Source organism: Brachyhypopomus gauderio, chromosome 15, assembly GCF_052324685.1.
Source record: "Brachyhypopomus gauderio isolate BG-103 chromosome 15, BGAUD_0.2, whole genome shotgun sequence".
NCBI classification, from domain to species: Eukaryota; Metazoa; Chordata; class Actinopteri; order Gymnotiformes; family Hypopomidae; genus Brachyhypopomus; species Brachyhypopomus gauderio.
The window spans coordinates 3,854,214-4,134,515 of record NC_135225.1 but is presented as its reverse complement, the minus strand read 5'-3'; the positions used below and the strand labels follow the sequence as shown (position 1 = coordinate 4,134,515).

Here is a 280,302-nt window from a genome sequence, read left to right as displayed (position 1 = left end):
AGGAGGGAGGAGTCAGAAAGCGATCCATTTTGCAATATAAGCACCTTTATTTATATCGCCTTGGCAACGTAATCACGCTTGGAGACGTGAACACGCAGAACAGACTCAACAACACATGAAACATGAGGGCAGGTCATCAGTACCGTAACATCACACACACATGGCAGGTAGACTCACACAATGTATAACTACTTAAACTAATACAGGGTGACTTAAACTACATAACACACACAATCAAACACATAACCAATAAATACATGCACAAACATTACACATAACAGGAACAATACCGGAGCCGCAGGGGCTCATGGGAAATAGCGCCGTCCCTCAGCGGACCGACGCTACAATATTATGTTTCATCTTCTCTCCATTCCGATTCACAGTACCTACGTTAACATTCACTATAAGTTAGACCAGCCTGTGACTTCAGTGTAGGGTTGCCACCAGTCCCGGTTTTCCCGGGACTGTCCCGGTTTTCACGTCGCTGTCCCGGTTTTCCCGGGCTGTCCCGGTTTGTCCAGGTGTTACACCAGATTCTGTTACCGTCGAGTTTTGTGACCACAGGGGGCGCTATTTCACAGTTTCTGTTCACAGACACGAGCGCGAACGCTACGTACGCTACACTGATGCGCTTTCTTCTTTTGTTGGCGTCCACGAGCTGAAAGATGACCGATGTTTGTATTTACATTATCATCTCTTAATCGCATAAATGTACAAACAAGAATGTTTAGTTACATCATTTTACAAGCTTCATCGTATGCAAGCTCTGTAAGATGCTGTCATTATGAATTGTATTTCTGCCCCTTTTGGATAAAATGTGTAGTACTAATATGTGATAGCTACAGTTTGGTCTAACAAAAATAACTTTGTCTCAAACGTGGTTCATATTTGGCCTTGAATGATAATGCTGCCTCTACTCAGCCAGAGATGCCAGGTGTTGTCAGCCAAATCTGGACCAAACACATTTACCAGACACAATCACCAAACACGGGCCATATGTGTGGCAAATTATGGGCAAGATCAGAGCCAAATTTAATAGAGTAATAGAGCTTACATAGAGTTTCGAGAAGCATCTCATTCACAAACTAGTCACGCCCTGGGGGAGTGGTGAAGTTGAGTAAAAGTTTAGGATTTTCGGTTCCCGCCCCCATATCCCCATCCCCCTGAACTTCGTAATTATCCTGGACTCCATATATTTCCAGAACATATTATAAAATTTAGAATTCCATCTATTTTCCATGCCTGGAAAACAAATCCATTGATTTTCAGAATTTTCCAGGATGCATATTCACATGTTCAAATCTTATTTTTCTTTTAAAAAAGCAACAGCAGTGTACACAAAGAAAACAAGTAAAATGTGCATGTCAACACAATAAACCAAGGAACAGAGACTAAGATCATCAGACTAAGTTATTCAGTTCGCTGCTGGTACACTATACTTCTCTGTCTCCAGCAAGATGAATCTGCCTTTTAATCCATCACTCCATTTCCTGATCTGTCCATGTTCCAGTTAGGACATTTCTTCTTCTAAAATGAGATACAGCAGAAATATTGTTGTGCGGGTTTCTATTCTGTATTCTATAGTTGTTAGACGTTATATATTTTTGTAGCCTTACATTGATCGGACTGCTTTCCACAACATATGTTGATGTAACAGAATGTGATGTTACGTTACAGAAACAACTCCCAAAAGTTTAACTGTGATGGGTGGTGCAGAACACAATGCAGACACTAGCAGACTAAATAGGTTTTTTTAACAGAGGCATACGCAGACAGGACAAAGGTAAAAACCAAATTAGTAGCAAAGGCCCAAATACAGAAACCAAAACCAGAGTCAAAACAATCCAGATCAAATTCACGGTACAGCAATCAAAGGCAAGCAAAGGTACAAGAAGGCAAATACAAAAGATAAAACCAGAGAGAATTTGATATTCAGAATATAAACACTCAGTATGCTTTCTACTGGTTTTGGCAATACTTTGCAATGAAGTGATGCAGAATCCAGGTATATATGGAGGTGTGGTAATGTGGAACATGTGTGATTAATAATCAGTGGAGGAGGTCTGGTTAGCTGGTGCCAGGGATCATTCATGCAGCACAACATGCCAAATCACCTGCGTCTCTTGTATTCATATGTGGTTAGATGCAATCTTATATCTGATTACTCTAAAGCATACAGGGTACAAAAATGATTTCTGGAGCCTCGACAGATAAGCAGGTCTGCTTTTCAAGTACAAATTATATGAGCAATGGCCAAAACAATGGCCATTTCAACTACTACTACTTTTACTACAACTAATAAATAAATAAATAAATAAAATAAAATAAAAACCTACAAAACCACACACACTAACAAGAATAACCATTAGCCCTTTGAGGGTGAGGTTCTTAAATACACTACTACTTTGGCACTGATTAAGGAGTACAATTAATGTTTGGTAAATTGGTAAAAATTAGACAATTATTGGAGAAAAGTTTTGGGTAGATGTATATAAAATCTGCTTAATAATAACTTTTGGATTGCAACTTCAAACCAGGAAACGTGACGTGTATTCATTGAGTTCAACAGTATGACAGTATGATTTTATGCCAGTGATGATGACTATGCACAAAAATCCACTTGAGCTGGTTCCTTGTCAAACAAGATTGTATGGGAAGAGATGAATGTTTTCTATGTGAGGGCGATAAGGTTAAGTCGCGCAGGTCAGACACAAGGAGCAAAATCAAGAAAACCGCAACAGCGAGAGCAGAGGAACAATAATTGTGGGGTCTAGCACTAATCGATTGTTCTGGTTCTGGTAGATTGTTCTACCCAGTCTTAATCTTTAAGGTATTTCATCTTATTACGAAGCGAGCAGAAATTTCAGACGAAAAAAACCGCGCTCAAAACAGCGTAATTTAGGGAAGTTTCATGTTCAAAAAGCCAGAGCCTGAATCTGAACCTGTAGGCAACATGTAAAAGCAAAGGGAAGCAAAGTTATCATTTTGACCACGCCTCCGTGAGAGAAGACCACGCCCCTTCTCCCGGTCCTGTTTCAGTCCCTACAAAATACAAGTCACAGGCAGCTGAACAGAAATACGTTTTGTGCTTGTTTGAGATCCTTCTTTTCGTTGTGTTCCAGATCTAGCGGTCGGTTAGGTAAGCGTATTCAATTCAATCCGAGCATACAACCAACTGAAATGTGCGGTCTAGTTTGTAAGTTTAGTCGTAAGATTTTAGTTCAGGCTAACAAAATCCAACGTCACTATGTGTCATCATATTAAGGCATCGTGCACTATGGCATCTAAATGCATAACGTGGTACTGCATAAAGACAGAGACATATGTCAAAACAGTTCTCAACATTTCCTATCTTGGGTTTTTTTTGTAATCCAATGCAACCTTGGGTCAGCATTAAATCCCTTATTTGGGCTTTTCAAAACCCAAAGCTAAAATCTGGCTCAACTTGGTTATGATTATGTTTATTAAGTTGACACTGCATAGGATGGTGTTAACCAGTTAAGGACCAGCGAGCAGGTAAAAATTTGTTGGACATCTTTAAAGCAGAAACTTGTACAAATCTCGTAAGGACATGTATGAATCTGGCAACGTCTTATGAGCAGTTTGTGAGGTTAGAAGCTTTTCTTTTGAAGTAATTTATTAGAGATTTGTTTAACTACAGGTGGCAGTTGACTGCTAATTCAATTTCATGCTCTGGTATAACATCTTCCACAGAAGCAGAATCAGAATAAGAACATATAGCTTTAACCTGTGCGTTGTCCAGACTAAAACACTATTCGGACTGATAAGAAATCACGGCATAAATGACGCATTAGTGTCATCTCCAAAAAATAAATAAATAATTTAATTTTTTTTTCTGTTGTATATTTAGCTTATCAACTAAATTATTTACTTTATAACAGTAAGTTTATTGAGTTTAGTGTATTAAATTTTGTTTGTTAAATTTAGTTTAGTTTGAAAATTAGCTGGCTACATTTTAATAACACGTATATATGTTACACAATGACCTAAAACTCCCATGATTTGCCATTGTTGTATACTGGATACTACACTGCAGACTACAACAGTATGCAGTATATAATATATGACTGCAGTATGTAGTAGGCTTTCGAAGAGCCTCCAGAATAGCATCCTCATGTCCCTAGTTAACTACTTCCGTGTAGATGTTGCAGGACGAACTACGTCAGTAGCAGCATGCTGGAATAGAGTCATTTCAGGACACCGGAACCCAAATAGGGGCACGAACACCCATCGCATACAAGCTAGGGACGTAAACAAGCCGCAACAGTGCCCTCTAGCGACTGACTTGTCTCATAACACCTACAAAGATTATTTCCAGCAAATAACCAGCTAGAGATATCTACATGTAGTTGAGGGTATTTAGCTGTGGGGGTAGTGATTGAAGGTAACGTGTTTGGGGTAGTTCATGAGAGGTTGTGGGGGTAATTTTGGTTGAGGGTGATTGGCTGTGGGCTATTTGTGGCTGAGCAGTATTTAGTTGTATTGGCAGTAGTGATTGAAAGCTGTTGTGATTGAAGGCTGATGGGGTCGATGTTAAGGGACTGTGGGAGTAATTGAGGGGTAATTGGCTGAGGGGTTATTTATCTGTTTGGTTTGGGGCTATTTGGCTCTGGGAGTAATTTAAGTTGAGGTGTGGATTGATGTTGGAGTGATATTTAGCTGTCGGGGTGGTTGTGGTTGAAGGTGGTAGTTGTTGAGAGATATTAGGGGGAGGGGGTCATTTTGGATGAGAAGTAATTGGATGTGTGGTAGTATATGCTGAGAGGTTGTTTAGCTGTCTAAATAGTTCTTGGGAGGGATTGAGAGAGAGAAGAACATATGTGCTTGTGTGCTGTGAGACTACATGACATCTAATAGAAACTTTTAAAGTTCTCATTACAGACATTGTGTTGTCATTTATCAGCTCTTGATGTAGACTGCATTAATATTAGTAAATGCCAACTTATAAAGGCTTTTAAATGCTCTTCAAAGACTAGATTAAGTATGGATGTGAAGAGAAGAATCCAGTCATTATTTTAGACTTTGAACAGTGATAATTTAATTGGCAAAATACACCTTTGCATGAAAAAAGTGTGGGTGGGTGACATGATGCTTAATTTTAATGTAATCAAATACAAATATTTATTAAAAAGTGATTTTTCTCCAACAAAAACTTAATGCAAATAATGCATACATGTAATGTTTTATGTAACTGTTTCATTTTTAGATGGAAGATGTTTTATTTTAGTTTTTATTGTAAGGTACACATGCAAAATGTCCTGTGGTGTGACTGTAATATAAATGAAGTATGAAATATAAACAAATAAAAAATGAATCAGTAACACCTGGAACTCTTTATAAATACTTTTGGCATTATAGCATAAATCTTTACTAAAAAAAAGATTTTAAATTGCACAGGACTCCTACAACAATAAGCACAGTAAACTTTTGTAATGAAAATTGTGTCATGCGGCATGACATGGATTGGCAGGTTTTTAAAACAGGCAGTTTGATGGGCAACTATAGGGGGGTCTTTTTGTCAATCGAGAACCAGGAAGTCACTAATATTTTTGCTTTGACGTGAAGGCCGGACAGTGAGTTTAAATCGTTTATTCATTTATCAATTTTAATAATTTCGATTAACGATTAACGATTTTTCTTCGTAATGTGGTGTGACGGTTCTATTTTGAAAAAAATGTAAAATATTATTTTCTAAAACTCACTTAACGTTAAAACTGTGTATTTAGAACATAGATATAATGGATAAATGGATAGAACAAATAGGGCTCGTGTGTGTGTGTGTGTGTGTGTGTGTGTGTGTGTGTGTGTGTGTGTGTGTGTGTGTGTGTCCCAGGTACTTCACTATGGGAGGCCAGTTGTCCATCAATGACAGTGTCCATGTGGTGATTGTTGGTGGTGGCTTTGGCGGAATTGAAGCTGCCCAACAACTGAAACATTATGGGGTGCCATTTATGTTGATTGATCCTTTAGACGCTTTCCACCACAATGTTGCAGCCCTGCGTGCTTCGGTTCAAAGTGGTATGTCAAACAGTACAACATCTTTATTATTAACTTTATATAATTATAATTATTGGAAATGGTTTGTACTGTGTCATAATGATGCAGCTCATATCTGGCGCAGTCACCTATACCTCAGCCTTTCCAAAGAGCTTCATTAAATTCACAAGTGTACCTTTAGAGATTGGCTCCCTCCATCCACACACACACGTTTCACATGTCAAACAGGTAATTCAAACAAGTTTGACAAGATTGACAAGAGAACATCAATATATGTTCACATTCCTGAATAAGAACATGGATAGCAGTTCTGACATTCTTTTTCTCTATTGTTACTTTTTATATATCTACTATATCTAATTCTTAGTTATATTAGTATATTTTATCTAGATTTTAGTTTATTGTAAATGATAAACAAATAACGCTGAGTACCATATTTTTGTTTTCTCCTTTTTTTCTTTTATTTACATCCCTCAGGCTTTGCTCAACAGACTTTTATTCCATACAAAGAGACCTTTGGGTTGAGTTTTCTGCGGGGCCGTGTCATACAGGTTGACACTACAGCGCAAGTTGTTGTGCTTGACAATGGAAAGGTACAGACTCTTGAATCTTTTACAGGTATCTTGTACTGTATACACAGTGATGAAAGATTGCATGACATTTCAAGATGTTTGTTTTAACAGGAGGTTCGTTATTCACACCTCATCCTGTGCACTGGGACCGATGGATCCTTCCCTGGAAAATGCAGTGCTGTAGATTCTTACCAGAAAGCTGTCCAGCAATATGAAGACATTGTGAGAGAGGTGGGTCTTCCTGTGTTCAATATTATGATTTCTGTTCTAGCAGTTATGCAGTTTTGTTTGGATCTTTGGTACAAGCTCGTGTTACCTTGGCCCTCTCGGTATAATGTATACCAAGGTAGATGAGCCAGGTTTATTTACTTCTCAGTGTATTGTGCTTTCTTAGATCCAAACATCAGACTCGGTCATTGTGATTGGTGGTGGAGTGACCGGGGTAGAAATGGCTGCTGAGCTGAAGACAGAATATCCAAAGAAGAAGGTAATTTTCCTGATTTCCTATCTGAACTTTCAACATTTGTCATTAATGTTATAGTAAATGGTATGTGGGTCCCAAAGTTACCGGTAATTTATGTGCACAATTAATTGATGAATTGCTATTGACCATAAATTGGATTAAAGAAATGAAGCCCAGCATGCATATTAAAACAACAAATTAATCAATCACTACACAAAGTCCAAACATGGTATTCTCGGAACAAATGCATGAAATAAATGGAAGTATTGAAGCTTATTTTATTTTAATACAGGTGATTCTTATTCATTCCCATGAGAACCTGGCTGATCCAGAATTGCTTCTCAGTGTGAGAGATCAGGCCAAAAATATTTTGCTGGAAAAAGGAGTGGAACTTATTCTAGGTAACTCCTCATGATTGCTTGTGTATGATTGTGTTCTTTAGCATATACGCATGTAGCACAAGTTCACTTACAGTTAAATATATATATTTATATATATATATATATATATATATATATATATATATATATATATATATATATATATATATATAATAGCTCATTTATACAGTTAAATGCAATGTGACTCAACTCAATTTTACTATGATTTTATGATGATTTATGATTTGACCTGAATTAATTTGTTGCTGTTTTAAATGTACATTTTTAATTTACACTTTGTTTTTGTTTTGTTTTACCTGTTAATGTGATAATAGGACAGAAGGTGTCCAATTTGAAAGAGCTGGAATTCAATGTGACTCGGAAGGGCACAGTGATTAAGACGGATAAAAATGAACAGATCACTGTTGATCTTGCAATTTGCTGTACAGGGAACAAGATCAACTCCGGTGCATACAGGGCCAGTCTAGGTTAGTCCTGTTGTCTGTGTGTATGTGCACCTTGATGTTTGAAGTTGCATTTTTTTACATTTGTCAAACTAAATAATACACTTAATACATCTTTTGAAAATGGATTTTTGTAGGTGTAATTAGAGGTGTCAATTCCAGGTTCAGAGATTAAAAGTCCTCACCAGGATTTTGCTCAGGCTTCCTGGATTGTGTTGATTCCACTAATTTTACCTGGATTGCTAATTAGAAAATCTAGCAAGCTTGAGCAAAATCCTGGTGAGGGCTTTTAATCTCTGAACCTGGAATTGACACCACTAGGTGTAATAAAGGTCCATGTCAAATTCTAATAACCTTCAACTGTTTCAAAATTTCTTTCAAAGTGGTGTTTTTTCTATAACGTTTATTGTATTTTTTAAGACACTGGCTGCTACATCAGTGGTAAAATTTCAAGACTTTTATCTACCATTTTATCTGAAATTAATATTTTTGATTATTCTACCATGCATGTAGGACTTTTTTTTTTTCTTTTTTTTTTTTTCTTACATTTTTAAAAACTACAAATTGCTAAATTGTTGGTGGTTGTGGAACAAAAGGAGCTTCCCTCTCACAGTAAGCGTGCTGTGGTGGTGTTTACTTGTATTAATTCAGCTGTTCTTGTTTCTCCCCATGGTCCAGGTGGGTGTATGGCGGAGAATGGGGCCCTGAAAGTAAACGAACACTTGCAGGTGGAAGGGTTTGACAACATCTATGCTGTTGGGGACTGTGCTAATGTCAATGAACCCAAGATGGCTTATCATGCAGGTCTCCATGCAAAGGTGGCTAGTACAAACATTATTAACATGCTGTCTGGAAAATCACTGACATCATACCATACAGGTAACCAAGCACACCTCACCTTGCTCTTGTTACGACACATCATTCATGTCTTTAATGGTTTCTAGCTGTGCATATCTTGTTAATGACCAATTTACTTTTAATAAATAAAACGTGACACTGGGATCTTTCCCGTTTTCTCGTAGGAAATCTAACGATGGTGGTGGCCATGGGAAGAGATGACGGAGTGGGCCAGTTTAACGGCTGGCAGATCCCTCGCTTCATGGTTGCGATTGGAAAGAGTCGGGGGCTGTTTGTGTCGAAGAGCTGGAAACTGATGGGCCAGACCCCCCCCAACTAGGAGGTGGCAACAGACACTGCTGATGGATAATGAAGTACTACATTTTTGCCGGGGGGGGGGGGGGGGGTTGGGGGGCGTTAGAGACGTCTAAATGAGTCAGTGATGATTTTCTTCACACAGTTCAGTACAAATAAATCCAGTAATACAGTGTTTCACCGTGACTCGTAATGGCCTTTTTGCACCAAAATAACCAAAGTGATTACTTCTATTTTGGTACAGTGAAGAATTGGTTTAGGTTAAAAAAAAAAGAAAGAAACGGGAACAGGGATCAAAGTGATGTTTAACTCTACGATTTATTGGCTAGGACCTCTCCAACTCTTGTCTGAAAAATGACAGGAACGCTATATCTAGGTGGAGTCAAAATGACAAATCTAATTGAATGTGACATGATTGTCTATAACATTTTATATAGTGGAAATAGATTTAGAAACAGTTGAAGCATCCTATGGGAATATTTACATAATATGTACATACTTGAAGGAACTTGATCTTGTTTCTAAGCAGGATGCAGTGAAATACCTAATAGGCAGTGTAGACTAAAGCTAAATCAGGAGACATCTGTGAGTGCATTTACAGGCACTTAACAATCTCATAACTGCGGAAAATGAGATTTTGTCAGTAATCCGATCAACGTGTTTTCTATGTACTTGGGTGTTCGGATAATGGGGAAATTCTGGATTTACACGAGACGGGCAATAATCAGATTGCTAGTTTGCAACCAGCCAGTAATTGCACAGAATGATGTGACGTACACTTCAAGGTTCCTGCCGTGGCTTTTTGTAAACATGGACCCATTTTACCAGTATATGACTATCTCTGTATTTTAATGGATATTAATTATGTGCAATACTGTCATTTTTGAAGTTTTCTCTATGGTGATGCAAATATCTAAATTAGCCTTTTTCACAGAGTGTTGGTCCTGCATTTAATTCTGCTTGCTGCTTCTGGGACGTGTCTGCACTCTATCCAGTTATGTTTGTGTGCATGCAGAGACTGAGAAATCTGGGAGAAATCGGAGAAAGGATGTAGATGTGTTGAGCAATCAGATTACTGAGCTTAAAATGTCTGTATATTGAAATGTCAGCAAGTGGCATTGTGACGGTCTTGGTAAAAAATAATTAGCTTTCTAAATGTACTTAATTTCAATTGTAGGATATATTGTACAATTACATTACTGTATCTGTTATGGTGTATGTTACCATGTATGCTACTTTCATTAAACTCAAATGTTTATATTTAATATAAAATATGACATTTTGTATCATAATCTTTTGAGTAAAAGTACACAATAGTGTCATTCAATTTCTCACTTGGATTTTATCTGTAGTCTCAGTGCTGGGTCTTGAAACCCATCCATTAATTGCCATAATTACTGATGTGCCTTTAAGAATATGGACTTTAAGATAATGCAACATGTTTTGGGGTGAGTCCTTGTAATTTTTACTTCCTAGTTGTACAAAATGACAGGTGTGACATTTGGGATATTTTATGGATGAGGGAAAGGTAAGCCTTTAAGTTTAATTTTCAGTTAATAATTTTCAGTTTATATTACGTTTGTATGTTCAGATTCTTTAATTTATAAAAATACTGAAATACTGGACAGTTTTAAGGATTTTATTGCAAATTGTACATTTTTTACTGTAGAGAACACTACCTACATATTTGATCATTTTCACACAAAAGGGAAAACCTCAGTGAAAGAGGAGAGGATGAGGGTGAATCTGATCTAGATATGTCAGATGAGGACGTACCAGAAACGGAGACTGAGGTAGAAATATCAGATGAAGAGCAAGACCAGGAGGAATAACATTGCCCTCTACGGGTCAGGAGTAAAATAGTAAGCTATAATATTTTCCAAACATTAGGCTACTCACATCCATTGTAACGCATTGAAAACATAAATATGTTAACAGAAACAATATCAATATAAATACTGCATCATTGTATCTATATTAACTCCTCTTACATATAAATTGTAGATTTAAGTTTTTTTAGTCTCTCGCAGATGTTTAACATGCAGGTAAACAGGAGTCTCTCCAGGCCAACAGTCACTGAATGATTTACCTTTTGGCTAAGCTAGTCTAAGGATATGAACACCTCAAAAAATTGATAATGACATTTTTTAGGATTAATTGGCTCATCCATGAATACAGAGTTAAACCTTAAACTTATTACTTTGTGCAACTTGGGAAGATAAATAAATCATTTTATATAGCACTATTCACTTCAGGGTGGTACTACGGCTCAATGGATCAGAAAAATTGTATTTGTTATTAATATTCCTAGTTCTTCCAAATAACTCCGTAGGGAAGTGTCCTTCACCTTTGAATTTTGGTTGTCAGGTGTTGGTGAAGGTGTAATGGAATTTGAGGCCATTGTTAAAGCAAAGGTATTGTGCAGTTTTAAGAAGGTTTCAAACTGAATTGACACTTGGGTTGTCCTGGTAATGAAAAGAGAAAGTCAGGTTGTAAAAAGGGTTGATAATCCTGTAGCAACTTTAACACTTGAATATATTTTCAATCATAATTGATCATATTAAATTGGGGCACAACACTGATTTACATGGAAAATTAATTAATTTACACTTGCTTGTTAACACATTATTTCAGTCTCATGAATGTCAGAATGTATTTTTCATCTATCAAAATCAATCTCAACTCACAGGTGTTAAAACTAAGCATATGTTTATTGGGTACACAGAGATGCATGAAAATAATACACCACGATTACACTAAAGACCAGGAGATTTGAGCTTTCTAAAATCACTATGGTACATCTAGCATGACACAGCAAAAAAAATTAACTAGACTGGATTCATGGGGCATGGCCAACTGGTAGAAGTTAGAAAGAAAAAGACAATTTTAAACTGGACAAACCAAGTTAACTCATCCAGTTTAGATGTATAAACAATGAAGTTAACTATTGACACTAGATGGTAATGTAAAACAGAGATGCTCTGTCTTATGACTCGTTGGCTCAACCCCGTCAAACTCTGTGGATGGCACAGAGGGACAGTGTCCATTTCCATCAGAACATCGAGATGGCACGGAGGGAGTGTCCGTTTCTGCCAATCTGTCTGCATGGCACAAAGAGAGTGTCCAGTTCCCGTAACGTTGCTGGATTGATCGTGCAAACGATGTGCACCAAAGACAGTGGCATGACTAGGCTTCTTCATCCATGAGGTTGGATTATCAGAGCTGACTTGGTTACAGAGTCAAATTCCCTCTTGGGTAGCCATTCACAACATCACAAACATCACAACTCACAGATTACATTAAGATAGCCATATATTACTTGCTGATTACCATTTCAGTGTGTGTGTGTGTCTATGACACTCCAGGCAGTAAAAATGAACTTGTGGTTACAGACTTATTTGGCACGTTAATCTATCAAGGGGTTATGAATATATTATTCCAGCCAAATTTAGACTCTACTAACCTCTAAGCTACCCCACAGAGTTGAACCTTAATTAATATGCTCCAAGACTCCATTACTATGCTCCATTGTTGGGCATTGTAGAGATATGTAGAAAACTAGCAGATCAGTATTTATTCTTATTACTCAGCAAGGCATACTGTATAGTGAAGAATTTGATCATTTTATAATGTTTGATTCTGATATAAAATTACAGAATGTTCAATAGGGGTATCTGATGTATCAGATCATACAGGCATACAATGACAAAACAACTGAACACTATATCCAAAACAGGGAAGACGTGAAAGCCAGCAGGTGGATCATCCTCCCTTTACATTGCTATGATTTATGTCTGCATGTGCCCCATGGCACCTTCAGTGGTAGACACCACTCACTCATGCCAATACCTTGTCCCTCATGGGTTTTTCAGTGACACTCTGTTGTTTCTGATTTCTTTGTTTAATGAGGTAGAGATGGACAATTTGGTTTTTTAATTGTCTGCCTGAGCCCATCATAACAGCATACTTTATAAATTATATACAATTTATTATCAGTTGAGATACACTGGTTGAAACCTACTCAGATATTGTGCCGTTGTATGCTTCTTTTTATGCTAAGGCCTTAGCTTACAGACAATTGAGCCTTAGTTAGTGCAAGGAAAAAATGAAAACACTAAGTGAAATGATAAACCCTGAAACTAAGAAGGTGATGAGACAGTGGGATGCTCATCCTTTCAACCTATCTCTGGATTAAATATGAACTATACTGAGGATTATATTGTGGATTATAAACTATATTGGATCAACTTGGCAAAATGATTTAAACGTGTGTTAAAGGGTGCTAGTCATCCCCTGTACCTTATACTTACGTGTACCAGTACCTCTGTCAAGCTGATTATTAGAACCTCATATAAACTGCTTTATCCAGGGGACAATGTGACACTCACCTGTTCATGTTCTCTCTGCAATTACTCTCAATACATCTAGTACAAAACAAGTAACATTAACGTTAAATAACAATGTTGGCCTGGGTCCAAAAGGGCACAAAAGAACATGTGAGTTAGTAAATGACACAACACAACAAAGTGCACAAAAAGAACATGTGAGTTAGGCAATGACACAACAAAGTGCACAAAAAGAACATGTGAGTTAGGCAATGACACAACAAAGTGCACAAAAAGAACATGTGAGTTAGTAAATGACACAACACAACAAAGTGCACAAAAAGAACATGTGAGTTAGGCAATGACACAACAAAGTGCACAAAAAGAACATGTGAGTTAGGCAATGACACAACAAAGTGCACAAAAAGAACATGTGAGTTAGGCAATGACACAACAAAGTGCACAAAAAGAACATGTGAGTTAGGCAATGACACAACAAAGTGCACAAAAAGAACATGTGAGTTAGTCAATGACACAACAAAGGGCACAAAAAGAACATGTGAGTTAGTCAATGACACAACAGAGGGCACAAAAAGAACATGTGAGTTAGTCAATGACACAACAGAGGGCACAAAAAGAACATGTGAGTTAGTCAATGACACAACAAAGGGCACAAAAAGAATGTGTGTTAGTCAGTGACAACAAAAGGCACAAAAGAACATGTAAGTTAGTCATTGACACAACAAAGGGCACAAAAAGAACATGTGTGTTAGTCAATGACACAACAAAGGGCACAAAAAGAACATGTGAGTTAGTCAATGACACAACAAAGGGCACAAAAAGAACGTGTGTTAGTCAGTGACACAACAAAAGGCACAAAAGAACATGTGAGTTAGTCATTGACACAACAAAGGGCACAAAAAGAACATGTGAGTTAGTCAATGACACAACAAAGGGCACAAAAAGAATGTGTGTTAGTCAGTGACACAACAAAAGGCACAAAAGAACATGTGAGTTAGTCATTGACACAACAAAGGGCACAAAAAGAACATGTGTGTTAGTCAATGACACAACAAAGGGCACAAAAAGAACATGTGAGTTAGTCAATGACACAACAAAGGGCACAAAAAGAATGTGTGTTAGTCAGTGACACAACAAAAGGCACAAAAGAACATGTGAGTTAGTCATTGACACAACAAAGGGCACAAAAAGAACATGTGAGTTAGTCAATGACACAACAAAGGGCACAAAAAGAATGTGTGTTAGTCAGTGACACAACAAAAAGCACAAAAGAACATGTGAGTTAGTCATTGACACAACAAAGGGCACAAAAAGAACATGTGTGTTAGTCAATGACACAACAAAGGGCACAAAAAGAACATGTGAGTTAGTCAATGACACAACAAAGGGCACAAAAAGAACGTGTGTTAGTCAGTGACACAACAAAGGGCACAAAAAGAACGTGTGTTAGTCAATGACACAACAAAGGACACAAAAAGAACATGTGAGTTAGTCAATGACACAACAAAGGGCACAAAAAGAACGTGTGTTAATCAATGGCACAACAGAGGGCACAAAAAGAACATGTGAGTTAGTCAATGACAACAAAGGGCACAAAAAGAACATGTGAGTTAGGCAATGACACAACAAAGGGCACAAAAGTAACATGTGAGTTAGTCAATGACAACAACAAAGAGCACAAAAAGAACATGTGAGTTAGTCATTGACACAACAAAGGGCACAAAAAGAACATGTGTGTTAGTCAATGACACAACAAAGGGCACAAAAAGAACATGTGAGTTAGTCAATGACACAACAAAGGGCACAAAAAGAACATGTGTGTTAATCAATGACACAACAAAGGGCACAAAAAGAACATGTGAGTTAGTCAGTGACAACAAAGGGCACAAAAAGAACATGTGAGTTAGTCAATGACAACAAAGAGCACAAAAAGAACATGTGAGTTAGTCAATGACACAACAAAGGACACAAAAAGAACATGTGAGTTAGTCAATGACACAACAAAGGGCACAAAAAGAACATGTGTGTTAATCAATGACACAACAAAGGGCACAAAAAGAACATGTGAGTTAGTCAGTGACAACAAAGGGCACAAAAAGAACATGTGAGTTAGTCAATGACAACAAAGAGCACAAAAAGAACATGTGAGTTAGTCAATGACACAACAAAGGACACAAAAAGAACATGTGAGTTAGTCAATGACACAACAAAGGGCACAAAAAGAATGTGTGTTAGTCAGTGACACAACAAAAGGCACAAAAGAACATGTGAGTTAGTCATTGACACAACAAAGGGCACAAAAAGAACATGTGTGTTAGTCAATGACACAACAAAGGGCACAAAAAGAACATGTGAGTTAGTCAATGACACAACAAAGGGCACAAAAAGAATGTGTGTTAGTCAGTGACACAACAAAAGGCACAAAAGAACATGTGAGTTAGTCATTGACACAACAAAGGGCACAAAAAGAACATGTGAGTTAGTCAATGACACAACAAAGGGCACAAAAAGAATGTGTGTTAGTCAGTGACACAACAAAAAGCACAAAAGAACATGTGAGTTAGTCATTGACACAACAAAGGGCACAAAAAGAACATGTGTGTTAGTCAATGACACAACAAAGGGCACAAAAAGAACATGTGAGTTAGTCAATGACACAACAAAGGGCACAAAAAGAACGTGTGTTAGTCAGTGACACAACAAAGGGCACAAAAAGAACGTGTGTTAGTCAATGACACAACAAAGGACACAAAAAGAACATGTGAGTTAGTCAATGACACAACAAAGGGCACAAAAAGAACGTGTGTTAATCAATGGCACAACAGAGGGCACAAAAAGAACATGTGAGTTAGTCAATGACAACAAAGGGCACAAAAAGAACATGTGAGTTAGGCAATGACACAACAAAGGGCACAAAAGTAACATGTGAGTTAGTCAATGACAACAACAAAGAGCACAAAAAGAACATGTGAGTTAGTCATTGACACAACAAAGGGCACAAAAAGAACATGTGTGTTAGTCAATGACACAACAAAGGGCACAAAAAGAACATGTGAGTTAGTCAATGACACAACAAAGGGCACAAAAAGAACATGTGTGTTAATCAATGACACAACAAAGGGCACAAAAAGAACATGTGAGTTAGTCAGTGACAACAAAGGGCACAAAAAGAACATGTGAGTTAGTCAATGACAACAAAGAGCACAAAAAGAACATGTGAGTTAGTCAATGACACAACAAAGGACACAAAAAGAACATGTGAGTTAGTCAATGACACAACAAAGGGCACAAAAAGAACATGTGTGTTAATCAATGACACAACAAAGGGCACAAAAAGAACATGTGAGTTAGTCAGTGACAACAAAGGGCACAAAAAGAACATGTGAGTTAGTCAATGACAACAAAGAGCACAAAAAGAACATGTGAGTTAGTCAATGACACAACAAAGGACACAAAAAGAACATGCGAATTAGTCAATGACACAACAAAAGGCACAAAAAGAACATGTGTGTTAGTCAATGACACAACAAAAGGCACAAAAGAACATGTGAGTTAGTCATTGACACAACAAAGGGCACAAAAAGAACATGTGAGTTAGTCAATGACAACAAAGGGCACAAAAAGAACACGTGAGTTAGTCAATGACAACAAAGGGCACAAAAAGAACATGTGAGTTAGTCAATGACACAACAAAGGACACAAAAAGAACATGTGAATTAGTCAATGACACAACAAAAGGCACAAAAGTACATGTGTGTTAGTCAATGACACAACAAAAGGCACAACAGAACATGTGAGTAAGTCAATGACACAATAAAGAGCACAAAAAGAACATGTGTGTTAGTAAATGACCCAACAAAGCATCAACCAAAACCAGTACTAGATGCAGTTTGGGAGCAGCAAGCTCATGTTTATGCTACTCCTAGCAATGAGGAGCCTGTTGATGTAGCACAACAAAAACATCTAAAGCTACCACAACTGCAGCTCAAATGGGGAAAAAGGCTAGATTAACGCTACACTACTCACATCACTCTTCTGTGCTGACTCCTTCCCTTCAGCCACATCACTCTGATACCTCAGTTTGACTGCATCCTTACATTTACCAAATATGTAAAACAATTATGACTTACTTCTTGCTCCCACACTCAAAAAGACACATTGAGCGAAGAAGGTAGACCTGCAGAGCTTGTGGATTGATATCAGGACACAAATGAGCTTAAGGAAGTCAAATTCAAATTGCCCTCCCTGGGCAGAATGTAGAGCTTCAGTGATGTCATGCTGAGGAATTTAAAGCATCATGCTACTGTCAGAGCTGTTTGAGTATGCAGAGGGTAGAGGTTGACAACTTCTGTGTAAATTCCTTTCCTGCGCTTCAGACTCTTCCTTGGGTAGGTCAGCATCCTTACATTTACCAAATATGTAAAACAATTATGACTTATGACTTCCATGCGTGGACTTCACCACAGAGCTGCACACAACCATAGACTCCACCACAGGGCTGCCCACAGCCGTAGACTTCACCTGTGTCAAGCTCACTGCACCACCCACCTGATCCCCCACACTCAGGCAACAGCCCATCCTGACTATGTCAAACCTCCAACACTGCCTTGATATGCCACTAAGTGGCACCATGAGGTGCATTCGGCATTAAAGAAATCTGCCATTAATGATCAATTTGATCAAACAGCTCTACCATTGGACATGTAGTGAACTGAGTTAATGCAAAACGAACCTGTCTAGCCTGTAGGGCTATAACAAAAGAACAAGAACACATATGCATATGTCTGATCATGTGCATTCTATATGTCCTAATCACCCTGGTGTTGCTAGGACAATTGAGGTAATTTTTGTGCTTCCTTATTCTATCCTGGATAAGCATTTAATCCTCTTAGGTATCAGAACGTTTCTTTGTTCCAGCATCAATAGGTTCAGGAGCTGTGGGGAATGTCCTAGATCAAAGACTACAGCTGATATTAACAATAGGCAGCTTTCATGAAGACACCTTGTCTTTTCTGGATATAAACTCCCCCAAACTTTCCATGGCTTGCCAAACATGATCTCCTGGAGCCACATGTATTGATAGCCAGAGGTGTCAATTCCAGGTTCAGAAAGTAAAAGTCCTCACCAGGATTTTGCTCAGGCTTCCAGGACTGTGTTTATTCCACTAATTTTACCTGGATTGCACTAATTAGAAGATCTAGCAAGCTTGAGCAAAATCCTGGTGAGGACTTTTACTTTCTGAACCTGGAATTGACACCTCTGTTGATGCCCAGATCTTGTTCTTCTCAGGACTTGTCGTGCTCTTTGAAGGATTTTGGCTGCAGCCGCTTGCGGTCTCTCTTTGATTCTGATTTGTCTGTGCAATTCCAAGATACTTGTAGCTGGCCTCAAAATCTGATATGTTTCCTTCTGGTAGTACAATTCTCCCAGTCCTAGCTACTTTCCCTTTTCTTGTAACCATCTGACCACAATTATCCAGTCTGAGTAACAGTCTGACGTCGTTATTGTATATCCTGTATATCCAGGCCAGTGAGTCGATGTTTCATTCACTTCTGGCATGCAGCGTGATGTCATCCTTGAAGACAACTATGCCATCTCCTTTGCACTCTTGGTGATGATCAGGGGGTTCAGAGAAGCTGCGAAGACATTGCATCTTCTGCACTTGATGGGAACTCATGCTATTGGCCTGAGGTTGGCCCCTAGAGCGGGCTTCCTCAACCCCTTTCATTTGTCTTTATTGAAGCCAGTGTTTCTTACCAGATAACCAGGTCAGAGGGTGAACCTCAGCCTTCGCTTGACATGAACGTCTCCTCAGCTTAGAGCCATGTTAAAGTCACTGTGTCAGGATCAACAGATGTACCTGGTGGACTAGGAGGTGTATGGTCTTAAGGAACGGTCCTGGGACAATATACTGGATCCATCCTTGATCTCATATTTTCATCATGAATTCCTGAATTGTCCCTTTCGCAGGCCATGAGGTTGGCCATGGCTTTGGAGGAATTTTATGAATAAATCTACCTGCACTTGGAGTCTTATCCTAGCGTCTTATCCATCCATCTTTATTCTGGTTTAGCTTCCTTGTTTCCTTGTGTGTACCACTTTGTGTTTGTTAGCCTTGTATGTCCAGACTCGAAGTTATCCCTACATTCTGTTGTCTCGTCTAATGCATTTAGTTTTGTCTTTCCTAGTTTCGTGTTTACTCTAGTTACCCATCATCCATCATGTATCTGGAGTTTCCGTTAGTTTAGTCATGTCCCTTTGTATTGTATTTGTATTGTATTGTATCATTCTATGTCTGACTACCATCCTAATATGACAGTGACCTGTCTAATGGACTCTGATTATGGATTTGTCCGTAATAAATCTCACTCTTCTCTGTGTTCGCATCCGCCTTGCTCTATGCCTACAGCGTTACAGTGTATCTTGATAAACTTTAGTTCTAGCCTGTTAACCTAGATTTCCTGTTGCTGTGTCATATATCTGGTCTGCCTGCTCTTTGTAGTATGTTTCTAGTTAAACTTATGTAACAGAATGGACTGTGTTCAGGGTGGGTGTAATGCCTGGGCTGGGACAATAGGGGAGCTGTGGCGCTGAGTGACAGGAAGTGCCCAGTTTGAGATGATTGCTCACCTATAAAAGCAGGAAGTTGGAGGTGCTGAGGAGGGTTTTCTTGGTCTCCTTTGTGCAGGGGGTAAGGTTGGTGGCGTGCAGGTTGATTTCTTTTTGGAGTGTCTGTGGTAGGTGTGTGAGGTATCATTGGTGTGGTTGTGTGTTGAGGCTGTTTGACTGGTCTGGTTAATTTATCAGTGACTTGCTTGATCTTTGTGGTTGGGTTTCGCTGAGATTTGGGAGAGTGTATGAGTGGGTGCCGTTTCAACGTGTGGTTTGGTGTATGGTTGTGTGTGTGTGTGTGTTCAGTTGTTTTTTGTTTGTCTCCGACTGGGTGGCCAACCGGTACTGGGACACTGTGCGCCACCAATTATTCTAGCCAGTGGCTTAGCATGGGCAGTAGTTCGGATTCGGCCATGTGTTTGATGTACGTCTTTTAGATCTTCTTTTAAAGCTAATAAAGGTAATTCTATTTTATTAGTGGGGTTTAAGCTTGTGCATTGGGGCCACTGGCTGGGGTGAGGAGTCTAGCTGTTCACCACAGGCTTAGTCCAGGTTTTGCAGAGGTTTATCTCTGATGAGCTGTAATAGTTTTACCCCTGTTCACACCAAATGGTTGGGTGGTTTTGTAGTGGTTTTGTAGCTAGGTTGTATGATTGCTGTGCTCCCTGTTTGTAGTGTTGCCCCTGTAGGTGAGCAGCTACCCCTCCAATCCTCCCATGAGTCTGATGTATTTGTTTTAATAAACCCTCAACTACATTTGATCTGTCTTACTGCTCTTCTGTGGTGTCGTCAACTTACTGGTGTCGGAACCTTGTGTTACATCTTGGCGTAGCCGGCAGGACCAGTATTTTAAGGTTGTTACACCATTGAAGATGTCTCAAAGTCGGAATGAGGGAGTTGGGAGACCAAGAGCTTTTTCTATGCCATCCCTCTTTCCATATATGATGCCTTGCTCTAGATTCTCAGGGGGGCGAGGGGCAGATGATATTTCTTTTAAGCAATGGAAGGGTGATTTGGAAATGTGGTTTAGAATGTATGCTATACCTGAAGAAAATCAAATTGATTGGGTTTTTAGCTGCTTAGATGGAGAAGCAAAGAGGGAGATGGCCATTCTGCCTAACACTGACAAAGATACAGTGGCAAAAGTTTTCCAAAAACTTAACGATTTATATGCTAGCCATGCCTGTGCTTCAGTCACTCGTTCACTTTTTTCAAGTGTAGGCAACACTCAGAAGAGAGTGTGAGAGGCTTCGCGCTCCGTTTACAGGAGTGTTGGCAGAAGATGATGGTGAATGACTCTGCAAATATCCTGAATCCAGAGGTGCTGATGCGAGACCAGTTAATCTCTGGACTTTCAGATGAAGGGCTGAAGAGGGACCTGAGGTTGAAGGTAACATTGAGTAATGCCCTTACATTTTCAGATGTGAAGACTGAGGCTGTACTGCGTGCAGGGTTAGAGGAACAGGGCCATGCTTATTGTGGAACAGTGAGGAATGCCCCACAAAAGCAACCGTGGGATGATGATCTTAAGAAACTAAAAGGGGAATTGAAGGTGGAGCTGGCAAAGGAAGTCGAACTCCAGGTGAATACTCTCTCCCAGACCCTCTTGCAGGGTATAAGGGAAGAGTTCCAGAAGGCAAGACAGCAGGGGAGTCCCCAGAGCAACGGCTCATTGGAGGTCCCTCAAAGGTCACGCAGCTATTCCCCAGGCCCAAGACACCAACGGGCAGGCCAACAGCCTAGGCCCCGTGAGTATGATGACCAAGGGCGCCCTATATGCTTTAACTGTAGGACTCCTGGTCACATTGCCCGCCAGTGTCCTAAGCAGAACCTACAGCCCACTTTAAACTAGTGCCCCCTACCGTTGAGGATCGAACAGTAGGCCTACTGGCAAATGATCCATTACATACAGAGGAAAATTCATGCCCTACTCCTTCCCAGGTAGTGTCTGCAGTAAACCCTGCAAATTTTTAAATCAGTCTCCCAGGACATTGTTTCCGTTCCACCAGTAAACCCGTCCCCCTTGACGCTGTCTACACCAACACCTGACCTATCCTATCCAAGCCCTCTGTCACTGCAAGTAGTTAACTCCACAGTAGTAAATGGCCCTTCAAGCACTAGTGTGCCCCCATGCGATCTTGTTGGAGAATGCCCAATGATTCAGGTGTCCATGGATGGAGTGACTGTTTCATGCTTACTGGATAAGGGCTCTCAAGTATCCATGATGCGTCAGGACTGGTTTGAAGAACACTTTGGAAAGAATGGTCAGCGGTTAAGGGATCCCACTTCTTTGCTAAAGTTGAGGGCAGCCAATGGCAAAGAGATACCATATCTGGGTTACATAACGCTTCAGGTGGACATTGCTGGTGTAGAGCTAGAGAATGTGGGCGTAATTGTGGTAAAGAATTCATGCCTGACAGTCTCTGCACTAGTGGGGATGAATATATATCAAAGTGTGGCAAGTTTTGTTTCAGAAGAGCGGCCCCCGTGTTGTCAAGAATCCACCACCATTGAATGCCTTGGGAAAAGTGACGTGGCAGAAAGCTATGCATATCTGCCAAAAAGAGCATCGCTTCACTTCACCAGAGGGCTTTGTGGGCTATGCCCGTCTGGCTAGTCGGCGCCCTGTCACAGTGCCAGGTAATTGCGAGGTGCTGTTGAGCTGCAGAGCTAGAAACGGACCTTGTGGTCGAAGTTATGAAGCCCTCATGGAGCCGCTACCTACCAGAGATGGCCTGCTGGTGGCTCGTACTTTGGTGAAGGTGAAAAATGGCCAGATGCAGGTGCGTGTTAGGAATATCAGTGCTACACCATTGGCCGTGTATCCATACCAAAAATTGGGAGAATTGCTGACATTAAGTGGGTGTGAAGTGTTTGATGACTGTCCTGACTTGCAGTTTGCCCCCAATGATGTTGGCGAGGTGCCCGTCAAGGTCGTGGGAGTAGGTAGTGTGAACACCAATTCACCACCTCAATTTGATCTAGAAGGGGTTCAGCTGTCAGCTGAGCAAAAAGAAAAACTGGCCACACTGTTGATCAAACACCAGTCTGTCTTTTCACAGCATGAGGAGGACTATGGCTGTACGGAGACTATTTTACATGAGATCCCAACAGGTGATGCAGCCCCAATCAGACAGAGGTATCGACAGATCCCTCCTAATCTGTATGGTGAGGTCAAAGCTCTGATAAAACGAATGTTGGATGCTGATATAATCAAACCTAGTTCAAGCCCATGGTCTTCCCCTATAGTCCTAGTACGAAAGAAGGATGGCTCCATTCGGTTTTGTGTAGACTATAGGCAGCTGAACCAGGTAACCAGAAAGGACTCCTATCCCCTACCTCGGGTGGAAGAAGCGTTAGCCAGCTTAAAGAAGGCCCGCTGGTACTCTACTCTTGACCTTGCATCTGGTTACTGGCAAGTCAAAATGCATCAAAAGGATATGGATAAAACTGCTTTCACCACCCCTATGGGGCTATTCGAGTTCCAACGAATGCCGTTTGGTCTGTGCAATGCACCGGCAAGCTTCCAACGCCTAATGGAGAGCTGCTTGGGGGATCAAAACTATCAATCACTGCTGATTTATTTGGATGATGTGATCGTTTTTGCTGCAGACTTTAGTAGCCACCTTGACCGCCTTGATTTTGTTTTTTCTCGCCTTTCCCAGCAGGGCCTAAAGTTGAAACCAGACAAATGCAAGCTTCTCAGAAGCAGTGTCCAATATCTGGGTCACGTGGTGTCTGATGCTGGTATAGCTCCAGACCCCGATAAGGTGATGGCTGTTCAGCAGTGGAAGGTACCAAAGTCTATTACAGAGTTGCGAGCCTTCCTTGGCCTGGCTGGGTACTATCGCAGGTTTGTGAAGGGGTTCTCACAAATAGCAACACCACTGCATAAGCTACTGGGGGGGCACCCTACTAAGAAATCTAAGGCCAAAGCCTTATGCCCTCCTTGGGATTGGTCTAATGACTGTGGAGCAGCTTTTGAATCCCTTAAACAAGGTCTTGTGCAGGCACCAGTCCTGGCATTTGCAGATTTTACGCTACCCTTTCTGCTTTATACAGATGCAAGCCACAGAGGCTTAGGGGCCGTGCTCTCACAAAGACAGGACGGACAGGAGAAAGTTATTGCTTATGCCAGTAGGGGTCTCCAGGGTGCAGAACGCAATGATGCTAACTATAGCTCTTTCAAACTGGAACTACTGGCTCTTAAATGGGCCATCACTGAAAAATTCCACGAGTACCTCCTCGGCTCAGACTTCACTGTATATACTGACAACAATCCCCTTGCACATCTGGCCACAGCACGATTAGGGGCGGTGGAGCAGCGGTGGGTGGCTCGGCTGGCTAGTTACAGATTCCAGGTCAAACATCGCTCTGGCAAAGCAAATGTAAACGCTGATGTTCTGTCCCGCTACCCAGTAGGTGCTGCAGTGGTGCCAGAGGACGACGATGGTATGGAGGTTCCCGGGTTCCAAGAGGTGGCCGTCGAAGTGGTGCAAGCTTGCCTCTTGGGGTCCAGCTCAGTGGCCTGTAGCGGACCAGCACCAGACCGGCCACAACCTTCTGGGGGTTCCAGAATAGGACAGGACTGGACAATGGAAAGGTGGGCAGAAGTGCAGCAGCAGGACTCTGTAATCTCTCGCGTATTGCATGTCTTCCAGAGGAGGAGACCGTTGCTGTGGGACGAACGACAAAGGGAAGCTCCCAATGTACTGAGGCTGTTGAAGGAGATGCCTGTTTGCAGCTTCAAGAGGGGGTGCTATATCGCTGCACCCAAGACCCAAACACTAATATGCCACGGTACCAGCTCCTCCTCCCTCAAAGTCTTCAGAAGGAGGCATTTACTTGTTGCCATGACAAGATGGGCCATTTCGCTACTGAAAAAACCTTGAAAATGCTGCAGACAAATTACTATTGGCCACACATGGCTATTGACGTTCAGAAATGGTGTGCGGAATGTCCACAGTGCACCCTTAGGAAAAGGCCGGGCACTTCAGCTGTTGGGTTGACCCCTGTTGCTGCTTCTTACCCTCTCGAACTGGTCACAATGGACTTTTTGTCTCTTGAAGCTGCCGTCGGAGGCTTCCAAAATATTATGGTGCTGACCGATCAAACGGCGGCCACCACAGTGAGGGTTATGTGGCAGCAGGTCATACAGTACTTTGGTTGTCCATCCTTGTTCCATTCAGACCAGGGTCCAAACTTTGAGGCGGCAGTAGTAAAGCAGCTCTGTGAACTATATGGCTGTAAAGAGTCATACCACTCCCTACCATCCTGAGGGTAATGGCCTCACCGAGCGCTTCAACCGGACCCTACTTGGAATGTTGGGAACCCTGGTGGATGAAAAGAAACAAAGGTGGGCTGATTACTTACCCGAAATGCTGCATGCCTATAATAACACTGTCCATAGTTCCACAGGGTATACACCATCCTATCTCATGTTTGGCCGGCATGTCAGGATCCCCTTGGATGTGATGCTGGGACACCCTGTGGAGGAACAGTACTGTGGAGGAGTGGGTGAGAAGACACCATGAGCGCCTACATTATGCCTACAGGAGAGCTGGGGAGTTGACGGGCAGGGCAGGGCAACATCAAAAGAAGCAACATGACAATCGGGGTCTTTTGGGTCCTTTAATGGTGGGAGAACGGGTGTTGGTCCGAAATGTTGGTCCTAAGGGACAGGGCAAATTGGCTAATTTCTGGAGCAGTACGCCCTATGTGGTGATTAAACAACCGAACCTTGACATACCTGTTTATGTTGTTAAGCCTGAAAAGGGAAGTGGGAAAGAAAGGGTTTTGCATAGGAAGTTGCTGCGGCCATGTCCTCTGTCTTTACAGGCTCCTGGGGAAGAAGCGGCGGCAGCCACAGATGGATCTGGACCCTTAACCCAAGCTGCCAGTGAGGCTGGGCCCTCAAACCCTTGGTTGTTCCCACCGACCTGGTTTCTACCACCTCTGACAACCTGCATTCCCCCTGCCCAACCGTCCATAGAGGATGGGGCGGCCCCTGATGCTGGGGGACCCCGTCGGTCACATCGGACTACCAAAGGCATCCCACCAGGAAGATATGGGGATGCTTGAGGTCAGCCTGAGGACAGGCTGTGGAAAAGTGGAGGGGGATGTAACAGAATGGACTGTGTTCAGGGTGGGTGTAATGCCTGGGCTGGGACAATAGGGGAGCTGTGGCGCTGAGTGACAGGAAGTGCCCAGTTTGAGATGATTGCTCACCTATAAAAGCAGGAAGTTGGAGGTGCTGAGGAGGGTTTTCTTGGTCTCCTTTGTGCAGGGGGTAAGGTTGGTGGCATGCAGGTTGATTTCTTTTTGGAGTGTCTGTGGTAGGTGTGTGAGGTATCATTGGTGTGGTTGTGTGTTGAGGCTGTTTGACTGGTCTGGTTAATTTATCAGTGACTTGCTTGATCTTTGTGGTTGGGTTTCGCTGAGATTTGGGAGAGTGTATGAGTGGGTGCCGTTTCAACGTGTGGTTTGGTGTATGGTTGTGTGTGTGTGTGTGTTCAGTTGTTTTTTGTTTGTCTCCGACTGGGTGGCCAACCGGTACTGGGACACTGTGCGCCACCAATTATTCTAGCCAGTGGCTTAGCATGGGCAGTAGTTCGGATTCGGCCATGTGTTTGATGTACGTCTTTTAGATCTTCTTTTAAAGCTAATAAAGGTAATTCTATTTTATTAGTGGGGTTTAAGCTTGTGCATTGGGGCCACTGGCTGGGGTGAGGAGTCTAGCTGTTCACCACAGGCTTAGTCCAGGTTTTGCAGAGGTTTATCTCTGATGAGCTGTAATAGTTTTACCCCTGTTCACACCAAATGGTTGGGTGGTTTTGTAGTGGTTTTGTAGCTAGGTTGTATGATTGCTGTGCTCCCTGTTTGTAGTGTTGCCCCTGTAGGTGAGCAGCTACCCCTCCAATCCTCCCATGAGTCTGATGTATTTGTTTTAATAAACCCTCAACTACATTTGATCTGTCTTACTGCTCTTCTGTGGTGTCGTCAACGTACTGGTGTCGGAACCTTGTGTTACACTTATATCTTGTTTTAGGCACACTGTCAGCCTATTGATCATGTTTCCTGTTCAGTTTCAGGTTTCATGTTTACCTGTTAATCAATGTATTTGATTTTGTTAAGCCTTGTATTTGATTTTCTCTTAATTGGTTTAGTTTTGTATACTGGTATGATTTAGAGTATTTCAGTCTTGCCTTTTATTGGTTATTTCAGAAGGCAATAATTTAAATTTTGTAAATTAGATTAAAATGTTGTGGCTGCCTAACCTTCACTTCACCTTTATTTTAATAGGTCAAAATAATGTCTTGCATGAACTAAATGTTAAGTACTTAGAACTCTAAGGCACCATCAACCAAGTGGTAGACCTCATACATAACTTTCAGCTTGCAAAAAAGGTCACTTAACCGTTGATTTGTATGGTTGCTATGTACACAACAAAAAGCTCATTATAAGCACTTATAAGCTTACTGTGCAGCACACATTTTTTTCATGCACATGGGCTGCACAGCCAACAAGGCTGGAAAACAAATCCGTGCCAACATCTATTTGATTTTTTGGTCTTTGAATATGATCAATGCGTTCACATTCCCACATTAAGATCCCTTATGCATGAAACCCATCTCTGCTAAGGGCAACAGCATGGGGTGTAGGAAAGAAACAAGTATTGCTTGCATATTGTCCAAATTATGCTGTAATAGTTAACAGGACCACTGTCATGCATTTGGCTTTCATGTTTTGGTATAAGCATCATGTATTTGTGCATAGAATCCATGTAGCATTTGTGATATCCAATATTCATCAGCAAAGCTAACTAAGTAGATTATTTGATGTGCTATTGTTTATATTTTTGTTTAGGGGTCAACATGGCAGTCACAGGTCGAGTCTACACTGGAGGACTGAAAAGGCAGCAAGCACATTCACTGATGCCTAGACGTGACAGGTTGAACTAGCCTCCTGAAGGCCTTTATTTTTAGCGCTAAACTGAAAATGGTCCTGGTCTCAGCTAATGAAGGTTAACGTGTAAGGTTATAGCTGATCTGTGTGCATGTGATTTTTTAATGACATTTACAGTGTGTGTATGTAACAATGTGACCTCTGAGTGAGTACTGTATGCTGTTTAGTCAAAATGTTTTGTAGAAGTTTGAGTGGCCTGCTGTCATAGGACAAAGTATTTTTGAAGCAATGTCAACTGGAATAGCATCCTTATGAAAAGGTGCCTGAAACGGACAAGGAAAAACTGCAATTGCCTTTTCCAGGCTTAAAAAAACTAAAACCTAAAAAATGTACACATGCAATTCTAAACAATACTTAAAAATAAAATGCTAAATAACAACCTGAAATGCTAATAACAACCAACAAACTATCAAATAACTAACATTACAGCAAAAAAATTGTTGTCCTCTGCTTGGAGGTTAAAATTGGATTGTTATTGGATCTTTCCCCAGGATAATGATCTAACGCATTCCTCCAGCTCTGCACAAAAATGGCTCTCACCACAAAATGAAGATGTTTTTTTAAGGGTGATCTCAGTTCTGTGACCTAAACCCCACACACAAACCTGTAAGTTGAGCTAAAGATGAGAAACCACAAACAAGGACTGAAGCCTCTAGAAGACGAAGGAGAAAAATGGTTTCATGTGCCCTGCGTTGTGTCCTATTACCCCAACAAAAATTATCTGAGAGAATTCAAACCTCATATTTTTATGAAAGAAGCATGCAAAAGTACTATGTAAACAAATCTAAATTACTTATTTTCAGAAGGTACATTTTAAAAATGTGATGTATGATATATTAATTTTTCTATTTTTACTTTTCCAAATCACAGGAGAAGGTACATCATTACTGTGTCAGTCATCAATAATAGACATAGTATCAACATGCAACCCTGTTCTTGATTGGAATTATTCTTGTTTGGATGTGATGTACACTATTAAACATGAAAAAGGGTTCAGTGAAAGATTCATTTGGGGTCTTTGAACTAACTGGGGCATGAGTCAGATATCCTTATGTCATCCCAAATACATGATTTAATACAGATCCGTAGCAAATTGACCTAGCTCATCAAATAATTATAAAGCCCTTCATAAGTTGGATCACATGTGCTGGTGCAAGACTGCTGGTCACCAGAATTGAATTTGAGAACTCTTTCCTGTGGAAATGGTTTGCTTAGGGGCAAACTGAGCAATGCTAAACTAGTTCTACTTAGGTAGTGCTCAAGGTCCTTGTAGACACCTGGGACATCAAAATACTGTAATTATTTATATTGTACTTTCCTACTATTTATTTTTAAGCCTAATGTAATCTCACACTCTCTCTATATTTTCATCAGGTCATACTATCCCTCAGTTATTTCCAGTTAATGCAACTCAAGTTGCTATAAAATTAATTATGTACAATATAATTAACGACAGGAATTAACGTAGCAATCATTAAGTGTTTATGCAAAATAATCTTTCCTATGAGAACAGTGCCAAATAAACAAACACTGTGTCTGATGACAAAACCACATGTAAGACTTTAAAATAAATATACATTGTGCTTTTCATCCCAAATCACTGATATGTAAATTTTAATATTCTCATGTATTGATATAGAACAGTAATACTTCATCAATTCCATATACCTAATATATACCTAATTTGTTTATTTAAATAATAACTACTACTTAATTAACTCAGAATAACCCCTTTTAGATCTTCATAGAGAACACTGATGCTTTGAAAATTTGTGTTTGTTTATATACTTAAACATGCATATATGTGTTTTGTATTACAAAAATACTTTGAGAGGTCTTTCTTACAATGACAACAAATACATTTACATCTAGGCCATTTAGCAGGAGCTCGTATCCAGAGCAACTTACAAAGTGCTTTGCATCTGTTCACAGAATTCATCCTAGATAGCAGCACAGATAGATCAAGATAACCTTGAGCCAGACTACTAATAACCTACAGGAATCATTACCATTACCTAGTGGCAACATTGTTTTGGTACACAGGCCTACATTTTGTTTTATACAATATACCCCCTTAAATACTGTGTAATTTATAAATTCCACTTAATGGATTTATGTTGTTTATGTTTCTGTGGCTTGACAAACAACTCTCTTGTCTGTCTCTGGAAAACCAAGTGTTTCTGGCATGTTGACTTTATCCTCAGAGTTCAACCCAAAAACACAACAGTGAACTGATTCATACATCTTTTTGGTTTTTCTTTCATATCAATCCTGAGGTACAGAGGTTACATTGTTCCACAAAGAGGCAGAGTTCATAATTCATACTGTGACATGAATTTGTAGTGAGGTCACTACTTCTGGCTAATTAGGATTTCTCAATTCCTAATTGACCCATGTGTCTACAGACTTTGGAAATAGGTGCTTTACTGTGTTGCACATCTGTTTAGTGCTTTTCAGGAGCTTCAGATGTGCAATACATATCATATGTATATATGTTATAATATATATAAATATAATGCACTATATAGAGATATTAGATATATTAGATTATATAGATAGATTCCAGCTGAGTAACTGAACTGCACTTTACTAAGAGATGTAGAGATATTCAAAATTTGCTTGCACAGCTCATGAGAGACTTCTGACTGAAACGTTCTTTGCTGTGTTTTTCTGAAAACTTTATGTACTTCACTCTCTCTCCCTCTCTCTCTCTCTCTCTCTCTCTCTCTATATATATATATATATATATATATATATATATATATATATATATATATATATATATATATATATACATGCATACACAAACACTTTCTGTATATATGTACACACACCATACTGTAACTTGTTCTGATATAGGTAAATGTGGATGCTAATGAAAGTGTGCATATGCACATGTGTTTGACACTTTTTTGCTGCTGTAATACTAAATATTACTAAATGTTAGTAATATAGAATTTAAGCAGTCTTGTTATTTAGTTTTCTATGGTCACCCAAATTAAGGTTTAGTCTTTCACATATCTAAACACTTTCTACACAGGTGTAAACAATAAATCTTAGCGGTAGATCTCGGCGTATGTGGCAGTTAGAGGCAAGACGGTGGCAAAGGTGCAGCCTCTTGTTTTTCTCGATTACCTAAATGGATTTTAGTGTGGACTTTTTTCTTGGGCCAGAGCCAGAGGCTAATGCAGTATCATCTTGCCACTCCCTGACTGTAATGCAGAGACAAGTGGAACGGACCAGACTGACGGACTGTTGAATATACAAAACAAATTTACAAGGCCTGTCAATGACAAAACCTTAGGACTCCACTATGATGTCTGTCTATCTGTCTGTATGTCTATCCATCCATCCATCCATCCATCCATCCATCCATTCATCTATCTGTCTGTCTATCTGTCTGCCTGCCTACCAATGACAAAACCGGTCTGTCTGTCCGTCCATCCATCCATCCATCCATCCATCCATCCATCCATCCATCCATCTATCCATCCATTATTTATGTCTGTCTGTCTATATATCTAGTTGCCTGCCTGCCTACTTGCGTCAGTTAATGTTTAATACATTTCCCTAATATTTATTTCACTAGTATGATAATAATCTGTTTTGTGTCTTGATTACACTTCAAAGTTAAATGGATAAATGCAGAAATGAACGCAAATGTTGTTTGTTTGAGGACAGACATTGAAGGTCAGAGCCTACACTCGTGTCCTCGTGCAGCCTGTAATGATACACCCTAGAATGTTTTGATCAGTGGCCGAACCTTTTACCAAATAATGCTTAATACTAAATATAACGAAGATATTGTTTGTATACGTTGTGGGCTATAATGGGCTATATGGGTTGTAATACAAAAAACACAGCATGTATGTATATATATATATTATACATATTTTATCCATTAGATGACTATGTATAGAAGTAAATATGCAATTCATAAAACTGCTGCAAATTCTGTAATGGACCAAAGCAGGTGCGTTATTACTGCATCTGTGTAGAAGCAGAATGCTGGACTGAAGCTGACGTCATTGTCTACTCTTTGGTGAGGTCACTTTTATTATTTGGCCTGAATCCTAAATCATTTAGCCTTTGTGGCCATCTTAGCCCATGCTCAAATGAAATGAGCCCGACAGACTGACTTTATCATAGCATTTTAACTAAATGCAATGACAAGCCGCGGAACCTTTGAAATGCTATATAGCTCCAGCACAGAGTTTCCAGGTCTTGCTTCCGTCATTACCTTTCATGCTCATGCCATTTTAGTCTCCTGATGGGCAGCATCCTTCATTCTTCTCTTCCTGTCCTAGACGTATGAAACGTTGTATGGTGCGATGCCAAATTCAATTATGCACCCCATCTGGATGCTTTGAAAAAAAAAGAGAGAGAGAGAGAGAATGTTTTTCTGAAGTCCTAGACAAATCGGCTGGTAAATTGTCCTAAATGTCCTTTCCCTGGTTGGTCTAATCAATGAGGAGGGTGGAGTTCAAGAGGAATGAGGGAGGGGCTGAAATGGAGCTGGACAGTCAAACCACTCCCACTCCCCCCCCCCAACAGCAAGACCTCCCCTCTCCCTACACCCCTATAATCTGTTTTGCGTGCTGCATGGAAGCCTGTGTTTACTTCACAGGCACCGAGAGGACAGCATCACTCCTTCAGTGCACTTCTAACTATTGTGGATGCAGCAAAATATTGCTAACTAAACTTGCTTCTGCCAGAGACCGTCTGCTCTCCCGTTCTCCCTCTGTGTGCCTCTGTCTGCGTCTAACAGGGAAGAGGAGCCTGTGAGTTCGGCAGCTCCAGGGGGAGTGGACAGACGCTGCGTGTGCCGGAGCAGCATATTTTGGGACACGACCTCATTGGACACCCATCAAAGGATCTCTAGAGGACAGCCACTATGTGTGACTGTTTTCATCTGGCGTTCCCTAACTGGCATGGGCCAGCTACGGGTGGGCATCATCACATTTTCTTTCTCATTCTCTCACTCCCTCTCTCTCTTTTGGCACCTTTCGCTGTTTCTCTCTTTTCAGGTCTCTCTGTCTTAGTCGCATGCTCCTACCTACATCTCTGTCTGCTATTTTTAGCCCTGATCACTCAGCACTCCTGCTTTGTAGTATATCCTGTTTCTTGGGTGCTGCAGTGACTTGTGTGTGTGTGTATGTGTGTGTGTGTGCGTATGTGAAAATCTGCTGCTGCACTTGCTACCAGCATCACTTCACAGCTCTGTTGACACACTGACTCTGCAGTGGGGGGGGGGGGGGGTGATCTGGGTGTGTCTGCAGTAATGTGGGTGTGGCCGTGTTGTTGTGGGTGTGTACAGCACCATGTGACGGGAGGCAGCTGCAGTCTAGAGTAAGTGTGTCTGCAGCACCACTGGGACAGCTACTGCACACGCACTTTGCAGGAACGAATACTTATTACAACCTGAAGCAACAGCTGCAAAAAAGTTCTTGTAAAAGTCACTTTAATATTTACTAAAGTACTAAATTAAGCAATGGGTCAAATCCTGAATTTTTTCTGCTAGGTTTTGAGCCAACATGTTTATGAGATTTTGCATTGCATATATTAATGATTTTAGGCAGGTTAATATCATCTTACTTTAGTTCTCCATTATCGATATGCGAAGAAAATCCATTTGCAGTATAGGGCAATATGGCAGGTTTTTCATTTTACAAAGTAAACAATGGCATTCTACTCTATGAGTAAGAAGGGTGTGCGTGCACAGTAAGCCTAAATATGCAACCTAACATAACCGCACCTGAGACGTGCCCTTCCCCCGGGGAATGTTAAACAATAACTGTGCAGGTATTACCAAATCAAATGACAGTCACTTTTCATATTTTTGATGCCTTCTTTCACACATGCCTCCCAAAAATTAAAACATATTTTAATCCATTATGCCAGGATCATCACTGCAGAACCTGACAGATGAAATTCATACTCAGACAAGAACAGGCTAAAATATGATTCATACAGCACTTTAAGTATGAAATTCCACAAATTCTGAAATTCATAAATGTCCTTTTTAAAGAAATGGTCTTAGTAAGGAAACGTATGCAGAATATTTTATTTGTTTGCAATTGTATCAGTAATCAATCTAAAAACACTCTTTGTCCCTTTTCATAGTGTATAAAACTATAACTTTATCATCCTAGGTTTGATGTTTGCAGGAACCTTTTGGCATAAACAATCTTTGAAGAAATTAAATTTGAGCAGACAAGGACATTTTAGATTTCTTTACAAGCTCAGTCTTCCAGTTTACAACATATCCAAATGCAACATGAAAAAGTGGGGCATAAAACTCTTCAAATTAAATCAACTAAGCTGCTATTTACAAATATAAATAATATAATGAAATGCATAAAGTCATTTTTAACAGAACCTAGATAACAGTTTTTTCCACATTTTAACTGAATTTGAACTATTTAAAAGTTTGTATTGCTTCATGTGTGCATTACATCTAAACGGCACTTTTAGATATATAGACATATGGTGTGTCTCAGGTTAATAGTGCGATGTCACAATGTCACTCAGCTTGTGAGCTATGAACAACTCCCAGAAATGATGATGCATTTATTCCCCAAAGTGCACATTGAAGATATAAAAGTAACTGAATTAGTCAAGCAATTAGAAAATGATCGGAATTAGTCAAACCTTTATTAGACTTTCAACACTTTTTGAACCACGGTGACATGTATGCTAAGATACCACAAACAGTTCCTTTGTTGCCAAGCTGAATTTAGACCAAGAAATGCTAAAGGAGAAGAAATTGTGGCCGGTCAAAAACTGGCACAGCAGGCAAAGCTCATATATTAGCCACTAGTTATGTGTACTTAGTGTCCATTTAAAAGGTAGACTAAAAGTGTCTCCCATTCTTTTATGGTCTTCCTGCCTATGAATAATGAATGATGCTTACTGCGCATTTGGGTGCATGCACTGAGAATGTGATCAGGACCAAGTGCCTGGTGGTGAGTTTTATAAGCTAAAAGTACTTTCTTTGAGTAACTTACATTAACATCTTTTCTAAGGTTGTCCATCCATGATCCAGTCATCATGGCCTTTCCGTCCACTACATTTTTCTTACTATCCACTTGTAAGTCAAGGATAAGTTTCCTGGCACCTGGTTAAATGTTTCTGGGTAACTGGAAGAATGACGTAACTCTAAATCCACTTTCCCCCCACTACTGACTACGGTCAACAGATACAGGAAAACAAGCTCTAATACCTGTAATCTTAGTCATGGATGACTGGTTTGTTACAATGACAGAAACAACAAAAAATTATGATTATATGACTTTAATTCAATTTAGTAAAATCTCTACAAATAGAACTTGCTATTAATAAACTTTGTTCAGAAATTTCTCTTATGTATTGTGCAGATTGTATTTTGCAACCAAGAACCAAACACAACAGTAATAAACTTTATTGCTTATATAATGACCACACACAAATATATGCTTAAATTATGTCAAAACCAGTACAAATCCCACAGTCAACAATCTAGGGCAATAGACTCACTATAATTCAATGCCTTCCTTTTTGATAGACCCTACCAACCACCTAGCTTATGATATAAAAAACAAAGCATATATATATAATTTATTATGTTTACTAGGATGATCTTATTTTCAAATAAGTCTGACAAGGACATTTTTTTGCATCTTCAGTTTGCAATACATAAATTCAAGTGTCCCGAGCCAGTCTTAAATGTAAATGTGCCATATTTTGTCAATTTTGATTTTTTACACCACAATCGAAATTTGTCCTCCGCTTTTAACCCATCTGTGCAGTTAGAACACACACACACACACACACACACACACACACACTAGTGATTACTAGGGGGCTGTGGATCACACGTGCCCAGAGCGGTGGGCAGCCCTAGCCCGGCACCCGGGGAGCAGTTGGGGTTAGGTGCCTTGCTCAAGGGCATCTCAGTCATGGCCTCAGGTCTGGAAATCGAACCCACGATCCTCCAGTCATAAGACCAGTTCCCTACCACTAGGCCATGACTGCCCCAGTCTTAAACATAAGACAAGGTTTTCTGTCAACAGAAAAGTAAGGGAATCTATTGCAAGTAGCCATATACCTTTAGGACCAAATCTAGGACCAAAGTCTGGGTAACCAGACATACTTGAGGAACTTGTGGCACCTGGTGTGGAGACTACAATCAATGTCGATTATACTAATAGTGGATATAACTAAAATGGCCACAGCGAGCACAACACTGTCTAGTCATGAACTGCGTGCTGATAATTTGCTATCACACATATACCACTGGGTGAAATGAGAGCTAAAAAGTCATGTTACAATGTTCAAATTACAATGTTCCAACTTACAAAATGCTTGTTTGGTTTCTGTCAATTTAACACAAAACATGCAAGCTCCCTTCTGTGAAAGTGCAAATATTTCCATCTGTTTTACAGTCTTATAGCTTGTGTCAGGAATGGACAACTTAAAACTAACCTATGTAATTCTTGTAATGTGACTGATTCTTAAACCTAGAACTTATTAAAAATAAACATTAAACTAATGTTTGTTGGTAACATGTGAGTTAGTAAGCTTTGCCATAACTGTGTTATTCTGAATATAATTGTTCTCTGTGCCTAAAATGTAAAGTGAATGCACCATAGTCCATTGGTGTAGATTTCTGCAGAAATGTCTTGGCAAGGCTTATATAGCACCTTTCATACACAGAAATATAGTAAACCTTTTACATAATTTATTAGGATTGAAATTGAAATATTAAAAACAAAAAGATAAGTTAAATTAACATTTATACTTATGCTATTGTGACGGGCGGGGGTGAGCAACAAAAAGGAAGCGATCACGCCAAGTCTCAGGGAAAAATACGGAGCCCGTAAAGTGACATCATGTAAAAAAATAATAACGCGTGGCCACGACTTACTAACGCGTGCGAACGCCTTACTAACGCGTGGCCACAACTTACTAACGCGTGCGAACGACTTACTAACGCGTGCGAACGCCTTACTAACGCGTGGCCACGACTTACTAACGCGTGCGAACGCCTTACTAACGCGTGCGAACGAGATAATTAACGCGTGCGAACGAGATAATTAACGCGTGCGAACGAGATAATTAAGTATTACTTTATATAAAGCCAGGTTTATCTTCCTTGGGCAGTCAGTTAGTGTACATCCCCTCCTTGGCAGTCAGTTCACAAACAACCCTGGGATCTGCTTGTTTTGCTGTGAAAAAATTTACTTTGTTGTCGCGCGTGAAAGGCGACATTAGTATCTCGTTCCCACGCGTTAATTATCTCGTTCCCATGCCTTAAATATCTCGTTCGCACGCGTTAGTAAGTCGTGGCCACGCGTTAGTAAGGCGTTCGCACGCGTTAGTAAGTCGTGGCCACGCGTTATTTTATTTTTTACATGATGTCACCTTACGGGCTCCGTAGAAAAAGGATGGTTTAATAGAAAGTGTGCAAACCTAAAACCTGTGCAATATCTCCAAATTAAGGATATAATGACCAGCGGTCAACTGGTACAAAGACAAGACATATATAGGCAAACAAACGACCCTCAGGTGAGACGGATCACGGGCTCCGCCCACCTGAGGGACGCACATGACGTCACACAACAACAACAACAACAGCTGCTGTGGACAGAGGCGGCCGGTAGGGGACCGCCTCACCGTGACAGCTATAAAATGAAAAATATCCTTATATTATAAGAATTATAAATAACTAAAAATAATGCAGTACCAAAAGTTGAGGAGCAACACCACAAAAACAGCTTAACAACTGTAAGCAGCAAACACAACACCTGATTGGCAGATTCCATGATCCAAAGCCTTTAGTCCAAAACAAGTATATATTTCTATATATTTCTATTTTCTCCCAAGAAGAAATCTGTAGTCAAAGAAAATAGGTTGATTTAGGCCAAAAAAATGCCAACTAATATTAGCAGCTATAAAGAAAACGTTTCAAAATATATTGTAAAATATTTATTTTAGCTACTCAGCTGTGCATCTAGACAGTCACATGACCATGAACACATGCTCAAAAATGGATTTTTAATTTGGAATAACAACTGTGCATTCTTAATTGTCCATGTACACATTTGGACAAATCTCTTATGTTACATATCAGATATAACCGTCATTGAAGTAAGTAACATATACTTAAGCTAACAATTTCACAGTTAAATCATATCTTTACATTATCATATTTAAAGACTTTTCACTACATCATAGTATATTTAACGTGGTCATGGACAATACATAGGCAGTCTGAAAAAAACACTCAGTGTATAGGTCATGTTCTTATCACCTTTTAAACAGCACCCTGAAAGTAAATATTTGATTAGGGAGGAACTTTATTATGAATTTACAAGTGTTGCATTTCTCAGACTACACAAAATCACAAGCAAGTGATTGCAGGAACTGCAAAATCATGATTGGTTGATGTGGGAAGAGATATGTTAAGTGCTTTGTGGGGGATAGGGGTTGTTTGGTTTTGGATACCTCATTTACTGTATCCATGACTGACTGCTTTTATAAAAAATGTTTAACCCCACCCCCCTCCCAAAAGCAAAATAAATTGCAGAAAGAGCGTTCAACCATGTGACCATCTCAACTATTATTTATTTGAATGTATTTTTATTGTTAAATATCTGCATTCCTTTGACAATTAGGAAACACGCGCACCAAGAACAACATATTCCCCACTAGGTTTAATGTACATTCATTCATCCATTTGCGCACGTACACTTACAATGAAATGGACAATAGCACATTAAACACATTCAAATTCTGGATTTTATTTCTGAGAAGTATGCATGTTGTTGCCTGTGCTGCCTAACAAGTGTTCCCTGTAAGGGGCAGGGCAGTGTGACTCCTCCCGAACTCAAATACAAGCTGTTTCAAAGCAAGAGTGTTTAATGAATTGGTTGCAGTCACACAGGACATACAGGGACAGTACCATGACATATAAATCTAGATAGACAAACAACCCAGGTGAGTGCAATCTGCAATTTCTGAGCTAAAATGTGCAATTGTTTTGAGGAGAATCTGATTGAAAAAACTGATGCAACAGTCTACTTTTTTGTTGATTGCATTTGGGCATCACATAAAAAAACATACTGCTGTCTTCACACAGTGAATTATTTAATCATATAATAATTTCATTTAAATATCTAATTTTAGTAATTTTCTGCCGAAATTGACAAACATCTGGAGTAAGCTGATAGTAATAATACATTTCCTGTGTTCAGTTTCTGCTTGCTCTTGTTAATACATCTGAACACTTTGACCTTTTATACATTTATTGGAACAAATTAATTCACACAAGCACACACACACACACACACACACACACACACACACACACACACACACACACACACGCCTACACTTACATACTAAAACACAATTGCTCTATCTATAATTGGGGGTCTATTACGTTCACCAAGTCATGCACTCAAATTCCAGTAAAAGGTCTTGAAGTCCTGTCGTAGATGATACACTAACCAGGATGTTTGTCCTCGGCTGATTGTTCTTAACGCCAGGTCACTATTAAGTTAATCTGTAAGTAAATACCCCTCTGCTTAGTCATTAGACTGCAGCAGCAGGTGCACTGATGATGCTTATTGGACAAAGCACCAAGACAAGACAAGACTGCATCAGCTCAAATTTATGTGTCTCTAAAAAGGGCTAGTTCTGAATTCCGCAGAAGAACATCTGTTTACAGTGGTCGTTATAAGCTTACACAATTTGAGTTTTGTTACTATTGGTGGTGCATTTACATTTCTGACACTTAACCCTTGATATACTCGAGCATAGATATTATTGTATTTAACATAGTAAAATACAAAGACTCTTCAAATGTGCATAAACTGTGTGCATAAAATACCAGGGTATGTAACATTTGTGTCACAAGTTCAATCAGTATAATGCAGCTAGACTTTAAGGAGCTGTGGGGTATAGGCCTTTAGCAAGGTGAGCTTCCTGATCATGTGAAAACAGTTTCATAGTGCTAAGAGCGTCACATTAAGAGACATGATACATGGCTGTAGTATAGATCACTGTACTTTACCCACCAACATATTAATGGCCTACAAACCATTAATAGTATGTCAGCCACAGTGGTGTTTCTGAAAACTTGGAGGTAACACACATTGCTAGCATTACTACATGGCTACATTACTACATTAGCATTACTACAATATCATTACACTACATAGCTACAATGTCTCTATTATTAGCATATTTACGAGTGGGTCATGAGAGCATATGTGTGTATTTCTTCCACGATGAAATGCTGGTGTCACATGACTTTTACTCAGCAAGCAGAAACATGCTGCACCAATTACTCAGCAATAAAGCAATTCATCTTCATGAGTTGACTACAGATTGTCATGGGTGTTGTGTGTGCGCATATGTGTACAATGCCAACAGGTCAGAAAATGAGGATGCCAAGCAGTGATCTTATGCAAACACATAAGTTTAATAATAGCTTATAATAATAATAATAATGTTAAAACCCCTGTATACTCATTTTGATTATCATCTTCTAACTATATAGTTTTGTGGGTATTTTACAGTGACCTAGAAGACACTGAATAATGTTGAGATTTTTTGTTGTGAGATTTTTTTTTTCTGTTAGATTTCAGCCGGACAAAAATGTTTATATCACCTACCTACCGCATTCGGGCAACTCTTGTATTTCACAGGCTCTGATTATTTCAATACTGGAAATTGTATCTTCTTTCATCATGTGTCATGTTTTAGGAGAGAATAGTCTAAAAATGGGTGGGTATATGAATGCGGTGGGCAAGGACACAAACAAGGCTTTTTGTGGTTTAAAAATAATTCTGCTCCAAGATACATGTTAAATCACAGACAAATTCTGCTTTGTTGCAGATAACCAACCTTTTTTTAATGCACTACCATTTTGAATGCACTTACAAATGTTATAGCAAAATGGTGGAATATTTTCATGTGAAAATCTTGGTGTTTCTTACTTATTTTTTTCTTTAACATACTTATAGTAAAGGCTTATTCCAATCCATATCTTAACTATTTACAACTTTTTGACAACAACTTTTAACCACGTCAAACCAAGTTGACAGGATTCCAGTATAACTAGACAGTCAAGTCTCATTTTGATTATGTAGTTGGTTTCCTCCATTCCTCCATACAACTTGGTCTCTGCTAGCAGCCTGAGCCCTACAGATCAATAATGTGCTTCAGTCTGCTCACATTACAGACAGAACTGGAAGACAGAGACTACATGGATCCTCTTGAGAATATTTTCCAGGAAATAGTTTCGAAGGCGGGGGTTGGGGGCTCAGAGCTGTGGTCTAAGCAAATTTTTAATATGGAAAATATTATTAAAGAGTAAATTATAACATGTAATGCATAATACAAAGTAAATAAGAGTAAATCATTTGTTTTTTTTTTTGTTTTTCGATTTATCAGAAATAATGATTTATTGTTTCATATTGCTGCTTCCAGATCGTCTGACATTCCTCAACAATTCATGCATTATATCACAAAAACATAGTGTACTGAGTATTGTGCTAACTGAATAATTAAATATCTGCTTATGCTGCATTTTTTAAATAGGTCCTGGACGTAGGCTGAGGGGGCCAGAGCAAGACTTAGAGGACGATTCAGTAAGTGATTCCACAAAAAGACTGCAGAAAAACTCCACTCCCACATTTTTGCTAACATAAAAACGTCTAATGAATTTCTATCATTAGGTATTTGAGGAGCCTGAGATTTTAGAGGGGGAAAGACCTCGGCCTCAGGGCTCTTCTCCTGTAGAGGAGTTTCCAGCCGAAAAACAGGTCATTACCACATATCTACCACAACATCAGTTAGGTCAAAGTCTGGGTTTATCAGTCTGACTAATTTTAAATGTGGTTTTTGCCTTATATACATTTTTTCTTCTTTAAGGTAGAGGAGGACCTATATGACTCACCACACAAGAGCAAAAAAACCAGAAGAATTGGTTTTGGATCTCTGTTTGACAAGCGCTCCACTGCAAAAATGAGTGAGGTCTGACAAATTAAAACAGTCATCATCATTTGTTTTGATTTAAATTTTACAATATAAAAAAACTTTTTAGAATACATTTTCCAAATCAGCTGTAATGCCCGGAATATGTTTAAAACAGTTGAAAACAAGCAGACAACTCTCGTATAGTGTACAAATATTTATTATAAATGCTAGGACATAAATATGAAAGTTTCAGCCGTTAAACCTTCATCAGCATCCTAGTGGGATTCAAAGCAACAAGCCAATAAACCAACTTATACACAGTTTTTAAAAAATGAGGGAAATGTCTATGATAATATGCCAGTATGCATAATGTATTCAAGGGATGAAGAGCAATGGAAAAATATATTCAAATTATACAATAAATGTATGGATGTTCTAACAGAACAGAGGCATATAACTATAAATAAGCATTTTGGATATATGAATATATTTAATTACATAAAACAGAATAAGCAGAAAAAGAATAATCTTCATCCCATGAGAAGACAGTGTTAAGATTAAAAATGTACCAAGCCTTCCTCTGTGAGAGCTGATTTTCAAGGTCTCACCTGTATTGGACTGATTAACAATTTCTAGCTCCATAAAATGTAAAGAATTAACTTAATGCCCTGCCTCTGCCTCTGTTCTTAATTGACATTTTGTTTTGCCTACTTAAAAATGCCACAGGGACAAACTAGCAAGTATACCATAAACGTAAACAAACAATATTCTTCCCCAATTGTTACATTTTTTGTGTGCATGTACAACAGCATATTGAGTCAGCATATAGTTGCACAAGACACAATTACAGCACTTAGCATTTCCATCAGGAATCTAAAAAACTGAGCACAAACTACATAGTCCTTTAAAAAGTGGGTATCCATGGGTCACTACTTCAAATATGCCAATGGCAGTGCACAATACACTTTACGAAATGAGAAAGAGGGCTGTATGTGGATACAATCATAAGGGACACAGATTCACTGATGCGTTGACAGTAGCAGAGAAGTTTGTGTGTCTGCCACACTCCTTTGTTGTATCTGGTTAGTGTTCAGTGCTCATCATGGTTGTGTGAGACTGTGCATCACACCCCTGCTGTTATTGCTTCCCTCAGTGGTTCGTAAAATTATCACTATGGCCACTCTTCGATTTGTTGTTGTTAAATAAAACATATGTGAAATGTTACAGATATTCTGCTCATATATATCAATATCTCACCATCTATGTCTTTAGGACATACAGAGTGGAGAGTCTGGAGTGGTTATGAAAACAGTGAAAGAAGCGTGTGCTGAGGGCTTAGTGTTGACTGGTGGAGGAAGAGAGGGAATCTTCATCAAAGAAGTGAAACCTGACTCACCTGCTTCAAAGCACCTGAGTATGAAAGAGGGTATGTACAGAGCAAACAAAACATGGTCACTAGTTATACTTTGACCTGAGTGTGTTATAAAGGATAGTGATTGCATTTTAGTTATTGATTATCGTTTTAATTTAAACATTGAACACAAGTTTTCATCCTCATTTGTATCCCTTCAGGTGATCAGATACTTAGTGCCACGGTATACTTTGATAATGTGTCGTATGAAGATGCGCTGCAAATTCTTGAGCATGCTCAGCCATATAAAATGGAGATTTGTCTCAAACGCAAAGTGGATTCAACAATGCCAGAAGATGCTGACATTGTACACCCAGAGGTGGTGACTACACTGTTCTTCTCTTTCAAACATTTCTTCACATTCACAAATGTTGACAAACCACTTAAGATTCCCTTTAATTATTCTAGGGCAATGTGGAGAGCTCACCAGAGATGAGAACTCAGAGAAAAATGAAGAAACAGCAAGACCGCATATCATGGCCAAAATTTCCTTCTTTTGGCAGGGGACGCAGAGCCCAATTCAAGAGATCTCACAGTACATCAGAAGCAGAAGAACACAGGAAATTAGAAATGAGCCCACCAACAAGTGATACAGAATCCCCATTCAAGTCACCATTAAAATTTCCAGATGAAAAAGAACAGAAAAAGAAACAAAAAATGCAGTCAAGTGGCAAGACGAAAGGCTACAGGAGCAAATCTGTTGAGGAACCTCAGAGAAAGGGGAAGGAGTTAATAACAGAGAACATGGCAGTTTGTGAAAATCTACAAGTTGATAGTGTGGAAGAAAAGTTGCCTGAAGAAGTTACAGCAAAATTGGAAGACACTGCACATGTAGCAGAAGAAACTGAGAGTGAGATATCTTCCAAGATCAAGCAAGACCATGCACTCTCAAGTTTGTCAGAAATGGAACAGCAACATAAGGTTCATTATATTAGTTTGGGCAATACATTAAAGACTACAGATATTTCAGTTACATTTGCAGAGGGTTCTGCAGGTATTATGAGGACCCTGGAGGAAGGAAAGGTGGAGAGATCTGAAATGAAAGTTAACATTCATCAGAAAGAGAAAACGGATGCAGGAATAGGTAACCAATCAGGTGAAAATATAATTTCAGATATATGTGCTTCTGACAATGATGGAGTAAGTCCTGTTGTAATATCACAGGCAGAGTCTGAAAGATTTCAGCTTAACCCTGACTTAAACACACAGGTGGTCATCAAGGGCAGTTCAGAGGAAGACTTAGTATCCATAAATACAAAAATGACCACACCAAAATTAGATGATTCTCTAGAATTATTTAGTGTAGGAGAACTGAAAAAACCACAGACGACAGGTGGTGAAAAAGAGTTGAAGGAAAGAAACGTATTTGAAAATGAGAGTTATGGGATTCGAATCAGAGGTCCATTGGCTGACATGGCTACAACAAAGCCTCACTTTGCTAGTGCAATGGATGGGTTTCAGTTCTTGCTACCAGAGTGTTCTGACAAGAAACAAGAGAGCGCTATCACTGACACACAGGAAGCAAGTTTTGTCATACCTGATATTTCCCAAGCAAAATCTAAAACAGACACTTCAGTTTCTGCTTTAGACATGAAGGATTTGGAAATAAAAAAGTTTATGCTACCCACAGTGACATATACTGACCACTTAATAGCAGATGTAGACAAAAAATCTGAATCAAAGTTTAAATTGCCAAATGTTGATTTCTCCAAATTTGCAACACAAGACCCAATAAAAATGACAAAACAAGAGCAAATGAAGACCTCTCTCCCAAAAAGAGAAGACATTGAGATTCCAGGGATAGAAGCTAAACCATGTCTTCAGGCTCCTGTAATTAAGGTACCCAAAATAGAGAAGATTACTAATATTACTAAAGAGGTGAAAATCCAGGCTCACCAAACAGATGAACAGTTCAGTGTTGAGGATGTTAAAGTGGCTGTCTCCAAATTTCCAGCTTTTAAACTACCTGAGGGTGATGTTACAGGCGTGCTTGTACAAAGGGAAGTCACAATTATGGAAATGAAGGGAGATAAGTCTAACATAACCCCTAGAGGTTCTCCTCGTAAAATATCTGTGACTAGTGCAGACAGTAGCACTACATTAACTAAAAGCCAAATGGGTAAAGAAAAGTCATCAGCTTCTGATATTGCAGATAAAGACCTTGGGACCAAAATACCAAATGTTGAGCTACATTATGATCCTGAACAAATTTCAGTAGCTATAAAAAAATTAGATTATACAAAGCCAAACATTTCAAAACCAAACACTGATACAATGCTAATCACAGATGATGAGAAAATGTCAGAGGTTACATTCAAACTTCCAAAGCGAGAAGACATTGAAATACCAGGGATGGAAGCCATAAAGAAATCAAATATACAAAAGACAAAAATCAAAGCAGACAAAGATATACAACCTGGTGAAAAGACCAAAACGAAGAAATATGGGAACCAGAAAGGACAGGAAAAGAAATCAAAGAAAGCAAAAATAACCATGCCAAGCTTTGGAATCACCAAACCTGACATTCGGTTCCCAGATATTGGAACTGATTTTCCAAAAACAGAAGTCCATAAAAATGATGCTGGAGAAATAAAGATTAAGAAATTTGAAGTGGATGTACCTCAAACTGATACCAGCTTGAAAGATGTTTATCTTCCTGAAGACAAAGACCTAAAACTACATACAATAGAGAACATACGCTCAAAGTCATATACAAAGTATGAAAAAAAGGAGGCAGATATACCTATACATGAACAGTTTGGAATAGGAAAAAGTCTTCCAGACAAGAAAGGTCCTGATTTGGCCAAAGAAGTACAGTTGTATAATGTTGATGAGAAGACTCAAAGTACTGAAATGGCAGGACAGGGAAGCAAGTTCAAGCTACCAAAATTTGAGATCAGTTTTCCAGAAGTAAAAGTGCCAAAGATGCATTTTAGTCCTTCCAAAAAAGATACTGAGATTTCTATAACAGATATGCCAGCAACGTATGCAGCTGAGGTTGAAATGCCAGATGCAAAGGCAAATATAAAAGAAGATGTACCAGAAGAAGATTGCAAAGATCATGAAATGAAAACAAAGCGCTCAAGCTTTTCATTTCCTAAATTCGGATTTTCTAAGTCTGACACTAAAATCACAGAAGCTGATGTGACTCTTAAAAATGCTGAGGGGTCTTTACCAGAAAGAAATGTAGATGTGGAAGTTGAGAATACAGAGATTACACCTTCAATGGGTGATAAAAAACAAGAAGATGAAACAAAGTTTGGCTCTCCAACAAAATTTAAAATACCCTCAATTTCCTTGCCAAAATTTGGAGCCAAAACGTCAAAAGTGGCAGTAGACGTCTCGGGAGTAGAATCACAGGTTCCTGCTCCTGAAACAGGTCTAAAACAAGCAGAAGTAACAGTGTCAGATGAGCCATTATCACTTAACATTAAAGGTCCTGATGACGACAAAAAAGGAAAATTTCACAAAGACATCCAAATCGATGGACAAGAGAGTAAATTCAGATTGCCAAAATTTGACATAAGTTTTCGAGAAGTAAAAGGACCACAAATAAACTTACATGCAGGCAAAACAGAGGCTGATATTTCTGCACAAGAAGGAAAGGAAGAAGTGCACGAATCTGATGTGGAAGTGTCATGTTTAAAAACTGAAGTAAAATCAGAAAAACCAAAAGTAGATTCTAAATGTCAAGATGCAGAAATAAAGAAACCAGTTTTTTCATTCCCTAGGTTTAGCTTTTCTAAATCAGAAACTCGGGATGCTGAAAGTGATGTGAGTCTTCCACAAGTTGATGTATCTTTACCAGAAGAAGATGTAAAAATAGAAAAACAAGATGCAAACATTAAACTTGCAATGGGCTATACAGGAGAAGAAGACACAAGGAAGGTTGGATCATCAACAAAGTATAAACTGCCCACAATATCCCTTCCAAAATTTGGAACTAAAGCTCCAAAGGCAGCAGTAGAAATCTCTGAAGCAGAAGTGCAAATGAAAGGTCCTGAAATTAATCTACCCCAAACAGAGGTATTAGTGTCAAGTCAGCCCTTATCAGTGGATGTAAAAACACCTGAGGTAGGCAAAGAATCAAAGTCTGTAAATGTCGACATAAATGCAGAGGACATAAAAATTGAGGGACAAGAGAGCAAAATCAAAATGCCAAAATTTGCGATAAGCTTTTCAGAAGTTAAAGGACCAAAAATAGACTTAAATGGATGCCAAACAACAGAAATTTCTCTACCAGAGGGAAAGGGAGAACTGAATGCACCTGATGTTGAAGGGCCAGATGTAAAAACTGAAGTGAAATTAGATTTACCAAAAGGAGAAACTCAAGGTGTTCAAGTAGAAATGAAGAAATCAGGTTTTTCATTGCCCAAGATTGGATTGTCTAGATCAGAAACAAAGACAACTGAAGCTGATGTGAGTCTCCCACAGGTGGATGTATCTTTACAAGGACAAGATGTAAAAATAGAAGGACCAGATGTAGAAATTAAAAGTGCAATGCATGATACTAAAGAAGAAGACAAAATGAAGGTTGGATCTGCAACAAAGTTTAAATTGCCCACAATCTCCCTACCAAAATTTGGAGCGAAAGCTCCAAAGGTGGAGGTAGACATCTCTAGAGATGATGCACAAATTAAAGCACCTGAAATAAGTCTACCCCAAACTGAGGTAGCAGTGTCAAGTGAGCCCATGTCATTGAGCATAAAAACACCTGACATAGACAAAGAAGTAAAGTCTGTAACTGCTGATATAAAAGCAGAAGATATGAAAATTGAGGGGCAAGAGAGCAAATTCAAAATGCCAAAATTTGGGATAAGCTTTCCAGAAGTAAAAGGACCAAAAATAGACTTATATGGAAGCAAAACAATGACTGACATTTCTCTACCAGAGGGAAAGGCAGAAGTGCATGTACCTGATGTTGAAATGCCAGATGTAAAAACTGAAGTGAAATTAGATTTACCTAAAGGAGAAACTCAAGGTGTTCAAGTAGAAATGAAGAAATCAGGTTTTTCCTTGCCCAAGATTGGACTGTCTAAATCAGAATCAAAGGCACCTGACACTGATGTGAGTCTCCCACAGGTGGATGTATCTTTACAAGGACAAGATGAACAAATAGAAGGACCAGATGCAGACATTAAACTTACAATGTGTGATTCTGGAGAAGAAGACAAAATAAAGGTTGGATCTGCAACAAAATTTAAATTGCCCACAATCTCCCTGCCAAGATTTGGAGCTAAAGCTCCAAATGTGTCAGTAGACATCTCTGGAGAAGATGCACAAATGAAAGGTTCTGAAATAAGTCTACCGCAATCAGAGGTAGTAGTGTCAACTGAGCCCCTGTTATTGAATATTAAAAAACCAGACATAGACAAAGACGCAAAGTCTCTAAATGTTGACATAAAAGCAGAAGACATGAAAATTGAGGGGCAAGAGAGCAAATTCAAAATGCCAAAATTTGGGATAAGCTTCCCAGAAGTAAAAGGACCAAAAATAGACTTACATGGAAGCAAAACGACTGACATTTCTCTACCAGAGGGAAAGGGAAAAGTGCATGTACCTGATGTTGAGATGTCAGATGTAAAAACAGAACTCAATTTACATTTACCAAAAGGAGATTCAAAAGGTCTTAAAGTAGAAATGAAGAAACCAGGTGGTTCATTGCCCACAGTTGGATTTTCTAAATCAACAGAAGCATCTGATGCTGAATTGAGTCTCCCACAGGTTGATGTATCTTTACCAGGACAAGATGTAAAAATAGAAGGTCCAGAATCAAGCATTAAACTTGCAATGTGTTTTACAGAAGAAGACAACAAAATGAAGCCTGGATCTACAACAAAGTTTACATTGCCCACAATTTCTCACCCAAAAATTGGAGGTAAAGCACCAAAGGCAGAGGTAGACATCTTTGGAGATGATGTGCAAATGAAAGGACCTGAAATAAGTCTACCCCAAAAAGAAGTAGCAGTGTCAAGTGAGCCCATGTCATTGTACATAAAAACACCTGACATAGACAAAGAAGTAAAGTCTCCAACTGCTGATATAAAAGCAGAAGACATGAAAATTGAGGGGCAAGAGAGCAAATTCAAAATGCCAAAATTTGGGATAAGCTTTCCAGATGTTAAAGGACCAAAAATAGACTTACATGGAAGCAAAACAATGACTGACATTTCTCTACCAGAGGGAAAGGGTGAAGTGCATGTACCTGATGTTGAGATGCCAGATGTAAAAACTGAAGTGAAATTAGATTTACCTAAAGGAGAAACTCAAGGTGTTCAAGTAGAAATGAAGAAATCAGGGTTTTCCTTGCCCAAGATTGGACTGTCTATTTCAGAATCAAAGGGACCTGACACTGATGTGAGTCTCCCACAGGTGGATGTATCTTTACCAAGACAAGATGTAAAAGTAGAAGGACCAGATGCAAATGTTAATCTCGCAATGGGTGATATTGGAGAACAAGATAAACTGAAGTTTGGCTCTCCGACTAAGTTTAAACTGCCCACAATCTCTCTCCCAAAATTTGGATCTAAAGCTAAAAAGGAGTCAGTAGACATGTCTGGAGTGGATGTGCAAATTAAAGCACCTGAAATAAGTCTACCCCAAACTGAGGTAGCAGTGTCAAGTGAGCCCATGCCATTGAACATAAAAACACCTGACATAGACAAAGAAGTAAAGTCTGTAACTGCTGATATAAAAGCAGAAGATATGAAAATTGAGGGGCAAGAGAGCAAATTCAAAATACCAAAATTTGGGATAAGCTTTCCAGAAGTTAAAGGACCAAGAATAGACTTACATGGAAGCAAAACAACAACTGACATTTCTCTACCAGAGGGAAAGGGAGAAGTGCATGTACCTGATGTTGAGATGCCAGATGTAAAAACTGAAGTGAAATTAGATTTACCTAAAGGAGAAACTCAAGGTGTTCAAGTAGAAATGAAGAAATCAGGGTTTTCCTCGCCCAAGATTGGATTGTCTAAATCAGAAACAAAAGCACCTGACACTGATGTGAGTCTCCCACAGGTGGATGTATCTTTACCAGGACAAGATGTAAAAGTAGAAGGACCAGATGCAAATGTTAATCTCGCAATGGGTGATATTGGAGAACAAGATAAACTGAAGTTTGGCTCTCCAACTAAGTTTAAACTGCCCACAATCTCTCTCCCAAAATTTGGATCTAAAGCTAAAAAGGAGTCAGTAGACATTTCTGGAGTGGATGTGCAAATCAAAGCACCTGAAATAAGTCTACCCCAAACTGAGGTAGCAGTGTCAAGTGAGCCCATGTCATTGAACATAAAAACACCTGACATAGACAAAGAAGTAAAGTCTGTAACTGCTGATATAAAAGCAGAAGATATGAAAATTGAGGGGCAAGAGAGCAAATTCAAAATGCCAAAATTTGGGATAAGCTTTCCAGAAGTTAAAGGACCAAAAATAGACTTACATGGAAGCAAAACAACGACTGACATTTCTCTACCAGAGGGAAAGGGAGAAGTGCATGTACCTGATGTTGAGATGCCAGATGTAAAAACTGAAGTGAAATTAGATTTACCTAAAGGAGAAACTCAAGGTGTTCAAGTAGAAATGAAGAAATCAGGGTTTTCCTTGCCCAAGATTGGATTGTCTAAATCAGAAACAAAAGCACCTGACACTGATGTGAGTCTCCCACAGGTGGATGTATCTTTACCAGGACAAGATGTAAAAGTAGAAGGACCAGATGTAGAAGTTAATCTCGCAATGGGTGATATTGGAGAACAAGATAAACTGAAGTTTGGCTCTCCAACTAAGTTTAAACTGCCCACAATCTCTTTCCCAAAATTTGGATCTAAAGCTAAAAAGGAGTCAGTAGACATTTCTGGAGTGGATGTGCAAATCAAAGCACCTGAAATAAGTCTACCCCAAACTGAAGTAGCAGTGTCAAGTGAGCCCATGTCATTGAACATAAAAACAAGTGACATAGACAAAGAAGTAAAGTCTGTAACTGCTGATATAAAAGCAGAAGACATGAAAATTGATGGGCAAGAGAGCAAATTCAAAATGCCAAAATTTGGGATAAGCTTTCCAGATGTTAAAGGACCAAAAATAGACTTACATGGAAGCAAAACAACGACTGACATTTCTCTACCAGAGGGGAAGGGAGAAGTGCATGTACCTGATGTTGAAATGCCAGATGTAAAAACTGAAGTGAAATTAGATTTACCTAAAGGAGAAACTCAAGGTGTTCAGGTAGAAATTAAGAAATCAGGGTTTTCCTTGCCCAAGATTGGATTGTCTAAATCAGAAACAAAAGCACCTGACACTGATGTGAGTCTCCCACAGGTGGATGTATCTTTACAAGGACAAGATGTAAAAGTAGAAGGACCAGATGCAAATGTTAATCTTGCAATGGGTGATATTGGAGAACAAGATAAACTGAAGTTTGGCTCTCCAACTAAGTTTAAACTGCCCACAATCTCTTTCCCAAAATTTGGATCTAAAGCTAAAAAGGAGTCAGTTGACATGTCTGGAGTGGATGTGCAAATTAAAGCACCTGAAATAAGTCTACCCCAAACTGAAGTAGCAGTGTCAAGTGAGCCCATGTCATTGAACATAAAAACACCTGACATTGACAAAGAAGTAAAGTCTGTAACTGCTGATATAAAAGCAGAAGACATGAAAATTGATGGGCAAGAGAGCAAATTCAAAATGCCAAAATTTGGGATAAGTTTTCCAGATGTTAAAGGACCAAAAATAGACTTACATGGAAGCAAAACAACGACTGACATTTCTCTACCAGAGGGAAAGGGAGAAGTGCATGTACCTGATGTTGAAATGCCAGATGTAAAAACTGAAGTGAAATTAGATTTACCTAAAGGAGAAACTCAAGGTGTTCAAGTAGAAATGAAGAAATCAGGGTTTTCCTTGCCCAAGATTGGATTGTCTAAATCAGAAACAAAAGCACCTGACACTGATGTGAGTCTCCCACAGGTGGATGTATCTTTACCAGGACAAGATGTAAAAGTAGAAGGACCAGATGCAAATGTTAATCTCACCATGGGTGATATTGGAGAACAAGATAAACTGAAGTTTGGCTCTCCAACTAAGTTTACACTGCCCACAATCTCTCTCCCAAAATTTGGATCTAAAGCTAAAAAGGAGTCAGTAGACATTTCTGGAGTGGATGTGCAAATTAAAGCACCTGAAATAAGTCTACCCCAAACTGAGGTAGCAGTGTCAAGTGAGCCCATGTCATTGAACATAAAAACACCTGACATAGACAAAGAAATAAAGTCTCTAACTGCTGATATAAAAGCAGAAGACATGAAAATTGAGGGGCAAGAGAGCAAATTCAAAATGCCAAAATTTGGGATAAGCTTTCCAGAAGTTAAAGGACCAAAAATAGACTTACATGGAGGCAAAACGACAGACATTTCTCTACCAGAGGGAAAGGGAGAAGTGCATGCACCTGATGTTGAAGGGCCAGATGTAAAAACTGAAGTGAAATTAGATTTACCAAAAGGTGAAACTCAAGGTGTTCAAGTAGAAATGAAGAAATCAGGTTTTTCATTGCCCAAGATTGGATTGTCTAAATCAGAAACAAAGACAACTGAAGCTGATGTGAGTCTCCCACAGGTTGATGCATCTTTAGCAGAAGAAGATGTGAAAATAGAAGACATTAAACTTGCAATGGGTGATACAGGAAAAGAAGATAAACCAAAGTTTGGTTCTCCAACAAAGTTTAAACTGCCCACAATCTCCTTCCCAAAATTTGGAGCTAAAGTTACAAAGGAGGCCGAAGACATTTCTTCTGTGAGTGCGCATATGAAAGGTCCTGACATAACTCTTCAGCAAACAGAGTTAAAGGTGCCAGCCGATGCAATAGCAGTTGAGATAAAAGGGCCTCACACAGACAAACAGGGGAAATCTCTTAAAGTGAAACCACAAGATGACCAATTTGAAGGGCAAGAGAGCAAGTTCAAATTGCCCAAATTTGCAATAAGCTTTCCAGACGTAAAAGGACCAAAAATAGAGTTACCTGCAAGCAAGACTCAGACTGACATTGCTCTTCCAGAGGTAAAAGCAGAGGTGCATGTGTCTGCTGGTGAAATGAAAGATGTCAAATCTGAAGAGAAGGGAAACTTGCCAGAAGTGGATCCTAAAGGTCTTGAAGTAAAAGCAAAGAAAACAGGCTTTTCCTTCCCCTGGTTTGGCTTTTCTAAAGCAGAAACTAAAGCTCCCAAAGCTGACATTACTCTTCCAAAAGTTGATGTGTCTTTAACCAAAGAAAATGTAAAAATCGAAGAAACAAACACAGATGTTTCACTTTCAATTGGTGATACTGGACAAGAGGACAAAATGAAGTTTGGCTCTCCAACAAAGTTTAAACTTCCTTCAATTTCCCTTCCAAAATTTGGAGCTAAATCTACAAAGGAATCAGTAGATATTTCTGCTGCTGTGGATGAACAAATTCAAAGATCTGAAATACATCTTCCGGAAGTAGAGATGTCTGTGTCAGCTGTGCCCCTACCTGTTGATATAAAAGTGCCTGAAAGAGACAAAGAGGGAAAATCTCTCAGTGTTGAGACAAAAACTCAAACTGTAGAAAAAGAAAAGAAGTCCAAATTGCCAAAATTTGGAATAAGTATTCCAGAAGTAAAAGGAACAAAAATTGACTTGCATGCAAGCAAGACTCAGACGGACATTGCTCTCCCAGAAGGAAAGGGAGAAGTGCATGCATCTGATCTTGAAATACCAAACATAAAATCTGAAGTGGAAGTCAATTTACCAGAAGTAGATTCTAAGGATATTGAAATAAAAATGAAGAAATCCGGTTTTTCATTTCCCAAGTTTGGTTTCTCTAAACCTGAAACTAAGGCCCCTGAAGCTGATGTGAGCGTCCCACCAGTTGATGTATCTTTACCAGACGAAAATGGAAAAATGGAAGGTTCAGATGTTGCACTTTCAATTGATGATACTAGACAAACAGATGAAACAAAGTTTGAATCTCCAACAAAATTTAAACTTCCCTCAATGTCTTTCCCAAAATTCAGAACTAAAACTTCAAAGGCAGCATTAGACGTCTCTGCTGTGCATGTTGAAGTTCCAAGACCTGAAATAAGTCAACCCGAAGCAGAGTTAAAAGTTTCATACGAGCTGCTATCTGTTGACCCAAAAGGGCCTGGTGTAGATAAAGAAGGAAAATCTTGCATGGAAATGGATATAGCAGATATAAAACCTGAAATAAATGATCATATTAAATGGAAAGATTCTAAAGCAGAAGCTGAAATTAAAGACAAAGTTCAACAATCTCCAGAAGCAGCTGTTAAACACAAAGAAGGCTCTCCAAGTAGATTCAAACCTCTCACCATGAAAATGCCAATAATTACTGTTTCAAAATCACAGTTGCAGGATGGACAAGATGATGCAGTCATGAGTGGTGCTCCAGAACCCAAACATAAAGAAATCACACAAGGACAAGAAAAGTCCTCCAAATTTACCATACCCAAATTTGCTGATGTTCTGAGGGGCTTTGATGTTGAATTCACTGTGCCAAAATTAGATGAAATTGAACAAACAAAGAAGGAAACTCCCACAAAACAGGAACATGTAACTGGAGTGAAAGGTGAGGATTCTAAAGAAGGCGTAACAACAAATAAAGGAGGAGCTCAAGAAAAATCTATGCTTAGGTTTACAATTCCCAAACTGCGATTCAACCACCCTTCAGATGAGAGTGATAATATTGTGAATTCAGAGGCTGTTCTTGAAAACAAGTTATCCTCTCCAACCAATACAGCAAAGGTCAATGAGCAGGAAGACTCTCAATCACCCAGAAAAGGTCATGAGTGTCCAGAGGTTGACATTAAGGCAAAAGGGGCTGAGAAGAGTTCCACAGTAGAGGTTGAAGAGGATAATGTCAGTCCAACATTGTCACTTAGGTCATCTGAAGCTTTTGCTGATCTAAGTGCACCGACAACTGAACAGGTTGGCCTTTCACTGGCCTCCCCTACAAAGATCAAAGTAAAATATTCCGAACCAACTATTGAGGTGAGTGACTTGCATGGTGACGTTATTACTTCAACAACAAGTACTGAACTAATTTTCATGGAGCCCCACCAGCCAGAGAAAGTGAACATTCCATTCTCTGATGAAAGTTCTTCTTCTTCATTGAACACACTGAAGCAGATGTCAGGAGAAGTTCACATAATAAAATCAAATGTACAAACAGTACCAGACACACAGCATGCTACAATTCTAACTTATTTAGGTTCTCAAGTTATTCAAACATTACCTGCAGAAGAAATGACAATAACATCTGACTCAGTGTTATCAGTTGAGACACACAGAGTTTTAAAGGAGGAACACACATTAATAGAAAAGCATGTTATGGAAGAAATCTTAAGTGATGAGAAAGTGCTTGTGACATCAAGAACACAAGTTTTTGAGGGAGGTGTTGCAGAGCCTATCACTGATGACACAGCTTCCTCAATTCAAAAACTTAAAGATATTGTACACACTGAGAAAATGAGATTTTTTGAGGGTGCAGAGTCAGGTGAAAAAATTATAATGATCTCTGAAACATCTTTAAGGCATGCAGATTCCTCTACAGATGAAAATGAGGGGAAATAAGTTTGTGACATTACTTAAATTACTCTTTAGCAGAACTTGATTCATGGCTGTTATAAAATTAGATAATTAGATATTATGCTTCTGGATGCATTTTGTGTATAACCAGGTGCCCATTATACAAGAAAGGGCCAGGTATGACATATATCAATATAACAAAAAATAGGGTTAGATAAAATTGAATTGTAAACATGATTTAAAAACAAACCAAGATAATCTAGATAAATGTTACAACCATTAAATTTTGCGAAGAGGATTTTTTTCTTTGTGGAAATTTTTTGCAGTGATGTCTCTGTAATATACATGCAAATACAAGATAGACTGGATGAGAATTATAAATTATCATAGAAAAAGCATAGAAAACCAGTGTGACAGATTATTATCCATAATACATTGAGGTGAATATTTTGGTTGTTTTGAACCTGGCGTTGTCAAAAGTAAGAATTGAATTAAAATAAACATATAAAATTTTCCTATATGTAAAAAGAAAAAAATGTAAACATCAGTATAAACAAAATTATGCAAGTATATTTTCGCTCAGTTAAGTTTCGGCCCTACACTCTTACATTGTCTTAACGCATAAGGCAATATATTTGTTCTACTTATTAAATGCTATATTCAAACAAATAAATCTTTTAAGATAAAAATGGTTCCATTATTTTTAATCCACACTTCTTAATGTCTTTACATTTATAATCACATACTACTTTATTTTTTCCTTACTCCATCAACTATAATAATCTAATTACATGAGTAAGGAAGCAAATGCTTTTCCATTATTTTTTAGGCGAATTCTGCTAACACTAATCATGAATTATTGCAAATGTACATCAAATCTAAAGCACCTTTTGACCAGAGGATTTGAGTGGAGTTGAGTGGCAGAAAATTAGAGTTGAGTGGCGATGGTTCATGCATTGACATTTTACATTTTCAACATTTAGCATATTCTCTTATCCACTTACAAAAGTTTTGTCATTTGCTCATATATTGTATCCTAGCCAGTACTGTAGTTTAGAGTTCAAGGTACTGTCGAACTAGAACACTTTTGAAATTCAGGAATCAATGCTGACTGAACCAATTTCATTATGGACTGGTGTCCTGCTGCATTGTAGAAGTACTGGAGGTGATTTTGAAGTAAGAGAAAATGGCAACTTTGCTTGCTTACAAAGCTGATGAAAGACTTCTATCCAAAGGCATACTGTTCCCACTGACGTAATTTGGGGGGGGGGGGGGGGTCATGTCCCCCCAACTTTTTCAAAAGCTGGTTTTGGTCCCCCCCAGTTTTTACAGTTAAAACCAAATATTTAAATAGCGACGAATCCATGTCCCCCCCACTTTTGAAATCAAAATTACGTCCATGACTGTTCCTCTGGGGTCACAGTGGCATATGTGCTGTACGGGTTTATTTGGGTTTGGATTATTTTCTGTCAATTATTGTATTGTCATTGTGTGTATTTAAACCTCTTCTTATTCGGTCTTTGCTGTTGTCGTGTCACGTTTGTCTCTCTGTTTTTACTTGTATATGGTTTGACATGTTTTCCATTGTCCTTTTTGGTACTTGCTTTCTGTCAATAAAACATCATATTGCTCATGTACGTGTGTCCCATATTTCCATATATACATGAAGAAGCCAGGGGGTAACTGCAGTGTACCGTGGTAAAACATCTTGAGGTAATCAAAATTACAACGAACACGAGGTTTCCAGATAAACAGGATTATTCTGTGGATTATTCTGTGGTGATGCAAGGCAGGATGCAAATGTAGGTCAGGTGTGTTGTTAACAATTGAATGAAAACAAAAGCTTTGCACATATAAATGAGTAGTAATGTAAATCAACTTTCAAAGACACACACAAGGTACCAGTTGGAACTTCCAAACATGCAAACAACCAGACATTAACAGATGCCAAACAGAAGAAACTGAGAGGTGTGTGTGTGTGTGTGTGTATGTGTGTGTATATATATATATATATATATATATATATATATATATATATATATATATATATATATATATATATATATATATATATATATATATAAAGCACCAAGTGAAAGGGGCACTGCCTCAAGGTTAAGCATGTTGCAAGTGCATTGGCCTGTCACTCATCAGCCCAGTGATCCTCCAAATCCCTCCATTCGTAGTGTACCACGGGAGCCTGGTCTGGGGGACTTCCTCCTTCATCGCTATTCGATTAGGATATTCTGGTTGAGACTATTTTTGGTTACGGTTCTGAGAATTGGTTTGTGTTTAAACTGCTTACCTGTCTGCAGCCTCCAACACACCAGCTTTACAATTGATGTTAATTTCCAAAGCTGCCATATGTTGTTGTGTAACCATCACAAGGAGTAGATCCATTTATCTCAAGAGTATGTAATTGTCATACTGGCTAAATTAACATAATGTACAAGCTGACAAAGATGAATGCTTTAGGATTTGAGGGCTGTGCAGGCCAGGGAAGCAAGGAAATCCATGGAAAATGGATCCAAGAACATGACATCTTTTGGCATGGTGCATTGTCTGAAGTGTCCTTCTGCCACAAGGTAAATGGCTGTCAAGAAGGGATGATCTTGGTCAGCCTCAACAGCCCCTACAGTCCAAATGTCCATACGCAATTATCACAGGACCCATGTACCAAGAAAACATTCTCCAGAATATTACAAAAGCTCCATCAGCCTGAACTGTTGACACCCAGTGGGGCTCACTGATTCATGCTGCTTACACAAATTCTGATCCTCCAATCAGTATGATGACACAAATCTGTATTCATCTGCTCAGGTGAATTAGTGAATTTTACACTGCTTAGTGATTCAAGTTTTGTGCTCTTATGCCCACTAGTGTCTTTTTGTTTCCTTTAGACAGCAGTCACACTTAAAATGGCCATTTGCCCATCTATGCTAAGGAACAGAGTTGTGTATTTTGACATGTTGTGCGTTGGCTTTGTATTTGGCTGTAATTTGCTTGACGGTGCATCAGAGCAATTCTTGACATCCTATTCCAGCCCTTTCATCTACGAGTTATTTTCATCCACATGATGCACTTTCATTGGATGTTTCTCCTTGATCGTACTATGCACACAAATACCCCACACAGTGCACAAAATATCGCACGCAAAAACCCCACATATTTGGTAGCTGTTTTTTTTTTTTTTTTATACAGGCCCTGGATCATGTTTCTAATTTACATAGAAGCTCAAATCATGAAAGAGCAAGTGTATAAATAAAGCCATACAGTGCATATTTAATACTGTACTTGAGTACAGGAATTGCCCTCTGCTATTCACATAAAAGATGAAGCTACAGGTTACTTGTATAGGACATGTATGATCATTAGATAGTAGACTATTCATGAAAACTGATTTACACAGTACTATTCATGAAAAATGATTACACAGTACTGAACTCGATACTGAACAAAATCACAGCCCTTACCTATAGTTAAGTAGTTTTCACGAACACATGTATTTTCCAACTTCGCCCATAAACAAACGGCTAATATATTCATATAACAATATACAGACTTCTATTCACCACTGTAAATAGTTGTGTTCATCGTCAAATTGTAAATTGTAAAACTAAATACTTTTGGTATATGAACCATTCCCTCTTGTAACAGAACTGACACTAGGGGGCACCAAAGCTTCACTTATACTGAGATCCTTCTTATTAGGACTGATAAGTAGGTGACGTTGATGGAGATGAATTGCTGGACAGCAAGGCGACAAAATTTACTTTATAGTCACTACAAAACACGGACGTAATTGGGGGGGGGGGGGGGGGGGGGGGACACGACACTTTTTCAAAAGCCGGTTGTGGTCCCCCCCAGTTTTTACGGTTAAAACCAAATATTTAAATAGCGACGAATCCATGCCCCCCCACTTTTGAAATCAAAATTACGTCCATGCTACAAAATATATAATAATGAATGAATGATTTTTAAAAAATGGAATTTTCCTTGTTGTAATACATTTTTATTCTGTTTTTGGGCTTTTTTTCTTGGTCCTGTTTGCCTAAATGCAGACTAGTCTAAATATGTTCAGTCCCTTCAGCTATGGGTGTGTGTAATTGAGAGATTGAGAGAGAACGAGGACGGAGAAGAGAGAGAGAGTGAGACAGCACGAGAAACAACCGAGACAAACGGTCCGAGTTAATGGCAGTCAGACCTGCCATCACATTACAGGTCAGATGTGCACTTCAGAATATTTACCAGGTGGGTTGGTCTGAAGAACTTCGTGCCTTCTAGCTGTGGATACCAGACTGACAGCCTCGCGGTAAAAGGTAGAAAAGATTTTGTGGAGGAAATACGATCGCTTTAGACAGAGGAGGTAAGTAATCACATAAGCCAGCCTACATTTAAAAGAACATGCTGAGGTAGTTTACGAAAGTGACATAAATACATTTCAACGTTTCTATGTGGCTAATTTGATTCATAAATTGTGATAAATTGAGTCACTATAGGCTTTAGTATTTGAGTTGCTGGTGTTTCGTCGTGGTCTAACAAATAATTTGATTCCCTGCAATTATCCCAAGTCTTTGACGCTTAAATGATATATATTATGTACCTCTGTGTATGTATTTGCTAGTGTTGAATGCTGGTGTAATGATCTAAACTTTATCCCGCTTAACGTTTAAGTTGAAATATTTCAACTTAGTGTGACTTAGTCCCTTCTAAAATCAAAATAAAGCGAATTTATTCATAAAAAATATATATGCATATATATTTATGATTAGCGTTTTACATGCGGCCGGAGAACCGCCTGTACAGTTCTCTTGGAGAACTAGTTTGATTAAATGGATTTGCGCAGGATACACAGACTACTGTTGAAATCTCTAGAACTACTACTACTGTCGAAATCCAGTATTCGGTATTATCTATATAAAGCGTCTCACAATGATGTCTAGAGCGGATATGTTATAAAAGAGGGAAAAGTTGTAGTCAGTAGCTTTCTAGTCAATGTGAACACGTCTACACGGTTCACCTCTTTAAGAACGCCGCTCCATCAAAGCCACCACGCTTTGATCTCTGGTTTCCAGGCAACGCTCAGAGAGGCTGCGTTAATGTTGGCCGAATCCCCCCATCACTTATTTAACTCTCCTTATCTCCTCCCACTCCGTCTCCAACACCAGTCTCCCATGTTCTGCAGGTCAGCAAATATTTAATGACAATTTGAAAAGAAGAAAAAAAAACACATTTATATTCACAAATATATGGACTTGATTCATGGTCTTTTTTTTACATGATTTGGACTTATCCATCAAAGTGTGTGAGACTACTTTGCTAAAGGTCATTATTTCAGCCGGCATGTCTGTGGGGATCTGTTTATCTATTTGCATACTTGTCTTGTACATGCGGCCAAGACTGCAGTCTTGATTTCCCAGTCAAAGTACTGTCACACCCAGGAGCAAAGGCAAAAAAGGGAGAGAGAAAGAGAGAGAGAGAGGGGGGGGGATGAAGCTTGTCCAAAAAAAGGAAAGAAGAAGCAAAGTAGGGTAAGGTTGGGAGAAGTCAGTGTCACGTTCGCTTTCTGTTGACTATTGAAATAGCTTTCAATGGCAGTCTAATAAGCCCATCTTTAAGCACATCAAGGAAACCCAAATAGCTCTATATTGTAGTGAATAAATTGAAGAAAAACCAGAGAATGTCATTTTCTGCTCAAGGAAAAGCTCTTTTGCTGCAACATGAAATCTTTAAAAGGGTCATACACCGTAAACAAACAAAGGGCCAAATGAATTAATGCATAGTGGGGGAGAGTTAACAACAGAAATACACACCACAATGAAGGTAGAGCCATACCAAACACACACACACACAGCCCAACTTAAAAAAAAAAAAAAAACTAGACATTAGATGTGAGCTAAATAAAGTCTGAAGAGAGATGCACAGCATTCTGGGAGTCCTTGCCATGCTCCTCCCCTCTCTACCACTGGTCCACTCTCAAAAGTTCAGTAGCAGATGCTTCAATATTATTGCAATGCTTCTGGGATACATGTTTTGTCAGAGATGGTATTTGGATCAGTAGAAGATGTATATACAGTATTGTGTTGGCTTTATTTGCTTATATACATATTTGTTTATATACATATAATGGTGTCTGCCACAGAGTTAGTGCGTGGGCCTAAGAGCAAAGTGGTAGAGCGGAGAGGAACACCGTGAGGGCTTCTGGAACATCACACGCCTCTCTACAGTACTAGTTTAAATCTGTTTGTTATATAGTTGAATTGTGTGTCTGATTTTGATTTGGCTTGATCGTCTCCTTTTACAGTTATCACAGTGATGTGTTCCACTGCCTTTGTGGGGTCTAGGTCTTATTTAGCTTCCATTCGATTCCCCTGTTCCCTTCTCTGCTTGTTTGCTATATGTGAGTCTTTTTAAAGACTTCGCTTTGCAATAAAAGACCGATAATTGAGCATACATTGCACTCCCTGGTTCTTCTTCTGTACAAACACAACATTATAGGTAAATATAGTTATCCTAAAAGATTCTTATAATATTAGGCCCAAATATTAGTGGCTGTGACTCTGTTGTAGACCTACTTGGCTTCAGTTTACTGCTGGTTCTTGCACCTAGTTCTGTCAACACATCTGATAATAGAAACATACCTCCAAACTCCACTCTGTAGCTTCACAGCATCACTAGTGTTTGTGTAATTATTAATGACAAAGGCCTGCTGGTTCCTCTGTGAGCTGAGTACAGAAATACAGAAGTCTTTGCTAAGTGAGATTGAAAATGTGACTGTTTGTATACATGGATTCCCTCCATAGAATGACAGATATAATAACTACACCAGAACACACAAAAGATGACCTAGCCATGGGCGGACCTTCTGAAGATGAAGGTGTCTCCTTTCAGGTAAATCCTCTAAGAGGTGTCACCAATTGAGGATTTAATAAAGAGGAGAGGTTCTGCTAATGAATACAGTATTGCCCAATTCCCTAGCAAGGTAACTTACCAGATTTAGTTACTTTGTTCAGATCTTCCCAGACACACATGAACGCCACCCAAAGTTGTCCAAGCGTCTACCCTCTATTGTGGTGGAGCCATCAGATGGAGAAGTGGAGAGTGGTGAACTGCGTTGGCCTCCAGATGACCTGAGAACCACAGATGCCACCAGATGCAAACATGAACGCACATGCACAGGAGACATCAGAAAGGATGCTAAAACAACCCATATGACACATGAATGCAAGAATAAAGGTGTGTTAAACTAGTGAGAGGCTTTGCAAAGTTTTATTTGTTGACAGGAGCTTTCAGTAGTTTCTTTTGGAGTCAGCAATGAAACTCAAATATATATTTGAGGAAACATAATGGGTGGGCACATCTTTTAAGGTTTGATTTGAGAATGCAAAGAAATCCTAACCCCCCAGTTAAAAAGAGACATGGGCAGAAAGCCCCTCTGTGTCATCTCCCTTTCAACCCCCTTAGGATTAACGTGATGTTTGTGATGTTGATATTTTCACTCTAACCATAGATAGAATTAGGCTATACACTCAGTTGCCTTGGGCATATCAGGAATTCTTCATGTCAGACAACCATAGAGGCAGTACAGACAACTATAGGGGCAGTACAGACGATCATGGGGCAGTACAGACAATCATAGGGGCAGTCATGGCCTGGTGGTAGGGAACTGGTCTTGTGACCGGAGGGTTGTGGGTTCGATTCCCAGACAGGCCATGACTGAGGTGCCCTTGAGCAAGGCACCTAACCCCAACTGCTCCCCGGGCGCCAGGGCTAGGGTTGCCCACCGCTCTGGGCATGTGTGATCCACAGCCCCCTAGTAATCACTAGTGTGTGTGTTCTGACTGCACAGATGGGTTAAAAGCGGAGGACAAATTTCGATTGGGGTGTAAAAATCACAATTGACAAAATATGGCACATTTCATTTTTTTTCATTTCATTTCAATATGAGGTAAAGTAAAACAAATAACAAATGTGCATGTGTCAAAGCTGCAATAAAATCTTTATGAAAATAATTAGTTAGGAATATAGTTTGCTTATGTATATTATAACAAATGAGTCTGATTGCAGTATGAGATCTGATTAATTGTTCTCCCCTTAATTAAATGTATGTTCAGTACTACATTGTTTTGTGAATGCTTTAGTACAATTTTAAAAGGTTGCCTCAGCTCTTCTAAAACAGACTGCCTTGTATCAGAGATGGGCATTCCAGGTTCAGAAAGTAAAACTCCTTCCCAGGATTTTACTCTAGCTTGCTGGATTTTCTAATTACTGCAAGCCAGGTAAACTTAGTGGAATCAACACAATCCAGGAAGCCTGAGCCAAATCTTGGTGAGGACTTTTACTTTCTGAACCTGGAATGTCCATCTCTGCCTTGTATCCACAACATTGTAAATTAGTAATATAGAAGAAAGACTTGTTTATGTGGGTCTAGGCACGTTCACGCCGTCAGCTGCTTCTGCATGAAGCAGAGACTGGGCTAGCACATGTGGCATTATCCATTTCTGTTGTTTAAAATCAGATAATGATGCATTATAGCTTTTCTTACTATGTGGGTTTATTCAATGTAAAATACACAAAATAAAAATATGCGAAAATATATGAATTATCAAGCTAACAGAGATTAGCTGTCACTAGCTAACAACTAACAGTTAAAAAGTTCTAAGGTAGTTCTAAGTAATCAACAAACATATTAAAAGTAAAACATATTAAGCTATAAATATAGCATGTGGATTTGAGTTTAAACTTGTAAAAGTATTAAAATTGCACTAAAACATAGCTAGCAACTTCTCCTGTTCACAGAAGAAGTATACTCTGTCTACTCTCCTGAGCTGCCCAACGCAGTCTGCACTTTTATGACTCAAAGAGCCAATCAGAAATAAGTAAACAGCTAAAATACATTGTGATTGGTTCAGAGAGAATGACACAAGTTAAAGAACAATAACCTTTGCTTGTTTTTTGCTTGGGGGACACAGAGAAAATTTGGCCAGGCCCTTTTGTAAGTGTTCATGGCTTTGTGGTGTAAATAACGTGTATTCAGACAGAAACAGATCCTAAAGTTTACTTTGCTAGTTCTTAGACTCTCGGTCCTCCCAATTCTACACCCTCATATTTCCTGAATGAATTGTAGACTGAATTATCTGTGTCTATGTGTATGAATAGATGCTGTTTAAACAACGTTATTTTCTCATAGATGAGATCCAGGAAGAAGAGGACTGATACAACATGGACAGATATTGGGCAAAATGAACACATTTGGAAACAGAATCTCTCATCTGTTATTGTTACAGGATGTTTTCACATCTCTTTCTCTGTCTCTCTCATTTTCACACAAGCCCATCCATGCATGCACACATACATAGGTGATAGTAATTACACTGCACAACAATTTTTTTTTAAGTCTTGCTTCCTGAAAACTTTTAGGTGATTGTGACAGGTACGTATAGGGTATGCACAAATATAGTTTTTGTTTTACTGCATCACGTAGGAACTCTAAGAAACTGACATTTATATGTTTACCTATTTAATCACGTTTATGTTCCGCATGAGCCATTAAGTTCAACAGAATTAAAAATGTTTTGCTACTGATTTTCTTTTGTATTCAACTTCTGGTGCATCGCGTTGCAGTGTCCAACAGTAGTCAGCAAGCATTGATGGATTCCAGTTGCCCTGGTAACGTTTCTTCATTGTAGCAATGTCCTGGTGAAACAGCTGACCGTGTTCGTCACTGACTGCACCGAGAGTCACAGGGAAGAAGTCACAAGTGTTAGTGAAGGAAGTGAATCTTGAGTGACATGTTGCACTTCATTTTCTGGTATGTCACACATAACATGTCTGATCTGGAGACCAACAAAAATGCCTTCTTTGATCTTCACATCACTTATTCTTGGAAACATCTGTCTTAAAGAGCGAAAACCTTCGCCTTCCTTGTTCAGTGCTTTCACAAAATTCTTCATGAGTCCAAGTTTTATGTGTAGAGGAGGCAAAACTAACTTTTTGCGTAGTGGCCAGCTCTGTCGACAATAATGTGACTCTTTAGCATGGCTGTCCCATTCACAGATGAAACAACAGTACTTGGTGTAGCCGAGCTGCAGTGCCAGTAACAGAGCAACGACTTTCAGATCTCCACAGATATTCCAGTTGTACCTGCGATACTGGATGTGCTTGAGCAACAGTTCAATATTCTCATATGTTTCCTTCATGTGTGCTGCGTAGCCAACAGGTACTGACCGATAAACGTGGCCATCGTGTAGCAGAACAGCTTTCGGGCTTAGCATTGACGAATCAATGAAGAGACGCCACTCTTCCGGATTGTGATCACAACGCAAGGCCGAGAACAATCCTTCAATGTTACAACAGAGATTGTTGACTTGTGCAAAAAAGTTTGGTGATATCATGATGTCGGCTTCTAAACACAGAAATTTTCGTACCTGGTGACAGCAGACACCATCCCTGCAGTCTGGAACCCAGCAACTCGGCTTTTGCTTTTGACAGACCCAAATCTCTGACCAAATCGTTCAATTCTGTCTGTGTTATCAGATGTGGATCACCTTATGAGCAAGGTTCAAAATCTGGGTCAATGTCACTGTCATTACCCTGCACTAGAGTTTTCTGGTTTGTCTAAGATCCAATCCTTGGGCGGTTTCAGAATTGGGAGACTGTTGTCATGTGGCACAGGTCTCATTGCTGAAGGCAGATTAGGATATACATGCCTGGACATGCCCAAATTGCACAAACTGTTGCTGATAAGTCACTTATTGGAGTGAGATGTTTGGATAAAAATGTAAGCAAAAATTATGATAAAGCTGAAGATTTCTACATACATTTTGATGTGATATTCGTGATCAGCACCCAAAAATCTATGAGAAACACCTAACAGTGTTCAAGAAGCAAAAAATTTGTTGTGCAGTGTTATCTTAGGTGCCAGATTTTAGCTTGTTTTTCAACTTAATTGCAGTGCTATTAAATTGAATGGGATATATTACTAGCACAACATCCCAATATAATCACACATACTGAAAATATGTGAAATTTCTAAATGCTATTGATCATTCAAAAAGCACATGTGTGTAAAGGCACATATACACATTCATTTAAAGCAAGTTGAATATTTTATGTTGACACCCAGGCCAAAAATAGTAAGGATCCAGAGAATATGCCATCTATAATCAGCTGAACATTTGGCCTCTGAGCACCATCTCTGTGTGAAAATTATTCATCACAAGCACAAGTGAAAACTTTATGTGAGGAGACACCATCCTCTCTCTGCACCATCTGGCAGGCATATGTGTGTACTGGCTGCTATAGAATGCCAGCAAAGTCCACCTGTTGATCGCTGGTGTCGCGCTTAACCTTCTCTTACCTTAGCGCAGCGTGTTCGTTGATTGCAAAAGAAAACATTACCAGTCTTGTCTTTATCCTTTTATTAAAAAATACACATAGGCCTATTAATTAATTTAATACAGAGATCTCTGGAGAGCTCACATTACCTAATCATGTCACCCCATGTGCAGCTCTGAAGCTGTCTGCTCTCTTCACCATTATATATGCTTTCCTTCCTAAACATAGGAACTGCACATTCCATTGTTCAACCTACAGCTGTCTCTATTCTGGAAGCGAGGTCTTACTACCTGGCCTTACCACATAAGGTCACAGTGAGCCTCCTCTCACACATCCCATTTTTAGCCTACTGCAAACGCATAGAGTATTGGAAGGCACACAAGCGCTTATACCGACATTCTTACTAATAAACAACTTGAGCAATAATATAATGTAAGCAAAACATATAGTGATTAATATTAGAGATTTGATTAATACTTTGACTTGTCAAAATATATAAATTATGATAAGCTGTTGATTCTATACTGTAATGTAAACAAACTATGAAGGGATTAAGATGAAAATCACAACAATTCCCCCTTTTTGATCTCTAAATAGATCAAACTTTAAGTTAATCCAAAACTACCTTTTCATCTTCTGACTCCAACTATGACATCATACCCAAACATCTTTGTGGTTCCTGCTTCTCAATCTTACTGCTGATTAAGCTTCCCACTAAGCTTCTTCTACATTGGACAACAACATTCACCTGTAATCATAAGTCAAAAGTATTCCCACAGAAGTTAACACAGACATAATAAGACAGTCAATTCAATTATCTGCTGTCGTGTCCATTTAGTATAATCTGATCCATGAATGCCTTATATCTTAATTTCTGACGTATTTTCCAGTGATGGTCCCAGTGTTGGGGCAGGTCTAAACCATACTATGTTTATCCTAATTAGGCCTAAGGGGTCTTAACCCAATTGGCCCACTCCTATTACTAGATATACAGTACACGACCTACACTAGAGATGTGCCAGTACTCCAGATGAAAACATCCCAATTCTATTGATAGAATAACTAGGTTCTTGGTACGATGTGCGTCTCTCTGAACAATAATGCTTACCTTTGAACTTTATTATTGCTAAATGGCCGTCCCAGCCGGCCAGTAGTATGATTATCAACTCCTAAAGCTTTATGTGAAACTCTCCAAGGGATCTCAGTTATGCAGCTACTATTACAACAATATTGGCCTTGACCCACCATGGATCCATATGCACAGGGGGCAGTCCCCTGTAAGGTCCTTTAACATGTTGTTAAATACTAACAATCACAATGCTACTACTTTCAATGATAATATAAAAACATATAGACAAAAAACAATGTTACACAAGGCCTGTAAAACAACATTAGACAATATTACTAAACATCCAAATACATCACAAAACTTTTACTGCAGCATCATCTATTCTTCCGCCCTGTTGGAGGCAAGATTATCTTCTTATCCCGCGAAGGAGGTCAGGGTGGACTACCTGATTGTTGAACCTCCGCTCTCAGGTGTTATTTTGACCTGTCGTTTGAGAGCTCCGTATCTCGGCGCGCTGGTTCTGATGCTCAGCACCGGCTGAGGTGGTACCACGTTTCTCCTTTGCCCTTCAATCGGACAGCGTGTGATGTTCTCTTTAGTGACCTTGAATGAACTGGTCCACCTGGGCTCTGACCACTTTCTTTTGATGACCTTAAGCAGGACCCATTTGGTTACCGGCAGGTCCGTTGGTTCTAACTCCTCTCCTGGTACCTGGACAGAATAAGCTTCACAAATTACTTTTTTTAGTTCACTGTAACCTTCCTTGTACGACCCCGAGTGTACCTGTCAGGTTTCGCAAGCGCATTGGGGGACCCCCGAAAACTTCTCACTGTCATGAGCTCAAACAAAGTGAATCCTGCAACAAAATTCACTGAAGATCTTCTGGCCAACCATATAAATACCTTTGTGCACATACCTTTTCCTTTACCTTTACCATTATACTTACCATTTATAATCTCCATTTTAGCCTGAGATTGAGAATGATAAACCAACCCACATTTGTGTCTCAAACCCAAATTTTGTTCCACAAATTTTAGCTCCCAGCTAGTGAAGTGCATCCCATTATCTGAGCATACTTAATTTAGTAAACAATGGTGCAGTATCCAGTAATTTTTATCAACATTCTGCAGACTGACCTCGAGTCATCTGCCCTGGTGGAAATGCTTCTACCCAACCTGAGAATTTATCCTCAGCCACTAACAAATAGCTTAATCCCCGTATTGGTATTTCCATACCCATGTAGTCAATCTGAACTTCATCTCCTATTTTCATTGCATTTGTACATAGTCTTAGATATGTGTATTTCCTTACACAATTCTCTGCTGCTGTAACAATGCAAATTTCCCCACTGAGTGATTAACAAAGAATTATAATATCCTATCTTAGCTCCTTTGGTCCAGGGAGCCTGCTTAGACCTTTCCTTAAAGCATGACAGCTGTTATGCATGTCTCAAATATCACATTACTCTGTCCAGACTGCTATTACGTCAGTATAGGTGCCATCAGTTAACCAAAATTTTTCTTCATTTATTTCTACCCACGTGCTACCCTGTGTGCCTCAGTTAACACTGGATTGATCAATAGATTCTATAAAATTGGTTTCCCATTTTGTCCTTTCCAGACTTCCTTATTTCTTACCATATTTACTCAGCAATGCTATTTTATTTTAATAATAAAATTTTATTTAAGTACTCTATTTCTTAAATTTTTTCTCTGGGGTCAATTCTCCTGTACTTTACATAGCTCTAAGTCCTGTGGTCTGCCTTGCAAACCATCTAATGTGCTCCTATTTGCCTCTGTCTCTAAGCTTACCCCCTTTTGTTATCTTGTCACTCTGTACGTACAACCTATGCTGTGTGCATGGTGTTGTCTAACAGGTGTATCTCCCCCTTTACTGAAATATCATTCAGGAATGTATTTCAGAAACTTCTAAAAAGAGTAATAAGTTTTAATCAGTAATTTGCTAAGTCCACAGCCTATGCCAATGTCTGTTTTTGTTTAATAAATTAAACTTTAAGTCCTTAAACTTAAAATAAGTCCTTCTTTGAGATGGAAAATACTAGTCAAATGAAGTTATTTTAATACACTAGTTATTACAAGATTTAAATTAGCTCCCACTCAGAAAGTTAGTTGTTACCCGATGCCTTGTTGTACTGGTTTCCTATCATGTTTACCTACTCCTTACCCATGTGACCAGGGTGTGAAGATAATTAGATTTGTGGAGTGGCGGAATCTCCCATTATCTACCAGCACTGTTGCGCATGTCTCAGCTTTGCAGGGTTGCCGCCCCTCAGGCCCCAGTAACCTAGGTTACCTGATCCTGTAGCTGTTCTTCAAATTCCTCCCATGAATTGGATCCCCTCCTATGTCATACAACAATATAACAAACTGGGTCGGGTGGCAGGACAAAGGTTCAATCAAAGTGATCTGGCTTCCAGGAAATGAACTGGGAGTGGACGCCCCTCGCGGCTCATGAGTGAGACTTCAGGAAACCCCTGTAGATAGCAACCGTGGAGGCCAGTCTGTGGACTTCAGGTGCATCAGGTGTCTGCTGTCTGTAAACAGTGCATTTGTAATGTCTCTTCCACAGGTTAACAGGTGCAGTCTTTGATCTCAGGAACCTGTGTTTAGTGGCCTGCTGGCCACATTGTACAGTCATTTGAACAGTTCTGTGCAGACTTTGATATTCTCCAGCCAGAAATGATAGTCTTTGAGTACCGCCAGTGAGGGACAACATAGGGTTTGCCGTAGCTTTGCTGTCCAAGTTCTCATCAGGGCCCCGCCATTGCCCTGGTACTGCAGAAGGGTTTGGTGCTGGACCTCTGACTTCTGGCCCTCCTTCATCCTACGGTTCTGTGGGGACTCTCTTTCACCCAATGACTCTCCTGAACACAAAGAGAAAGCATCCACCCCACCTGCCACAACGAAGTTGCCAGGATCACTGTGACCTTCCTTGCCCCTTCCCAAAACCCCTTCTTCTAAAATTTAGGTTAAACCCATACTGTTAATACTACTGCATAAAATAATACACTTAGGGGACATATTGAGGTCTCTGGGGCGGATCCCCTGTGCTCTGAGATCTTTTAGATTGCAACAGCTTGCTCAGAGACATTTTATCTCTGCCCAGCTTCAAGAAGAGTCTCAACACCTTCCTGTTTAGATCTGCTTTTAATTAAGAAACTCCAACTTTATTCTAATTGCCATCTTACTTTCTTTATTGCAATATTATTTTATAATTTGTCACTCTATTACATTCTTTTATTATGTTTGATTTCTTTTATCTTTAATTTCTTTTAACATTTTTCTTTTTTGTCTATTCTATAAAACACTTTGAGTTGCATGTATGTTTGAAAGGTGCTATACCAATACAAAGTATTATTATTATTATTATTATTTAACATTTCCTAGTCACTTTACCTGGCACCAGGTTTCTCATATTAAACTGACAACATACAGACCTATTCCAACAATTAGAAAAACATAGAAACATTGATTATTATTCAAAAAGCTACTTTCCTGGATTATATTTTCAAGGCCCACAGTGTAAACGATTTCAAGTATTTATTTTTATTATTATTATAATTACCACCACTCCTCTAAGTGTCCCAGAGCCAAGCTCTCTAGCTGCTGTCAGCTTGTCCAGTTTTAGCTATCCAAATACCTCACCGTTTCACTGACATGTCTACCTCACTCAAGTCACTTCGCTGTGTGTGTGTGCTATTTATAACTACTCCATCCAAGTCTCTTTTAAAACGCAGTTTACCCTTCACCCCACGGCATGCGTTCCCTTTTTTAGCATTAAATACTAATATTCAATGTCAAGGGTAACTCGCGCGTTTTAAACTCCACGTCGTCGATTTTATCCATTTGTACGATTCCTGTTTTTACATTAATTCCTGGATAACTTAGTTAGTGGGCATTACCGAGTTTAACTCATACGGTGGCTGTGGTGTATCTTCCTGAATATCTGTTGTGCAGACCCCGCTCATTCTAGTTGGTTATGAACAACCCCCAGCAAACAGTATTTGTACATGTGTCACAGAGCTAAATCTTCTCAGCGTTTGATAATTTTGCGAGTTAAACGTGTGCACTTTAGCCAGTTGGTCTATTTTGCGGCGATGTAACAATTCTTGGTTAAGAGGCGGAGGCAAATACACGAATGAAATTTTACTTTTTGCTCGCTTGTCCGCTTGTCTAGGCACACTGTCCCTACGCAACAGGTGCGCGCGCTGAGGCATTTCTCTAGACGTTCAACTAAGATTGATTACTTAGTTACTAAATACAGAGGAGGGACAAAACCCATACTGTGTACAAACAATCCTGATTTCAATACTAAATGACATAACCTAGCGTTAAGATATAAGAAATTATGAGGAAATTAAATACACCCACTTACAATCAAAACTATAACACCTCAGACAAAGCACATACTATGCTATTTGTTAAACAACGAAGGAAGAAATTTATCCGATGACTTATAGCCAATATATATATGGGATACAGAGAAACAACTGTCATTAACAGGACAAACCCAGCAACCATTTAAAGTATAACAAAGACCGTCAGCATAGCGAACCCAACTTATTCAACACAATAAACGACACACGAACTTATTAACAACCGGACTTGTTTTATGATCCCTAAAGTATAGTTTTAGACTATGGGTTGGCCTGAAACATATTCAACACTCAAACAATGACAATATATGAACCCACAAAGTATAGTCTGAGACTAGGGGAGGGTGCGAAATTGAGAAATTTAACTCAGAAGTAAAACACAAGTAATCTCAGGACGAGAAAATATCCACGCACGATCACTAAGCTTTACCGACCAGACACAAGGAGAACTTATATACAATATGCAAACAATGCATGGAACAGAAACAGATGCAATAGACTTAATTATACAACATGACCCACAGCACGCCTTACTTACTATGCAAATGAATACTCAACGTAATCGCCAAAGACACAAGGTACAGCTGATACTAAATATATGCAGGACCAAACCAAAGGGGAAACCTGAATAAATTAAATACAAATGAGGGAGGAGTCACATATTACATACGAGACTCTAATGTTTTATTTTGATCAATTAATTACATCTGAGGACACACGATTCTGTGTTGGTCACCCATACTGTCACATAACAGCCAGCCCTTCAAATATCACACTGCTTATGATATTCTTCAATAGTATGAATCACTTTACTAGTCACACTCATCTGTTCCACTAAGGTACTCCATACCCTTAAAACTAACATTATATTCTACTTAAAACCATTTATAAAACTTGCATTTTCCTCACCAGTTACATACGTTGATAAAAACAGATACTCACCCAGAAGTTCTAAATATAGAACGAGAGTTCCGTTCTGACACCGTGAGGTTTTACCATCCTCAATCAATTCAGGTGCATTATCCGGCTTTTTGCTTTATCGAAATAATATTAATTTATGGACTCCTCAAGATCCAAAGGTTAATATCAATACCTAGCTAGCAAGACTCGAACTTGCGTAGGTCTCGTTCCTCTCGTCAAAGGAACGGATCGGCCGCCACACCACGGAATAAACCTTAAATAAAAACTTGTTAGTTTTCATTATTACACAAAAACTTGTTAGCTTTCATTTTGCCGGTAGGGACTCGAACCCTAAAATCACCTTTATGGGACTCAAACCCATTTTCCATAGTATACTTATACTTTTACCTTTTTAGACAAGACTGGATTTAATTTAGAATCATCCAAGTACTGTCAGTTCACCACAATTTAGTTGCAATTCAAATTTTGCAGATTTGTTTTAACAGGTTCTGCTTTACCACTATTGTTGTGCCGGCACGGTCAAACTGTCAGTCATTAGATGAAAAGAAAAAAGTTCCAAATTATTTTGCAATCACGTCGGGGTCACCAAAATGTCGCGCTTAACCTTCTCTTACCTTAGCGCAGCGTGTTCGTTGATTGCAAAAGAAAACATTACCAGTCTTGTCTTTATCCTTTTATTAAAAAATACACATAGGCCTATTAATTAATTTAATACAGAGATCTCTGGAGAGCTCACATTACCTAATCATGTCACCCCATGTGCAGCTCTGAAGCTGTCTGCTCTCTTCACCATTATATATGCTTTCCTTCCTAAACATAGGAACTGCACATTCCATTGTTCAACCTACAGCTGTCTCTATTCTGGAAGCGAGGTCTTACTACCTGGCCTTACCACATAAGGTCACAGTGAGCCTCCTCTCACACATCCCATTTTTAGCCTACTGCAAACGCATAGAGTATTGGAAGGCACACAAGCGCTTATACCGACATTCTTACTAATAAACAACTTGAGCAATAATATAATGTAAGCAAAACATATAGTGATTAATATTAGAGATTTGATTAATACTTTGACTTGTCAAAATATATAAATTATGATAAGCTGTTGATTCTATACTGTAATGTAAACAAACTATGAAGGGATTAAGATGAAAATCACAACACTGGTCAAGTCCAGTTTTATTTCCTTATCAAAATCTTCTCAAATGTTGTGTTATGGTGCAAAATCTGCACATGTGCATTGCAATAGCATGCACTCGTAAATTCATACATTCATAAAAACCTAAAATGTACATATTAAATCATATTTTAGTACATACACTGTAAACGTTTTTAACTTATCAACACATGTAGAGAATGGTTTATCATGAACTACATTATAGAAAATTAAGAGAATAATAACACAGGTCTGCGACATAAAAATTGTTTCAAATTTAATAAGTGATTTTTATAGTATTTTCAACGCTGATTTTGGGAAAAATAGTGAAAAAATTCCATCATGTGCAGTTATTTCACAAACTGCTTGTCTAGTTTTAGCTTTTTCAATATTTTTTATAAATAGTTCAGTACTCTAGTAAGTTTGAATTTTGGTTTTTAAGATCTCCACAAACTGTTATTTAGCCTAAAGTACAAGGTGTTTTATGGACAATGGCTACCAGAGGATGTATAAACTCACCAGATTGCTTCTGCTACATTTGTGGTAACTATACCATTAAAAAGCGACCAAGAAACATCTCCGATTTTGTTGAAAAGGTATATTTTGCCTATTTTGGTAAAAAGTTAGGTGATCAAGATAAGTCTTGGGCTTTTTGGGCTTGAAAAATGTGAAAAATTGGTCAAATTTTGTTATTTTGCCCAAAAATAATCCCTTTTTTGTGAGAAAACCTGACGTGATAGAAAAAAATGGATTGCATTTTTGAAATCAGCACTGAGAAATACATAAAAAACAGTTATCAAATTTCAAACAACTTTTTAAAAATATTTTTTTGCAGACCTGTGTAATTGGTATTTTATTGTTTTATATAGCTTATTCACCTTTTATCTTGACAAATAATTTTACACTATGTATACTTTCCTTAAGGATTAAGACGATAAAACCCAATATTTTGTGTTAATCACAAAAAAGCTCAATAAAGGCTTTTTACAATAGAGGTCTTCAAAGTCACAGAGTTCATAGAACATGTGGTTCTATTTATTTTGGTATGTAAAATGATTGTAATATATAATGAATCTATACTTCACTGTAAGGTGAAGTTTTGCTTTGAAACCTTAGATGGGTTCAGTAACACTAACAAAAACAAAAATATTTTGGTCTTCATGTGTAAATGTTATTGATTGGAATAGTGTAAGAACTTTAATAAAGTTTTAGTTTAAGTAGCTGTTCAGTATGTATTCTGTTAATGTTTTCATCTCATAATCAATTTTTTAAATAGAAAACACTTGCAAAATATTGATTTAATATCACTTCAAATGTCATTACAAAGTGTAATGTGGTCATATGTTTGTAAAGTGTATGTCATCTAGCATCAGACCACATGCTGAATTAACTAGTATGTAATCTAACATTTGTCAGCAATTGTTAACAGGTGACGGTCTATTGATGGTCTATGCATACTGTGAATATAAGATGCCTAGGCACAGGTTTGTCATATTTTAATTGCAAGACTGCAACTATTAAGCAAAAAAAAAAAAACTATGACTGAGAATTAAAAATTAAGGTAAATCCTTTAACAAATCGTGTCTGTAAATGTTGTAACCAAGACTGTCAAATAAATGTAAGAAATGTGCTCTCATGATGACTAACGAGTGTCAGGCATTACATAACTTCAGAATTAGAAAACAAGTTAAATAAAACCGCCAATTAACTGCTTCTAAAATATAACACTTAGAAGTCAGTGAACATACTGAAGTATATATACCAGCTGCTCGGGAGAGTTTGCATGAAATTTACCAAAGTAGAAGTTGTAAGGAAACTATTGTTGATGGTACAGAGCTGTGGTACTAGTAGAATGTCAAGTCAAGTCAAATGTATTTATATAGCTCTTTTTACAACACATGTCACAAAGCAGCTTTACAATAGTATGGGTCCAGATCCCTAATGAGCAAACCATAGGCAACAGTGGCAAGGAAAAACTCCCTATGATGGTGGGGATTAGGAAGAAACCTCGGGAGGACCAAGACTCAAAAGGGAACCCATCCTCCATTGGGCGGCCCGTTAGCACAAGTCCGTATTTGTGGACAAAAGGTGGTTCTACAGTTATAGTTAAGGTTCAAGTTCCCCAGCCAAGTAGCCACAGTCTCTTCAGTGCAGATGGTGAGCCTCAGGTAGGAGCTAGCATCAGCACGTCCTCTTGCGGCAATGGCACATCCAACCCGGCATCTCCCAGGTGCTTGTAGGTGCTTGCATGCAATTGTCTTGGGTAGAAGCATGCAAAAAGATAGACAATACAGACTGAGTGTGTGGACATCAGTTTAAACCACCATTGATTTAAATGTACATAGCTCACGTGCCAGTGATTAGCATATGGCTCCAGCAGGCTAATCCATAGCAGCATAACTAACTAAGGATGTGGCAGTGGAAGAGAATGAGCTCTGCTTTTTTGGCCTCATCTGTCAGTGGAAGATTACGCAGTGTCCTGGTGTTAAGGAAGCACTGCTTCAGAATTTATCTTTATCAAGCCCATGGCAACCACAACTATGTGACTGCCATAGCATACTTCAAAGGCATGTTGTTGCACGAGGATTATGGGCAGAACTGCTTCTTTCTAAAGCAACGCAAGCCTGCCAAACCAGCAAGGAGAAAGTATCAGCTCAAACTAAGGATTTGCGCTGCCCGTTTTAGAGACCTGTCTTATAAAGGCTTAAAATGGTCTGAATAGTCAAAGTAAGGGTTTTTTGTTTGTATATTGTATATAATTTTCAAGTACTTGTAGAAACCTCTGCAATGCAAAACCTTTCTGAAAAGGATTTCAATATTTGTACTGAAACTTTTGACTTCATATATTGTGACAGGGTCACAGAATAAGTATAGCATCAACACAAATACTCTGAGTCAGATAGCACAGATAGCAGGTTTTATAAAGCTACAAGAAGGATTGAGAGTTGCTCATCCTCTCTCGCTCTCTCTCTCTCTCTCTCTCTCTCTCTCTCTCTCTATATATATATATATATATATATATATATATATATATACACACACACACACACACACACACAGTTCATCACGACGAAAGTGAGTACACCCCTCACGTTTGTGCAGATATTATTTAAGTATATCTTTTCATGGGACAACACTGACAAAATGACAGTTTGACACACTGAAAAGTAGTCTGTATGTAGCTTATATGACAGTGTAAATTTATTCTTGCCCCAAAATAACTCAATATACAGCCATTAATGTCTAAACCACCAGCAACAAAAGTGAGTACACCCCTAAGAGACTACACCCCCAACAGACCACACCCCTAAGAGACTACACCCCTAAATGTCCAAATTGAGCACTGCTTGTCATTTTCTCTCCAAAATGTCATGTGACTTGTTAATGTTACTAGGTCTCAGGTGTGTATATGGAGAAGTGTTGGAGTTTCTGGGGTTGGGCTGTGGATCCACTGAAGTCCTATCATCAATGAAGCCCAGATCTACTGAAGTCATACATGCTCACGATCCCGTTTCCTTCATGTTTAATAGGTTAAGTAGCATCATTTTTATCATGAGTTATCTATCTTTTTCCCTTTTAATTTATCTTTATTCCACTGTGTTGGTACAAGTTCATCTTCACCTGAACTGTAACCTCACCCTCTGAAGTGTGCTGCACACCTTTGTGCTAGTCTCTCTCATCTACGCCTGCATCGTGGCTGTTTACCTGTTGTTTTTTATGATCCAATGCATTTTCAGTGTGTTTAAGTGTGCTTAAATTAACAATGTCACCATGTACAACTGGATAAAAAAAATATTCATCATAGTCAGCATATATTTAAGTACCTTTTAAAGCTAGCCTTCTGAACTTTAACCTCATAATCACAGTTTCGTACAAAATTCAGAACAACTTGCTCCCTTTAAATCTGTACTCTGTTTTGCACTGTTACACATTTCTTTAAGCTTCCGTTGACAGCGGGGGGGTGGGGGGGGGGGGGGGGGGAGTGGGAAAAGACAATAAGGAAAACTGAGTCTAAACAAAGAACCTAGAGAGGGGGAGGAAGAGAGAAGGGGAAAGACAGATGGATGGCGGATGTTTACATTCTTCCTGATGACTGATGCTTATGGATAGAAGATTAGAGTGTAAGCATGTTTACCATGAATACAATTCAGAACACCCAAAGACAAAATGATAACAGCTCGATGTATGAATTAAGTACAGATAAAAAGGTACACATTGATAAACAGATGTTTAGAGCTGCTAAATTTGTTAACGATACAAATGAAACCTATTTCTACTGAATAGGCCGGTTCCCCACACAGGTTTCCTATACAGGAATGAAGGGACACCATGTACACACAGTATTCCACAGACGTTTATTGATGCCTGTGTGCTTAACATGACATTTGAGAATTTATCTGAGGAATACACACATTTAGTGGTCAGTTTCGAGTTTCCAAAAGCCCGAGCAGCATCAGTCTTGTTAATAAAACTACACACACGTTTTTTTGTATTTGTTGATCTCTGCATGGGGCCGATGTGATCTCGCCCCATAGTGCATTAAGTATGTACGTGGTGTTTTCAAACGTTCCCTTAGCCGAATACGGATGGGCCAGCCCCATGTTCACCAAACAAATGTATTTTATTCATGAGTAATATCTGGTAGGTCCTAGCGTCATTTGACCCTAATCTGACCCTAATCTGAAGATATGTTTGTGTCTGTTTTAAGTAGAAATGATATTTTATAACGTGAAAATAATCTTAACAATCTTAAAAAGAGATAGGAAGTACAGAAGCAATAGGCCTATTTCTTATAGGTCTATTGCAGAGCAATAGTCTATAGAGTCACCTGTGTGATCATTTTGCCCCTCAGTGTCACCTCAGGATCATGTTGGACACACAATGTGGTACATGCCCCAGTTTGGCAAGAGTCTGGAGGCTGATTATCCATACAGCCATCAGAACCAGACTGCCTGATTATCATTAATATTATCATCAGAATTGTGCACTCAGCTCATGTGCAAGTCCTTCTGATTCAATCTGTGTGTTCTGCTCTAATGGTGAGCACAAAGACAGTCACGTACAGGTGTTGCTGCCTGAGCTGCACTGTGAAGTGGAATGAAGTGCATTTGCTGTAATGTCTTTCTCTTGGCAGTTTAAAGCTGCTTTTTGTTTGGTAGATCAGCTTTAATCTCCCCTGTCCCCACCAACTTCAAACACATGATTTCAAAGCTGGCCCGTGTAGTGAAGTGGAAACTCCGTTATCGCCACATGAGGACAGACATGCATAATACACATGCATGAGGATAAAAGCATGTACAGAAAGAGAGGTAGAGAGAGAGAGCGAGAGAGGGAGAAAGTTGGTAAACGATTTATCGAATGCTTCTAAAACTACAAGCAATGTTCTTATTGATCACTGAGATGTTTAAGGGGACATGCTTAGAACATTAATTAAACTCGAGGTTTAGGTACTCATGGCAAATCAAATCTATTTAGTTTGGTCTAGTACTAGTTTAGGTCTAGTACTACATCGGTGTTACTGTTGCCTCTGATCTCCAGTTCTTCCCTGTTCCCAGTTTTTCTCTTTTCTCTAATGTGAACACAGTAATTTGACACAGGACCAGATGTTTTTGATAGGTGCACTGAATGGCTTTCCTGTCTGCTACTCTGTCTCTGTCGTCACTGTCTTTGGGACTCCTGGTTGTTGCAATAACTATGTAAAGAGGGAAAAGCAATTTATGCTTTTTCTGACTGTCCCACCTTTGGAACAGCATACCTTCTGGAATTCAATTCAAGCAAATTTAGGAAATATATTAAGACCCTTGTGGGTCTTAAACTGGTACTTTTCCTAACCTTTGTTTCTATATTGTTTTAATTGTGTGGTTTTGTTTTTTTGTGTGTGTGTGGGGGAGTGTTTAATCCTTAGTACTTTTATTCTGAGAGATTTTGTAACTGGAGTTCTAAAAAGGCTATATAAAAATATTTACTTATTCACAGTGTCTCTCTCTCTATGAATTATGCTAAAAAGATATTAAATGCATTTTTCTAACCTTTCTGTGTGCCTCTTAAATGTCAACTCAATCAGATTCACATCAAAGACATCAGCAAATCAGGACTCCTGACTGATGATGAAGGTGATGTGTGTATTGCCCTTTTCTGTAGGCTTGAAAGGGGTCAACAGAAGAGTGTGTGTGGGTTTTGTGAGAGAAAATGTAAATGCATGTTATGGTATACATCTGCAATGTGTTCAGTTAGGAAACAAGGTCTTAGTTTCCTACTGTTGAGGAAATAATTTGCGTTAACTTGCTTTAAGTATTGTGTAAAATGTTTCATTGTTTCAGATTATGGTCGGGGTTGTACATTTTTCCCCAGGTACTATATATTCAGAGACTGTGCCAGTGAAATGCCTCCAAACTTCTCCATAAAAGACTAAACAGCTTCCATGTGTCCCTCATGTTTATAAACATAGCAGTAGCATCTGGCCCCTCCATTTATCAAAGATCCATTTTGATCAACAGAGAAACAATAATGTCACTGATGGTGGTATAAAACAGCCACTGGTCCCTTGTGATGCTTGACCAGTGGCTGTCAAACCAGTATTTGACAGTTTCATTCATAAACTCAGGCAGATGATTTGGCAGACTGTAAAAAGTAATGATTTTAATGACTGCCCATGGCAACTGTTCCATCTTGTATGTATTGCTAATAATTTTGACTTATCTTACTTCCTTAATTTTTGTTTTCTTCTTTAGTCTCTTAAGAGTCCACTGTGAACATGTTCTCAAAGGAACGCTCAAGAGAAACTCCTGGCCTGCTCCCATGGTATACCAACAACATATTCCTGGTGAAATAAGGAGCAAACACCACGGCTGTAGGGTGGGGATTACGCTGTAATGTTAGCAGAAGTGATGCAAGCCACATCTCTCTTCCATCATAAGGAATAAGATGAACAAATGGCATTAGTGAGAAGTCAGAGGGAGTTTTTGGCTCCATCATGATTTCACAGACTTCATCTCCTCTGTCATTATCTTTGACGGGCAATCAAATTTAAAATAGTTTTATTAGATGCAGCACAATGTAACTACAAAAAGATGCCTTAATTGTCAAATTTGATCAAGCCAGTCCAAAGATATTCACATTTAAATCGGCCCTATTTTTTTAACCTAAAACGAAAGGAAATCTTGTGATCAAGAAATGTGCGCTAGTTTTAGCATGTGGCTAGTCCGTGCCCGCCGTTATCATGGTTCATCGGACCAACACGTTGTCTTGAGACCCTTAAAAAACTCAAGAATCTTAAACTGTACAGATTGGGATAAAACTTAAGGAAACAATAAAGAAGAATATAACGTAACGGTCCAGTTATCTATTAATATCTTTTGAACAGTCCCACGATGTTTTTGAACGGTCCGAACGCGAAGTAAAATTTCAAGAAGGCTCAAAAATGCGAATTCTTCTAACGGGATGAGAGAAAGCGGACATTCAATTTCATCATATTACCAAATCTCTGGAAAGAACCTCCTACAAACCGATGAAAACAGCAAAAAAAAATTTTATTATTATTATTTTTATATATTTTTTTTGCGCACTTGCGATAACTGATTTCGCTTAGACAGTGCGACCGGAGAAAAATGGCCGCGGCTCAATCATTATCATGCGGGGATATCCCAGTCCCTAAATGATGAACTTCACGCGGTTTGTTGACTCTCCAACCAGACACGACATCAAAGATGCATGCATTCCCAGCCTTCCCCCCGACTTGAGAGATTGGATCATAACCTGGTCCACTTCGGGTGAGGCTCTGAGAGGATCTTTCGAGGCTACTAACTGGAAAGTAAACAATATGAGGAAGGAACTGGTCACACATGCCCATTCTGACCCCCATCTCCATTGAGAAGTTTGTGAGATGGTCCACTCCTACATATTGCCTTTAGTGCACCTAGACAGCCAACTGGCGAGGACCAAGAGCAAGGAGACCCTCTACAAATATGGCCAGACTCGCTCCTACTTCCTGTGGAGACAACGTTCCTCCAATGTCTTCAACAAGATTCTGCAGATGTTCTGTCGGACAGTAAGCAATGGTTTGCAGGAGCTGTGGTCTAAAAGGAAGAGATGCTAACAGAGTGAACAAGCTTGTGAGAAAAGCCAGATCAGAAGGTAGACCTTATGCGTACGATGCACAAAGGAAGAGACATAACAAGGTGATGAGCATTCTAAACATCGCCTCGTATCCCCTTCACGATGGGCTTGTTAAGTTGAAGAGCCCCTTCAGCAACAGGGCGATCTCCTTCAAATGTTTCGCCGAGAGGCACACAAGGTTGATTTTGTTGGCAGCCATTAAATTTTACTTGATCCCGGCATGCTGCAGCATCAACAGAAACACACAGAGAAATCTTGTTGCTATGGAGAAAAAGGGGTGTGTTCGATAGCACGCCGCGCTCACATGTTTAAATACCTTTGACCCACAGAGATTTGTTCTCTGTGGATTTCACTTCAACGCAGGTTAGATCTCAAAGAGAAACTTTGATTCTTCACCTCTTTGGTCTTTTCGTTCAGCACCAGGTGAACCTTTTAATAATGGCAACAGCCAGACAGGGTACCTTTGAGTTAACTCAAGACCAGCTGATGATTACCATTACCACGGCAACAGCAAGCTTGTAAACATGGTCATGTGGCCTGTAACGAAGGCGATCAATCCCGTTTATTAAGCATCTGTCAAAACCCCAGAACCCTGTCCCTGACAGAAGTATCAGAGGGACCAGGAAGTTCTTCATCACCAAGGAACCAGCAGTAGAAATCCCTAATTTCAGAAGAATCCAGCAAGTGTGGGTAACTACCCAAATTAACATGTGGAAATACACATTACAAGAGCAAAGTTCATCTCAATCACAGTTTTATTAACAAACCTAGTTTGAGGAGTAAAATATTATTTTAATGTATGTGTGCTTTGTATTCAAACCATCTTTAATATAATCTTAAATTCAATATTTGTGTACAAAGTTATCTCTCCTCTTTGCATGCAATCTCACACACTCACTCTGCCTCTTTACTAACCAACACGACATCTCATTATAATCTTGCCTTCCCCAGGTTCAGACACACCCCTCACTTTGTTAGTTGTTAAAACCTCCGCCATTGTCCTTTGTTCTGTCATCACGCTCGAACAAAACCAGCCCATTAACATACAGCCACGTTCCTCTGCTGTCACAACTTGCCACTTGTTCTCCACAGAAGAACCACGAGAGCAAATCCCACCCCCTTGCAATCACGCAAGTGTACACAATTACACAAGTGTACGCACATGCACACATTCATTCTCACCACACACATGTATATTGACTGTTGTCTTAAAAGTAATCTGTGTTAATAAATGCATCTGTCACGGTGAGCCTGCTCCTTGGCTCAAGGGAGACACCCACACACACACACACACACCCACCCACCTGTTACATCACTCCCTCGCTCCCAGTCACGTCCTACAAACACACTCTCTACACCTGTTGCTTGATTCTGGTCCTTCTCCCTGTCTCTATACATGTCCACAGGTCCAGTTGACCAGCGCTCATAGGTGTTATAGTGAGTGCTTGGTTTTTTCCTGTTGTTTACTGCCCTAATGGAGAGTAAAGACGTGAGCGACTTGACGTGAGCAAAGACGTGCCTCTGCCACCTTCTCCCAGTGCTCTGTCTGCTCACGGGTCCTCAGCATCACAGTATCGCTGTCACCAAGATGTTTGTTGTGGGTTCAAACACTGATTGTTGCCACAATCTTCAAATAAATTCGTTATTCAAATCCTTCAGAGAGCAAATGATTACTGTTGCTGTCATTAGTTAAACATTTGGAATCGTAATAATTCTGAATTGATTACATCGATGAAGATGAAATTGAGATTTGTAAATTGAAACTGATTAATGAGACTGATTAATGGGTTCATGATTTATTAATTACGATAAGGCAACAGTAGAATGTAATTATCACAGGTAATTAAAACGTTTAGTTTCTTTTCATTGGTGAAAATTCTTATGATAAGCAGAAATATGTTAATTTTAAGACAATAAAAGCCATATAATTATCCCATGATACTGGTTGCCACATCTCGTTCTGTAAAAAAAAATGTACAATGACATTTTCATTTTATTCTTGACTGTTTGCTTGTCACCATAACACAATAATAACAAAAAAAAAAATGTCATTTTCATTTTAGCTTAGCTGAACATGGAAGCAAAAACAAAACTGAAACACGTCCTGTTCTCCAGCCTCTCTCAGTAGGCTCTTAAAAGTATCAGAACGTGGGGATTAGTCCTGTATTTGCACAGGAGCCCATGGACTCCATCAATCCCAGGAACTCTGCACGAGGAGTCATCTGAGACGGAGAGCGCACTGAACCTGGGAGGGGCTGGAGTGACTAAATGAGAACGGATCTGCTGTTGGATGAAGATCAGGTCTATGCGTCTTGATTCCATGTCCAACCAGGGCAGGCAGGACACTCATCCGAGCACCTGCATCACAGAGGAAATGACTCCCAGAGTCTGTGTCTGTGAGGAACAGGAGGCTCTTGGAACAGCTGATGCCTGCAGCCCCTAAAAGGCGCTGGCTATTTGCCTCCCAGCCTTTTGAAGCTGTGGGACAGTGTGGGACAGTGGCATTTCTTGACTTTGGCACCAAAGCATATGGCAGAAGCAGAGAGCTGTGGTAGGCCGAGGTAGGGTTGCCCAGACTGTGATGCTGGGGGGGGGGGGGGGGGGCGGCCATGTGACATTGCTGCCTGACAGGATATTTTGTCAGCCTCTCTAGGCGGTGTGTGGTAGGCTGAGCTCTACAAAGCCACACAAAGGTCTAGATGCAGCTGTTGCAAGAAAAGCTGTCTTAAAAGAAAACAATGGTTGCTGGTGGTCACCCAGGAGGGACAACATATGGGACATCGGCTCTGACCGTTTAGAATCACCCAACATATGCAATAAGAAGGTGCAGTGAGCACGTCCAGACACAAACAGCTAGACAATCTGTAAGAGACGTGTTTTAAAAGCACTGTATTTTTTGTCCTCTGAGGGGTCCTGGAGGAAACCCACCTCTCTGGAGGCAGCATTGTGAAAAGTAATACTTCGGTTCATCATCCAAGGTGGCACAGCCATAAAAACAGTGTTGATGAGTAGTGTTGATGCGTGTGTAGCTTGTGAGTGTACCAAGATGCACTGACATGTCAAGGCCCCCTAGACATGTACGTGTGAATCTGATGGGACCCTTCCCTCCATCATAGGAATTCACTCAAATCCTTTTTTGCAGGACCACACAATGGCTGGAGGTGTATGACTGCAGCTTCTATTAATAGGCTATTGAATTGTGTGTGAATAAGACCTGTATATGTGCAGGTGCCCCTACAATAGTGTTTGCTTGTTTTCCAATGAATACAACTATTTACTTTCTGTTTATCCAGTTGGATGATTTAATGGGTTACTTTTGTGAAAACCGATCTTTAAATTGTATGCCAAAAAATACACATTCCCATGTACATGACTATATGACAACTGAAGAGACTGGGTTGGATAGTTGATCTCTCACTTACCCACTGTTGTTTCTTTCTCCAGTTGTAAACTGTCACTAACCAACATGTTTGTTCTTCTTCAAGTAAAAAACTAAAGACAGCACAGGACTCCAGACTAGATACAGAAACAGACGTGCAGACTATCCGAGTTTCATAAGGATGCAAGACACTGGCGTCTGACATTTACATTTCTGTGTGTGATCGTGCATCACACATTTCAGCAGTTCTCATCTGAACAACTGCTTAATTTATCCCTCAAATGTGTAGCTCTGCCACACGTCCAAAAATCTAACAATGCACTTTATATATTTGCATGGCTGCTGTATTTGGGCTCCCTTTAACACTGACATTCAGCCTCACTATGGAACTGTGTCCTATGAAATGTGTCCTGGATGATTTGTTGACGCTCACTGATGTGCCAGTGCTCCTCTACGAGAACGCTGCAATGCTCCTGCTCGTCACCTGCTCAGCGCCACTAAATGTAAACACGGGTGTGGGGAATCCTGGGTGGTGGGGAACAGTGTCATGCCAGAGTTAAATATATTCTGTGCCGGAGCAGCGGTGGCAGAGCTGCTGACTGGAAGCAGACGGACGCTTGCAGACACTCTAGCTCTGCCTCAAAAGTTCATTCGATCCACCGCAGAAATGCTTGTACACACACTCATACACACAGACTCGCAGAGCAAGCTTTGTTTGTTTTTTTGTTGTTTTCTGGGCCTAGCATGCTGCTATTCATATGAGATGTGCAACTCCCAGGAGAACAAGGCAGATTCTAGAAGCAAAAAAAGTTATAGAACCTGGAACAGAAAGACAGAGTCTAGAGAAAAATAATGTAATGCATAAAACTGAGCTTGAATAGAATCCCAGAATGCCCCAAATCAAATTCTCCTAAAGCAGCAGTTAAACCCTTTTGCAGGTGTGAAGATTGTCTTTATATAGCATGCAGTTTCACAGTACCAGGAAGCCTGCACACTAGCTGGTGTAATTTGCACTTGTCATTTTCCGATATAATAACAGGAAAGTTTCAAGAACAATTATCAAATCAGTGTCTGAGTTACAACTCTGTGAGGCTCTATCCTAGTGGTTAAGTTAAACTGAGTCCTGCTGTGAAGAAATGAACTAAATCGACTGAGAACACAATAGTTGGCTGAGCAGCCTAAGTATAGATGCACAAACAGCAAACATTACTTGATCAGCTGAAAAACCCATTTACATATTATCATATGCATTTTTAATGCATTTTAATGGGCAGTAAGAAGCACGAAGGAGTCAGTGGACAGGTAATAACTAAAGTATTATAGATCCAAACTAGAGTGTAGTGTCATAAATCTGCCAAACCCTTTACCCTTTAAAGTGAATGTCACACTGCATTTAACAGGGATTCAGTACAAGCGTTCATCAGCTGATAGTAGCACTCCCTCTAGTGGAACTAAGGTGTATTTACACAGACAAATAGCCAATGAGACAAAAATAAATATTGTAAACATTCTGTGTAAAAAAAAAAAAGAAACCAAACCATATTTGAAACTATATCTATAGGATACCTAAGCCTTTTAAAAGAGTCCTAAAATACAAATAAGAAAATAAAAGCTATGGCATTTTCTTTATCAAATTCATAAACAATATAAAAATAATTGTAACATTCGGCCCCTTCAGAGTCATATAGTAATATTCTAATAAACATTTTTTTTGTAGTTATTAGATCTTACAACATATATCGTCTCATAAACTCATGCGTGGTACATATGCTTCTTAACGTCTGACAGGACAGCAACCTGATGTCCTTCACTGTAAATGAGAGAAGTTGCATAAGTTCACATAAGCATTAAGTATATGCAATTGTTTATATGATAACTATGATACAGCACCTAGTCCCTTTAGCATAATAAAGATCTAACAGATACTAAAATTGTAATTTGGACAGTTAAGTGACAGTTAAGTAAGAACAGTACTGTATATCAGACTGCACAAGCACCTTAATGTCACTGAAGAGGCTGTATTCAGCGCTTCCAGCATTCGGTTTCTTCTCCAAATTCTGTTTAAGCTCAGTAAAATGCTGAATAAGATGGTATCTCTCAATACTTAACCCGTGGTCTCTGAAGTATAAAATGGCCAAGAGATGCTTCTTACTGGAAATTGGAAAGATTTATGAAGACTGTCACATTAAACATATTTTATTATGGCCTTATATGTACATGAGCATATAGAAAGAGAGAATGTGTGTACCTGATATCTGGGTAACTTTCAACCAGTGGTTTTAGGAGATCTTTTATATCTCTTCCATGTTCTTGTTCAATGATCTTACTAATCTGATCTCCTATTGGGTGAAGCCAAACTAAGGTTGATTCCTGAGCCGAAAAAAAAAAGAGACTTGAACATATTGTGTTGTAAGTAGGGTCTATGCAGAAAACCATTCCAGCTTAACTCCTTTATCTTACCATTTCACAGAATAGACCCTTGAGTTCATTCCACTGTTCTCTGATTTTGGCGGCTGCAGTTTCATTCTTCTTCCCTTTGCAAGAGTACTTATTTTTCAGTAGCTCAGATATGTATTCTTTCACCACATGGTAATGAACCTCATTGGCAAAGTTCTATGGGTCAAGAAAGTATTAAAAAATAAGGCACATCCAAATAAATCCTCTTCTGCAAATCCGTGTACCTGATCTAAATGATCAGACTCACCTGTGCAGGTAGTGGTTTCATGAATTTTTTGTATCCAGAGTATACCTCTATCCTGTTAGTCAGTTCTTTGAAATCAGCATCTGAGTTGAGCCATTTCTTGGTCATCATACTGTCTATGAAGGGCTAGAGAAACCATTGTATATTAAGTTTAACTCTTTGAAGTTGGCATTAGAGTGACGGCAACGGTTAAGACATCAGTGGCCATACTTCTCACAAATTAATTGGCTCGATTTTTCAGAAATAATGCAGCAATGCACCCCCAACACCAATCATTTAAATCTGTTTAGTTTACATCCAGTGTAACCCACCTTAATTTCAACTTTAAACTGCTCCAGCAGAGCTTGTCTCAGTCTGAGAGCCAGTCTCTCCACCTCCCTCTCCACCTGCTCCACCTGATCTGGACAAGCTTCCTTGTAGTCAGTCATGTGATCTCTGACACAAGCACATGATGGACAGGAGCGTTAGCCTATCAACATAACCATGTACACTACCGTTCAAAGGTTTGGGGTCACCTAGACAATTTTGTGTTTTCCCTGAAATCTCATACTTTTATTTATCAAATGAGTTGCAAAATGAATAGAAATATAGTCCAGACATTGACAAGGTAGAAATAATGTTTTTTTTTTTTTTTTTAATAATTTTCTTTGGTCAAAGAATGCTCCCTTAGCAGCAATTACAGCATTGCAGACCTTTGGCATTCTAGCTGTTAATTTGCTGAGGTAATCTGGAGAAATTTCACCCCATGCTTCCAGAAGCCGCTCCCACAAGTTTGATTGGGTTAATGGGCACTTTTTTCGTACCATACGGTCAAGCTGCTCCCACAACAGCTCAATGGGGTTGAGATCTGGTGACTGCGCTGGCCACTCCATTACCGATAAAACACCAGCTGCCTGCTTCTTCTCTAAATAGTTTGTGCATAATTGGGAGGTGTGCTTTGGGTCATTGTCCTGTTGCAGGATAAAATTGGCTCCAATCAAGTGCTGTCCACAGGGTATGGCATGGTGTTGCAAAATGGAGTGATAGCCTTCCTTATTCAAAATTCCTTTTACCTTGATCAAATCTCCCACTTTACCAGCACCAAAGCAACCCCAGACCATCACATTACCTCCACCATGTTTGACAGATGGTGTCAGGCACTCTTCCAGCATCTTTTCAGTTGTTCTGCGTCTCACAAATGTTCGTCTGTGTGATCCAAACACCTCAAACTTTGATTCATCTGTCCATAACACTTTTTTCCAATCTTCCTCTGTCCAATGTCTGTGTTCTTTTGCCCATATTAATCTTTTTCTTTTATTAGCCTGATATGGCTTTTTCTTTGCCACTCTGCCCTGAAGCCAGCATCCCGGAGTCGCCTCTTCACTGTAGACGTTGACACTGGCGTTTTGCGGGTACTATTTAATGAAGCTGCCAGTTGAGGACCTGTGAGGCGTCGATTTCTCAAACTGGAGACTCTAATGTACTTGTCTTCTTGCTCAGTTGTGCAGCGGGGCCTTCCACTTCTCCTTCTACTCTGGTTAGAGCCTGTCTGTGCTCTCCTCTGAAGGGAGTAGTACACACCATTGTAGGAAATCTTCAGTTTCTTGGCAATGTATTGCATGGAATAGACTTCATTTCTCAGAACAAGAATAGACTGTCGAGTTTCAATTGAAAGTTGTTTTTTTCTGGCCATTTTGTGAGTTTAATCGAACCAACAATTGTAATGCTCCAGATTCTCAAATAGCTCAAAGGAAGGTCAGTTTTATAGCTTCTCTAATCAGCAAAACTGTTTTCAGCGGTGCTAACCTACTTGCACAAGGGTTTTCAAGGGTTTTCTAAATATCCAATAGCCTCCTTACACAGTTAGCAAACACAATGTACCATTAGAACACTGGAGTGATGGTTGTTGGAATTGGGTCTCCATACATCTATGTAGATATTGCATTAAAAACCAGATGTTTACAGCTAGAATAGTCATTGACCACATTAATAATGTATAGAGTGTATTTTTGATGCATTTAATGTTAGCTAAATTGAAAAAAAAAACTGCTTTTCTTTCAAAAATAAGAACATTTCTAAGTGACCCCAAGCTTTTGAACGGTAGTGTATGTGCTATGTTGGCTCTGTTACTCTGAAAAAATTAATGTTTAGAAACCACACGTATCACTCCTAGTGTGTATGACGAACATCCAAAGATTTAATGTGATGCATTGTTCAGTATTCCCACCTGAGGGTGCTGAAGCTGTTGATATAAGCAATGTGATATTCAGCCCACAGACAGCAATCCAGTAAGTCTGACCCCAGTAAAGAGCCGCTCTGCTTTATAAACTCGTCTTCAAACCTAGACAGCAATGGGCAAAAAGACAAAATGTTTGTTTTATCGGCGGATGCAAAGTGAGGTTGGTCAATATTATGCTTAGATCTTACAGTAGAACATATCAAAGCACAACACGCTTTTGTTCACGTGTTGTTTACCTTTCAGGAAAGGGCTTCAGTGCTTCTAGACACATGCGCACAACCCTGTCTTTCATCTTCACGTCAATATTCCCAGCATTCTCAGCATACTGGGATATCATCTAAACATAAAAGAGACCAGTGCTCATCACGGCCACATTCTCTGTGCTCTGATTGGCTGGTCAGCGGCTTCCCTGTCCCTTATGCATCAGATCCCGCCCACACATTACCATGCACTCTTTAGCCTCCAACATGCTCCCGGCAAAGTCTCGCTGTGTTTTATTGTTCGAATTTACTGTCATCCGATTAAATTATATGGGAAACAAGAACATGTTCGGTGTGTAAGGAGTAGATATTCTGTGCAGTGAAGCTGCTAACTCCACACAAACAAATAATTACTTTCTGTTCGTCCCTCATAGCATCGCCTCCTACACACTTTCAACATGAGACTGTGAATTTCCATGATTCATTATGAACTATCATCAATTGCACGATTCTCACTCTGTGATTGATGGTGTGTGACATGTATGATAACAATGAAGCGAAAGTGAATCTTACTCCTTGGAATTGTTTTCTACGCTTTGCATTTATCTCTCACTCTACCAATAAAGCTGTATGAAAATATATCATGTCTTCCATTTAATACACTCATACATCACCGGCAGTTTGAAATGAGGAAGAGACCACACAGAGATTTGACAAACAAAGCGATTGTGGAAACTAACCAGCCCAACTCACAAAGCCAGAAGCATCACATAGGTGCAGGTGTTACACAGTTTCACTGTTAATTCACTACTGTTCTGTTAGAATGACAATAATAATCGTTGTAATCATTGTACAGAACCTAAAACATAATTATTAAACAAGGAAATATGTGTTTACGTACTTTATAAATGTTCATGTGAATTTCAGAGGTGAGGAATTTTCCGTCTTCCATTTCCTTGGGTTTTGCTTTCACACGCCATACCTCCTCCTGTTCACGTCTAATGATGTCCAGTGAGGTCTGGATGTTCTTCTGATAATAAATAAAGTCATAATTAGCAAAAACAAGACACTTTTCAGGTTGTATTTTCCTGTGGCTATAGGTGTGTCTTACCTGTAGACAGTCATAGTATTTTTTTTTTATTTTGTCTATAAGACCATCAGACAGCGAGGGAGTTTTCTGCTCATTCATCTCAGGCTGTAAAGAGGGACTGCCAAGAATTGTCTCACTGTAAGATAAGATGAACAAAACATGGTCTGTTTGGTTTTATTGTCAAGGCAATCAACAAGACCATTTCTTAATAGCGATTAGTACTCCTCACCTATAATAGCTGTTGATGCAGAAATCCAACATGGTGGAAAAATCAGCAAGTTCAGTGACCTTTCCCAGAAGTACGTTTAGGTGCTCTGCTACAAACTCATGACAAGATGAACTGTAGGTTTCAAACACATTGAAGTTTGGCGGATACAACTTCACAAGCTCTGCCTTTACATTCTCCAACTGCTCCACAATTGTTTTACCCAGAAGTCCCAAGTGCAATGTCAACCAGGATGGGTTTTGTTCACGGCTGTCGAGGGGGACCTGACTGAGTCCATCCCTCACCCCTTCCTGTACTGCAGCTCTCCAGACATCTCTCCATCCTGTCATCCCTCCCACCTCTCCCTCTCTCTTCTCTTCCTCTCGGATGATGCTGGCTGTGTAGCTTAGCAGCTCCTTGTTGTTGAGGGTCAGGGAAACGGATTGCCGGACGATGTTGGACACTTTATCTCTTAAAGTCTCATAGAGCAGACTCAGGTCTTTCTCCTTACGGCTCAGATTCACCTGGCAGGACTCCTCGGCATGAGTTTCCTGCTCGTGCTGAAACTTTAGTCGTAGAAACAGCAGGCTCGGATAGGCCTCTACCAAAGAACCATCTTTTAAAAGATCATCAATCTGCAGAACTATAATAGAAGGTTTCATGTATTACGTTACATTATGTTCCACTTCCTCCTATACACTGAGACATAATCAGTTTCTATCTGAGAGAGAGGTAATGAGAGGTAAAAAAGGAATTGAACTCACCTGACAGGGGTTTTGGAGGGATGTTATGGATGAAGGACTGACCATCCCCTAAGTCCTTACTCTTGTCTCTCCAAATGCTCTTATTCCTTTGTCCATAACTGAAGCTCCTCCTAATAAATGAGGGTTTTCCTAAATTCTCAGGTGAAGATAAAAAAGAAATAAAAAAAGAGAGAGCTTAACTCTAAACAGCAAATCACTACCTGTACCTCCCACTATAAAAGGTGAAGTTCACACCTGAGAATGGAAGGTCAATTTGTATAGTCAATTTCAGTCTGATTATATAATCCTATATTTAAAAAAAAAAAAACTTATTGACCATGTAATTTGAAAAATCACCATTTAAGTCATGTTAAATGCAGGAACAAGAGACTATATTATACTATGATCTTATACCAAAAATTAACTTGGCAAATTTATTTAAAATCTTAAATGAAAAGAGCTGGTGAAGTGAATTCATTTTGCTTCGCTTAGAAAGAGAGATGAGTTTTGTGGATGCAGCCCTGGTACATTTGGTACCTGGTTCTCCTTTCTCTGTTCTTCTCAATGAAAATCTCTGAAACATTGTCTTCACATAGCTGCTTGAGCCCGGGGCTGTCTCTAAGGGCTCCGGTGTGGCCGTGATCTCCCGGTACCTGTTCTCTTCACCTCCATAGCTATTCCTTCTGTTTTCACTCCCTGCCATTCTGTCACTCGCTGGCATTCTGTATGATAAAGGAGACATTCTGTATTATAAAGGAGACATTCTGTATTACAAAGGAGACATTCTGTATTATAAAGGAGACATTCTGTATTATAAAGGAGACATTCTGTGTGAAATTTAATCACACATTTAGCTCTACCAATTTTTCCATCGACTGGATAATTTACGTGCGAGTTCATTTCCCCATATTTCAAGTTCAAGCCAATATTCTTAATGCACTTCATAAATACCATTTAGCTGTGACATGGGGGAACAGGTTACAGAACAGGACCTAAGGAAGAAGAGAAAGGGAACACCTACCTGAAAGGTGAGAAAGATTTTTGCAGTTTCTACTATTACATGCAAAAATGTATTTGTTTAATGCTTTCATAATCTTTTTTTTAGGGTAACAGAGCTAAGCCTATGATATGGCTTGATATGAATTATATGGTTTATTAGTTTTAATAGGGGACTTTTCCTTAATTTTGTGGGACACTGCTGGTTGAGGAACACCCCTTCCAAAACTGGACTGGCACAAATAACACAATCCAAACTGTGTTCTTTTATTAGGTTCTTTTAACGGCACTTTCCTGTCTGGTCCTTTTAGTTGTGACTCATGAGCTATGCAACCCAACTTTACAGCGATTGTGGTTTGTTGACCCTGCATTTCACTTGTTTGTACTGATATTGTTGGTTTTGAACTTGACACTTCACAGTAGGCCAGCTAAGCACTATGTGTGCGTGAGAACTAATGTTTACCCTTATGATTGCTCTAACAAATTTGATATATAGAGTGCCTATTAACCAAATCCATAAAGTACCTGATAAAGGCTTTTGTATGTGTGTATGTGTCAAATAGATCAAATAAGCACTTCTCCTGTACCTACTGACATCAGCATGGACAGTGCTATAGTTAGTTAATTATTTGCAGCTCTGGATTTATCCGGTTACTTATTTAACACTTCTTATTCAGTGCATGAAGTTGGTTCCTTATTTATAAACAGAGTGGTCATGTCATACATTTTCTGTGCACATTGTTTTACAGAAATATATTAATTAAATGAAAATGGGATCACACATTTGTTAAGAATTGAGTGATTCGCATCCTGATTTTGTGAAGGTAACAAAATTAAAGTAATTATTTAATTAATTCCAAGTGTGTAATGTCATTTTAATATTCAAATGGTTTTAGGCTACATTTCTACACGCAGGAAACCCAATTTCACATCTGGCCCTAGGTGTATATATATATATATAGGTTTATACTCAAACCTAACCGAGAACATGATACATTCGGTAACAATAAACAAATTAATCTGAAGAACAAACACCAGATCAGGTTTGAATTGTTTAAATACCCACAGGACAGACATGCAAGACATTTAGGGATCATATGTGAGCAGAATTTGATTTTAGTCTGGCCCATGTTGATATATCAAACCGTCAACAGGACACATTGTGCACAGGGGTAAATAAAGACAATGGGTAAATTCAAAGGGGAAACTTTGAAGGCATATTACCCAGATTTTCTTGACTATAGAGCGCACCCCAATATAAGCTGCACCTACTAAGTAAAAAAAAAAAAGGAAAATGTTGTATAAGCCGCACCAGGTTAAAAGCCGCATATATCTACTGAACTTAATACATTTAACTGAACGGTGCCTGTAGCATTTCACATGTGACAGATTTGGCTTTCGGTGTTGTGCCGAATTCTGACTCCCTTCGTTTAGCAGCGCATAAAGATGATACAGATTATATTGTCCATTTACGTATCTATGCATAAATAAGAGCTAGACTTTAATTATCCATCACAGCAAACAGCACGGCATTATCTATGTCCAAAGCCACACTGACTCAAGGGTATTAATTATTTTAAATTAAAAACACACTGGCTATACCGAAGTTCATCTCTGACAACATGATTTCAGCACGCCTTTCGCTCTTGGCCACGCCTCTTTCCCGGCCCCCACACAGAGGGTAAAACCGGAGCAAAGAAAAGAGAGAAGCGCAAAAAAAATTATGAACGTAAAATGCGAGACGCAAAGAGAAGCAGTGACGTGCAAACAAAAGAAAGAAATGCAAAAGGAAGAAAGTATTGCAAAAAAAAAAGCAGCAACATAAAATGTGAAACGCAAAGAAAAGAAAGAAACGCAAAAGAGGGAAAGTATTGCAGAAACAAATTAGAAACGTAAAATGCAAAATGCTAATCTTATATTTGCGATATTATTATTTTTTCGTCACCATTAAAGACCCTAATTTGACTCCATAAATATCTAGTTAGGACAAAACTAGAGTGCTCAATGAACTAAGTTATAATCACTGTAACTCCCAAATATCATCTATAGTGTCTTTATGCGTGTGCAAACGAGAGGAGTCGGAATTTGGCACAACACATGTTGGTTTGAAAAAACGTCTCCGTCGTGCCTGCTGCTTGCATGTGCTAAATGAAAATGAGCACTTTCTTCTTTGATTTACAACTTTCACCTACCACCTGATTCACTTTCTGCTCCGCCCCCTGACGGGGAAAAATTATCTACAGAAAAGCCCCACCTCATTATAAGCTGCATGGTTCAAAGCGTGGAGAAAAAAGTAGCGGCTTATAGTCTGGAAAATACGGTAATATTCTTACTGATGTTGGGCAAGACTAATAGCAATTCAGAACAGAAGTAGGCCCTCCATGTGAAAAAGAATATCTGGTTTTAGCCTAGTGTGACTAATTTCAACTAACTGGAAACTTGGCACCTTGAGCAATAACGTATAATGATCCGATTAGAATAATGGCAAATGATTAAGATGAAATTCCAAACCTAGATACTCTGGCAGCAGAGTAAGTCACAGCGTTGTTTTACTTCCAAAAGTCGAGGGCACAGCTCATATGCTGTCATGCAAAATACAGTCAAATGTGGTGGGGGGGGGGGGGGGGGGGGCTTCACAGGGGCTGCTGGGACAAATAGCATCACCTCTGAATTTCGTTTCATTAAAATTTAAAAAGTTTAAAGCCATTCAGGCTTTTTTTTCCAGGAATTCTTCATGTCGGACAACCATAAGGGCAGTACAGACAACCAGGGGCAGTGCAGACAACCATAGGGGCAGTACAGACAACCATAAGGGCAGTACAGACAACCAGGGGCAGTACAGACAACCATAGGGGCAGTACAGACGATCATGGGGCAGTACAGACAACCATAGGGGCAGTACAGACAACTATAGGGGCAGTACAGACGATCATGGGGCAGTACAGACAACCATAGGGGCAGTACAGACGATCATAGGGGCAGTACAGACGATCATAGGGCAGTACAGACAACCATAGGGGCAGTACTGACGATCATGGGGCAGTACTGACGATCATGGGGCAGTACAGACAACCATAGGGGCAGTACAGACGATCATGGGGCAGTACAGAGGATCATGGGGCAGTACAGACAACCACAGGGGCAGTACAGACAACCATAAAGGCAGTACAGACAACCATAGGGGCAGTACAGACAACCATAGGGGCAGTACAGACGAGGAGGTTCTGTAGAACTACAGGCTTTACCGTCATTACTCAGCAGAGAATTTGGTGCAGTTTGTGTCTGCTACAAATACAGCAAGATCTGTGGACTATCTTCAAAAAGAAAAACAATACCGTCCATTAACCCCAGGAGTTAATAAAGTATAACTGAAAATCTGTTCCTAATATTAGGGGATTGTCTTAATAATCTAATTAAATAAAATTTAAAAATAGGTTATATTAAAAAGCTGCTGCAAGACAAGAACTACTTAGCTGACCCTGATACGGTGGCCGAGAAAACCCATCGCGCTGCAAAAGAAAAACGCGCTACAAATACACAAAGCAAATTTATCAAAATGACAACGTGCTCTGCAAATTCAGAAATGCTGCAAATCTAGTCACAACACAACTGAAATTGGCCACAATACAACGGAAGCATTCCTGGACTAATTATTATAAGCACCAAGAGTTGTGTTATACAGTATCTCAATACGTTAAATGGGACTGAATTAGTAAAGCTCTTTAAATACAGATAGCTGGGTATTTTAAGCCTTACTCTTCATCTAAATGCCTAGCTAATACCTAAATGCAAATGTTTATGCAACATTTTAAGTTCTACAAAATAAATCTAATTATTATCAAAACACCACACTAAATTATTGAAACACACTTTTTCATTTTCTCATGTTATGACAATTTTTAATATTGGAATTTGGAGTAATAGGATGCCAAACCCATGTAAAATGTCTATTAGGTTCACTATAAAACATTTCATGAAGCACTATATAATCAACAAATGAAACTGTTAGGAAATCACTTCAATATATTCCTGAAATATACTTTCTCTTGTAGCAATGATATATATAATGAGACAGTTTGAGACTTCAATGAGACTTCACTGTATATAATGAAGTATTTTTACTGCAGGAATATGAAAGAATGGGGTAGCTTGTGTAACTTGTATAAACATACGCAGCTTTAAAAGCTCTAGGAAAAAAATCTAATTGTTACCTGATCACTCCACTATATTCTTGAAATACATTTTCTCATACGTCTTGCATATGTTCCTGTATATGATGTGCTACTTGTATGTCTATCTCAGTGTATGGTTTCCCTGCCAGCATCTTGCATCTTTGTACAAGATGCTGGATTGTCTAAGGCTCCTCTGTATAGATGATTTTGTGGAAGTTCATTTCGCCTGTCCTGATAACCTTTTGAATTCTGTCCTGGTAACCACATTTTCCAGATCACATGACACTCCATTGCTCCTGCTGTAGATCCTGGGCAGGTGCATCAGTGAGTCAATGTCTCTGTCTTTGCATACAGCTTGATGTCGTTGATGTACAGGAGGTGGTTAACACCTGAATCTGTGCTTTTTTTGTTGATTTGGTTGAGGGAATTCAGGCCTGTGCAGAGCAGAATTGAGGTCACTGCTCCTCCTTGGTATTTAATACACTTTATAGTGATCTGAGAACTTGTCTTTGAGTTGACTTCTACATTTGTGTTCCATTAAGTTCTGGATGAAGCTCATTTTGGTTTTATTGGCTGTAGATGATTCAGATGTGTGGCATGTAGTTGCTTTCTTGTAGTCAATCTAGGCAACATTTAGGGTGGTCTTCGGGTAGGTTCCTCTAGGGTTGTTACCAGGGCTCTAAATTAACACCCGCCAACCCACCAAATGCGGGTAAAAAATCATTTTGGCGGGTGCTAGGAAAAAAACTTACTAGCCAATTTGGCCAGTGATGCAAGAGGCATTACATCATGTATGATACACAAGTCTCCATTCTCACTCATTTATCCCCTGGCAGTACTTTCTACATTTCCCATGAACACTACATGCCTTAGCTACGTCATGATATTACACGCCAATTGGCTGCGCGCGGTTTGTAGTGAAACATGAGACCGCGTGAAACCATGGAAACGAACGCTAACACCACTGAACGTACCTCGTGGTGTTAACAGACTTCAAGAGGTAGTTACCGTTAACGTGTACTTTAGGCTAACTATTAAACTAAATGCGGCGGTGGTTGGGACTTGGAGCAGCTGGGGGGGAGAAGAGGAGCGAGAAGAGGAACAATGCAGGTGATGAGGAAAGGGAAAATAAAAAAAGAAAATTTAATGCCAAATGGCTGACGGGCCGTGAATGGCTAGTGTTCGACAATGAAAATGTGCTAATGTTTTGTCAAAATTGCCGCACTTACGGTAAAGAAAAGAATAAAACGAACAATTTCGTGGTTGGAACCAATAATTTAAAAATAGAATCTATAAAGGACCATGAGAAAGCACAAAGCCATCAGGAGAGCCTACGAATTAAGGCTGCAAAGACAGATCCTATCGAAGAGAGCCTTGCTGGGAGAAGCCTCGCTTTATTGAACGCATCGGAGATGGAAAAGATGCAGTTACTTTTTCGAAATGCCCACGCCCTCGGAAAAAAAGGCAGGCCTTTCACCGACTTCGAATGGATGTGTGAGTAAGTAAATTAACGTTACTATTCATATTACTATTCTTTACTATTCAGAGTGCTTCTATGCTACATGCTACTATTAGTGGCTTCATTTACAAGAAAAATAATTTCAGGGTGGACAGGAAGAAAGGCTTGAACATAGGAGAGACATACACAAATGGCTACCAGGCACAAGAGTTTATTCACTACATTGCAGAGGATGAGAGAAGAAATATGAGGGCAAGATTATCAGATGGCAAGTTCATCTCGGTCATGTCAGATGGATCCCTGGACAGTGCAGTGATGGAAGAAGAAATGGTTTACGTTAGGAGTTCCAGTGAGGGAAAGGTCAAAGTTGATTTTGTTGGGGTAAAAGCTGTCTCAAAGCCAGATGCTACAAATATAGCTGAAGCAGTGTGTCGTATAATGGAACGTGAAGTCGGTACTGATTGGAAGAACAAGCTAGTGGCAATCATCACAGATGGAGGATCTGTAATGACAGGAGTAAACAACGGTGTAGTCACAAAACTGCGTGCAGACAGACCAAATGTGCTGGGGATTCACTGCATGGCCCATAAGCTAGAGCTAGCCTTTTCAGACGCATTAAGGAAAAATGTGATGGCCAGGAAAGTTGAGGACCTGTTGAGTGGACTCTACACTTTATATCACAAGAGTGGTGTGAACAGAGCCAGTCTAAAGCAAAACTTCCAAGAGCTGCACATGAAGGCTTTGATACCAACCAGAGTAGGTGGAACCCGGTGCCTACCACATCTCTTCAAAGCACTTGACCATTTTCTCAGAGGATATGCTGGCATTATACACAACTTAGAGGAGAAGGTATGTAAATGAACAGCATACTAAAACCAGCAATGTAAATGGGTTATTTAATGTTTGCTTTCTTTATTCATCAGTGTTAAATGCTGTCTCATATAATACAGTTATTTTGTTGTAGTCCCAGGAGTCCACGAACATCAATGCTGTTCTGAGGGCAAAAGCCAAGGGGTTCCTTAACATAGGGAAGAATGGTGGAGTGCTCAGGTTTTGCTGCCTTCTCCATGACACCATCTATCAACTGAGCAATCTCTCCAAGTTACTGCAGAGGTCAGTGTCAACCCTGGCTGAAGCACAGAGCTGCCTGTGCTCCACTCAGGCTGTCATAGAAAAGTACAAGTCAAGGTATCACATATCCTATAATTTATCATTTGATTTTAGGCTGTGTTGGTGTGTTTATAACTCAGTATAAATAAAAAGGGAATGAAAAGATGCTCATTCATCCATCTATCTCTGCACAACTGTAGACCTGGGCCTAAGCTGAAAGCAGTGCTGGACAGAGACACCTATGAGGGAGTCCTCCTGAAGTCTACTGATGCCGACCAGCATGACAAGGCAAAGAATGAGCTAATCGATTCCCTGTGCCGGTGCATCACTGCTAGATTTAGTGATGTGAACAGTGGCGTCCTGCAGGCTATGCGGCTGACCAGTTTCCAGTGCTGGCCAGAGGCAGACACAAGTTCAGGTTAGGAATTCAAATGTAATTAACAAATCATTACACATTTTATGTTTTAAGACAACTGCTTAACATTATGTCAATGTTTTCCTGTTCTGAGATTTTGGTGATGGAGAGGTAGACAAACTCATCAATTATTTCCGACCTCTTTTACTGTCTGCTGGAGTGGATGTGGAGTTGATCCATGATCAATGGACAATTCTCAAGACTGAACTGTACACAGCAGAATTTAGCCAAGGTACTTGGAGGATGGATGGATAGATAGATAGATAGATAGATAGATAGATAGATAGATAGATAGATAGATAGATAGATAGATAGATAGATAGATAGATAGATACTTTATGCACATGTCTACTAGTGTGTTTAACTTTACTTTTTCAGGAAGCAGAGTAAATGTCATTTGTTAAAGGCAATCCAAATTTGATGCCATCTTTTAATAACTAAAGTTGAATTAGAAAAGGTGTCATTGCAAGTGCATAATGCATATTGTCTGTCTCACCCTGCTACAGGAAATTATGAGAAGACCTGGCCAACTGTGAACAGAATGCTGCGACATCGGTGTCCTGATATCCTCGATCTTTTTGATGTTCTCCTCACAATCCCTGCAACAACAGCTGACTGCGAAAGAGGGTTCGGTGTCATGAAGCAGGTGAAAAGTGACTGGCGCTCATGCCTTAAAGATGATACCCTCTCTGACCTCTTGAAAATACAGTTGGGCTCACCTGACATAACTAACTTTGACCCGTCCAAAGCCATTGATATATGGCATGCTGATGGGGTGCGCTCATGCAGGCCTAACTTTGTGTGCAAACGTGCCGCAAAAAATCAGAGTAGCTCGGATTCCGATGCCACTTCTGAAGAAGAGCTCTGAAGTCAAATAATATCTGATATAATAATATTTCGGTGTATATATTATGGTATGTTTTTCATGCAATGTTAATAAAATTATCAAATGCATTCAGTGGTACTCATTTCTCTTATTTTTATCGCATAAAATTTGGCTAGTTGAAGTTCTGATTGGCCGGTAACTTTAGAGAGTTACTAGCCACATTGGCTAGTGGTCAAAAAAGTTAATTTAGAGCCCTGGTTGTTACCTTCATGTACTTGCACATATGGTCATTCAGTTTGGTGGCTAGAATTCCTAACAGGAGCTTCCTTGTTGGGGACCGGTAGGATGTTGATGTATATTTGAATGGTGCGTTTGGCCCTTGTTGGGGTCCTTCTGTTCTCTTCTGATGGGAGCAAGCGGTTCATTTGTTCTGATAATTGTGCAGAGCTATAATTTTATATACATGCCTAGTCTATAGGCATGTATCATGCCAGGGCTAGGGGCTGCCATATTCTTCACGTTGCTGGCTGACTCTTGGACATTTCGGCTTTTGTAATGCTGTTTCCGAGCACTGTGGTGCTCTGAGATCTGTTAACCACTGAACACTGTTGTTATTTGATGTTTCATTGTCTCATATGCTCTTCCTGTACTGTTATGTTTCATCTCTGGGTGGATCCACTGTCAGACTTATGTTACACTGCTTCTGTAACAACTCTATGGATTATTCATTTGTGAAAAGGGCACTTATTCCTTTCACTGCTGCTTCTTTTGTATAACCCTACAAACTGGATTCCAGTGGTCACATATCGCATCATTGAGAAGGAGTTCTTCAGAAATGTAGCAGTCATCTGATATCGGCCTATTATATAGACCTTCTAAAACTGCTTTTGTAGAACCAATTTATATTCCCATCATTTAAAAAATCCCACAGTAAAAATACATGAAAATCATATCAGTGGTACATGAGAAAGTCTGTTTTAAGAATTTATTGGAATGATTTGATGACGATTTCATAGAGGATCAAAAAGTGATATATAGTGAACCAAATAGACATTTAACTGTAGTTTGCCATCCCAGTACTCCAAACACCTAGAGTAAAAACACTTCAGTGTCATATTTTGAATACATTGGATAGTGTTCTCCAAAATTAGTGGAGTGGATTGATAACTATTAGATTTTTTAAATGGAATTTTAAGATGAAAAGATTAGCCATTTGCACAATTTTGATACATAATTATATGTTTAATCAAGCATGGACGCACACATAGCTTCATTCATACATGGCGTGCCCAAGCTTTTGAAAAGTGCAGATGGAGGTAAACTTAAGTGTGGGGGAACAAGACCTTTCTGATTATGCACAGTTTTCTTTGTTTAATTTAACTATTTCGCATCTATTGGCTCTCACGGACATGTTAAATTCAGCATGGATATACAACGAGGCTTTAATCACTGGGTACAAATGATTTTTTGTTTTTCTCAAAACAACGAAGTTGGATTAAACGTATGCTAGCCAGCTAGCTAACAAGATCGATATCTAAGAAATACTTAGTAAACGTCATGTTATTTTAATACGTTTCTAGGTTTTGTAGCTAATTTGAGACTCGAAGCAGTCTCGTATACAAACATTCAAAACTTGACTCAAACTCATACGAAGTGATGCGTCAATATCTCTGCTTTATATATGCCAAGTACAACTCTTGAAATGAGTTTTCTTTTATTTAACTGAAGGTGAAATTCAGTAATTTTGGTCATTTTTCTCATATAGGCTAAAGCAACCGATGTCAGACAACGAACAACTGCATTCACTTCAGTGCTAATAAACTCATAGATAAAGTCAATAAAGTCAAGAGGTCACCCACATTACAATTCAATTCTCAAGATATGCCTGTGATTTGAGTGCTGCACAATTTCAATTATAGTATCATCCTCTGTAAAATGTATATAATAGAGGAGCATATCCCAACAAAACACCACAGTACCGATGACAAAATTAGGATGTTTACACCTGCGTAACCAGTTTTAACAGGACTGTAAATATTAGGCATTCAGCATGAAAGAGTCCTCCATGAAGCAGCAATAGGCCTACTGGCCTGCTGGGTAAGTGACGTTTAATTTATAGGGACAAATTGTATCCTGAATTGTATATGGGTCTGCACATAAGATACAGGAGCATGAGGGACAGGACAGTCTATGTCAACCCATACAGAATCAGTGTCTCATTTCTCATTTATAAGCTTTATATATATATATATATATATATATATATATATATATATATATATATATATATATATATATATATATATATATATATATACACACACAAATTATATATATACATACATATATACATATACATAAATACATATATACAAATTCCCTTACAGGTGTGTGTGTGTGTGTGTGTGTGTGTGTGTGTGTGTGTGTGTATATATATATATATATATATATATATATATATATATATATATATATATATATATATATATATATATATATACACACACACACCTGTAAGTAAGGGAATTTGTGATTTACTGTCTGTGACCCTCAGTCAGAACCAGGATCGTTGCAGCAAATTCTGGGCCCTGTACACTCTCAATGTCAGTGGGCCCCTATAGCTAAATGCCAGTAAACGAGGCACATGAGCAAAATGGGCCCCTCTCCCTACCCTGGGTAGTCAGGTCCACTTTTCCCCTCACTACCACTCCCATGGTCAGTACACTCTGACTGGTTGTTCATTCCCTTAACTGTGTGTCTGCTCCTCTGTCTCTTTCTCTGTCTCTCTGTACTTTTCCATTACCCCATTACATCCAGTCTACTGTAACCAGTATATGTTTTATCATTCTTACCCAATGATAAAACATATCTTACATCTTAATACATGTAGTTAAATACAGAATAATCATTAAACTTTGGAACTCTTTCCTGACACCCGTGTGTTGTGAATCTGTTCTTCTGGTACCAGCTACAGAACTCTGAACTGAGGGCTGAACAAATTTATAATCCTGTCTATGAACCATCAAGGCTATGATCTACGTCTAAAGACGATTTCAGAAACCTTATAATTATAATTATTAAACATTATAATTTTAATGTTACCAGTCATAATTCAGGGGATCAATGTTTCGGGAACTCTTTAGCAATGAATGTGTTCAAATGTAACCAGAAAGTAATCTGATTACTTTAATTAGGTTCTGTGTGCTTTGGGGAGTTAGGGAACGGCAGTATCAGTTTCATTGGGGAATACCAATAGCGTCTGTAACACCTGGTTTACTCGAGACTTCCGGCAGAGTTATGCGTGGTGTGAAGACCAAGAACATGAGCGCAGGATTTTGTGAACACACAAAATCTCCAATAACACAGCAGGTCTGCACACGTCTAGGACCGGGAAAGGTGTTTTATAGAATACGACCAATCTAGTCCAGACAAGGGCAGAATGACACGACACCCACTTTATATGAGTAAATGAAGTCCAACTGAGCTCCGGGAATCTTGACCTCGACTTTTAACAGTAAAATAACGTCACATTAGAGGTAAGCGCCAACTGCAAGAAACCTGCAGCTTAAACTAACGATTACGCTCAAAGCTTTTAAAGTTAATAACGAAACATTTCTTGTACTTTTCGCACCATCTCTTGTACTTGTACGATCCTAAAACACGCTGTATCCTTGGACGTATTGTTATTTAATATATGCGACTACAATGAACGAGTGTCTGCAACGAGTCTTTGACATACAACGAATATACAATAGGCTATACAGTTAGCGAACACTGCCAAAGGTCTTAAGACGCTTTTATACTGACCTGTTATATTATAATACTATATGTAATAATTCTAGAGAACCATTGACTGCAAGATCCAAAAGCAACTTGAGCCGAGTTTAAAAGGCAATGCCATTAGACATTCTGTACAGAATGCTTATATTCGGTGTCAGAGTTAGTCATATATAGCCTACGTACATTTAAAAGCCACAAAGTAATAGTAAAAAAATAGTAATTTATTTAGCAAATCTGCGCTAACAAATACGTACCCAAAGACTCGGGGTCACGATTTTCCTGTAATGAAAAAGCGTTCTTGGATTCAGTGCTGCATCCACGGATTTAATATGCTTCCATTTCCTTCCCAGATCTCGGTGTCTTCCTGCACCCTACGTGGTGTGGTTTTAATGATTGACTATCGGTTACTGCAATTGGACAAGGTGATTTCCCCAGAGGACACAGAAAGCGAAAGAAAGTGTGCAGTTTGACATTTCAGTTGTCACTTTCCACTTACCTGAAGGACAGGTCGCGAGTAAGAGCCTCATGTAAGTGTTTGAAAATATTTTTTATATAGACCTTTCTGATCCAAGATGAAAACATCTCATTAATCTGCTTCTTCTCTGTAACCAAATGTCCGGGTTTTGTCACTTATTGCAGGTTATGTCGATTAAACTCTGTAACGTTTCATTGTCAGTGGAATTTGTTCTCAAATATAAAAGTGTGTGGCGTTTTAACAACAAAAGAGAATGTAGACACACAAATTAAATCCAGTTTCTAAGGTGTTCACATGACAGTTTAACATTGATGCCATGTGTGTTAAAGGTCTATATAACCAGTTTGTCACTTCGTGGTGTCTTTTCAAAATAAAAGAAACCATGTCAGGAACGATTCTTCAGACATTTAAAATAATAATAATAATAATAATAATAATAATAATAATAAAACAGCTGCAATGCAATGAAAAAAAGAAAATAATCAGATGTGTGAAACATTTTAAGTTTGAGGAAAAATGTCACAGATTTCCAAAAATACATTGAGAAGGCCTAGACTAAATTCTCTGATACTATATATGCAATGCAAAGTAAAATCATGTAAAATAAATGTAATACAATTTACCTCGCTGCACAGCAGGACATAAGAACTAAGGATAATGTGAAACATTATATTTCAGGTGTAGTTCTGTGTGTGAAACCTGTTGATATATTGTGAAAAGATTTAAATATCAGAAATGTCCTGTAGTCTGGTGAATTAAAAGAACATAGGGCCCCCACATGACTAAGATCATATAATTTCAGGTTTGTTTTAAAGGGCTTTGTAACATTGGTCAGAGACAGAGGTGACACAAACGCAAGTTAGTGAATATTTATTTAAAAGAAAACAAACACGAGAGAAACACAGAATGCTGCTGCTGGGGACAAAACTACACAACGAGGGACTAGTGCTAACGAAAGGGGCTACGAGATAAATAGAACAAAGTGATATGCATGAGAGCATGACAAACACAAGCTACGCAAAAGTATAGAGGAGAACCATAATAAGGGGAATAATGACTACAGGGCAGTGGAGCACGAACAACAACACTCGGCTACTAACAACTAAACAGACAAGAGAATACAGCCAATGAAAAACCTAAGCGACAGGGAGACTAACCTAGATACAAATGAGGAACAAGTGACTTACGCGGAGCGGAGAAGAGGGTCACGGGAGAAACACATAATTAAACAACAGCGACTAGAAACGACACAAAGAACAAGAACAGGTCTTAAGGACAATCAGAAAATTTGAACATCATGAGCCCAAGGGGGAAACTCACGTACCGTGACCAACAACAAGGGGTAGAACGGAGGGGTTTAAATACACAGAAACATGGAGGAGAAACGAGGCGCAGGTGGGAACATTGAGGACATGGGCGTGGCAGACAGAGGGAGAAACCAAGGGAACGGCGAAAACTAGGCGGGAGGAGGGAGGAGCTGGACATGACAGGCATCCAAGTAGTAATATGCATATGAAAATGTGAAACATTAAATAAATTTGTTATTATGGATTATATGAAAGTCTGTGTAAGGGTTCTGCTATCTCTATGCTTCTGTGACTTCAGAAAATACTCGTCAATGCTTGTCTGCCTGTCTTTTTGCCTGTGTTTTATATCTGTAGAGAAAATAGGAGTTACTATAGAACCGCATGATATAGACTTGACCTACCCCTATCCCACATGATGTAGACCTGACCTACCCCACCCCACATGACGTAGACCTGACTTACCCCCACACCACATGACATAGATCTGATCTACCCATACCCCACCCCATATGACATAGACCTGACCTACCCCACCCCACATGACGTAGACCTGACTTACCCCCACCCCACATGACATAGACCTGATCTACTCCTACCCCACAGGACCTGACCTACCCCCACCCCACATGACATAGACTTGACCTACCCCCACCCCACATGACATAGACCTAACCTACCTCCACCCCACATGACATAGACCTAACCTACCTCCACCCCACATGACATAGACCTGACCTAGCAACACCCTATTTCAGGCCTTGGCTTAAGGACAAAATAAGCATCAAAACATGTCATGTGCAGTTAAATATGTGAAACCATTTGTCTAATTTGTGAAAATTGACTGTGTGTCATATCTTCTATAATTGATCCTCTCTTGCTATAGAAAATATTTCACTGTTCAGCACGTTCCAGTTTCAGGCTTATGCTGAAGGGTTCAAAGGAGAAAAAACATTTCAAGTCCAGCTGAATGCATTACTAAATATATTGCTCAGTAAGTGTCCATCAACATGTGCCTGAAAAGGAAACTCTGGGTCATATGATTTCATAGGGCATTCTATAATTTCTAGTCTACCCAACCAAACTTGTCATATGGTTCAAACGCTCGACTGAACATGGTGTTTTGCTTCCTGTGTGTCCTTTTTCAGATGTGCAGTGCGAGTCATGAGTTTCTATAGTAAGCCTATTTTCTCTAGTTTTCCAGTTTTAAAAATAGAAATCTGTTACATAAATGTAGTTCATATTTGCAGTTGCACATGATGTGTTTTGATCCTTGACTGCTTTGAGCATGCACATGAATATCAAATTAATACCGCTGTGAGGGGCAACGTAAAAGTACAGCAGAAATGAAGGTCTCCTGTAGTTTAAGGGTTTGGAAATATTTTCCATGCTTTTATTTCCTCTTATACTGATTATTGTATTTGGGAATCTGTCAGTCGAGTCTGTCGTGTACAGTTGGTCCAAAATACAGCCTTCTCGTTCCAAGAAAACTGGTTATGAGGTTTGTAAGGTCTTTTTTAAGTGCTATAGAAATAAAGGTGATTTAACTTGACATTGGAATAAGCTAGTCCATATAGTTGTACATTGAGTCCTTATATTCGTGTACAATACTGGGCATTTTATATATAATTGAATTTCACAAGTGAAATATTTACATTTGCAACTATTCTTGATATGTGTTGTTTTCTGAGTGGTCTTTAATTACAGCTTGTTGAAGGAATTTTAGGTTATGTTCTACAATGTTTGTTTTTGGTGTTGAACATAGGAAATTTGTTACAGTCTTTTATTTTTCAAACTATTAAATGTTTTTTCATACATGTACACACACATACGTTTTGCATTTCACTTTCACGTGTCTTAACAGACACAAAATAGGAATGCTGGTTTGTGTTGTGTTGTCTGAACATGACCTCCCCTATGTTTTATTTTTTTATTTTGAAAAGACATCTCGGGGCCAACCTCTTTACTGGCTTGTATTATGTAATATATAGCCTTTACACATATTGTAATGTTATCAGTTTTAAGCTATATTCTTTTTTTCTCTCCGCATACTGTTGCATTTAATAGATACCGTGTCCAACGCTTGCACCCGCCTTGCACCCAGTGCTGCTGGGACAGGCCACCTCTGAACCTTTTACTGCATTAAGCAGTTTAGAAGAATGCTGAATGAATGAATGAATGAATGAATGAATGAATGATGGCTGCTCTTGAGAAGCGAGTGTGTTATTGGAACAGTGTCTGTTTATTGCGACCAGTATTGCAATTTGTGACTATTTTAGCAGCTACCTGTCTTTTAATGAACAACAAAACAGTGATGTGTGTATGGTCACATGTACACCCTCTTCCCCCAGGGAAAATGACATGTTTTCAGTAAACACAAAAAAAACAAACAACCTTGCCAAAATCATGATAAACCCTGTTACAACCTGATCCTGTGGTTGGAAGGGTTCACAGCATTGAGAAATCTCTTCCATACACATCATACCCAGACTGATCAACGTGGCGATGAGCTTTCGTCACAGGACTGTCACGGACAGAATGGCAGAAAGAGGACAAGCAGAGGCGGACGGGACGTGTGATGTCAGAGACGCTCCGGCCTCGGATAACTCGTTTGGGATTGAGATAACGGGCGATGGCAAAGCAGAGATCAATGGGAAAGAGAGGAAGCACAGAGTGATGAGATCTCTAAGAGAGAGCATCAAGCGTGCTGGAGAGAAGAGCCCTCTCCCCATGAAACTCAACGGGTCAAGGAGAAAGACCGGGACGGCAAATGTTGGAAGTGAACCTGGTAACAGCTCGGAACACCAGACACCACCTCCATCTTCACCAAGTAAGTGTTCCGTTTCAAAAGTGATGTGATAAAAACGTTCTTCTGGCGGTCAAGGGGGAAAGAACGCAAGCTGCACAAACAACGCGACAACATTGTACTGTACCCATGGCACAGCTCACTTTTGGGGATATTACGTGGCTAAGACTATCTCTAAAATAAAGCCTCTACTGTCAAAAAGCCCTTTCTGCTGTGAGCTAATGAATTAAGTTCACCCATGACCTTTGGCCCAGACAGAAAAGGGTTTTCATCACTGTCTAATGAGTGTCTCCATTTTTGTACCATTCAGTATATGATCTGTTGAAAGATGCGAAGTTGATTCTGTTCCTCATGAATGTCACAAGGGGCTTCTTTAGGAAAGACCATTGATTGTCTTTCATATTTAATTATGTAAGACGGATTTTTTTTTTTAGAATAGCAGTCACCTCAGACATGTTTTAGGCCTATACATATTGGGATTTTTTTTATTTGTTTATTTTTACTTCAAATTGTACACCTTGTCCAACATTTTACATGTTTACTATACTTCACTTCTCTTTAGGTCTAAATATAGGACCCATGTCATCTCCACAGCAGAAATTAGGTGACTTGTGCCCACAGAGCTCACCAAACCAGACATTCCAACCCTCACATTCCAGAACTCAGTCAGGTAAATCCAGGCATCAGTGGTTTGGAGCAGGTAACTCTACCTGCACACTCTAGAACACTCTAAGAACATTTACAGACCCTCCTAAAGAAGCCAACATTCCCTGTCCTGATTTAGATGATAAAAGTAACTACCGGTAAATGAATGCAATAATATGTCTGGATGATTGTATTGTAGGCCTGTTCATGTCTAGAGTCCGAGTATGAACTTCTAAAGTAATTTCCCTGACTTATTCTCTAACCCGCCCAGATCCTGTGGTAGCTTTAAAAGATGAATCACCAAAGAAGCGGGAAACAGGTAGATGGAGCCTCCGTCTGGGAAGTAAGAAAGAAAAGCACATCGGCAGACCTGAGCCGCTGGGGGTAGTCACAGAGAGTTCCGCTTTACCAGAGATGGAAACTGAGGTTTTGGGAGGAGGTGCAGATGTAAGAACGCCATACACCCTACCTGAGATTCCATCAGCACCTTTGTCAGGTACTTGCGTTTTTCCCGTCCCAATCAAAACTGAGCATCCATATACATTGTTGTGGTTATTTTAGCTCCAGACCTTGAATCCTGACCTGAACCTGTCTTCTATTTTGTCAACACTGATTTATTTATACTTATGCAAGCTTTTGAATCATAGCCCACAATGTCCAGGCACAAAAAAAATCTACCCTGTCTTTCCCCAGGAGACAGGAGACAAAACTCTGCTAATAAATCCCATAAAATGTTGAAATAACTACCACTGATTACAATATCTAGTACTGGAAGTTGAATCCAAGGTCCCAGGTTGAATTCCTCTTTTGCTACTATAGAATACACTTGTTCTTAAGCCACAGCTCTGAATGAGCTGCTTGGATTCTTAGCACTGGATTTCAACACTGTTCCTGTATTGAAATTGATACTTACCTGGCAGGGGCGGGGCCATGAGTAGGAAGATGGTTCACCCAAAGTGAGGCTCAGTCATTGCACTCCGGCTGACCCTTGCTAATTCCTTAAATGCAGGAATTTGTGTGTGTGTGTGTGTGTGTGTGTGTGTGTGTGTGTGTGTGTGTGTGTGTGTGTGTGTGTGTGTGTGTGTTAAATTCACCTCAAAACTGGCAAATGGATAACTTAAGACACTTTGAAAGCTGCTGTTACTGATGATACTGAAGCCTCCTTCAGGATATCTTTGCATTTGCTCTCTATTTTTGTGTAATTAAGTCCTGTCTTAGTTTCTACGTCTGTCTTTCCATGCACGTGTGCAGTAATGGAGATTAAAAAACTCATCGACTTGGAGGTGTTGGAAGAGGCCTACCTGAACCTGCTGTCTTTACGGATCGAGTTTCAGCAAGAGAAGGAAGCTCTGGGTGAACAGGAATTGCCTTTGGAACTGGTCCATAAAGAGAAAGACCTGAGGCTGCTCTACGATGCCTTGAGGACCAAACTGACTGAGATTGTGCAGAACTCATGTGCCCTGCCCTCTCGCAACAAAGAACTACTGGTGCGTGTAGCCTGCATCATCCAAGAGGAAGAGAAGAGAGAGGGAGAGGTGGGAGGGATGACAGGATGGAGAGATTACTGGAGGGCTTCAGTACAGGAAGGGGTGAGGGCCACCATCAAGCAGGCCCAACTGGACGATCCTGAGAAAAACCCTTCCTGGTTAGCAGTCCACTTGGGACTTCTGGGTAAAACAATTGTGGAGGTCTTGGAGAAAGTGAAGGCAGAGTTGGTGGGCTCATACCCACCAAGTTTTAACGTGTTTGAAACATACGTTTCATCTTGTCATGAGATGGTAGGAAAACACTTGAAGAAGCTTTTGGACAAGTCAAGGGAGCTGAGGGATTACTATGCACTTCTGGATTTTATCATTCACCGCTACCCCAGGCAAGGAGCTTTTGTTGTTTCTTCGTTGTTTTTTTGTGCTTTCAAGTGAGAAGCATCATTAGAAACAATACATTTTAGTGTGATTTTATGGGAATCATTTATTACATAAACTTCAAAGAGATATGTAATTCTGAGCACACAACCACAGTAGCTCTTTACCTTTTTTTTTTTGTTGTTGTTTATTTGTTACATTTGCTCAGTAGTACAACCTGTAAGTCTGCTTATAGACTACGCATGTAAGCAAGTCCCTACAAAAGATATGGGAGTGTTTCTGAATAATATGTTATAGCAAAGCATTGTAAATGTTTTGGCATTTTAAGCTGTAGCTTGCAAAATTCTCTTGGCAATACGAATGTCTAAAAATCTAAATTTTTTTAATCTCTTCTTTTTCAAAAAGATTAACTATTTTAAAGTCAGAGCACGGAGGCAGTTCTCTTTTATGATTTGATGTCACAACATACCTGTGTGTTCTGCTTATCAACAACATGTATGTGTGCAACATAGGGGAGGGCAAGATCTTTGACATACCTGAACAATTCAGTAAAAGAGTGTAGTGAAAGTAGTCTCGTACTTATCAGTTAACTATTTTCATAGTTTGATTATATTTAGAACACGTTTTGTAGAATATTTGCTGATCAGTGTTACCTGCTCGCTTTTAACTTGTTTGTGCTTCTATAGATTTCCTCAAAATGACAGTGGGATTAAAACTTTGGATTATAAATGCCCATATTTGACTATATTGAAACATTTCTGCAAATGAGCTCAACAGTGTAGCTCTAGTTCAGCAAAACAACAAGATAATGGCGGCTAATAGTACCTCTCTGTACACAGTGAGAAGGTTATGGGGAGCGTGTCCTTGCAACCTGAGTTGAAAGAAGAGCAGAGAGCTCTGACGCTGGGTGGGGATTTTCTACAACAGATCAAGACTGGATACTACAGTTGCTTACAGGTGAGCTACAGGCATAAACAGAATTTGCTTTGAACAACTGCACAACGTCATTCTGACAAAATATCAAACAAAGAAATGGAAACACTTCTTTCCATAATAGGCAGAGATCAAGAACTCCCTGAATAAAATAACTGAACTGGAATATGAGGAGATGTGGAAAGTTGAGGAAAGCCCAGCGATAGAAGAAGGAGTCTACAGCTCCCACATTGACATGGACATCTGGATGGTGAGCACAGCTGTTCTGCTCACTGACATGGAATCACAATAATGCTTTTATCATTTTAGTTGGACAGCTTGTAAGGGAAGTCCCTAGATTCCCCTTAACTCATGACCTAACCACAAGCAAATACAAATGTTTTCCTCTAGGGGGCGGCAATGTACTAAAATGGCCATTGCAGAAAAGTTTTGCTGTTTGTACTGATGCAAACTGGTATTGTCTTTTCTCCCAGAATGTTAAGGGAAAGGTTCAGGCATCCAAAGATGTGGGCCTGGAACAGAAGGCTGTGAACTGCTGTCTTGAGGAGCTGAAGCAATTTCCTAGACAGTTAGTACTTCACGTCCAGTATTGAAATGAAAATTCAAGTGAAATTACTATTTCATAGTGTATCAATGTAATTATCATGGAAACATGGATTATTATATTTTATGTTTAATTTCATTCCCCCTTTCTCTGCTAGCATTAGATCAGTTCAGTGCCTTATGACTAGACAGTCTAGGAATGGATTTTACACAATCCTAACAATAAACCCTTCATTGGGATCTTCCAGGATATCTGTGGTGTGTATGACACTTTAGGTCTGAATTTGCTTATTTTGTCTGATCACAGATCTAGGCAATGTTGAAATGTCACTTCCCTATTATGAAAATTTGGGATTTCCAACATGTCATTTATTCAAATATGTTGCTTTATCTTGGTCCTCTCACTCACTCACTCACTCACACTCTCTCTCTCTCTCTCTCTCTCTCTCTCTCTCTCTCTCTCTCTCTCTCTCTCTCTCTCTCTCTCTCTCTCTCTCTCTCTCTCTCTTTCCCTTCCACCCTCTCAAAAGGTTTGAATCAGCCTTTGTGCAGTACAGTGACACTCTACAGAATCCCTCCCTATGGGCTGCATATCACATTACGTACATCAACAGCTTCAGTGCTTTGAAGTAGGTACTTTAGCTGCATTGTAACTCTCCAACACATTAACAGTGTCAATATTGTAATACCTTAAACTGTTGCAATAAATGTTATATTTGACGCAGGTGTATACACAGTCCACCCATTAAAGAGGAAGTAACTGGAATATTGGCTACACAGTTGTTAGCCATACTAAGATCACCAAGATTTATGGATTATAGATTTCTAAAGTAAATAAACAAGAAAGCTGTTCAGTGTAGTTTTAGCACTACTACTACTACTATTAATAATAATAACAATAATAATTTAAAAATATTTTAAAACACCTTTCTCAAAATCAAAGATGCAGGATGTATAAAAATAAGGGACACATAATGTCACGAAACAACAGCATAGGAACCCTATACGAGAGCAGTACGGCCGACCAGAGACCCGGGTGATGGGACAAACACACGGAGTGGATTTCAGTTATGATTCGAAAACAGAGGAAGAGGGACGATATCAGACTTTTGCAGAAGTGAGCTTCAGAGTTTAGGCACAGCACAGAGTAATGTGACCAGGGCACAAGGGGGAAAGAGGGTGATGTAACAGGCAGGTTTGCACAGATGGATGGAGGGGTGACGGAGGATAAACACTGAAGACATTCTTTCACACATTTTTCATGCTTAAAACTCATGCGTAATGTCTTTCAATTCTGTTTTGAGACAACAGTTTTGACATATAGCAATTTTTAAGTATGCCAGGCCCAGACTACAACAATTGTGGCCCAGATATGGATTGCAGGATTATGGTTTTTGGCATATAATGGAAGTTTTACCACAAGGGAAGGTCTCAGCCACAGACGTATTATATACAGATTGCAAACGGAAAAGCTGCTTTCACATATACATTAGACTGAGTGTGAACTCCTCAGATCCATGCACACACACACAGACACACATTAACACACACACACACACACACACAAGATCTTGCAAGAACTACTTTTACCAACTACCAAGAGTAGACCTAGTCACACATACAGTAAACTAAACAATAAGAGCAATAACAAATGTAGCCTTTAAAAACTTTTCATTGTCCAAATCAGGATTGTGTACAGTGGACTTAAAGGATCTATGTTCCAGGGTCTTGCTTTCACACAGTGAAATCATGTGATTTAACTGAAGGAACAGTAAGCTAGATTTGCCCGTTTCACATTTAGCAGGGAAAGTCCCTGGAGCTCTGGAGAGGCAGCGAAACTGGAACATCTATGGAAGACGAGCTCTCCCAAACCTACACAGCAGTTACGCAACAGTCTGCATGATCCAGTTTGTGCTTCGCAAAGATTTACTGAGCACCACTTATTTACATTTGCTTGAGCCATTCAATTTCATGCGTCAAGTTTAAGCCACACCAGGTCTTTCACAGAACATATAACAAAAGCCTTAATCAAAGAGATCCTGCCAACCGTCATTTTGTAACTTCTGCCACTCTTTGTAAAACAAGGGCCTTTTTTTCAAAAAAGATCTGAACCCACATGTAAAGAAGCCTCATTTGCACAAAAGGCAGTTGTCTTCACTAGTTGCAACTGTTGTGAACATGTGCAGCAGTTCTTCTACTGTAGAATACTGTCAGCATGATTCACTGCAGTGTTATAGAGAATGCTGAAACTCTACTTTCCCAAGAGTATTTTAAAACATAGCGTGCGACCAAATGAGGAAATTTGAGGTCACCCTTGGGGTCAAGGGGACTAGACAACGAGAAGGTGGGAATGGAGACATGTTCCACACAGGTGACATGTTCCACACAGGTGACATGTTCCACACAGGTGACATGTTCCACACAGGAGACATGTTCCACACAGGTGACATGTTCCACACAGGAGACATGTTCCACACAGGTGACAAGTTCCACACAGGAGACATGTTCCACACAGGAGACATGTTCCACACAGGTGACATGTTCCACACAGGAGACATGTTCCACACAGGTGACATGTTCCACACAGGAGACATGTTCCACACAGGTGACATGTTCCACACAGGAGACATGTTCCACACAGGAGACATGTTCCACACAGGTGACATGTTCCACACAGGTGACCAGTCGGGAACCGTCAGGGCCCTCTACGCCCTCTCAGAGGGCCTAAAATATTCTTAAAACATAAATATGTATAATATAATTTATCCAATTTTATTTTATCTACTTACAGTTTGACAATCGACATCTAAACAATTACAACAATATAAGCAAATAAATTATTCACCCGTGTCTATTTAAGTGGAAGCCTGTGAGCATGTGTCTCCCCCTATCAGGACTGTGATGCCCGCTGTTCGTTTACAGAGGGCCTGGCAGTTATAATTCAGCGCAATATCAGTTTCAAATGACAGTAAAATTGACCAATCACTCATGACTCTTCTTATGGAGAGACCCTGGTTGTTGTGATGGAGAATTTCCATGACAGTAGCATGCATGAAAAACTGTCTCGTAAAGTCTGCAGTAAAGTCTGTCTCGTGATAGCCAAAATGAATGTCTTGTGTTATATTCATTCTGTTTTAATGGTTGTCTAACCCTGGTAATAGTGCTATGTGATGATATGAGAATATTTGAGAGAATATGCAATTAATTCAGTGTCCTTTAGTGTTGAAAATGTGTATGAAAATAACATTTCCCCAGAATTCAACACATTTTACAATACAGTATTACAGTAGTCTGTTTGAAGCAATTGCCAACAAACATTCATTTGAATTCCTGTCTTTATTTGATCTGTTTTTATTGCAGTAAAAGTGTGTGTGTTCTTCCAGAAACCATATGGAGGACTATAGAGACAGCTGTCCTGATCAAGTGGAACAGTTGGGGAATGAGGTGGACGGATTGGTTCTACGACTGAGACAGGCCTTGCAGGAACATTTCAAAACCGACATCAAGGTGAGTCAAACCATAAAGTCCACTCATATCCTCTGGAACTGGGCATGTGTAGTATAGGGTACAAGGTTTCAGAAATGTTCTTCAATCTCCTCCTTTAAACTTAACTTAAAACTGTTCTCTCAGTGCACGGTTCTATACTTAACAATGCATAATGAACAGGCATGAACAAGATGAAACACAAACAGTATATTGGGCTAATAAGTAAGTGACGGGCTCAGTAATGCCCGGCGTAACCTTCAGTAGGAAGCTCCAGGGTGAAATGGGTGGAAAATGAGGTGAGCCAAGCGGGGAGAAACGTGGATCAGATCCTCCCCTGCTGGATCCTCCATGCCAGGTGTTGTACGGCAAAAATGATCCACACAGAAAACAATGATCGGATGCAAACAGCCCATTATGGGCATAGAGGCCCTGAGTTAATTCAAAATGTCAAATTTAATCAAAGCAACAATAGGTGCCTGGAGTATTTTATCATGAATATTAAGTGACTTTTTAAACGTTAAGTGCACTTTAAAAAAAAAAAAAAAAAAAAGGTCATGCTTGAGTGTGGGTGTGATGTGTTGCAATCTAATTTAGAGGGATTACCCAACATCATGCGACAAACTTCATAAATCCTGGCATACACCAAAATAAGTCAAAATATTATCGAGTTCCCTTGGCTCAGTGCTGCTTCCTCTAAATGCAGTTTGCTTTCATTCTGAATCATGTAATTATTTTATTGTCTCTCGTGCACCAAGTATAGCTGCAACAGTTACAACATACAAACTGTACTATTATACATATAAAAGAAAATATTGTTTTTACTACCTACATATTGTTGTCTAAGGCTGATTATTATAAAATCTTAATTTAATCTGGCACAAATGAGTCTCGTATAGCATCTGTCAGACGTTAGGGTTAGGCTAACCCTAACCCTAAAATCTCATGGAAGACAAAGCTCCAGACTATTCTCCGTCTCCAAGATGGTGGGACGATCTTCTATTAGCTGCTAGGACTGCAGAGTCTATTGCTATCTTCAAGCGTAGACTGAAGACTCACCTGTTGAGTTCTTACCAGAGCACTAACTCAGCTGATACCACTTGCCGTTGTTCTTTAAATTTTATGTCTGCCTATGGTTATTTGTGCTTCTTGACAAATGTCTAACTTGCAAAACACTAGGTAATGACACTGACTCCTGTAGTTTAGTAGTAGTCTGACTCAATGTTATCTTGAATTCTGGCCTATCTGTACTATTTCCTAGGATGAATTCTGTGATAGCATGCAAAACACTTTGTAAGTCGCTCTCAAATCAAATCAAATCAAAGTTTATTTGTATAGCGCTTTTCACAACACATGTTGTCACACAGCGCTTTACAGGATTTAAAAGGTTAACAATACTACGGGTCCAGAACCCTAATGAGCAAGCCAAAGGCGACAGTGGCGAGGAAAAACTCCCTATGATGGTGGGGAAATAGGAAGAAACCTCGGGAGAACCAAAACTCAAAAAGGGAACCCATCCTCCATTGGGCGGCCCGTTAACACACAAATTACACAAAATACAGACAAATACACAAGTCACACACAAATCACACAATCAGACTAAATAAAAGGTAAAAATTTAAGTTCTTGGCTTTGATATTGTCACTGTAAATGTCTGTTGATGAACGCCAGGCTCTGGATAAGAGCGTCTGCTAAATGCCGTAAATGTAAATGTAAATGTTAGGAGCTGATGCACAACTAGGCATGTTTCTGAGATTTCAGAGAGGGCAGGCTTTCTCAGTATTTTCTATGCATTGTGGACACTTGTCTCTAAGCAGTGGTGGCATTATGGGTTTGGACTGAAGAACTGGCTAAGAGACGGGGTGGCTTTAAGCTCAGCAGGCCAAATATTTCTTCTTTTAGTATCAGTTTGGATTATAACCAGACATTTAATTATCTTTTACAGACCTTTCTGAGGAGGATGATGACAAGAAAGTGGCTGACTTCTGATGAAGACTTCCAACAGCTAATTAAAAGAATCGATACTCTTTCCCAGCAGTGCAGATACTGGAGTCCTGAACATGTCCAGGTCTGAAGGTCTCCATGCCCTTCTGTTTTATCTCTCTTTCCCTCTTTATCTTTTTCTCTGTCACACTGACATGCATACACACACACACACACACACACACACACACACACACACACACACTGTGTGTGTGTGTGTGTGAACACAGAGAACGGGGGAGAGTAAAAATAAAACTCCAGGGATTCCTGGCCATGCCAGGATGAATGCCCCCTGGATTTTGGGGGGTTCCCAGACAGGGATCTTCCATGCTACCCGGAGCCATCAAGGGAGCACCGGCGTGTTTTTCCCAGCGTTCTGGGGCTGATTGGTTAACACTGGCTTGATTGTTTGCTGCGGCACCAAGACAGGAGAGACCGTTATATGTGCAGGTACTGGATGTGTGTCCGCTGCACCCCTAGGCCTGCTGCCACTGACTGCCATTGTGTCTGTCCCCCGGGCAGCATCCCCAAACATGCCACCACTGACTGCTGCCACATCTGTGGCACATGGCACACGGTCTTTTGACTGTTAATCGTACCAGATGTAAGGCGCTCTCCTAGGGCTGTCGCAATAACCGCAATATTGTAATACCGCGATATTCACCTGCCAACCGCAGGGAATTCCAAGCAACCGTCACACCGCGATGTTCGTGTTTTCTTTTTTTCCACAAGGTTCTTCTTGTTTTACACGTAAGCCGCTTCGCTGCGTGTGTGGTGGATGTTAATTACTATTTAAAAACTTTCGTATCCGTTGCTTCTGAGTGGCCTTTTTATGGAAACAATTGCGGCTACTCTGGTCGCAAAACCAAATGTGACCGCCAGTTTGGGAGCATTTCGGCTTTCAACCGAATGAAAAGAGAGAGCCGGACAATTTAGACGAGGCAATATGCAAAATCTGTGCGCGAAAGGTTGTTGTGAAACGGGGAAACTAAGAGAGCTCGCGCACATGCCGAGCTCGAGCTACCTGCACGAGCCCTAACGCAGATCCCATCGCCTGGTGGCGCGACAACCAGGTTAGATTTCCTCTGCTTTCTAAAGTGTCCCGCAAGTACATGTGTATTTGTGCAACGCCCACACCACCAGAGAGAGTTTTTAGTGCTGCCGGAAACATTGTTACCCCACTTAGATCCTCTCTGAAACCACATAAGGTGAACATGTTGGTTTCCTAGCACGTAACAAGGACATGATAACGCCGGACTAAACCTAGACTTTATTACTAAAGGAAGGGTTTCGTTTTCCTTCTTTTTTTTAAACGAATTCTGATCTCATGTGCTCAAGTTTTTTTGCCTTCTTTGCACAGCGCAGATCAATCGTAGGCTATAAGCTGGACTTTGTTTCCATGAAAGAGTAAAGGAGCGTTCTTATTGCACGTCATTAGCCTTACGTGCTCTGCATTTAACAATAAGGACTGTTTAATTTGTCCTACAACTGTGTCGGCTTTGTTATAAAAATATAATATTCTTAATAACAACTGCAATAAAAACGTGTTTATAATAGCACTTAAATCAGGATATGTTTGTGAAAACAACAAAAATGGCGATAATACCGCATATCGCGGTGTGGAGCCCTGTTAATTTACCGCAGTGGAAATTCTTACACCGCGACAGCCCTACGCTCTCCTTATGGCCCCTGGACTGCACAGGCCCCTCCCTGTGCCGGACAATGAGCCTAGGGTGAGCTGTGACCTTAAGGGGCATGTCGGGAGCCCCACAATTTGGGGGGGGGGGGGGTACTGTAACGGTACGGCACCCCCGCCCACCCCCACCCCATATAGGCTTCATGGTACGGTCCACTGCTTGCATGTGGTTGTTGCGTGTCTGTCAGTGTTGTGCTGTTGTTGCTGTTGACACTTCCCCTGGTACCCCGTTTCATCCTGTTTGTCTTGTTCGCTCATTAACGTAAGTGTATTTAAACCTTGGTGTTTTACCCTCCATTGTCTGTCTTTGTGTTTGTCTCGAGGGAATAAATGTTCTGTTTTCACCTCTCTGCTTCCCCTTCCTCGCACCTTCACACACGCACACTTAGCAGCGGTCATTAAGTTGCACAAACATTACTCAATTCTCTATAGAGTGCTTTGCAAAAGTATTCACCCCCCTTGGCTTTTCACCCATTGTGTTACAACCGGCATTTAAATGTTTTTGTTGTTTTTTTAATCTGAATTTTATGTGATGCATCTGCAAAAAATAGTCTAAGTTTGTGAAACGAAATGAGAATAATGTATATTAAAAAAACAAAAATTAGGATGTATTCACCCCCTTTGCTATGAAGCCCCTAAAAAGTTCTGTTGCAACCAATTACCTTTAGAAGTCACTTGCTAGGGGAATGAAGTCCATCTCTGTGCAATCTAAGTGTCACATGATATGTCAGTATATACACACCTCTCCTGAAAGGCCCCAGTGGTTGCAACACCATTAAGAAAGAGGCACCACTAACCAAACAACAGCCCTGAGACCAAAAAGATCAGGTTCCTGAACACGCCAGTGCGGTTAGCAGTGTTGGTTAATCAGAATTCATTGGGACGTCACAGATCTGAAAACTATGCTAAGCATGTTGAACACGTGTTGACCGCCTGTGAGCATCTGGGTGCTAGAATGTCACTGAATATGCACTTTCTCCACTGTTCTCCAAATGTGTCAAACATTTTTGAATTTTTGGATCATTATGTGACTTCACGTGACATGATGCTATATCTTAATCTTCATTTTTTTTTTTTTCTGGGCTTTCTTTCTTGTAGTGAACGCTTCTTTGTTACATTCATGTCATTTGTCACATACATGTACATATTAGTACAAATATTCGAGCATTGAACTATGCAGATATGTAATAGGTCACCATACATAACTCGACAACCTGACGTGCTACCTGAATTTCCACTACACATTTAAAATCAGCAGTTTTGCTAAGCAAAAATCAGCTCTAGGGTTACGTGTAGCAAAACAATTATAGTTTTGTTAAAAAGTGTTAAGATCAAATGGAAAGAACATTGGTACCACAACAAACTTGTCAAGAGAGGGCCGCCTACCAAAACTCTCAGACCAGGCGAGGTCATTAATCAGAGCCTTCCAGAAAAAAGTGTCCAGAAAAAAGCCTTTATTTACAGGCACAAATAAGGAGGCTCGTTTTTAGTTTGCCAATAGGCATGTGGGAGACTCCCTAAATATATCGAGGAGGGTGCTGTGGTAAGATAAGACCAAAATCGAACTTTTCTTCCACCAAGGAAAACGCTGGTGTAAAACCAACATATTTCATCACCCTCACCATCCCCACAGTGAAACATGGTGGTGGCAGCAACATGTGATGGGGATGTTTTCAGCAGCAGGAACTGGGAAACCGATCCAGATCACGTGGAAGATGAATGGTGCCAAATACATGGATATTCTTGAGCAATGAGTTTCGGTCTGTCAGTGATTTGAGGCTGATGGAGGTTCGCCTTCCAACAAGACAATGGCCCAAACCATTCTGCTAAAGCAATGCTCGAATGGTTTAAGGGAAATGTGTAAATCTACTGGAATGGCCTAGTTAAAGCCCTGACCTTTATCAGATACCTTGAGTATCTGTGGTCGGACTTGAATATTGCTGTTTGTCGGCAGAATCTTGAAGGAGGTGGAATTGCTGTAATTGCTAACTTTGTGTGGTGGAGCGGGGTTGAATAGCACGCTGAAGTGTTCAAGTTTCAAATGTTCAAAGTTGTAGGCATGTTTTGTAAATGAAATGATGCAAACCCTCAAATAATCCATTATAATTCTAAGTTGTGGGGTAGTAAAACATGAAAAATGCCAAGGGGGTGAATATGTTCACGATGCACTGTATAATGTAAAAAGGAAGAGGTTATGGCATGTTTCAGATGACCAGATTGTCATAATGGCACTCACATGACAACACAAAATTGCACATGCAGAAGTCACATGCATCTTTTAACATCAATACTTAATTTTGTCACCTACTTTGTTACCTACGGAATTGAAAAATAAGTTATATAACACTCCACATGTTATTTTTAGTGTTTTATCAGTTTTATCAAACATGCATTTCTGTAATTTTTTTGTTGTTAAAATTTTATGATTTTGTTTTGATCGGCTGAAAGGAAAATTTCCTTCATCTGTTTCTCTTCTCACTTTTTAGGTCACAGTTCCTTCACTTTCTTTGTCCACTGACCTGTTTCTGTCTTTTATGTGTTGATCATCAGGCGTTTGTGAGTGACATACATTACTCTGTGGCAAGAGATTATGTATCTCAGTTGATGAAGAATAACTACACCTGCAAAAACAGGAAGCACGAAAGAGCAGCCACCAAAATAAGAGAGCAGTGGGACAAACTCAACGAACTCTTCCAGGAAATGGTACATTATCCACTTCCAACCACAATCTTCTTCTGTCTTATGATTTATAAGATGAATGGTTCGTTCAGAATGCAAAGGCTTATAATTCAGTATTTTCACAAAAATGTTTTTTATGCACAGTCAAAATGAAAGGATTGTAAAGGTATTCACTCTAAAACGTAGCTGTCATAACAAGGGACACCTTAGTAGCTGATTACAAAGATATTACACGGATTATTTGTAGCTCATTGGTTTAGCAATATTTTTTAATTATAATTTGAGTATTGCCAAGTGTTGCCCCCACAGGTAAATACCCCCTCAACAACAACTATCACATCTAAATAAGCTTTTAACAGGAACTACACAGTAATCCTAATAGCCTTCAACAACTACCCAACAGCATTTAACATCATTCCTCATAATTGATGAGGTTATCAACCATAACAGGCAAACCGCCTGTTATTATGTTTACAGCTGAAAATTAGCCTAGTTCAGCACTTCAACATTATTTCATGTTTACGTTTCAGCAGGATTTAACCTCATTCAACAGAGTTAACCTTTAAACAGCCTTCACTATCATTTCACAATGATTAGCAGGTCATCAAGCATGAAACATCCAAACAGCCAATAATTTTTAGCTGATTTCAACATTCTTTTAAGTGTCCGTGTAACATTTTGACAGCATGTTGTGTGGTGGTTAGTTGTGTCACCTCACAGCAAGGTGGTCTGCATTCAATTCCTGTTCCAGGCTGTTTTGTGTGTGGGTTTTCCCTAGGTGCTCCAGTTTCCTCCCACAGTCCAAAGGCATGTGTTAGGTTAACTGGTCACTAGCTTGTTTGTAGGTGTGACTGTGTGAGTGTGTGTTGGACGTGTGGTGGACTGGAGACCTGTACATGGTGCACCCTGCCTTTGCCTGGCTTTGCCAAGCCAACATGAAGTTTGTTCACAAACTTTGTCTAGTTGGATATACACTCCTTTGGGGAGAATACATCCTGAAATATAAACCACTGCACTACTACCATCTCCTAATATACAAGTGATGCAGTGGATTTGATTTTATAGACTTTATATTTAATATCAATAGGTTTTAGTGTATGAACTCTGACAGCGCAGTGACTACTTTGTGAAAAAGTTATTCCATTTTGGACATACACAGCACAGAATCATCATCAATAACATTAATGAGCTCATTTATATATTTGTTAGAATAATACATACTTATTTTTGACTACACATAGTAATATAGTACATGAAACTTTGGCCATGCAAAGATTATCTACATGCTCCAAATTGCCCAGGTCTTAGTTCTGAGTGAGTCTAAAGTTCGGCTGGTTCTGCTGGAGATGTGTTTATGAGACTAGAGTTTCATTTCTGTTTGATTTCCTACTATGCTCCTTCATCACACTCCATGAATATTTACCCTTACAAGTCTAAAGCTACACTCTTCCTCCTGAAGAGGAAGCCTCTCATTATAGACATATGGGACCAGACATTCTGTGTCTTGACCCCAAGTCCAAACTGTTTTTAAAGCCACACCCACTCCTCTGTGACATAATTTCCTGTGTACATGCTACGTTGGCAATCCGTGCATCACTGTGCTTTTGGCTTTTGCTGTCCTGCCTCCCTTTGGTGTTCATCTTCACTCTTAGCGTAGGCCTGTCTGGCCCCTTTATAGGAGTGCACAAGCACCCCTAAATTGAGCCCCAACATTTCTAAAAATAAGAGTATAAAGTAGTTTTGACAGTTTCTTTTAACAGAAGTTTGTCTCTAATAAATTGTGAACTTTTCCCCTGCCCTCCCTGGAGCTATGCTGGGAGCACGCACGCACATGCTTGTTTGAGTAAGGTCAGAATCAGGAAGTCCACTGTAGGTTGACCAGTTCCCTAAAAATCCTGAATAGTCCTGACTTTTGAGTAGTTGACTTTTTATTTATTTGTTAAAAAACCTCTTCACTTTCAAACACATTACTTCCATATATCAACTTCCTTCTTTGACTATTTTCACTATTATTACATTTAATAGAAAGATAACCAGCTGGATAGTGCAGTTATCATCCAGAGCACTGCTGATGGTTGTTTTGCATGTTTATTATTGCCAAAAGACAAAATAAAATTGACATAACTCAACCTTGACCTGTCAATCTTCTGTTTTGCTGCAATCTGTTTTCCATAGAATTCTGCTGAACACTGGCTGTACCCAGCAGGAGACCACCTGAGCAAAATCATTGGACACAAAAATAAACGTGAAATAAAGGACAACCTGCAGCCATTGATTGATGACTATCCAGACATCAGGTGAGAGTGAGATCCCGTTAAATTCATACCCACCCAATCATTTACATGAGACAGGCAGGATACTGTGACAAGGGCAACGAGTAACACACGGACCAACATGCAGGCTCCAAACACAAAGACAAACGTCCACACATACTACACACAGGACAGCCCAAGGGAGGAGTCAGGGGCGGACTGGGACAGTATCACTATCAGTACTGTATAGGACGCAGTTTGTTCATGTAGACTCCGAGTACGAAATCAGATTGCTTAGTCTTATTTATGTTAAACTGTGATGAGAATAGTTGAATAGTGTGCACAACTTGTAGTTTAAAACAAAATTCTTAGTAACTAAGAATTTCTAAGTTCACAGGTATTTCACAAAGTAGCGATGTGGTCAGTATTGCCTTTTTACTAGGGGATTTCTGAGACAGTGGCATAAATCCCCTGAAAGGTAGCTAACTTTGTATCTAACTTTAGCTATTGTGGTGAAGGTAAAAATGTTGTGCCTATCTGAAATAAGTCACTAATTTCAAGCATTAGAAGAAAGAGTTCTCCCTCTCTCGTTCTTTCTCTCCCTCTCTTATCAAGCTTTTTGTCAAAGCCGGGAAGTGTTGTGGAAGGGGGTTTGGAGGGGGGTGGTTCTACCCAGCAGTCTGGATTTTCCAGTCACGTTTCCAGCAACTGCCCCTCAGGACTAATAAATACAATGTTGCCGCAACTACAGTCATTTTTGTCAAAGCTATTGTTAAAAATAATTGGCCTTATTCCTGACATCCTTGCTCTGTTACCCCCATTCACAGTAAGAGGCACCTCTCAGCTATACTGTATTTTCGTGGAATGATCCGGGGGAGAGAAAGACAAGTAATTCTCCAAAAGTTCTCTAATATAAAACAGCAGTCCAGGAATACCAGAAGTACACAGCATCCTCTCTTCACTGAGATCCCCGCACCGGCAAACACCAACTGTCTGGCCAACATTCCTTTCTCTTGTTTCTATGGTCTTCTCCCACACAGCTAAGCAGAGTCTGTCATGAATAATGCGTGCTCTGTTTTAATCTTCATGCTATGTATGACGCATAATTAATCTTCCCTTGCAAAATCAAAAGTTACAAGAATAATGTCAGAGGTTTTGAAACATGTGGTTTAGAGCATCTATGACAAGGCGGGTCACTTCACCCTGACTGTGGCTGTAACTGCTGTTGCCCTTCAAGTGACTTGCTAACAACAGTTATAAGCATTATTGACAGCTAAATTCCAGTATTCTCATTTAAAGTATTGTAGAGTATTCCGATTCATAGTAAAATGATACACAACTGTCAGTAAAAAACAGACCACAGCAAAACCACCTCAGAGTATTATAACACACAAAAGAACCATAAGGTACAGCACACATAAATAATTACTATTATTAATTAAGCAGTAATACATTCACATGTGGCAACCATTGGGGTCCAGGTACAATCACAGTGGTCATATTTTTGTAACTGGACAGCTAATGTGAAAGTGCCTTTTGTTATCACATCTGCTATTATAACATGTAACACTTATCATTCCCTCAAACCCAGATTTCCACCAATGGAGCCATTCTCAATTTGCTGACCTACAGTAAATACTAAATAACTAAAGACTGTTTTGATAACGGACAAAGCAAAATGTTAAATGACTTAATACACATGATGTGTATTGAACACAGCAGATCTTAGATGGGCACTTTTTTTTCTCCTAAAATGACATTAATAGGAATGCTAAATCTGGGACAGTCAATGACTACTGGCTATTTAAAAAATGTTACTGTATCATAATGTTATTAAAATACATTTGTAGATGAACTAAGTTACATAAAATTAGCAAACTATAGCCTGTACATTTACTTACTTCCTATTGCTTGCTGCATTATTGAATAAACTGTAAAATGAAAACAATGGCTGTTATTTAATAAAACACATTGCCTCCAATAAATGTCAGTTTGAATTAGAACGGTAATGAGCCCAGTTTTCATATGAGTAAAATGCCTTTTGGCCTGGGTGTCAATTCAACCCCAGAAAGAAATTCAAGCCATTTTGACGTGTTTGCTGGAATAAAATGTAAAGAGCAACATGAACCATTTACCACGACACAGGATACTCTGAGGAAAATACGGGAAGGAGACGTCAGGCGAAGGAAAGGCAGGTACACCAGGCACAAAGGCCAATACTGGTGTTAATCTGCAAACAAAGACCAGCAGAGATGAATATGCAGACAAATGAGGGCTAAAACAAGAGACAGGTGAAACATATGATAGAAACGAGGAGTTATACTGGGACATGTACACAGAATCAGAACACACTTGGAGTGGAAAACACTGAGGGGAACTAAATGGACGTGATTGACAGCAGGGCGGGACGATACATTACAATATGCAATATAATGTTGTTTATCATAATCCAACCATCTAAAGTGCGGTTAGGGTGCAGCACACAAAAAACCTATAAATATGGAGGTTATCTTTATGCACTGTGCACTGCCCATTAAAGGTTGAATGGAAGCAGAAATGTGATGATAATCATACAAAAATGGCACGTCTAAATACATAGGAACTATCATGTAAATGTAAATGTGCCATATTTTGTCAATTGTGATTTTTACACCGCAATCGAAATTTGTCCTCCGCTTTTAACTCATCTGTGCAGTTAGAACACACACACACACTAGTGATTACTAGGGGGCTGTGGATCACACATGCCCAGAGCGGTGAGCAGCCCTAGCCCGGCACCCGGGGAGCAGTTGGGGTTAGGTGCCTTGCTCAAGGGCACCTCAATCATGGCCTCAGGTCTGGGAATCGAACCCACGACCCTCCGGTCACAAGATCAGTTCCCTACCACCAGGCCATGACTGCCCCATAATATTATGTCAAAACATGTCCTAATACTACAACTATATTTTATACAATCACTCTTGAGCTCTTTCTGTTTAATACTTTGTGCTATGGTTTTACCTGAAACACTGCTATTTATGCTGAGCTACATGGTAAATTTAGACATCATTCCTCTAAATAGTTTTATTATAAATGGAATGATGTTGCATGAATATACCTGAATTTCATAAGAATCCATGTCTCAGAGGACAAGAATATACAGCACACTTGAGCTAACAAATATTTTTTAAAATCATATTTATCAAACAATGAAAAGATCCCAGCACTGAAACAATAAGTGTCAGGGCGGGCTCGGATGCCACGCCTTCTACCTCCGCAAGAGGCACCCGAGTCAGTCTCAGACTTAATCAGCGTAATCAGCAGTGATTCGTCTCAGCTGTTTTTTAGGCTTCTTAAGGAAGCTTGTGGCAACGAAGACGAATCACTGCTGAATCGTTCTGGTCATGCCATCTCGCTTTCAGCCCTTTCCCTGCCTTTACTACTGGTTGCGTTTGTTTGCAAGGTGTCTCGCCACCTTTCTCTCTCTCGCTTATCTTTCACTTATTCGAGTCTCTATCTCCTGCGCTGCTCTCTAGCCATCCTCAAGTTTTCCCCTACTGTTTTCTTCCTGTCCATTTTACCTTTATTTTGTGTTTATTTTCTCCTATGTGCTCGTGTCTCTCTCTCACACTGACGATCTTTCTGTCGGCATGAGCCGGCACTTGGGTCCACCTCTCACTCAGTTTTTTACTCGCGGTGTGTCCTCGTTGGTACCACCGCGTTACAATAAGTGACATCATATTAACATAAAGACATCAAAGTCAAAGTCAAATTTATTTATATAGCGCTTTTCACAACACACGTTGTCACAAAGCAGCTTTACAATCGTATGGGTCCAGATCCCTAATGAGCAAGCCAAAGGCGACAGTGGCAAGGAAAAACTCCCTATAGGGTGGGGATTAGGGAGAAACCTCGGGAGGACCAAGACTCAAAAGGGAACCCATCCACCAGCAAACCAGACCATCCCCCAGGTGCCTGCAGGTGCCTGTATCCAATCGTCTTGGGTGGAGGCATGCAAGAAGATAGAAATACAGACTGAGTGGACATGAATTTAAACCACCATTGATTTAAATGTACATAGCTCACGTGCCAGTGATGAGCATGTGGCTCCGGCAGGCTAATCTATAGCAGCATAACTAAAGGGAGGGGTTCAGAGGTGACCACAGGCATGAGGGCTCACTGAGACATTGCTTTCCAGTCAAGTCATTGTCACAAATAGAGTGATGCCATGACACAGCTGGACGACAACATCAACATCTCAGATCCCCAGAAATCTCAACGTCTGGGGTCCCCCAAGCCCCTACACCTTACAAGGGGAATTTTAGCTGAAGGCTTGATTAAATAGGTGAGTCTTAAGTCTAGGTTTAAAGATTGTAACTGTGTCAGAATCTCGGATTGGAGCTGGAAGGCTATTCCATAGTTGGGGGGCTTTAAAGGAGAAAGCTCTGCCTCTGGCAGTAGTCTTACAAATTTTTGGAACTAGGAGAAATCCAGCATTTTGGGAGCACAAAGGGCGAGATGGGTTGTAGTAATCAATGAGTTCACTCAGATATTGTGGGGCAAGACCATTTAACGCCTTATAGGTTAACAGGAGAACTTTAAATTCAATGCGATATTGTTAACCATTGTTTAATCTTTACTATTAAGTAATTAAACATATACTGCTGCATATGTTGTTGTTTACAACCCATTGGGACACTGTAACGAGTAAAGAGGTAGTACCCCCAGAGTAGCCATCTATTAGAATAATGGTCCCCAAGATTAAATTCTTTACCTGTAGAACCTGCATGACTGTTGCTATTGGTACCAAAAGCAAAGAAGGCTTATCTTAACTCTGGAACCAGTGACGCTGTGTGGTCCCAGAAAAACATCTGAAGATAATAATAAAAATGGTATGATCGTTTTTTCATGTGTAATGTGACATGTGCTTCATGAGCAAGAGAGAGGAAGAGACAGGTGATACAGGCTAGCGGAAGGTAGGCTCCTCTTAATCTGGATCACGCCGTGGTTTCCGCTTCAGGCACTTTGTTGTTTTGGTTTTGCTCGTCTCGTCCCTTGGTTTCGTTTTCCACCCCTCGCTAGTTTTCTGTGTCTTTTGCCTTTATACTGTACTTATAGCCCCTTGTCCTACATCGCTGGTCTTTGTTTCTTCACCCCAGCTTGGACCGTTCCTTTTGCTTCTTCAACCTGGTGTGTTCGTTGTTGTTTGAATTGTCATGTTTGATCTTAGCTTGGTGTTGTCTTGTGGGAAAAATAAACAGCTAGGAGACAGAGAGAAATACAAGAACCAAAGTTATTTATTTTTCAGGAGTACTCCTGCATGTCTCAGTTGACACACACAGTGTTTGCAAAGGAGAGGGGCCCTGTGATTTATTTTAGCTTTTCTTTCATAACTAGAAGGAAATTGCTCTCAATAATGTACCAGACTTGTGGAGAGCCACAATTCTTTTTCTGGTGTCTTGGCAGAACTTAATTTTTTTCCCTATGATGTTAAGGCATGTATGCCTGGGAGGTAGGCCTCAAAACACTACCACAGTTACACCTCCAATTAACTCAAATTATGTCTATTAAAAGTTTCTAAAGGCATGACATCACTTTGTGGAATTTTCCAAGCTATTGAGTTGTCAACTTCGTAAGTGTAAACTTTTGACTAACTGGAATTTGAATTAAAAGTGAAGTAATTGTTGCGCGTCTCTCTCCAGTACCTCAGCGCAGCGTATTCGTTGATGCAGATGGAAATAAGTAGAAACAACAGTCCAATCTACTACAAACAAAAAAAGCTTTTATTTGTACTGAGATATCTCAGGAGATCCCACACATACAACACATGTGTATGCTCCCCACCCTAAGAGGTAGAGATAGATCGGAGATCTGATCATAACTGCTAAATTGCAAGCTTACATGCTGATTCTTCTCCTATCTGCCTGCCCTTTTAGTAATCTTTTTTTTTCTTTTAAAATAAAAAGACATTTAGCTTCTTATTATCTGATCAGCTGATCTTATTCTTTCAATGTTTCCAGTAAGACATCTTCTGTGGTTTAAACCACAGGTGTTAAAATTTCCTGTGGAGCATCTTGTTCTTTGTTACTCTGTGCACACTAGTATGCTGCTTAACCCTTTTAGGGCCCCTAAGCTTATGAATATACTTTTGTAGCTTAATACGCCTTATGCAGCTTATTACTTTTCATTCATATCTGGTTTTAATATTAAGTTTACTGCTAAGCAAAATATATTGCTGCTACGTTTACTGCTAAGCAAAGAATATGTTTCCAACACAATGAATTTGTAAACATTTGTTGAAAAATTGTGTCAAGTAGATATTACACAACTTGCTAAGCCCATAGTTAGTTGACATGGAATCTTTGAAGGAGTAATTACTTTAGCCTAAGTGAATGTACACTTCAGCTGCATAAAGTATACAATTAAAGGTTCAACCTAATTGTTAGAGGAAAACACCTTTTAATAACAGCATGTCTTCATGTTAGCCTGTTCGAAAGCTACCGTTCTAACCTGTATTTGCAATTTTAATAGAATCCTATTATTTCTCAGTTGCTACTTATGCTAAGTAATTTGATAGCTAGCTGGCTATCAACAACAGCTACTTGAAGCTTCAAACTATGCTAGCAATAACAATCTCTTGGTATAAAACTGCAAAAAACTTGCTTGTCTTTCACAAATAAACAGACTACTTATGTTATTGTACATGAGACTGATAAGCAGAATATATGTCACCAGCTAATTACAACATCAGTGTACATTAAGCTATATTTAAAATATTGCATTTTCCTCATTGCTCCAGTGAATTAAAATCACTTGGACATTTGTAAATGTTTTATTCGTGCAAGCGTAACACACACATCACAGATGAAACCACAGTTTCTGTTCTCCCTCAATCACGTCGCTTTCTATCATTAGCAAAGCACCTGTGAACTGTCAGAGAGAAGCGACTTTAAGGAGTCTTTGTAAATGATGCTTTCGTTTACTGAGCGTAATTTTTGGACCGTTTTCGTCCACCAACTCGAATTAATGTGATATAAATATTACAGTGTAAGCTAGTGCACAATATAAATGTTTTCCCCATTACTGCTATTAGCTGCATATATTTCCAAGTACCACATTTCTAGTTTTTTATTATTGTATATCATGACCTATTTGTGCATAGCCAGATAAAGATAATATGAACAGACAGCTGTAGGCTCCTCCGAAAATCAACGCAATAGCGGAAATGATAATTAACCTCGAAGCGTGCTCAGACTGGTGTCTAATGAGAAGCACAGATGTGCACTGTATCGCCTTACCAGGAACAAGTACTATAACGCGCACGGGAAAACACCGCTACAGTCCTCCCATCGCGCGTCACTGGATGGGAGGATACAGGGATGGAGGATAAAAGGAGGATACACGGAATAGCGCGGAGTACAGGGAGAACAGAACCACAATGTTAAGCAACTGCGGTAAGTAACAACTGACCACATAGGCAGCCTCATACGAGTTATTGATTGAAAACCTTAACTGTACAGGGACTTCAAACTCTGTCTTTCTGAGTTTTGTGTTCTGTAATAAACTTCACGTATATCCCTCAATGATGTATATCACTGAACTAACGTCAGTTGCGTCCTTCAAAATAAACTCATGCTTATACAGAAACAAACCTGAGTGGTTAATTATATGCATTGTGCACAGTATGGAATGTCTAAGCCTGTTTTACATTTTAACTTTAAATGTTATGCTTTAAATTAAATTGTATGCGTTTTCTATGTCCAGTAGTGAAATTTGTAATAGGGGAAAACACAACATACCTATATTATTTTTTCTCATAAATCTTTTTACTTTACATACAATTTGTATTACTCTATAATTCTCATTTTGTCCTGTCTGTCCAACAGGAAATATGACTGTTCATTCACTTTCCACCAAGGGCAAAATCATGGCATTCAAAATTCCAAGTTCGCTTGCAAATTTTAAAACATTTATAATGTCTTCCAAGAAGAATCCCCAGATGAAGGAAAACGTTCAGGTAGAAGGTAAGCACACTTTCTTCTCAGTTCTTCCCACTTCAGCTTAAAATAACAATGGTCAAGCATCTGTAATAAATCTGTTTGAGTTTTTACTGATGTGGTTTGTAGACACAGTCACTTTGTTATAATAATTTTATTATAGTCTTTCTATAAAAACATGCATTTATTAGAAACACTTGTATGTGCAGTCAGCCCTGTAGCACTGCTAAATTAACAATGTACTATACACTCAACACTCATAAAGTGTGATGTTTCTGCACCCTTCAGAGGTTTTGATGACTTTGAAGCAGTACCTTCAAAAGCATCACTTTGTGAGGGCAGGACAGATGCTAATAACCCGTGAGGAGCGTTTGTTCGCTCTGACACAAGACAAGATTCCATCTAGTAAGAGTTTGGTTGAGGAAGAGGAGGATAGTGAAGAAAATCTGAAAAAAGACTATGAGGATCTTCATGAGAAGATATGGTCAACAATCAAGAACTCCCTGGATGTCCAAACAAAGGAAGAAATTGAGTCACTGAATGAAGCAGTGCTAACCATACAACAAGAGGAGGTTCAGGACCAGAGATGGGAAGGATTTGAGGAGAAAGAACGGCCTCCATGGAGACCCAGACACTGCAAACGGATTCATGACTCTCTCCTCAAGAACATCGTGGAACAGCGATTGAAAGCTGCACAGCCAGACTCTAACTGCACCCTCAAATCTTCAGTTCAAAGGGACATCATAAGCAAGGGAAAACAACTTAAGAATGACCTGTTACAGGTTGCAACAAATGTAAAGATCTGTTATCCAGAACAGAAGATATGTCAGTGGTATGCCAGTCTATACCATCAGGCCTTTAGTGTTCACCTCAAGGAAATAGCTGACTTCGGGCTGAGTGATATCGACTGCTTACATGTACTGCAGTGGGTGAATACACATTATCCCAGGTAAGTCCAAGAAATCATACTGCATTTTGTAGCTAACAGACCAAGGCTTTTATTGCATTTAAAAAAATCTTTTAAAATTTTTTTCTCATTGAAACATACTCTGCTTTATTGTAGAATTTTAAGGCATGAACAACTAACTGGGCTGATTGAATATGAACAGCTTGAGGCACTGCTGCCTGACGAAATGCTTATGCCACTGGAAGAGCAGTTTCTGGATTTTATAAAGGTGTGTGATATCATGATCATCCCTTCCTCTATGAAGACCGCAGCTCAGCTCCTGGTCTGAAGCTAATTTCAGTGGCTACACAGCTATGATCTCTTGGGTTTCATTCTCTTTTCCTTGATCATGTTCTTAGAATAAGATGTTGACCTTGTGCCAGACGTTTCTGAGCACAGAGGAGAATGCAGTTCCTGAACTAAAAGACGAGTGTTACTCCAGCACATTGGCCATTGACGTGATTCAGGTACTACTATTGAATATACAAATGCCATGCAATGAGAAGAAACAATATTGTGATATTGTGAACATGTGATATTCTGAATGCAAAACATTTTATCTTTTTCTCTGGTAGTGCATCCATGGCGTTCTAGAATCAGCAGAAGAAGTGTTAGGCACTCGCTCAAAGATTATGAAGGTGACGGACAAAGTAAAAGAATTTCTTGAAATGTGAGTCACTTGTCCTGATTTAAAATTATTTCTTCAGTTAATGTTTTTTTTTTATTTTACAAAATTTTACGTTACAAATTTATTTTGGATATATCCTGTAATTGTAATAATTTTCCCCCGAATGTTCCTATTTTCAGTTACCATTGCTATCTTGTGAAAGTCACTGAAGATCATCAGAATGCTGAAGCAGTATTGAAGGCCAACCTTCACTGTATCAGGCAATTCAGGTAAGCATGTGGATATGTACATTGCTGTTTTGAACTATGAAATCATACATTTGAGAAAATCCGAGTGTAAGAGTTGTTCTTTCTTTAGGGATTACATTATAAAGAACGCAGATGTCATGGCTGATTGTGAAGATTTACTAACCAGAATGAAAAACACTTGCCTTGGGTACTTCACTAAACCTATACATAAAGACCTTAAGGTAACTAAAACCCAGAAAATATATATACTTTTTAATTTTAATACTTTTATTAATTTTAATAGTTACCCTTACCTTCTTGTCCTACACTCACTCATTACCCTCTGCCTTTTTTTGCCCTTAGCAATTTGCTTTCATTTATTTATTTTGATTTTATTTCTGTCCTTACTCTTCTCACATCTTGTTTTAGTGTCCTTGATTTAGTTACTCATATTAGACCAATGACATTTTAAATTTGTGTTTGTGTGTGTGTGTGTGTGTGTGTGTGTGTGTGTGTGTGTGTGTGTGTGTGTGTGTGTGTGTGTGTGTGTGTGTGGGCACTTCCCCAGGCCAAGTACTCTAAAGTCGGTACTCAAGAATGGCTCAAAAACAATGAACATGTTTGTACTAAACTGCTTGAAGGGGTGAACGGACACATTCAGAAACTCAAAAACTTGGATAATTCATGTCCTACGTGCACTAAGGTACCGACTGCTTATATATATCATTGATTCGATGGATTTATGATTCCTACACTGATTCATGATGCTCGTGATCCTAATGATTGATTGATTTGATTCTCAGGAGATACTTTCCCAGCTTCACAAGGAGGTACTGGTGGAGTACGTGAAGAAAATTATGAAGAAGAAAATCAAACTTGGAGATGAGAATAAACAACTCCAGGCAGCTGAAGCATTATGTAGCAATGGCCAGAAAATACATACCTTGTTTACTGAGGCCGTAAGTATAATCTGTTACTCTCTCTGTTACTCATGCTCTCTCGCTCTCACTCACACACACACACACACACAGAGAAAGCATCAAAAGTATTTTTAACTGACTCATTCATTTTAATGTGTTCATGTACAGGGATCTGACATGGAAGACCTAAAAGATATCCTGCCTAAACTAGCTGAACTGCTAACATTAAAGGATCCACATTGTATTGAACTACAACTCGTCAGTCTATACACAGTTTACTCTGATTTCAGGTATACCTCCTTCAAACTACTTTTGTCCTTAGAATTTAAGTAAAATACCACAACTGAACCTCGTTAATAACCCTCTAATTTATTCATCCATTTAAATTAATTAATGTTTGCCTCTTACAGTGAATCCCATGTTTCTGCCTGGCTGCATCTTAAGGGGAACCTCTCTAATTCAGACATCAGAAATATCAAAAAAACCTTCTCTGAGCTAAGGGTGTTGGAGAGGACAGAAAGCACTCCCAAGAGCTTCCACATGGATCCGTTCTACTCATGTGGTGATTTCTTCTCTAAAGTGCTTCTCAAGTAATCTTCTATAATGCTGTTGCATTTGTAAATCTCCCAATCTCATGTTGAGTTATTTTATGTAGTTTTGTTTTTCTGTTACATTTTTCAGTTACATTCCTTTGTAAATAAATTGGTATATTTACAAAATTGTTTTGTGTTATTTTGCACTATATATATATATATATATATATATATATATATATATATATATATATATATATATCAGTGGGGAACCGTCAGGGCCCTCTACGCCCTCTCAGAGGGCCTAAAATATTCTTAAAGCATTATATATATAATTATCCAATTTTATTTAATCTACTTACAGTTTGACATTCGACATCTAAACAATTACAAAAATATAAGCAAATAAAATATTCACCCGTGTCTATTCAATCTGTGTTGGAAGGTGAGGGGTTGAGTGGAAGCCTGTGAGCCTGTGTCTCCCCCTATCAGGACTGTGATGCCCGCTGTTCGTTTACAGAGGGCCTGGCAGTTATAATTCAGCGCAATACCAGTTTCAAATGACAGCAAAATTGACCAATCATATCTTCTCTCTTAGTGGGCGGACTTAACTGTATGATAATTTCCGCCCGCTGTGGCGACGCTAGCTGTCGTTAGCACCATCGCTAGCTAGTTTCGATTCATCCCTTTGACGTCCTCGTGCGCGTTGTTTACATATTCCGCTTCCGAGAACCACGGAGCTGTGAACCTTATTTTGTTTGTATACTTATTTTGCTTAAGATGTTATCTAGTACAGATATTATTGTTTATTGCGTTTTTAAAGCTGTACTGTCGTCTCAGTTTTTCTTTATTTAGTTTATTAAGAAAGGAAAAAAAAAAATTTCGGGGGGGAGGGGGGGGGGGTAGCGGGCCCAGGTTTAAAGGTCACGGTTCGCTACTGATATATATATATATATATATATATATATATATATATATATATATATATATATATATATATATATATATATATATATATATAATATGCATACATACATACACACACAATATATATACTCTATTGTGGACCGATGAGGTTAAAATTTAACTCTAGCAGCAATGAGTAAAGGTATTTTTGGAGAAAAATGGCACAGATTTTCATGAAGAGAACACCTCTCCAACCATTAGGCCTGGGGGTGGATCACTCATGGGGGTGGATCACTCTAGGGGAGGAGGATGGCTTCTACAAATGGATAATGATCATAAACACACATGAAAATCCACAATTGACCTCAAAAGGCACAAACTGAAGGTTTTAGCATTGATCTCAAAAGCCCCCTGATTTGAAAATCTGTGGATAGACCTCAAAAGAACTGTGGATGCATGCAAGCCCAGGAATTACACAGGACTGGAAGACTTTAACAAGGAAGAATGAAGAAGAATCCCTCAAACAAGAATTTAAAGACTCTTGGCAGGCCACAAAAGGGATTTATAAGCTGTGACACTTGCCAAAGGGTGTGTACTAGGTGCTCACCATGCAGCATGTTGGCATGTTTCCTTTTTTGTTATTTTGAAAATGCAGAAGATAAACATGTAATTGTTTTTACTTGATATACAAAGGGAATGTGTCATCTTTAACTTCATACTTTTTGGAGATCATTTCATCTTCAACTTTATTTAATGTTTTATTAAATGTTTTGTTTAGTGTTATTTTTGCAATTATGTACTTTCTGAGGATCAGTCTAATGTAAACAGATTTTTCTTTGCTCCAATGAAAATTCAGGAACTAACTATGACAGGCCTTCCCAAAATCCTGGAAAACAAGAGTAATTGCTTCCAGTTAGCATAAACATTCTCATCCGGCTTTGTTGCAGTACTATTGTGTTCAATACAGGAGGTTTGTCTTTCTGTTTTGGCATATGGTCATAAATGGAAGCAAAAATCTACCATCATTGAAAGTATCTGTGAAGACCATCAAATAGGATTTCCTTTACTATGTCCTCATTAGGACAAAAGAAGCAGAATCCGCTAGCAGAGCGCTAATTCAGAACCGCAGTGTGGATACTCAACAATCACAGGAAACATTATTGTATACCGTTCATTCTGTTCCAAGTAAAGTCTGAAAGGAGTCTTCCCCAAACACATTTCACATCCTGTACAGGAATAGATGGACTTTTGTGGAGTCAATTTTTATAAGCAAATGTTGGCATCCCTCCTTAAGTCAGGTGTAATACCTTTTATTTGCATATATACATAGACACATTCATGGAACAATTAAATTATTTTTCCACATATTCCAGCTTCTTTGGGAAACAGAATCCTTGGAAAGGCAAACATATACACGCATGGAAGTGGTCTAAAATGGATCTGAGGGTTGAACGTCAGTGCAGTCTGGCTCACACTGGTTGACTGGCTGACACTCTCGTAGGGTTTTTAGTTACGTATATTGTGAACAACCAGGAATGGAAATAGTTGTAGACAAACGATTACCGTGTGTAAAAAAGCAATCAGTTATCTCACTCCAAAATATAGTTAGTAAGAGGTTAATGGAACTCACGTCTCAAATAGTATATTATAAGATACACATAATCAACTTTACAAAGTTCATTTGCATAAACAATATCCTGGGGTGGGTTTCCCGAAACGTTCGTAGCGCCAAGTACTTCGTAACCTCGTAAGAAACGTACGAGGTTAAGAAGTACTTAGCGCTACGAACGTTTCGGGAAACCCACCCCTGCTTTGTCAGAGATTCACCACACAGCTGCTCTAACTTAGGGGTTGGTCCAAAACAGCAGCAGATGGGATATCTGATAGGGAATTGGTGTTAGCATGCATTTACCTTTATCTGATACTTATTATGAGCTCATCTGGCCCACTATAGATACAACCAAGGCAGACTGCGGTTACTCAGTTAACCAGATTTATTAAATAACCAACAAAATACATTAAACAATAGAACAACTGTACTAAATCAAAGTAACAAAAGACATAAGGATATTTACATGCGGAGAACATTTACACACAGGATGTCTACACTCTCAAAGCTTTTTATGTGCACACGCCACAGCAGCTCCAGCACGGCATGTATGATCTGGTACGTCCTCCATTTTGACATACCGCCACATTCAGTACTTCCTTAATCTGACGACTTGATAATCTCCCCTTCCAGTTCATTAGGACAGACAGGTACTCCTCACTACAAAATAGTGCAGTCATCTTATAAAACACACAGCAGACACCTCAACTCAGGATTAAGAGTTAAGGGTCAATAAAGGGTGAATTAAGACCCTGTAAGCCTTGTAAACATGGTAGACCCAGACATTTATGAAAACAAATAATCAGTTATATTTGTATAATGTATAATTCATGAGTTGTGAAGCCAAATACCTCTCTGTAGGGAAGCTTTTGTACAGATTTGAGCAGATAAGCTTGAGGGCATTCAAATCACTGGAGCGTAGAATTTCAGTGACCTCAACCAGAAACATTTTTGGTTCATCATCACTGCCATTCTGGATAAAACAGAGAGGCAAAAATCACAATAGTCCATATGACATGTTACAGCATATATTATACATGCTCAGCTCACTATATGATTGTTACATGATTGTTAGTGATTTATGACTCTCAACTCTAGTTCAGTATGAAGGATAACACATTTACTGTCCACTTAGGGCAAAAATTCACAAACATACCTTGTAGAAGGTATGCATTAAAATTACTACCAGGAATTAAAACACACACTAAAGAATAATTTGGAAATGGGCTTAATAATAAAGGTATGTGTGGGAATAGACCATATTCAAATATCTGAGGTCGAGGTTGTAACTTAGAATATTCATAATTAGATTTGGAGAAAAGGAGCTAATCATGAACGTATTTTAAAGAGCAGCATTTACCTGAACAGAATATAAGTTAATATTTGCGTTTCCTGCCAGCTGGTTGAACGTGTGGTGAAACTGAGCAGCATCTTGTGTCACCCTCTTCTCCACATCACCCCATCTCCTCTCCAGCTCTCCATATCTCCTCTGCATTAGACATCGCAGGTATGCTCTGGTAACGCTCTGAGATATTTCATTCACAATGAGCTAGAAATCAGAGCGGTGGTGGGATAGAGAATTATTGTGAATTGGATTTTGGAGAAAAGACGTTACAGTGTAAATTCAATAACTTCAGCAATTAAATTATTTAAACATCAGTCTTTAGTTTTAACTGACAGTACATACTTGTTTAATCTCATTTCCTTGTTCTTTTTCTGTTAAAGGTGCGAGTGCATTTTGGATCTTGTTTAGCAGTGTCCACCTGTGTTCATCTGCTTTCTTGAAATACTTCTTAAGATGGTCCTAGAAATTGTGATTCAAAGTAATCTTATTAATATAGTCTATATTTTACATGTATTTCCATTGTATCTGAGTGCTAGCACTGTTATTTTAGAGGAGCTGAAGGTTTCTATTCCTACAAATGATCGAATGCAATTGATTAACCAGTGGAACCAAGTATGTTTCTGATTGGTTGGAACAGTAAACGTTTTGGATATGAGCTTGGCTTCTGCCAAGTTAAAATGATCCCACAAGAAGGAACTGGTTAGGACAATCATTACAATGTGTTTTGATCAGCTAATACACTAAGGACTGTGTTATAATACATACCTCTGCTGAAGCTTTTAACCATTGTAATATACTGGATAAGACATGTGTCGTCATTTTCTCTAACATTTGGAGAGTGGTTGAATCAGTGTTGTTATTAACATCCACAATGGTCAAAGCATATGATCTGTAGCAAGTAAACAAAACACAAAAGAACTGCTTTGGGCAATATGTAAGGCAATATGCTGTAATATGCTACGTGCATCCTTGTGATTTAACAACCTCCTTTAGGAGTTTGCCTCAGTGTAAATCATTACTGTGATATCACATAATCATATAGCCAGCACCCCAGTCTGTGGAAAATCTTGCTTGACCTTAATGTGCCATTTTTAATCACCTCGATCACATTCCAAACTCACCTGAGCAATCTGCAGTTGTACATTGTCCTAACGAAAAGCACTGAATTCGTCTCATTGGGTTTCTGTAACTTAAGCCTTTTTTTCTCAGCATTCACATACCTGTTACAGTTGTAGATATAGAGACAATGAGTTTCACATTGTAAAGGTGAGATTATCTGTGAGATTAACTTGATGTCTTGATTGGGTGTGCATAGCTAATTCTCAGCATAAGACTGACCTCTCTACAAAACTATGTAGTTCATCACAACAAACTCTTTGAATTGCCTTCTTTAGTGTGTGGCTGATTGCTTGAGTGCCTTGAATTGTGGCATTTAGACACTATAGAGAGAGAGAGAGAGAGAGAGAGAGAGAGAGAGAGAGAGAGAGAGAGAGAGAGAGATGTTATTTCAAATCCATTATTATGCAATAATCAATTACAAATTCTCTCTCTCTGAATTACCTGTATAACATCTAGCTGTAGTTTAATAAAAGCCTCTTCATCCCTGTAATCACAGACAGTCTGGTCCTCAGACAGGATGTTCTGTAGTATAGCTGAGATGTCTTCCTGAACAAGTGTAAGTATCTTCTGCTTGGACTTTTCCACCCAGTCCGTTAGCAGCAGAGGATCAGATACTCTGAGAACATCATCTTGGATGTTATGACAGCCTTTTAAATTCTGCCTGAAATATAATTAGACAAATCATGGCACAAGTAATTTTATATGCAATATCACAGTATACAATAATAGTTATTGTTGCAACATATTTACCTAAAGTATGTTTCTTTCACCCAGTTCAGAAGGGAGAAGGCTTCTTTCATTGATGAACTTTTATCCATTAACAAGTCCAAAGTGGCAAAGAAATGTTGATTATACCAGCCAATCAGATAATTCCGTACTGAATCTTGTAAAACAGGAGATAAGGTATTCACTTTGGAACACATAAAGCGCATAGTGCTATTCAAATATTTCCCTTTGTCTCCCTCTGGTGGAACGGTGGGACGGTTTTTTTCAGCAAACACGTCCATTTCGTTGAGGTACTCTATCAACCAGTCCTGAGAGTAGCTGCTAAAGTCCTCTGGCCTCCTAGGGGTAAGACCATTACGCTTCAGCCATTTATGCTTGTATTCTGCTGCATCCTCCATCTCCTGGAAATGAATGTCTCCTTCATGAATGTCCATCAGAACGGAGAGAGCTGACTTTTCATCACGTGACAAAATCTGAGCGTTTAGCACAGGATCCATATCCATGTGTACTGTTGGATGCCCGTCGATATCTGTGAATTCAGTTTGCACCGAAATTTGACATACTTTCTTGCAGCATGATGTATTTCAGCATCATGTTCAATTACAAAACCTAACAGGTAGGCTATTTCAGTCAAAGCAGCATTTAATTATAATAACTGAAATTCATCCATCTCTTTAATGTGTGCTTTGAAAGCATAAAGTAAGCAAAAAATTGTAAAAAAAAAAAAAATAATAATAGTAAGCAACCAAAAACATTGTACATATTTCAGTAAGAACTGCAGAAGTATCAATTCCAAATAAATGAAAAATTGCCTTACCATCCACAGGTGAGATCATGTTGCTCATCAAAGGTGTCTTGTTATCGTCTACGGTTGTCCCGCTTTTTCTCTTACGTTTATATTTTAGTGTTTTGAAAACCTTTGCCATTTTTTCTGTCTGTAGATTTCCTGGTCCAAAAATTAAGTAGTACCACCAATGTGTAAATTACCTGTTTGGTCCAGCTTATACTGAGCTTAGATCTGCTGTGTTCCCCCTTTTATTCTCCCATTAGTTACTGGACTTCCCCTAGTGCAGGTCTCTTTATCCAATGAAAAAATTCCCCAGACTTTCCCTGATAGCTGTGTGCGTACCTAAAATGAAAAAGGTTTCAATGTAACAGTTTAATTCGAGTCTAAAAAATGTGTTGTTGAAAAACAGGTTCCTTTGGAGAGAAAGTTATGACGTCAGTCTTCCTGTGAAGTGAAAGTGAGCTAGTTTTGTTCACCTAGGGATATAAGGAATGATAGCTTAATATGCCAATATACCATAAAAGCCCCAAAATAATGAGACGTAATTTACTTTATTTTTAGATTTGATAAAATGAAACCTGTGCTGTGTGTAACAAATAACATCGCACAATGTAAGATGTAAATCATCACACAGAAAAAAAGCTGCATTAAACATTCCTTAATAAGCAGGAGGCAGTTGAGGACGTACTGTGATATTTATAATCAAACTGTTAATCCTAGTTTGCAATTCTTAATAAACCACACAATAAAAAACGTTGTATTAGGTATTAGGTTTTTTTATTCAAACCAAATTTGCATTGACGGCACTTTACAATGCTGACGGGGGAAAGCACTTAAGACTCTATAACTGCTCTATTACTGCTATATTTTAATACCACTCCCGGATAAGAAAAAAACACATTTAAAGATGATTTTATACACTCTTAGGCAGTGTGTCTAACTATCCTGACTGATAAAATGGCACACACACGCAGTCCCAACTGATGGTGAGTGACAGCTGAACAGGCCACTGAGCGGTGGGGTGTTTGCCCAGGCGAAGCGGGCCTGTCCAGCTGAGCAGCGAGGGTCGGAGTGGATCTATCCGACCTCCTCACGTTAGATTTACGGTGTTTAACGACCTTATTTTTTTTTTACTACTGCGTGGTGGACTGAGAAGGTTAGAATAGGTAAGACACGTCCTGGCCCGTTGATTTAGAAAACCATTTCAACTGATTAACTGTAAGCTCATATTAGTGAAATAAAATCCGAACTATTTCTAAGCGTTTGTTGTCTTGCTGTCTAACTGCAACTTTAATGTCGTGAGTGTCTAGTACAAATTTAATTTAATTTAATATCTATTTAACTACCACGTCGAATAGCTACAGCTCAACAAACATGATTATAGTTAGCCAAGTAGCCAAGTCTGGCTAGCTGTCATTTATTCCCCCGCCCTCGCTTCGTTTCAGGTAACCGGCTGATCTCGTCGCTGTGCCCCGCATCGCTCTGCTCTCGACCCGCTGCACTCTTGGATCACGACCCGACTAAGCTAAGCTAAGCTAGGCTAAGCTAAGCTAGGCTAGGCTAAGCTAAGCTGTCAACCCTTCACTGCGTCGTTGGACGACTTGCGTTGTGTTTATGTCTTTATTTTACGGAAACGGTAAGCGTTTTTTTTTGTTTGTTTGTGTGGCCACTAATGTGGTGTTATTGCTGGTTCAACTCTTCGTTTTGGCTATATTTATCAGACACGTCCAGTTGAAATGTATTTGTTTCCCCCCGTTTACTTTGCTGGCGGTGTTAGCTAGCGAGCTAGCAGCTTTGGCACTTGGGCTAGCCTGGCTAGCTAGTTCAGAGCGCGCGAGCATGTTGGCCAGGCTGACGGGTCAAAATGGCGCCGTACGCAACTCGCGTAGCCGTCGTATCCAAACATGACGCACTCTGCACCATATCTTAAAATAACTCGAATTTTAACGTGGTTTTTTAATCACTTGTATGTTTGGTTCGTGTGTTATTTAATGTACTGACCACGCTTGAGTTGTCTTATGGGTCGGGGCCCGTCTATTTCAAAATAAAATGAACATGAACTTTGGGGGTTTTTTTTGCACAGAATTGCATAGCACGTAAGCAGGCGTTGTTGATTAGCAAGGTCGTCATCGCACCGACCTTGAATTTTGGACAAATAACTAAGTTATTAATTACCTTAGCACGTGTAATAAGCTAGCTATACCAGCTGCCTTGGTTATTTATATGAGAAATAAGCAGTATTTCTCATTTCTAACTATCTTGACACTTATTCGCATGGGTACATTTGAGTTGTTTGGTTCGTGGGGACGACTTTGCCAATTTTGTTCTCATATATGCTCATTTCATTTGATTAAGTTCTGCTGACGCAGGACCTAAGTGTAAGTTACAGGTGACTGTGGTGTGAGAGATGACCACAGTTAATATTTAAAAAGGCCAGCTGATTAGAAGTGTGAACTGTTTAATTAAGGTGTGTCCACGATCACCTAATTGTTTTTCTCTTTTTGCAGAGCTGTTGCACAGCTGTTGGAACCCAAGCGGTGTAAACCCTCACCACGAGCAAGGAACTTGCAGCCACTGTGGCAAAATCTTTTTCATGTCAGAGACCAAGCACGCTTGCAGTCGTTTATGTCATCCCATCTTCTCCAGACAGAAGATACCCCAAAATCCCCATCCAAGATCTTTTTATCTTGCTGGTATTGCCACTAGCTACTCAAAATGTCTCTCAACGTCAACCGCAATGTGTCGGACCAATTCTACCGCTACAAGATGCCCCGTCTGATTGCAAAGGTATTTATGGTTATAACCAGTTTGGTACCAAGTGAAGATACACCCACTAAAACTGATGACTCATTTCATTTATTTCATCACTCAGGTGGAAGGCAAAGGAAATGGAATTAAGACAGTCATTGTCAACATGGTTGATGTTGCAAAGGCATTGAATCGGCCTCCAACATGTGAGTTTTGAGTGACAACCTGTTGATTGAACCTTTTTGGCAGTGGCGTAGTGCCATGCACTATTCATGATGTTGCTTTAAGGGATGTGAGCAGTGTCTCCTCCCCAAAGTTGAAATGAAACGCCACTGTCTTTTAGCACGAAGTAATGAGCAAGACCTGTTGTATAGTACTTCTTTGAGCACCGGAAAACAACCTCATATAGTCATGAGACTAGAAAGTCGAGGGCCGTTAACATGCCTGTGATGTGTGCATAGCAGAAGCTCATGCGTGTCACTACTTAGCGTGATAAACTCCTTTTATATAATTTTGTCTTGTTTGAGATGCTGCTCAGCTATGAATATGCCATGATTCACATCTCCATGGTTTGTTTGGGGTTTTTTTTTCTGTTTTTTATAGATCCAACCAAGTTTTTTGGTTGTGAATTGGGGGCGCAGACCCAGTTTGACACAAAGAATGACCGTTACATAGTGAACGGCTCCCACGAGGCCAACAAACTGCAGGACATGCTGGATGGATTCATCCGCAAGTTTGTGCTGTGCCCCGAATGTGATAATCCCGAGACTGATCTGGTACGTTTGAAGTGAATATGGCCTTGCCAGAAAACATTTGTAAGATTGATTATGCAAATGAAGGTTTATTTTTTTGTAGATAGAATCATTTCAGCAGTGCTGTACATAATTTCAGTAGTGCTGTCCACTAGCTGATATGGTGGGGTTTTAAATTTTTTTTACACTTGGATTTGATGTTTTACAGCATATTAATCCAAAGAAACAGACTATTGGAAACTCTTGTAAAGCCTGCGGTTACAGAGGCATGCTGGACACTCGGCACAAACTCTGCACTTTCATCCTTAAAAACCCACCAGGTGAGTGTCTGTCATCTCCGTATCGTCAGTAAACGGGAACGTCTAACCCGAATATAACGGCATATTCTGTTCTTTAATTATCATGGATGAATGTGGTGTGCAGAGAGTGACAGTGGTTCTGTAAAAAAAGAGAAGGAGAAGAAGAACCGAAAGAAGGATAAGGAGAATGGCTCGGGCAGTGGTGATGCCAGGAGCCCCAATGACATCGATGCGCCGGACGTTGTGGTGAGTACTTGGGTTTATTCCTGGTTCTTACTGGACTCCTGAAATCACAGAAGACATGTACTTGTGTTGCATTGAGTGCATAAATATGGTGGATTTCCTAAATAGGAATATTTGGTTTCCATTGTGATGATAACAACAACAAAAAAAGCACTTTTAAGCTGAAACGTGCCTGTGTTTAGGATGGTGATGATGATGATGACTGGGCAGAGGAGACCACCGAGGAAGCTCAGCGGCGACGGATGGAAGAGATTAGTGACCATGCTAAGAACCTGACCCTCTCTGAAGACCTGGAGAAGACCCTTGAGGAGAGAGTCAACATGTTCTATAACTTTGTTAAGGTACATGTAGTTTTGATCACTTACAATGACATAAACACTAATCATAATGCTAACTCAATAGATTGTACACTACAGTCTATTAAATCAAAAGGCACAAGTCAGAAAACAGCTGAGCTGTTCAGTGCAGGACTGCCCCTGGACAGACTGTTTTAGACTTAATCTGAGTCCGTCCTCGTCCCCCAACACACACACACACACACACACATTAACATAACATTGACCTGGAGGTACGTTTCTGTGTAGCTGTCTGATTGGCGGTATTTTAAACTTTTAAAATCTGTGTTGTAGCATTTTGTGTGTAAAAGTTCATTTTCAGCCCTGTGAGAATAGAGACCTATTTGCCTGTTTTGTTGTTTTTAGCAAAAGAAAGAGAGTGGAACCATAGACACGGCAGACAAAGAGATCGTGGCAGAGGCGGAGCGTCTGGACGTGAGGGCCATGGGGCCGCTCATCCTCAGTGAACTCCTCTTCAACGAAAACATCCGAGACCAAATAAAAAAATACAAGCGCCACTTTCTCCGCGTGAGTTTCCACAATTTTACAGTCTGCAGAGGACGTACCCGGGGCGTCCTCGTGGCGTGTCGTGTATAACTGAAGAAAGATATTTTGGAAGCAGTATTAGTCAACAAAAAAGGGGCAATTCCTTTATTTGTCCTGCTGCATGGAGAAGTATGTCCATAAGGAGCTCAGATTACATTTAGCTTTGATTTTATTTACCCAGCTGAGATAATCAGACAGCTGATTAACAGGCACAATGAACTGCATGATGGCTGTTCTATTGGGAAATGAAACAGTTGTGATTGAGTGACTGCAGTTCTGTGAAGTCCACGTAGCTTTAATTTGTTCCTGTTTGACCCTGAACACTATGAATAAACACTACCCACTAAAGGTGCAGCCTCCTTCTGGTCTTTGTAAAATGCACTTTACTATATCGACGTCCTACAAATTGAGATACAGTATTGTAAATGTTAAAGGTCAACTAGTTCACTTGTGAGGTAGTGTATTTGTGCAATGCTGAATTATTCTCTCTCTCGTGCGCAGTTCTGCTGTAATGACAAGAAGGCTCAGAAATATCTGCTGGGTGGCTTTGAGTGTTTGGTGAAGCTGCACCAGGCCCAGCTGCTTCCCAGAGTCCCGATCATACTCAAGGACCTGTATGACGCTGACATGTTGGAGGAGGACGTCATCTTCATGTGGGCAGAGAAGGTGTGTTGTGTACTGATGCAGACGACAAACACATTTACATTTATGGCATTTGGCAGACGCCTTACAGAGACTTACATTTATCTCATTTTTATACAAGTGAGCAATTGAGGGTTAAGGGCCTTGCTCAGGGGCACCTCAGTCATGGCCTCAGGTCTGGAACTCGAACCCACGACCCTCCGGTCACAAGACCAGTTCCCTACCACCAGGCCATGACTGAGGTGCCCCTGAGCAAGGCCCTTAACCCTCAATTGCTCACTTGTATAAAAATTAGATAAAATGTAAGTTACAGTTATCAGGAGAAGTAATTAGAAGCTGTCATTTGCTTCAGAACTTTTTACAAACTTTTTTGTGTTCTTCGCATTTTTAGTTATTTTTGAAGAGGAAATTCCTTTATTATTGTCTTGCTGCTTCTAAGGTGTCCAAGAAGTATGTCTCAAAGGAGCTTGCCAAGGAGATCCATGCCAAGGCTGCTCCTTTTGTCAAATGGCTTAAGGAGGCAGAGGAGGAGAGCGAGGGAAGTGGAGAGGAAGAGGAGGGTGATGATGAGAATGTTACGGTAGATTATTTCAAATCACTGTTTCTAGCACTTTTTCATGCTAATCAGATTACGTGACCTTTAAAACAGGTAGGTGAGTCAGCACGGAAACTTTGTGGTGACCCCTGCAGTTTGGCAACACACACAATGTGATTATCAGTAACCTTGCAGTTTGGTTTTAGCTTGACACGTCAGTTGTTTAGCAGCTATAATTAATGTGCTGAAGTAGTATAGACATGTAAACAAGTTGTATAGTAAGGATCCATTCACAAACTAGCTCAGAGATTGAATGTGAGCTATTGGAAGCAGTATTTATCAAAATCTGCTTCTCTTGTCTTGTATCATCTATACCTCGGACCTCATCCTGATGCACAATCGTCCTTCTGTCCTAGGTTGTGTACTCTTCCTCTGCTCGGGAGCTGAAAGTGGAGACCGTTAAGCCAGAGAAAACTGAAGATGACGACGATCTTGACATCGATGCCATTTAAAATAAAATAATCAAAAACTAAACTTTAGCAGCCGATTAATAACTTCCTTAGCTCCTCTTCAGTGATGAAATGGATAACCTCTTGTTCAGCTGTTTTACCACAGCCTCCCTTTCCACTAGTTTATCCCTGCTATTGAGGCATGGGCATTTTAACATGGCGCTTTTAGTGTCTTGCTGCTGAACTACTATGTAATGATTAAGCTGAAAATTTCTTTGATTCTTGAATTTGCTTAAGCTGTTCAGTTATTTTCTGATTGTTTTAATTTGTGTCATTCAATAAATGCTTTGCTTTTCACTTGCACTGGAATTAGATGTTTTGTTTAGCTTGGTTAAGGAATATATATGCCTGTAAGTTTTTATTTGTTTTTTAAATTGGACTATCTACAGTTGGCTGTTTTCTTAAAGAAAGAATTGATATATTGTGCCTTTAATCTGTTTGGCTGGGAAAAGATATCTTGATGTTAGCACTCTCTTTATAAATATACAACAATGCACACAATATGTTTGCAAAGTATAATTACAAGTACATATCCTCCTATGTCTGAATATGAGTTGGTAGGCCTAAAACCAAGCGTCTGCGTGTCAAAGCTGCTAGCGCTCCGTCCGACCAATAGGTGTCAGTATTTACCCACTGCACGTTTTCATCAGACAGCTAGTCAACTAATAGCCTAGCGGGCATTCAGTTTACATAAAATCCCACTATATTATTAACATGGTTCTGTCAGTCAACGTCTTCGTCCTCAAGCTTAGTTCGATACACAGATTTGCGTGAATGTAAAAACAACGGACAGCGTCTGCTCTGAAGACAGCCCGTTATGAAATGGAGTAAAAAATGTGCAGTTATGAAATCGAGATCTGTATGTGGTGCGTGACAACAGGCGCCATCGAGCTGCGGCGCATCTCTTCATTTTGTTCGGCGTATTTGGTGCACTTTTGTTTGTCAATATAATTGGGTTATTTTAAGAGTTTCGGATTCATGCGGGAAAAATAAACGAAGCTGCTACGTTAATAAAACAAAAAAGCCACATTCTTTTGTTCCATAAAAGAAGCACACCAGTAAAAAAGCACATTCCTTCAGTTACATAGGCAACCTTTTTAAACTTTATTCAGAATAAAAACACAACCGTGGTCGTGTTACGGTATGACTAAGTTTTCCCGTTACGTTTCACGACAACTTTGAAACGACGGTGTGTGTGTGTGTGTGTGTGTGTGTCCGCCGAGGCCCCGAGCCCGGCGTCCCCTCGCCCCCCTCCGTCTCCTCGGGCTCTCCGGGGTCGGAACTCCGCCGCCGCCGTTGGGCGGCCATCTTGGATCGAGCTTCACCAGCGGACACGGACACGGACGGCAGTGGCGGGAATGGCGCCGCCGACCACAGCGACCTCGTCCCCGCTGGCTCGGCTCGACTGAACGCCTCTCGCCGCCGCTTCAAGAATGAAGACGGAGTAAAAAAAAAATAAATTTGTTGGTGTTAACGTGACCGAAGTCGCCCGTTTCACCAGTGAAACGTAAAGGGGGGGGATGAGATGATTGTTCGGGCCCTGTTGACTGTAAACGGTTTCCTCGTCCCGATTCAACCGGACATCCGAAATGTGAAATAAGGTCGAAGCGTCGGGGGCCCAAACCGCATCTACACAAAGCGGGTTTAAAAAAGCTTTTTTCTGCTATTTCAGAGCGTTAACCTGGGCAGCAAATGGCAGGAACACGCCACCAACGGAGGATATAGCGCAGGTTTTTAGCAGAGCTGGCGGTTTGGGGCTGAAGTTTTTTCCCCACAAGTTCGCCCCGTCCGTGCACTTAAACCGCCCAGCTACACCGACGCTGGTGGACCGTCGACGGCTTCAGTAATCGGCACCGAAACCGTCCCGGTCTAACGCTAGTCTCCTCTCCGGTTAGACCCGACAGGTCAGTCTCGCCCCAGCTGAGGTATTATTTTCGGAGTCCGCTGCTTTTTAATCTCTAAAACCGCAACGCCAACTTATCAGCACAATGTCGGCGAGAACACCGCTGCCCACCGTTAACGAGCGGAAGACGGAGAATGTAAGTAGGCATATTTTTAATCTGGTTTTGTTTGGCTAAATGGGGTTTTCACCAGTTTAATCAGTTTTAATTGGTCAGGTATTGTGTTATTTCCCTGCTTTGTGGAACCATATATATATATATATATATATATATATATATATATATATATATATATATATATATATATATATATATATATTTGTGTGTGTGTGTGTGTGTGCTGACTATGCGCTTTTAGTAGATTAGTTGGCCACACTGAAACAGATGGGGCAGCAGCCCGTAGTGGCGCATGTAGGGTCCGGAGCTCCAGGGACATGGCAAAATATTATTTGTAATTAATGCAGCATATGATTGGACTGCTCAGTTGAACGCTTATTTCCTAAAGGAGTCATTCGTTATAGCCTGTAAGGTCCCTTACAATAATTCCATGGGGTGTGTGTGTGTGTGGGGGTGTGTGTGTGTGTGTGTGTGTGTGTGTGTGTGTGTGTCTCATCTATGCGCCACTGGCTGGTCCGCAGTGTGTGTGCAACAAATGCCCTTCTGTTCGTGGATCTGACATGTACCCACACAGGCAAAGGAGCTGTGAGCAAATTGCGCGACATATGGATGCGTTTTGATCTGCGCTTCCCATGCACTGCACCTAGAGAACAACGTTTAAGACCTTTAAAAGGGATGTGAACATCATTAGACTGCCCTTGAAAAACAGATCCTCACTAGCCCACTTAATTTAATAGATGTATGTCTGTCTGAGGAACGTAGCGATTCTATATTGTTAGCTGCATAGTTCTCTGTAATGTAGCCAAAATAAATGCTTTTACACTTTCTAATTGTATGTACTTTACATATATACAAAGCCTCCATATAAGGACATCTGTAGGTTTCAGACAGATTCCAGCACTGATATACCCCCTCATTGATGGGTATCGGCAGATAAGAGTGTCCATGAATTTAGTCTCGCCTTCAAACAGGTTTGGTTCAGTGCCATTTAAATAGCCATTTTGACAATTAAAGGGGTTTAGTCTGTGTCACCATGTTAGTTCTGTAACTAACCACCCCTTAACCATCCCCCCCCCCCTACTGTTTTATAAGTCTGTGCTCTTAGCATTTTCCCTATTGTGCAGCATTGCTAGCCACTGTCGTAGTGAATTCCTGGGGTGTGGAAATCCATTTTCATTTAGACTTGTACTTGCCTGCTCTGTCTGACTGTGTTGGTAGCGCTGAAGTTAGCAGCAAAGACAACGTGTAGGATTTAATTAAAACTGTGTAGTGCAGTGTCAGCTTGCCCTGAAGGCTGTAGTGTTGCTAGAGTTTCACACAAGTCTCACCAAATTATGCTTGAGCACAAATACAACAATTCAGTCAATTCCAGTATTGATTCTTGTTACTTGTTTTACAATGAACGAGGTTCATTGTTCAGAAAATTAAGCTGCACCTTGTAATATAATCAAATGTGTTGTGTGGTCTGCTTTTGCTTTTAAATGTGTGGTTTCAGCATTTGGCCATTGGCAACGATGCTCCTTTATTATGGTCTATTAGGGTCTGAACTTGTTATTTTGGCTGCCATCATAGCCTGGAAAAACTCACTGCAGTTTGAGACCTGCAAAACTGCTTATAGCCTGTCTCCTTTCTTCCTTAGTGGCACCTAGATTTTACATTCAGTCTGGGTTTGTGTCGTTCAGTATGGCCACAGCTATAGCCAATAAATGCTTCATGAATTCTGTGAAATGTCTTAAACCACATGCAACCCCTATGAGGAGAACAACTACATTACTGCAGACTAGAGCATGGTATTTGGTATACATAATAATTATATATATATATATATATATATATATATATATATATATATATATATATATATATATATATATATATATATATATATATAATTATGCAGATCAGTTTTTAAACATGTGGTAATATTTTAAGGTTTTAGTCCTTGTGCTTTTACTATATGTCACAGCTCAGCCACAATATAGCATTATATGTGCTGTAGTAAAGGAAAATCCAACTAATATAGTTATAAGCAAAGTATCTGTTTATGGCCAATTGCAGAAACAGCCTGACTGTTTAACAATACAGCTTCATAATGGTAGTGGAACTGTGTTTCTGTAGGTTTTTTCACTGGAAAGGCATATAACCACCTCCTTCCAAATCTGCTAACTTGGAATCCTGCTGTTTCAGGACTACAAATATAATGTTTTTGCTGAATTTTATTACTTGCACTTCATTGGAATGTACAATGTCTGGTATGTTTTCTTTGGGGAGGCATGTAATATCATTGAGACAGAACACAAACAGACCTGAGCTCCTTTCTTTAAATCACCATAGTGTCACAATCATCTTAAATGACAGATGTGTAATACAGGCTGTACCATTTAAGGATGTCCTTTTGTTTTAGACATTTAAAACTCATAACCTGTTTAGTTACATGGAAAATAATCAGATTACTGTTTATTTGTGATCGCATCCACAGCACACATCAAACGGTCATGGTCGGATGGAGGGGACCTCTCGTCCTGTACGGCCAAGTGGTCGAAATCGGAACTCGGCTGGTTCAGGGTCTGAAGAGCAGCACCCTCATGTTGGCAATTACCGGCTCCTCAAAACCATCGGGAAGGGAAACTTCGCCAAAGTCAAGCTGGCGCGTCACATCCTGACTGGCCGAGAGGTGAGCACTAAGATGTCAGGACTTTACTGACTGCATTAAGCATGTATAGCACAAGTCTAAGCTTTTAGCACACGGAATTAATTTGGCTGCACACAGACTTGACATCCCTTATTGAACCACATTTTGATAATGGTGTTTTTGTAATCTTTGTAAACATTGTACCAGTGAAATCAGATTAGGCCATTATCAGGAAATCGTGTTTATACACCTATGTTCAGACTATTTTCATTCTATTTTTACCATTTGTTTGATTTTAATTTTTAGCCCTGAGTAACAGCAAATGAATGCAAAATGTTAGCAATGTATAGCACAGAGAATTCATACTCATTCATATAATCAAATGCGTTCAAAATAAGATAATAGATGTGTGGTAACCTTGGGATAACAATGTTTATTTTTAACAGGTTGCAATAAAAATTATTGACAAGACACAATTGAATCCAACAAGTCTTCAAAAGGTGAGTTATAATATTGGTTAAATATTGTGTGAATAAAAAGTGTGAAGTAGTGCTCGTTTTCATTAGTTACCTGTGGAACATGCAGAATTACTTTAGTGTTCAAACAAGTAGCTACCGAGACATTTTGGACTGACCTTGCATGAGCTGGTTTGTATCTTTGTTCTCAGGGAAATTATGTCACTCATCTCAGGAAGGGAGGTTTTAGAGGCGGAAACATTGTTTTAGCCAGTCGGAAATGGTGTCCACAGGGGCTTTGAGAAGGTGCAGTTCAGTTAGTTGTGCCATTAGAGACAATATGTGTAAAATGGTTCATTCTGTGTTCACGTTCCAGCTGACGTGCAGTTGGCCTGAATCAGTACTGGGATCAATCACTTTTGTCTTCTTGTGTCTGTAGTGGTTGTTTTACAACAACTTTTGTATGATGCGTGGGATTTGTGAATTGAATAGTGGTCAAGTTCTTGTTCCCTTCCTTGTGATGAAATGGTGTCCCTGTTGATCAAATGGTGTCCCTGTTGATCAAATGGTGTCCCTGGCATTTAACGGAGGTGTGGATGATGTGTCGTTGAAGAGGAACGTTCACTCATCCTGTACAGACGTCATCGACAAGCAACTGTGTGTTTACCCCAGCAGCAACAATGTCCCATTATTGTGGTCGTCAAACTAGTGACACGAGACCTAGAATAGAGCTGTAGTCAAACCGCATGGCTCAAACAAAAACTAAAACTAACTTTAAAAACTAAACCTTGTTTATACTGTGGGGAAGATTCTGCCATTTATCAATGATTCATTATCAGTTGATCTCGTGGATCCAGTCCTGTGATGTGTGACTGCAGCCAGTGGTTCTTCTCACCACCTCCGTACCAGATCTCCACATGACAGGAAACCCTGCAGTTGTTTCCTGTCTACCTGTGGAGATGGAATTGCTTTCCAATACCAGGGAAATCAGAATGTTTTCCAAGTGTCATAGTTTATCGTCAGAAGAAACACTGTCTGCTGCACCTCTTGTTCTGTATCTTATTGGTTACATTTAGCATGTTGTGTTTGCAAAAAAAAAAAAAAACCCTTTATTTTGTCTGAATTATCTACATTTAGAGAATCCACGTTATGCTTGGTCTGATGCTCGAACAACAGCAGATGAGCAGATACGTGGCAGATCGGAGCGCAGTGAGACTAAGGGACAGTGCGACAGTTTTTTCGAAGGCGAGATGAGAAAGACAGAAGGGCCAGTGACGTGGGTGGTGTGAGAGAGTCAGAACAGGCACATGAGAACAGATCAAGTGAAACGCCAACTGGACAGGAACGGAGAAAAGGAAATCGGGAGAACGGGAGGCTTGGGAGGATCGGCCGGCCCGCTCACCCCAGTTTATCACGAGCCCATTGAAGCCTCCGCCTGCTCCAACACGCATACAGGGTCCCGTCCGTTATTGGCTGGATGCAGTGGACGCTGCAACCATCGTTCGTTTCTCCACCGCACCGCCGATTGAAAGTTTGCATGTCCTCTGCCTGTCCTGCAGGCTGGTTCAGGGCCAGCACGGAAAAGCATATCCACTCGTATGGATTTACATCACCGCACAATAAGAGTGTGACACAACCAGCAGAATAACCCTCTCTGAATTTCCTGATTTATTGCCCACACCCTCCTTCTCCTCGTACCACTGTGGTCCCCACGTCCCTGTTCCCTCCTCCCTCCCGGGCTTATTTCCGGTTATCCTCCATTACTCTTGTAGCCCTGCGTTAGCGCCAGTGCGTCGCGGCTGCTTGTTGGTGTTTCTTTTCAGCTTTTCCCCCAAAGTTCCACGCTGAGCGTGCGAGCACCTTGTTGTTGGCGAGCGATTATGTAATTGAGTGTGGGCGTTGCAGGCTCCGAGCTGCCACTTGTCCCTCGACGGGAGCAAGATGTGCTGTCGTGTTGTTTAGTCATCACAGAAGTGTTAAGATGGCAGATCAGAGAGAGAATGAGGGCAGTTGGACAAAGTCAGAGTAACGGACAACTCTCAAGAAAGAACACTTCATACTCGGAGAAAGATATCTAAAAGCACTTCTGAAGACCTGAAGGCATTCTGGGTTTTTTTTTTTGTTTGTGCCAGTGTTACTCAGTGGGTGTTTTCCAGGGTCCTTGGACATTTTTCACGTTTGTTAAACAACTTTTACTATATATGATCACCGTGAAGCAAGATAACCTGTTGGCTCTGATAATGCTTCACAAAAGGAAGTTTAGCGGTTAATGTTACCAGCATAGATCTAAATTACTTGTATCATTTTTCTTTTTCTTTCCTGAAAATGTGTCAGAATCACAGGGGGCTGATGGTAAAAGTCAGGAACTTGTATATTATGAACTAGAGATGGTCCTAGCATCACACTAACACGGAAGGGCCTGTGGAACTAAGGAATGTATTTTGGGATTAATAATAGATCTGTAATAGGTGTAATAATATATGTGTGATGCCTATTGAGAATGTCTTCCTCTACCACAGTGTGGAAAAAAAACTGTATCCTCTCTTTACATGACATCCGATTAGCTGATGGTGACGTTGAGAAATCGAAGGATTATGATACTGGACACTTGAGAGAATGCTGTCAGTCTTAAGTCTGCCTGTGTGTCCTGGACTTGTTGATAGTCCACGACTCTTTACTGCTGTCTCAAGCAGCCACCGCTGCTGTCATCCCCAGACGGACTCACGGACTCACTTTGAAGAGCATTTAAAGTGGCTTTCTGTGCAAAGCCCTTTATGTACTCAGAATGTACCCCTTTGCATGTTGTATCTAAAGCCCCTTTTTTTCTTTAAAAAGCTTGCAAAATATGTTTATTTGTACCTTGAGTTGAGCGGTGTGCTCTCTGAGGCCAGATAACGTGTTTGTCTCCGAGGAATAAAAAGCGTGAACCATCTCAGAAGGGCCTCTTGCACAATGTGTTCAGTACCAGCTCCAAGCTAAAGCTTTAATAGCAGGAACAGAAGGGCATAACACCAACATCTCAAGAATACTGCCTGCCTTCCCCTGAGCTATTAGAGATTGATGAATCCTGATGACGCATCGTTTGAGCCACTAAGGAAGTTAGGCGAGGATCAGTATTGTTTACCGCTTCACGTTAGCCGTCACTAACATGGGCAGACGTGTTATGAGTTTCCGGTTAACTGAGAAAGACACACATGTCCATTAGGTGAGAATTCTCTCATGCTCACACAGACACTGGTTTGCTGGGTATGTGTGATGGCCAATGCGATATAGCATAATGATGTCTGTGTTGATTAAATGTATATAGTGCAGTTTTTTTTCCCCATAAGCAGTGTTTTTGTTAGTAAAAGTCACCAGAAAACCAAAAGATTAAACATGAGCTTTGACAAATGGCTGGTGCTGTGGTGTATGTGTGTGTGTGTGTGTGTGTGTAGGGGTGAGAGGGATGTGTGTATTCTATTCTGGGTTATTAGTACAATATTATTTTTGTTTTCTTTCCAACAGCTCTTCAGGGAAGTAAGAATAATGAAGATTTTGAACCATCCAAATATCGGTAAGCTGAAAAGATATCGTGACCTAGCAGTGAAAGGTGTATCGGTCTTTCTTTCCGGTCTCTCTTAAAGCTACATGACTTGTGGAGTGAAGAGATCCTCAACATTTCTCTTAGACGTTTGTTATTTCCTGCTTGGAAATAAGATAATGAGTGGGTGATTCAGACCTATCATCATGTCTACACAGAACGTGGCCCTGTGTGTCTCCTCCGTAAATTTAGACTAGATGTTCCAATGCTTATTCACATTGTGTGAGGGAGAAAGATGGAGAGAGACATTTCCTTGGAGATGTTACTGACCATGCTTTGCAGAGAAGAACAGCCATAATGATTGATGTGTGGTGGAGAGTGGATCTCCTGGTTTGAAAATAGGCTGTCTCTGTCACATAGTGTATGGTTAGCTTTAGCCCCTATTACAGAGTCACAGAACTGGGATTTGGCAACTACTTCATGATAAAGTAGTCAAAATTCACCTTTTCTCAGCCTGATGAGGCTGCAAGCCAATGAAAACTAGTCAGATTGCCTAATTAGAGCAATTTAAGCTAGTTAGGAAAAGTGAGTTTAAAATAATAGGAAATAACAGGCTACATGTGAGTCTGTTTTTGTGCACATTTTTATAAAAACAAACATCTTTATGACCCATCCATTAAGAGTTGGGTGATTAGGATAATACGATATTCATTTCAACACAATATTGTGTATAGTTGAGCACATTCCGATACATCAGCATGATTGCATGTTTCACATTTAAGCAATCGTTTTTGTACCAATTTAGTTTAAAAATAAATCAAAAGCATTATAAAATCAGACCGCGAAAGCCGAAGAGGAAAAACAAGAGGTTTTAAAAATGTTCCTTACAGAATGCGTGTAGAGTTCCTGCATTGCACTGTGTGTGTTGTCACTTAGTGGAATATATGATCAGACATGATTTTAAGAGAAAATTTAGCATCTTACTGGGGGGAAAAAAATTGAAAGGGAGGACTAGTCCATTTAAATTCAGGGCACCTGTAAAGTCTGGTCCTAATGAAAAGTCTTAATTGTCTAAGCCAGTGACCCTTAGCACCAGGTTAATGTATTGAACCTTCATCTGTGATCTCCGTAGCATTGCCTTTTAGGAAACATGGAGTGAAACTTCATGGTCGGCTTTATTTAGAACAAAATTACGTTTTGTTCTCACTGAAAGAGCAAAACATGTCAATTTGAAGATTGTATTTAAAATAAACACGGCTTTTGGTAGTTTGGATTTTTAAAATAAATTCATTTTTACTGTTTACGTTTTCTTTTTGATTTTTGTCTCTCCAAAACCCTCCGTTTCCTCGTGTGCCTACAGTGAAGCTCTTTGAGGTGATTGAAACTGAGAAGACCCTGTTTCTTGTGATGGAGTATGCCAGTGGAGGTGAGTGCTCCCGGCTGGCAGGCAAACCTTTCGTTGCATTTGTGTTGTCTTGCTCTGGATACGAGCTGTTCATTACTTTGGCTCTTCTTTGTGTACAGGTGAGGTGTTTGACTACCTCGTGGCTCATGGGAGGATGAAGGAGAAGGAGGCCAGAGCTAAATTTAGACAGGTGCAGTGTTCTTAGCTTCTTGGTGACTGCTGCAGTGTGATTTCACACACCAATACAAACACACACTCTGACTGACTGCGGTGTGGGGACTCGGGACATCTCAACACTGCCTAGCTCTGTGTCTTCATGCCTTTTATTACAACCTTTCCTGAAGACATTTGGAGGTTCTTGCCACCGTGGAGAATAGGCGTAAAGACTGGACTGGATGTAGAAGGGGTCGCAGTGGGAATAAAGACTGGGATGGAGCTGAATATTGCATTAAATGTGCTATTTCCCTCTCTGTGTGGGAAGCCCAATCAGTCTGCATATCTTTTCTGTTTTAAGTCCAAGCACATGTATAGGTCAGTTTGATAGCATGTAGACTGCAGCACTGGAGGGGATGTTGTAAATGGGATATTTATGAAGTGTCACCTTTAGATCAGTGGTTTTGAGCGTGCGGCACATCTGCAGATGTGTAGATGGTTTCAGCCACGTCGGTGTTTGAGCCGGGTCACAGTGCTGAGCTTTGCAGCTGATGCTGGGGAACACAAGTCTGTGGGAAAGGCCTTCCAGCCGTCCTGCCCGTGCTGCTGGGCGATTAAGCACCTGTCCTCTAACTGTGGAGCTGTACGCGTTGACTGAAGTGTCACTCATGCCCAGCAGCTGTGTCATAATGACAGAGATGCTTAACGCTTGTTTCACGTTTGCATGGAGTGCAGTCAAAATGTCTGTTTTTTCACCTAAAAATGCCAAGGATAAGAACAACATGTATTGGGTATATATTAGTGTAGTTTAACATGTATTGGGTATATATTAGTGTAGTTTAACATGTATTGGGTATATATTAGTGTAGTTTAACATGTATTGGGTATATATTAGTGTAGTTTAACATGTATTGGGTATATATTAGTGTAGTTTAACATGTATTGGGTATATATTAGTGTAGTTTACTGTCTCCTCATGTTAAAAATGTGTTTTTCCTTTTTGTTCTGTTTAGATTGTATCTGCAGTGCAATACTGTCACCAAAAACATATTGTACACAGAGACTTGAAGGTAAGTTTGTGTTTTAAGAAATACGAATACTTTTGCATTTCTGGTTCTACAAGTCTCGTGTGTGTGTGTGTGTGTGTGTGTGTGTGTGTGTGTGCGTGTGCATACAAGTTAGAAAGCACAGCATGTTTTGTTCAGAACACACTTATCATCTAAAGTGGTGGTGCTCACATGCACTCAGAGTGCCATTGATGATCCTTGAGAATAGAAGGTTCCAGAAGAGAGTTGAACACACGTTTGCTTGTGTAGGAGAGCGTGAAGCTGAGCACACAGTAAATGCCAAACATTTTGCTGTCTTTTAGTACATATGCAATCTTATACATACTGCATATAACATGAGTTCAGGTAGAGTGTATCTGTCAAATATTGTAATGCACTGTTATAAAATATGATTGACAGCTTTCATAACAAATATATGTACTGAGCAGCCCTGTTGTAATAGCAGAATTTGGTGTGTGCCTGACTGAAGTGTTGGGTTTAGCAAGCATGCCTTGAGTCAAGGAGTTTGTTACCGTTTTTCAGTTTGCGCTGCGTTTAGTGTGATTTATGTCGGAGTTAGGATGAGATTATAGGGGTGATATCGGTCTTCTGTCAGATCCTCCTCCATGGTTTGCATTCTCGGTGTTCTGTTTGATCCTTATTTGACATTTGAACCGCACATTAAATTTGCTGATTAAGTTTGCATATTTACATCTCAGTAACGTTGCTTGGCTTCACCCAATGCTAACTCGTAAGGACTCTTAAGAACTCAGTTCCTGGTTCAAATGTTCATTACCGCTGTAATTCTACTTCTATAATTCTATAATAACGTTCGGTTTAACCTTCAAATCTCTACGCCCCCTCCATCGCTTACAAAATGCTGCAGCTAGTCGTCCCTTCTAGAGCGTCTGCACATATCTCTTCCATCTCTCCACAGTTGCATCGATTAAGTATAGTCAGATTTATATGATCCCTCTTATCTTTGAAGCACGACACAGACTTGTCCTCTCTTGCAGTGCAGACCTGCTCCTAGACACACACACTGTGTAGTCTGTCTGAGCTGCAGTCTCCTGATCTGTGGTGGGTTGTGGGTAGTGGGCAGTGTATGTTTGTCACTGCAGGGTGCTGGGATATTGCTCTGGAACATTGCACATGTTGTGGTAAAACAATAATGCAACATTTGACTCTCTGAGTTGTCAAAATGACAATTCTCCCATGCTAATGGTGAGACTGCTGGTATAGAAACTGATATTGAAGGTTAGACCACTTTGTAAAAGTCTGTATTCTAAAGTGTTGAGACAAAATCAGTAATCCCTTCCTCTGACTGGCTCTTTCTCTCTCTCTCTCTCTCTCTCTCTCTCTCTCTCTCTCTCTCTCTCTCTCTGTCTCTCTCTCTTCTCTCAGGCTGAGAACTTGCTGCTGGATGCAGACATGAATATAAAAATCGCAGATTTTGGTTTCAGTAACGAATTCACAGTGGGAAATAAACTAGACACGTTTTGCGGCAGCCCCCCCTACGCCGCCCCCGAGCTCTTCCAGGGGAAGAAGTACGACGGCCCCGAGGTGGACGTGTGGAGCCTGGGGGTCATCCTGTACACGCTGGTCAGCGGCTCGCTGCCCTTCGACGGCCAGAACCTGAAGGTCTGAGGCTCTTCTGTTTGCAGTCCTGAGATGTACTGTTGCACCCATGTTGACGTGTGCTGGGGTGATGGAGAATGTAGGTGTTAACCGTGCGTGGCCCTGTGCTCTCCAGGAGCTACGGGAACGCGTGTTGAGAGGTAAATACCGCATCCCCTTCTACATGTCCACGGACTGTGAGAACCTGCTCAAGCGCTTCCTGGTGCTCAACCCCGTGAAGAGAGGAACTCTGGAGGTTGGTTCCTCTACTGTGCTTCTGTTTGTTTATTTCCCTCAAACCCGTCTGGTGCTCAGCCCCTCCATCGGACCTGCGCCGTTCTTTATTTATTTACCCGTACACGGCCGTTCCGTCTCTCTGTCCCCTCCTCCCTGACCCATGAATACTCCATCTGTTGTTCTTTTCTTTTAATTCTTCTTTTTAAATACCACATTCATCATTTTAGCAGTCTTCACGTCCTCACTCATGGCTGTCATCACTCAAGCGTTCATTTGCGTCATCTCTCCAACCTTCACTCTGTCCTCGCCCCTCCTCGCTGGCGCTGGTGGTGTCCCCCCCCCCCGGTGCTGGATCGGGCTCCGGCGCTGGTCCCCATGGCATGATGAGGAATGCAGCTGCAGTGTTTTCTGCTGCTAAGAGCGCGAGGAGGCACACAGCGTCTGTTCTCTGAATCACAGCTCCCACATCCCAGTCTCCCCAGGAACCGTCACACTGAAACGGGAAGCCTGGATCTGGGGGGTTTTTTTTTCTGGATACGTTTTCTTCCGTATGTGCCAAACACGCTGCGTGTTTTAACCGTGTGAGAATACGTGCCAGCTCTCGTCTCGACGTGGTTGCTCTTTCACGTAGATGGGGGGGGACTGTCCACCGTCGAATCCTAAAACCGAAGATCGTGAGTTTCCTTCATCCGGTGTGTCATGGTGGACAAAGTGTCTCTTTTCTCTTTCAGCAAATCATGAAGGACCGTTGGATTAATGCCGGTTCGGAGGAGGAGGAGCTGAAACCCTACATCGAACCCGAGGCCGACATCTCTGACCAGAAGAGAATAGGTATACGGGCCAGCGCGCCCACAGACGCCTCCGGCTACGGGAAGGTCGTACGGGCCACGTAAAGACTCTAGACGTCACTGCCCTGGAACCCAGATGAGGGAGGACACGGAGAACATTTGTGACGTGGGGTGTTGCGTAACTTGCAGCAGCTGCTCCCCCCACGTCTGTGAGAACGTGCCCACGTCGGGGCAGCGAGCGGAAGCTCAGTACTCTGTGCAGACCGGTGCACACGCTGAGCTCCCAGCACTGCACTAGTTCAGAGGCAGGGGGAGGTTCCTCTGGGCCCCAACATGACTCAGTGATCCTGATCAGTTTGTTCTCCGCTCAGTCTTCCTCTCATCCCCCCCTCCCCCTTCCCTGGTCTTCCTCCCCCCTCCCCCCTCCCCCTTCCCTGGTCTTCCTCCCCCCCTCCCCCCTCCCCCTTCCCTGGTCTTCCTCCCCCCTCCCCCTTCCCTGGTCTTCCTCCCCCCTCCCCCTTCCCTGGTCTTCCTCCCCCCTCCCCCTTCCCTGGTCTTCCTCCCCCCCTCCCCCTTCCCTGGTCTTCCTCCCCCCTCCCCCTTCCCTGGTCTTCCTCCCCCCTCCCCCCTCCCCCCTCCCTGGTCTTCCTCCCCCCTCCCCCTTCCCTGGTCTTCCTCCCCCCTCCCCCCTCCCCCCTCCCTGGTCTTCCTCCCCCCTCCCCCTTCCCTGGTCTTCCTCCCCCCTCCCCCTTCCCTGGTCTTCCTCCCCCCTCCCCCTTCCCTGGTCTTCCTCCCCCCCTCCCCCCTCTTCCTCTTGCTTCCTGGGTCTTCCCTCCTTGTTTACTGAGGGCCTAAGGCTGTGTGGATGTGGTAGACGGAGACAGCCTGGTCATGAGCACAATGAGATGTCCTTCTGTAGAATAAGCCACACAGTTCACAAAGTGCTTCATGTCTGCAAGCAGGGTTACTCAAGGAAGGGTTACTCTCACGAGGGCACACGCTCACAAGGGCATCCAACCAATGTCCCAGAGTTTGACTAGTAATACAGGTCTTCATATATCCATTATGATCTATGTCATGTTGGATCTTGTGCATTTTGTAAGAAAGCATTAAACACACCTCACTTTTCTGTACACATTCTATACATGATTTTGGACTTTTGAAATGACAGGTCTATGCAGCAAGAAAGGAACTATGAAACAATTGTAGAACTGCAATAACTGAAAATGCTATAGTAAAAAAAAGTTTTTTAATTGTGGGACTATATACTTATTATTGAACTATACAGTGATTATCAGACTGCAAATATGTTGAGAGGGCTTTTTTAGGCTGAAAAACTGCCACATGTGCTTGTTGTTTTAACTGTGCCACAAAACTATGTCACATTTATGTTGTGATTTGTACATCCACTATGCAGATGTCATGGTTGGTATGGGCTACTCTAGGGAGGAGATTCAGGAATCTTTGTCCAAGATGAAATATGATGAGGTCACAGCAACGTACTTGCTGTTGGGCAGGAAGGCCAATGAGGTGAGGACCCGCTTCAGAAATGCCCCTTTGCCCCTTGTCAAACTTCCATATACCCCAGAAAACCCCAGTGCTTGAGAACTGTGTGGTTTATACTGGATATGTGAAGTACAGCTGACCATGTTATTTAATTTAACATTGCAGGAGGCGAGTGAAACCAGTTCCAGCAGCAATCTCACCGTGGCGAAGAACAGGCCCACTAGTGAATTAAACGGCCAATCACCAGCTCACATGAAGGTCCAGAGGAGCGTCACGTCCAATCCGAAAGCCCGACGCTACAGCGACCAAGGTGACGCCCTGCGTTTACATGTAGTTTTTATTCACATCACATATTTCAGTGACGAAACTAGTTAAATATTTAACATGACAAAAGTTTTCATTTAGTCTTTCATCAGCCTTTATTACAGGACATTTGTAAATCTGCATTATGAATATTCATAACAAACATATTTAAAACGGACCTCACAGTAAAATGTCTTTTCTCCGTGTCCCTGTCAGTGGGTGGTGTTGCTACCTCAGGGCTGAGTAACGTTAAGAGGGCTCCCCCTGCCACAGCGGAGGGTGATGCCAAGCAGGAGGGGGGGGTGGCGGCTCGCAAGGCCCCAGCGCACACCCCCCCCAGCCCACTGCTGGGCAACGCAAACAACCCCAACAAAGCGGACATACCTGATCGCAAGACAGGCACCACTGCCGCTCCCAACGTGAGTGTGTGTGTGTGTGTGTGTGTGTGTGTGTGTGTGTGATCTGTATGAATATCTATGTGCGAAGTATGTTTGGTGTGTAAGCATGTCCACCAACCCTCATCCATGTAGAACTGTCAGAACTGCGTTGTGTTTAAAGTGGCGTAGTTTTAACGGCGTGTTTTTACTCCTTGTGCTCAGAATAACTCTGGCTCCGGAGGAATGTCCCGCAGAAATACGTACGTGTGCAGCGACAGGACCAACGTGGAGCGTCTCTCCGTCATTCCGAACGGGAAGGAGAACAGGTACGCTCGGGCCCAAAGCCCCGCCCTGCGGGCCAGAAGCCCCGCTCTGTCTTTCACGCTTCTGTGACATGATGTAGGAACTGAAGTCAGTAGATGAAGGAGAAACGAGGCAGCCGTGACTCGTCTTTCCTCCGCAGTACGTCTCTGTCTCCGGATCAGCGGAACCCTGGAGCGTCCACGCACAGCATCAGCAACGCTGCCACCTCTGATAAACTACGTTTCCCACGAGGCACCACGAGCCGCAGCACTTTCCACGGTCAGGGGCGAGAACGTCGCACTGCAACGTACAACGGCCCGCCCACCTCGCCCACCCAGCCCCGTAGCCGTGGCAACGCTAACAACCTGCTTACCAAGCTCACCTCCAAACTCACACGCAGGTAAACGCTCCAACCCACACGTAAACTGTTCTCTCAGTGTGCTACGTATTTATTCAAGTTATATTCTGACATTAATAACATACGTGCAGGATTTGCTTAAGCACTACAGGTAGCAAGTCAGTATCATGCTTGCACAAGATGCTACAGGCAAATGTTACTCCACTTTAGTACAGGACGATAATTGAGAACATATTCCCCCTCCTCCTTTGATGTGTGTGGCTGTGTTTTCTGTTGCTTGTTGTTTTTAACTCATGGTTCTCAACATCCTAGTGTAAACCCCAAAGAGAGAATAGGGTTTTCATTTCATCCATTTGTGTAATGTTTTGTCCTTTATTTTTCATCTTTTTGTGTTGTAGAAACATGTCATTCAGGTTTTCCAAAAGGTAGGAATTCAAGCCTATCTGGGTTTTTTTTAATTATCTACAGAGTTGGACGACTAACACTTTTCTTTGGTTGCTGTGACTGCCCTGTGACCTTGTGGTGTTAATTTAAGCATGCCTTAAAGCTTTACTGCATGCTAATGTGACTGGTCAAAATCAGTCAGCTGCTACCGATTGCAACTAATCAGGTTTATCTTCTTATTGGGGGCTGCCTGGTGTACTCCGCTCATATTTTACTGTCACACTGTGAATCCTGCACCGGCACTAAATAATTTGCCGTTCTAGAAATTCAGAGGTCCGAGTTGTAGCATGAAACTTTCATTGCTCTTCGGTTAAGTTGCAATCAAGTTATTAAGCCTATGTTGGCTATTTACTATTAAACAACTGGCAGCTTTTGACAAGGCCGTACAGAACTAGATCCAATGACTTGCTTTAATTGTTTTGATGCATTTTGGCCTAAAATGATTAGTGTCTGGTGAGAATATTTCTGCGCTTGTTTGCAGATTTGTGAGCAGTTTGTGGTACCACTGTCTCCCTGCATTTCACCCATCAGAGACTTGTGTAATATGATTTTCAGTTTTCAGTTGATTTTAGTGTGTTAAACCTGAAAGATTAAACTAATTTCTGTTCCACCTGTGGGTGGTTTTGGTGAGGGGGGGGATTTCCAGCCAAAATGGGGAATGATCAAATAAACTGACATTCCCTGTCTAATGTGGAATATGTATCTGTATTATTTTGGACATCATCCATGTCATCATGGGTGAAAGAGAATGGTCAATGTGACCTTGTAGAATGTAGAAAATACTGCCATCTAGTGGTAAAGGCACAGAGGAAAGTACTTGTGAGCACCTGGGATATTTCTGGTGTTGTCTCTCATACTCTCCCTTTTTCTTACCTTTACTGTTTTTCATGTCCCAATGACACGTTTATTTTTTTCATTATTGTATATGGTGGCAGATTAGTTTAAAATGGGAGATATGATGAAATATCTTTATCATAGCATGACACACACTCAGAAGCACTGCATTGGTTTAGTCTAGTGTATGTAGTTTAGTCCAGGAAGAACTGACACACGGAACAGCTATTTAGTCTTAGCAGATTAAAATTCTTGAGTAGTTTACAGTACCGCTGTCTCCCTGCATTACTTCTGGCCGTCATGTAACCTCATGTGGAGTTTTATTTAGAGAAGGGCGTGTTTCCGCAACTTTATTCTCTCTTGCACACACGTTAACACTGATGAAATGTTCCTCCTTGGCGTTTTCTGCTTTTTCAACCTGCTTCTTTTTCCTTTCTGTCTACGCCTGATTTTTCCTTCTCTTCCTTCACTTCTTTATCTCCTCTCTATCTCCCTCTCGCTCTTTCTTCGCCTCTCTGGTCGTCTCTCCGTCAGGGTCACTTTTGACCCGAACAAGCGGCAGTCTGCCGTCAAATCAGGGCCGGTACCGTCCATGCCCCCTCCCTCCAACCCCACGCCAAAGACTCTTAGTAAGTCTGTGCTCTCCTCTCCTCTTAGCCTCTTCCTCACGCGATCCATCCTCCTCTTCATTCCTCGCCATTTGACATGTCTCCACACCAGATACTCTTCCTCCTCCTCATCTATTAGCATTACATCCTTTATCATTATTGTTATATTGCTAAATTCTGCAGATTTAGGTACACTGCACATAGGGATGTAGGACAATGCAGATGGACAGTGTCTAACACAGGGACTCTTTCTTTAAGGAATAAAAATGTGTGGGTGTGTCTTGCTTGTGTGCTTAGATTTTGTGATTTCTGTGCAAGGAGTCTTTATATACACTCTAGTCATTGCTATTATAAAACTAAAACTTTGTATTGTATAATTTTGTAAAGCTAAGCTTTGAGACTGAGTTTCTTTTGCTAAAACCCCTTTACATTAGACACTCTCTGTGAACAGAACCTTTATTGATTCTGAGGTGAATGATGACCATATCACCAGATGAGTCCAATAACGTCTAACATTACTCCTGTGGGTTTAAAATGCACTGGGCCTCCGTTCACGCTGTAGTTTTATCCCCTTATTCCGCATGTCTCATCTCATTCTGTGTGACGTTTTCTTGTGTGCTAACCAGTGCTTCCTAACTTGGCTAAATGTTCTGTACCCCCCCCCCCCCCTCCTTCCTCTGCCTTCATGTAAAATAAAAAGAGTCTCAGCCGAGCTTGAAGGAAGCGGGAGATTTGAGGGCACAAGGTGAGAATCTTTCCCTCCAGTCTGGCTCATAAATCTTGTGTCCATGTCTCTGACCTGATGTATTATAGCCCCTCATGCCTGCGATGCACTTGGTCTTGTGTACAAAGCAAAAAGCAAGTGCAGTCTCTTTGGTCTTCATTGCATGTGATATTATATATGAAATAACAGTTATTCTTACAAGGTTTTTTTTTTAAATGCCTGTGGTTGTTTGTGGAAGAGTGTTTGTGTCATGAGATTGCTTCAATATCTGCACTAAAGTATGCTCCATGTTCTTAATTTTAATTACTGTTTACCCATGATGTATCAAATTATGCATATTGAAGTGTCATGGCAGAATTATTGCACAATGAATCAAACGTATCAAGTGTTTGTTAAATATTTGATGTAGCACTATATGGACTATTTTGTTTATGCCATTTAATTTGCCGCTGGAATTTCCCCACATACTGCTGTTCCACTACCGTGAACCTCTTCCTGTGTTCTTTCAGTCGCCATGTACCTGGGGATCAGCAAAAAGATGAAGGGAAAGATGGAAAAGACGGGAAACCCCGCTCTCTCCGTTTCACCTGGAGTATGAGCACCACCAGCGCCATGGAGCCGGCTGCCATCATGAACGAGATCCGCAAGGTTCTGGACGCCAACAGCTGTGACTACGAGCAGCGCGAAAGCTTCCTGCTTCTCTGTGTTCATGGTGACGGCCACGCCGACAGCCTCGTCCAATGGGAGATGGAGGTTTGCAAGCTGCCCCGCCTCTCACTCAATGGTGTTCGTTTTAAAAGGATATCGGGGACATCCATTGCTTTTAAGAACATTGCATCCAAAGTTGCCAGTGAACTCAAGCTATGAATATATCTATAATCTATCTACATAGAGGAATATATGAAAGTGTTAAATCCTATATAGAAAAATTAAGCTGTACAATCACTAAACGTAGCAGTTTCCAGATGTTTTTTTTAACCACTTACCATATGTATTTAAAATAATGTATAGACTTTAACATTGCTAAAAGCAATAATTTCTTATGTGTCAGTTACATTGTTAAAAGTTGCTAAACACTGTAAGAGAACCAGTTTGAACCTTTCAGTTAAGATTGTACATTCTTTGACAGTGCTCCAGGTATCCATAAAGGATAGGGAAGTGTCAACATGGCCTAAAATACAACACCCAATCCCTTTGAAGTGAAGCTTGCTCCTGTTTTCTTCCCCTCTAGACAGTGCTTATATTATAGCTATTTGGTGTCTTGAGCTGCACATGTATAAAGAGTATGTAGAGTCCCTGAAGAGTAAAAACTGCTTTTAAAATTGCTTATTTTTTTGTTTTTAATCTCTGTTGCTGTGCTACTCACTCTGGCTTATGTTGTTTTATTTGGTCATCAGAAGGACAGGTTAAGTTCAGCCCAGGCCAGGTTAAGTTTCATTTCACTACATAGATGAGTAAATGCTGAAGGAAAATGTCCTTATTTATTTAATTTTATTCCCACCTTTCAAGTGTGTGTGTACATTGTACTTTTGTTTTTCAACTATTACAGTGTTGTGCTGTTATTGCTGTTTACGTTCTCTCATATTTTGAGGGCTATTTGTTCATTAAGGAGATCCAACAAGGATTGTTAAAACGGCTGTATTGGACTGACTATAATGCAGACACAGCTGAATGTTCACTGGTCTTTCAGACTACATTCAGTCTATCTGCCCTAAACTCAGCATGTGTATTCAGTACCTTTAGAAATGCTCTGTATTATGTTGACAAAGGATGTTGCTTGACGTGTCTAGTTCCAGATCAGAGTGCCTAGTGATGGACTTGATTATAAGCCCATTAGCTTAGAAAGGACAGACATTTCCTGATTGTATTATACAGATAGATTGTCCGGTTAGCATCAAATACTACCACCCAACTTGATCTGACTGAGTCTTCATATCCTATTTATAAATATCAATTCTAAATGTTTCAAAATGATTCAAAAGTGCTTGTGCATGGCAGTGTGCTTAAAAAAAAAGCTATATTAGACCATTAGCATCCCAGTTAGCACTGCTAATTTTCCTCACACTTAATTATATATGTGTAATTATACTATTGTGGTTGCATAGCTACTACTTGAACAGATATATATAAAGACTGGTGCCAGTTTACCAAAGGAACAACAGGTCTACATGGGCAAAGTTTTTCATTTTCTCATTGTTACCATAAAGAAACCTTGAATGTATGACACAGGAAATGGTGTGTTTAAATAGAATATGCGTTACTGGAGACACAACATTCAATCTTTTGTTTATTTTGCAGGATTGTGATGTGGCATGGGGATAATAAACCAGTATTTTGGGAGGGTGAGGTAGAGGAGTGTTTCAGCCAGCCTCACTTTTGGGCAGGGATAAGATCTTCAATTGACTGGGTATTTTCCAGTCGTTTTTCCATTTCCACAAGGAGCTTGACTCCATCAACCACCATCTGAACCAACTCCACCTCGGAGAAGCCCAGCCGGTCAGCATTAGAGATGTCAAACACACCACCCACAGCAGCAGTGTCCACACCACCTGATAACAGACAGCCATCACTCTCGCTATTACTATTAACAACCTACCCATGGAAACAGTTATTTATGTTAAGGTAATGGATGTTATGTTAAGGTAAGCGTGACACGTTGGTGTTTTGTTTTACCTGTTCCGCGTTTCTGCAGTCGTAGTCTCTTGAGTACCTCCTCAAACTTGCTGTGTTTGCTCATATTAGGAAGCTTGACGTGCACTCCAGCGCGCAGGCCTGTACCCAGATTAGATGGGCAGGTGAGGATGTATCCCAGGTGCTCATTCCACATGAATTCATGCCCCTTTTTCTTGAACAGCTCCTCAATCTGAAAGCATAAGCATGTCATTAAACAGTAAAGTGTCTACAGTACATCACAGCTAGCTAATAATCATGTAAAATAGCCTCTCTGGAGGGGTGAGGGGTGCATTACCTTGGTCAGGCCTGTGCAGAAGCGATTGAAGACCTCCTTCATGTTTCCACCTTTCTGCATTGAGATGACACGCAGGTGGTCCTCCTCGTTCACCCACACCAGGAAAGTCTTGTTGTCATTGTGCCTGACAAACGTCAAGAGGTGAGACCATGAAATATATTACTGGGACTCTACAAAGAATGGTGCAAGTTGTTACATCTGGGAGAAAAGACTTGTGCTTGTGGTAAGTTTCAAGAGGTCACACGACCATTCCTCTAATGCTAAATCACAGTACTCCAGGTCACCATGAATAACCTTCAATTTGGAAGGGTAGAGCTAAGAAATGCCACAGTCTTTAAAGTCTGCTACCACAACTCTGGGCTACTGGCCAAACAATCATACAACACATACTTTGGCTCAACAGGATTTTAAGTTCTCTGATTTAAACATGCAGGTGTCGGGTCTGTCAGCCCGTGTCAGGGTGTTTACACCTTTGCATTAACATGAATGTTTGATCGGATCACATTTGGATTTCTTTTGGTCACATGACAAGCCAGGTGTAAACACTCCCAGAATGCACTGTGATCGAATTGTAAATATCAAACCATTTTCAGAGATCATCACTATTTATGTAATTGGAAATGCACTATATTGCCCTATATTATATATGCACTTCCTTGACTTACATATGAGCTTAAGTGACATCCCATTCCTAATCCATAGGGTTCAATATGACGTTGGTCCACCCTTTGCAGCTAGAATAGCTTCAACTCTTCTGGGAAGGCTGTCCACAAGGTTTAGGAGTGTGTTAATGGGGATTTTTGACCATTCTTCCAGAAGCACATTTGTGAGGTCACATAACGATGTTGGATGAGAAGGCCTAGCTCTCAGTCTTCACCCTATTCATCCAAAAGGTGTTCTATCGGGTTGAGGTCAGGCCAGTTAAGTTCATCCACACCAGACTCTACCATCCATGTCTTTATAGACCTTGTTTTGTGCACTGGTGCAGTCATGTTGGAAGAGGAAGGGGTCAGCTCCAAACTGTTCCCACAAAGTTGGAAGCATGGAATTGTCCAAAATGTCTTGGTATGCTGAAGCATTCAGAGTTCCTTTCACTGGAACTAAGGGGCCAAGCCCAGCTCCTGAAAAACAACCCCACACCATAATCCCCCCTCCACCAAACTTTACACTTGGTACAATGCAGTCAGACAAGTACCATTCTCCTGGCAAACCCCAAACCCAGACTCATCCATTAGACGTGGGGTGGCGAACGAGAATTGTTGACGTTGTTGAGGCCGTATACTCCAACGCTAGAAATCTAGCACTAGGACCCTGGAGCGGTTATTTTCTGCATTAGCGCTAGATTCGGCAAAGTTCACATCGCGCCAGACCAACTGAACAACTCACACTTATAATAATTTAATGCCTCCCCTCATAAAATTCCAGACATTTTTAGGCCTTGAATATGGAAAACTAAATTTAAGACATTTTAAGACTTTAAGACCCGCGGGTACCCTGGTCCAGTGGCAGAGTGCTTTATGATGTATGACTTAGATGCAGCTGCTGGACCATGGAAACCCATTCCATGAAGCTCTCTGCGCACTGTTCTTGACATAATCTGAAGGCCACATGAAGTCTGTAGTGATTGACTCTTCGCACTATGTACTTCCGCATCTGTTGACCCTGTTCCATCAGTTTATGTGGTCTACAACTTTGGGAATGACAGCGACTCAGCCACAAACACTTCCATTCTTTCACAAATATTTGTAATGCCTTGCATGTCTAGGTGCTTAATTTTATACACCTGTGTCCATGGAAGTGATCGCAACACCTGATTCTGATAATTTTGGCAATATAGTGTATGCCTGCTAAATGCTGACACGTCTCTCCTGCCCAAAAAGACCTCTGGACAGCAGAGTGCTCACCACTTCAGACATTATGACAGTTGTAACCCTGCTCACTGATAATTAACTGCCTGTTTTAAATGCCTTCTTCCAATTTTTAACAGTGTGACAGTAGATGAGAAACCATGTACAGAGCAGGATGTAACATGGAAATTATGTATGTATTGATGTGTTTTGGGTCACAGAAGGGATGCATTATAGTGAGAAATGTAAAGGCATTCCAGTCAAATTGTCCAAACGTGTGACATGTTAATACAAGGTGTAATCAGGCCCTATGAGGATTTTAAAATTACTGTATTTGACTGTGCATCCTATTCTATAAGACATCACAAATACAAAATGGTATGAAGAGTGCTAGGGGTTCTCCGGTACACTTACCAAATGCCCCTGGCGTCAGGCCAGTCACGGGCCATCCCCGAGGCTAGAAGCAGCGGAGACACGGGCTTGTCAAACAGGAAGTGGTCATCAATGAGCTGCTGCTGCTCTGCTTCAGTCATGTTCTTCAGAGCGTAGTACTTCCCGTTCAGATCTCCACTAAGGGCACTCAAAGCTAGACATTTCAGACACAACAGGAGTTCAATTTCATATACAACAATATTTCAGAATCCATCTTAGTTTATTTTTATCCTGAGACACTGAGGATCCTGAGATGTTGAATTATATTTATACTTTGAAATATGAACTGTCCATCATCATGATGCACTTCGCCGTTCAGTGAGAACGTTCTACAAGTAATTCTACAAGTGAAGTGACGACCAGGTCAGGAAATGTTCCACTATAGTTAAATAACGTTCACTCTGCAATCAGAGCGCTGCACTACAACATTCATCCTGATTAAAGGCCGGTAACAAGAGCAGTGATCATTAACAGACTAAATGAAGACTCAGTAAATAATCTTAGAACAAACCACAAGTAAAACATGCCATACAAAAGCAGAGTTTTGTTTCTGCCACCTATAAATGCAGTAGAATTTTAAAAGGCCTAAACTACTTGTTTGTGCTTTTAATTGTACGGACATAGGAACACAGTCATGTGCCCATCAGCAGGTCAACAGGTTGTCCCTACAGTGGTCATTTCCTCCAAATTACCAACTGAACAAGTAAACTATGTATGACATAAAATGCCATGTTAATAATAAGCATAAACCCTGACACTTAGTCTAGCCTTTTGAATCAATGATAGCCTTGTAAAATTTTTACTAAATTTTATCACCACTAGAGAGAGCCATGTATCCATGTCTGGCTTGGTACAGGCGAGCAGCTGTAGTTTACAACCCAAGCATACCTTCCACAGAGAGTTTTTCAATGGCTCTCCTCTCTCCACGACTGCAGTGTGGTGGCAGACAAAACCCACGAATGCTCCTGCCAGTTCGCACACGCGAGCTTAACACGTATTTAGGATCCAGATCATCCCCACCCTACGATGAAAATGGTAAACACCATACAAGGCACTTTTCCTTTACAATGAAAGAACCATCAGAAACATGGCTAGGGTAAACTCAGAGTTGTGCTATGTATATTGTAGAACATATCCAAGTATACCTTGAGGTTGGCGGGGTTCAGGTCAGTTTTATGTTTGTCTGTGGGCTTATATCCTCCATGTCTGTCCTGAATCACAGGGTCCAACAGATCTTTAAACACCTCGTAAGTCTCCTCGTCTCCAGCCACACAGCCCACAGTCATAATGAAAGGGTGGCCTAGGTTACACACACATGCAAACGTACGGTCTTACAAGTCAATCTTCAATGTACAAGGCAAGACTATGTTAATATAGAATGAACAAAACTAATGACTAATTTGGTCCAGATTTAATTTGGCTTTCTAGTCTCACTGACTTGCTCATCAGGGATCTTGAACTGGACATTTGCAAAGCTGCTGTGTGACAATGCATGTTGGAAAATGCTTCTTGTAAATAAATGTTCAATAAATTTGAGAAAACATAAATATACATAAGGACTCTGACTTGTATCAACTGGGAGTCAGATGATGCCAAAGGTAAATATAGACTAGTTGGCCCCTGACTGCTCTTTTACCAGGATTATCTATGCCAGTCTGAATGACTTTATCTACAGTGAAGGCGTTGGGCGTGGTGCGTTTGCAGAGCCTCTGGTACATCTTCTGTCAGAACCTTGGACATATAGTTGTTATTAATGTATCAGGCGAGTTCCTCCTAGCAATATGCTTTGCCTTCTGGACAGGCATAGCTTTGTTATTAGTCATTTGGTATTCTCCTCTGTACATGGAAACTAGAATTCAGCACGGTCACAGAACAGCACAGAATTATGTAAAGCGTTCTGAAGTTTGGACCAAAATCAAATAACACTCGTTTTATTTCTACAAAATGTTGCTGGGAACAAGTAGATTTACGACCGTTTAATAAAGCAAAGCTGCTGTATACGACGCCATGTGTTTATTCCCATGTTGAAATGAAGAACAGATGGATGTGGGATTACAAATGAAAGCTGCTTGGGCGACTTTACCTGGGTTATCTACCCCGGTCTGAATCACATCATCCAAGGTAAATCCGCTGGGAGTCTGTTTGCAGCGCAGCCGCTCGTACATGGCAGGAGAAATGATCTTGGCCATGTGGTTGTTGTGCTTGGTGAGGTCGGGGTACTCCGCCTGGCACGAGTACTTCATCTTCACCTGGTTGTGCGTGTTTCCGAAAGGCATCGCTGGTGTCCTGGGGCGGCGGGGACGGGACAGTAAAGGATAGATACGGTTAGTTAAGGGTAGATAAGGGTAGGTATGGTTAAATAAGGTTAGTTAAGGGTAGATACGGTTAGTTAAGGGTATGGGTAAATAAGAGTAAATAAGGGTAGTTAGGGTATATAAGGGTAGATACGGCTAGTTAAGGGTAGTTAGGGTATATAAGGGTAGTTAAGGGTAGATACGGTTAGTTAAGAGTAGTTACAGCTGATGCCGGTCAGTTCGGTTTAAGGTCGAGCACCAGGTATTCCAGACAACCACTTGGTTTTGTTGAGAACTAATATTTGTTCGTAAAACAGGGAAACAATGTTCAAGTACAGTAGGCTGGAAACATTCAATGAAAACGTGGAGCAGTTATGTGCCATTGAAGTGAATTTATCTTGGAAGTCAGAGTAATAAAATGTTATTCTACAAAGACAGCCGTGTACAATTGATTTGTATTATAAGAGAACGGTTTGTTTTTAATACCCCGTCAGTTTTTACTATTAGTTAATACCGTTTTCCGATTGTAACAAGGCTACAACATTTTAGAAAGTATTAAATCAGCGCTTAAACTTTCTGTTGACGTTAAGAGAGTCGGAAATTAGATTTAGTAAAAACCAACGACCCAACGCCGATGTTTGATACAGAAGTGAAGTTCCAGTGTGGGCTCAGATTAAAAGATTCACTCACCACAACACGTTGACACCAGAACCAAGTCTGTCGGTTCAATTGAGAAATATAAACTAATATGTAGCTCCATCAATCCGTTTAAAAAAATAATCTGCAGATTTGTGGCGCCTGATGCATTTTTTTCAGTCCGGTAAAAGTTCAATCTTACCTGTGAGCGTGTATTAGTGGAAGAGGGTGAGGTAAAGGTCCCACACGTTGAAGAACACACACTCCCGTTACGTTACTCTCCCGTTGAGGAACACACACACTCCCGTTATTTCTCTCTCCGTTATCGGCGCGTGACGGGACGTGTGCTTTATAGCGCGCGCGAGCGGCTCCTATTGGCTCCTATTTGTGGTCCATTCATTGTACTGGGAGAACTGGACGTGGACCAGTACACCGTTTACTGTAACGTGAGACGCGGCTAACACATCATACTGGAGCCTGTATTACATTATATTACACAGACACCGGCTCTGTGTCCACTGTTCCTCCATAGACGTGTTCACACAGCATATTTACATCAATCTCACAAACAACACGGATCAAATGGCCATTTAAACGCATATTTTATTGCATAAGCACACCTAATTCCAAACGTTTAGTCGGTTGGTCTGGGTCTTCAAACAGGTCATTAATTGTACCGTGTGTGTCCATCCTTGGTTAATACCACCGTCACATACTGAAGCCCGAACTTTAACTGGGTTTGTTGTAGTGAGTCCAGCATGTGGGAGGATGGACGCAGGACACGTAGTCTGTACACGTTCACTGCAGTGTAAAAGGGTCTGTGAGGAGCACTGTCATCAACATATACTACGATTAGTAACAGGGTCAAATAAAAGCACTGAAACTGCGCATATAATAAGTTATATACGAAATCATCATTAACGATCTACGTCTCCGTCCTTTCCAACAGTGAATATTCGCTACAACTAGTGATGTGTCGGTCGCGAACAAACCGGTTCAAAGAGCCGGCTCTTTTAAGTGAACGACGAGCCGGTTCCCCTCTAAGACCCCCCGGTCAACAAAGTACGTTCGCCGCCCCCTCATGCCCCCCCCCCCTCAACAAAGTACGTTCGCCGCCCCCTCCAACAAATTACGTTCGCCACCCCCTCAAATAAGGAGCCATTTGGGAGCAGAAAGAGCCGACTCTTTATGAGGAGCTGAGCCAAAAGATCCGGCTCCCTAAAAAGAGCCGAAATTCCCATCACTAGCTACAACCTTGTACCACGAAGAGGCGCGATTACGTCATCTTCCTGCGCCAGCGGCTCGGTTCAAACACGTTTCTTCAGCGCCAGTGTTCCCTCACATTTACTATCCTGTACTAGAAATACATATATATGAGTGTTACGTGTTTTCAATTAAACGACGAGGCTGTATGAAACTATTTTCCTTAAACGGTAACAGAAAGAGTTAGTCCACGTTTCATGTAGACTTGCTACATGTCTGTAGCCAGCTAGCATACATGTGTATTATACAGTGAAACACGTGTTCCTGTCGGAGCGACTGCTACTTAAAACATCTGACAAAAGGTGAGATTTGTCGTAGTTACACATACAGCCAGCCAAATAACTGCCCATATACGTAGAATTGTAACGTAGACTAACGCGAGCAGCTCGCTACCGTTAAATGACACTAGCTAAAAGCTACCACGGCCACCTTGGTCGCTGAAGTAAATGAGATAACCTAGTTAGTTAACTAGTTCATGGGGTCTTCATTTGGCTTGCTGGTTGTCGATATGTTTGATAGCTTGCGATGGGTAAATATTACACAAACCATACTTTTAAGAGTTGTCCTTAGTTAACTAGCTAACTACATGCTGTGGATTTGCTATAGATTTAACATAGTCGACAATCGAAACAAAAGTGTCAAAATATTTGTAATGGTGCAGTTACATTAGACTAGTTGACTAGACAGATCCGTAAGCTAAGGCACTGGGTGGTTGATGAGATATTAACCCCTAAATCTATACTAACGTCTGGCTTCAGTGGCCAGTTGCTAACAGCCAGGTTTTAATACTCTTTATAATTAATACATACATGCAATTCAAAGTTATTTACAGAATAAATAAAATAACATAATAGTTGTGTGTAGTTTAGATTTAGTAGAGTTCTTCTCCAAAGAAGATGAATAATTATTGGACTAAGTTGGAGATGACCAGCTCTGAGTCCAGTGGAAGACGAGCTCTAGTTTGAGCTAATTACACGTTTGGCGACTTGATAGCATGTGGTATTTCATTATCAGTGTGATTTATGGCGATCGGTTAGCTCAGCTAAATTAGGTTAATTAGCTGTTATAAAATAATGTAATATTAACGTTAGCTAACTTATCTCCTAACGCATATTGGCTAATTAGACATAATATCAGTTGTGTGTTTAGCAATGGCGATCACGTCTCAAGACTGTGTTTAGCGAGCTAGCGTTAGCTTGATGTGATTTGGGTAATGTTAGCTAACCTGAGAGTCTCAAATGAGGTGATATCACGCCTACTCGGGTACCCTGTTAAACACACAGCGGACTATATAACGAGTAAAAGCGGGAAGAGCTACAACAACTGACAGGACACACGGTTCACTGGGTCAGCTAACCCACCACTGGTGCTAGCTAAACACACACCGTTAGCCGGATAACCTTATCAAGATAGGTCACTCACGTTATTAGAGCTAATCATCTCATAGCTGGGTATAAAAGAACTCATTATTATAGCTATAGTTGGTTATAAATGGACCAGTTAAGTTAGACGGGTTAGGTTAGTTACGTTAGCTAGCCATAGTTAGGTTAAACATGTCGGGTTAAGTACCGTTAGACTAATGTTGACAGACTTAAGTAGCCAAGTTAGCTAACGTCATTAAATTGAAGCTAACATTAGCTACATGTGCTAGCTCCAGTAACCGCGCTCAAGCCAATTAATTACAAAAGTGTATATTTATAACACGTTAGCTAAATATAAACTTACAGGTTGTCCATTTGTCTTGGCCCCGTGATGAATTCGTGTAACAATATTGGACAGTGGATGTGTGGTGCTAGCTGTTGTAGTTGGTGCTAGTTATTGTGTTTGGCTATTTTGAAAGAAAACAAAAAAACGGCCGTTAACGGTTTGGAACGCGGAGAACGTTTACGTTCGAATAACAGGGTCACGTGCGCGTTACGTTGGGACGCGTTGTGTGGAAATGGAATAAACAGCCATACTGCTATAACACGAAAACATTGTACAAAACTGGCTTTGTATGCTGTGCAAAATTGACTCGTACATTGTTATAAACTTTGTGTACTATGGTCATGGATAGCTCTAAGGCTATATTGAGTCGTGTGTGTGTGTGTGTGTGTGTGTGTGTGTGTGTGTGTGTGTGTGTGTGTGTGTGTGTGTGTGTGTGTGTGTGTGTGTGTGTTTTACTCCATGAATATTAACCTTTTTCCCCATAAAGATATTCACCAGTCTTTAGTCACACAAACGTTTTTTTTCTCAACAGTGAACCCTTTTCTCTGTCTGCTCGAGCTGATGACAACAGTCCAATGAGTTTTGTGGAGTATTCAGAATTCATTCAGGAAGGAGATGTGGTCATTATCTTCACTGGTCATGATTCCATGATGCCCATCAAGGTTGAATCTGGTGCTCAAACCCAGACACGGTATGGAGCTATTCGTCACTCCAGTGACTTAATTGGACAGAAATTTGGTTCTAAGGTGACCTGTAGTAAGGGAGGATGGGTGTATGTATTGCACCCCACTCCAGAACTGTGGACGGTCAGTCTGCCACACCGAACACAGATCCTGTACACTACCGACATTGCCAACATTACATTGATGCTGGACTTGAAGCCAGGATCCATTGTGTGTGAATCAGGTGAGATGCCTAAAACACTCTTGATTTTGATAATGCATTATGGATAGTTTGTGAACCTTTTCCTTATAATTTCTTTGCACTGTGTTATTGAACAAGGTATGAATTGAGTATAAGTCTGATTTGTATGTTTTGATTCCTGAATTAAGTTTCCAGGCACCAATGTTCCTGGAAATACAGGTTATACAAAAACACAACCTAATCAGCCACACAAGGAATGAACAAAATGTGAGGAAAAACAGAAGAATGATAAAACGAGCTGCAAAAACGAATTCAGTTGGCTCATCCGTCCTCACTGGTCGGATGTCCACAGTCATGGTGTCATCCAAAGTATTCCAGTGCGCATGCTAAATTTGCAGCATACTGTCTGTACTATTTAGCAATGCTGAATATAATGGTGCAAACTGGAAGCAACTGCACATACACAAGCCTACTCATGAGGATTCTCCAATTCAGATTCTCCTTCAGAATCCAGAGGAACAGCAGAATCAACTGTGATCAACTGTAGCTACTAAATAGCTACTCAAACTGGATAATTACCAAGTAAAATGGTCCTAGATGGTCATTTCTATCATCAAACCTACTCTTCTGTCACTGATGTCATTGATGGCTAAATGTCTTATGATTCTGATAGGTGTATGTGATTTGCCTAATGGCTACCACAGTCTCATGTTCTGGTGATGTTTTAGGAGAACAGTCTCAATCTAATCTAGGTCTTTATTTTTTGAAGCCATTACATTGTTTCATAAAATGAATTATATAGTTGTATAAAGAATCTGTATTTCATATCTCAATTTTTTTTCCCGATTAACTTGGTTCCTGTTGAAAGTGATGTGTCCTTATTGTAGGGCATCTTCATTATCTTCTAAATCTTCCTGTTCCTTTAATGAGAGGTGATGACATTGAGAGGTTAATATAGACGTTATAGTGCCTGTATGAGCACCAAGATATTGGAGTGTAATCCACTGACCAGTGAATGGTAGTGTAATCCACTGACCAGTGAATTGGTAGTGTAAAAACAGCTTCATGCTTCCTGGTGCTGTAGCCCACCCTGCTACTGATGACTAGCATATAGACTCCTGCAGCTCACCTGGTCCAGCAGGTTGAGGAAGGTGTTAGTGAGACTCGTTTTGGTTCAGTTTCCAGGGAACACGCATGGTGATGAATATACTGTAAATGTAATCTAAATCTGGTGCACAGATTTACAAAGGAGAATGATGTGGGCCTTAACATATATCTGACAGTTCTTCTGCGCTAGTCTGTTCTTCTATAGTTCTTTAAGATGAAGTATGAAACATTTAATATTGCTTTCCATTTATCAGGAAGGTTTGTCTTGTCAATGTGTTATGATGTTGCTGTGATGAAATACAAGCTAGTTCTAGTTCTTTAAAGGTGTAAAAATGTAGTTTCTCATGTGAACTCCTTGTGCCTGGAAATGGTCATGTTCTGTGAAACCAGGGATTGGTGTTGTTCTCTGTAGCTGGTGTGTCTGCAGATTTCATTTTTGTTGTAGAGCAGGAGCATAAATTACTCCACTTGTTTAATCAGTTGGTCCCAGTCTTCAAACATTTGATCAATTGTATCAGGTACGGTCTTGTTTGGTTTGGAGCACAGACCTGCGACATTGCTGGCTTTTTACAGATAAGGATGCTTACCAATGTGTAACTGACTCCTCAAAGTGACTTTGTGAGCTAGCTGAGTAAACGTACAATACTTATCAAGGATTTCATGTGTTCTGGCCATGCAAGCATAGCACTAGGACGTTTTAGGAGAGTCACCTTGTGGAGTTAACACCACCACTGGATCAAAGGTCCTCGTGTGTTCCTGGTGTGGTGTGTGACTTGTAATAGACATAAGATTCAGTCTCAGCTTAGATGGCACAATAGTCTTTCAAAAGTATCTTGCCAATAACCATGTACTGAATGTACTGAAGCAGGCTGGTTTACATGATTATTTTTGACTGGCGCGTAACTGATTCAGATTCAGTTTATTGCTATTACTCAGGACCGTCTTCTCGTGTCCCAGCTTCTATTCTCTAAGGTGGGGTCAGGACGCAGGTCCTACCCACTGTAACGGTGACCTTTAAGAAATGTGCAAACCTTAAATTAAGAAACCACCTCCTGTAATGTAATTTCTTATTGAACATGATTAACATTCTCAGTTTTTTTTATTCATTTGGCTAATTTGTTTATAATCACAATTATTTTCTATTCTTGTGTATGTTTCATAACTGTTGCTTGTTGATTCGTGCCATGACCCTTTTCAGATGTGTAACCTGTTTTGTCTGATGTTTTCTTTGCGTGTGGATGGATAGGCACTGGTAGTGGCTCCCTGTCTCACGCTATTCTCCGCACCATTGCGCCCAGCGGGCACCTGCACACGGTGGAGTTCCACGCCCAGCGTGCGGAGAAAGCTGCCCAGGAGTTCAGAGACCACAAGGTGGCACATATGGTAACGGTCCGAAATCAGGACGTGTGCAAAGAGGGCTTTGGGGTGGTGGGCGTGGCCGACGCAGTCTTCCTGGACATCCCCTCACCATGGGAAGCCATCTCGCATGCCAAGCGAGCGTTCAAACGCAAGGGTAAGGGTGCACATGTTTGTTTATGAGAAAGGAAGCGTGCACATTCACGTAGGGGCCCTGTAGCTTAATGTGCCAAAACCCCCCCTCCCAGATTGGTGCATATGGAAAACATGTGTTTGCTTATGACAATATGGACCATTTTTGTTATTTTATACTATACATCTTCACCTTTACCAGAGTGCGCACTCATCTTGTAGAGATTGCTCAGGGATTTCCTTGTAAAATTAGGTTTTAATAGAAGACGCACATGGGCATGCCTTTAACTTGACATGACCTCCTAGACAGTGGCTTTAGTATGGTCTACTGAAGTCAGTTTACTATGAAATTGACATTCTCATGATTTAAGTACATGGTTGGTACATGGTCTTTTGTTTAGTGACATGTCAGTCTCTGGTAACGGCACTCCAGGTTCTGTTTGGTTGGCCATGGATGAACAGGTCACAGAGGAGATGACCCGTGCATGTAGCCCTGAGTGACCCCGTGCCCAGTGGACAGGTCTGGGCTCGTCTGTGGGCAGGCTGGGGCCAAGCAAGCTTGTGTGTTGCTCCTAGTTGTTGAGCTGAAACATTGCTGGGGAAACAAGGGTCATTAGTTAAAGCTTCTATGGGTTTCCTATCCTCTCAGCACTGATGTGATTAAAAAATTATGCGTTATAGATTGAATCCTTCTTTGTAACTGTTAGTCTGAATTGTTGTATTGTCTGTGCAGCAGTTTAGACCTCTGTTTGGACGCACATGGCACACTTTCGAACACGTTTATGAAGAACAGCTTTTTGACCATAAAGGGGCAGGCTATGAAACTGCACAAGGTCCAGCATGAACAGGAACTTGTAGGCACAGAACAGTCTTGCTGCAGTCAAGATTGCGCTCTCTCTCTCTCTCTCTCTCTCTCTCTCTCTCCCTCTCCTCCCCCTCTATTGTTCACTGTCTTGATTACACACCATCAAGAGGGCTGTTGTATAGAGCAATGGAGGTCACATGTTCTTGGTTATCTAAAGCAGGGTTAATGCAACAGTTTCATTTTTTCCTCTCCCTCTGTGGTTCCCCTCGCTGTCTGGCCTGTGGCCCACTCTCCTTCCCCCGCTGCAGAGCGTGGAGGTGGACTTCCCTGTCTCTCGGGCTCTGCAGCGGGGGAACCTGTTACGACCGGTTGCCAGGAAACCCTTACTGTGTTTATTAGTGCGTGTGTGGGGAATTGCCTTATTTGTTAGTGGAAGGTTTATTGGTGCATACTTTGACCCCTTCTCTCTCCTGCTCTCAAGTTTCTTGACTCCTCTAACAGTTTTGAGAGCTTATCTGGAATCTTCCCCAACGGCAGCGCACGTCCATACGTGTGTCCCCGTCAGTATTGTCATGAGGCACATGAACTGTGTCCCCTGAACTGCTCCTCCAGAATGTAAAGTGGCATGTGTTGCACAGCAGACTAGGTCCCTAGTGAGTAGGTCCCTAGTGAGTGGGACCCTCTCACTCTGTATGTTGAACTCTTGCGCAGTTTACTGATTGTGTAAAGGTTCACTCACACTATGCAACCCCCAAAGGTCACATCGACAAATCAGGTCTCCATGGAAATAAGCACAAGATTGTATACAAATTTTTTTTTTACTTTTTGAGATAATTAAATATTAATCGGGGGGGGGGGGGGGGGGGGGATTTCCAGTAATCCTCTTGGACGGAACCACTTGGACTCCGTATTCTGATCATAACTACAAATGTAAATCTGGCCCTTCTAGTGCTGTCTTTTAAGACACTTGTGATTCTAAACAAGTTTTGGGCGGAGCTGCAACCGCAACTTCCTTTAATCTTTGTCATTTAAATTCGATTGAGGCCAGTGTGCATGAGCCAAGAGTCGTGGTAGTGAAGATGTCCTCTGTTTAATGTACCAGACCACTCCCTCCACTTTGACTCCTAAAGTTTATTTTCTCAACTGGAAAATAGTCCTTGAAAATGGTCTCTGTTTCTGTCCACCTCTTCTGTCCGTGCAGGAGGACGTCTGTGTTCATTTTCTCCATGCATAGAGCAGGTTCAGAGGACGTGTGAGGCTCTGTTGGATAAGGGCTTCCAGGAGATCTGCACGCTGGAGGTTCTGCAGAGGACGCATGACGTCCGCTCCGTCACGTTGCCCTTACCAGACTTCGGCTCGGAGGAGGGGGGGTTGGACTGTGCCAAGATGATGATCGACCCCCCTTCAGAAGCTCCAGCTTCCGCAAATGCCAGCTACCCTTCCGTAATCTGCCGAACCGCCACGCCCCCCCGTGAGATGGCCGGACATACGGGGTATCTCACCTTCGCTAGCAAACCACGAGACTAGAGAACGCTGGGCGGGTCGGTTGTTAAGCTGTGTTCTTGCAGACTCCATGTAAACACTCCTGCCTGAAACGTCTGCTGCCTGTGTGTGGTCATCTATCATTTTTGAAGCTGAGGAGGTGTAAGTAATCAGACCTGGCAACCTAAACCAACTTTTTTTGGTTTGTCATCCTTTATCATGTCTTTATTTCTCTCAAAAATGGCAGTGCCTTAGCTTTATTAGTACATTATTGCAATAAACTGAAAATAAAAGAAACATCTGTCTTGTCATGATTTGATTGTTCGTTCCATCACTTTAGTGCCTCAGGTCTCACAAGCCTACACAACCACAGATGAGTCTTTAATTTATATGCTGTATTTCTCATTCTCAAGGTCAGTTTACATAATCCATATATGAACCATATGACACAACGGTCAACAAATCAAACATGGAACCAAACAAAATCAGAATTTGGGGTGGGTGGTGGAGGTGGTGTTTGAACTAAATCCTGAACGTCTTGCTGCGAGTCAACCTCCCCTTTATATTGGGGTGATTGGTGAATCTGGTCAGGTTCAGGCACCATAAAAGGTAACGTTCTGTCTGCTCTGATCCTGAGTGGCTCGGATACCGTTTGCAGGCTGCATTGCTTATGCATGTACTTAAAAGTTCTCTGCCTCTTTCTGAATGTGCTTGTGTTTCTCATGGTTTCATTTCTGAGATGTTTGACTTGTAGGACACCCAAACAACATAAAATCTAAAAGAAATTCTGACTTCATTTGCAGTGTTTCTTTAAAAGTTTATTCTGTATTCAAAAGCTCATTTATAGGATCTTTATCATACATGGATAATGGGTGGGAAAATTCCTCTTTTCCCCCCATAAATAGCAATTGTTACGCAGAGACTACAACACGACTACAAGGGTGATGTGTGTGATGCAGGAGTGGGATGAGTGATTGGGTGATGGGGTGATGAGTTGATGGGGTGATGAGTTGATGGGGTGATGAGTTGATGGGGTGATGAGTTGATGGGGTGATGAGTTGATGGGGTGATGAGTTGATGGGGTGATGAGTTGATGGGGTGATGAGTTGATGGGGTGATGAGTGATGGGGTGATGAGTGGATGGGGTGATGAGTGGATGGGGTGATGGGTGATGGGGTGATGAGTTGATGGGGTGATGAGTGATGGGGTGATGGAGGAGGGGCCACACATGTTCATCCTCTACTCATGACTGAACAGTCAGCATACAACACCAGATGAGATTAGCAGCTCTTGGTCCTGCAAAATTCACGCACATTAAGCAGCATATGTGTTTAGGACTTCAGCATCTTGCTGTATTAACACACTCACACACACACACACACACACAGTGAGGTTGCAGAGAATGTGCCCTAATGTGGTGTTCACAGAATGAAATGGCATGTGTCTTGGTGTGTTGCTGGAGATTCAGAGAGAGAGGACAAAGTAAGAGATTGTGAGAGGGTATTTGGAAACACTAATGCTTCATGAGGACGCCATGAGCCTGTGTTGGATCGGCGTGAGTGTGCATGTTTGCAATAAGGGGGAAATGTTTGTGGACACAGCTTCACAGAACTGCTGAGTGAATGTCTACACTGCTAATATGCACTTAGTATGCACTTATTTATTTAGAACTGCTGAAGCTTCTTTATCATATACTGTGTTCCAGTAAACATCAGAAAGTATGCTTCCCCTCTTCAGTATTGGTAAGTGCTTACTGATGGCCATTAGCTTAATGCAGCCTCTCACGGAGGGAAGCATGTGTGCACTGCTCTTCGTCCTGAAGTGGGGAAGAGTGGGAGAAGAAAAGGTTTTGGAGAAGCATTGCACAGGTACCTGCTGTTGGTAAAGTGGATGGATGAAGTCCTTACAGACGTTTCACTGGGTTCTGAGAAGCATCTTGTAACACTGTTGGTAACCATCCAACATCCCTTCCTGACCAGATGCCACCATCGGCCTGGACTTTCCCAGGGCTTACATTGAGGTCACTGGTCTAGTGCGCGATTAGACAAAGCCGTTTGCACATTGTATGTAACAGCCAAAGCAACCAGGGCTGCGTGTCTGACCTTGTACATAGTCAGTAGCACTTCTGGAATCTATATTTAATGATGTTTATTTATTAGTTATTTGTATTGTTATCTCTGAGCTGTACATGGGTGAGATGGCCCTTGTGTATTAAGTCGTATATATGCTCTCTGGGGTCTTGGGTTAGGGTAACCTAACCCTAACACTAAAACATTCATCTTTTCCCACAGACGGGGAGTATTTAGAGGAGAAATAGTGAGTAAAATGTCTGTGTTACTCTAAAAACTCGAGCTGGACATGAGTCATGGGTCACGCACAGTGGAATTACTGGGATGGTTTGTTTTTTGGGTGTGGTTGGGTATGAGTGTGTGAGTCTAAGAACAGGCCATGCTTTTAATGTGAGATTTCGTACCATTTCGTGTTTATACATAATGAACATATCAACTCAACCAATGGTCCCCACCTGACCATCTCAGAATCCCTTCAAACTTCCCCATTTGTAGGCAGATATGTTTCATGGAAAAATCCAAAGTATTTCTGTTCCATGTTCAATATTTCAAGAGTTACAGCCGTTTTTGTAACCCCACCCTCAGACGTATCTTTTGCGAAAGTGGCTAAATAGCAATATTTGAATGTGAATATCTCTAAAACTATTACAGCTAGAAGGCTGAAATTTTTTTGTATGTTTAGAAACTTGTATACTTGTAATTTATGTACTTTCTGGTGCTATAAGTTGTGTTGTGTCAATAGAAAAAATTCCCACAACTATGGATTTGAGGAGCATGGCTGGTTACTGTGTGTGTGGTTGGCATGACCTACACGTGCTTAGGATTCGCTGTGGCTCCCTCATGGTCACGGAGAGGTCCACGCCATTTATGACGTCAGAGTTATTCTCACTCCTGCAAATGATTTCTGTCTGGGACACAGACCTGCCTATCACTGTTGTTTCTGTCCTGCTACCATTTGACCTGCCCCCCCCCCTTTTTTTTTTGGCACTGTTGCTAAGCAGCGCATAGGTCCTGTTGACAGCTTGTGCTGATTTCCACTGACATCCAAACATGTAGGGAGACTCATCTCACTTGTGCTGTGGCCGCTGTAGTTAAGTTTCAGATCCATTTTACAGGGCTTAATTCATGCTGTGTGTGGTTTGTGTGTGTGGAGGGACAATTATGTTCAAATCATACAGAAAAGCACAATCATTTTATATTACTCCCATCATCCTAGCAAACTGACCTAGGTCAGAGGTGCAGATTTAGTATGTACTGATTATGACTGAGTATAAGTAGTAAAAAAAAAAAAAAAAACGGAAGCAAATGCTTATAATAGCACGTTATATTCCTGAACTCATAGCGGTGTGACAGATCACACAGACGTCTGCTGTCACTGGTATATTCAGCAACTGCTTACTAATTGTCTCTTGTCACACACCCCCCACTGCTTTAAGGCCCTCTCTGCACTATACCTGAGCCCTTAACATTTACTACACTTCCTCATTGCTTGACCTCTGGATCATTATTTTATTTCAGCTATAAAAGCATATAGAAGAAGAGGTTGGGGGGGGGGGGCAGTATTTTCATGGGCCATGTTCGAATGTCTGAACTTCCTAGCTGCCTAGCAGCTGTTCAGTTGCTTTTTAAGCTATTTAGTTCAGGCTTGACAGATGGAGCCTTGTGCCACATGACCATCTGAGCCCATGAGTTGGTCTGTGCATAGATTGATCACTTTTTGCTGTGTTTTTTCGTCCACGATGTATTAAAGTTGATTTAGGAATTATGGAACTGTGTTAAAACTGCCCAGAAAGGGGAAGGTTCTTGTGTCACTCTTGGACGTGGACGAATGTTTGTCAAACAGACTTCTTTCCTGAATACTCTCACACTGGTCTCTCTTTCAGCATCAACACAAAGGAATTTAATAAAATGCTAACCAGCGAACAGCAAATGTGAATACGAGGGGGTTGACTGTATTGGCGCTCCTCGTTAGAGCTTTGTTCTTTCTCTCTCACACACACACATGCAATGTGGTGGCTGAGTGAGTGATGAGTGAAGGGATAGAGGCTGACTAGATGAAGGGATGGAGCAACTGTGTGAAGGGGACAGGCTTTATCTGCCCTAAAAATGTCACATTCAGTCTACATTTGGAACACAGCCCATCTTCACGGTGACTAAATGGAGCACTGCTGGACGTTGCCCATCGGGTGCCATTTCCTGTGGCTTTAGCTTGGATACCTGATTTCCTGTGCCAGTAAAACATAAATTGTTCCCCAAGTCATTTTCAGTGCTGGACTGAAATAAACTCTCATTGTACAATTGCAAGATCTATATAATGCATGAATATTTCTAATAAGGTACGTGGTGAGCTCAGGTTCATGTATTAGGATGGAGGAACTGACTGTGAACAAGGTTTTCACACTGGAGATGACGAGTGCCGTGCTTATGAATCATTACTGTACCGCAGAAACTGCTGCGACAGAGAAAAGCCAAACTGTTGGAATATGGCGTCCTGTCCCCTGTCTAGTTACACAGCTGACTTGGTCCTGATGTATTGTCTTAAAAGATAGGATATCTTGGGAGTGCTTCAACTATGTGCTGTATTTTTCAGAACACATGCAGTAAAGATAAACTACCTGAAAAAGAACTCTAGACGTGACACGACATATTTGTTAAAAATTGCCCTAAACGCAGTCGAATTGTTGGATGTCAGTTTGTGGTTGTTGCCATGATTGAGGATGATTGAGGGAGAAATTTGAGACAGTTTGTGTGCAATTTGACAAATCTCCGTGACTGAAGGGAGAATTGAGTTACGCGTTTCCTGGTCCACATGCATAATGATTTTGTGACCTTGTGTGAATGTGTGCATGAAAAGAGTGCACATTATACTATGGATATGGGAAAGTCTGTCGCTTTGCATGTCAATTTCTTCTTGTATTTCAGAACAAACAGTTGGCCAGGCTCGTTCTGTGTACCCTGTGCCACAGATGTGTCGTGTGGTTTTGTGGGATAGATAAGCTCGGTGACATTATGCTTTGACTCGACCTTCACTCGTGGACACCTGGCTTGTACCATGACAGTCAGGAGAGTATATGGACACATTTCTGACATGCTTAAACGTGCCTGATATCTAGGGCACAGTCCAAAATGTCTTCAGGGTTACGCTGGGGGTGGGGGAGTCCACTGCAGCTTTGTACACTCAAATGAACGCCAGTTAATAATTAAACTTTTCATTAAGGGAAGCGGGTGTGTCACAGTAAGAACAGCACTACAGTTGTGCTACATGGTTTAGTGTGTATTTGATAACTGGCAAGTCTTTAAAAACCATTAAGGAGGGAGATGATGGGTGAAGGAGGGATAAGTTAGCATCATAGAGAAATACTATAAGTTCAACTAAAATTATTTCAGTATACTTCTGTTGACGTTAATATGCATTTGTGCTTTTTAAATATTTGTGTATTTTAACAATGTCACAATGATACTGACATATTAATTGGTGAAATGTTCATAATCTCAGATCCATACTTCTGAGTGTATGAAGGTCCTACTTCCTTCAGTACAGGGGTTTCATAGCTAAGAAGTTTGTAACCTTGGTATACCTGTTGGTAGGAAACATTTTGCTGTCCAATATTATGTAGACAAAGCAGGCGTTTCAGTGGTGCTGAGTGTGACACCCCCCCCCCCCCCCCCACCCTTCCTACTACCATGAGGGCCTTTAGTGTGCAGGAAGCACTCTGGTTTAATTTCATCTGTTTTTCTGTTTGCTCACATGAGGTAGTGTGTTCCGCATGCCGCTCGGTATTCATAGTGCAGCATGGTTTCTCGGTCCTGCTCAGCCAGACTGTGCATGCATGCATGCACGTACACACACACACGCGCGCCCACACACACCATAGAGACAACAGCAGGACGCTCTGCATTGTCAGAGCTAGGCTGCATCACTCTTTCCAAGGTGGTGAGCTACCCTCTTATGGGCACAGAGTAAACTTTCAGTATCATGAGTGAACTAAACAGGACATTTGGAAAAGGTCCATGTTGGCCATGGACATGGGGGCGTCACTAGTTTAGAAGAGAGAGTTATTCACTCTACAGCTAGGCAGGGTGCCATAAGAGACAGACAACATTCTCCTGTATGACTCTCCTTATAACTTAGACTAGCACTGAAAATGAAACATAGCTTTAGTGTCAACAGAAAATACATGTGTGTGCAAGTAGCTGTGTATAGGGGACCAAATGCCGAAGGGGGGGCGGGGAGGGGGGGTTCAGTAGTGGTGCAACAAAACGCACTCTCCAGCCATTAAAGAGGTTTGTACCTACAGTCCCAGTACACTGTGGAGTCTTTATTTGGCCTCCATGGTAAAGTCACGTCCTTATGTCCTTCAACCACCCCACCCCACAATCCTGCTGGGATTACTCACTTTGGCAGTCCTTCTCTACTGGATCAACTCTCATTTTCACATTACCCAGTGGATCTTTAAATTCATATTCACATAGGTGCTGTACTATGGAGACAAACAAATGCCACGTCCATGTTACATTAACTGACTAAGCCATGGACTGGGGATTCTTGGAGTGACTGGACACCTGTGAAAAGGGACTGAAATGGTTAAGCAAAACCCCAAAAGTGCTAATGTTTCCCAGCTGGGGCTATGGCCAGCTGCCCAGAAGAGCTACACCATCAGACACACATACAGCAACATGTCCGAAAATAAATACACGTGGCAAGTTTGAATTATTTTATTTCCTGTCTTTTCAAAAGTTAGCATGTCTGTCCTTGAGACTTCCACTCAGTGATTAGGTGTCTAGATCCTTGACCGACCAGGAGCTCAACTCTCTCTCACAGAAAGGCGGGGAGCTGATAACTATTGCAGCTGTCTGTCCCGTAGGAGGAGATTGGCTGTCTGGAGCCGTGGTTCAGCTCGCCATAACCAACATTCCTGCAGCTGTACTGGAGGCTTCGCTTTACTCTAAATACAGACCTACAAGAGCCAAACGTTCGTGGAATTTTTTTTTTTGTTTGGAAGACCGAGACGTCGTTGAATGTACCATGCACTGGTTAGACGCAGGATTGGACAAGACAACATAATGGCAAATGTGTCTATATTATATGTTCTTCATTTTAAGGGTAGATTGGAAAATTGTGCTATATGAAAAGGATACAATGACCTGATTTATGTTTAAAAATGCAGCTTGTGGAAAAGCACCGTCTCTTTCCCGTTGGTGTGTGTGAGGCGCAGTAACAAAGCCAAGGGAACGGGCTTACGTAACTGCTTCATAATGTTCACCTCATGTGAGTGAGAGCATGTGCCACGGATGCAGGAGGAAAGACGTATAGCCCAGGCTCTTATACAAGCTAGCTGGGGGGGGGGGGGGGGGGGCTGGGCTCAGAGTGTATGTAACCACATGGGGTTCGAGCTGGACGAGAATTACATGTGACCTTCACACGTGACTGGCTCAGAGAATAGCATGTGGATCCCACTTACCCGTTTCATTTGAAAATAGTTTGAATTTGGCACTGCAATTCACTGTTGACATAGCATTCTGAGAAAACAGCTATATAAGATGGACATTATACTACACAAGAACTGTGGGAAATTATGTAACCGCTCCTGCAGAGACCACAGACAGATTGGCTCCATAGCTGATGTCTGTGTAATGCATATAACAAGCACTTTACTGGGCAGGGCCTTATATGGAGTTCATTTTGCTTTAAACATTTTAACCCCTTTTAGCACCATTCTGACCCCTAGACACGGCCACTCTATTAACTGTCCATTGCCTTAAATTACAATAGTCACTGTAATAAATTACAAGTCATTGTAATTCCTGTCTTACCATTTCTTAAAATGATGCAAGGATGCCAGTGAATGAGGAATTTGCAAATTAGATACTTCAGATATGTCCATAATCTGTGACATCACGAAACATACTTTATTCATGCAATTATATTCATAATTTAGATCAATGTAATGGGTCCATTCTTATGTAACAAGCCTATTTATTGTTTTTGCTCCATTGTCTTGTAGTGAACATATTTATTGTTTAACCTTTGTATTTGCATCTACTCCGTTTACTTTTAGATTTGATAGCTACTATTTTAATATATTAGGTTAATATATACCTAACTCTCCATTAGTTAAGCATTTCATAGGGGCCCAAGCGGATAACATGGCTTTCTAACTTAAGACATGGCAAATTTTATTTAATGAATTTCTAGTCTGTTTCGAATCCTCTTTCCCTCACTGAACCAATTATAAAGTTATTTGCATATATGGTCCCTATAGCCCAGAATTTATTATTTAACTGAACTCAGTTCGACAACTACCTCTTAAACCTTGACAGTATAGTTGAGGGTGCCAAACGTTCGTAGATATTTAGTGCCATCTGCTGGCCATGATGGATCCAATCCAAAAAAAGGTTAATATTTTCCTCCTTGGTGTATTTTGTTTAGATATTTTTTTGCAAGGCAATGAAGATTAATATGTTTCTGCATTGAGGGATGGTCTATGCACTGGTCCATACTAATTAAGTCCCTATTTTAATCTGTTCTAGTAATATCTAATCTGTTGAGGATGTTTGTAGACAGTTCACAACACTGTGTGTATTTCCTACATCGTCCTCCCCAGATAGCAGTAGTGAAAGGGGGGTGTTTTATCAAGGGAGTGGTAACTCTCCCCTTTTGACCCACAATTGTGTATGCGTGTGTGTAAACAGAGGACATGTTTCCCAGAGTGAGCGTGTGTGTTTAGATATGAGGTTTCCTTTTTCCAACTTGTTGCATTGTCCTTAAAAGGTGGTAGAGAGACACAGTGAGATTAGGACTGGAGTCTTTTGGCAACACCAAGACATGTAAATATGGAAAGTCAGAGTGTCTAGGAAGGATTTTAAAGGGCAGCATTCTGCATTCGCGTCCTGTCAGGGGCTTGTGCGAGACGTGAATAATAAATGAATTATTTTAGAAGTCATGTTACAAAATCTCATGGAGGCGCATGAACACAGCGTCGCCATGTAAGCGCTCGTGCTCGCGCTGCATCGTTTGTCTTGCCTGCAGACAAACAGCCACAGGAAGCTACAGTAGTGCGGAAAAAACACACATTTCGCTGTCGAAGAAACACGGCACGAAGAAAAGCTTCTCTATTCTTTTATTTTATTGTATCTAAAACAGCTGGCTTCATTTCACACTTCACCTGCTCGTGCACGGGGGAATGTTACCATAGAAACAGGTTGAAACAGTTCAGGCACAATCACTCACTTGGCCGTGCACAGGACTGCTATTATGAAAGACCTTTTATTTAGCGAGAAATAAAATGCAATCAATAAAATGAACCAGCACACTCACACTAATTAAAACGAGGGATTTTTTTTTGTACAGACAGCACACAATGTAAGCATTGCGCGATCAGCAATATCTCAATCATATCACAACAGAGAAAGCCATTCTGTAAACATCACAGAAAGACCGAACAAACAAAACCAGTTGGTCTCAGATAAAATCAGCAAGAGCAGCTCTTCCCACTTACCCAAGCGTATGACCAAGTTGCCCTTTGGAAAGATGTAAGGAGATATCTCAAACAGCTTTGGTATGCCACAAGATGGGGCATTCTTCATTACATTCTAGTGTAACACCTTCCTAAATGTTATATGCTGCAGACTTCAGGTTAGTACTAGAAAGGGCTGGAGCAAACAGAAAATGTTATACTTAAAAGTGCTGTTTACATTACAAAACACTGTTCCCTCTTTGCAAGTCTTCATACTGAAGAAATTCATGAATTGACCGGAATTTCTACAGTTGCCTTTGACCGTATCAGTTATCTAATGCCGTATATTCATTTCCAGTACAAAAACGGGTAGTCTACATCATACTGTTCTCAAAAACTGGGTCTTCCGTAAGCTAGCGAGGATGTAACTGTGTTATAGCCACGAGGGTGCAGATGAGACAGAGGCACCCTTCATCCCCACACAGTAGCACACCCCAGCGTGAACGTGAGCGTGCACTACTATGTCTGGTGCACTAAAGCAGACAGGGAAGGCTGCAGGCGTCATGTTCAACATCTCAAGATCAAAGACAAATCCGTAAGCATGGAAGCATTAAAATAAATGTTACGTGTAAACCAAGTTACAGAACTGCATGTGTATTTACTGAATAAACAGTCTAGAACTTCTACTTTTGAATTGAATTATCAGTCATTCAAGTGGAGTGAGTGGTTCAGACTAGAAGCCCTTAAAGCCATATATTTATACCCTTAAAGGTGTCAGAGTACTGAAGCTACTGAGACACTACTATTATGTTGCATGTTTCATGATGGGATCAACACTGTAGAAATGGAATGAGAAAGTTAATCTAAAAGGACAATCAAAGCAACCCCTCTTGGCCAGATTCAATCACATCACAAAGACTGTATGCTGACTCACTGTACTGAACCACCATGCAATTTTCTAGTCAGAAAATCCAAACAAACCCAACTCATATTCCCTGGTATTGATTGTAACCATGGAGATATCAGCATGACTCACACAGACACAGTTCATGGAAATGTTTGAAACAAAACCTGATAAAATTCCTTGCAGAGCCAGAGGGTGGAGCTCGGTCAAATCTTGTAACACAGCCCATGGAAACACTGGTTTTATTGGGGAATCTGCCCTTCATTAGCAGTGCAAGACAAGCTAGATTCAAATCACCTTCACACTGGTTGGCACTGGAAAATACTGGAACACTTGAATATGACCACCTTGTGGGTCCGGGAGACTTTACAAAGCCTCTTTACAAAACCATATTTCACTGGAAATATGATGCCTAGGTGAATTACATTTTTTTCTTAACATTTTATTTTGTTTGTAGTATTACACTAAGTACTAAGTATTTGAAAGGAATTTAAAGGAAGATGGCTATCCACACATTATAATCCTATTTCACAACTATGAAACGTTTAATTCTGCCCTCCACTTTGTGCAGGTCCTGACACAGTATTTAGACCACACCCTATGGTGACCCATTATTTCAGAATTTGGATCTCCAGAATGTGATTGTGCCACAGAGCCGTTCCCTCACCTGTCCTCCTCACCTGTCCACCTCACCTGTCCACCTATGCACTGCTTCCCCCACTCTTATCTGTAAATGTTACATTTATTTAAACATTGCCATCTTATCAAGGTCTTCTCTACTGGGTCTTTTTGGGTGTGCTCCAAAAGTGTACTCCAATTTGGGGTCCGGCAGAGAATGAAGAGCAATTGGAATATGGAAGATACCGGTACCGAGTGGCAGGTTCTCACTGCTTCCGATCTAATCAATTACGTCTATTGATCGCACTAGAAGCCTCAGCACTCACTGAAGAACACTGAAGGACAGTCAGAGAGCTTTGGCAGACAGGAATGTAAACTATACGTACAACGAATGTTATGAAGCATTAAAGAAGCATCTTAAATGGAAATTTCTGACATGCCGTCAGCTAAAGTATGCGCCGATTACCCCAGAACGGGGAGCTTTGAGTTTGCAAATAAGTTTTAGGCATCCAAATCAGAGACTCCTGCTCGTATTCTTATGCCCGACAAACACGTGTGGGCGTGTCCTGCTGCTGCGTTTCACGAGTGGAATCACACTCAACTGGGCTGGGAGCAGTGGAGTGAATGAGAGTGAGAGAGAGATGGGTGTGAAAGATAGAGAGCACAGCAGTTGTGCAAGGATAGTGGAAGCTAAAGTCATTTTGGTTAGTCAGACTTAATGTCATAATCCAATTGCATCATGACTCACACACTTGGCCAGCACAAAACACATGAAACTCTGTCAGGTAAGAGGCAACGCCCTAATGTAACTATGACAACGGTGACCTTTTATGCACGACAAAAGATTTTTAGGTGCTATTTAAAGAGTCCGTCACCCTCTCCAAGACCTTTAAAGAATGCTCTAGAATATCCGTCTACTTTGATCACAGTCATGTCCAAAAATAAAACTCACTCCACTGTTCCCAGGAGACGCCGGGACACTTTTGTTCCTTCAGTGACAACAAGCAACAACAACACGAAAAGCCTTCAGTCTTAACATCTCTTCACAACACGCCAGCAGACACCAGGTACACACCCCCCCCCCCTCCTCCTGGTAAATCAAACACACTATATTCTATCTACACAGATAACAGCTAACGACTCTTTTCTTCAACCTCATGCACCGCCTCTTCCACGTCCACATCACACATTTTTGGGAAGAAAAAAAACATATCTACCCAAGCTCACCCACAACAAATCTACGAATTCAGCTTATGTACAACTTTCCCCCTCCCCCAACATGAGCTTAAATAATAAAGAAAAACAAGACGACTGAATATAGGGGACAAGGTATGAGAAAATACAGTCATTCTGTCATCGACTTTAGCCATTATCATCCAAATCTAAAAACTGACCCCAGGTATGGTCAATGATGGAACCCAACCTAGGCTACTACTTCAGATCTGAAAAGTTAAATCATTTTTACCTCATATTTGTTTTTTGCAAACCGCATAGATAAATAATTGCCACACTAACACCATGGGTTATGGTAGTCAGTACGTGGGCATGTCTACAATTTGGCATGGTGTCTGTACTGGGTAAAAACTGCAAGTAAACCTGCTCCTTGGTCTGAGAATCTCCACACAGGCAAGTGGTCCAGTGGGAAGCAAGTTTTGGCAGCAAAACAGGGTTTAGCACCACACCACATCACACTGACTAACAGCACGAGCTGGAGAGAAACTACAAGTAGACACCTCTAAAAGCTCAAAAGCACATCATGGAATCAGAGTCATAACACCTGAATGCCACACATGTTTGTTTACTTGCAGACATATCTACTGGGGGAGGGGATGTTGATTTCAGCAACACCTGTAATTGTGAAATATAATTTAAAATCCAAAGCAGCAACCGCAGTGCATATAGGAGTGTTCTGGAGTCCGTGGTAAAGGATGTTATGTACAAACTACAAACCCGGTTCCTTGCATTCCTTTGTCCTTTCATACCATAAACTAGGCACAAAAAGTGAATCATTCCAAAGTTCTGATCTCGTTCTCCTTGTGCTCTCAGTATTCCCACTCATCAGTCTTCATGTCCAGGTAGCCGAGGATGTTCTGGGCATACTTGACCGCCTGTTTACGGGCCGCTTTAGTCCCATGGTCCCCCTGAGGGTCCACAGCATCCAGAGCTAGCAGTTGTTTGGTCAGCAACTCCTCAAGCATCATGTAGCTCTTGTCAGCTCGCTTACCGTCAAAGCCCAGCACTTGGGCCTGCAAGTCAGAGAGGCTGGCCAAGACGCGCCACACGGCTGCTTGAGACGGGTGCTCGTCCGGCCCGGGGTTCCGGTGCCCGAGGGATTCCCGAAGATCTAGGTAGGTGATGAGGGCCTGGATCTCAAGCACAGCCCTCCGACGGGCCTCCCTGATGCAGGGGTTACGCCCAGTGTCCACTTCATCCAGATGGGTTAGTAGACCCTGCAGTTCCGCCCCCTGCCCAGCCACGCCCTGCCGGAGGACCTCCCCCCGCAGCACGGAGACACGCCCCCGGATTGCCTCGATCTCACGGATCGAGTCGTTTTGTGCCAAGTCATACCTGAAGGCAAATGACAGAACATTATATTCAATGGTAGAAAGATATAGAAAAATATTTCTAATTAATTGGTTATGTTTTAAATGGTTTACACTAAATTGATTCAATATCACAACTCTTCAGCTGTGGACAGGCATTCTGTCTACCATTGCTATGTGTTCAAACAATGCTGCTGGAAACACATTTTTATAAACCACTAATCCAAAAATAAAACTAATCCAATGAGTTAAGGTACATTGTAAGCACAGATAAGACAACTCAATTCTGAACATTACCTCAGATGCCTTAGTGAAGCTACTGCTTCATCATCTAGCAAAGCCCTGAAGCGTTGGGCAATCTGCTGAGAACTGAAATATTTCTTCATGTTGTCTAATATACAAACTAGAATTTCACTGTATACTTAAGTGTCACTTTCTGTCTTGTGCTCAGACCAATTGACTCTTCGTGCCAGGATCTCGTCAAGTTGTTAATTAAAATAGGAACATCACAAATGTTCCAGTGTGGGAGAAAGCCTGCCGAAGAAGAACGCTTAATATAAACGTATCTGAGCTCTGCAAGGTGTCCTTCACACCAAGTCACAAATAAAGTACTAATGATCTCAGCATGTCTGGCTTTATCAACAGTGCTGCTACGTGCTGACTGCGTTAAATCATTCTGGTCATTCAGAATGTTTTATTGTGTTGGTGGACAGGTGTGACCTTCACTCCCTACATCATTTTGGGTTTCCTGCACCAAACTACAGTGAATTACCTCAACCCTCTACCCACCCTACTACAGTTTTTCTGGGCGGTGTTGTAACCTCCTAATCCATGGTGATTAAGAGATTATTTTCTGGGCATAGATTCGTTATGCTAATGAGCACTGCTGTTATTGGCCACTTCCGTGGGGGACGGGGTGAGTACCGAGGGCTCTGAAATATTTACAGAAGCGCACAATTTAAGGGGAAACTCCATAAGCTTTCTGATGTTTCATGTCACGACACCCCGTTACCTGGGAGGCGTGAGGTTGCGTGTGCTCACCTGTGGGTGTCGTCCCCCTCTCCCTCCAGGTCAATGTGTTTGAGCAGGCTGTTGATCTCCTCCACCACCTGTTTCCTGTAGTTCCTGACAGCTGCGTCGCTGGACACGTCCAGGGAGTCGAGCTCCACCAGCAGCTCGGTGAGGACGCGTGCCAGGTGGGCACAGCTGTCACGCCCGCTCAGGCCCATCAGAAGAGCCACCAGCTGACAGCGGGCACCGCTCACCTGCGAAACATCAACCAGTCCGTCACCTCGTCAGCTTTAATTACGCGCCACTCGAGACTGTATGTACTAGGGATTAAAACAATACAAAAACTGACCTCCACCATCACTTGATTGATGCACTGCACGGCCTCGTGGGTGTCGTCGGACAGCGGCAAGGCTAGCGTGTGCGTGCGCACGCGGCCCTCCAGCACCTCCTGCACGGCGCAGACGCGGGTGAGCGCCCGGTACCGGGCCTTCCGGAGCGGCACGCTGCCTTCCGTCTTCACCTGGGCCAGCCGCATGGCTACGTCCTGCACGGCCTCCACCAGCTCCTCGCCGCTCTCCATGGCGTCCTGGGCCTGGCCCTGCCGGAAGGGAGCCACCACCCCGGCCAGCAGGAGGCGCTGCGCCTCCCTGCTCAGCTCCTCTATGGCCAGGCGGGAGGGGTGCGTGGCGTAGCCCTCAAGGTACCGCAGCAGGCCCTCCACCTCCCCGGCCGCTCGCTTTCGAGCCTGCTGCAGGTCCGCCCGGCCCTCCGTCTCCACCTGGGAGAAACGCACGCAAACGCAGCTTTTGTAGGCAACCTGTGGCGTCCGGTCGACGAACGCACAAATCAAAGATGTCCAATAGGACTTCGCTATGCAGGTCACACGTCGTTTGTGCAGCTGGGGGCCATTTCATCATTCTTAAGGACCTGGTGCAGGTACGCAGACGTTTTTGATGCAGGATTTATTAGATTATGAGTGACAATCGCAAAATAACAACGGGCAGTTAATTGGAACCTCCCACACTGCATTGCAGCCCTGCTGTTCCATATTATAGGAAATTACATTTGCATGGCAATGCCAGCCTGCATGCGTGTCACACACACACCCACATCCGTTACACAAACTCACAGAAAGCATAACACCTAAAAACTGCACACTCATAGCCAAGCAAAAAAAAAAAAACGATAACTTTATGGGAAATGCATGGAAGAAGTCCATGGAAAAAATGTATTTTAACAGACATTACATATGAGATAACAAGCTGTTAATGTTCTAACTGCAGCGCGGTATCTTCTGCCTGTTGCCAGTACGTTTAAATGAACCTGCCGGGTGCGCGACCTCTGAGGTCACAGCAGGGCCGGTCCTAACCTGATCGAGCTCCAGCAGCAGTCGGGTCAGCTCGCGCTCCAGACGCTTGTACTCCCGGTCGCTCTGCAGGCCGCTGAAGGAGCACACCTGCTGGCCCAGCACGGCCCCCTCCCGCTGCAGCTCGTCCAGGCGCGCCAGGGTGGGGTGCTGCCCCGGGAACGGCCCCGAGAAGGTGGGGAACGGCCCCGAGAAGGTGGGGAACGGCCCCGAGAAGGTGGGGAACGGCCCGGGCATCTGCTGGGCTGCAGGCTGCTGCTGCTGCTGTTGGCTGCCATGATCCATTGTCCTTTTCCCACCATCAAAAGGCTTCCCAAATAGGCTGAGAGAGAGAGAGAGAGAGAGAGAGAGAGAGAGAGAGAGAGAGAGAGAGAGAGAGAGTGTGAGCAGTACAGTCATTTTGTACCGCCTTTCAGCATATACACTACAGGCTAAGTTTGGACACACCTTCTCATTCAATGCGCTTTCTTTATTTCCATGATTATTTACATTGTAGATTCACTGAAGGCATTAAAACTATGAATGAACACATGTGGAGTTAACATGTACTTAACCTAAAGGTGAAATAACTGAAAACATGTTTTATATTCTAGTTTCTTCAAAACAACCACCCTTATGCAACACCTTGATTCTTTTCTTTTTCAGCCATTCTGTTGTAGATTTCCTGCTGTATGACCCTGTTCAGTCAATTTCACATCTGACTCTAGAATACTTTGGTATACAGAGGAGTTCATGGGGAGTTTAAGGTGCCCAGGTCCTGTGGGTGCAAAACAAGTCACCCTCCACCCCTCCACCCAATCACCTTCTTGACAGTTGGCATGAGGTGTCTGTGTTGATGTGCTATGTTTGTTTTTTGCCAAATGTGGCACTGTGAATTCTGGCCAAGCATCTCCATTTGGGTCTTGTGGTTTGTTCAGATGCAACTGTGTAAACCTAAGCCATGCTGCCGTGCCCTTTTTAGAAAGAAGAGGCTTTCTCCTGGCAACCCTTCCAAACAAGCCATGCTTGTTCAGTCTTTGTCTATTTGTACTGTCCTGAACGCTCAACAGCCTAACAGAAGCCTGTCTGAGAGGTAGCCCTTGAGTTTTTGTTTGTCTGGCATTGGGGTTGAATTTGGTGTGTGACGTCCACTCCTGGGAAGACTGGCAATTGTTTTAATGTTTTCCTCATCTTCCAAAATTGTCTGGACATGGACCCTTCCCATATTGATGGGCAGCAATTGAATCTACAAGCAAATGGACCATTACTGATGGTGTTCCTCTTCTGCAATGTGTTAACATACACCAGAATGTTAGAGACCAGCAAACTGACAAAATCTCTGCTTATATAGAGGCACTCACCACTGCTTATGATCAATAGATCGATCAGCGCCCCCTGGCTGCTGCTTACACTCTTAGCGCCTATGAAAGCAGTAAGAGTGAGTCTCGTTTTCCACACGTCACCTTTGCATTTTTCCTATTGGTGACACTATGTAATTGTTAATCTGAGGTTGCATTAGTGTCATTTTTAAAACCTACTAATCGCCAGATGATTATTTTATTATGTACCGATATATAAAACTATAGAATTCAATGAGGACACACTTTGTTCTTCGCAATACTGCATTACACTTGTCTTCCATGCTTCCAGGTTTTTGATGACCAAAGTTAGTCCAGTTTGTCATTTGTTTCAGTACCACTAGGCCCTCCCCACACAGAGAAAAACTAAAGCAAACAAATCTTCTGAAACACCCAAAACAGAATCAATGAGCATCACCAAGAAGAACCCACTCAACCTTTGAGTACGGACATGAGAGAGTTGTGATTGGATTACTAATTAGATCCTGGGATACACAACAAGAAAATTAGAGGGCTTGTGACTCAGGTCCAGCACCACGCCCGTATTCCACACTTTGATCCACTGTCTCGTACTAGCTAACGTTTACTGTCAGTTAAAGTAATGAAGCCATTCGGCATCTCAGACTGCAACTGAGGGTAAGATCCTAACTCTGTCTTAAATTACCCACACCACCTCATGCATGCAGAATAACGCAAACACCTTCCTACCTGCACACAGTCATAATTAAATAAATGTAAAAAAAAAAAACAAAAAACAAACCTTTTATTGAAATGGGAGCCCAAGCCCAAATATTATATGTTTCTTGTTCATATCGCAGCCTGTAGGTACACAAGCTGATCTTGAGCACATATGATTATAAATATTTACAGCTGCAGAGGGGATAAACCTACCCAGTGAGAAACACAATGGCCTTAAGAATCGACTGCTGGAAAACACACACACACACACACACCTGATTCAAAGGCCACAGAAAGTATTATCCTGGCAACCGAGGGCCATTCCACAGAGACACGTCTGTGATGTCACAACAGACAGGTCATACTCTTGGTTTTTAAAGGGACAACGTGTCTTTGTATCCTGATGGGATGAAGAGAGTTTCTTAGCAAAGTGCTAGAGATGACTGAACTTGAAACAATCATTTGAATTATCTATAGCTAACAAAAATTAAACCTATAAACATATTTCTAAATGTCTTTAAATAAAGCAACATCAATGCTAAATATATGCATTGGTAATAATGGTCTGTGTGGACACCTAGGCCTACATATTTACACCCACAGAATCCCTAACTTGTTCCCAAGATTTAGTTATTTAGATCTTACATTCACATTTACACTCATTTGTGTTCTCTCTGTAAATCAAACATGTTCCTGGGAATGAAAGCACCGTGCTCTACAAGATGAGCTAGTTTTACCCATGCCGTTGATGCTGCTAGCATGCTACCTTGCTCTAGCCATGCGAGTTACAGATTTAGCTGGGTTTTTTTTTTTTTTATACACGTTAACTTGGCATCCCTGCCTGTATCCACATGGCCAAAACATCACAGTCTCACAGGCGTTTAGTACACAGCTTCCACATCATCATCATCATCATCATCACCACCACCACCACCACCAGAACAAGAGCAGGCACAAATATAGCCATCATCTGAAAATGTTCAGTCTTTTACTGACAGAAGGCAGACAATGTCATGGAGGAACAGCATGTTTTACACCAGGTATCACCAAATGGCGGACCGCGGTCCGGATCCGGACCCGAACGCCGTCCTGTCCGGACCCAATCACATTCCTGATTAACTGGATACGGACCCAAATGCCAAAAAAATTTTTAACGGGAGACTATATTTTAAAACGGAGAATTTATTTTCAGACGAGTGTTACGTTCACCACCCATTTGAGTGTTACGTTCAACCCCCCCCCCCCCCCCCCCCCCCCCCCCCCCCCCCCCCGCTCAACAACTTTTGTTCGCCACCGCGGACCCGGACCTAAGGTCTGAGCTATCTGCCAAAAATGGACCGCGGAGAGATTTAATTGATTACCCCTGTTTTACACCATTAGAGCAGAGAAAGGTGAATGTGAACAGGGCTGCCTGACCTGCCTTAGCTCGCTCGTCTGCTTCTGTAGCATGCGACTGCTACAGGCCTCCGATTATAAAGTCAGTAATGAGCCTGTACACAAAACCAAAGCTCTGGTTTGTGTTTTAGGGTGGGGCCATGTAGGCCAAATGCCATCACTGCCCAAACACACTGCTGAATGTTGGAAAGAAGATTCCCTTGATGTTGCATGTGTCAAGGTGATTTGACCCAACAGCAGCTGGTGAGTATAGAAGACAAACTGTCTGAAATGAAGATGCTGTGGATGCCAGATGTGTCTCCCACTGTTTCTGCCTGCAGGGGAGGGAACATCAACGATGATCTGGAACAGTCCATGTATTAAAGGTACGAGGGATATGAAGACTAGGTCAATGGCACAGATATTAAAATATACTCAGTCTACCACAAGAAAGCAAACAATGAAGCAAAAAAAACACCATTTCCACTATATAAATCACCATCTTTCTCAACATAAAAATGGTTCGTATGTTCATTATAAACAAAAACGCAGTCTAATCTCACAGTGCAGACATACAGCCCAGTTATTCCTCCCACACCGAGCACACGGCCCCTCGCATTTAACACGCGTTTGGCACAGAAAAGCTACCTGTGCCCGTTAAAACGCAGACGAATAAAGGAGGGAGAAAGAGAGATAGAGATAGAAAGAGAGGGAGCGAGAGCACCAGACCACAGCGTGTCTCCTCCGACAGGAACATCAGCCATGTCTCACCACCTCCCGAGGAGCGCCCAACATCTCTCACCTTCTCAGCACGCCGAAGACGTTCGCGCACATCTCTGATAAACCCCGTTTCCATAAGATATGTCGACTATCCTGGGCGCCACCACACGTCGACACTCGGATCTCAGCCTAGACTCGCTGTAAATAAATTAAATACGCGGATATATTGGGGGGTTTTAAGCAAGCGAGCCTTAGTGCCACCGCGTTGGGCTGCACCGCGTCGGGCTGCGCCGCATCGCCCCCCTCCCTCACCGGTTCTGGGGGAACCACTCCACACCAGCGGGGGTTTCACTCGCCACAATCACACTTATTGTTGTTCCAACGCGACACCTTTCATGCCGAAATACCACATATTGCAATAACACACACAAACGGAGCCTTTACCGTCCGGTGTAGTTTTTTTGCGAGTGCGTAATCTTATCTAACCACAGGACTAAATGGTTTAATCTTTCATGCACAGTCACGTCAGGAAGCAGCTCGGTGGGACTCGCACCGGCAACGCAGGCAGCTAGACGTGTTAAAAAATAAGTTTGAAAGGCCAAAAAAGGCAAACAGCTTAATTAAACAATAATAATCTTTGAAAATATATATTTTAACAAGCCATCATGGCGCGTTTATCTGTGGTTTAACCCGCTAACGTTTGCTAGAGGCGGTCTTAAACCTTTATGGGCCACAGACAGCAGTGGCCGATACATCAAAGCTGCGGGACGATTTGTGGACTAAACGGTGCAGCAAACGTCCCGTACGAGGATCCGAACGGAACCGAACGGCTCCACATTTCAGCAGGACGCACATTGATAACCACCCACCTGCATAACCAGCGCACAGCCATCGGGGTGTCTGTAGTGAACACACAACACACACACACACACACACACACGGATCTAGATCATTACCACACATGACCACCGGGGACACGTGTGCTGGGGGAGAGGCACGGTGCCGGGTTTACGTCCACCAAGAGTTTAGATGACTGTTCATTTAGAGAAATAAACACAACACTTTGTAAATATGTTCGACTCTAATGGCAAGAATTTGAAAAATAATATATATATATTTTTGAAGTTGCAACTTTTATGTGCCTTGTCAAATGGACGAGTCGTTAAAATGCTGCAGTTACACATTTTACAGTATTAAAGTGTTTTTAATTGAGTTTTTATTAATGAGTATATTTTAGGTATGTTATAGATCAGTCAGACAGTGACCCTTCACGTCTCTCTATAAACTCCGGAAGCACAACGGTCGTCCAGAATAATAACAGGAAGTGGAAAAAGTCCATGGAAGAAAATAAAAGAAGCTCCTGAAACAGCGGAGTGAGATGACGGGAACTTTAAATATTTTACTTGATTCCAGGAAGAGAATTTGATCTTAAATAGCCTGAACACTTGCGAGAGAATGTTATGTTTAATTGGGAAATCTTTCTGGGAATCACTATTAGAACTGGGAATGATCTCTTATATCATCGACAGTTATGGCTTAGTTCAGCAGGGGAGTTCAGGTTTGATATCGGAAACATATGTAAAATTTAGTTCCAATTCCAAATTTATTGAGTTTATTTAACTCTTCTGTTGCATAAATATATATTAAGGATATAAAAAATGTGCAGTGTACAAGTGATCTCTGAGCAATGACAGACCACGACATGTAATTGTTTAAGCATTACTCAGATTTATGCATGGACGTATGTTGATTAACTTTCTCAAACAAATAACCAAACAAAAGCCACATTTTTACAATGACCACCGAGAAGAACAGAGGGACCTTTATTTTGAAAACGAGACCAGTTTTATCTGCCATGCAAAAAAATAAAAATATGTCGCTGACTTCACATACTCAAGGGTACAATGTATGTAGCTGGTGGGTCGCCTACTAGCTAGATATTTATAACAGTTGATATATTAATAATTTAGTTAGCTGTATTTTGAAAATGAATGTCAGGACGATAGGGTGTTTACTCTTTAGGACTCAACGTAGTGTCCTGACAAACAGTTGCTACAGCTCCGGCCCGCCATCACAAGATGAGGTTTGTTGCTTTCCAGTTAGCTGGTCAGTTATTTGCAGCGTAATCTCCTTAAATAGCGACATTACAGGATATTGTTAACTAGACTGATCTCTCTTACATGACAGTCTTAAACTACCTACCTGCACAAGCTTATATAGAACTGATATTGGCTGCAGAGACCTGCCATGTGTGTGTGTTAATCACAGACTGACAGGACTGGCAATAAAACCTTAACTAAAAGTCAGGCGTTAATTTTGCACATGGGCATGTTTGCAGTGTGCAAGTAGGAATATTTCTAGATACCTTGTCTTTCGTCGTTGTACCTTATTAGGTACCACATCGCTAGTAATGGGTGTCTCATTTTGTCTTCAGAACTGCCATAATTATTTGTGACAGAAGTTCAAGGTGCTGGAAGTATTCCTCAGATTCTGGTTCTTATTGACAAGATGGTTTTAATGCAGTTACTGCAGATTTGTCTGCACATCCATGGGGTGAAATGACCCCCATCACATTCCAAAAAAGGTGCTGTTGCATTGAGATTCAAGATCTGGTGACTGTATGGTCAACAACAAACTCAGGCTGGGGTGTTTAAACAATGCTTCATTTGTCTTAAGGAACCCAAAGGGTGGTAAGAAAAAATGCCAAAACCATTAAACCACCAACCGGTACCATTAATACAAAGGCAGGATGGATCCAATCTTATGTTAATGCCAAATTCTGACCCTACCTTGCAAATGTCGCAACCGAAATTAAGACTTAACAAACCAGGCAGTGGTTTTCCCAAGCTTCTTCCAATTTTAATGGACCCATGCAAGTTGTAGACTCAGTTGCCTGTTCTTAGCTGACAGACACAGCTCCCAGTATGGCATGCTGCAGTAGACCATCTGCTTCAAGGTTTCATGTGTTCAAGTTCTTTTGCATGGCTCGGGTGTAATGAGAAGTAGTCATCGTCTTATCAACTTGAACCAATCTGAAATGCTCAGACAAGTTTATGTAGCACCAACAACCATGTTCAAACTCACTGAAACCACCATGTCTAAATGCCTAAAGGCCCAGAGTTGCTGCAACGCGATTGGCTGATTAGATATTGCCATTAGCAAGAAGCTCATCAGGCGTACCTAATAAAGTGTATGTGTTTTAGTCCGTGTGTCTGCTGGAATGCACAGAGACCTGATATCGGAGCAAATTCAACATCTGTCTGATTTAAACATGCAGCTATGTTACGTTGCTATGGTTTCTCCGTCAGCAATGTTGCTTCCAGGTTTCACAAGGTAGAAGGGTGGTATGGGGAGAACAATGCTTCATTATCACTTAGAGGAACAGACAGACAAAATTTGCCCTCCTAAATGGGGCTGTTTTGGGAGGGGGAGAAGAATGGTGTGCATGATCTTGTGGTATTTTGGCCAAAGCATATAGACCTTTCATTAAGACCCCAAATAACTGTTTTAAATGGTGTAAAGTGTCAGTTACAGTCTGCAGAGCAGTTTATCATACCAAAGCTAATCTAATTTTCTAAATTTTAAAATTCTAATTACCATTCACTTTAGTGGTTATTTTATACTTCTATCTGCTTCTATCATGCAACGTGTTTGTCTGTAATGGCATCTGTACTTTATGCAAAATTGGTTGGTTTACAATATTGGAAGAAATAGCCATTTAAATATATTTTGTCCTGTCCACTGACTTTATTTTGTTAAGAACACCAGATTCAATCCAGCATCAACGTCAAAGTATGATTGGATTGGGCCACCAGACAGACTATCAAATCTCCGACCGGTCATATATCATATCCCTGAGAATGAGACTCAACTGGAGAGGAAACTAAGGCATCTGAGGCAGGAAACAGAGGACTGGAACCATGAGTTCTGGACAAACCAGAATGTCACGTTTAGCAAGGTGAAATAAAGTTGTACCAGATGTCAAATACTTATTTCTGACCACTAGAGGGCATCGTTTAAGCATGAACTATTCGTATGTTTTCTATGCATCTTTGAAAAGTCTGAAATTTTCAACTGTACAACTGTAGGAAAAGGAACAATTCAAACAGTCACAGATGAAGTTAAAAGGCTGGACAGAAAGAGATGAGAAAGGTTAGTAACTTTCTATTCAGTTCAGCTGTATTTTCTTATGCATGTGCACTGAAAATATTTGGCAGCAAGTGCATAACAACAAAAATAGTGGAAAATATATAAGTAATAAAATATAGTTTTCAAGCAAGCATATGGTGACAGTATGCAGTGCTACACAGACAGGCCAATAAGACACAACATGAGAATGAAAATCTGCATATTGGTCTAGTCTTTCATTTAGAATGAACAATTACATAATAGTAATAATTAGTTTTATAATTTAGTACTACTCTTTTTGTATTACAGGACAAAAGAGGACATTGAGTAGTGAGGAGATGGCTGTCTTTTACAAACACTTCTTGGACAAAAACTGTAAAAAACATGCTAATTATAACAAGTGAGTACACATCCTTACTTTATTTAAATTTATTTAAGTGGCATCTTTATCAGCATATATATATATATATATATATATATATATATATATATATATGAATATATATGAATATATATGAATATATATATGAATATAATGGGCATTGAGATAGATATCTAACACCCCAGTCTTTTTTTTTTTTTTTTTTTTACAGTGAATGGTATAAGCGGAATTTCACTATTACACTTCTGATGGCCAAAGTAGCTCTGCACAATATCTGGAGGACACTAACCGGTCAAGGGAGGAATAAGAGAAAACTGACTATGCCCAAATGAAATCCCTCCGTTAAGTTCTTATGTCCCTGCTGGTCACCTTATTACTGGAGTCTTTCCACTAAAATTACGGGCAGACCATTATTATGTTGATCCTGTTATATGTGACATGCTACTTTGAATCAATAAAACAACAACCATGAAATGTCAAACATACATGTGGTGTTTTTTTGTTTGTTTGGGTCTTAGTTGTTATATTCGAGTGCAATACAAAGTCATATGACTACTGTAAAGTGGTGATTTCATATTTTAATTAATGCTTAAATATAATGATTTAACATTTCGTGCGATTCCACTTTATCCAACAAACGCATGAAATACTTTAATTTAAGAGGATAATTGAATGACATTCACAGAGGGAGCCACACACTACTGTCTCCTTAACACCCACCCCACTCACACTCACACAGACCCGAGTGATGTGGCGCTGCCGCACGGAGCCACTTCCTTTGGTCTGGGGCAACGCGGGGCAGTTTGTGGGAGGGCATCGCCTCACCGGAGGGGCAACTACCACCTCAGCCCACATTTCTAACACCACCAGATAACACGAATCACCGTGTGGCGGACCTGCGGACCTGTGAACCCAACCTGGCGACGGCTGCATGTTCTCCAGAACGGTACGGGCTGTCCGACTGGGCTGGCGGGGTGGAACTGGGATAACTGGTCATACTGGGAGCGTGTGCGACGTGTGTGGTCAGTCTGTACAGTAACGTGTAACTTTACAGACTGTAAAAGGCGTTCAGCAGGTCAACATCTGTACTGGTCCACGTTAGAGGAGACCACACGTCCAGTTAGGAGTGTGTGTGGCTGGAGACTGGTTCTAGTTTCTATCGGAATATCTGCACTGTTTTCTTTACGTTTATCCAACGTTACTACTGACTAAATGCGTAGTTTTAGTTTATGTGACTGGGCTGGGCTAATTGTGTATTGCAAATAAAAAAATATTAAAAAACAAAGTTACATAACCAAGACTAAACGAGCTTTTATAGGCGGTACTAGCGAGGTTAGCTAGCCGTAACGTTAGCCGGCCCAACCGGGTCAGCTGGGGGAACGAAATAAAACAAAACCAGTTATAATTTCAGACTAATATCTTTATTAAGGTCACACACGGTACCCCAGCTGGACCAGGGCTCGGGTTTGTCCGGTTCGGGTTTGTCCCTGGAGCTGGGGCTGTCTGGTCGGTGGTGTTTGTGGAGCTGGTCGGGCCTCTCTGGGTCTGAATTGGTATTCAAGCGGTGGTTGTACTGGGCTGACGTGCCCTCGTCCTCCGGCCCAGTACGCGTCTGGTCGGATAGTGTGGCGTGTGTTTGCAGCCATGAATACAACCTTTTAAAGTGACAACTAAATGGTATTTGTTTTCATGCAGTGAAAACATGGCCACACACACACACGAAACAAGCTAGCTAAATAACGTGAGCACATCTAAAATACTCTTGATCTCTTTTATTATTTTTTATTTGTGACATCAGGCATGCAACGCATTGAAAAATGATCACCACCAGCCTTCAGTGTAAACGGAATTTTGCACAAGGGACAAACGTGCACACAGTTATACTGGATCTGAACCCTGTAGTACATGTATACTGGATCTGAACCCTGTAGTCCATGTACACTGGATCTGATCTGAACCCTGTAGTCCATGTATACTGGATCTGAACCCTGTAGTCCATGTATACTGGATCTGAACCCTGCAGTCCATGTATACTGGATCTGAACCCTGTCGTCCATGTACACTGGATCTGAACCCTGTCGTCCATGTACACTGGATCTGATCTGAACCCTGTCGTCCATGTATACTGGATCTGAACCCTGTCGTCCATGTATACTGGATCTGAACCCTGTCGTCCATGTATACTGGATCTGAACCCTGCAGTCCATGTATACTGGATCTGAACCCTGTCGTCCATGTACACTGGATCTGAACCCTGTCGTCCATGTACACTGGATCTGATCTGAACCCTGTAGTCCATGTATACTGGATCTGAACCCTGTAGTCCATGTATACTGGATCTGAACCCTGCAGTCCATGTATACTGGATCTGAACCCTGTCGTCCATGTACACTGGATCTGAACCCTGTCGTCCATGTACACTGGATCTGATCTGAACCCTGTCGTCCATGTATACTGGATCTGAACCCTGCCGTCCTTGTGTACTGGATCTGAACCCTGCCGTCCTTGTGTACTGCATCCGAACCCTGTAGTCCATGTATACTGGATCTGAACCCTGTCGTCCATGTATACTGGATCTGAACCCTGCAGCCCATGTTGGCTAACATTTAAATTCCAGAATGATTTCTTATTGTGAACTTTTCCCAGGGCTAAACTGGAGATAAAAGCCCTCATCAGGTGCTTCATAAATTATGCAGAGATCAGGTATTGCGGGTTGTGATGACGTAGAGGTAGATGAAGTGTAGTTTTAAAGTTTTGTTTTTAAACAGTGAAGACAGACAGACATTATCAAAATGCTGAGCAGTGGCTGGTGAAGAATCCTTGTCATTCCAAGTATACTCTGTCCTTCTCTAGATGACGTGTGGCTTTCATACATTGTTGCTAAGTGAATCCTTTGCAGGGAAGGTATACCCTGTGGTGTTGACACACTTGTTAGGCATTAGGGCGTTGTCGCCTCCCCTTCCCCCTGCTGACATCACAAGTGTTTCCTGGTGGACAGGAGAGTGAGTCATAATGCAGTTTGATCAGAGTAACACACGCACTAGTTCCGAATAACCAATCTCTCGTCAGCCTCGGACAATCAGTGCCGTCTTATACCAATAGTTCCTACTTCCTCTATTTCTATAATTGTTTTCCGTTTGTTTCTTCTCATTCTCTGATTATGTACTTCTGATGTGCAATTTCAGTGTGTCACCTTGTGTAACTCACTGCAGAAAATGTGTAGTGAGGGAGATTGAGATAATTATGACAATTCTCTGGTGATTTAGAACGTTGTGATTCAATATTGAGAGTTTTGATTATGTGCTGTGTCATTTATTTGCTAAGAAACAAATATTTAAATGTTTCTTTAATATGCTGCATGTCCGGTCTACATTTAAGGTCCACTGCTGTATTTTTGTAGGTTTGTTTCTCTGTTTGGGTTAGGGGGGTAAAAAGCTCCAAAGGGTATTTGTGCTTTAGTACAATCAAAACGTTCAAAGCTCCTGTTTAGCTGAGTCATAAAATGACCAACCTGAGCAGATGTTTCACTACTGCCTTCATTTTCATCACGACCCAGAGCAGATCTCTGGACAGCATGTCTTTTTATAGCCCTATTAGGGCTTATTAGGATTAATTGCGATATATCAGGTCCTAATTCAGTATTGATTATATTTTGATTCAGTTTGACAGCCAAATTATATATTTTTCAAAATTGAATGTACATGGATATTTATGAAATTAATAATATTAATGACTGGATAACTGAACTCAAATCATTAGGCTTATATTTAACACCGAATACAAAACTACTGTGTACCTAACAAACATGCATGAAATATCACTGAGTAATAACATTTGAACATTTCGTTTTCTCACAAGCTAAAATAGGTGGACCATGGTACATTTAATGCTGAATTTGTCTTTAAAATTTGTCACATATGATTACGTTACAGGGCAATTCAAATTTCTAATTGCATAGTGTTTGATATTCTGCTGTACCTGGTACCCCTTCTCAATACTATATATAATGATATACAAATATATTGAAACATATATATATATATATATAATATGTTTTTCCATTGTTGGCCTGAGATCAGAGTTTCTGGGTTCTCTTTATGTTGGTTGGACAGGTCTGGCTGTCTTGTTAACACATTGTGCCTGTTTAATATTTTGGCTCTTAGGCTGTGATGCAAAGGCATGATCCTCCTTAAGGGAAACTTCAAAACACACATTTGCATTTCAAACAGTTGCATGAAAGCTGGTTTACTTGCAGAGCTTTGCTAAACTCCTTTGGTGTTAAACCTTACCCACTCCTTTGGTGTTAAACCTTACCCACTCCTTTGGTGTTACACCTTACCCACTCCTCTGGTGTTAAACCTTACCCACTCCTTTGGTGTTAAACCTTACCCACTCCTTTGGTGTTAAACCTTACCCACTCCTTTGGTGTTACACCTTACCCACTCATTTGGTGTTACACCTTACCCACTCCTTTGGTGTTAAACCTTACCCACTCCTTTGGTGTTAAACCTTACCCACTCCTTTGGTGTTAAACCTTACCCACTCCTTTGGTGTTAAACCTTACCCACTCCTTTGGTGTTACACCTTACCCACTCCTTTGGTGTTAAACCTTACCCACTCCTTTGGTGTTAAACCTTACCCACTCCTTTGGTGTTACACCTTACCCACTCCTTTGGTGTTAAACCTTACCCACTCCTTTGGTGTTAAACCTTACCCACTCCTTTGGTGTTAAACCTTACCCACTCCTTTGGTGTTAAACCTTACCCACTCCTTTGGTGTTAAACCTTACCCACTCATTTGGTGTTAAACCTTACCCACTCCTTTGGTGTTAAACCTTACCCACTCCTTTGGTGTTAAACCTTACCCACTCCTTTGGTGTTACACCTTACCCACTCCTTTGGTGTTACACCTTACCAACTCCTTTGGTGTTAAACCTTACCAACTCCTTTGGTGTTACACCTTACCCACTCCTTTGGTGTTAAACCTTACCCACTCCTTTGGTGTTAAACCTTACCCACTCCTTTGGTGTTAAACCTTACCCACTCCTTTGGTGTTACACCTTACCCACTCCTTTGGTGTTAAACCTTACCCACTCCTTTGGTGTTAAACCTTACCCACTCCTTTGGTGTTAAACCTTACCCACTCCTTTGGAGTTAAACCTTACCCACTCCTTTGGTGTTAAACCTTACCCACTCCTTTGGTGTTATACCTTACCCACTCCTTTGGTGTTAAACCTTACCCACTCCTTTGGTGTTAAACCTTACCCACTCCTTTGGTGTTAAACCTTACCCACTCCTTTGGTGTTAAACCTTACCCACTCCTTTGGTGTTAAACCTTACCCACTCCTTTGGTGTTAAACCTTACCCACTCCTTTGGTGTTAAACCTTACCCACTCCTTTGGTGTTATACCTTACCCACTCCTTTGGTGTTATACCTTACCCACTCCTTTGGTGTTAAACCTTACCCACTCCTTTGGTGTTAAACCTTACCCACTCCTTTGGTGTTAAACCTTACCCACTCCTTTGGTGTTAAACCTTACCCACTCCTTTGGTGTTAAACCTTACCCACTCCTTTGGTGTTATACCTTACCCACTCCTTTGGTGTTAAACCTTACCCACTCCTTTGGTGTTAAACCTTACCCACTCCTTTGGTGTTAAACCTTACCCACTCCTTTGGTGTTAAACCTTACCCACTCCTTTGGTGTTAAACCTTACCCACTCCTTTGGTGTTAAACCTTACCCACTCCTTTGGTGTTAAACCTTACCCACTCCTTTGGTGTTAAACCTTACCCACTCCTTTGGTGTTAAACCTTACCCACTCCTTTGGTGTTATACCTTACCCACTCCTTTGGTGTTATACCTTACCCACTCCTTTGGTGTTAAACCTTACCCACTCCTTTGGTGTTAAACCTTACCCACTCCTTTGGTGTTAAACCTTACCCACTCCTTTGGTGTTAAACCTTACCCACTCCTTTGGTGTTAAACCTTACCCACTCCTTTGGTGTTATACCTTACCCACTCCTTTGGTGTTAAACCTTACCCACTCCTTTGGTGTTAAACCTTACCCACTCCTTTGGTGTTAAACCTTACCCACTCCTTTGGCATTCAAGACAGCAGATTTTCCCCCTTTTGGCACTTTTTTGTTTACTGATCTGGTATGTTTATGGGGGGAGAAAAATAACAGCAAAAGGGGCACATTGATGCTTTTGTCAGCCATAATCTCAGATAAAACAAGAGCCGTACACTTGCCATATCCCAGGTTCCTAGGGATCAAAGCTTTCTGAAGTTTCACTTCTTTTATAATCATCTGTCCATAGGCAATGGGGAACAACTCATATGTTCTTCACAGTGGTTTTACTATCTGCTGGTTTTGTATTATATTATTCCCCATTGATGCACGAATGTGTGCAAGATAGAGTGGAGAACAAGCGTTAGTGAGCGTACTTGAGTGTCGTGGTGTTTCCTCTCCTGGTGGCGGTCACATGTCCCCGTGCTAACACCTCTCTGGGTCACATGAACGAGCGAGCTGCCCACTTCCCCTTCAAATCGGTGCTCACGCAGGCTAACGGCTACAACAGCAGTGCTGTGTGACCCCACTTCCTCTATATAGCCGGCAACAGTCATGCAAGGAGCTGGTTGTGATGTTTGAGCAGTTCTGGCTACGTTGAAATCTCAGCAGTCTCTGTTGTTTTCTCCTAAGCTTCTACCCATGGCCTCTCCCTGTGTCCTAGCAACCTCGCTCCACCTTTCCAGGTGAGATGTGTCTTGGCAACGTCAAGGACGCTTGCTTTGTGAAATGTGAACGGCTCTGAGCAAGCAGTGCTTGAACTGTTGCAAATGATCAGAAAAGTGAGTGCGTTTGTTTATATTCAAGGAGGGGTTGTTACCGATGTGCATGGAAATCTTCTTAAAGAAAAAATAGACCAGGGTCTGTACTATTGATACGGTGGCTCGTCGTTAACGTAGGTGCAGCTGTAAACATTGGAGAGATATTGTTATTGTTGAAGATGTGGTTTGCGATGTGAGGTGTTTCACCACTAGGCCTGTAGTCCTGTGCAGACAGGACAAACCCAGTGAGGAGGAAATAAAGCCGAAGGAAGTGACCTTTACCGAGTGTGAGAGAGCGAAACGGGCGACGTTTCTACATTGTGTTGGTGCCAAGTGTTTTTGGAGACTTGATTTTATGGTTGGCTGTAAAAATTGCTGATGCACTGAACTATAAATAAATAGAGAAAGTAAATTATTTTTTCTACTAACATTTTTTTTTAGTGACTGCCTATTGAGCAAATAAAAAAGTAAAAATCTTCCTTTGTGTGTGTGTGTGTGTGTAGAATGCGTGAGGACATGTCGAGTGTGCTGTGTGTGAAGGAGGTGGAGGAGCAGGGTGACCCTGCCGAGAAGCTGTCGCAGGACGAGTTGCTGTGTCGGACGCGTGACGTGATGCAGGGCCTGGAGGCTCTTCGTGCTGAGCACCAGGCCATTCTGGAGGGCCTGATGGGGACCCTTCGCTGCCTCAAACAGACCCAGGAGGGCCGTGCGGTGGAGGAGAAGACCAGCATGATCCAGCGCTCCCTGGAGATGCTGGAGCTGGGTCTCAGCGAGGCGCAGGTCGGGCCGAGGAGCTGAGGGAGAGGCTGTGCTGAAGTTCATGCCACTTTGTTGAGATGTAGTTGTTGAGACGCTGGTAAAAAGAGGCTGACTCTCTTCTCTGTAGGTCATGATGGCTCTGTCGGGGCACCTGAGCGCCGTGGAGGCGGAGAAACAGAAGCTTCGGGCACAGGTACACAACAGGCACAACACACCTTTTGAAATATTAACACTGCGGTCTTCTCAGGTTCGCAGGGTGCAGCGCATACTGTGACACACACACTCGCCACACACTGTGACACACACACTCGCCACACACTGTGACACACACACTCGCCACACACTGTGACACACACACTCGCCATACACTGTGACACACACACTCGCCACACACTGTGACACACACACTCGCCATACACTGTGACACACACACTCGCCACACACTGTGACACACACACACTCGCCACACACTGTGACACACACACTCGCCACACACTGTGACACACACACTCGCCACACACTGTGACACACACACTCGCCACACACTGTGACACACACACTCGCCACACACTGTGACACACACACTCGCCACACACTGTGACACACACATTCGCCACACACTGTGACACACACATTCGCCACACACTGTGACACACACACTTGCCACACACTGTGACACACATTCACACTCTTTGTCTCTCTCTCTTTCTCTCTCTTGCTGTCTCTCACTTTTGTATGCTTACTCAGTCATTCTGTGTGTGTGTGTGTGTGTGTGTGTGTGTGTGTGTGTGTGTGTGTGTGTGTGTGTGTGTGTGTGTGTGCCAGGTGCGTCGACTATGCCAGGAGAACCAGTGGTTGCGGGATGAGCTGGCTGGCACCCAGCAGCGCCTGCAGAAGAGCGAGCAGAGCGTGGCCCAGCTGGAGGAGGAGAAGAAACACCTGGAGTTCATGAACCAGCTGAAGAAATACGACCAGGACCTCAGCCCAACAGTGAGAGTCCCACTGGCTCACTCACTCACTCACGTTTACCATAATTAACCATAAGGGGGTGTTTGTTAGCACTGAAGCAGCTTTGGTGCTGTACGACGACACCGTGTGCACCTGTTCCTCTCTGAGCACGTGCTGTTGCTCTGCCTCTCGCAGGACGATAAGGACTCTGACTCCAGCAGGGAGACTCTGGACGATCTCTTCCCCGATGAACAGGACGAGCAGGCCAGTAAGTATCCAGGCAGTCGGCTCGTCTAACCACCAGTACCTTGTTTAATTCACAGCGTCCGCACTTTCTGCACCCGTGTAAGACTACATGTACAGTAAAGGTTGTGTGGGGGCAGATAGGGCAGATGATTCTCTAGTAATCACACTCAAATCAGTTCCTTTCCACTACATGAACAGATGTTTTATACAGTTCTGAGGAAATGTCCATATCCCAAGATCCATTTTCAACTGAATAAAATAATAATAATAATAATAATAATTTTGCTGCTCTGAGTGTTATTAAAGCCAGCCATTTGTTCAGCTGAAGACTGTATTTAGAGTACTTATTTCCTGATAATTATTTTATTAGCATAGTATAGTAATCTAGTGTAGTATAGTCATATAGTATAGTAATATAGTATAGTATAGTAATATAGTATAGTATAATATAGTCATATAATAGTACAGTATAGATATATAGTATAGTAATATAGTATAGTATAGTTATATGAGAGCTCTTCGCTTCAAAATCACTTTTATTTTTGCAGCTGTGAAATACAAAACCTGCTTGAATGTTTCTCAAAATATGTGAGAACATTCTTAGATTGCAGAATCCACTTCACAGTCTCTTTCAATTCAATAACCTTTATTTATATTCAATTACAGGGTTGCCAAAGCACTATTATAGTGAAACAACACAAGCGAACCTTTGCAATAAAAGAAACAAAGAAATCAAATCTCTGTCTCTCTGTGTGTCTCTAGTCCAAACACCACACAGTAGTGCAGCTGCAGCGGCCCAGCAGGGCGGGTACGAGATCCCGGCCCGTCTCCGCACCCTGCACAACCTGGTGATCCAGTACGCCTCGCAGGGCAGGTACGAGGTGGCCGTGCCCCTCTGCAAGCAGGCGCTGGAGGACCTGGAGAAGACCTCGGGCCACGACCACCCAGACGTGGCCACCATGCTCAACATCCTCGCCCTCGTCTACAGGTACATCTCGGACGTGTCGGCTCTGAACACTGTTGGTTATTTATTTACAACTTGTCACGATGGCCAAGTGTTGGTGTATATTCAGGACTCGTTGATCGACAGGTTGATCTTTTCTTTCAAACGGGCTGCAGCATTCATACCGCACATTGTTTTTAGCAGAGTGTTGTAACGTTTTCTCTCTTTCTTCACCACCTCAGGGACCAGAATAAATACAAAGAGGCTGCAAACCTCCTAAATGATGCACTTGCTATCAGAGAGAAAACACTGGGCAAAGACCACCCTGCGGTATGTGTGTGTGTGTGTGTGTGTGTGTGTGTGTGTGTGTGTGTGTGTGTGTGTGTGTGTGTGTGTGTGTGTGTATGCTGATTTATTTTTTTGTTTTCATAGGTAAATGGTTAGTTTGGGACCGTCTCATTGTTTGACAGTTACAGCTTGTTTCAGGCGTATCATGAGGCCATGTTTGGACTCCCTGGTGTGGGTCGGGCTCTGTGGGTGGGTTTGGTGTGTGTGTGCTGTCTGAGCCAGTCGTGTTTACCGTGTTAAGGTTGTGTCTGCCTCCTCACCAGGCCCGGCATCACCACTGTGTGCTAAAGAGGTCGGAACTCTTCCTGCTTCTCTCTGTCTCTCTCCTTATGCAAACCGCTTAGCTTGTGCTGTACACGCGTGGGGCTCAGGTGCACGTCTCAATCAGACGCTGATGATCATAGTCACTGCGGGCTGTTAGTGTGAATGAAGGTTATATCACGAGGGTCTGATTTGATCTGATCGTGTCGTCTGAATCGCATCGGATGACTCCCAGCATCGGTCTGAATCAGGCTAGCGGGTTTGATTTTTGGTTGGTTTGAGAGCTTCTGCTTTACCCTACCTCCCCCACTCACTCTGTGTGTGTGTGTGTGTGTGTGTGTGTGTGTGTGTGTGTGTGTGTGTGTATGTGTGTGTGTGTGTGTGTGTGTATGTGTGTGTGTGTGTTATCCTCCTAGGTGGCTGCTACACTGAATAACCTGGCTGTTCTTTATGGTAAGAGAGGGAAGTACAAGGAGGCGGAGCCACTATGCAAACGAGCACTGGAGATCAGAGAGAAGGTAGGCGTGGCTTCAAAGGTCGGCTCCCAGCACTACTGCTGTTAGCCGGGTCTTCCTAGGGCTGTCTGGCTTTGCCCTGCGTTTCATTCGGCCTGTCATTTATTGCCATATGCGTCCTTGCGGGTTAAGCTCCACCCCATTGCAGGTTAAGCTCCACCCCACAGCTGCCAGTGGTCTTCAGTAAGATTGCAAGGAGGCTCAAGCTTGTTTGAGTTTTTCCTGGTGACGTTCTTGCACACAAACGAAGTGAGACATGCAGCCTCTCACAGTGGGAAGGAACTGAGTGAGAGTCTAAACTTTAACTGCTATTCCTTCTCACTCTAGTTTCTTTCAGCTCTTATTATGATTTCCTTGTGTCTGGGCATGTCCCATCCTTGGCAGGACTTTCCACCACACTAATGAGGTGTTCTCTGTAGAAACACAAAAAAAAACAGGGTATAGTTTAAACTCCTTCTGGAACATCTGTGCTCTGTAGGTTTTGTGTAAGGCACTGCTCAGTGAGGATTGCTGTCAATCAGCTCAGCTTTACCATGGAGAGGAATTTGCAGAAGACAGGCTGTCTGTGTCTGCACTCACGAGGCCTTCTACCAGATTATGGATTACTCGTCCCATTTGCTCAAATTCAGACTTTCATGATGCAGATGAGAACAGTGATGCAGATGACAAGTTAAATTGCTGAAACATCTTGAATATTTCTGCTCACTTGGCGGATGATATTGCACATAGTCAGTACAAAAACCAACCACTCGTACACACACAGAGACTCTAACGGTGACCAGTCAATGCCCTTAACACACCTCTCTCCTGAGACACTCTGCTGAGATGGACAGAGGCTGGGACTCGTGGAGAGTAGAGACATTCTGCGATAAACGCTGTTCATTCAGGGAGACGGCGAGTGTGAAGGAGCTTCAGAGAAGGGGAGTGTGGAAATTAACTAGAGGAGAGAGGGAGCATCAAAAACTATGTTGAGCACATTCTGAGATCTTTCAGCTTCGGACACTCGTAGGAATCTGTGCTTTATGGTGTCTAATGAGAGGGAGAGTGCACATGGCACCCCTAGGTTGTTGTTGTTTTTCTACTCTGTTAACTGTGTAGGATTAATAGCATAGTGCAGTTAGACATCTAGTGTGCATGCAGTCACTGCACACACATGTGCACCCAGGCCAGCATGATGAGTAAGAGAATCCCAGTGGGTTGAGGGATGAAGGGAGAGCGTGGGAGAGCGTGGGAGAGCGTGGGAGAGCGTGGGAGGGCGTGGGAGGGCGTGGGAGAGCGTGGGAGGACGTGGGAGGACGTGGGAGGACGTGGGAGGGCGTGGGAGAGCGTGGGAGGGCGTGGGAGAGCGTGGGAGAGCGTGGGAGGGCGTGGGAGAGCGTGGGAGGACGTGGGAGGGCGTGGGAGGACGTGGGAGAGCGTGGGAGGGCGTGGGAGAGCGTGGGAGGGCGTGGGAGGACGTGGGAGGGCGTGGGAGAGCGTGGGAGGGCGTGGGAGGACGTGGGAGGGCGTGGGAGGGCGTGGGAGGGCGTGGGAGAGCGTGGGAGGACGTGGGAGAGCGTGGGAGGGCGTGGGAGGGCGTGGGAGGGCGTGGGAGGGCGTGGGAGGACGTGGGAGGGCGTGGGAGGACGTGGGAGGGCGTGGGAGGGCGTGGGAGGACGTGGGAGAGCGTGGGAGGGCGTGGGAGGGCGTGGGAGGACGTGGGAGAGCGTGGGAGGGCGTGGGAGGACGTGGGAGAGCGTGGGAGGGCGTGGGAGAGCGTGGGAGGACGTGGGAGGACGTGGGAGAGCGTGGGAGGGCGTGGGAGGGCGTGGGAGGGCGTGGGAGAGCGTGGGAGAGCGTGGGAGGGCGTGGGAGAGCGTGGGAGGACGTGGGAGAGCGTGGGAGGGCGTGGGAGGGCGTGGGAGAGCGTGGGAGGACGTGGGAGAGCGTGGGAGGGCGTGGGAGGGCGTGGGAGGGCGTGGGAGGGCGTGGGAGGACGTGGGAGAGCGTGGGAGGGCGTGGGAGGGCGTGGGAGGGCGTGGGAGAGCGTGGGAGAGCGTGGGATGGCGTGGGAGAGCGTGGGAGGACGTGGGAGGGCGTGGGAGGGCGTGGGAGGGCGTGGGAGGGCGTGGGAGGGCGTGGGAGGACGTGGGAGGACGTGGGAGGGCGTGGGAGAGCGTGGGAGGGCGTGGGAGGGCGTGGGAGAAAAGGCTACCTGCTCCCCTTCTGAGAGTGATTACCCAGGAACGACGGCTTTCCTGGAAGGTGAATGAATGAATGATTCAATTTATATAGCGCATTATCTAGATACCCAAGGCGCTTTACAATTGTTAACACAGCTACATTACAGACAACCAATCACACACCGGCGAGAAGCGGCAGCCAATTGCGCACAGCGTACTCTCTACCGGGATCCACACCCCCTGGGGGACTGAATGGGGTGCAGGAAGGGGAGAGAGGACCGACCCTAGTGACAGAGCACCATCCACCACTGGGCACACAAGCACACACACATTCATGCACACACACTCAGACAACAACTTGTTTCTATTGAACAGAGAGAGACACAGACACACACTCAGGGAGAGACACAGACTCAGGGAGAATTTGTCTGGGACTGCCAATTTACCTAACCTCCATGTTTTTGGACTGTGGGAGGAAACCGGAGATCCCGGAGGAAACCCACGCAGACACAGGAGAGCATGGAAACTCCACTCAGATAGGGACTTGAACCCAAGACCCCAGTGCTGAGAGGCAAACGTGCTAACCACCAAGCCACCATGCTGCCCAAGAAGGTGTAGAAATGGTAGTTCACTTTGGGGCAAAAGGAGAAACAGTAAAGTTTGTCTGACCTGCATAGTGATAATTGATCACTCCCAGATGATTCCACTAGGGCAAGACTATCTGCTACCTGCTATCTTCACAGCAGGACTAAAAGCACCTTCAGACGGAGCCGTAGCAGGTTCCTACAGGCTCCTACATGTTCCTAGTGTAGGAGACACTACAGAAAACTGCTTTAATGAGTTGTGTGTTTGTTTAGTGATGTATTTCTGATCCTACTTTTGTGGGAAAGACAAATTGGAGACCACGAGTAGAAAAGTGAGAAAGCAGAGCAACAATAATGGTTGGTGGTGTGACCACGACATCACTGTGTTTACAGCCTAGCACTGTAGGCTTGGGCTGTGATCCGAGCTCTCATTTCATGTTCCCAGTCTGACTCAGCTTGGCGCTCTGCATCTGATCGTGTTTATTAATTTTTTTGCCAGCATGAGGGTTTTGCGATATCAGCATTTGTATAAATAGTAAATATGACTTTTGCTATTGTAGGAGACCTCATAAAATGATTTTTTTAGGATGGGCATATTCCATGTATTTAATTAAATTATATTTTTTATTCACCATTACAAGAAGAGTATTGAATTACACAGTTTGGTTAAGTTGTGTGATTGGTGCTGATGTGCTTAGTAAATACTTGCATATGAAAGTTTGTATAGACATTAGACATGTAGGGTTCAGCACTGTATCTAGTATGGACCCAAGCCTGTTTTATAGGGAACATATGGCTTTGGTCTTTCTCCATCTGGTTTGATGTACCAAACCATCTTATAATAATGTCTGCAGTTTGACAGCGCAAATTTGACTATAGATTTCAATATTTAACAGTCAGATTGTGCTTTTTACATGTATCATTTTCTTTAGAACTGTGCTGTTGTGGAAGTGTAAGTGTGTGTGTGTGTGAGTGTGAGAGAAAGTCTGTGTGTGAATTGTATCTGCAGATTTTTAGATCTAGGACATCAGTACCGTCTCATTACGTGTGTTTTCCCTCATTTAAAACAGTTCTTTCATTTATTTGTGCTTTTCCAGATATTTACACATACAAGAACTCCAAATGTACCTCAAGATGGATCATTCTTTAAGTGGTTAACTAACTGTGTGTGTGTGTGTGTGTGTGTGTGTGTGTGTGTGTGTGTGTGTGTGTGTGTGTGTGTGTGTGTGTGTGTGTGTGTGTGTGTGTGTGTGTGTGTGTGTGTGTGTGTGTGTGTGTACCAGGTGCTGGGTAAGGACCACCCGGACGTGGCGAAGCAGCTGAACAACCTGGCCTTGCTGTGTCAGAACCAGGGCAAGTACGAGGAGGTGGAGCACTACTACCAGAGAGCCCTCACCATCTACCAGACCAAACTGGGCCCTGACGACCCCAACGTGGCCAAGACCAAAAACAACTTGGTACTCACCATTTGGCCTCTATGTTTTACTGTATTCTAGCAGTTCATGCAGGTGGCTAGGAATCTGGGCATACTCGGTGTGTGATCGGGGTGAGCTCGGGGTGAGCTCGGGGTGAGTCGGCCCCAACTGCATGTGTCACATTGTTTCACCGCAGAAGGGTTCACTCCTCCCCACGTACAGCCGATTCATTTTTGCACACAAGCTTGTGTTCTTAGTGCAGTCAGTTTCACACGCAGATAAAATGCCTTTCTGAGCCAGTACGTGTCTTGTCTGTTTCCCCTCACACGGCGTTCCCAGCTGTCCAGCAGCTGCAGTGTTTGGGACCACAATCGCTTTTAGCAGGGACGTTTAATGGGTGCTCGGTGATGGTTCTGGAACCCAGAATGTCCCGTCATGTTTTAGGCAGCCGGCCACAGTTGTTATCTGTTCTACCTGTCTGTATTTTTCTCCCACCACTGACAGGACAACTCTCTGTCTCTCTGTCTTTGTTAGGCTTCGTGTTATCTAAAGCAGGGCAAGTTTAAGCAAGCGGAGACTCTCTATAAAGAGATCCTGACACGAGCTCACGAGAGGGAGTTTGGCTCTGTGGATGGTAAGCAAAAATTCCTTCCATTTTACAGCACTGCTGTTAGTAATACTACTACTAAACTACTGTACTACTACTAAATTACTATATTAGCACTAAACAGCTCTCTGCTTATGCTGCTCCTGTACAAGCTCTGTGTGTTAGCATTAGCAGACAGGATTAAGCCCCGCCCCCTGCCCCTCCCACTCCCTGAAGGAGGAAGCAGGTTACTGAGTCATGCCCCAGCGGGGCGGAGAACCAGTGTTGTGCTGCGGTCACAGACAGCAGCGGTCAGGGTGTCTGTCTGCTCCAGAGCGCTGCACCGTTTCACTCTGGCCTGTGTGAGCTGAGCGTTGAGCACTCTCCTTTGTGTGCATCGAGACCCTCAGCTTGCGAGGCCAGAGTGACGGGGGCTGGGGTCTTATGAAGTTGTGTCCTCACTGAGCAGGCCTTAACTACGAGAGTCAGAGAGCATGGTGGAGAGGCTTCTGTGTTAAATGGAGAAAAAATGATCAGAGGTGTCAATTCCAGGTTCAAAAAGTAAAAGTCCTCACCAGGATTTTGCTCAGGCTTCCTGGATTGTGTTGATTCCAATAATTTTACCTGGATTGCACTAATTAGAAAATCTAGGAAGCTTGAGCAAAATCCTGGTGAGGACTTTTACTTTCTGAATCTGGAATTGACACCTCTGAAAATGATGAACTGATGAACAGTGTACTCGGCACTGGTTGTCAGTTATTTTGGGCCAGTATCTGTGACACCGCCAATCTGCTGCTCTGTTGCGTTTGCGTTTGCTGCACGCCTTGGCCAGTGGGACAACATGGGGAAGGCGGAGCCATGTTTAATGTTTAAGATGATGGCAAACTCTGTGTGTCTAAACTAGGAAGTTGGAGGCATGGGTGCACGTTTTTCTAATTTTTCCACTGTTTGTGCAGATGAGAACAAGCCCATCTGGATGCATGCGGAAGAGAGAGAAGAAAGCAAGGTGATGAGTGGAAATGGAGAAATCATGAAAACATAAATGGGGAACTGAAAACTGTTGGGTGAACAGAACTGAAAGGAAGATTTTTTTCTGTTTTGCTTTTTTTTTGAATTTTTTATTTTTATTTTTTGAATTGCAAATGATTAAAAGTTTATAACTACGTTTGAGAGAGCTTGGTTCTAAATAATTGTGTTTCAGGGGAAACAGAAGGATGGCTCTCTGTTTGGAGACTATGGTGGTTGGTACAAGGCCTGCAAAGTGGACAGGTCAGTTCTTTACCGAACACAAAGCAGTTGCCTTCTCAGCCAAACACAGACAACGCAGTTACAATATTATTAATAAATGTACTTTCAGCATGCCACAATCCATAACCACATTAGTCTCATTGGCTGTTAGCATGTCCAGACCTCAGATGACCCCAATGAAAGAGCAGGTGCAATAAAAAAAAACAAGCAAACAAACCAAACGTGTGCGTTTGTTTGCTCTGCTCCATATAGTCCTACTGTGACAACCACCCTGAAGAACCTGGGCGCCCTCTACAGGCGACAGGGCAAGTTTGATGCGGCGGAGACCCTGGAGGAGGCTGCTATGCGCTCCCGAAAACAGGTTGGCATTACCGGAGCACTGGTGGAAGCCGTTTGTTAATGTAGCAATGCCGTGGTTTGCCGTGAAGTTCTTCCTGGGGTCTTTCACAGGGTTTATCGGCAGGCTGTGAAGCTTCATCCAGACATGGAGATGGTCCAATAGGAATGTTCCTTTCCTTTCCCCTTTTCCTATTGGACAGATCTGACATTTGGTGCAAGTGGTATAGCTGAGCAACTAATTGAGCTTTGTGGATCACCCCCTGGTGTTATGCAGGAAATGTTTTTATTGAATGGCATGACACGTGTTTTTAATCCCACGGCATCCAGGGTCTGGACACAGCGCACAAGCAGCGTGTGGCGGAGGTGCTGAGCGACCCGGAGGCCCGGGAGAAGCAGCGCAGCAGGGAGAGCCTGACCTCCGACACCACCGTGAAGTACGAGAGCGGCCCAGACGGAGCGGAGGAAGTGAGTATGAGCGTGGAGTGGAACGGGGTAAGTGCAGCACACACCGCCCAGCCCCGCACACACACACACACACACACAAACACACGCGCACACGCACACGCACACCCACACACACACACCCACACATACACACACACACACACACACACCGCCCAGCCCCGCACACACACACACACACACACACACACACACACACACACACACACACACACCGCCCAGCCCCGCACACACACACACACACACACACATCCGCCCGTTTTGAAGAGAGTGTAGGATGATGGGCGTAACGAGACAGATGTGCACAGGTGTGCACACAGCCATTCGGGGTGTCCGAATTCTGGGTCGTCTCTTCAGTTTCCTCACGACTCTATCAGCATAGAAATATCTCTTATCAGCTTGTTTCATTTTCTGTTTAATCACACAGGTTACAAAATATATATAGTTTATAGTTTTAAGTGATCAACAATCAGAAATATATTCAAAACAATATTCAATGCCCCACTTTTTAATACTTAAAGCTATTAGAAAGCATTGATATTTTTTATTGTTGTATTGTCTATAGCGGTCTGCACTGTGTAACCGGTTACTGATGTAGTCAGAACATCTGGATCAGGGAGAACAGTGATGGTCTGCTAGATGTTTGGTCACTGATAGACTTAAATCAAATTAAACAATGGAATCTACTTAATTTGGTGAAAATTCAGTAGAATTTAATGTTAATACCATTTGAGTGTTTGTTTTCTTATAGCGATTTACTAAGACCTGACCCATAACTCTACTAGTGTTTAACTGTGTTTAGTATGTAGAGCTTTTCTTGACACTCACCTCATGCATATGTAAGTATCTGAGCAAACCGTAAATGCTAAAATGGAGTGAATACGTATTGGACACAAACTTCTACTTACACATGCATTTGAAATCATTGATCATTAGTTCACATGTAGTGATCAACATCTCTGGAGTAAGTTATCAAGTAAAACAACTTACGTGGGCTGTATTCATATTTATTTCAGTTTAGTGCATAGCAGCCTTTTCTTGCTGGGTTTTGAACTAGGTTTTTTTTGTGTGTTAAGCAGATGACTAACAGTTTTGTGCTAAATATTGCAGTGTTTTCTGATCAGCCGGTCACAAGTTCACAACGTGCAATTAGCTTGAAATGGGGGAATATTGTTGACTATCTCTTTTCACAGAAGTACTTTGAAACGATCTAAATGTGATTTTCTTTAGAGCTGCTGTTTCCTAGTTGCTATTTTGACCCTCGCACCTCTGCTGTAGTCTCTCCGCAATTCTAGATCGGTTCGGTCCTGCTCCCATAGCAACAGTAGTCTTAGTAGCAGGGCAGCCAATCAGCTTTGCTCACTGCAATAGTCTGCCCTCAGTTTGGCCAGGGGGCGAGTCTAGTTACATCTATCAGACTGTGTGGATTGTGTCTAAACACGCCCTCGTTTTAATTCTCCCTCACTCTTGTTTTCCATACTTCCTCATCTTTTCTCTCAATTTCATTGTTTAATGCTCTTTTGAATTATGTAGGAACCATTTTGTCCTGCCAGATACTCGAGTAAATCAAAACATTTTGGGGTTTGGTTGTTTTTCGTTTGTTTTTGTTCTCCAGTCAGATGTGCGGTCACGTACGTTTGCCTCCGCCACATACATGCTCACACACCGAGCTCACACGGTCTCATAAGCTCGTACGTGTGTGTGTGGGGGGTCTCTCACACCTTCATGTACCTGTTGTGTCTCTCACGATGGCGGGGCTGTGGGTGCTGCACTCTTCTTGGGGGGAGGGGGGGGGGGGGGTCTCCCTGTCTTCTCACTGTGCTCCGCTCCTCTGAGCTGTTTGTGCGTGCGCATGTCGGTAAGCAGAATTAATCTATTCTCCTTCATGAATTAAAGATGTTCCTGTAAATGTCCCGTAAATTCTCTCTCGCTTCTCCTTAATCGTCCTGATCACTTCTCCACACCTCCACCCATGCTACTGTCCTTATTTTGCTGTTTTCTTCGCACATCTTTATTTATGCTGTGGATTATTAGCAGGTTAGCAGTTGGTGTCTTTCTGGCTGGCCTTCACGGGTCTGCAGGTGTGGTCTGGGATAACAGCCCCGGACCGGGGCAAATCCTGGGGTTTAGCCCTTCAAGCCCCTCACCTTGTTTTCGTAAAGTATAATGGCTTCAGAAGATTTATGGTACTTTTAAGATTTTCTGTTTACTTGAATAGTCAGTGAAATGTGAACAGGAGCTGTGCAGAGGCCTGAGGACTACCTTAACCGCCCCGTATTCCTCCACTGGCACTAGTCGATGAGGGTGAATGTGAGCTGGTTGGTTCTTGCCTGATACTGATTTTTATTTTATTATAATTATTATTGTTATTATCATTATTATAATTTTTAAACCATTCATTAACATTTTGATTTCCCTTGGTGGATTTTTAAGGGTTATTTCTTTTTAAAGTAGTTATAGCTCCTTGGTTTTGTGAGGTGATTATGGCGCCATCTGCTGTTTACTCTGGACTGGCGTTAACTCGTTAACTGCTTTCAGTCCAGTCACACTTCCTTCTTGTGTCCTGTGGTTTTGTCTACTCACTTATCACCTCGGTCCAATTCTAAATCTCGGTCTTCTCACTAATGCTTTTTGTCCCTCCTGCTCTCCGTCCTCCCTCTCTCCCTTTCCCATCACCCCTTGCTCACTCTGCTCCTCTCTTCCTCTCCCTCCCTCCCTCCCTCCCTCTCTCCCTCTTCTGTGTGGTCAGCAGGTGTGACTCCAGATGCCTTGTTGTGGTTGTAGAACTTTCTGCATGACGGACGCTCGTCTTGCCTCCCTCTCCAGCTTTGCCGCTTTTCCGCCTGCTCTCTCTCCGAGCGGTTCCTTTCACCTCCTCCTGCACCTCCTCCTGCTCCACCTCCTGCTCCACCTCCTTTGGGCATGGGCAGGCCAAAGCAGGCTCAGAGGGCAAAGCGAGGCTTATGTGGGCTCTTCCTGTTTGTCAGAGCTGACACAAGTATCACAGCGATGTATAGTATGTCTGCGTGTCTTTTGATCCCCACACTAGAGGAACCTTTGTCTGTCTCTATTAATCCCAGGGTTAACCTGTGATATTCAGCCCCTCTATCTGTCCATGACTGACCTGTACAGCTTGGTGTCTAAGGCACCTCCAGCGTAAAGCTCTGGTGCTGTAGGACTCCCACATATATCCTTATATCCCATATATATATATCCCTCTCTACCTCTCTCTCCCCACCTCACCAAATCGGTGACGTCTAGTATCAAAGCCACAGAATTGGCCAGACATTGTTTTTCTCCAATTGGAGTCTTTGAGTGAGGTCCATAGTCCCATGTACTATTATTTGTGTTGTACCCACTGTCAGCCATGCAGTGATTAAGTTTTTCTGTTCTTAATCAGGGGCCACTTGAGTCTCGTCTCTGTGCTCTCCTGTCTCAACATGGCCTCCTGAAGTGTGTTTTGCAGCAGCTCTCTGTACAAGGGCATGATTGTACATTTTGGGCTGCTGTCTAAAGTTGCTATTTATTGCGTATTAAGCTCCACCCCTCCTTTCCTAATTCTATGGCTTCTAGATAATTTATGTCGGGCCACTGAGTCGATCACACATCTGTAAAGCGGGGGATGAATTCAAATTGGCAGATGAGTAGAGAGAAGGAGAATGATGAGGTGGAATAAATATGTGGCGTGGAGTGTGAATCTTTCTCACTAATCTGTTGCTGCTGCATCTTGTGTCTTTCTTAACTTCTAATAAAATGGACTCTGTGCTCACTACAGCCTCCGCCTGTGTCCTTTATCTCTCTCTCTCACTGCTGTGTGTGAGTGCGCATGTGTGTAAGACCTCCACAATGACTGTGACTTGCCTTCCATGCTGACTGTGTCTTGTCTGTGTGTGTGTGTGTGTGTGTGTGTGTGTGTGTGTGTGTGTGTGTGTGTGTGTGTGTGTGTGTGTGCGCGTGCATGTATGTATGCTTGTAATGCCAATTGAAGATGATGGTGCAGATTTCTCTTGTTGGTGCTCCATCTCCCTCCAACCTGTCCTTCCTTCCGTGTGTGTGTGTTTGTCTTTTCCCTCTGGGCCACCACACCTCGCTCTACTGTAGGTGAGGAACTGTGATCAGGGCCCACGGGCCGGCGGACCCACAGCAGAGGAGACTGCAGTAGATCAAAGAGGGATAAACCAAAACTACCAAATCTATCAATGCCAAGGCAACACGATCATTACCTAAACTCAATATGTCTTTAATACGGCCCAAATAAAAGAAAGGGACATTGTTTGTTCATTCAGACATGATGTACGGGGCTCATAACAACCTGAGCAAAAAATGCTTTTTGTCCGAGAGTTGCGCAACAAGCTCAAGGCTAAAGACGTACTGCTGTAAACTGGGACATGTCTGTGTGCAGGACAACACGCCTGTCTATAAGCATCATTATCTAGAGGTCATGCTTCCTTATATTCATATTGACTCATTTTACTACCTTGTTATGATTACAGTTAAAACATGCAGCGTCTACTGCCTTACATTCAAATTGGAGGAAAAAAACCCAGCATCGTATCACCAGTCTGATCGCTGATTTGCTGTCTGATATGAGAATGGAGATGTATAGCTTTATCTGATTTGTTGCATGAAGTTGGGTAATCCAGAATTCAACACGACACGACACGCTGATTATCCAACGTGGCATGGTGCAATTTTGTAAGAAGTGGTTTTTGTTGCGTGTGTTTTTGAGAGTGTATGCATGTTCAGAGGTTTCGTGCTGTTTGTGGGCCCCGCTTGCTGCTGTGGGGGTGTGTATGTGTGCGTCCGGCTAGAGTGTGTGTGTGTGTGTGTGTGTGTGTGTGTGTGTGTGTGTGTGTGTGTGTGTAAGCCTACAGTCTCTCTGTGTGCAGGATGGCTCTGGTTCTCTGAAACGAAGCGGCTCCTTCAGTAAACTCCGCGCCTCCCTCCGCCGTAGCAGCGAGAAACTAGTTCGCAAACTCAAAGGAGGCAGCACACGGGAAAATGAGCCCAAGAACCCTGGGTAACTATCACACCCCCCCCACCCACCCGTTCACATGACCCTCCTCAAAGCCCACCCGGTCCAGCTGTGGAGCCGGCCCAAACACTCACCAGACACCGCTACAATGACACAGCTGCAACACTGTGCTGGAAAGACCTCAAAAGAAGTTTCTTAATGGTGCATTTATGAGGAGGGATGGAGCAGGATGAGTGACAGGGGCTCGCGTAAAGTTCAGAAGTTCACAGGAGGTTTTGGTGCCGTTTCAGCAGTTCCTTCAAGAAAAAAGCAGTTGTAAATGGTGCAGAGTATTGAGGAGTCACAGCCACAGCAAGGTCATTGGTGTGGCGTCGTAGCGTTCCACTAGAACAAAATGCAACGGAAGTCATGTAGTCGCAGACATGGAGGGGATAAAAAGAAATCTGAAGTTGTGATTTGAGAGGTCGGGCTTGTCTGTGTGTAGGTTGAAAGTGAATATGTGTGGAGGATGTAACCTTGAAGTGCACATAATGAGGAATAAGGGCTTTGATGTCCGTGCGACTTAACAGTCGAAACATTTTTTTAATAACAGTGCGCGGTACCTGATCTCATATTGTTCTGTGCCTTTGAAAGGTGGCATGTACTGACTAGTTTAAGTGAGAGCTTTGTGCTTTATAGGCAGTGAAGATCAAACAAAATCTCTTAAATGGAGCCAGGACGAACGGATCTAAAAGCAGTTTCATATGCAGCACCTGTCCCCCCTTCTCAACTAAATGCTTTTATGGGAATAAGGCATTTACTTGCTTGATTAACTTGACTCTATTTTTGCACAAAAGCAGGCCTGCATAACCCCGATGTGTAAAGAATGTACAGAATTTTTAATGTCCTGACGATGCATCACACTGTAAAATGAGCTCAGTGGTTGACATTCATGTGTCTGTAATTCCAGTCACTAGTTCATGTTGTAACATGAATATGCCAAAATGTCACTAACTTAATTATACCATCACAAACTGATGTTTATTTTTGTAAACTCAAACTGGAAACTACAACTGAGTCTAAAGAACTAATTTAATTTGTATTTAGGGTTTTTTATTGGGTATCCATACAACCTCACCTAAATATAATTGGGTAGAATACAAATACTGTACTGTATAGTCTCACAGGGAGAAAAGGGGTTTGTTTTTAGTTTTTATACGGCCTGTTTCAGCATGTGGTGTTGACTCCCTTTTTTGTTTTAATTTATTTTTTGCTTCTTTGTTTTCAAATAAATGTTAATTTTTTATGAAATTTTATGAAATGCCCCTGTGCTGTGAGTTTTATTATGGGTGTCTTGTCTGCACGGGCTCCTTCTGTGTGAATTTTATTGCCTCTTTTCTCTGCTGTTATACAGATTTAATTAAATAAACTTTTCCCTACAAATGTGCCGTTTACAGCATGCATGCCCGCTCCATTTCCTGCTCGAGTTGTCCTGCTCGAGTTGTCCATCTTCTTCGTTCCTTCCGTCACATTCACACACTTCTGCCGTTCTACAGACTATAATCCTGTTGCCATCGGCTTCTCTGTTTCTGCATCTACACCCTGCTTCCTCTCTGGTCTTTCCTCATGTCCGCTGCTGTGCAGACGGGTGGGTCTGTCTGGTGTACCCCCACCTCTCATGAACGGCTTTGGTCACAGTCTAACAGATTCTGTCCTGTCGTGCCAGTAAGGGAGTGGCGTAGTGAAGAGACGGTGTTTCTGCATTGGTGTACAAATGGTATTTGTTTCACGGGGAGTGTTTTGTGGTATATTCGGTTAATAGAGCAGACGATGTTATACTGGAGATTGGGTAGGAGTCTGGCTGTCCAGTATTCCAGCAAAGGAGGCAGTTGTTGCTCCATCTTGTCTCCATTTTGTCTCCATTTTGTCTCAATCTCAGCACCGTGCTCCATTCAATGTTCTGTGCATTTCATTTCTTGCATGTTTTCCATGGTGTCCAGATTGGATAGAGGTTTTGCCTTATGTCATACGGTGACACTAACCTATGTGTGACTGTTATTAACATAGTACACACACACACACACACAGCACAGCCATTGGCCTCCACACACACCACTCATGCCTGCCCTTTGACCCCTGACTCGCTTGCATGTGTCGGAAGCAGCATGAAGAGGGCCAGCTCTCTGGGGGTTCTCAACACGCCGGACAAACCTGTGGGAGAACTCTACAAAGTAAGAAAGTTACTCACTCTCTCTCTCTCTCTCTATTCCTCTTTATTTCTTTCTGTTTCTCTCCAAGCCTTTTCTTGTCAAATGACATTTTTTTTGGTTTCTGGTTCCTTTTCTTGGCCATCTGGCAGTTCACTTTTGTATTTCCCTCAATTTGACTCTACATGACGTTTAAGGACACCAGGCAAAGTGAGCGGTGCCACGTCCTGACAAACTGATCTGGAGTTTTTACTGACTGATCCTGTGTGTGTGTGTGTGTGTGTGAGAGAGAGAGAGTACGCAATCAAAGTCACAGACTAACATGTCCTGTCTCACCGTCAACTAACCTCCACAGTAACCCTAAAAAGCTTGAAATTCCGTAACACTCGTAACTGACGCCACTTGCTGTTTGGAAACTAGCTCACTTGCATATTGAATAAAGTAATGATTGAAGGTTTGTGGTTATACTTGGACCTTTTTACTTTTTTTTTATTCAGTGGTGTAGAAATTTCTTGGTTCTGACATGTTAAAGTTTAAATTTGAAAAAATGTCTGAAAAAGCACCTTAAATTTTTAAGAGATTTTTACTTTAGAGACTATACTTGGATATTACATGTGTGCCTTGAACTATGGGGGATGGTGTGAGGAACCATAAGATTGGGGAGGTGTGTTTTAGAAGCTTCTTTATCCACAGTGTTGTAACTGGTGTTACCACAGTGTTGTTTACTTCTGTGAACTTTCTTCACTCTCGCTTTCCACCGCCTGTGTGTCATGGACAGGAGAGAAATAATCGTCTGAGGAAGACTCGGGACCTGAGTGCCAGTCACACTGACCTGGCACAGTGAAGGTCTGGACGGAAAGGACGTGGATCGGTTCTGGAATGTGGACAAGTGATGAAAGCCCATACCCCCCCCCTCCCCTCGTTTTTATAAGACAGCCTTAAACTTTCCTGACTTTCCTAAAATGTGATGTAATTTACAATTTAAAACATTATGCCTTTAGACAGCATAAACAGCCACCAGCGAATTATGCCCAATTAACGCTAACAACCATATGTTCTCAACCCACTCCCAAGATAACACCCAAAAGTAGACACTGAAATGCAGACTGACCCTGCAGGCACTACGTTATTTGCCAATTTGAAAACAGGAAGTAAAAGTGAACTGTGCTGCTGGTTCACATCACATTTGCCCCAGCGATGATGTAGACCTTCTGGACTATACGTGAAGGATATGGCAACTCACGACTGTCCTTAGATGAGTCCTTGTAGGTATCGAAATGACACAATTTTTTTCCTGATTGAATCCATTTTGGTTATGTAAAAAAAATGCCACTGACAACCAAAACCTTTTTATTTTTGGTGATCTTTTCAGTAACATTACAGGTACAGCTTCATGAGAGAAGATTGTCCCAACTTTATTCCTGCATTTATTTATTCCTTTGATAAATTATGAACCATACCTGTTTCAGTAAGGTATTTGTTTACATTCATTAATGCACATTACTGCATTAGGTTTGACTTTTTTTTTGTAGTTTGTTTAAGGAACAGTAAATTGTCATTTAACACCCGATGGCTTCACAGCCATCAAGCTCTTATGTATGTCCGAAATTAAGAAAGTGGATTAGGGGTTTCTCAGGACTGAAAGAGCATATTTTTGGAATATCAAGGAAAACTGCACTTGTCTGATGTGATAGAATTTGTTAGGATTTATCTGTTGGAGGAAATTATTTTACCTCAGTTTCATCTGTTACAATTTTTAAATAAGATATAAAAAGCTATATCCATGTGACTTGGATGAGTTGATGGACTGGTTCTGTTTAACTCGTGTTACAATTTGAATGTGCGACTGCCTTCCCAGAATGTTTATCAAATAGTTTTGAAGAAGATAAAATATAAATGCATGTGCTAGCTGGTTTATTTTTTTAAAGAGAACAAGTGACTTATTGCAGGACCCATTTTCTGAGAGAGAATGACTGCAGGAATCCTTTTATTTTATATTTAAAGACTGGTCACCACGTGTAGTGTGAATTCTAGTTTTACTAGTCACCACATGAATATGCACTGTAAGGAATATTATTTTTATCATAACGGTTGAAGTAAAATAAATATGAAACAGGTTGCAAAGAGCATGCCTCAGACTGCTGCTGATGAAAAGACCTTCCAAAGGACCTCCGTGCTCCGTCCTGGTTCTCTTAGAAGAAAAATCAGAAGAACTATGTTCAACATTAGTCAACAATTTCATGCAGTGATCTTTTTTTTTTGTGTTGATTGCATTGGGCTGCAATATGACAAAGTGCAATACCGTAGCTGCTCCATTTGGGGTTGTTTGGGTTCTGTTTGACCTTGTATACCACGTTCAGCTGTGAAAAGCTGCTTTGTTTCGTGTCTCCTACATTTGTGATTAAGTGCTTCTCTCTTAATTTTTGTACATATCTCTGAGCTGTTACTATTTCTCGCTTTGTCTAAATATGTGCATGTTGAACATTTTTTGAGTATGTTGATTTGATGGTTACTTGCGTTCACAAACTGATGTCCGTATGTTTTGATGTGCGTATTCCAATGACGTTTGTGAGGTGAGGCATCATAGTGTGTTGATCACTTTGTCTGTACTGACGTACCCTCTGTGGGCGTATAGTCAGTTTAGGAATATGTATTAAAATGAAAACAATATGAAAAGAAATGACATCCAAGGTTAAAGATTTAGCGATCTCAAAATCATATACAATTGAGAGGGTGACCTGTGATAAAACCCTAGCATTGTTCCTTCACTATTTCAGTGTGTTTTCATAGATCTTAATGGACCTTTTCTTAACCGCCTATCAGTCCTGTAGTTTACTGAGAGTGTGACGTGGGATATATCCACTCCTGTGGGTGGGTGGGTGTCTCTGGACATGTTTAATCAGGATGGCAATGCCCTGTTTTAACTCCCTCCCTGTAACCCCCCAAGGGCTGCCTACCCTGTCTGTCATATTTGTTTTTTCTCATTTCTCTTAAGTGTTGTGTGGTAAAATTGTACATACTTGAATAAAGTTAAAAAAAATTTAATCATTGTGCATTTTAGCTATACTGTGCCGGACCAAAAATACATAGAACATGGCATTTAATTCTTATCCAAAATGACTTCCAAAATTGCTGAAAATTTATGGGGGGATTTCACAAACTCTGGCTCTCCCTGGTGACTAGTACAAATGTAATGCTTCAAAAATGTTATTTGTTTAAAAATGGATTGATATATTAAAGTGTAAATTTAATAGTTTTAAAAAATGAAAAACTACTTTTCTCGACACACGAAACTTACTATGCATAAAGCTTTACAAAATAGGAAAAAATCTCGTCTCAGAACATTGGGATTTGTTGACGCTGAATTATGCAAATATACTTACAGATCTTCATTTGCACAAATGGAGAATAAGAAGAAGTAGCACGCTAGATGAAACACACAAATGTAAGTTCCTTTTCAGGTGGCCAAGGACGGCAGACTTTACTACATCATGCCACAACGACGCATCAATCCGCACAAACAAACTACACAGTAATGTTCATTAAACAGTCACAATCTGTTCAAATACAAATGAAATATACAAACAGTTCCATCTCTCTTTGGTTAGAGTTGATGAAATGTCAGCTCAGGATGATGTGCATAAAAAATAATAACATAATCAAGTCAATGGACAGTTGCAAAGTCCCTATGCAAAAAAAAAAGTAGCCTACAGCTGAATTTGTAGCAAATGTCAACAGAAGTCAAATAATTAAAAACCATCCTCATCTATCTGTGTTTTTTCTCATCAGACATTTTAATGTTACACTTTAGTATAAGGCACCCTTTGCTTGACATGAAAAGACGAACATAAATTGCCTGTAACACTGATAAGTACATTATCCCAGAAGCTTGTAGGGATACAACACTGATGATGTAACTGAAGAAATGAAATGTTTAAATATTTGCAACTCCCTTTTCCCCATGGCATGTGATGTTTTGTATATACTCCATACATACTCCATAAACCTCAAACTTAGCACTGCAGCATGCGAGGGTTACATCACACCACTGGTGTTCTTCCTTTCTCATTCATTCTACACACTGAGCAGTAGTCAATCATTCCTGCTCTATCTGCTGTCTTCAAAAAAGCGTGTTTAGCTGGATGGAGTATGATTTAAGTAGATCTGGGCTGCAGGAGACCTAGGTGAACACCTCCCATGTCCGGCAATATCATTGGTCTAAAGTTTCCAAACGAAGGTGTTTAACCAAGAAGCTCGGTGAAATGGTTCGTAGATGTGTGCGCTGTAAGATGATGACACTTCTTCATCCATATTGGCAATAATATACGTGTGAAAAACAGGGAAACGGGCAGATCAACCAGATCACGGGGGAGTCAAGTGTCTTCGGTCTTTATTACAATGGAGGTAGCATGAAAAAATGATGGTTGAGCTGTGCACATGATAAAATACAAAATGCATAATGGACCGTCACCGTTGGGTGACAAAACCATCGTCAGTGATTAAAGCAAACCCAACAGGAAGTGACACTGGTGCCATTAACTGATGCTACATGACCATGCCTCAAAACAATGAGCTAAATCTACAGCACAGAGATAAGTACAATACACAATATTTTCTGATCTAAATTCACAATATACAACAGTGTTTTTAGACAAGCCCGGTCACTGTAAATGAATAACACTTTCTGAACCTATAGAGAGAATCATTTACAGTGACATACACTACATACTACATACTAGAGTAGCAACAAGAAAACGTAAAGTACAATGGCTTATAAAATAATGAACGATAGTGCCATAGGCTGCATCTGCACACACTCAAAGTCCAATACAGGAATCGCTACAACAATGGGACAAGACCGAATCTTCAACGTGTACGCTCGCAGTATTCTATGATTGCAATAGAGGCAATTCGTTCTTGGGTGGTATTTCAGAAATGCCAACTTAGTGCTTTATAGGAGGCAGGCATACGGATATGTAAGGCACTAACATCACTGGAATGAAATTTGTAACCATCCTACGTTATATCGGAGTGCCTTGAACAGTCCTGAGGATTCCTGAGAAACTTCAGAGATCTGTCCATGTATTACTACCTCAGCTTTCCTCGGATACTGCAGACCCTGGTGAGGCAGAGCTTACTCGGAGCAATAAGGCCCCAGCATAACTAGTCAGTGACGTTGAAGAGCGTATCGCTAGCTCGAAAAGCTCGATATCACTGCTGACAGGACCAACAGATTGATGCGCGGGGCGCGGGTAACAGACAGAAGCAGATTTACGAGCGTTTCGCACGGTTTGTTATAAGTAAGAGTGCAATTTTAAATATTGGGCCATTCTTCATCATTCCACCAATAGCCTACCTCCCTACCACTCTACCCAGGCAGCCTTTCAGAAGGGCTTCCTCCAGAGAGCTGCTGGCAGTGCACGTTTGGAAGAGATTATTTCCTCTGGCCTTCTTGTTCACACAAGCATACATACACACGCACACACTGTGCTTACAGCTTCACGAATGGGCCGATCTGGTTGGGTGCTCGGAGTTTGGGTGAAGCGCATGTGTTGGTGGAGAGGGATGGGGATGTGGAGAACGGAGGAGAACTGGAGAGGGCGTCTGCGCTCAGCGAGAAGACGCTGGAGATGGAAACATCCACGATTCCTTGACACAGCTCTGGGTAAAGCTTCCTAACCAGGACAGGAAACGAGAGAACACCACTGTTCAGACTTCAGACGTCATGACTCACACACTTCTGTTTAAGAGCACCAAAAATACTAAGAGCTAAACAAACAATAATGACCTTCTCCATATTAGTAAACTGGGTTCATCTGAGTCACAAATAGAAGTTTGACTTTAGACACTATAAAATTTACTATAGCCTCTGAATATTTCTTAGAAGTCTAAATGAGTCATTTGTAGAACAACGTCTATGTACTTTATATTCTTAAACCAGAAAGAACATTAAGAGTCATAAAACACTGGAAAATTTGGCTCAATAATAACCAGAGTAATAACCAGAGGCAGGAGCAAAGAGCAAGAAATGATCTGTATCTGTACGCATGAGTCTGGATGACCTCATATGTAAAAGTACTGACTGTGCACAGGCGGGGGCGCCGTTGACCTCGATCAGCCACACTTTGAAACTCTCGTCCAGCATGAAGTCGAAGCCAAAGAGCTGGAAGCTCTGGTAGGAGAGATGTTTGGTGCTGATCGCAGGCTCGATGCACATGAGGCAGCTCCTGTTCACACAGGACAACATCCAGCACTTACATAAAAGGAGATACTGGCATCCTGCAAAAGAACTGGTTTACCTGTAGCACATCAAATGAGTGATATAAGACAGTGATAACTGACTGAACTGCTGCTTGCTGTACACAGAAAGATTTATAAAAACAAAAAAAGCACCATCCCCCACACTTGGGTGCAGCCTGCGTAATCAAACTGGTGCCCGCACTGCGTGAGTACTGGTCATACCTTATTATATGCTTGATCTGAGGTAAGATGGACGTCTCTATGGCAACATTGTGTACGCTCAGCAGGTACTGTCTGAACTCGTCGAAGAACATCTCGTTGCCCTCCTCGTAGCGACCGTAGTTCTGTGAGTGCTCCTTCTGGATGCAGTGATTGGTCAGGTGGCTCGTCATGTCCTGGAGGTCAGAGCTGTTGTACGGTTCAGAGGATGTTCTCAGCACACCCTCGCGGTACAGGTAGATGTTGTACTGATGGTCAACAAGAACCCAGCTCCTACAAACGGAAGATGAACACGTCACGTGTTAAAACTCCTTTCTGCCTCGTACTCGCCTTCAAATCACTTACAGGCGGTCACGGTTCATCCTACCTTATATCAAACTTGCGATGGCCTGGTTCCAATAGCAAAGGCTTCTCCAGGTATTTCTGAATGACATGAACTTGTCCCTGATTATCAATGAACTCAAGCAACTGGTTTGCATCATGAGATATCATAATTCCAGCCCCTATGGCAAAACAAACATGACCACAGAAAAACACACACACACACACACACACACACACCCACACATTTTATACAGAGATCACATTGACGAAGGCCACTCTGCTCTAAAAATTGATTTACACCATGAATTGACTAGTGCTTGGAAAGTTGAATCAGGTGCGTTAGCAGGTAAATGTTCAGGTAAACGTTCATGTAAACGTTCAGGTAAACGTTCAGGTAAACGTTCAGGTGTCCTGTGCACTGGCCCTCTGACTTCAGTTTGATACCTGTGATATATAAAACGCATCACTGATGAGTTGCGAAGCTTGAGAGCGTTTCTGTTAATGGTCTTCGTCTGTTCAAGGAACGCACCTTTGGCTCCAGCTGATGATTTAGCAATCCACACGGTTTCCTCGCCGTTCTCCTTTCTGGAGTGGTGTGAGGTGAGGAAGACCTCCCGCTCGTCTGTCTTGGGGCTGGTCTTCAGGTGGCTAATACCATTGGTGGGAGGAGCTACAGGAGTGTTGAGGTTGGTGGGGTAAATGATGTAAGACTCAGGAAACCAGTTGCAGGAGTCTTTCAGTTCTGGACTTGTCTTTATTAACCTACAGGGTAAACAGGGCAGCTACAGTGAACAGGTACTAAACTTTAATGTAATAAATGAAAAATTGTGTGTTTGCAGAAAAAGAAACAAACAGGAAATGGAATCATATAAATGCAAACAGTGAATCAACATATCGATACCTTCGGTTATTTTCAGCCCCTCATAATATTGTAATATTAGGCTACACATTGAAAGTTTGTTCAGTCTTTTACAGATTACACAGTAATGTTGATTATTAGTTAGCTACGCTAATCTCACAGTTCCACTCATTTGAGATGATGTTTAAGAAATGTAAGATTTAAGAAGAAATCAAAAGGGGGTTCATACATTTGAGAAAAGCTGAAGGAGACACATACTTGACGAGGGACGCTTTGCGGCACAGCCTGTCTGCCCCTCTGTAGTAGTTCACTAGCTGGATCAGTCCTGGTTCATGACCTGTGGGAGACATGGCGGTCATTACATCACACCCAGTGACATATTAGCTGAGCTGCTGAATACCACTGAATTCCACTAAAGAATCACTTCTGTCAATAAAGGTCAGATATCAATACATATTTACTAGATCTGTGAGCACAACAGGATGCCATAAAGGTCATAATGTCACATAAGGTGAATGTCAGAGCCCAAGAACATGGCTGGTCAGAGGTTCATAAGCACTTAGCAAAACACATGCATGGATACAGAATAATAGCCGACGGAATAAACCACCCAACAATGTATGGGTGCTAACTGATAAGAGGTTAGACTTTAATTTTCAGGGCAAAATTAGTTCATCCTGAAATTACACACATTTCCAACTTGCAGAGGAAACCCTTATAATTATTGTAAAAAGGCAAGATTATCATTGAGCCTTTATTTAAGGGATTTAAGGGTTTCTTGCTTTTTTTAAAGGACTATTTGAGTACATTTTTTAATGTAAACCATATTACAGGTGGCAGAGATGCAGTCATAGTATCCTGCGCCTCCTTCTAAAACCAACAACGTGTTTCTGGCAGCAGGAGTGTGTGTCCTGTATACTGGCAGCAGGGACAGGTGTCCTGTTTACTGGCAGCAGGGACAGGTGTCCTGTATACTGGCAGCAGGAGTGTGTGTCCTGTATACTGGCAGCAGGGACAGGTGTCCTGTATACTGGCAGCAGGAGTGTGTGTCCTGTATACTGGCAGCAGGGACAGGTGTCCTGTATACTGGCAGCAGGGACAGGTGTCCTGTATACTGGCAGCAGGGACAGGTGTCCTGTATACTGGCAGCAGGAGTGTGTGTCCTGTATACCCAAGCGTCCAAACGGTAGTCGGTTCCGCTCGCCCAGCATCAGGTTGAAGCGGGGGTGGTCCCTCCTCAGCCTCCTCCACCTCCCGGTGCCCAGCAGGATGTTGGCCACCTCGGCGTACACGCTGCTGTTCTCGTCCCGCACCACGAACGTGTACATGGTGGTACCGCTGCTCATGTAGTGAAACACGGGAGCGGAGTGTCCCGAGACCACCGGTCCACCGGCCCGTCCTGAGTGTCCCGAGACCACCGGTCCACCGTCCCCGGTCCCCACCGGCCCGTCCTGTCCCACTGTCCCGATGGTCACCGTTATCTGTCCCCAAACAAGGCGGTCCGAGACAGGACACTCATGACGTCCCCTAAACCATCAAAACTGGTCCTAATAAGTGCGCGTTCACTTTGTACACCGTTAAATAAATGATATCGATGACCGACGTATTGATCAGTGATCACCAATATTATGGGTGTGACTCCTCCGGCTCGCCTGCCTATCAAATGCTAACGGATAGCTTAGCTAGCTACACTAGCTTTTTTTTTATTATTAAAATAAATGTTGGTTTGCCACGGACCAAAACGATCGTTTCTGAACTTTGACCGAACACTAAACGTGAGATTCGCGGGTGCCGGGTGAGCGAATTCGTTGCTCAAAGTTACCGGACGTCCACGGGACCGAATTTTTCCATCCGAATTGTCGCGATCCGATCCACCAGGCGCACCTATGGATTAAGCCGCTACGCCAGCCTCGAGCCGAGGGGCATTGTGGTCGTTGTAGTTTTTTTTAGTGTTCTGCCGCAATTGCACTTCGCAGCCACACGGTGGCGGCAAGAATCCAACTAATGAAAACACCGGCAGCGGCGCAGTGGAGGGACGAAGAAGTAGCCGGCGCGCCAAAGGCGGCGGGAAGTTGGGTGAAAGTTTGTGCGACCTCCGTGTTTGAGTCCGGAATAAGGTACGATACTGACATTTAGAGGTGAGTTGTGGGACGAGAATCAGAAGTCCAAAAGCGTAGTTTTCTATCCTAATGCAGATCAGAGCAGCTAATCTAGTTGGCTAGCTAACTAGACAACCTTATGTTCCACCGAGTCTCCCTAGCAAGCTGACTACATAGTGCCCAGTATTGAGGGGACAGGGTCACAGTTGTATTTGCGGGCGGTCAGATATTTGTGTTTATCGTTTCTTTGCGGCTAGAGTACTAGTTACATTAAAAAGAGCGTTTGCTTAGCTACTTACCCTCCTTTAATAATTAAGCCAAAACTATAAAGTAAGCACTAAAGAATATAATTATCGCCTAATTAAAAGGTGAGCTTAATTAAAATGCAATTTGAAGATAAGCCTTTTATTTTTGTACTCTGTTGTATCATAGTTTGCTATTCTCACATTCCAAGAAAGACTTATTATATTTTTCTCATTGATTCTGTAACTACTTCTTACACAGGCTGGACCAGACATGAGTAACACACACCTGGACGAGTGGCAGAGGCGGTCCTTTGACATTTTGTCTGGCACGTACACACTTGAACAGACGGCTGACGCGTACCGCGCACACATTCTGTCCATTCAGTATGCATGGGCGAATGCTGAGCTCTCTGCCACCGGGGCCTCCAGCCTGCTGAGGACGTACACGGAGCACTATGCCGCGTTGCTGGACTCGGACGACCAGCGCGTGGGGCTGAATAACTACGCCGACGGCGTACTGCACCTGGCCCGCAACCAGAGGAATCACAGCGACAAATGGGAGTCGTCTCTAACGACTGAAAACGTGTTCAGCCTGCCGTGCGTGCAGAGCATGATGCGGGCTGGAGACGAGAGGCTCCCTGTGGATCCCACAGACGCTGACATAACGGTCGGTGAGGAGGTCAGTGGCAGTTGGAGCAAAGGTGCGGCTGAGTTTAGTTCTGGCAGTGGTGGTGTTTCAGAACCATCTCCTTCCTGGCCTGCACCTGTTCCCAGTGCTGAAGTGGAGCCTCGGGTTATTAACTTTGGAAATGGTCCTGTAGTGAGGGCCAGAGGCAAGGAAGGGGCACCCACAGGAGCACCCACAGGCGTTCCACCCACTTGTAAGCCTCCAAGAACCCCTGCAGGGATCACGCCTCTCTTTGGTCAGAACACGTACAATCCCCCAGTTAACTCTGGGCCTTGTCTACAGTCCAGCGTTGGTAACCCAAGTACATCCAACACAAACAATCACCAGTCTGTGTTCTTCTCCACAAATCCCTCCAAGAGGAAGAACTTCTACAGTTCAGGAACTGAAACTAACAGAAGCTCATTCCTACCACAGGGAGGGTATGACCTTGGAGGCGGCGGACAAAGGAGGGAGGAGATTCCCGGCTCTAGTTTTAAAACCGCTCGAGAGCAACTTATCGTTGACCAGCAGAAAAAGCATTCTCATCAGGGCCAGAGGGGCTCGTCGGCGAATATGGTCACAGTCACCAAAAAATGTCTAGGGGCAAACCGACCACGTGGGGCCTTCTCCAAATTTGTCTCACCGATGCCAAAACAAGAGGAGGACGGCGGTGGTAGGGATAATGCGTCACAAGACACTCAACCTGTTGATGAGCGGCTGAAGAACTTTGAGCCTAAGATAATTGAACTAATTATGAGTGAAATTATGGACCATGGCCCACCTGTGGTGTGGGACGACATCGCTGGTCTTGAGTTTGCCAAAGCCACCATAAAAGAGATTGTGGTGTGGCCCATGCTTAGGCCCGATATTTTCACTGGTCTCAGAGGTCCACCCAAGGGAATTCTTCTGTTTGGTCCTCCAGGCACTGGGAAAACGCTCATAGGAAAGTGCATAGCCAGCCAGTCTGGAGCCACGTTCTTCAGCATCAGTGCCTCCTCACTCACCTCCAAGTGGGTGGGTGAGGGAGAGAAGATGGTGAGGGCGCTCTTCGCCATCGCTCGGTGCCACCAGCCAGCAGTCATCTTTATCGATGAAATCGATTCCCTGCTTTCTCAGCGCACGGACGGAGAGCACGATTCGTCCCGCCGGATTAAGACCGAGTTCCTCGTCCAGCTGGACGGAGCCGCGACGTCCTCCGAGGATCGAATCTTGGTGGTGGGAGCCACCAATCGACCGCAGGAGATCGACGAAGCTGCCCGTCGTCGCCTCGCCAAACGGCTCTACATCCCCCTTCCGGAGGCGACCGCCCGGCAGCAGATAGTGACCAACCTCATGTTGAAGGAGAAGAGCCGGTTGGGAGCCGATGAGTTTGAGAAGGTGGTGCTGGGGACGGACGGGTTCTCGGGGGCCGATATGACGCAGCTGTGCCGTGAAGCAGCACTGGGCCCCATTCGCAGTATCCAGCTCAGTGACATCGCCACCATCACACCTGAGCAGGTGAGGCCTATACTGTACCATGACTTCCAAGAAGCTCTGAAGACCGTGCGTCCCAGTGTGTCTCCCAAAGACCTGCAGCTCTATGAGGAATGGAACAAAACTTTTGGCTGTGGTCGATAAACACTCGAGCTTTTTTTTGTTTGTTTGTGTTGTTTGTTGTGTGTTTTGATGAATGTGGTGGGGGGGGGATTACAGATGTTTGCAATTTGTTTCCTCTTTAGCCATGTAAATAAAATAAAGGTATTTACTTTTATCAGTTTTGTTTTTAAAAAAATGTTTGAGGTCATTGTCCTTACTGAGCCAACACTGAAAATGTTATGTCTTTATTTTCTTATACTTCCATTTTCGTCACCTTGTATTTATTCACAGGTTTGGTAGTTGTATGGGTATATTTTCTGTTTGAATAATGAATTATATTTTCTCTTTTTATTCTAAGCCATAAAAATGTGGGTGTCTGAGTTTATGATGTACAGATGTAAGAGTAGTATAATCTAATCTATCTCTCTCTTTCATTTTAAAGTTCCTCTGTCCACAGTGATGTCCACTGTTCTTTTCACTCTGGATTTAGTGTATTGGTTTTACCTCAGATTCAATAAGAATTGTTCTCGAAATACTTCAAGGAGTACAGCGTTTCTGTTGGACAAAACTGAACACATGATGGTCAACAGAATACTTGCCGTCTGGGTGCTGTTTTATGGTCATCTCAAAAGTGCAAGTTATATTGTACAGGAAGGACAAACTAAGAGTTTGGCACTAAGCTGATTTGTGTTGTCTTGTATGCTATGTACTACACATACACTAGAGTTTATCTTTCTTCTAGACCTGCACTAACTAGACTCAGTATCTGAGCTTTAGAATGGGGTGAACATGAGACGCCCCCAATACATTTATAGAACCCAATTTGTGAAAATTTATTTTCTTTAATTTACTTTCCTGTGAAATTAAATGGAGCAGCAACTTTTCCGTGTGAAATACTGAGGAAATGTGCCAAGCTTACAATAAAAGGGAACAACGGGCATCCTGTCACTTGTTTCCTATTGAGTGTATTATTCAAAGAAGAACCATCGTTGAACATCTTCACCCAACATGCTCACTGGTGTCTTGCTGGTCTTCATGCCCTGCTGGTCCTGTGAAGCATTACTAACTCCTCTGTTTTCATCGCTCTTTGTAAGGGGATCGAGCAGGGGAAGTTGGGCAACGTTGCAGGCATTCTGGTCTTATGATAAGAGTTACCCACAGGCGAAGTCTTGCATGGGTCTTCCTGTTGTTATTGTTGCTGTGTGGGTATGGGACGGCATTTGGCAAATCAGAGAAAAATGATTTTATAACTTGGATGTGGTCAATTGGGTATGTTTAATGACCTGTCAAATTCCTTTAGTGAATGATATTGTTCATCTTGGTTTTGCTTCTTTAATTTTATACTGCTGTAGTTTCTGTTCTCAATCTTGGGACCGATTCATTTTTGGCATTGGGAAGTTCTGGCAAAATTAAATTAAAGCGTGAGGAGTACCAATTGAGAGGCAGTGACTTAGCAGGCTTTTGTGGTGTGTGTGTGTGTGTGTGTGTGTGTGTGAGGTAATAACTATGTCATCACATGGTCAGAATTCCCTGTGTGCCAAATATGTCCTGTTATTTGAGGTAATGATTCAGGACTTTCCCTCCATTATCTCACTTGTTAAATCAGGTAATGAAGAACTCAGGAATTAAATCATTTTTTCACTGAAACAAAATGAATCATAATAGTTGGTGTTAGGGTAGACGTTACATTATGAGGTGTATGTTAAGTTCCTTAACGAATATGAGAAGTGAACCAAATTCATGTCCCTTAAGCACAGGAATTCAGTTTTATTAGGGAGATATAACCAAATATTCAGAGTTTTATTAGGGAGATATAACCAAATATTTAGATTTTTATTAGGGAGATATAACCAAATATTCAGAGTTTTATTAGGGAGATATAACCAAATATTCCTAGAAATGTAGGCTATTTGTTAGTTCCATAACTCAAAATAGTTCTAGAGAGGGAAACATTTAAAATACTAAGTGTAATATAGTCTAAGATCAAACTGTCTTTAGAAATACACATTATAAATAAGTCATTAGATTCGGGCACTTCCTGTCTAGTACTCCCAAAGCTGTTTAAGGTTCAAGCATCAAATGACTAAAGCTATATATATATATATATATGTGTGTGTGTGTGTGTGTGTGTGTGTGTGTGTACATACAAAAATGTGTATATATAGAGCTTTAGTAGACAAAGTGTGAATCTTTTGTATTAACTATTGACATGTAATTGTAAGAAATTGGTGTGAAGTAAGGATCATGAGATTTTAAAATGTTATTTATATTTATATATTTATAAGGATACATCATTTTAAACATCTTTTCACTTGTGATGAAGCAGTATTTAATATGTAACACAACCACTTATGACTGTCATAGGCTGCAGACTAAGAACGAATACCAGATATTAGGATATATGGCATATTAGATGTTGAATTTCTGTATTTTTTCACACTGCTCAAATGGGAAGTAAAATTGAATGGAACCTTTATGTGTCTTTGAATCAGCAGCCAGTGGGTGAAGATGGTATTGCATGGAATGAATGTGCTTTATGTTAAAAGTGCTGTGGATAATTGGTTGAGTGGGTCTTTATATTTCCAAAATTTCTAACTTTGTCATAAAAAAAAAATCCAGTTTCTACAATATGTTGGAATGCTAAAAATGTGGTTGATTTATAAACTTGCCTTTGCCAGTCACAGAGAAACTGATTATAGATTGCACCCACATGAAATGAATCAGTCATGTAATTTTTATGAAACAATCTTAGCAAAACTGGAAGACCATGAAAAAAGGGTTTCATTTATTTTTCATCTTTTTGTCAAGTCGGTTAATGAATATTTCAGGGCGGTGTGGTTGGCTACAGTGCTGGAACTTTGTAAAACTAGCCAGCAGTGCAAGTGTTGAGTGTCTCCCAGAGGACGGAGGGTGTCGGGCAGCAGGGAGAAGCCCACAGCTGGACTCAGAAAACAAGGCGGTGAGAATTCGTCTGGAGGTAGGCAAGACTCTTCTACAAACTCCCGTTTTGACCCTTTTTTAAATCTTAATTGCACTTCAAGAAATATTCTTCAATAGACTACAGGTTGGCTCATCTACTCACATCCAAACACCTAGATGAACGTAGGTTATTTTCTCATCAGATGCTTAATTGCGGTATTGTTGTGGATTAAAGCCTGACCTTAACGACCCCGCCGGCAGATTCAGGGTTTTGCGAAGAGCGTTGTGGAAGGGGTGGGGTGTGTAGGAAAGCTGTCTAGCGCTAGTTTTGGTGGAAAGGAGAAGTGAGATTTTGGATTGGAGCGGATGGGGAGGGATGGTGGGTGAGTGTTGGCCAGATTATTCCTCTCATGCAAATGTGCTGTCCCCACTGTTGGGTCCCACTGAAGCGTGGGCACACTACATTGGCTACAGCTGCTTCCCGTTTCCACCCAATCACACAGGAGCCATCTGGATGTGTGTGTGTGTGTGTGTGTGTGTGTGTGTGTGTGTGTGTCTGGCACCATAGAACTGATGTTCTAGTCCCTCTCTTAGCAGGCAGAGTGCACACACTCAGACATGGTCTATCTGATGTTCATTATGGACATAACAGGTGTGTCTTAAACAAGTGCCAAGTGGATGTTGGAAAATTCCAGCCGCGTTTCTTAAAACACCATCAAATGCATTTTTTCACAGTGTATACGTGTTTTCACCACACTGCCCCTGTGCCTGTAGTGCGCTGTTCAGTGTATGATGCCCAGGTTCATTATTGCAGAATAAGCATACAACCTTTTTCAACAATTTCTATTTGGAACTTAATATTCAAACAAGATTAAAATTATTATGTCCAAGAATGTCAGTAACGGGGAACGTTTTCATGAAGTTCTTATTTCTTGTGGTTGGTCTTCTATTTCTCCTATTATTTATTCTTTTATATATTTAACATTTTAAACTTTTTTACTTAAGTGTATTCATTTTCAGTCATATATGGGTGTCAATCATTTTTCCCTACAAGTGTTTTTGTCTGACAGGAGGCTGCTCCTCCTGGGGTTGATGGACATTTAGGTCAATTATTTACACAAGCAAGGAATGTCTGATGCAATTTTGAATTTCTTAAACATTTTCTTGGTTAGTAGGTTGAAGCTGTTTTCTTTTTACTGCCAAATGGATCTTAATTTGAAACAAAAATTTAGTAAAGATAAATACATATGTGACACACTGATAGATGTTGCACAATGTAAAATATCTTTTATTGATATTTTGCAAGCATGTATGTACTTAGATGCTGTTGCTATTTTGCACATTTAAAGTACAATTAAAACCTAAACTTAAATAACAAAAACCAAACAAAATCTAAAAGAAATAAATGACCAAGTATTTCTGCTCATAATACACAAAGATTACAGTTCTATATCTGTAAGGTTATAACATAACCTTCCAACACTGCTGATGCAAAACGTTTACAATCATCATTTCAACATATCTTTGCAGGCACATGGGACTATTTTTTTAGTTGGACGTAAACGGCTCAAAAGAATAAACAACATAAGATTAATTTAGATTTGGGTATTTGTCTTCAAAAACAGTTCAATGTTTCTCCTTCAACTCAAGCCAGTGTCCTGCATTTGGAAGGTAACTCGCACAATTGTAGAAAAATAGACAAGACAGTGAATTCTATTTACATCTTTCTACAATAATCAGTGTATTTTAAATTAAAAGATCGGTTAAATCTTCAAACATGCATACAGTGTTCAGACAATGTGTAAAAAAAAGTTTGTATGTGGTGTATAGTTGTTGACGCTGGAGCTTGTATGTTTGTATCTGTCAACAACATCCCGGTGGGTGCTCAGTAGCGGTGTTCTCCACGTGTGATGTGTGAGGAAAACTCGTATCGGTCCTGACTGCGATAGCCGCACAGATTACACTCGAAGGGATCTCTGAAGCCGTGGCAGCCCATGTGGATGGTGTACATGACGTGGTCCAGGAAGAGAACCCTGCAGTGGTGGCATCGGTACGCCCTCACCTCCTCGCCCTCTCCGCTCAGCACCTTGAAGCCCTCCGTGGCCACGCCCATCCCCAGCTCCATGCCTGCCGCACGCAGGGCCTCGAAGTGCCTCTGCTCCTCCTTCACCAGGGGCAGGCCCCCGTTCCTCAGGCCCGGCGCCATGTGGTTCGTCAGGTAGATGAGCCCCGCCGTAGCTGCCGTTGGAGCTCCGCCTCCGGCCGCGCGGTCCTCGTTGTTGCTTTCGGTGTCGGTGGAGTCCTGGCCGCTGGGGCTGGGGGAGCCGTCCTTCTCGCTCGAGGCCGATTTGGACTTGGAGAGCAAGAGCAGGTTCTCGGCCGCGCTGTCTTTGGCCGACAGGCCGTTGCCTTCTGCTTGTTGGGACTTGTGCAGGTTGTACATGGGGCTGACCACCATGTCGGAGGCGGAGCCAGGCGGGGTCTGAACCAGCGGCCGTAGAGACTCGGCTCCCAGGTAGCTTATGGCGCTGTTGATGGCCTGGTCGATTACATGAGGCTGCATCATCTCCCCCGAGCTTTCAAAGGAGAGATCAGCAAAGCGCTTCTCACCTAAGAGAGGGAGAGAGGGAGGGAAGGATAGAGAGGGAGGGAAGGAGAGAGAATTAGGATGCTGCACTGGATTTATTCATGCTCCATTTAATGCAAAAATAAAGCTTTGTAGAGGGTGTACTTCCTTTTTCTCACTTATATATGGTACTCTTAGATTATTGATAAGTTCTGAATTGATGAGTTATGAGTTCTAAGAGAGTTCCAAGATGATGGGCAAAATTATATTAAAAACTTGGATCCCAAAATAAAATGCCCATGTTAGCTAAAAACAAGGAATAATATAAGAAAAACAATCTCATTCAACAATAAAATAAAAAATATAGTAAATATAGCCGCAAGCGGCGATTGGCGGGTTCACACAAAAAAAGGCAAAAAAGCCCAAAGGGTCTTTTAGACCAACAAGTGATATGAAGCTACTTCAGTCCAAAAAATGGACAGATAATGTAATTTGCAAAAAATTATTCAACTGGGGCAATAAAGGCCCAAAAGATCAAAACAAAATGTATTGGCAAAATGATTCAGATCATAGAAGTTAATCAAATGCTGTGATTAGCTTTGTATGTGTGTGTTTGTGTGTTTTTTCATGTATGCATTAAGGGCTTTGTTGGTTGGCTTGAGCCAATGAATACAGCTGAAGTAGAATTTTGTTTCTAGGCCATACAGTGTGGAAGATATATGCAAAATAATTCAGACCATACAACTAAATCAAATGCTGAGATTAGGTTAAAAGCACTGACCCAGGGGCCTAGTCAAATAAATATACCTTTGGCTGAATTTGACTGAAGTTGTGATCATAGCAGCAGGAGAGCTCTTCTTAATGCCCCACATGTAAACCCCACTCTTTAACCCTTTTCATTTAGCTGACAAAATCTGTCACATGTGAATCTCAAACAAACCAAAGAGTGATGGCTTAGTATACAATAAAATAACACAAATATTCTTATCTTTGCCTGTTCATGATGTTCTCATCCCTACTCTGACATGTTCTCACTGTTGTGCCCTTAGTAGGGAGGCCACTAGGAATGTGTATCTAACAAGACTTTGATGATAAGTAAAGCATGCAGTTATTTAGAGGTTGTGTGTGAAATGTGAATTACATGTCTCTGTCCTCTCTTATGTCATTTCAGGATGTATAGAGGGCATGTGTTGAGAGTGTGGATGGAAAAATGAAGCTAAATATCAGATAGTGTGTTGGAAATGGCTAGAGAAATGTATATATGTAGCATATAGGAAGTCCTGTGTGAGGGTGTGTGGAAAAAAAGAAGTTAAATATCTGTATATTAGTCACTGGGTAATTGGTAGTAATGGCTAGAATTAGTGTGTATGTGAAACCTATAGGCCAGAGAGGCCTTTGTTTTTGTGAGTGCATGTGAAAGAGAGAGAGGGAGGAGGGAGAGCCCAAGGGTTTTAAAATGTTAGAAGCATGGGGGAGTGGAGGAGGGGGACAGCGTGTGTGAGAATGGCAAACGTGCGTGTCTTATTCAACTGAGGCAATAAAGGCCCAAAAGATCAAAATAAAATGTATTGGCAAAATGATTCAGATCATAGAAGTTAATCAAATGCTGTGATTAGCTTTGTATGTGTGTGTTTGTGTGTTTTTTCATGTATGCAGTAAGGGCTTCTTGAGGCTTTTTTGGTTAGCTTGAGCAAAGGAATACAGCTGAAGTAGAATTTTGTTTCTAGGCCATACAGTGTGGAAGATATTAGCAAAATGATTCAGACCATACAACTAAATCAAATGCTGAGATTAGGTTAAAAGCACTGACACACTGACCCAGGGGCCTACTCAAATAAATATACCTTTGGCTGAATTTGTCAGAAGTTGTGAACATAGCAGCCGGAGAGCTCTTGTTAATGCCCCACATGTAAACCCCACTCTTTAACCCTTTTCATTTAGCTGACAAAATCTGTCACATGTGAACCTCAAACAAACCAAAGAGTGATGGCTTACTATACAATAAAATAACACAAATATTCTTATCTTTGCCTGTTCATGATGTTCTCATCCCTACTCTGACATGTTCTCACTGTTGTGCCCATAGTAGGGAGGCCACTAGGAATGTGTATATAACAAGACTTTGATGATAAGTAAAGCATGCAGTTATATAGAGGTTGTGTGTGAAATGTGAATTACATATCTCTGTCCTCTCTTATGTCATTTCAGGATGTATAGAGGGCATGAGTTGAGAGTGTGGATGGAAAAGTGAAGCTAAATATCAGTTAGTGTGTTGGAAATGGCTAGAGAAATGTATATATGAAGCATATAGGAAGTCCTGTGTGAGGGTGTGTGGAAAAAAAGAAGCTAAATATCTGTATATTAGTCACTGGGTAATTGGTAGTAATGGCTAGAATTAGTGTGTTTGTAAAACCTATAGGCCAGAGAGGCCTTTGTTTTTGTGAGTGCATGTGAAAGAGAGGGAGGAGGGAGAGCCCAAGGGTTGTAAAGTGTTAGAAGGGTGGGGGAGTGGAGGAGGGGGGCAGCGTGTGCGAGAATGGCACGTGCGTGTGGGCTGAGCAGCTCTCGTCTTCTCCCTGCACAGCTCAGTATGGAAAATGAAAATATTCACTGTAGAGCTGTTTGTGGACGGATTTGGCTCAAAATTGGCACATCACACCACAATGGTCATGTGAATGTGGATGTCAATTTTCATAACAATCAGACATACTATGGCGTAGTTATTGAACTGTGAATTTGATGTGTTACGATGGTAGCATTGTGATGCATATGAAAAATATTAATTTGTGAAAACCTTAGGATTTTCTCCCTAATCTTAGCATTTCAGAGTCTGCTGAGTATTACAAGGTGTGATTTAAAGGTGATGGAGTTAAAATGCTAGGACTAGTATGAAAATGACAAGTTATATATATTTGATAATAGTGAAAAAGTGGTACATTTTTGCAAAGCACATGTAATTACAAAGTTGCTAGGAATTCTGCATACAATCATATGAGTGCAAGCATTTCTTGATAAGTGAAAATATGTAGGAGAAATTCTGGATTTTCTAGTATAGCGCCACCTAGTGGTGCAATTCCCTTCTAACATGAGTATGTCTTAGAGGGTGTGTACATGAACATACCATGTCAGTTTCATGTGTATGTACCTATGGTAAGTCTGTCAAATGGCCAATTAATTCAAATTAAAATTAATTGGCATATGGCGGCCATGTTTTTTGAGTGATGATGTCATCATTGTGTGCCTTGATACCACTTGGGCCCCTGATGATGGCTGTAAAGTTTTGGCTTGATGTGACTAATGGTTTCTGAGAAACCGTTTTTCCCATGTTATAGCGCCCCCTATTGAACAATCATGGCCAGCTTTGACCTGTGACCTCTGAGTCATGTGCCCTAACAACTGATAAATTTTCATGAAGATTGGTCAAAGCATTGCTGAGATATAGCTGCTGAAGTCAATTTAGCCACGCCTCAGAGCTATTGATTGACATGTGACAGTCAGACTGTATACCAATGTCACAGTTTTGTTGATATTCATTGACAATGAGATTCTTGTGAATATTTTGACACCAAGGTTGTGGTGATCAGATAAAAAACCAGGGACTAGTATAAAAAAATAGGTTTTGCATATTATGCAAATTAGCAAAAAATCGAAGTAGGCGGAGCTTAATGGTTGTATATGAATAGTCCTATTGAATTTTGCCAAGGAATCCATAAAAAGTGGAATTTTGTTTCTATGACTTACGGATTGGGAGATATGGACCAAACGACAAAATGGTGTGCTATAGCGCCACCATCAGGCCAATGTGGGTCTCTGTACTTGAGTCTGGTCCTTGGACCATACATTATCAATTTGCCAAGTTTGGTGTTTCTAGGCCTTACGGTCTAGGCTGCACAATGCGTTTTAGGTCAAAAAATGGGCAAAAGAATAATAATAATAAGAAGAAAGAAAAATCCTAACAATTACAATAGGGTTCCCACACTATGTGTGTGAACCCTAATTAAAGCATAATTTGCTTTTCTTATTTAGATTTTTTTAAACGTTTTAATGGTTTATTTATGAAAATATATTTACATTAAAGAAATAATGTAGTATATAGTATTCCAGAATTATAAAAGTACGGTTCTATACTCTTATGTATTTGCCATAAACTGCGTTTACAAATGAGTAACATGCAGATTTTGGAATGTTTACTTTGGAATGGAATGTTTAACTCTCATTTTGAAGTGTGGCAACTTCCTTTACACGTAAAGAAAACAGACTGCAACTCTTACCCACAAACTTCTGTGGCATAGAGCTCTTACGCTTCGCTACATTGCTAGCTATTCTGTCTAGCACCAAAGCTCTCTCAGACGCTGCCGGGTTAAAGTCTTCCCTCTGCTCATTCTGGCTGTTCTCTTCCTTCACTATAAAAAGCAAGACAGAGAAACCACGTATAAGATTCAGATATAAGCACCTATTCTGTCTGATAAAATAACTCGTGTGCCTCCTCTAACCTTTTGGTATTTAAATCAACCCCCCCCTTTTTTAACTAAACTTACTTTGTTGGTCCCCCTCTCAGGTTTTATTATTATTTTGTATTTTCCTTACATTCGTGTTTTTATCTTCACTGCAGAAAATATATTTTTGCAGCATTTCAAGGAAATAACCTCATGTGCAGGTTATATTCTTCATTCAGTCAGTGAACAAATGGGCATCAGTTTAATGTTCCGTCACATTTCAAAACTTTTAATCAACTGTATATTCAAGCAATAAATAAAACCGCCACCAACCATGCGGTACCTACATAATACAAAGGACTTGTTTTCACAAAATACTCATTCCAGTTTAACTGAGTCCACTCTTATTTCTGAGGCTCCTGTAGGTTGACGGCTGTTCCCTGCAGGCCCATGCACTGACCTGCAAACATGTTGTTCTGCAGGCCCATGCACTGCAGGTAATTGTGGCATCGTTCTTTGTGTTCCTCCAGCGAGCTGCGCTGTTTGTAGCTGCGGCCACAGTAAGCACACTTGTGGGGCTTACCAACTGTGACGAACGCAAAAACACAATGAAGACCATTAGACCATGAAGTGGAGACCATTAGTTCATTTTAGTCATATTGAAAAAATGGTTCTGAATAGGTGGGATTTATTAAATGTCTCCAGGACCAGGTTCAGACAGTGCGGCGTTGCATGGGACGGAGGTTGTGAAGCTTGTGCATTACCCGAGTGCGTGCGGAGGTGTCCGGTGAGCGCATCTCTACGGCGGCAGGCGTAGTTACACAGGTGACACTTGAAGGGCTTCTCCCCCGAGTGCAACTTGATGTGTCGCAGCAGGTTCCCCTTCTGTGTGAAGGAGGCACCACACTGACTACACTGGAAGGGTCTTTCACCTGAGAGACGAGCAAAAGGGCGCAGGGACATGATCAGCTAGTGTAGATCACACCGGCAGATACCGTCACATGTGCACATGCTTTCTACTTAGGAAGCCATGTGTAATGTTCAAAATGGCGTTCGTTTGCACAACAACGGCATTTCCGTTTCATATAATCAAATTAGATGTATATTTAGTACTAGCATTTTAAAGCTAAATAAAGATATTGATAAAATGGCTCTTCATCCTCTTTATGTCCTGTAAATAGTGGAAATAAATAACACATCATGATAGTTCCTCTGTAACTTCTTGGATGTACAAGGAGATGGTTTTCCTGAAAGGATTCCTTAGTAGAGGAATGTTCTCCTATATTACATTAGATTGAATGTCTCCATTTTAAAACTGCTTTAAAATACTTTTAAAGGTTTAAAAAAACGGTATCTGCAACTGTTCTGAGCACTTCAGCGTCTTAAAATGTGATATGCACGCTTTGAAAGTTCAACCTTAGGTTGTTTCTTTTTATTTGTAGTATATATTGATGTTTTAATTTTCTACAACACATAATTTTATTTATAAATGTTGAAATGTTGTTTACTTTTTATTATTTTTAGTAATTTGTGTTCATATTGATATATTTTTTTACTGTTTGAGTGAAATCATAAGTTCTATATAAATTGTCTAGTTAATAATAATTATTAAAACAAACAATGTTCATAATTATCATGAATAATAAACAACATCCATCAACAAGTGTAAATGATGGATAATAGTTTGTCTGGAGGAAGCTGGAAACAGTGATACAATCTGTACGATACAATCAAACGGAGATATATCAAGTGTCACATGTTTGTCATTTGCACTACATGGACAAGCACGCAAACGGTTCACGACCATGTGAATGCTGAGTGTTGGAATTATTACTGCGGTCCTATATACACACTCATCTCGACTAAGCCTTCCTTCTTGGAAGCACTATTACGCTTTGAATTCGGGGTCACTGTCCTACACGGCTCCACAACGCTACAACATCCTCAACAACGGAGCGACTCGTGGCAAAGCTCAATCAAACACGCGAGCGGAACCTCGCAGAAGAGCGCCACTCTCCGCCTCGCGCGCTCAGCCTGCCCCGCGCGCTCAGCCTGCCCCGGCGCGCGCCGACTGGCGCTCTGATCGAACAAGAGCCTTTCACACTCTGCCTGCCAGTTTCGTAATGCACCACTGCCTGGGTCAATTTGATCTGAAAATCTCATTTTTTCCTCTTCTTCGGCTCTAAAATAAGAGCGGCCCATCACAATGCAAATGCAGACCTCATTTAAATAAAGTGAAGGAAACACTTTGTGTTTGAGAGCCAGTCTTCCTGATCAGCGCCTCTGGAATAAACCAATATCCAGCCTCTCCGCGTGTTGTGGCATTCTCGGAGAACGGGTTTAATACGACCCTCTCTTCAAAAGCCCTATAAAATAAGAGTCACCAGTGAAGCAGCAAAACTAGGAAAAAAAAGAAACTCATTAAAAAGGCATTTTAGAAGAACAGTCTCACCAGCGAATATTTATATTTAAATAGGAAGCGCTTCATTATATCTTTTATTATAGGTTCTTTTTGCATTTGCATTAGTCTTCTATTCCTTTCTTCCATTTTGGGTTTCATTAGCTTCTCAAGCACAGAAGCTAAGTGCCTTTTTGAAAAATGTTCTCCGCCACTGGTTTGGGTTCATTACAATGGAATATCAATCTTGAGTAAGAGAGAAAAAAATAATACATTGCTAATTTTAATTTAGTAGAGGTTTCTTCCAGCCTAATTGTTGCTGTTGCCCTCAAGTGTAATTTAGATACACAGATATAATTTTTTTTCCCATTTAAAACCCCAACTTAAAAGGACTATGTCAACAAAATACAAACTAGGCAAACTTTTCATGATCATGAAGAGGGTAAAACATTAACGTTTGAGCCTCATGATGTAAACTTAATACGATTAACAGTGCTAATGCTGCACAGTAGTGCAAAGATATTCTTATCCAGTTATTAATGTTTTCCACCTATGCAGTGGCTTATATCAGACTGTTTGTCCTAACCTCTTCCTTTTTGCCTGTCTCTGCAATACCAAAGCCAAATTTTGCGGTCGCATGTTTAAAAACGCGCAGTGGCTAAGGAACGACATCGTTCTCGCTTCGTGCTCTCTGCCTCGGGCCGTCTGACGCCGCTGTGTACCTGCTCTCGCTCTCTTTGGTGCATGGTGCATCTTGCATGTTCTGTGCATCCTACCCTAGCGCTGCACGCTGTCAGCTCTTCTGCTCTATGGGTGTGGGTGACGGTAAAGGGAGGGAAGAGTAGATGGCAGTTGTGCTTACCAGTGTGGCTTCGCTTGTGCACCATCAGCACATTGGGCCCAATGCAAACTATTCCACAGATATCGCACTTGAGCTTCCCGTTGGGGAGGCGGATCCCCCCGGCCGTGGGGTAGGCGGCCGCCGGCTTGCTGTCGGGGCCCGCGTGGGAGCCGTTCACTTTGGCCGGGGAGCCATCGAGCATGCGCAAGTCCTCGGCAACACACTCTTCCTCCTCTCCATTCATGTCCAGCCTGTTCTCCTCGTCACTGCGAGCCTCAACTTTTATAGTGCAGGCTGGAAAAAGAGGGCAGTGGGGCCTTAGTGATGGTCACCCTGACTACAGCTTAGTGATGGTCACCCTGACTACAGCTTAGTGATGGTCACCCTGACTACAGCTGCTGCTGACACTCTCATCTTTGTTCTAGCATAGCTAGTGCATTCTTTATCACCTAAGGCAGAGGCTTCAAGGTTCATGTTCAAGCTATAGGCTTTGGCAGTACGTTTCCTCCTGTGACTCATCTGACTGCTGTAATGTTAGAGGAAGAGGTAATTCTTGAGGATAAATGGGTTATATGTACATAATACTGCAGTTTGGCTTCTAGGAATAGTACAGAGAAATTCCCCTTAAATGTTACAGTATGGACTGTCCAAAGAGAAAACTTAGAACCCCTAACTGAATGGCATTTGACCAAGATGTGCACAGTTGTAGATGTGGATATCTGTGTAAGAGCTGTGGAACTGTGTGAAATAAGGGCACTGTGTTCTTTTAGCGCTATTGTCTTGGGTAGTCAAACAGTAAACTCCTGTATGAGTTTGCTCACTCAGGAATTGGGAAATTCAAACTCCATGCACCATCTTTCTCACCATCACACTTCTCTGAAACAAATGACTGATAAACAGGAAACAGAGACACAGGAAACACTGTGAAACTGTGGAGTGCAGCGGTGTAAACCAGACCAACAAACCGTGGTAAATACAAACGAGCTCACACAAGTGCTAACATACGTGAGACTTCAGGACAAGAGGCTATAAAATAACACGGGGCGTTTAAAACACACTCTAACTTCTAATAATACATATTTAAACCTAAAACATGTTGAGATATATTTACAGATGTAGATAATGTAGCACAAAGGGGATTGCTAATGCAGAGCTGTATGATGGGAAAAAAAAGCCACGTGTATGCTTCCCAAAAGCATTGAAGGAAAACATGGTGAACATTTCAAAATTATTTGGACACCTCCGCTCACCCATTATACAGTCTGTGTGTAGGGTCTTTTTTTTAAGAGCAGATGCTGCTGTGACCCAGAAACAAGCATAGGTGGGTGAGGTTGACATTTATCACGTAGGTTTCACACTGCTGAAATGGTTCTCACTGAGTTTGGCTCCTGTGGTCAACATGGTGCCATGCCTGATTTCCCCATGCTTTTACCTCAGCTTGTACAGAGTGAAGAGGAAGAAGTGGAAATAATGAAATATAGGAATCTATGGGGAAAGGGGAAGCTTCAGTAACAGAGCCTGCTCAACCGAAAAAAAGGCCAAGAATTATGGAGAAGTGACAGAAAGGGAAGCACGTACAGGGAATTGTGAAGCAGTCTAACTGAAACAGTGTTTTGTGGGACACAAAGGTTTTTTTTCATGCACACTACAGGGATCAGCAACTGTGTCACATGATTTGTGCAAACAGCACACGGCAGTGACGTCTTTATTTTACACATCTGCTCAGTATGACTAACCATGCGTTTACTTTACCTTACGATTCTTAAATATTACATAAAATAAGACGGACGGCCCAAAATCGCCAGATCCGTCTCAGCAAAAGGCCTCAGACCAGTCGTGGGGAGTGACCAAAACGGAACATGTCATTCTAAGATCAAGAGGAAGTTAAGTAAGTGTCAGTCCCAAGACGAAAAAGTGTGAGCTCACTATACTGATAACAAAACACGCCTCACTCCAAAAGAGACAGGCAGCATGGTCAACTCTGCTGACCAACACCCAGACTCTCACTGGTCTGATTCTGAGAGGACTTTCCACTGTTCCATTAAGTTGTTACTGTGTCAGCAACCCCTCGTGTCATTCCAAGACACACAACAGAAATTTTTTTTTTCTTCAGAGTTTCTTTTCAGTATCTAACTGAAGTCCTGCAATTCTGTAGTGGGAATGCCCTGTTATCTCTGCCTGGGCCTGGTGCATCTGTGCAGAGGGTCACCCGCAGGGCCTGTGTGCTCTCTCCAGGGGTAGTTGACCTATGGCTGGCAGAGGGAACTAGTCTTACTGGCTTGCTGAAGTTTCTCATGGATTTGGGGAAGTTGTGACTAAACCAGGGATGGGAAGAGGAGCTTTTACTTTATATAATGTTTGTCACACATCCTAATTTACCCTTTTTGGGAAGCAAGTGTCAAAAGCCACAGGCAAGGACAAACAAAGAGTAATGCATTAGAATAGATGAGAACTTCATTCTGTTTTCAAATGTTTTCCTCTCTGGACACGCTCATGAACCCAGAAAGTGATCTTAGAGTTAGCCTGAGACCCGGTATCGTTTCAGTGGGAGATTGGCTACTAATGGTGGGCTACGACTGATGCCTAAATGCAGCAGTCGTGTGTGTAAAACTGGGTGTCAACTATGTTCCTCTCAGGGTGCTGCTCATGTCGTCTCTAACTGAAAATAGCTTTGTGCTTGGTGTGGAGCCACACACTTAACCACGGCTCTGCTCAGTGTGAATGTGTGTGTGTGTGTGTGTGTGTGTGTGAATGTGTGTATGTGTGTGTGTGTGTGTGTGTGTGTGTGTGTGTGTGTGTGTGTGTGTGCATGCATGTGCATGTTCCATGGGTGTGTGTGTGTATGTGAATGTGTGTATGTGTGTGTGTGTGTGTGTGTGTGTGTGTGTGTGTGTGTATATACACATCAGCTTTGATAAGGACAAAAAAGGTCCTGCTTCTTTTGCATTTTCAGGAACTTGTATGCCTGTAGAGCAGCAGCAGCATTAACGCTGAACGAACAGCAAGCAAAACAAGGCACAGCACTTCAACTCAGGTCACTATCCTGTAGATGTTGTGCTGTAAGGACATACAAGCTTCTGGCATTAAAATGCGATGCCAAAACCCTCCTTTGCTTTTCTTTAAATGTTTTAGCAGCTAGCCGCTTTGTAAATGTTGTTTTGTGTCTTATGACTTGGACTCAACATTGAAAGTAGATACTTGAATCTTTGATCCTTTGATATATTTGTGTATTTAAACTTTAAGAATGTGACATATTCTAATGTGAATTCTTCATACACAGAGTACGGTTCTGGCCAGCGGCTGAACCGTGCCGTTGGGAGCTCCGTGTGAAGTGAGTCTGAAGCAGTGGGAGGAGATATAGCGTGTAGCATCAGTTCTCTTCTCTGATGCTCTCTCCTTCCTGTCTCAGTAACACACTCCTGATCAAACAGCACGTCGCAGCCCAGTAGTAAACGATCAGAACAGATAGCAACTGCTCCATTACCAAGTTTCAGCTTTAATGTTAGAAGCAGTGATGCACTGCAAAGATATAATAGTCACATCCTCTCGCACGCTAGCTGATTACATCTTCAAGGACAGTGAATACACACACACACACACACACACACACACACACATGCTCACACACTCACTGAAGGCAAGATTTAAGATCATTTGTAGCCTCTGTCAAATATCCTGTTTAAAACCAATTATTCTGCAAAATAAAGACTTTAGAATAAAAAGATTCCATCTAACAATGGTTAAGTTCTGAGATAACTGGAGGTAAGCTCGAACACTCCTTAAATCTGTTAAGAAAAAATGTTTCAGCTTTCTTGTCTAAAATGCTAAAACCAACTAGATGTTTAAGATGTCTGGCACACAAAATCGACTCATTCACATTTAATAAATTAGTTTTGAATTAAATGTCAGCCAGAGTTATATATGTTTTTTGTATAAATATTTTCTGATTGTGAGCTAAATAATGATCCAGCACTAAAAATTATGAAATTACGATGAGCATTTGAAACACTAATGGTCGTGCTGAAAGTATCATTCGGAACCATAAAACACACTAATCAGTGGGCGTCTGGCCCAGTGTCGCATAAAGAAACTGTTTTTCCAACATTTTGTTCCTCTGATACATGCTGTATGACCTCACAAACAACGTGCTTAATTCTAGCCCCCTACAGGATATTGCTGATGCATTTGTGAACAGGTAACTAACTGGCATTCTGGTGGTATGGAACCACATTTTCTAGTGGTATACAAACCACTGACTGTAAAACCAGAACTATGGTAGAACATCTCTGGAAACTTCATAAACAATGCTATGTTGGGCTAACTTTGTCATTGTAGAATATTACTGAAATGCTACCTTACGTTTCCATCTCTCTCTCTCTCTCTCTCTCTCTCTCTCTCTCTCTCTCTCTCTCTCTCTCTCTCTCTCTCTCTCTCTCTTTCTACGTTCTCTCTCTCTCTATCTATTTCTCTCTCTTTCTTTCTGTAGTGTCTGTGTCTCCGAGTGTGTGTGTGTGTGTGTGTGTGTGTGTGTGAATAGCTCGGCAGTTGAAGTGAAAGCATGGTAAAACGCAGGTGCGGACACATATGTGTGCTTGTGTAGTGATGCTTGCCTGGTGATGCTCCTGAACATTTTATCTCCCTGTGTGAGTGTTGAAACTGAGTTCTGGCAAGTTCTTCTTAGGAAACTCTTGCACATCCTATTTCAGTTTCCTCTGACATCTTATTTTTTTTTTCTCTTTAAATTACTGCAGCTTCAAAGTGTTTGGGGCACACACAGTCCAAGCTAATCTGGAACTACTGAAGGGGAAAATTCCAAACTAAAATACATCAAGATTTTAAACAGGCCATCTGCTAACTTCAGCTTAGCCAGCGCCACTACTGCACACATCACAGCTTTTGGGTCTAGTTAACCTACTTCAGACTCTCGTGCTCATAGCCATTGTTTGGACACGTTTACATGGACACGTTTGGACACATTCACAGTACGCTGAAGTGTCTTATGAAATCTCCATAAAGTTGCATTTCCATTCTCTTTTGCATTGCTAGTCTTGTCAAAAAGCACCTAAACAAGTACAAACATTCATAAATAAACTTGTGATCTGACGTTAATGAATAGTACAGTCAGGTGGAAGAGAGACCTTAAGATTGTATATTTTAATTGCACCTTTTCATTATTAGGGTAAAAAGAAAACTAAACATTTTTTCTGTTGACCTTTGATCTAATATCAATGTACACCACTCTGAGAATTTGTTAATCCAATCAATATATTTTAGAATTTGTTTTTGAATTAAACAAAACGAGTTGGATAATGTAAGCAAGGTTCATGAGTAAGTTTATAAGCTGTGTAGAACTCTGCTACTGTGATGCCCACAAGGAAATTTATGTTATATACTTTTAAGAATAAATGTACAGCATATATTTTCAATAAAAATGAATCTACATAGTCTCAACATGTTTTGCTGTAAGGAGTTTTACTTTACACTACAGACGTATGGTCTGTTGTAAGCATTTATTTGTTTTTGTTTGTTTAATTCTCTCTCTCTCTCTCTCTCTCTCTCTCTCTCTCTCTCTCTCTCTCTCTCTCTCTCTCTCTGTGAGAACCAGGGACACATTGTAATCTAATAACCTGTGTGCTTAGGAATGACATTCCTATCAGGATTTAAATAAACCTCACAGACAGTTCAACATGGTCTAATGCTATTTTGTAGTATGGTTTTTATATTCTGTTTACACAAGTACTGCAGGTGTACAGAGTTTTACAGGGTAGAAAGGCAAGAATACATCTCACAGATAAGAGCTTGCCTATGTGCCTTGTCATGCAAAATACCTCAAGCTTCACTGGAGTAATGGCCACATTTGTTTACCAAAACAATATTTAATGTCAGATAAGTGTGTTCTGTGAGTTGGTCTTTATTACTTTAATTCTAGAATTGATTAATGCATTTTAAGGTAAAATTTTTAATTTGATATTTTGATGCCTGACAGGATTTCTGGAACAGGAGTGCCATCCACAACATTATTCTTTTTTAAATTCTGGTTTTATTGTTCAATGGATTTTGTGGTCTACATCAGACACTGACTGTTTCCTGGCCTTGTTGAGGCTGTTGAAGCTGTTCTAAATCGATGTTTCTCAGTGCTGTAGTTGCATTTGACCTGTGGCCACACTTGACTTACTCACCAGTGGGTTTGTCACTGCGGTGGTTGTGCTGGAGGCCTGTACTGGCAGAGAGGTCTTCTGGGACAGGCATGGCCTCCTCTTGGTCTTCACCCCCCTCGTTGTTGGTAGGGCTGTCCCTCCCTGATCAGACAGAGAGCCTCAACATGAGCTACAACTACAGGCAAGCCACGTCCTCCATGTTCAAACTGAACTGCTGCTTTATTGTTGATCAAGGTTGTCAGTTTTTGAAATCCTCAAGACTGCATTTCTTCATAGTTTTAGATAAAAAACACCAGTGTTTTTTTTCCCCTGTGAGGAGCAGTTATTGTTTTGTGATGTGCTCAGCTTTAAACGTGTAACCATCACTATGACATTGCATTCAGTGGAACATGGCAAGCAGGAAACTGTCTCAGACATCTTTGTTAGACGCATCAGTTTCAGCCTGGTTAGGACTTCTGAACAATATTCCACTTAGAAAACACCTTCCGTTTCCTTTTTCACTGCTATCCTGGAAAAGTGTTTGCTGTAATCGTATTAAATCAGCTATCTGGGTGTCACTCAGCCATCTGACATCTGTTTTGAGGTCACCATCACAGAGCAGGATCTGAGTTTCGTGAGGCCCACCACAACCTCTCTCTGCTGTGAGTGCACGAGGCGCCGTTCTACCTGCTATTTGGGACATTTCCTGTGCCTCTTCTGTTTCCATCCTTTGCAGGTACTCTAACAGGAATGAGTGAAAGAGAGAAAGAGACCCGGGGTGAGGACGGACAGCACCAGCCAGACACAGACACATGGGCGGGGACCAGGATAGAAACAGAGAAAACGTGTTTCAGTTTCATCAGCACCTACTGTTGCAAATATAAGTCTCTAAGAGAGGGCGGTTAGTGATTACAGGGGGAATGCCTTTTCTTTGTATGTCTCCATCAGCCCTGCAAGAACACCCCCATTCCAGCAGCAGACACCACTGTCCTCCACATTACATTACAAAGAACTACAGACACTTTCATTACCCTAACTGACAGGCTGGGTGGACTGAGAGGGTGCTCGTGCAACTGGATACTGGTTTCCAGGGGTGGGTGTTGGGAACTCAAGAGGAGGCTTTCAGACCACATTTGTTATTTATTGTTAATTTCCCACCACATAATCATCCAAAAATGCAAACTGACTGCAGCAAAATTAAGCAGAAAATTAGATGGCCCTGGGTCATGGGGGAGGCGGGTATCTGGCAGTACCAGCTGATTGGCACCCGTGTTCACTCTAATTTACTGAGCATGCATGGGTGAGCCCGGCAGCCCATCCCTCTCTCTCTCTCTCTCTCTCTCTCTCTCTCTCTCTCTCTCGCTCACTATCTCTCGCTCTCTCACACATACTTGCATGGTCAAGCCATAGACAGAAACAAAAGGTGAAGAGGGAGAGAGAGAGAGAGAGAGAGAGAGAGAGAGAGAGAGAGAGAGAGAGAGGGAGAGGGAGAGAGAGAGGGAGAGAGAGAGACGGAGACCAAGCAAGAGGGGTGACAAGGATAGTAAAGAGGAAGAAGAGCAAATGAAAGAGAGAGCGCAAGCGAGACAGGAGGAAGTAAAGTGGAGAGGGAATAGGAGGAGAAAGAGTGGAAACCGTCAAAGTAAAAATGCGTAAGACAGGGACAGAGAAAGCAAGCTCAAGGATAGGACAAAAAGACGTGTCAAGAAGTGGACATGCAGAAGAAGTACTGTGGCAGGCCGAGGGGGCGAGAGAGATGTTTTTTTTTTCCACAGGAGGAGTGTGGTGAGGAGCCAGACCTTCCTCAAGCCAGGCCTGCCTCTCTGAGGAGCCAGCAGTGTGCGTGGCCCCATTAATAATGCAGGGGCCCCTCAGGCCCGCGGCAGATGGGCCCAACTGTCTCGGCCTGCGTGCTGCCACTTCAAGACGTTCCCGCTGGAGGCCCGCGCCTAGCCCAGGAAGCCACACAGGGAGAAGTGAAGCTCCCGAAAATAGCCCAGCATGCTGAAGCGGGCCCCTGGGAGCAGGGGCAACCTCGGCCTTCCTGTTTTCACTGACAGATGGCTCCACACATTTAGGACAAACAGCGGGAAACGAACGGCCGTTCGACTGTGGCGACGCCTCGGTCTTCCCGAGGACGACGACCCCGCACCGGATTGTTCACCCAGGAGCCCAGCGAGAGCCGGGTGTGTGTTACTGGACCAAGGGCCCTTGCGTGGGTGTGTGCCATTCGGGAATGAGGGGTAATAACCAATGATGGAAGTTGCCAACAGGACTGGCTGTATCTGCTGATCTGAACACTGTGGAAAGTTTTCTGTGTGTATCTGGAGCAGGGAGACAGGTGTGAATCCACTCACACCCCTTTACTGGCTAGCAGGTGTGATGGGAAATAATGATAGTTTGAATAAAAGAGGGGGGGGGGGGACTTTCACTTGTCGGCACATACTTCAGTTCTGCAGTAAGTCCGTATGTGTCAATACTTTTACATATATGAATGTTCAGAAGTGTATTAGAAAAATCTCATTTTCAGTGTGAATTTCTAACATCTGGATTATTATGTTTTTACTCATCCTGAACATTACATCAGTGCAAGATTGAAACACTATTTGACTGTTACAATTAATTTTATGTGGCATACAATATCATGTGACAATAAACAGTAACATGAACCAAACAAGTAAAAGAATGACCTAAATGATGAACATTGCATTTAAATGATCTATGAACATTGATTAATGAAGTTTAAAACTATCTTCCTACTATTGATATTAATATTACCATGTAGTTGGCAAACCCAGCCAAACACATACATTTAGGTCATTGAATGAACAAAAGCAGTGAAGTATTAATTGATTTTAATTAATTGATTGATGGCTGCCTATCATTTAAACTTAAAGGAGAGTAACAAGGCGCAGGCAGTAAGACAGTAATCCACAATCCCTGTATATTCCATGTAATTCAGAATTTACATGAAATATAACAAAGACTTCATTTAAAATTGGATTTTAATATTAGGACTGTTTTAGATGGTAGGAAAACAGCAATGTGAAGTTACTAACATGCAATAGTTATATTTTGAGTTTCTTCTATGGGATATTACACACCAACCCCTCTCTATTACCCACAATGCTCTCACCTGTCTGCCATAGACTAGATAATGAAGATAGCATAGACTTAGATTATTAAGCTCTTATATAACCGTCTGGCAGTATGATTAAAATTTTACCCTTTCAAATTAGAGTTCTTTGTTGCAATGGACAGGAACACACTACGATATAATACTCTCAATAGCTAATTTAGTCAGTAGATATAGTGCAGTTATCTTTGTGAAAGTCAATGTGTATGTGTATTTATAGGCAAGTGTGTTTTTGTGAGCTAGAGATCGAGAGAGCGAGAGAGAGAGAGAGAGAGTGAGAGAGAGAGAAAGAGAGAGAGATGTGGTATTAAGCTTGAAAACAACAAACCCAAGAGGAGAAGGGTGGAGACACGCACTACAAAACCGTTAAACAGTCAAAATGACCCGGCTCAGGTCAGAGACATTCTGAGGTGAGAAACTCTTTCCTAAGCAACACTTGGAGCAAGCAGTTTCATGTGACTCCAGCTTAAATTACATAAAAATTTGTCAAAACTGCTTTTTAGAAATTAAATCTTCTGTAGGAGTTGAATTGTGGATTTTTTCCTCTGGGGGAAGCCGAAGGAATATTTAAAGCTAATGTAAAAATCCTTGGTAAATTCCCTAATTTTTTAATTCCTCTGTTGAATAACACATCAGGGATATTCCTTTCTCCTAAAACAACAAACAGTGTGCTTCACAGGATTCATAAAGTAATCTGTCTCATTTTACTTTTCGCCTGAAGGACTTTTATAGGTGATTCAGATTATAGAAGATGTATAAAATATTGACTTTTATTTTTTCTTTAAAACAAGTTATCACTCTGATTTGTAAATAAAGGTCACTTATAGCATCTGTCATAACATCTTTACAATCTGACATCTGACAATACATTCATATCTGCATTTTTAATGCCAAGCAAACTGGCTTTTAAAATTACAGTCTTTAATGGAAAGCTTTGTTTCTCCTGGGAATACTGTATTTTATCTGTTAGAAATTGTTTAAATAGGCCAGTGTCATTCAATTAAACTTTCTTCCTGTTTTAATGCATGTTGCTAATATGTGTCAAACTGCTGATTCATTTTCCAACTTTTCCAAAGTACGTGAGTAGTTAAAAAGTGACACAGGAGCTAACATGGCCAGGCTGCTGTTATAACCGGTAAAATTACGATGGTCTCCAATTAACCACGGCACATATTAAAGCGATATAGGAAAAACTTCTTCAAACCTGGCACCCACTGACCGACTTGTCTTGCGTCAAGCGGGATTTCAACACAATGCTGATGGGGTGATTGGCACCTGTCAGAGATGATGTGTAAGAACTGACAGTGAATGTTTCCCTGAAATAAAACGCCTTTAAAGAAGCGTTAGGAGCCTCATTTACATTTGATACACTTCACTACACTGGCATTCAACGCAGAACTCTTAATACAGTACAGTACAGTACTCTCTCTCTCTCTCTCTCTCTCTCTCTCTCTCTATCTATCTATCTATCTATCTATCTCTCACTCAATGCTTAATTAACTCCGATCTTATTTATACTTTTATTTTCCATAAATTGGTTTTTAGAAGTAGCATTCATGAAACCAACTGCATTTAAACAGACTACATATTATTTCGCTTATTATGTAAATAAAAAAACGTATACTATTGGTTTGGATCCTTTGCGTTATACCATCTATAATACAGAGATCAAATATATCCATGGTCAAAATAATTTTTCACATCTTTGAAAAACGACAGGTTGGTACTACCATTTTTCTGGTTAAAGATTTAAGTGAACAAATATAAGGCATGTATTTTAAAATTTCTTGATTAACTTAAAGCAGTGAACTTTGGTAACGGATTTCTAACATTTAGGCAGTTTGCCTGTTGTTCCGTGACTCGTGTTTCCTCTCGAAGTCCTGTGACGGAGACTGAAGTTACCATGGGCATAAATGTTTCTTCAATAAATGTGTGAAATATTTTCATTCGTCGTGCCCACAAGTTATTTTAACACAACAGCATGTAGAAAACTTCACTTCTGACATCCCATATAACTTACAGTGAAAAGTTCTTACAATGAGTACAAACGTACCGAGACAAAATTTGTGTTATTTCCTATGCCTTAATAAAAATGCAGATTACGTTTATGGTTTTTTATTAGTTTTGAGTAGTTTACCCTTTAAAACCTATAATACTTTTCAAAAGCTGTTATATATCTATAACTAGTTTGGTCTGGCTGTTTAAGATAAAAATGAGATAAGTTATGCTATATTTTGGAGAACTATAGCTTAGACTATTAAAACTCGAGAATATAGGCAAATATAATAAGTTATGTGTAAAACATTATTCACATATTAGAAGCTATATAAAATTTAGACCTAAAGCAAATACATTTTAGCGAAATATCGTGGTAGTTTTTCATAAAGGATGTTCAGTAGCACATGCGGAAAGAGCAACAGGTGCTTCAGCACATGAAGCTTACGAAAGTGAAGCGGACAGCCATCGTCTTAGTATATAATAATGACCAAATATAAAGAAAACATGTTGTACACTTGTTGCTTAATGATTATGTATACAGTGAAAATAAACTCGCGTTAATTCCAACATCCATTTGAATATTAGGACAATATTCCTCTCTGGAAAACCGGGGGAAATTTTCTCTTGTTCTTTTCCAAAAGAAAGACAAAGCTGTAGACTGATGGGCTATTATTGATAAGAAGGTAGGCTAATTCACTCAGAGCAATTACCTGCACACGCCTTTAAACTCGACTCTGCACGCCTGTGAGGATTTAAGCGACTCTAGTGCACCTGCTGCTTTAGGACATTTCGTCTTTTTTCCATTATGCCAGCTTTTCTCATTTTCGTAGTGGAAAATTCAAAACTTCATCTCAGCCTCGAGTGAAAGTGACTTACGTCTGATTGTGTTGAGAAGCACGGGTGAAGGAACTGTACCTGCTATTCCTTGAGTTTGTAATATGAAGTTCTTCCAGCTGTCCCCCGCTCCATGTGCAGAAGTTCGCAGCGCCGCGGCAGCACTAGGGAACTCTGCCCTCGGTCCCTCCCCTCTCCACCACACTTCCTCCTTCCAGCCTAACATTGCTGGCTTTCTGTGCTCGTGCGAGACATTTTTGCAAGCTTTTATTCCAGATGCAGTGTGTGTCAGGGAGTCGAGGCGGCAGCGCTTGGCACTTTGCTTTGTGTCGTGCCAATAAAACCTGACACCCAGTAGACCATCACTGGCAGCCATGCATGAGATGGGATGAGGCGGCCAGGGAGAGTGGACCATTCATTTGTTTATTTATTTCTCTCAGAGGGACAGGCGTCTTGCACTGAAGCTATTCTCTTGTTACCTGGCTTTACAAACAATACTGTGGGCGATGATACGAACAGATTTATATTAAATAATTTAGCATACCAAGATGGGCTTTCGATGAAGCACTTTATAACCGATTTGCCACTAATGATACTATTGCATACTGTGTCTACTCTACAATCTTCACAGAAAAACACTGTCAACAGTGACCTTTCCCTACTGGATGACACACATATATAGCTATATTGATTAATATGTTTTAATATGCTATTTGGTGTGTTAGTTTAGTTTATTGGGAATAACATTCTGCTGCACACAAGGCTCTTCTGATTTAGCTTGAAGATCAGCTCAGAAGAGGTGTGTCATATATATGCCCTCCACTGACACACACTCACTGCTTGGCACATTACAACTCCTATTTTCAACACCCAAACTTTATAACTATGTGTTTTTGTTAGACAGCATTTGTTTGGTAGTCTCTTAACCATAATATCCTGAAACCAACTAAAAATTATGTCAAAATGTATTATAAAGGCAGTCACTAGAAAGCTCGATCTAACCATCAGCTGTTTTGATTAATAACTATACACTACAGATATTATATTTCTATTTATTTTACCATTGTCTGGGTTCACTGTCTTTACAATCAGTCTGTGAGCTACATACCTTTCTGTAATTTTAAAAGTAAAATCAAATTGTACATCAGTGTGCTTCAGACTATCCTAACTACTAACTTTCAAATAGCGTCATTAAATAACAACCTAAACACCAGCATTAATATCTTTATGTCACAATAAAGAAACGTGTCTTTATCCAGGATGCAATAGTCAGGTTATAAAAGTAGAAGCTCTATGACCCCTGGTGTATTGTAGAGGGATATGAATCCATGATCTATGTCTGTGATCATTTCACCATACAACCATGTATGAGTATGACACAATAGGGCTATTCTTAACTGCAAAAACCTTTAACCTTTAAGACCAACAGGAACTTTTAAGATTTTATTCAGGCTATTTGGATATATGAAGTTATTGGGGGGGGGGGGGGGTGTCTTTTAAAACACACCTAACTTGCTGATACACTCAACATTGCCTTTGCTACTGTTATAAAACTAATCATTTGACTCAAGTTGGATGTGCAGATCATATTGCCGGCGATGTTCCAAAGACATATAATTTTTACATTAATATTTATAGAAAATGTCAATAAATAATGAGACAGACAGCAGGTTTGGTTAAAATAAATAGACTCATTTTATTCCCATGTTTTGTCATTATTTTCTCAAAGTTTTTTCCGGTACATTGCTTTATGACTGCACTGGTAAGGTAATAAGCTAGTAAGAGAATGTTTTACGGTTCTCTCCCAGTGATCCTGGTGTCTGACCCTCCCAGGTTGCCATATCTCAGGAACTGCTGGTGCATGCCCTGAGCTGCTGAGTCATGTTAAGTAGGAGGTAACTCTTATCTCCAGACAACCAGGAGGACTTTCGCAGGCAGTTGGTCTTCATGCAGGAGCGGAGGCTTGGATGATGGTGGCTTACCACAACATGACTACCTGTGTCTGGATCCCATGTGAATTCACTGGAAATCCACTGCGCCTTCTACCACTGTGAATGGTTTATTTAGTGCTGCTGGGAGTCAGTAACACGGCAGGGTGGTGGTGTAGTTCAGCCCGGCTCCAGAGGCCAGGCCAAGGGAAAGCTAATAGGGAGCATGAGTCAGCAAACTGTGTTTTGGCTCCAATCAACACTTGCAGAACTGAACATGGGGCTCCCAACCAATAAGATATCAGCAAATTCCAGTGAGTCGGCAAAACATAATGGCTAAGAAGTCAGGCACATGGGAGAATATTGAGACAGGGTAAAACCTTTTAGATACAGTATATATTCTGCTCTTCTATTGGACTGTCTGATAGAATCATGGTGGTGACTCCATCTTTTCCTAGTTTTTGGAATCTAATGCCAGAACAGTTATTAGTAATTTAATCTGCAAAGTTAATCTCAGGTACAAACACTATATCCTTATTCAATGTATTTTGGAACATGCCTGTATTGTGGTTTGGGAGTTCCACTGATCAAAATCACACATCTTAGAGGACATTATTATACATCAGTGAATCAGGTTTTGATTATACAGCCAGAATACATAGAAAACAAAAACAAACAAAACGAATGACAAGATCTAACATTTAAATTAGTGATGTGTTTTGGAGAAAAGTATTGTTGTAATTTTGACTAAAGCATAAAATCCAAGCCATATGTTCAGTAATCTTAACAACAATAAGAATAACAATTCTTATTTATTATGGTGTTTTTTACATTATTGAGTTTTCAGAGAAAATTTTATAGATACCATATATATATATATATATATATATATATATATATATATATATATATATATATATATATATATATATAGTTCATCCAAACTCCTTAGAGATCACTGCATACCTCAAATCATCCAAACTCTTTAGAGATCACTGCATACATCAAATCATTCATACTCTTTAGATATCACTGCATACATCAAATCATTCATACACAATGCAGTGAAGTGCAAAACACTACAGCCCACTATAGCACTATATCAAATATTCTACCCCTAAACAATATGAGTGACACACTGCTTTGCTTCAGCTGTCAGACGGTGTACCCTTCAGCAAAGCCTAAACCCTGGATCACTGCAGGCCACTTTAGTCATATGTTCACTAAATCATGTAAAATACCTTGTGTGTCTATGTAAAGCTCAACCTGCTTGCACAAAGACAAACAAACTAGTACTGTACCATATTGAATGATTAATTAATGTAATAAACCAAAAAATATGGATTTAGGCTATATCACTGTTTTCAAGTTTGGTATATATTAATTATGCTACCACAGAGATTTTAACACATAGATTTAAGCCACCTCTTCACATTTACAGCAGAATAGTGTAGTAATTATAACACCTTATCTGAGATAAAATTAGTATCAACTTGAATAAACTAATAGACAAGTGCAGTCTATTGTTATTTCATGGATCTTTAAACAGCCAGTTAGAAGCTTAAACAACATGTAATCCATAATTGATTTAAATGCATAAATAGGTTTGAGGTGTGCAAGACTAGTAATTATGTTAATAGTCAAATTTATTTAAATTCTCAGTCTGGAGCTGAGAAATCTCACTTCCTTCAGGAATACATTATGCAGCAAGATGTCAGGCTAAATTAAATTTTCCTGTGCACACTAAAGTGTCAATTTCCTTATGGTAATCATCTCTTGGAATGGACGTGTCACTGGAAGGAGTCAGGCATGCTTGACATTTACCCTCTTTATGGAGAAATGACGAGAAAAAAAAAATCAAGAGGAGGAAAAGAAATTAATCTTTCGCCCGAGTGAGTATGGAAAAGGCCCTAAAGGACCGCTGGTGAATCAGCCATTATGTTTGTGACCCCAACATGAAAATTGAGCTAATAAGAACTTACAGACCCAGGAGCCAGAGACAGGGGTCGGATATAGGGTCCTGGAGGGAGAGAAATACACGCCTGCCCCCTAATGCAGTGGTATTGTTCTGATTCGGGGGATAGTGTACAATTATACCTAGATCCCAGTACAAAACTGCACAGGTGCTCGATTTCAAGAAGTGAAGCCATGTAGCTTGATATTATACAGGGATTAGTAAAAACCAGTCAGTACTCACACGGCCTTCCGTCAGAGTTCTAGCACATTAACAGACACTTTAGTGCACAGCACTGAACTTGCCATTTTGACCAATATATTTTTGAGGTGTTTAATATACTAGTTTACCAGGGTGTTATTAATGTGTATTGATCTGAGGATTAGATTCAGTGGACATTAAAACCTGGAATGCTAACAATATATTTTCAAATTTCTCTTGGGAAAAATTACTTGTATGTTAATCTTTTTTTTATATATTGCAGCCTGCTTGGGGAGAGAGAGCCCAGAGAAACTACTTGTATCTTGTGATAGGAAAACAACACTGGGGCCCCTCCCACAGTCAAAGCGTCCATGGCCCCAGAGGTTAGTTATCTTCTAACCACATCTCCATCTCTGGATATGCTGGGGACTGTTCCATTCTCCCACAGCTTTGCCGCCCCAACTAATAGACAGGAACCGTGAGATTCACTGGGAGTGGAGCTGACTGATCAATAGCACCTGACTCACACTGAAAATAGCATCAGGCATTTTTAAACACAAGGTGATTTGCAATTTCAACACTGTATTATCAGTTTTTTTTTTTTTTTTGCTTTAGTGCCTCAGAATTACATGTTCACGAGAAAAGGTGGCACTGGATACAGTAATTCAACATCAACTTGTTGTCAGGAGCTGGTAAAAATATAAAAACTATACACCTAAGAGTTAAATTCTGTGTAAAATATCTGCTACTAACTCTTACAAATGAAAAATCCAAACAAGTTTAAGTAAAGTGAATTGTGTTTAAAAGGGACCATAAACTTTAGATTAACTGCTAGCGGAGCTAAATCCTGAGTTGTAAGTAAAGCACAGAAACTAAGGTTAAGGGGGGAAACAGGAAACCAGCACGTTCCTCTTTCCTGTCAACAGGTGAAGCTACCCTGCCATTCTCTTTTCTTCTCCAAACCACAGTTCTTGGGGTATAGAAGTAGAGCACTTAGACGTAGAGAAACAGCCGTTTTCTTTTTACGTTTCCTACTGTCGCATGCATTCCTGAGATGAAATGTTGGCCTCCTTGCTTAATGTAAAACATAATCAAGACCATTTTACGTTTTAAGACCCCGACTGCAATATGTTTTCCTTTCCATTAAGACAGTCAAAATATGCAAAAGGATCTGAGAAAAAATAATGTGCAGAATTGACACTTTGGTACACACACAGACAAAGGCAAACACTCATATGCAAAGTGTAATATAATGACACATCCTCCAAGTTCACAGAACGGCTTATCTGAATCAAGGGAAATTATGGTAATGAAGCATTTCATTATCCTGAACTCACAGAAAATAAGTCATTGCTATCACATCGTTTTAGAGCTATTGACAAACACAGATTGGACTTCTTGAAAAGGGACGACAGTCTTTTTCCTGTTTTTTAACAACTTTACTCCTGTGTTTAATGCTTAATTTCTTTTTTTAATCCCAGAGGTAGATGGGAAGTGTAGTTTAACGGTGGAGATAAGGATTGCATGGAGGGACAGTGGTGACCATTCTGGACAAAGGACCCTTGCGCCCATAGAATGAGGGGGTTGAACTGCTCCTACAAAGACACAAACCAGCCAGTTAGGCATGTACAAAACTGGAAGTTTTTGACTGAATGTTATAAGAATCAATAGTACATCCAGTTGTAGAACCATTAAACCGTATCATGTTCTAAAAACAGACTTTATTTGGAATTAAAGGATTCGTTTTTTTTCACCCCCAAGCGGATTAGTCTCATTTCTATGAGTTAATAAAAAGCTACTAGAGAAAAAAAATCTTGTTATAAAAAAGAAACCAGTGGAGAGTTAGAGGAGAGGAAGTTCTTAAGGTGCTGGCTGGTCCTCTTTGCTACAAGGAAAAGCTGGGAGGCCTGCTTTATCAGCAGAGGAAA

The 280,302-nt window shown here is 41.2% G+C and overlaps 17 protein-coding genes and 2 long non-coding RNA genes across 65 annotated transcripts in view; 12 read left to right on the top strand and 7 right to left on the bottom strand.

The window, feature by feature from the left end:
• The first annotated feature begins 2,986 nt into the window (after positions 1–2,986).
• aifm2 (AIF family member 2) lies at positions 2,987–9,142 on the top strand. Of its 3 annotated transcripts, none has more exons than XM_076975026.1 (9): positions 2,987–3,139; positions 5,855–6,039; positions 6,496–6,611; positions 6,702–6,821; positions 6,985–7,077; positions 7,346–7,454; positions 7,769–7,921; positions 8,576–8,776; positions 8,920–9,142. In XM_076975026.1, exons 2-9 carry the CDS (start codon positions 5,865–5,867, stop codon positions 9,072–9,074), a joined length of 1,122 nt encoding a protein of 373 aa, XP_076831141.1. In that variant the 5' UTR covers positions 2,987–3,139; positions 5,855–5,864; the 3' UTR covers positions 9,075–9,142. The 3 variants fall into 3 exon arrangements, with proteins under 3 accessions (XP_076831141.1, XP_076831142.1, XP_076831140.1); XM_076975027.1 differs by lacking the exon at positions 2,987–3,139 and adding an exon at positions 5,441–5,594; XM_076975025.1 differs by lacking the exon at positions 2,987–3,139 and adding an exon at positions 5,676–5,697.
• A 16,982-nt stretch (positions 9,143–26,124) lies between these two features.
• On the top strand, positions 26,125–28,783 carry LOC143477079 (uncharacterized). Its single transcript, XR_013121461.1, has 3 exons — positions 26,125–26,296; positions 27,874–27,958; positions 28,464–28,783. It is a non-coding gene; the product is annotated as an uncharacterized LOC143477079 (long non-coding RNA).
• A 10,133-nt stretch (positions 28,784–38,916) lies between these two features.
• On the top strand, positions 38,917–57,541 carry LOC143476412 (uncharacterized). The gene is made up of 7 exons (XM_076974604.1): positions 38,917–38,949; positions 41,560–41,609; positions 41,697–41,783; positions 41,893–41,994; positions 43,210–43,363; positions 43,510–43,667; positions 43,757–57,541. The coding sequence occupies exons 4-7, from the start codon at positions 41,986–41,988 to the stop codon at positions 55,949–55,951; spliced, it is 12,516 nt and encodes a 4,171-aa protein (XP_076830719.1). The 5' UTR covers positions 38,917–38,949; positions 41,560–41,609; positions 41,697–41,783; positions 41,893–41,985; the 3' UTR covers positions 55,952–57,541.
• A 2,474-nt stretch (positions 57,542–60,015) lies between these two features.
• On the top strand, positions 60,016–63,054 carry LOC143476311 (uncharacterized). Its single transcript, XR_013121264.1, has 3 exons — positions 60,016–60,272; positions 62,710–62,797; positions 62,920–63,054. It is a non-coding gene; the product is annotated as an uncharacterized LOC143476311 (long non-coding RNA).
• Positions 63,055–86,173: 23,119 nt separating this feature from the next.
• On the bottom strand, positions 86,174–106,964 carry LOC143477115 (exocyst complex component 3-like protein 4). 2 transcript variants are annotated; one of them, XM_076975642.1, is made up of 15 exons: positions 106,691–106,962; positions 106,449–106,565; positions 93,974–94,158; positions 93,458–93,586; positions 92,718–93,336; positions 92,510–92,624; positions 92,300–92,428; positions 91,435–91,535; positions 91,187–91,300; positions 89,292–89,415; positions 88,984–89,106; positions 88,740–88,892; positions 88,528–88,649; positions 88,277–88,430; positions 86,174–88,089 (listed from the first exon to the last, which is right to left on the bottom strand). In XM_076975642.1, the coding sequence occupies exons 3-15, from the start codon at positions 94,155–94,157 to the stop codon at positions 88,087–88,089; spliced, it is 2,070 nt and encodes a 689-aa protein (XP_076831757.1). In that variant the 5' UTR covers position 94,158; positions 106,449–106,565; positions 106,691–106,962; the 3' UTR covers positions 86,174–88,086. The 2 variants fall into 2 exon arrangements, with proteins under 2 accessions (XP_076831757.1, XP_076831756.1); XM_076975641.1 differs by lacking the exon at positions 106,449–106,565 and having other exon boundaries at positions 106,691–106,964.
• Positions 106,583–131,882, top strand: exoc3l4 (exocyst complex component 3-like 4). 4 transcript variants are annotated; one of them, XM_076975638.1, is made up of 14 exons: positions 106,583–106,721; positions 110,463–110,803; positions 111,342–111,449; positions 111,696–111,920; positions 112,676–113,294; positions 114,126–114,243; positions 114,344–114,469; positions 114,693–114,787; positions 115,293–115,391; positions 118,146–118,269; positions 120,191–120,313; positions 124,475–124,627; positions 126,779–126,900; positions 127,683–129,241. In XM_076975638.1, the coding sequence occupies exons 2-14, from the start codon at positions 110,479–110,481 to the stop codon at positions 127,897–127,899; spliced, it is 2,454 nt and encodes an 817-aa protein (XP_076831753.1). In that variant the 5' UTR covers positions 106,583–106,721; positions 110,463–110,478; the 3' UTR covers positions 127,900–129,241. The 4 variants fall into 4 exon arrangements, with proteins under 4 accessions (XP_076831753.1, XP_076831755.1, XP_076831752.1 ...); XM_076975640.1 differs by lacking the exon at positions 127,683–129,241 and adding an exon at positions 131,775–131,882 and having other exon boundaries at positions 106,584–106,721; positions 110,325–110,803; XM_076975637.1 differs by having other exon boundaries at positions 106,584–106,721; positions 110,325–110,803.
• Positions 131,883–134,148: 2,266 nt separating this feature from the next.
• Positions 134,149–138,271, top strand: tnfaip2b (tumor necrosis factor, alpha-induced protein 2b). The gene is made up of 12 exons (XM_076975643.1): positions 134,149–134,288; positions 134,721–134,858; positions 135,120–135,780; positions 135,895–136,006; positions 136,137–136,244; positions 136,353–136,447; positions 136,585–136,674; positions 136,763–136,874; positions 137,201–137,335; positions 137,436–137,591; positions 137,721–137,842; positions 137,963–138,271. Exons 1-12 carry the CDS (start codon positions 134,273–134,275, stop codon positions 138,144–138,146), a joined length of 1,929 nt encoding a protein of 642 aa, XP_076831758.1. The 5' UTR covers positions 134,149–134,272; the 3' UTR covers positions 138,147–138,271.
• A 2,614-nt stretch (positions 138,272–140,885) lies between these two features.
• Positions 140,886–144,971, bottom strand: LOC143476364 (exocyst complex component 3). 2 transcript variants are annotated; one of them, XM_076974537.1, is made up of 10 exons: positions 144,608–144,971; positions 143,815–144,319; positions 143,506–143,725; positions 143,284–143,384; positions 143,067–143,165; positions 142,711–142,834; positions 142,288–142,404; positions 141,961–142,125; positions 141,452–141,573; positions 140,886–141,260 (listed from the first exon to the last, which is right to left on the bottom strand). In XM_076974537.1, exons 1-10 carry the CDS (start codon positions 144,714–144,716, stop codon positions 141,113–141,115), a joined length of 1,710 nt encoding a protein of 569 aa, XP_076830652.1. In that variant the 5' UTR covers positions 144,717–144,971; the 3' UTR covers positions 140,886–141,112. The 2 variants fall into 2 exon arrangements, with proteins under 2 accessions (XP_076830652.1, XP_076830651.1); XM_076974536.1 differs by having other exon boundaries at positions 140,894–141,260; positions 141,961–142,149; positions 144,608–144,962.
• A 599-nt stretch (positions 144,972–145,570) lies between these two features.
• On the top strand, positions 145,571–151,489 carry LOC143476365 (eukaryotic translation initiation factor 5-like). The gene is made up of 12 exons (XM_076974538.1): positions 145,571–145,743; positions 146,023–146,213; positions 147,085–147,364; positions 147,450–147,531; positions 147,929–148,101; positions 148,286–148,397; positions 148,501–148,622; positions 148,802–148,960; positions 149,321–149,482; positions 150,002–150,166; positions 150,582–150,722; positions 151,094–151,489. The coding sequence occupies exons 3-12, from the start codon at positions 147,293–147,295 to the stop codon at positions 151,187–151,189; spliced, it is 1,284 nt and encodes a 427-aa protein (XP_076830653.1). The 5' UTR covers positions 145,571–145,743; positions 146,023–146,213; positions 147,085–147,292; the 3' UTR covers positions 151,190–151,489.
• A 976-nt stretch (positions 151,490–152,465) lies between these two features.
• mark3a (MAP/microtubule affinity-regulating kinase 3a) lies at positions 152,466–172,666 on the top strand. Of its 8 annotated transcripts, XM_076974520.1 has the most exons (19): positions 152,469–153,225; positions 155,684–155,878; positions 156,283–156,336; positions 159,796–159,844; positions 161,172–161,237; positions 161,336–161,406; positions 162,383–162,439; positions 163,820–164,056; positions 164,169–164,288; positions 165,001–165,100; positions 166,475–166,587; positions 166,729–166,873; positions 167,083–167,285; positions 167,466–167,569; positions 167,707–167,946; positions 168,303–168,329; positions 169,717–169,811; positions 170,491–170,535; positions 171,024–171,251. In XM_076974520.1, exons 1-19 carry the CDS (start codon positions 153,175–153,177, stop codon positions 171,110–171,112), a joined length of 2,061 nt encoding a protein of 686 aa, XP_076830635.1. In that variant the 5' UTR covers positions 152,469–153,174; the 3' UTR covers positions 171,113–171,251. The 8 variants fall into 8 exon arrangements, with proteins under 8 accessions (XP_076830633.1, XP_076830634.1, XP_076830635.1 ...); XM_076974521.1 differs by lacking the exon at positions 168,303–168,329; XM_076974514.1 differs by lacking the exon at positions 169,717–169,811 and having other exon boundaries at positions 152,470–153,225; positions 171,024–172,666.
• A 122-nt stretch (positions 172,667–172,788) lies between these two features.
• ckba (creatine kinase, brain a) lies at positions 172,789–181,836 on the bottom strand. 3 transcript variants are annotated; one of them, XM_076974542.1, is made up of 9 exons: positions 178,894–179,017; positions 178,746–178,772; positions 177,845–178,047; positions 176,907–177,061; positions 176,650–176,782; positions 175,744–175,915; positions 173,483–173,606; positions 173,188–173,377; positions 172,789–173,063 (listed from the first exon to the last, which is right to left on the bottom strand). In XM_076974542.1, exons 3-9 carry the CDS (start codon positions 178,035–178,037, stop codon positions 172,885–172,887), a joined length of 1,146 nt encoding a protein of 381 aa, XP_076830657.1. In that variant the 5' UTR covers positions 178,038–178,047; positions 178,746–178,772; positions 178,894–179,017; the 3' UTR covers positions 172,789–172,884. The 3 variants fall into 3 exon arrangements, with proteins under 3 accessions (XP_076830657.1, XP_076830655.1, XP_076830656.1); XM_076974540.1 differs by lacking the exons at positions 178,746–178,772; positions 178,894–179,017 and adding an exon at positions 181,680–181,836; XM_076974541.1 differs by lacking the exon at positions 178,746–178,772 and having other exon boundaries at positions 178,894–179,052.
• trmt61a (tRNA methyltransferase 61A) lies at positions 179,961–187,698 on the top strand. Of its 4 annotated transcripts, none has more exons than XM_076974543.1 (4): positions 179,961–180,256; positions 182,194–182,567; positions 184,879–185,145; positions 187,127–187,697. In XM_076974543.1, exons 2-4 carry the CDS (start codon positions 182,237–182,239, stop codon positions 187,450–187,452), a joined length of 924 nt encoding a protein of 307 aa, XP_076830658.1. In that variant the 5' UTR covers positions 179,961–180,256; positions 182,194–182,236; the 3' UTR covers positions 187,453–187,697. The 4 variants fall into 4 exon arrangements, with proteins under 4 accessions (XP_076830658.1, XP_076830659.1, XP_076830661.1 ...); XM_076974544.1 differs by lacking the exon at positions 179,961–180,256 and adding an exon at positions 180,343–180,483 and having other exon boundaries at positions 187,127–187,698; XM_076974546.1 differs by lacking the exon at positions 179,961–180,256 and adding an exon at positions 181,138–181,301 and having other exon boundaries at positions 187,127–187,698.
• Positions 187,699–196,580: 8,882 nt separating this feature from the next.
• Positions 196,581–208,510, bottom strand: bag5 (BCL2 associated athanogene 5). 10 transcript variants are annotated; one of them, XM_076973994.1, is made up of 7 exons: positions 208,354–208,488; positions 206,807–207,099; positions 204,716–206,360; positions 203,379–203,697; positions 202,359–202,787; positions 202,040–202,263; positions 196,581–201,023 (listed from the first exon to the last, which is right to left on the bottom strand). In XM_076973994.1, the coding sequence occupies exons 4-7, from the start codon at positions 203,658–203,660 to the stop codon at positions 200,498–200,500; spliced, it is 1,461 nt and encodes a 486-aa protein (XP_076830109.1). In that variant the 5' UTR covers positions 203,661–203,697; positions 204,716–206,360; positions 206,807–207,099; positions 208,354–208,488; the 3' UTR covers positions 196,581–200,497. The 10 variants fall into 10 exon arrangements, with proteins under 10 accessions (XP_076830109.1, XP_076830105.1, XP_076830104.1 ...); XM_076973990.1 differs by lacking the exon at positions 208,354–208,488 and adding an exon at positions 207,567–208,332 and having other exon boundaries at positions 206,807–207,127; XM_076973989.1 differs by lacking the exon at positions 208,354–208,488 and adding an exon at positions 207,567–208,332.
• An 816-nt stretch (positions 208,511–209,326) lies between these two features.
• Positions 209,327–212,475, top strand: coa8 (cytochrome c oxidase assembly factor 8). Of its 2 annotated transcripts, none has more exons than XM_076975379.1 (5): positions 209,327–209,567; positions 211,245–211,442; positions 211,573–211,636; positions 211,922–212,012; positions 212,206–212,475. In XM_076975379.1, the coding sequence occupies exons 1-5, from the start codon at positions 209,472–209,474 to the stop codon at positions 212,324–212,326; spliced, it is 570 nt and encodes a 189-aa protein (XP_076831494.1). In that variant the 5' UTR covers positions 209,327–209,471; the 3' UTR covers positions 212,327–212,475. The 2 variants fall into 2 exon arrangements, with proteins under 2 accessions (XP_076831494.1, XP_076831495.1); XM_076975380.1 differs by lacking the exon at positions 209,327–209,567 and adding an exon at positions 209,590–210,817.
• A 233-nt stretch (positions 212,476–212,708) lies between these two features.
• Positions 212,709–239,843, top strand: klc1a (kinesin light chain 1a). Of its 14 annotated transcripts, none has more exons than XM_076974526.1 (17): positions 212,709–212,940; positions 219,325–219,601; positions 219,708–219,773; positions 220,406–220,570; positions 220,724–220,796; positions 221,537–221,762; positions 221,960–222,047; positions 222,743–222,844; positions 226,871–227,044; positions 227,537–227,636; positions 228,545–228,594; positions 228,790–228,857; positions 229,089–229,197; positions 229,503–229,667; positions 234,527–234,657; positions 236,753–236,822; positions 237,577–239,843. In XM_076974526.1, exons 2-17 carry the CDS (start codon positions 219,326–219,328, stop codon positions 237,640–237,642), a joined length of 1,929 nt encoding a protein of 642 aa, XP_076830641.1. In that variant the 5' UTR covers positions 212,709–212,940; position 219,325; the 3' UTR covers positions 237,643–239,843. The 14 variants fall into 14 exon arrangements, 10 of the variants coding, with proteins under 10 accessions (XP_076830641.1, XP_076830640.1, XP_076830639.1 ...); XM_076974525.1 differs by lacking the exon at positions 212,709–212,940 and adding an exon at positions 218,614–218,746 and having other exon boundaries at positions 229,503–229,640; positions 236,756–236,822; XM_076974524.1 differs by lacking the exon at positions 212,709–212,940 and adding an exon at positions 218,614–218,746 and having other exon boundaries at positions 229,503–229,640.
• Positions 239,844–240,244: 401 nt separating this feature from the next.
• Positions 240,245–246,344, bottom strand: ttl (tubulin tyrosine ligase). The gene is made up of 7 exons (XM_076974539.1): positions 245,612–246,344; positions 244,699–244,777; positions 244,111–244,343; positions 243,625–243,760; positions 243,261–243,530; positions 242,882–243,025; positions 240,245–242,473 (listed from the first exon to the last, which is right to left on the bottom strand). The coding sequence occupies exons 1-7, from the start codon at positions 245,784–245,786 to the stop codon at positions 242,290–242,292; spliced, it is 1,221 nt and encodes a 406-aa protein (XP_076830654.1). The 5' UTR covers positions 245,787–246,344; the 3' UTR covers positions 240,245–242,289.
• A 115-nt stretch (positions 246,345–246,459) lies between these two features.
• On the top strand, positions 246,460–250,465 carry fignl1 (fidgetin-like 1). 2 transcript variants are annotated; one of them, XM_076975317.1, is made up of 2 exons: positions 246,460–246,578; positions 247,044–250,465. In XM_076975317.1, the coding sequence occupies exon 2, from the start codon at positions 247,056–247,058 to the stop codon at positions 249,066–249,068; it is 2,013 nt and encodes a 670-aa protein (XP_076831432.1). In that variant the 5' UTR covers positions 246,460–246,578; positions 247,044–247,055; the 3' UTR covers positions 249,069–250,465. The 2 variants fall into 2 exon arrangements, with proteins under 2 accessions (XP_076831432.1, XP_076831433.1); XM_076975318.1 differs by having other exon boundaries at positions 246,482–246,557.
• A 2,748-nt stretch (positions 250,466–253,213) lies between these two features.
• On the bottom strand, positions 253,214–274,667 carry ikzf1 (IKAROS family zinc finger 1 (Ikaros)). Of its 4 annotated transcripts, XM_076974532.1 has the most exons (8): positions 274,373–274,589; positions 269,011–269,064; positions 268,366–268,485; positions 262,208–262,480; positions 259,712–259,879; positions 259,408–259,533; positions 258,783–258,914; positions 253,216–254,555 (listed from the first exon to the last, which is right to left on the bottom strand). In XM_076974532.1, the coding sequence occupies exons 1-8, from the start codon at positions 274,515–274,517 to the stop codon at positions 253,831–253,833; spliced, it is 1,743 nt and encodes a 580-aa protein (XP_076830647.1). In that variant the 5' UTR covers positions 274,518–274,589; the 3' UTR covers positions 253,216–253,830. The 4 variants fall into 4 exon arrangements, with proteins under 4 accessions (XP_076830650.1, XP_076830648.1, XP_076830647.1 ...); XM_076974533.1 differs by lacking the exon at positions 258,783–258,914 and having other exon boundaries at positions 253,215–254,555; positions 274,373–274,594; XM_076974534.1 differs by lacking the exon at positions 262,208–262,480 and having other exon boundaries at positions 253,217–254,555; positions 274,373–274,582.
• Positions 274,668–279,128: 4,461 nt separating this feature from the next.
• Positions 279,129–280,302, bottom strand: part of spmip7 (sperm microtubule inner protein 7) — a 6,282-nt gene continuing 5,108 nt past the window's right edge. The window contains exon 9 of the mRNA XM_076975137.1: positions 279,129–279,969. Coding sequence (XP_076831252.1) covers positions 279,876–279,969 — 94 coding nt within the window. The 3' untranslated portion in view covers positions 279,129–279,875. The remainder of the gene's footprint in view (positions 279,970–280,302) is intronic.

Coding starts and splice junctions, on each gene's coding strand:
- klc1a (XM_076974522.1), top strand. CDS start 218,703: ATGGCCTCTCCCTGTGTCCTAGCAACCTCGCTCCACCTTTCCAG. Junction 220,797..221,536: donor TGAACAGGACGAGCAGGCCA/GTAAGTATCCAG, acceptor GTGTGTCTCTAG/TCCAAACACCACACAGTAGT. Junction 229,198..229,502: donor CTATGCGCTCCCGAAAACAG/GTTGGCATTACC, acceptor CACGGCATCCAG/GGTCTGGACACAGCGCACAA.
- LOC143476365 (XM_076974538.1), top strand. CDS start 147,293: ATGTCTCTCAACGTCAACCGCAATGTGTCGGACCAATTCTACCGCTAC. Junction 148,961..149,320: donor TGTTCTATAACTTTGTTAAG/GTACATGTAGTT, acceptor TGTTGTTTTTAG/CAAAAGAAAGAGAGTGGAAC. Junction 149,483..150,001: donor ACAAGCGCCACTTTCTCCGC/GTGAGTTTCCAC, acceptor TCTCGTGCGCAG/TTCTGCTGTAATGACAAGAA.
- tnfaip2b (XM_076975643.1), top strand. Junction 136,675..136,762: donor CACTGTATCAGGCAATTCAG/GTAAGCATGTGG, acceptor TTCTTTCTTTAG/GGATTACATTATAAAGAACG. Junction 136,875..137,200: donor CTATACATAAAGACCTTAAG/GTAACTAAAACC, acceptor GCACTTCCCCAG/GCCAAGTACTCTAAAGTCGG.
- LOC143477115 (XM_076975641.1), bottom strand. CDS start 106,776: ATGTTTTCATCTTGGATCAGAAAGGTCTATATAAAAAATATTTTCAAA. Junction 92,625..92,717: donor TGCATCAACAGCTATTATAG/GTGAGGAGTACT, acceptor CTTATCTTACAG/TGAGACAATTCTTGGCAGTC. Junction 91,301..91,434: donor CTGAAGCCCTTTCCTGAAAG/GTAAACAACACG, acceptor ATTGCTGTCTAG/GTTTGAAGACGAGTTTATAA.
- aifm2 (XM_076975025.1), top strand. Junction 6,612..6,701: donor TTGTGCTTGACAATGGAAAG/GTACAGACTCTT, acceptor TTGTTTTAACAG/GAGGTTCGTTATTCACACCT. Junction 7,455..7,768: donor AGGAGTGGAACTTATTCTAG/GTAACTCCTCAT, acceptor ATGTGATAATAG/GACAGAAGGTGTCCAATTTG.
- ckba (XM_076974540.1), bottom strand. Junction 177,062..177,844: donor GACCGGGGTAGATAACCCAG/GTAAAGTCGCCC, acceptor TGTGTAACCTAG/GCCACCCTTTCATTATGACT. Junction 173,378..173,482: donor TCTGCACAGGCCTGACCAAG/GTAATGCACCCC, acceptor TTATGCTTTCAG/ATTGAGGAGCTGTTCAAGAA.
- bag5 (XM_076973987.1), bottom strand. CDS start 207,598: ATGTGCGCGAACGTCTTCGGCGTGCTGAGAAG. Junction 203,698..207,566: donor GTCTTCGGCGTGCTGAGAAG/GTGAGAGATGTT, acceptor TCTCTCTCTCAG/CCTATTTGGGAAGCCTTTTG. Junction 202,264..202,358: donor TCAATCAAGTGATGGTGGAG/GTCAGTTTTTGT, acceptor GATGTTTCGCAG/GTGAGCGGTGCCCGCTGTCA.
- trmt61a (XM_076974544.1), top strand. CDS start 182,237: ATGAGTTTTGTGGAGTATTCAGAATTCATTCAGGAAGGAGATGTGGTC. Junction 182,568..184,878: donor ATCCATTGTGTGTGAATCAG/GTGAGATGCCTA, acceptor GTGGATGGATAG/GCACTGGTAGTGGCTCCCTG. Junction 185,146..187,126: donor GCGAGCGTTCAAACGCAAGG/GTAAGGGTGCAC, acceptor CTGTCCGTGCAG/GAGGACGTCTGTGTTCATTT.
- LOC143476412 (XM_076974604.1), top strand. Junction 43,364..43,509: donor GCACCTGAGTATGAAAGAGG/GTATGTACAGAG, acceptor GTATCCCTTCAG/GTGATCAGATACTTAGTGCC. Junction 43,668..43,756: donor CTGACATTGTACACCCAGAG/GTGGTGACTACA, acceptor TAATTATTCTAG/GGCAATGTGGAGAGCTCACC.
- ttl (XM_076974539.1), bottom strand. CDS start 245,786: ATGAGCAGCGGTACCACCATGTACACGTTCGTGGTGCGGGACGAGAAC. Junction 243,531..243,624: donor CATCGCAAGTTTGATATAAG/GTAGGATGAACC, acceptor TTCCGTTTGTAG/GAGCTGGGTTCTTGTTGACC. Junction 242,474..242,881: donor GGCGCCCCCGCCTGTGCACA/GTCAGTACTTTT, acceptor TGTCCTGGTTAG/GAAGCTTTACCCAGAGCTGT.
- coa8 (XM_076975379.1), top strand. CDS start 209,472: ATGAATGTCAGGACGATAGGGTGTTTACTCTTTAGGACTCAACGTAGT. Junction 211,443..211,572: donor AGAATGTCACGTTTAGCAAG/GTGAAATAAAGT, acceptor GTACAACTGTAG/GAAAAGGAACAATTCAAACA. Junction 211,637..211,921: donor GACAGAAAGAGATGAGAAAG/GTTAGTAACTTT, acceptor TTTGTATTACAG/GACAAAAGAGGACATTGAGT.
- exoc3l4 (XM_076975638.1), top strand. CDS start 110,479: ATGAGCTTTCGTCACAGGACTGTCACGGACAGAATGGCAGAAAGAGGA. Junction 115,392..118,145: donor AACAGCTTCAGTGCTTTGAA/GTAGGTACTTTA, acceptor GTGTTCTTCCAG/AAACCATATGGAGGACTATA. Junction 120,314..124,474: donor GGAGTCCTGAACATGTCCAG/GTCTGAAGGTCT, acceptor GTTGATCATCAG/GCGTTTGTGAGTGACATACA.
- mark3a (XM_076974514.1), top strand. CDS start 153,175: ATGTCGGCGAGAACACCGCTGCCCACCGTTAACGAGCGGAAGACGGAG. Junction 166,588..166,728: donor TGGGCAGGAAGGCCAATGAG/GTGAGGACCCGC, acceptor TTAACATTGCAG/GAGGCGAGTGAAACCAGTTC. Junction 167,570..167,706: donor CCGAACGGGAAGGAGAACAG/GTACGCTCGGGC, acceptor TTTCCTCCGCAG/TACGTCTCTGTCTCCGGATC.
- fignl1 (XM_076975317.1), top strand. CDS start 247,056: ATGAGTAACACACACCTGGACGAGTGGCAGAGGCGGTCCTTTGACATT.
- LOC143476364 (XM_076974536.1), bottom strand. CDS start 144,716: ATGGCAAAGGTTTTCAAAACACTAAAATATAAACGTAAGAGAAAAAGC. Junction 143,166..143,283: donor CTACATAGTTTTGTAGAGAG/GTCAGTCTTATG, acceptor CAACTGTAACAG/GTATGTGAATGCTGAGAAAA. Junction 142,150..142,287: donor AAGGAAATGAGATTAAACAA/GTATGTACTGTC, acceptor TCTGATTTCTAG/CTCATTGTGAATGAAATATC.
- ikzf1 (XM_076974532.1), bottom strand. CDS start 274,517: ATGTTAGGCTGGAAGGAGGAAGTGTGGTGGAGAGGGGAGGGACCGAGG. Junction 258,915..259,407: donor GCAGAACAACATGTTTGCAG/GTCAGTGCATGG, acceptor TGCTTTTTATAG/TGAAGGAAGAGAACAGCCAG. Junction 254,556..258,782: donor TATGCCACAGAAGTTTGTGG/GTAAGAGTTGCA, acceptor TCCCTCTCTTAG/GTGAGAAGCGCTTTGCTGAT.